At 40.8% G+C, this 288,358-nt stretch overlaps 2 protein-coding genes and 1 long non-coding RNA gene across 13 annotated transcripts; 2 read left to right on the top strand and 1 right to left on the bottom strand.

The window, feature by feature from the left end:
• Nucleotides 1-69,790: 69,790 nt before the first annotated feature.
• Nucleotides 69,791-243,073, bottom strand: LOC126249060 (leucine-rich repeat-containing protein 58-like). 11 transcript variants are annotated; one of them, XR_007545598.1, is made up of 8 exons: nt 242,638-242,713; nt 242,319-242,471; nt 154,757-155,029; nt 154,203-154,436; nt 145,249-145,361; nt 102,047-102,133; nt 92,764-92,831; nt 91,434-91,527 (listed from the first exon to the last, which is right to left on the bottom strand). XR_007545598.1 is itself a non-coding variant. In XM_049950707.1 (7 exons), exons 3-7 carry the CDS (start codon nt 154,781-154,783, stop codon nt 74,960-74,962), a joined length of 852 nt encoding a protein of 283 aa, XP_049806664.1. In that variant the 5' UTR covers nt 154,784-155,029; nt 158,909-159,019; nt 243,055-243,073; the 3' UTR covers nt 69,791-74,959. The 11 variants fall into 11 exon arrangements, 10 of the variants coding, with proteins under 10 accessions (XP_049806664.1, XP_049806660.1, XP_049806663.1 ...); XM_049950707.1 differs by lacking the exons at nt 92,764-92,831; nt 102,047-102,133; nt 242,319-242,471; nt 242,638-242,713 and adding exons at nt 69,791-75,251; nt 158,909-159,019; nt 243,055-243,073 and having other exon boundaries at nt 91,342-91,527; XM_049950703.1 differs by lacking the exons at nt 92,764-92,831; nt 102,047-102,133 and adding an exon at nt 69,791-75,251 and having other exon boundaries at nt 91,342-91,527; nt 242,642-242,772.
• A 22,488-nt stretch (nt 243,074-265,561) lies between these two features.
• Nucleotides 265,562-269,189, top strand: LOC126249518 (uncharacterized). The gene is made up of 4 exons (XM_049951171.1): nt 265,562-265,723; nt 267,891-268,042; nt 268,146-268,292; nt 268,413-269,189. The coding sequence occupies exons 1-4, from the start codon at nt 265,717-265,719 to the stop codon at nt 269,187-269,189; spliced, it is 1,083 nt and encodes a 360-aa protein (XP_049807128.1). The 5' UTR covers nt 265,562-265,716.
• A 1,810-nt stretch (nt 269,190-270,999) lies between these two features.
• LOC126248018 (uncharacterized) lies at nt 271,000-273,373 on the top strand. The gene is made up of 3 exons (XR_007545399.1): nt 271,000-271,125; nt 271,231-271,356; nt 271,453-273,373. It is a non-coding gene; the product is annotated as an uncharacterized LOC126248018 (long non-coding RNA).
• Nucleotides 273,374-288,358: the final 14,985 nt, after the last annotated feature.

Below are 288,358 nucleotides of genomic sequence, written 5' to 3'. Positions count from 1 at the left end.
TTCATTCATATTACTGAATTTTATGAGAGTTTCTTTTTAATTGCTGCAAATTTCCTTTTGAAATATTTGTTCCTATACTTTCTACTATATTTAAGAAATGTGACTCATCATTTATAGCCCTCCCATTCAGTTCAGTAGCGAAGCTTCTCAATTATGTGATGACAAATAACAGATAATATTTTTACATTTTAGACTGTTTTACACTTTATATGTTATAATACATTGTAGTATATGGTCGAAGAGGTACCTGTTACTTTATTTATGAGTATATGAGAATGCTGTGTTGGCTGAAGAGCCAACATTGTGTTACTAGTGGAGGACGAAATGCACGCGTTTTAGCTCACGCAGCCTGGCGTGAGGAGGGAAGAACTATACTGACGTGAGATCTGGAACATGACAAGGCATTAGAATTCAGAAAACGGACGTAATTAGTTTGATGCTTAACTTTGATCCATTAATGATGAACGTCGCTCTTGACAGTACATGATTCACAATATTGTCTGTTCCAAATTCACTCTAATTACTGAATATGGCGCCTTGCTAGGTCGTAGCAAATGACGTAGCTGAAGGCTATGCTAAACTATCGTCTCTGCAAATGAGGGCGTATACAGGCAGTGAACCATCGCTAGCAAAGTCGGCTGTACGACTGGGGCGAGTGCTAAGAAGTCTCTCTACACTAGACCTGCCGTGTGGTGGCGCTCGGTCTGCAATCACTGTGGCGACATGCGGGTCCAAAGTATACTAACGGACTGCGGCCGATTTAAAGGCTACCACCTAGCAAGTGTGGTGTCTGGCGGTGACACCACAGAGAACTTCCAATCTACTGTCTGACGTCTACCAGGAATGTTTTCACCATAAAATAAAACTCCATTCTGAACACTTGAGGGGCATTTATTGTCTGTACAAAAAGTTTTAATATTTTAGTAATGAACTGCAAAGTTTATTTTAGCTCACTGTGTTTATGAACCACATATTCTATTATGAAGTAGGGGATGGTGGGGGAATTACACGCATGTGGGTAATCCCACGCAGGCTGATTTACGCAGTTTGAATGGCGCAAGCTGTTCCCAGTTGGTGCTACACCCTGCCGGCAGGAGTAACAACTACTACACAGCTTACGCCAGCCATTTTCCAGTGGCATTGTTGGAGCATTGAAGTATTGTTTATTTTCGGCGTGTCTCATGTAATTTTGGTCAGCTGTATTTTGCAAGGTAAGTGCTACTATAAGTTCCTTTAATGTAATTCTTGCATATCAACTACTAATCTTAGATGAAACCTTTAATTTAATTGTAGATTTGTCCCGTTAATTGAATTAGGTGCCGAGTTATGCTTAGGTTAGTCATCGAACTTACAGTGGGGTAATGCCACACAGCTGTTGAAGTGCGTGGTATTCCCCCTTGCAGGTTATATTTTCGATACTAACGAGGTTTTTTTTTTTATTTTCAGATGGGTAGATATTATAAAAGAAAAACCCAGAAAGCAAAATGGACGCAAGAGGAACTTTGTAAGGCTCTTGATGCCATCAAATCTGGAAGAAAAATAAGAGAAGTATCAAGAGCTTTCAGGATTCATGAAGCTACTCTGCGAACGAGAATGAACGTTAAAAATACCGAAGGTCCAAAACTTGGAAGAAACCCAACATTTTCGACAGAACAGGAAAATGAGATTAGGGATCATGTTATTACAATGTCCAAGCTGTTCTATGTCATTACATGCATCCAGCTGCGAAAGATTGCATTTGAGTATGCAGAGGCTAGCAACATTGCAAACAATTTTGATAAGTCATGTAGGTTAGCTGGAAAGCATTGGCTAGCTCTATTTTTAAAAAGAAACCCAAGTATTAGCATGAAAAAACCTGAAGCAACTAGCATTAACAGAATACAGACATTTAATGAAGAAGAGGTTCATGCATATTTTAAAAACTTAGAACATGTCTTTGAAAAATATAAATTTAAAGAGGGGCGAGTGTTCAACGTCGATGAAAGGGGCATAAATACTGTACAAAAGTTCGAGAGAATTATGGCTCCTATAGGTGTTAAACAAATAGGTGGGGCCACGTCTTTGGAAAGGGGGAGAAACGTGACTGTGATATGTTGTTTCAGTGTTGCTGGTACCTACACCCCCCCCCCCCCTATGTTTATCTTCCCCAGGAAGATGATGTCAAATCTCTTAAGTAAAGGTGGACCAGGTGGAGCAATATATCGTTGTTCTGTCAATGGCTGGTCCAATGAGTCATTATTTTTCAAATGGATCCAACATTTTCAGAACAATGTAAAATCAACTATTGATTACCCAGTGCTGCTGATTTTAGATAATCACAGCAGCCACATTTCACTTGAAATTTTTGAATTTTGTAAAAAAACATTCTATTGTCATGGTAACCATACCTCCACAAACTTCTCACAAGCTTCAACCACTAGATGTTACATTCTTTTCTTCTTTGAAATCAGCCTTCAATCGTGAATGTGACATGTATATGAAGTCACAGGTGTATCAAAAAATTACACCATATGAGTTAGTAGAACTTTTTAATAAGGCATTTATTAAGGTCACTACCACGGACGAAGGGCATTAGGGTTTAAGACAGGTGGGATTTGCTCTTTCAATCCATACAAATTTCAGCATGACGACTTACAACAATGTGAGATCTTCAGAGATGTTTTCCTTGAAGATGAAGAGGTTCCGAATGCAACAAATGGAAATGAAGTGGTTGCAACTACAAACGAGCCACATATCCCCAAAAGGAGTCAAGAACAGATTCCTTGATCTCCAGCAGAAGATGTTCCACTTCTAGTAGGCCTAGAAGAGGTCACAACATCAACTAAGAGGGCATGTGTTAAGCACGTTAGTGTATTTGACATGTCTCCTGTTCCTAAACAAAAACAACTTCTTCCTAAGACGAAACAAGCCAATGGAAAGCCTAAGGGAAAGTCAGTGATCCTTACAGCAACTCCAGAGAAGAATAAACTGCTAACAGAGTTATCAATAAAGAAACAAAAAGAAGCCATGAAAAAGAAAGCTGAAGGAAACAAGAAAAGAAATATCAAGGATAAAGCAGATAAGAGCAGAAATCTGCAACTTACAAAAGTCTCGAAGAAAAAACAGACATTATATAAGAAGAAACACCACCAAGAAAGTAAAAGTAGCAGCGAGGGTGACCTAAATCTGGACTTGCAGAACATTTGCGATGACGATGAAATGGACGATATTGATCCATTGGCGATTTTAGAAGATGTCTGTTTAGTTTGTGGAGAGTTTGGGAACGATGGAGGACTATGGTATCGATGTATTTCTTGTAGCAGATGGAGTCATGAAGAATGTAGTGGCTGGAACACTCCAAAAGGTTACAAGTGCGATCTTTGCTGTATGAGAAAATGAACTCTTTTCACATCAATAAAAATGTAAAAAACGAAAATTATAAGAGATGTTTGTAGAATTACATTATTTCGTTCTTAAATATACTGTTTACTATTTGTAGTAACTAATAAGCAAATAAAAATAGCAAGTATTGTACATTTTTGTGGTTTGTTTGTTTTGCGTGTTATTACCCAGTACTTTGCGTGCCATTACCCTCAGGGGTGGGGAATACCACGCATTTGGACTTTTTTTTATTTTAATGTTCAAAATTAAGGTACTGTTTATAACTATTTACAGACGATTGGAATATGTGAAGAAATGTCCATTGTATGGTATGTACTTATTTTCGTAGGTTTTAATGACGTATCGAATGGTTCACATCGATTTTTCCTTAGGTGCGTGTATTTCCCCCGCTCTCCCCTAAATGTATTGACCACATGTACAAGAATTCCTATGTCACTGAAGACACTGCTGCAAGATATTCCTCTATCAGCTTATTACAATATTTTGACTGCATTCTTCTGCAGATTAAATACTACAGTAGGATTCTACTGAACAACAGTATGCTAGCAATCCCTTATTCAGGGCATCAGAGAGACTTCTAAGCACAAAGGAAGTAGTACCGATAATATCAGTGAAGCCTGCAAGACTTTTGTTTTCTTTTTTTTTTAGATTTACAGTTTCTCTATTTGCCATAGAGTCAACTGCTCCTTTATTAAAGAATTAAAAACAACTGCCTTATTATCTTGATCACTGTAATCCTTGGGCTTCACTTTCCTCAAACATGTCTTCTTCTTCTTCTGTAGTGGTCAATCCAAGGATTGGTTTGCAACAGCTACAATGGCAGCTTGTTTCCATTCTGTGCGTCTTTCAGCTTTTCTCTTCATTTCTTTATAGGTGTTACATCCCACATCTTTCACGATTTGATCCATGTACCTCAGTCGTGGTCTTCCTCTTGGTCTTTTTCCCTCGACATATCCCTCTATGATTGTGTTCAGGAGTCCTTTATGTCTTAATAGATGGCCTGTAAATTGCACTCTTCTTTTAACAATGAAACTCCAGAAGCTTCTCTTCTCACCTGCTCTTTCCAGAACCACTTCGTTTGTGACCTTGCCGATCCATTTTATTTTGAGCATGCGTCTATAGCACCACATTTCAAAAGAATTTAGCTTCTGCTGTTCCTCTGTCCCGAGAGTCCATGTTTCACACCCATAGCATGCCACACTCCACACACATGATTTCAAAAATCTTTTCCTGGTTTCAAGGCTGATGCTCTTAGATGCTAATATGTTTTTCTTCTTGTTAAAAGCAGCCTTTGCTTGAGCTATTCTACTTCTCACTTCTGCCTTGCTCCTTCCATCCCTGGTAATATTACTACCCAGATAAGTAAATTTATCAACTTGTTCAAGCAGTTCATTGCCTACATGAACTTGGACTTTCACTTGATCTTCTTTGTCGCATGCCATTACTTTTGTTTTTGCTTTATTAATTCTCATATTATATTCTTCACCCATAACTTTATCCATTCTATTCAGTAGGACTACAAGATCTTCTTCACTTTCAGCCAGGACAGCTATATCATCGGCATATCTTATCATATCTATTCGTTGGCCATGAATTACTACACCTGTCTGTGAATTTTCCCTTACTTTTTTCAGCGCCTCTTCAATGTATACGTTAAAGATAACAGGGGATAGTGCGCAACCTTGCCGGACACCTTTGCATATCTGCACCTCTTCTTGTTTTGTCCGTCCACGGATAACTGCTGTCTCGTTTTTGTACAGGTTCCATATCATTTTTCTATCTTTATGGTCTATTCCTACTTTTTTGAGTACCTCAAACATCTTATCCCATTTAACATTATCAAAGGCTTTCTCTACATCTACGAAAGCTATGTATGTTTTCAGGTTCTTATCTAGTCGTTTCTCTATTATTGGTTTTAGAGCAAATATTGCTTCTCTGGTTCCTGTATCTTTCCGGAATCCAAACTGGTCTTCGGAGAGTGTAGCTTCGACTTTTTGTTCTATGCGTTTTAGGATAATTGAGGTTAATATTTTAGAGGCATGAGTAACTAGGCTGAGTGTCCTATAATTTTCACATCTTGTAGCATTTGCCTTCTTTGGAATGGGGACCATAATGTTTTTCTCAAAGTCTGTAGGAATTTTACCATGCTCATACATGTTGAAAACAAGATTATACAATCCTGATTCAGTTTTGCTCCACCAGATTTCAGAAGTTCGGCTCGGATATTGTCTATACCAGGCGATTTGTTGTTTTTCAATTTTTTCAGAGCTAGTTCAAACTCTACCTTTAATATAGGTTCACCTATGTTGTGTGCATCTACTTCTTTTTCTTCTTCCATCATGTTTTCAGACAAGTCTGGTCCGCTGTACAGTTTTCCTATATATTGTTTCCATCTTCTTGCAACTTCATTATCGTCATCCAACATATTGCCATTTTCATCCACCACAGCCCTACATTTGTTTCTTCTGTCTCCAAAGCAATGTCTCAAACATTTATAGGCCTTGTCGATATTTCCCTTGCTCATGTTGTCCTCAACTGAAATACTGAGATCATCAAGGTATTTTTCTCTTGTTTGTTTTGCCTCTCTGTTGATTCAGTTTTTCAGACTCTTGTATTTCTCTTGGTCTTCCTTCTTCACAGAATTTTTTAATTTCCTTCTTTCTTCCATCATATTTAGTAGGTCATTAGTGATCCATTCCTTCCTTTTCTCTGTCCTTTCTTTTCCTATTACTTCTTCTGCTGCTTCTAAAATACCAGTTTTTATTTTTTCCCAGCTGCTTTGGATGTCATTGCAGCCCTGTGTATTTGTTTTCTTGTCTGTTTCTAGTTGATAGTGCTTCAGTGTATTTTCGTTTTTCAGGTTTGTCAAATCCCATTTACATGTACTTCTTCTTTTAATGTTCTTGAATTTTAGTTCAGTCGTCATCATAACGAGTATGTGGTCACTTTCCACATCACAGCCTGGATATGATCTGCTGTCCTTAACTTGGTTTTTAAATCTTTGCTTCACTAATATGAAGTCTATTTGGTATCTGTTAATGTCACCAGGCATTTTTCAAGTATATCTTCTTCTTGGATGGTGATTAAAGAAGGTATTTGTAATGCAAAGTTTATTTCTTTGGCAGAATTCTACAAGTTTATCCCCTCTTTCATTTCTTAATCCTAATACAAAATTCCCTGCCACATCCTCTTCTTTACCTTCCCCAACATCGGCATTCATATCTCCCATGATGACAAGGTTTTCAGCTCCTTTAATTCTGCCAATTACTTCTTCAAGGTGGTCATACATCATGTCGATTTCATCATCCTCATGCCTCGTAGTTGGCATGTATACTTGGATTATGATTGTGTCTCTTGGTTTAGTTTCCAATCGGACATAAATTATCCTCTCACTATGTTGAACAAATCCTTTTACTCTTAACCCCATCTCTTTATTGAGGATAATTCCCACTCCTGCAATCCCGGGACTGTCTTGTGGTGTTCCAGTGTGTATGATTCTGTAATCCCCTGACCAAAAGTCGCCAGCGTTTGGCCATCTCATTTCTGAGACTCCCAGTACATCAATATCCATTCGTTTCATTTCCATTTTCAAGTTTTCCAGTTTACCACATTTAAGAAGAGAGTTGACGTTCCATGTTGCTATCCTTCTTACAGTAATGCTTCTGGATTTTGGTATCTCTTTAGTTGTCCCCACCCGGAGATCCAAATGGGGGACTATTTTACCTCCGGAGAATTTAACCAAAGAGCTTTTCATCGTAAGCTGTTGATACTTGGGATGCCTGCCCGGGTCTTTAATGGAGTGGTTTCCCATTGCCTTCTCCATTCTATGCCGTTGGCCACCTTGTGGCTCCTCCGCCTTTAGGAGCAGTTTCCCACCCCAAGGGCAAGAGATTGCCCTTCCTTCTAGCCGCTCATTTGCCCTCCTAGGAGGCCATTGGCACTTGATAGAAGGTAATCTCCTTATCCCAGGAGATATTCGGCTCAGTAGAAGTATAGGTTGGAAATGGAAGACCCCTAGCCCTCGAAACCTAATAGCGTCAGGGTCAGAAAAGAACAAGAGTTGGCCGAGGGTGGCCAAATAGGAAAGATAAAAGTGAGGAGCCTGGCATAAGTAAGTGGAAGCAATGCCAGTACTCAGCTCGGGACCCCGTGGTCGCCAGCCACGTACTCACTAGGTGTGAGTCCCTGAAGGGGAGCATTAATGTAAACTGAAGGAGAAGTTTAGGTCGCTTACACCAAACAACACTCCCATTTTGCAGTAGTTTATTTATTCACCTATACACATCAAAGCCTCACAAAGAACTGACAATGCGGAACTGAACAAAGATAATCTTAGCTTAGTTCAAAGACGATACTCAGATCGATGCTGGTGTCGACCTCATCGGCGCCACATAGCCCCCCCCCCCCGCAGTACGGAGTACGCTTGAGGGGACTGGGGGGGGGGGTTACTATGGTGTCAGCAGGGGTGGTCCGCGGAAACCGCACCACGGTCAGCTCGATAGCGTCGTCGGGGAGCTGTGTGGGTAGATGTCGTGAAGGAAGGTTCACTCACCGAACCTGGAAGTCGTTGAAGCTAGCTGGGCGTCGTACTGGGCGTGCTGGTCGGGCGGCGACAGGTAGGCCGGCGGTTTGCGGGTGGAACGGAGCGACGACGACGATGTCTCTGGTGGGCATGGCGAACACACGAAGCATTTTCAGGTCGACGTTGGGCGGAAGGGGAACACATTTCACCAGGGGGCAGGGAATGGCGGAGGTTGTGTCATGAGCACTGGATGAAGGGAAACATATGATGAACAGTGTATAATCTCGTAGTATTATTGAGATGTCGTGGATTACGTCCGGGGGCACAGGCACAAACACCTCGAGCGAGGACACTTTTAAGATGTGGGGGTGTGAGAAACCTCGACAGGGTGAGGCAGGCAAATGGGGGAGAGTTCGAAGGGACTGGCGAAGGGCCCGGCGGCGAGGGCGTGATCGTAGGTAAGCTTGACGTGGGGTGCATGTGGTCACTCAACGGAGTGCGTGAGACCAGAGTAGGGGGCGAGGTCAGAGGATAGCTCGACGATTGGAGCTGGAATTCACTCCATTGAGTGTGTAAGTCCAACGTGGAGGGAGTGGTCGGAGCGTTGTGATCCATGTCAGTGAGTGGCGTGGTCGTGGCCTGAAGGGCGGTATAAGACGGCTCGACATGAGCAGGCTTCAGTCTGTTGAGAGAGACTGTGACAGCTGAATCTTTCATCTGGATGTCATAGGTGTTGGCTGAGCACTGGAGAACTCGATACGGGTTGGTATATGGGGGGTTCGAGGGGAGAACGGACAGTGTCATCTTGGAGCATGATGTACTTGCAATTGTCCAGAGATTCCGGGAGATGAACCTTAGGGCGGGAGTGGCTGGCGGGTGGAGGGATACGTAGGTTGATGAAGTGGCGTCTGACGCGGTCTACAAAGGAAGGTAAGTCAGAATGAAGGAGAGTAGCAGAAGGGCTCACGAGTTCGCCAGGGAGAACAATGTTCTGGCCATATACAAACTCGCCCATTGTGCCTTTGAGGTCTTCCTTATAGACGCACGAATGCCAAATAGCACAAGGGGAAGGGTCTCCGTCCATGGAGAGTCGTCGCAATGAAGAGCCGCCTTGGAAGAGTGGTGCCAGCGCTCTACTACACGATTACTTTGAGGGTGATACGCTGTGGTATGGATACACCGTATGCCGCAAATGTTACAAATCTCGTTAAACAGGGCCGACTCAAATTGTTTGCCCTGATCAGTCGTGATGATAGCTGGACATCCGAAACCCAATACCTATGACTCGACGAAAGCTCAACCAACAGTTTCTGCCATAATATTGGGGAGGGGGACAGCCTCGACCCAGTGAGTTGTTCAGTCAATAGAGGAGAGAACATAACGAAAGCCATTAGAGGAGGGGAGAGGGCCGACATTGTCAATATGAATATGCTACAAACGCCCAGGAGGGATCGAAAAGGGGCCGAGGGGGGATCAAGTGTGCTTATGTACTTTGCAGCGTTGGCTCGCGATGCAGGTACGTCCCCATTGCTGGCAGTCCTTGTTGACATTTCTCCACACAAAGCGCTGCGCTAAGAGGTGGACAGACGCATGAACACTAGGTTGGGCTAAATTATGCATTGTGATGAAGACAGCTCGACAGAGCGTGGTTGGGATGAGGGGGCCTAAAGTGCCTGTACTGTCGTCGCACCAGATCTCACCATAAATGCCAGGGAAGGTGGTGCGGACGAAGATAGTGAAAAGGTAGAGTCTGAAATCAGATTTTGTGTTTCCTCATTGGTGGGTTGGAGGTTAGGCAGTTTATAGAGGTCTAAGAGCGAATGGACGGCGTCGACTCGTGAAAGGAAATCAGCAGCTATATTGTCAGCACCCTTTATGTGTCTGGCATCGGTTTTGAAATGAAGTCCATGTATCTGAAGCGGCAAGGAGGAGGGTTAGCTGGTGGGTGTTGTAATGGCCGCAGCTAGGTGTTTGTGGTCAGTTAAAACATAGAAAAGACGTCCATCAAAATCTGTCTTAAAATGCTGAATCGCTTTGTCGACCACAAGCAACTCCCTGTCAAACACGGAATATTTCCGTTGTGCATTGGTGAGCTTGGCGAGAAGAACTGCAGGGGCGAAGTTTGGCCGTCGATCGTCTTGCTAAGAACAGCGCCGATGGCAATATCGCTCATGTCTGTGGTGATGAACAGCTGTGCATTGGGTGAGGATGCGCGATGGTGCAGGCCTCGGCAAGAAGGTTTTTGAGGGCAGTGAAGGACTCAGTCATAGCAGGGGTCCATGGAACGGGCTGAGATCCAGTTGTGTTGATGCCTGTCAAGGCATCCATCAGTGGAGCCTGAATCTGTGCAGCCTGAGGTAGATGTCGACGATAGTAATTAACTGTCCCCAGAAAGCACTGAAGCTCTTTGAATGACGAACGTGTGAGTAGGTTCAGTATTGTTTGTACTTTCCCAGGGGGCGGCGAAATGCCGTTGGCAGAGACCCGAAAACCAAGAAAAGTGACAGCGGGATGATGTAATTGCAATTTGTCCTGGTTGGTCTTGATACCTGCTGCTGTGAGAATGTTGATAACAGTTTGCACATGTCGAATTCTGTCCTCGACGTAGGAGCTAACCACAAGAATGTCATCAAGATATGCAAAGCAGAATTTTAGGTCGAATAGCACTTCATCGATGAAGCGTTGCCAGGTCTGGGATGCGTTTTTCAGACTGAAGGGCATGAATCGAAACTGAAATAACCCGATCGGGTGGTGATTGCCGTCTTCTGGATGTCTTCAGGAGTCATGGGGATCTGCTGGTAGGCCTGTTTGCAATCGATGACAGAGAACGTGGTCACACCTGCGAGGGAACTTGTTAAGTCGGCAATGTTGGGTGTAGGGTAGGTGTCCATAATTGTTTGTGTGTTTAGATGTGTGTTTATATATGGGTGTAGACCAGCTACTGGCGGAGGGTTCAATGACGCCGGAGCTTAGTAGTTCTGAAATCTGATTTTTAAGGTCAGAGAGGCACTAGGGACAAGGTCGACTTAGTTTACTGGAGATCGGGGGACCTGACATGAGACGAAGCTTGTGAACCGTGTCGTTGGTGACGAAGGAAATGTTGCCGGCGGCGCGGGAGGCGGTTTGTTTGCAGTGTGTGGCGGACGGGGCAGGCGAGGCGTGGTCGTGGTGTTTGGGGCCACTCGGCGGATACGACGGAAGCTGAGGTGGCAAAGTGTCCCAGGAGTCAAGGTGACAAGATGGCTGCCAGCCCGAAGCAGTGGCACCGTGGTCGGGTGAGCTCGGAAGCCGTTAGTGAGTCTATTGTCTGAGGGCGCGGCCTGTGGCAGCACGGTCGCAGGCAAAACGCTTGGCACGAGTGCACTGTTTGTGTTGTCAGTGGCAGTCGCAGGGCAGCACGCAGGATTCGAAGTTGCATAGTTGGAGGTGCTGTCCGTGATGGGTGGGGTAGGAGCCGTCAGTTTAGGAACACGTGACGCTCGTCACGCATGTGCAATTGTGTCTGGCCGAGTGTCAAATGCTGCCGTGTTACATGGGTGTGGCCCTGCGGAGCTGTCAGTACACGTTATGGCAGTCTTGATAGCACAGTTGCGAGGTGTAGTGGGAGGTAAACACACGGAGGCTCGATTGCTGGGACTGCAAGCAGATTCGGCGCACTTACTGACCTTGCTCTTTCCTTGCTGTAGTGTCTGTAATTCCTTTGCTGAATCGGTGAGCTGGAGCTGGAGCTGGAGCCGGATGGAGAGCTCGAAGTTTCCCTGGCGTAGGTGAGCGACTTTTTCAAGCTCGGCAAGGCACTTGTGCATTGTTTTTTGCAACGTCGTCGAAAGAGACGAGCATGTCCAGATAAGATAAGCCCAGACCAATGTGTCACGTGAAGGTTCGCTTATCGGAGGACAGGGGAAGTGAGTCTTGGACGGGTGATGAAACACGGTGTTTTGCACTAGGTCCGGTAAAAGTTTGTGGTGTTGCAAGAAGTCAGTGACTAGTATAGGTTCGTTAATTTCGCACACTAAAAAAGTCCACTTGAGTTTGCAGTCTGTGGAGAGTGAGACGAAGTTGCAAGTTGAACCTGAGCATTGTAGTTTAGTTGAATTCACGGACTGCAGTGAAATATGATGGGGGCGGTTGTTCGACGAAGCTAAGGAGGTAGGCAGCAGCGAAACATCGGCGCCTGTGTCCACTAGGAAAAGATATCCCAACGAAATGTCTTTAATGTAAAGTTGTCCGCAATTATAGAGTCGTTCCTGGACAGAATGGAGCACTGGGGTGGGGGGGGGGGGGGCGCCTGTCATGTTGTGTCAGGAGGCGTTTGGGAAGTAGCAGGGTGGTCTGCAGTTCCGTGCCGCCTCGCCAAACTGTGTGGAAGTAACAGCACTGGTAGTGCAGTGGCATTTCCTGCGGAAAGTTCGTTGTCAGTGGCGGTGGCTGAGGTTCGGTGGCCGCAGCAGGTTTGGTTGCAGAAGGGGGCGTGACCGTGGGCGGAGCCGGTGACTTCTCAGTTGCTTGTTTACTGCTTCCCGGAACAAGCAGAACAGTCGGCACAGTACGGCCCCGGATGCGTCTGGCCGCAGGGCGGTGAGCCTGAACCTGAGACTTGTCTGGTAGGCAGTGGCTGGCGAAATAGAGCAGTAATCCATCGTGTAGCTTGTCAGCAATTGTCATTCTCTGCTCAACAGGTTTGGGAGACCTCTGAGCCACAGCAAAGCGGATCAGAGTGATTTCTAAGCACAAAGCAAGTAGTACTGATAATTTCGGTGAAGCCTGCAAGCGTTTTGTTTCCTTCTTTTTAGATTTACAGTTTCTCTATTTGCCATAGAGTCAACTGCTCCTTTATTAGAGAATTAAAAACAACTGCCTTATTATCTGGATCACTGTAATCCTTGGTCTTCACTTTCCTCAAACATGTAGATTTCAACAAATTAAACTGAGGGAGAAGTTGGGGTCAGTTACACCAAACAACACTCCCATTTTGCAGTAGTTCATTTATTCACCTAAACACATCAAAGGCTCACAAAGAACTGACATGGCGGAACTGCACAAAGATATTCTTAGCTTAGTTCAAAGACGATACTCAGATCGATGCTGGTGTCGACCTCATCGGCGCCACAAAACAATGAACGCCTTACAATACTGACACATATCAACCACGTTAGAAGTCACTGTGTAGGCCTACACAAAGCAAGAAACAGTATACTGAACAAACATCTGAGTCAAACTCATTTGGCTCACAAGATTTAATGACCGTGCGGTTCTAGGCGCTTCAGTCCTGAACCGCGCTGCTGCTGCGGTCACAGGTTCGAATCCTGCCTCGGGCATGGATGTGTGTGATGTCCTTAGGTTAGTTTGGTTTAAGTAGTTCAAAGTCTAGGGGACTGATGACCTCAGATGTTAAGTCTCATAGGGCTTAGAGCCATTTGCACCATTTTGCAATATTTAATCTGTTCACATATTACGTGTTGTCTGTACAGATATGACTTCCGCCCAGAGGTTCGAGCAGTTTTGTTCAAACTCAAACTTCCAGGTTTGCGCACATATGAGGAACTCTGATATACACATGCTGTGTTCTGTCTGTGCAGATGTGATGTACACAGATATTTGCGCAGATAGATCATTGTATGTGGATCAACGTTTACTCAAATAAAAACTCTTTGTCACAGAAACAACAGATTCAAATGATATGTCGAAAGTGAGGTGGATCACATGGACACACTTTTGGATGAAAAATATTATCGCTTGTTCTCTAAACAAACAAAAAAGGAAAAGCCAATTATCAAATTAGAGTTTACACTTTCTTTTCAATTTGCAAACTAATTTTTGTCAGAAAGAAGGAAAAATGAAGACCAAGAGTAGTGCTGAAAGTACACAAGAGAACATGATTATAGAATAAGTGAAAATTCGTGTTCTTGATTCTGCATATTAGTGCAAATATGATTTTTACAAGTTTTCAGTGTCTATAAATATCTATATTTCCTGCAGTATGGCTTACACATATGACATAAAAATGGTTTTCAGTTTGTATCAATGTACAGTGGCGGACTAAGAGGGGGCAGGAGAGTGGTCTCCCCTAGGCCTCTAGTCCTCATGGGCCTCAAAACTCGAGGACCTCGAGATTTAGAAGCCCCAGGAGCAGAAGATACCAAACAAAGCCAAAATATGTTCAGTAAATAAGAGGCAGTTAGGAGTTTGAGGCACCATACAGACACAAAATGCATGAAGAATAAATGCCAGGAAACACTGAAGAGGATACAGTCAGTAAAATTTTTTTGGGTTTGTGACCACATTGTCAATATGTAAAACTACCAACGTTTCGGTCACTGTTGTAAGTGACCTCCTTCAGGGTGTTTTTGTTTACTGTTAAATGAGAAAACTTTGTTTCAGAATCTTTTCAGGATTTTTGGTAATAAAGTTAAGCAATGCCTTGTCTTTATATAGTAGTACAGATATGTGTATGTACATTAAAAATACGAGGGCGGTTCAGAAAGTAACCTCCGATTGGTCACAGTGCGGGTTGTGGGGGGAGTAGCGACGCCATCTGTGCGTTCACGCACTCAACAGGTCAGTCGGCATCAAGCCGTGGTCGAGTGAACGTCGTACCTGCGCTAGTTTAGTTTTTGTGGCAGTTTGAAATGTGTGCTGCAATAGAAAACCCCGCCAAATGTGAAGTGCGTGCTGTCATAAGGTTTTTCACAGCCAAAGGATATTCTGCAGCAGCTATTCATCGTGAGCTTTGTGCCGTGTATGGACCAAGAGTTATGAGTGAAGGAGTTGTCCGTGAATGGGTACGTTTATTTAAAAGTGGACGAGAAAACGTTCATGATGAAGAGAGGAGTGGTAGACCATCATTGGTGACTGACGAACTCGTTCAGACAGTTGATGCAAAAGTTCGTGAAAATCGACGTTTCTCAATGTCGGAGTTGTCTACTGGTTTTCCACAGATTTCTAAGACTCTCTTGTATGAGATAGTGACAGCAAGATTGGGTTACCGTAAGTTCTGTGCATGATGGGTGCCCAAAATTCTTACCGACCACCACAAAACTCAAAGAATGGCCTCTGCATTAGACTTTCTGTCACGTTATGAGGACGAAGGAGAACCATTGTTAAACAGAATCGTGACCGGTGACGAAACCTGGATTAAGTACGTGAACCCTGAGACAAAAGAACAATCAAAGATGTGGGCACATTCAAATTCGCCTACCAAACCAAGAAAAGCCTCGCAAGATTTTTCTGCCAGAAAACTGATGGCAACGGTGTTTTGGGATGCCAAAGGGGTGTTGTTGGTTGAATTCATAGAACGTGGTACGACCATTAATCAAGACGTGTACTGTGAAACAATAAAAAAGTTACGACGGGCTATACAGAACCAACGCCTTGGTATGCTATCTTCCGGTATTGTTTTTTTGCACGATAACGCCCGTCCTCACTCTGCTCGCAGAACAACGGCCCTTCTTGAGTCCTTCAAGTGGGACGTTATCAACCATCCACCTTACAGCCCAGACCTGGCGCCAAGTGATTATCACCTTTTCATGCATTTGAAGAAATGGCTCGGGTCACAGCGGTTTGATGACGACGAAGAGCTCAAAGATGTGGTCACAGGCTGGCTCCAGGCACAAGCGGGTGATTTTTATGCAGAAGGAATTTCAAAGCTTGTGAAGAGATACGATAAGTGCCTCAATCGCTATGGAGACTATGTAGAAAAATAGTGCAAAGATGTAGTTGTAAGATGTATATATTAAAATATTTTTATTTAACTTGGTGTATTTTTTTAAATCAACCGGAGGTTACTTTCTGATCGGTCCTCGTATATAGCCTATGTCCAACCAACTGTTTATTAGAGTGATGCGATAAAATTTGAAGTAAATCGATGAAGAACTATTCGAGAATTTTGTTCACAACTTTTCACCTTTATAAAAGCCGATGTCCATCCAAACGTTTATTAGAGCATAGTGTAAAAATTTGAAGTAATTCATTCAAAATCACGTCGAAACATCTGCAAAGACCGTTTATCTTATAAAAGCTCATGTCAACGTGCAGGTACGCAGGGGAGCCAACATCGACTCGGATCATTACCTCACATGTATCAAAGTCAAATTCACCTCAAAGAGAACTTTCAGTAAGAAAACTCCGTTACCAAAATTTGACACAAAGAAGATCGCAGAATCTCGAGAGAAAGCAGCATGGGAAAAAAACATGTAAATTACTGGCAAAATTTCCACCGAAAAACCACAGAAAAAGCACAAGCCCTCATTCCTTGCAAAAAGAACACCAAACAGGACAGTTACATACCAGAAATACAATAGCAATAAATCCCAAGAAAATTTACAAACTTTCAACGAAACACGAAAAAACCCAAAAAATTATCAGACAAGCCAAGAGAAAATTCATGAGAGAACAGTTGGACTCCATAGAGGACAACTTCCTTCACTACAACACAAGAGATTTCTACAGGATGTTTGCAGGGCAAATCCGAGGATACACACCGCAGAATCTCTGCTTCAGGAAAAGTGATGGAAAACTGGCAGTGACAAATAAGGATAACTGCAAGGTGCTGGCACAGAATTTCTCAGAACTTGTGAATTGTTCAGAATCTACTGAGAGATTCGTAGAGTAAGAACCGACAGAGAAGCACACAGACTCACTACCCCTGACGCAAGAGGGGGTCCACAGACATATCCTCAAACTCAGAAACATCGGAACATCCTGTGAAGACGGGATAGTAGCCGAACAACTGAAGAACCTCGGACCAAACTGACTTAGAGAACTCACACAGATTATCACAGACATCTGGACATCATAAAAGCTGCAGATTACTGTAAATGCGCACTGATTCATCCATTACATAGAAAGGGCAACCACACAGACGTAAACAAATACAGCGGCATTACCCTACTAGAAGTCACATACAAGATCCTTTCAGCATGCTTACTCAAAAGGACACCAGATCAGCTGGACCACGAGATCGGCGAGTACCTGGCGGGTTTACGACGTGGTCGCTCCTGTGCAAAACAAATCTTCAATTGAGAACTACGCTAAAAATCGAAGCCCTCAGGCTTCATAGGCACTTTCGTTGACTTCAAGAAAGCGTATCACTCTGTTGACCGCCAGTCATTGTTCAACATCCTATACGAACAAGTTCTGGACGACTAGACAAAAAATGGCTCTGAGCACTATGGGACTTAACTGCTGTGGTCATCAGTCCCCTAGAACTTAGAACTACTTAAACCTCACTAACCTAAGGACATCACACACATCCATGCCCGAGGCAGGATTCGAACCTGCGACCGTAGCGGTCGCGCGGTTCCAGACTGTAGCGCCTAGAACCGCTCGGCCACTCTGGCCGGCGGACAACTAGACACTGCGACTGATCAAACAGACACTGACAAACGCGTTATCGAAAGTGAAATTTATGGGACAATCTCTGAACACTTTGAGATCAGGACAGACGCGTTTCAAGGTGATGGTATCTCACCACTCCACTTCAACCTAGTGTTGGACGAAGTCATTAAGGAATGAGAGGAGAAGCTGAAATTACAAGGATACTGGAAGCGAGTGGTACTAGGACGACCCAAGGACGAAGTGGAAGTTGGCTGCTGAGCCTTCACAGACGACCTGGTACCACTTGCAGACAACGAAACCACATCAATCAGGCAGGTAGAAGTACTCAAAGAGTGAGCAGATAAAGTAGGGCTACAGATCGCCTTCCAAAAAATAGAGCTCTTCCGCACGAAATTCAACATACTGAATTTAAACACAAAATATGGCAAGATCAACAGAAACACATTTTAAATACCTAGGGGAAGTTCTCGAACCGACAGGAAAAGGAGAAAACCACGCAGAGCACCAGGTTACTTATACAAGACACAGGGTATGTACAACAAAAAATGTCTGTCCACCTCCATCAAAACTCGTCGCTACAGTACTGTAATCAAACCTGAGGTGCTTTACACCTGTGAGGCACTGACGCTACACACCAAGGACGACCTAGAGAAGAAAGAAAAATTATCTGGAAAATTATTGAACCAAAACTCACAGACGAAGGATACAGGCTTCAGTCCAGAGACACCAGAGAGAAGTTGTCCAACCTCTTACCGGACATCAAAAAAAAGTAACTAAAATTTTATGGCCACATCAGCAGACTCTCACAGACCAGACTCACCAACAGAATAATCAGATACATACAGAGGCTCAAAACCAATGCACCTTGCATGGCACAAGTCAAAATTGATCTGGAAGAAGCACAGGTAGATACAGCGAACATACAGACAAAAGCGTCTATAGACACATAATACACACATCAGAAGTAATGTCAGAGAAGACAGCACCTAAAGCCCAAAGACCAAAGTGGACCAAAGAAAGGAAGAGTGCCTTTAGCGAATGAATGAAAGATTACTGGAAGAACAGGAAGAACAAGTAGTCATGAATGCTTTGTATGGTCTGATAAAGGCCTGTAACAAACACACACACACACACACAAATATATATATATATATATATATATATATATATATGTGTGTGTGTGTGTGTGTGTGTGTGTGTGTGTGTGTGTGTGTGTGTGTGTGTGTGTGTGTGTGTGTGAGTGTGTGTGTGTGAGTTTTTTTTCCTCCAACTTAAGGTAACAGTGCAGATGTGTTGCATTACCTTTAGCAAACGGTTCCTCAGAAACACAATACTCAACAATATTCCAAATAGCAAGAAGAGTTTCAACAAAGTGATGTTTTCCACCAACACTACTACCATCAACTGTAATGAGAAAGCTCTCGCTGCACCTTTTATATCCCTGGCGGCGGCGAGTTGCAGAAACGTCTGGAACATGTCCAAGCCGGTCAGGCACGTCCTGGCCTGCAAGCGGCCTTGAAGTGGTTACGTAATCCCTACAACGCGGAATCGTGCCACTAGTAATACTAGGTGGCAACGATTGACTTTCTAATGGGGCTCCCTCTGGGAGCACACTCGAAGCGGATGACCTCGAAGCTCTGAGTAGGTATGCTGGCAAGCGCGACAGCGGCACCTCCCATCCGCCATCAAATTCAGGTTGTGAAGACTCTTCCGTTGTCCTGTTTGATGCAGAAGTATCAGTTGAGTGATGTTGGACACCTTGGGTTTGTTCTGCAGTACTGGTAACATTTTCATACTCTGCTCTTCGGAATCCCAAAGCGGAACGCGAACCCTGTGGATCATCCTCATCCAACGAAAGGCAAATAACTTCCTCAGCGGCTTCCATATCGGACGCCTCCGACAAGTCCAATTCCTCCTTCATAGAACAACAGTGCAATATATGACAATCTGCATGTATTACATTAAGTCGTGAAATCAAAGCTTCATCACCAATTGAATATTCATTCAATACAAATAGAGTACATATGACTTTTTGTAAAAGGAAGGGAACCGTAACGTTCTGAATAAAGATTGTTGTTTACAGCTAATGTCTGCGTTCGAGTTTTTTTATGGCAACTGTGACCATATCAGAAATTACCCGGACGACCTGCACCTCGCCTTCCTTGTTCCTACCAATCAAGAAAGGATACTCGCGTTCATAATGTTATTGTTTTTGAGGAATTTGAGTGGTCTAGGTGGTGGCCGTACACATCAATTTTGTATCTCCGTACAGATATAACTGCTTCTTACGAACCTGCGTGGACCGAAAGGCCTCATTATACCACCGTACCACGCGGCCCGCCTTTAGTTATACCACAAAGGCCTATAACGTCCTTGTCTAAAATCATAGTACCATTAGGCATAAACACACACTCTCTATATGCATCTCTAAATTGCCGAATTAAATCATTCAAATTAGGCTTGTAATACCACAGTTTTTCAAGTACAATAATAGCTGCTGAATAATTTATTTTGTTTCCATAAAACGTAATTACTACTTCATCAATCCTTTCTTGATTGGTAGGAACAAGGAAGGCGAGGCGCAGGTCGTTCGGATATTTTCTGGTATGGTCCCAGTTGATATAAAAAAACTCCAATGCAGACATTAGCTGTAAACAACAATCTTTATTCAGAACGTTACGGTTCCCTTCCTTTTACAAAAAGTCATATATACTCTATTTCAAACAACAAATGTTACATATTTAACTTCACCTTAAACTACATCATTCTTCGCAGGCTCATAACCAGCAATTTGAAGTCCAATATAAAAAGAATTAATACCTTGAAATAATTTATTTTTAGCATGATATTGATTTTCCAAGTCTGTCCATGATTTTACTTTTGATATATCTGCACTTGTCTCAGGCTTTGAATAGGTAACAAACTTAAACTTATTTCTTCTACTACATTGTTTCCATAAAACGTAATTACTACTTCATCAATCCTTTCTTGATTGGTAGGAACAAGGAAGGCAAGGCGCAGGTCGTTCGGATATTTTCTGGTATGGTCCCAGTTGATATAAAAAAACTCCAACGCAGACATTAGCTGTAAACAACAGTCTTTATTCAGAACGTTACGGTTCCCTTCCTTTTACAAAAAGTCATATATACTCTATTTCAAACAACAAATGTTACATATTTAACTTCACTTTGAACTACATCTTTCTTCGCAGGCTCATCACCAGCAATCTGAAGTCCAACATAAAAAGAATTAATACCTTGAAATAATTTATTTTTAGCACGACATTGATTTTCCAAGTCTGTCCATGATTTTACCTTTGATATATGTGCACTTGTCTCAGGCTTTTAATAGGTAACAAACTTAAACCTATTTCTTCTACTATATCTAAGCCATGGAACTCCAGATGAACGTTCCTGTTTAAGACTAAATGCACCAATCTTATTACTACATGCTATACGAACTTTCTCCAAAGCACCTTGTTCCTCAAACAAATAAAACCTCAAAAGTCATACCTCAGACGCACAGCCGTAGGCCATCCTAGAAAATGGCCTCACGGGTGGTGAGGGCTCCTTATCAGGGTAAAACTAAGTATAGGCTTGTTTACAAGTTATCTACCGAGAAATAGCGGTGGCAGTGTAAATGTGAGAATGATTTTTGTTTACATTTTAGGTGGCAATTGTTGGCACGTTTGTATTAGGTGTTGGATATTTCAGGATGGCTCACAACGTGCGTTCCGCTTTGAGATTCCGAAGAATAGAGTATGAAAATGAAGAATGTTGTAGTTCAAAGTGAAGTTAAATATGTAACATTTGTTGTTAGAAATAGAGTATATATGACTTTTTGTAAAAGGAAGGGAACCGTAACGTTCTGAATAAAGATTGTTGTTTACAGCTAATGTCTGCGTTCGAGTTTTTTTATGGCAACTGGGACCATATCAGAAATTACCCGGACGACCTGCGCCTCGCCTTCCTTGTTCCTACCAATCAAGAAAGGATTGATGAATTAGCAATTACGTTTTATGGAAACAAAATAAATTATTCAGCAGCTATTATTGTACTTGAAGAACTGTGGTATTGCAAGCCTAATTTGAATGATTTAATTCGGCAATTTAGAAATGCATATAGAGAGTCTGTGTTTATGCCTAATGGTATAAGATGTGCACACAGGTACTACGATTTTAGACAAGGACGTTATAGGCCTTTGTGGTATAACTACTAGAGCCTCAATGTTCGTCTGTGCAGGTAGGCCGAACGTACAAATGTTATAGATTACACTGATCCATTTCTTGTAAATAATTGGTCTCGTATTGTGCAGATGGCGCACAGAGTATACTCAATCTGATGGTGTTAGGTTTGAATATGGAAAAATGGGCGCCACTGAGAAATATGATGAGAGTGCTATTAATTTTTCTACCTTTAAACATTACGACATTACAGATGAATTTAAGTTTTTTGCTAACAAATATGCATCAGTAATAATCAATAAAGTTGTAACGTATGTGTATAGGATTAATGTAAGAGTTGAGCGTTTGACATTGGATGATAGAGCAAATAAAAAAATATTTGAGGAGCAAGGTGCTTTGGAGAAAGTTCGTATAGCACGTAGTAATAAGATTGGTGTACTTAGTCTTAAAGCGGAACGTTCATCTGGAGTTCCATGGCGTAGATATAGTAGAAGAAATAGGTTTAAGTTTGTTACCTATTCAAAGCCTGAGACAAGTGCAGATATATCAAAAGTAAAATCATGGACAGACTTGGAAAATCAATGTCGTGCTAAAAATAAATTATTTCAAGGTATTAATTCTTTTTATATTGGACTTCAAATTGCTGGTGATGAGCCTGCGAAGAATGATATAGTTCAAAGTAAGTTAAATTTGTAACATTTGTTGTTAAAAATAGAGTATATACGACTTTTTGTAAAAGGAAGGGAACCGTAACGTTCTGAATAAAGATTGTTGTTTACAGCTAATGTCTGCGTTCGAGTTTCATTATGGCAACTGGGACCATATCAGAAATTACCCGGACGACCTGCACCTCGCCTTCCTTGTTCCTACCAATCAAGAAAGGATTGATGAATTAGCAATTACGTTTTATGGAAACAAAATAAATTATTCAGCAGCTATTATTGTACTTGAAGAACTGTGGTATTGCAAGCCTAATTTGAATGATTTAATTCGGCAATTTAGAGATGCATATAGAGAGTGTGTGTTTATGCCTAATGGTATAAGATGTGCACACAGGTACTACGATTTTAGACAAGGACGTTATAGGCCTTTGTGGCAGTGTAAATGTGAGAATGATTTTTGTTTACATTTTAGGTGGCACTTCGTTTAAGAGTTTTTTTTCATCCAACTTTAGGTAACAGTGCAGATGTGTTGCATTACCTTTACCAAACGGTTCCCCAGAAACACAATACTGAACAATATTCCAAACAGCAAGAAGAGTTTCAAAAAAGTGATGTTTTCCACCAACAAAAAAAATGGCTCTGAGCACTATGGGACTCAACTGCTGTGGTCATCAGTCCCCTAGAACTTAGAACTACTTAAACCTAACTAACTTAAGGACATCACACACATCCATGCCCCAGGCAGGATTCGAACCTGCGACCGTAGCAGTCGCACAGTTCCGGACTGCGCGCCTAGAACTGCGAGACCACCGTGGCCGGTTTTTCCACCAACACTACTAGCATCAACTGTAATGAGAATCCTCTCGCTGCGCCCTTTATATCCCTCGCAGCGGCGAGTTGCAGAAACGTCTGGAACATGTCCAAGCCAGTAAGGCACGTCTTGGCCTGCACGCGGCCTTGAAGTGGTTACGTAATCCCTACAACGCGGGTTCGTGCCACTAGTAATACTAGGTGGCAACGATTGACTTTCTAATGCGGCTCCCACTGGGAGCGCACTCGAAGCGGATGCCCTTGAAGCTACGAGTAGGTACGCTGGCAAGCGCCACAGCGGCACCTCCCATCCGTCGTCAAATTCAGGTTGTGAAGACTCTTCCGTTGTCCTGTTTGACGCAGAAGTATCAGTTGATGAACTACATCATTTTTCGCAGGCTCATCACCAGCAATTTGAAGTCCAATATAAAAAGAATTAATACCTTGAAATAATTTATTTTTTGCACGACATTGATTTTCCAAGTCTGCCCATGATTTTACTTTTGATATATCTGCACTTGTCTAAGGCTTTGAATAGGTAACAAACTTAAACCTATTTCTTCTACTATATCTACGCCATGGAACTCCAGATGAACGTTCCGGTTTAAGACTAAAAGCACCAATCTTTTTACTACATGCTATACCAACTTTCTCCAAAGCACCTTCATCCTCAAATATTTTTTTTATTTGCTCTATCATCAAGATAAACATAAATATAGACCACTTCTAACTTCGTTTAAGAGTTTTTTTTCCTCCAACTTAAGGTAACAGTGCAGTTGTGTTGCATTACCTTTAGCAAACGGTTCCTCAGAAACACAATACTCAACAATATTCCAAATAGCAAGAAGAGTTTTAACAAAGTGATGTTTTCCACCAACACTACTAGCATCAACTGTAATGAGAAAGCTCTCGCTGCGCCTTTTATATACCTGGCGGCGGCGAGTTGCAGAAACGTCTGGAACATGTCCAAGGCGGTCAGGCACGTCCTGGCCTGCACACAGCCTTGAAGTGGTTACGTAATCCCTACAACGTGGAATCGTGCCACTAGTAATACTATAGTTTTCTCATTACAGTTGATGCTAGTAGTGTTGGTGGAAAACATCACTTTGTTGAAACTCTTCTTGCTATTTGGAATATTGTTGAGTATTGTGTTTCTGAGGAAACGTTTGCTATAGGTAATGCAACACATCTGCACTGTTACCTTAAGTTGGAGGAAAAAAAACTCTTAAACGAAGTTAGAAGTGGTCTTGAATTTATGTTTGGTACTATTAACGGTGTTTTTGACATTCAAAAAAGTCGTAGTCGAAAATCGGCTCTTATTTACATTACTAAGTATGATTCTGTTCCTATATCGAATTGTAATGATTCGGCCCTGTCTTTGATTGTTCGTTTGGGCAGGTGGGTCGAATGTACAAATATTATAGATTACACTGATCCATTTCTTGTAAATAATTCGTCTCGTATGCGTTTTATTGAAAAGTATTTTCACTCATTCCAGGCTAATCGATTGGTCGTCTGAGGTATGACTTTTGAGGTTTTATTTATTGAGGCTCTAGTAGTTATACCACAAAGGCCTATAACGTCCTTGTCTAAAATCGTAGTACCTGTGTGCACATCTTATACCATTAGGCATAAACACAAACTCTCTATATGCATCTCTAAATTGCCGAATTAAATCATTCAAATTAGGCTTGTAATACCACAGTTGTTCAAGTACAATAATAGCTGCTGAATAATTTATTTTGTTTCCATAAAACGTAATTGCTAATTCATCAATCCTTTCTTGATTGGTAGGAACAAGGAAGGCGAGGCGCAGGTCATCCGGGTAATTTCTGATATGGTCCCAGTTGCCATAAAAAGACTCCAACGCAGACATTAGCTGTAAAAAACAATCTTTATTCAGAACATTACGGTACCCTTCCTTTTACGAAAAGTCATATATACTCTATTTCTAACAACAAATGTTACATATTTAACTTCACTTTAAACTACATCATTCTTCGCAGGCTCATCACCAGCAATTTGAAGTCCAATATAAAAAGAATAAATACCTTGAAATAATTTATTTTTAGCACGACATTGATTTTCCAAGTCTGTCCATGATTTTACTTTTGATATATCTGCACTTGTCTCAGGCTTTGAATAGGTAACAAACTTAAACTTATTTCTTCTACTACATCTATGCCATGGAACTCCAGATGAACGTTCCGGTTTAAGACTAAATGCACCAATCTTATGAAACCGGAACGTACATCTGGAGTTCAATGGCGTAGATATAGTAGAAGAAATAGGTTTAAGTTCGTTAACCTATTCAAAGCCTGAGACAAGTGCAGATATATCAAAAGTAAAATCATGGACAGAATTGGAAAATCAATGTCGTGCTAAAAATAAATTATTTCAAGGTATTAATTCTTTTTATATTGGACTTCAAATTGCTGGTGATGAGCCTGCGAAGAATGATGTAGTTCAAAGTGAAGTTAAATATGTATATAAGAGCCGATTTTCGACTACGACAGTTTTGAATGTCAAAAACACCGTTAATAGCACCAAACATAAATTCAAGACCACTTCTAACCTCGTTTAAGAGCTTTTTTCCTCCAACTTAAGGTAACAGTGCAGATGTGTTGCATTACCTTTAGCAAACGGTTCCTCAGAAACACAATACTCAACAATATTCCAAATAGCAAGAAGAGTTTCAACAAAGTGATGTTTTCCACCAACACTACTACCATCAACTGTAATGAGAAAGCTCTCGCTGCGCCTTTTATATCCCTGGCGGCGGCGATTTGCAGAAACGTCTGGAACATGTCCAAGCCGGTCAGGCACGTCCTGGCCTGCACGCGGCCTTGAAGTGGTTACGTAATCCCTACAATGCGGAATCGTGACACTAGTAATACTAGGTGGCAACAATTGACATTCTAATTGGGCTCCCACTGGGAGCGCACTCAAAGCGGATGACCTCGAAGCTCCGAGTAGGTACGCTGGCAAGCGCGACAGCGGCACCTCCATCCGTCGTCATATTCAGGTTGTGAAGACTCTTCTGTTGTCCTGTTTGACGCAGAAGTATCAGTTGAGTAATGTTGGACACCTTGGGTTTGTTCATCAGTACTGGTAACATTTTCATACTCTGCTCTTTGGAATCCCAAAGCGGAACGCACGTTGTGAGCCATCCTAAAATATCCAACACATAATACAGACGTGCCAACACTTGCCTCCTAAAATGTAAACAAACATCATTCTCACATTTACACTGCCACCGCTCTTTCTCGGTAGATAACTTGTGAACAAGCCTATACTTAGTTTTACCCTGATTAGGAGACCTCACTACCCGTGAGGCCAATTTCTTGGATGGCCTATGGCTGTGCGTCTGAGGTATGACTTTTGAGGTTTTATTTATTGAGGCTCTAGTAGTTATACCACAAAGGCCTATAACGTAGTAATAAGATTGGTGCATTTAGTCTTAAACCGGAACGTTCATCTGGAGTTCCATGGCGTAGATATAGTAGAAATATTAGGTTTTAGTTTGTTATCTATTCAAAGCCTGAGACAAGTGCAGATATATCAAAAGTAAAATCATGGACAGACTTGGAAAATCAATGTCGTGCTAAAAATAAATTTTTTCAAGGTATTAATTCTCTTTTTATATTGGACTTTAAATTGCTGGTGATGAGCCTGCGAAGAGTGATGCAGTTAAAAGTGAAGTTAAATATGTAACATTTGTTGTTAGAAATAGAGTATATATGACATTTTGTAAAAGGAAGGGAACCGTAACGTTCTGAATAAAGATTGTTGTTTACAGCTAATGTCTGCGTTCGAGTTTTTTTATGGCAACTGGGACCATATCAGAAATTACCCGGATGACCTGCGCCTCGCCTTCCTTGTTCCTACCAATCAAGAAAGGATTGATGAATTAGCAATTACGTTTTATGGAAACAAAATAAATTATTCAGCAGCTATTATTGTACTTGAAGAACTGTGGTATTGCAAGCCTAATTTGAATGATTTAATTCGGCAATTTAGAGATGCATATAGAGAGTGTGTGTTTATGCCTAATGGTATAAGATGTGCACACAGGTACTACGAATTTAGACAAGGACGTTATAGGCCTTTGTGGTATAACTACTAGAGCCTCAATGTTCGTCTGTGCAGGTGGGCCGAATGTACAAATGTTACAGATTACACTGATCCATTTCTTGTAAATAATTGGTCTCGTATTGTGCAGATGGCGCACAGAGTATACTCAATCTGATGGTGTTAGGTTTGAATATGGAAAAATGGGCGCCACTGAGAAATATGATGAGAGTGCTATTAATTTTTCTACCTTTAAACATTACGACATTACAGATGAATTTAAGTTTTTTGCTAACAAATATGCATCAGTAATAATCAATAAAGTTGTAACGTATGTGTATAGGATTAATGTAAGAGTTGCGTGTTTGACATTGGATGATAGAGCAAATAAAAAAAATATTTGAGGACCAAGGTGCTTTGGAGAAAGTTCGTATAGCATGTAGTAATAAGATTGGTGTACTTAGTCTTAAACCGGAACGTTCATCTGGAGTTCCATGGCGTAGATATAGTAGAAGAAATAGGTTTAAGTTTGTTACCTATTCAAAGCCTGAGACAAGTGCAGATATATCAAAAGTAAAATCATGGACAGACTTGGAAAATCAATGTCGTGCTAAAAATAAATTATTTCAAGGTATTAATTCTTTTTATATTGGACTTCAAATTGCTGGTGATGAGCCTGCGAAGAGTGATGTAGTTCAAAGTGAAGTTAAATATGTAACATTTGTTGTTAGAAATAGAGTATATATGACTTTTTGTAAAAGGAAAGGAACCATAACGTTCTGAATAAAGATTGTTGTTTACAGCTAATGTCTGCGTTCGAGTTTTTTTATGGCCACTGGGACCATATCAGAAATTACCCGGACGACCTGCACCTCGCCTTCCTTGTTCCTACCAATCAAGAAAGGATTGATGAATTATCAATTACGTTTTATGGAAACAAAATAAATTATTCAGCAGCTATTATTGTACTTGAAGAACTGTGGTATTGCAAGCCTAATTTGAATGATTTAATTCGGCAATTTAGAGATGCATATAGAGAGTGTGTGTTTATGCCTAATGGTATAAGATGTGCACACAGGTACTACGAGTTTAGACAAGGACGTTATAGGCCTTTGTGGTATAACTACTAGAGCCTCAATAAATAAAACCTCAAAAGTCATACCTCAGACGCACAGCCATAGGCCATCCAAGAAATTGGCCTCACGGGTAGTGAGGTCACCTAATCAGGGTAAAACTAAGTATAGGCTTGTTCACAAGTTATCTACCGAGAAAGAGCGGTGGCAGTGTAAATGTGAGAATGATTTTTGTTTACATTTTAGGTGGCAAGTGTTGGCACGTCTGTATTATGTGTTGGATATTTCAGGATGGCTCACAACGTGCGTTCCGCTTTGGGATTCCGAAGAGCAGAGTATGAAAATGTTACCAGTACTCATGAACAAACCCAAGGAGTCCAACATCACTCAACTGATACTTCTGCGTCAAACAGGACAACGGAAGAGTCCTCACAACCTGAATTTGACGACGGATGGGAGGTGCCGCTGTCGCGCTTGCCAGCATACCTACTCGGAGCTTCGAGGTCATTCGCTTCGAGTGCACTCCCAGTGGGAGCCCCATTAGAAAGTCAATCGTTGCCATCTCCAGATGGATTTATTGAGGCTCTAGTAGTTTTACCACAAAGGCCTATAACGTCCTTGTCTAAAATCGTAGTACCTGTGTGCACATCTTATACCATTAGGCATAAACACAAACTCTCTATATGCATTGGCGAATTAAATCATTCAATTTAGGCTTGTAATACCACATAAGCAATATATATATATATATATATATATATATATATATATATATATATATATATATATATATATATATATATAAAATATGTAGCATATGTCTGTTTGAATGTTTATTGGAATATTGTGTTAAAATTTGACTAAATCGTTAAAGAACTTTCCGAGTTTTTTGCTAATAACGTTTCCCATTTATATAATATATACGTATTTATACATGATATATATTTAAAAATATGTAGCCTATGGCCATCCGAATACTTATTAGAGTAACATTTAAATATCTGAAGTAAGTCGGTCCACAACTTTTTGAGATTTTTGGTATCAACATTAAACTACAACTTACCTTCAAATAGTACTAAAGGTTATAAAAATGTAAGAAATTTTGTTAAACTTGTGTACGAAACTGGAATATGATGTGCCTAATATCATTATAAAACAATGTCTAGGGACAGAACAAATCTAAACTAAATGAATGTTGGTCAGCAAAAGTCTGACTGTGACTGAACCAACTTGGAACATAGGAACAAGTTGACAGAATGACTATTGCAAGAGACTCAAAATTACATGGAAAAAGAAGCCCTGCAAAAAATTTCAGTAAGGAAAGTATGGAATATTTTATGTTTCTTCTGAAGAGAGGAAAATTGAATGATTTTTTAAGTTATAATGATTCAAATGACAAGTATAACTGAAAGGTGACATTTAAGTATTTTTAATATTTTTCTTGCATGATTACTCCAAGAACACTGTTATCACTGATTTCATAATACACTCCTGGAAATAGAAAAAAGAACACATTGACACCGGTGTGTCAGACCCACCATACTTGCTCCGGACACTGCGAGAGGGCTGTACAAGCAATGATCACACGCACGGCACAGCGGACACACCAGGAACCGCGGTGTTGGCCGTCGAATGGCGCTAGCTGCGCAGCATTTGTGCACCGCCGCCGTCAGTGTCAGCCAGTTTGCCGTGGCATACAGAGCTCCATCGCAGTCTTTAACACTGGTAGCATGCCGCGACAGCGTGGACGTGAACCGTATGTGCAGTTGACGGACTTTGAGCGAGGGCGTATAGTGGGCATGCGGGAGGCCGGGTGGACGTACCGCCGAATTGCTCAACACGTGGGGCGTGAGGTCTCCACAGTACATCGATGTTGTCGCCAGTGGTCGGCGGAAGGTGCACGTGCCCGTCGACCTGGGACCGGACCGCAGCGACGCACGGATGCACGCCAAGACCGTAGGATCCTACGCAGTGCCGTAGGGGACCGCACCGCCACTTCCCAGCAAATTAGGGACACTGTTGCTCCTGGGGTATCGGCGAGGACCATTCGCAACCGTCTCCATGAAGCTGGGCTACGGTCCCGCACACCGTTAGGCCGTCTTCCGCTCACGCCCCAACATCGTGCAGCCCGCCTCCAGTGGTGTCGCGACAGGCGTGAATGGAGGGACGAATGGAGACGTGTCGTCTTCAGCGATGAGAGTCGCTTCTGCCTTGGTGCCAATGATGGTCGTATGCGTGTTTGGCGCCGTGCAGGTGAGCGCCACAATCAGGACTGCATACGACCGAGGCACACAGGGCCAACACCCGGCATCATGGTGTGGGGAGCGATCTCCTACACTGGCCGTACACCACTGGTGATCGTCGAGGGGACACTGAATAGTGCACGGTACATCCAAACCGTCATCGAACCCATCGTTCTACCATTCCTAGACCGGCAAGGGAACTTGCTGTTCCAACAGGACAATGCACGTCCGCATGTATCCCGTACCACCCAACGTGCTCTACAAGGTGTAAGTCAACTACCCTGGCCAGCAAGATCTCCGGATCTGTCCCCCATTGAGCATGTTTGGGACTGGATGAAGCGTCGTCTCACGCGGTCTGCACGTCCAGCACGAACGCTGGTCCAACTGAGGCGCCAGGTGGAAATGGCATGGCAAGCCGTTCCACAGGACTACATCCAGCATCTCTACGATCGTCTCCATGGGAGAATAGCAGCCTGCATTGCTGCGAAAGGTGGATATACACTGTACTAGTGCCGACATTGTGCATGCTCTGTTGCCTGTGTCTATGTGCCTGTGGTTCTGTCAGTGTGATCATGTGATGTATCTGACCCCAGGAATGTGTCAATAAAGTTTCCCCTTCCTGGGACAATGAATTCACGGTGTTCTTATTTCAATTTCCAGGAGTGTATAAATGACTACTAATACTAGTTATTTCATACGCAAACGCACTAGCAAATGACAAGCTAATATGGAATTTCAGAAATAGCATGTTTCCAAAAGAGGAAACTGTGTGCAAGGTCAGTTAACCACAGTAAAAAAGAACCAGTTGAAAATAACGATCAACTAACTGACTCCACATTATTGGCAAGTTCTTCTAACAGTTATTTCGGAAAGACACCACAGTAATTCATAGACATGCATTCAGACAGACAGTCAAACTGCAAGAGGGAAAAGTAAAATTTAATAATTCATGCAAGGATTTTCTTCGTGCTTTCATAAACACCTGCAGAACTGACTAGAATTATAAGAAAACTACCTAATAAACTTTCAGTATGCGCTGGTGATAACCAAATGGTTTTATCCAGGAAAGTCTAAAATACTTCGCAGAAAAAGGGAAACATTTTAACATCATCATTTTCCAGTGATGTAGCGCCTGATTTCAAATAGTCTACAAAGTATACAGGACAGTCAAGTGGAAACAAAACGGTTGGAAAAAAATACGCAAACTGTTTATTATTTCAAAAGTAAGCAGCATAACTGTTAATACATATATCCCACTGTGAGATGAAATGGTCATAGCCTTCATGGAAAATGATTGTGGATGCCTATGGAACCATGACTGTAGCCAGGCATGCATCTCATTACCCAAAGGACACTGACGGCCATGAGTGTCCTTCTTCAGGGATCTAAAAATACGAAAATTGCATGGGAAAGGATTGGAACTGTGTGGAGGATCTGTAAGAGCTTCCCAGTGGAACTGCATCAGTGTAGTTGAAACAGTCTTGACATCTTCTTTTTCTACTACCAGATTTCAGGCACCCATTACAATCAAATTTCCATTTCCTTCAACTGTCTGAATAATTTCCTTTATCTAATCATACATTCTTTCAATTTCTTTATCATCCACAGAGATAGTTGGTATATCAACTTCCACTATATTGGGGTGTGTTGGTTTTGTATCTACCTTGGCTACATTAATGCATTCACTATGCAATTCATAATAGCTAACCCAGATTTCTGTTTTCTTATTCATTATTCGCCCTACTCTTGCACTACACCTGCGTGATTTCGTATTGATATCTCAATACTAACCTTACCAAACATACTGTTCTTCCTGCCACTGCACAACACTAACTCATACTATATCTAACTTCAGTCTTTCCATTTCCATTTTTAGATTCTTTAACCCAACTACCTGATTAAAGGGTCTAACATTCCATGCTCTGAGCCCTAGAAGGCTAGTTTTGTTTTTCCTGACGATAACATCATCCTGGGTAGTACCTGCAATGAAATACCTGAAAGGGCAACTATTTTACCTCCATAACATTTTACCTGAGATGATGCCATCGTCAATAAGCCATAAAATAGAGTTGCATGCCCTCAAGAAAAAAACGTTAGCTATAATTTCCCCTTACTTTCAGGCGTTTGCTGTACCAGCACAACAAGACCATGTTGGAAAGTGTTACATGGGCAGATCAGTCAGTCATCCAGACTGTTGCCCCTGCATCTACTGAAAACGCTGCTGCCTCTCTTCAGGAACCACAGGTAAGCCTGTTCTCTCCACATATACCCCTCCACTGTGGTTGCACTTACAGTACGAGTATCTGTATCATTGTGGCGTGTAAGTCTCCCCAACTTAGCAAGGTCCATCGCGTGGGTCATAACGGAAGAGGGTGTAGTGTGTGCAGTGACCGGTTTTAATAAATGAATGACAGTATACCAGATATTTTTCACGTTCTTAATTGACTCATATGGCGTCCAGCACTGAGTTTCACTTTTGTTTGTAGTGTTCATATGGACGTCAACATTTCCATAGACAGCCCGGTGGAAGATCACAAGGAGCAGCGATTGTTAAGATCTATACCCCTCTAACTATTGGAATCATAGTGTGATCAGCCATTGGATATGACAACAGGAGTGAATCAGTACTTTTTGAGTTGTGACTGGATGCTCACCAGTATGTGGCAAGAGCGAATTTCTATTTTGTGTGATGAATTGAAACTTGCTCTAAGTGTAGAAAAATGTAAGTTAATGCAGATAAACAAGAAAAACAATCCTATGATATTCAAATACAGTATTAGTGGTGAACTGCTTGACACAATCCCATCAAGTAAGTATCTAGGTGTATTGTTGCAAATTCATATAACACGGAAAGAGCACTGAAGGCTATTGGTTGACTTCCGTCTGTTGGAAGGATTCTAGAAAAGTGTAACTCAATTATTAATAACATCACGTGTAAAACATTAGCGTAAGCCATCCTTGAGTACTGCCTTAGTATTTCGGATCCACCCCCCCCCCCCCCCGATTCGGATTAAAGGGAAACATCGAAGCAATTAAGGCAATTAAGGGACATACTGTTAGATTTGTTACCAGTAGATTCAGTCAACATGCAAGTATTACATAAATGATTCATGAATTCAAATGGGAATCCCTGAAGGGAATGAGACAGTCTTTTTCCGAAACATCATCGAGAAACTTTAGAGAACTGGCACTGGCATTTGCAATATGATTTTACTGTTGCCAACATACATTTCGCATAACGACGGTGAAGAGGAGATAAGAGAAATTAGGGATTACACAGATATGTACAGATAGTCGTTTTCCCCTTGATCCATGGTCGAATGAGAAAGGAAAGCGTAGGACAGGTACCTTCCGCTACACAGCGTATGGTAGCTTGCTGACTACGTAGATGGTGACGAATGGTGAACTCTGTTGTCACATCATTCATGCACTGCTCTGCTGTTCACACAACAGACTCCTTGAGGAACATATGGATACCACACTGGCCGCCTGATCGTTTTGTTTATCGCCCATAGAGCATACCTGGAATGTGATGCGAAGACTTTTTTTTTTCCTCAAGTCTCTAGCCAGCAATTTCATGAACTAACACAGCACGTGTTTCAGGCATGGAAATATATTCCACAGCATTACGTTCGGAGGCTGTTTGCTTCAGTGTCACAATGAATACAAGACTGTATTTTTGCCCATTGGGACCACATTCCATATTTATTTTGATAACTGTCATTAGTTCCGAATGCAATGAAGGTGCTTGAACAAAGCCAAAGACATGGGTTCTAGGCAAAGCTAGGTAGAAAGAAAGAAAAACAGAATGTGAGCTAAAAAATTCATTTATTTGCATTAATACAGCTTGAAAGTAACTTTAAATTTTCATAAGCAGACACCACACTACTTTCACTCATATTCTTCTTCTTAAGCTTATGGATAGATCTTGAATAGATGCAAACTTGAAGATTCGCTGCATCCATGCGATCTGCTCCTCGTCTTTGACGTAAATGATAGTCTCAGGATGATTAAATATTGGAAGTGACGTCATCGTTTCTTTATAAGGTATACCAGAATCGTCCCAGTGGAGTCCATGAAAGAAACGTGTTAGCCACTTTGCACTTCTCCTTGTTTTAACGCACTTCACATCTTTGAAAGGTTTTGGCGATGCAACGCTTGTTGCGAATGTTACTATTATTCCATCACTTTGTATGAAGGCTATTATTGCACAGTCTTTAATTATGAATCACTTGCGTTCGTTGTAATGGAACCCTTGAACGTCAGCTACGATCCTTACACCCTGAACTGTGCTGGAGCTAGCAGAGCCCCTATTAATTTATACAACTCGCTGCACAACACCTGTGAGTGGGCAGTAGTTAACAACACGATCATGCAGAACTACAGCATACGCTGCAGTGTGCTCTGGGAGGTTTGTTGAAGATTCAAATTCATTCCATAGATCTACCGGTCCTGAATTAATTATCTCATTCTGTTTTGAGCTGTCAATCACGATTATTGGTGCCAGCTTCTTGAAATTCTGTGGAGTAAGTAGACATCCCTCGTTTTCGACTCCTTCATAGTAAGATGTACGGAATCTCACATACATGTCAAATGCTAGATTGTATACATAGCTGTCCCACTGAAGATGTAAATTCTCGTATGGATAGTATTCCGAATTCAAGTAGACTCTGGCGTTAGTTAACTTGCAGTGGTCAAATTCACTTGAGTCTTTTGATACATTCCGTCGCCTTTCAGTTTGTAATGCAAATGTGATGAATCGAGGTGCCTCCAATTGAACTGATGTTTTAATAGGCCGCGTATGTGTTGATGTTGTAGGTAAGACAGGGTATTCAGACAGCTGCCATGATCAGAAAATTAGCGGCAGATAAGTGCCGGCATTCAGAACTTTTAAAAATTTCAAGCATTCCTCTTCAGCAACACTGATGTGGGGCATTTTCATACTACACTATTAATCTTGAATTCGACTTCCTCTGCCGCTGCTTGAGTGTATGAATTGGCATCACTTGCAATCCGCACAAAAATAAGTTCCAGTTTGGCGTTCATAATAATTCGTTGCATGTCCTCAGAGTAACCCATAAGCATTTTTAGACGCACGCAAACAGTAAATCGAGTGCATCCGACATCTGGAGCGTCTATGAACCACCTCGCATTTTCCAAGCTGTTCGAATCGGACGTTGAGGCTGAAACGTACGTCTTAAGGGTTGATGCTAGCCCGACATTACGTGTGCCGTCGATTTCTATTCCATTAAGTTCATAACGGATCTCTTGAAACAGGAATGCTGGAGCATTACGTGTCAGTTTCGATAGTGTTACCCCAGCGCCATCAGTTTTCTTAAATGTGCAGTCCAGATATAAGAAGCTCTTGCAAGGTAGTGTTAAAACGTCCTGGTGCTGAATAACAATCATAATTTCATCATTTTTGTTAAATTTGGTTGAATCTTAGGGCTTATGTGAGTGGAATTCATGACATATAATTCGATCACGACACTCCACTGACTTCGTTACGTTGAGTGACGTCATCGCACGGCAGGAGACGAAATAAGTAACGCGTAATTGAGGCGTGTTATCACCTTGCGCTTCTGTGGCACACTGACTGTGAGCTCTGCGTTCTAGCTTTATAGCTTACCCCCCATCTTGTTTCAGATGCAGGCATACAATGATTTCTTCACCCCGAAAGTCGACAAGTCGATTATTCTGATCCAGATACGTAGCTCCAGGTAGTCCAATGTCTGAACTGTCAGTTGGAGGTATATCGCTTTTGTGGGGGTTGAACTATCTTATACCCGGTTCCAACTGTAGGGAAGACTCCGTAAATAGAGTGAATCAACTTATCATTGAGATATGAGTTTGTAGCTATATTACACTCAACGTGAATTGTGCTGACTGGTAGTATGTCCACAACCTGATCTGAGGCGTAAAATTTACTGGAATCCTTCACCAAAGCATGGTCTTTCGAAAAACCTAACAGTGATCCTATTGCATCTTTCTGTCTAAAGTCGATCATGGCATTCTCAGTTCGTATTTCAGATTTAAGCATATTGATGTTTTTGCCTTTTCCAGAGTGTTTTCAGACTTCATTTAAATCATCAATGCCATAGGCATCAGGTTGTATTTCTAGAATCTCCTTCTGACCATCAATTTCCAGATGAAGTTTATTGTTGGCCTTTTTAATATTTGGGATGCTGTTATACGTCTCCAGAGTAATCAGCGCAATACTCCAATTACCAGAACTTAAATCAATCGGCGGAAAGTAATTTGCACGTAATACAGATGCTCGTTCTTTTAACGTTAGAGTGTACGACATCACATCTATACCTCAACTGTTGGGAGCACATTCAATGATGGCTCTTATTTGCATCAACTGTCCTGGATGTTGAGCATACACTTTTCTTTGGTGTAGTTTTACACGCTGTTTCATCAAGGATGTGAGGAGGAACATGAAGCAGAGATGTCCACACAAGTATGTTGAAGCCCTGACATCGCTGAAAATTGTGGAAGACTTATCTTTTGCTGGTGAAGTATCGTTGCAATTCTTCAGGTTGCTGTAAATCTCCAAATGAATCAAAATAATAAAGTGCATTTGCACTTTTCTTGGCGTATGAGACCCAATGGGTTCCTGGACATCCTCCAGCATCTAAATTCACAATTCTGCATTCATTAGTTCGTCACATGGTCTTCGGTAATGTATCTCGCTTAAAGATACCACGTAATCCTGGAATGTGGAGTTTTTGTTTAACAACCGTAAGTAGATCTTTATTCGTGGGCGCTCGATCAGGTAGAATAGCAGACAGGTTTTTTTTTTATTATTTATGAAGAGGCCCAGTCCTTTCTTGTACGGTTTCAAGTATGGACCCTTTCCAATGGCTGCAGCTTCCGTGACACGATTATGCCTTCTTGCCTCCTCTAGCTGTGCTTAAGCGTTTTGAGTATTCTTTACTGTTTTGGCTGCAGCTGCAGCCCCTCCTGTGAGTGAGCCTAGTAGCTGATAGAGCCGCAAGGGCTGGAAAGAGGAATGGAATAATTCCACCTGATGTCTTGGTTAAAGGTAGAACCCGAGGTGGTTTAATTGTACCCTTCTTCTTCTTCTTCTTACTAATCACTGCATGGTTAGCTGCACACGTCGAGGTGAGAATGCAACTTTTCAGGCAGCCTGATTTCTCCTTCCCCAAAGCCGACGGCACTGCTTTCATAATTCGTTTGAAATGCATCACTCCTAAGCCTAAATTAATTTTACCACGGATGGTTTCATCAACAACGAATGCAGCCACACGTTGATCTATACCAATATCTTTTCTTCGTCTTATTTCCTTTGTTCCTGGTCCACAGAAGCTATATCCCGGAATGTGCAAATCAACTGGTAATTTGTCGAGAATACCACCTCCATCTCTTATTATGGTGTGTCTCCTATCATGCATTGTACGCTACTGAGGTCATTGACGTCTACGCATCCTATTATATGTATACTAACTCGTTAGCATCAATTCAGATATTTTCTGATGAAGGAAATCCCAACGATTTGACTAGCGCTCTATTCCCAACACGTCTTATTACACGTTGGATGAGGAATACATCTGGTACAGAGTTCTTCTGCAATTCCTCAGTGTAAAAGCATCCTGCAATTTCTTCACCCTTGCTATCCTTTAAGATATGTCCTAGGGTTCGTTCTCTGCACTTTGGATACTATGAATATCTCAGCTGACTACGTTGGTAAGTACGATTTTTCAAATGCAGTCTTGTGCTTCGAAATACGCACTAAGTCACCTACATTAAACCTTTGTTTGCGTGGATCCAGCGTTTTAATGCGAAAACATACCGACTTCACGAGTGAATTGTCACGAACATCGATCTCTCTTTTTTATTGTACTATGTTTGTTTCGTTTATACCTTGCTATTATCTGTGGTAGGATATCCGTCCACTTGTATGAACCACGAAGATTAAATCGCTTCTACATTTGAGCTTTCACTGGTCTGTTCAGACACTCCACAATACTCGCTTTTAGGTGGGTAAACTTTGAGTAGTGGTGTATTCCGTACCGCTCCATCACAGTCTTGAAATGTTCATTGTAAAACTGTATGCTGTATTAACCGCTGCAGCCAAAGCCATCAACAGCCGAAGTCTATCTATTAGTTCATCTGCCTCATTGTAATATATATACTGGGGGGGGGAGGGGGGGGGGGTTTGACTGCTCACTCACTTAAGTTGAATGTCAAGACCTTCCGCCAATGCTTTGGGGTTGCTCATTCAGTAAAGGTTGTATAATGCTAGTGTATTTCGAGTTTTGAGCGCTTTTCAGTGTTCTGTATGCATTCTTATATACTTCATTCAACTGTAGTATTTCTCCATACACCTTGCTATCACTCCCAGCGTATTTTAAGTTTCTGAGGCTCTTAGGAAGATGAGTTTCATTAAGCCAGGTGTTCTTTCAAACTCTTTATCCCTGATCCGTATTGTGCTATCGGTTGAAATTATAGATTGAGAGCCGAGTATGTACGGTCTCTCCTTGCTGACACCAATTGTTCTATCTATCCTAGTTGTGTATTGATAGTGAACTCAGCAACTGGATCATTCTCAACATCGTCATCATCTCGTGATGCTAGTTCTCTGATATATTCGGTAACGGGTTAAAATGTCTCTCTTAATGTTTGCTCCCACTCCATATGCCCCATCCTCAACAAACATAATTTCTCTCGAACAGCTCCACGCGCCGTAGTGACTTTATGCTTAGTCGACATCTTGACGCATACTGATCTGAGCTCTGTACATCGCGAGACTTTATATATGCTTTGTTCTTCTTCTCCTTTCCTGGATCCTCCTCCTCCTTAATAATAAGAACCTCAGCTTCTATTTTCCCCTCAATTGCGGTAATTCTTTTCTCTAGCTGGTATTGGTCACGCCCAAACACTTTTGATCGTCCTTTAATTCCATTACAGTCTTACCGAGTATGCTGAGTCTTCCCCCAAGAGTTTTAAATTTCATGTCTATGTAAACCTAACATCTCAGACTGAGCGCCCTACATGCGTGCGAATTTGTTCATGGCGTAGAGTATACTGGTGCATTCAGTTATTTTTTACGATTGTATATGGAGAACCTCCTGGAAGTTCCGACTGTACCTACCATCATTCAGTTTTCGAGTTTTATCAATAACGAGAAACCCTAACTGTGAGTGATTCCAACAATCTCCACATATCTTTAAAAATTCATTGTACAACATGTCAGTCCCTACATGAGCCTGGTAAATGTGTATTAAATTCAGATTGTCTTGTTTGAATGCTATAATGAGGTTGGTGTCATCCATCACCAACTGTTTTGGGATCCTGGAATATCTTTGACTCAGATAAAACACGTCAACACCCATATGACGACCAAAGCAGAAATATCTACAGATCTGGTCCTGCTTTTCAGCAGCTACATCGTCGTATACGAAGACTGTGTTTGGCTTTACTTCTTCAGGGGGAGGGACGTATTCGCTTTCATTGAATGCCCCGTACATTACACCACCTATGCCATCTAATATTCTTTGAAGTGACTGATACTTGGGTTGAAATAGTGTTTTGTAGAATATGTAGATATGCTCGAAGCGGATTCCATCAATGTCTGTTAGAAGAGCCAGCTTGTATGTTGTCAGGAAGGAGCAGTCCATTGTTCTTAGGCTTCATCTCGGGATCTTCATCATCGCAGTACCAGCCACCTACTCCAAAGTCCTTATGGCGAGAGTGCTTCACCAAGCCTGCCACGATACTTACTATGTTAGCTCCTGGCGTGCAATAGGCTTTTATATAAAAAAGAAAATGCGCACATAGACGTGCATAACCACATGTGACATTATATGCAAGGTCACTTCTCTAGAGAAATAACACAAACACAAATTTGAGATAATAAATATATTTGTTTATTCACCGTTGACAATTATACATAGCATTATAACCATCAAAAAAATCACTTGCTTCTTTTTTAATCGGTGCAGCAGCAGTGCAGTATTTGGAAAATAGCTGCTTCTTATATACCTCAAATTCTGCATGTACATCCCACAATGTTATCGGTGCCTCCCTCACTCGTGACCCCGAGTTGTAACGTCTTCCGTTTTCTCCGTATTACTGTGTCCACGAACTCCGCGTCGGTTATTTTGGAGTGTATTACATAGATACAGCATTTGAACAATGACTTTGGTCCAGCGCCTAACGCCGGATTTTGTGGGCGGCATGCATCGAGTTGCGGGCGATGTACACCGGCCAGGACTGCAACACAATGCCTCACATTCGACGATTACGCCGATTTCGCCGGACGTTTTCGAGCCTGCAACAATAAGCGAGGAGTGTGCATGAATCCGGCTATCAAACGCCTTTGTTCCCACCACATGTGCCCTCCCTCATCGACTGTGCAGTTCCCTCTTACAGATCTCCGTTCAGTGCGGGACCAATGCCGATTTCTGCAAATGCTTCGTTGGACAACCTATCACCGCCAGGACAACGATTTGCCACGCCACAATCCGTGCAGTACCACGCGGATACCTGCCACATCGCCAGAACTGCTTTGTTCACAGGTCAACCCACTCAGCATCTGACCACGTCCGTGCCTGCCACGTTCAGCATCAGTACTTGCCTTCCTACTCCGATACCTCGGCCTGCAACAGGAACAGTAACTTGTTACCTATGCCCGACTTCCACCTCCGTCCTACTGCTACGCCTCAGTGTTTTGTGCCACGACATTCACCTTATCCGCACACCGTTTTGAGTGGAGTGACTATGAACAGTGAACATTCACACATTCCGTACCACGTTCGACATCATTTCCCACACTGTGCTTCTGGACAGCCCGCACCTCGTCAGCCTACCTGCAACACAGGTGGCCCTGGCTCTGATCATACGTCGAGCTTTCCGCAGGCTAACACGCATTCTCAAACTTTGAACTTTTTCTCACCTTCGCCGCCGCGCCGGCTCCAGTCGAGCTTCCACTTCCCTTCTCGGCACATCTCAGTGCCTTACCAGCATCAGTCTTCTGCGACGCGCCAATCCGAACACACCCGCAACGTGTTGAGCTTCTGCAACAGCAATCGACACATTACGGTGTCTAACCCGCATTGGCCTTCCGCGTCGCGACGGATCGCGCTCAACCACAACGCGTCACCTTCACACTGCCACTCAAACAGCCGTTGTCGCCACATCCCCTGGAGCCACACTCTCCTGGAATACTACAGCAACAACAGCTTGTTTCAGGCAGTGCCCCGACGAAATCAACTCAACCTGTTCTTCCGAACATTCTACAACACTTACTGACCCTGCCACGGTTTAATCCCGACAGAGCAACAACCTGGTTCAAAATTGTGGATGAAGTGTTCGACCATTACAAACTCGACGAGTCAACTAGGTTTCTGTGCCTCATCACCCACCTGCACGACCAGGGGGACTCGATTGCTGACCTGGTCGACACCCCGAACTCATCTACCAGGTACACGCTAGCCAAAAAGACAGTTCTATGTCAGCTTGCGCGCTCAACTGAGGCAGCAATATGGCAAGTGCTCCAAGTCGAGCAACTAGGCAATGACAAACCTTCCCAGCTCTGGAGATGGCTACGTGCCATGGTCAGCGCCAATCTACTCTCTGATCGAGCCTCCGTGTGTTTACCTCCTGCTACCCCTCGCAACTGTGCTATCAAGACTGCCATAACACGTACTGACAGCTCCACAGGGCCACACCATCCTAACACGGCAGCGTTTGACACTCGGCTGGACACAAGTGCACATGAGCGATGAGCGTCACATGTTCCAAAACTGACGGCTCCCACTACGCCCCTTGTGGACAGCACCTCAAACTATGCAACTTCGGCTCCTGCGCGCCGCCCTGCGACCACTACTGACAACACAAACAGTGCACTCGCGCCAAGCGTTTCGTCAGTGACCGTGCTGCCACAGGCCGCGCCCTCAGACTTAGGACACACTAAAGGCTCACGAACTCTACCGAGCTCACCCGACCACGGTGCCACTGCTTCGGGCCGGCAGGTATCTTGTCACGTTGACTCCTGGGACACTTTGCCGCCTCGGCTGCCACCGGATCCGCTGAGTGGTTCCGAACACCACGACGACGCCTCGCCTGCGCCCCCACCACACATTCTAAACAAACCGCATCCGGCGCCGCCGGCAGCATTTCCGTCGTCACCAACGACACAGTTCACAAGCTTCGCCTCATGCCAGGTCCCCTGATCTCCAGTAAACCACATCAACTTTGTCCCGAGTGCCTCTCTGACCTTAAAAAGCAGATTTCTGAACTACTAAGCTCCGGCGTCATTCAACACTCTGCCAGTAGCTGGTCTATGCCCACACATATGACACCCAAGAAAGACGGGTCCTGGCACATGTGCGGAGACTACCGTCGACTAAACGCATGAACAATTATGGACATATACCCCATACCCAACATTGCCGACTTTACCAGTTCCCTCCCAGGTGCGACCACGTTCTCTGTCATTGATTGCAAACGGGCCTACCACCAGATCCCCATGGCACCTGAAGACATCCAGAAGACAGCAATCACCACCCCAGTCGGGTTATTTCAGTTTCGATTCATGCCCTTCGGTCTGAAAAACGCAACCCAGACCTGGCAACGCTTCGTCAACGAAGTGCTATTCGACCTAAAATTCTGCTTTAAATATCTTGATGACATTCTTGTGTTCAGCTCCTCTGTCGAGAACAACACTCGACATGTGCAAACTATATGAACACTCTTGCAGCAGCAGGCATCGAGACCAACAAGGACAAATTGCAGCTACACCAACCCGCTGTCACTTTTCTTGGTTTTCGGGTCTCTGCCGACGGCATTTCACCGTCCCCTGAGAAAGTACAAACAATACTAAACCTACCCAGACCTTTGTCACTCAAAGAGCTCCGGCAGTTTCTGCGGACAGTTAATTATTATCGCCGACATCTACTTCGGGCTGCGGAGATTCAGGCTCCACTGATGGACGCCTTGGCAGGCACCAACACTTCTGGATCTTGGGTCATTCCATGGACCCCTGCTATGACTGACTCTTTCACTGCCCTCAAAAAATCTTCTTGCTGAGGCCTGCACCATCGCGCATCCTCATCCTAATGTGCAGCTTTTAATCACCACAGACGCGATACTGCCATCGGCGCTGACCTTAGCCAGACAATCGACGACGAGACTTCACCTCTGCAGTTCTTCTCGCACAAGCTCACCAATGCACAACGGAAATATTCCGTGTTTGACAGGGAGTTGCTCGTGGTCTACGAAGCGATCAAACATTTTAAGACTGACATTGAGGCATGCCCTTTCTATGTTTTAACAGACCACAAACCCCAGGCTGTGGCCATTACAACACCCGCCAGCTGACCCGCCTCCTCGCCACTTCAGATACATGGACTTCATATCTCAGTTCATCACCGATGTCAGACACATAAAGGGTGCTGACAATATAGTTGCTGATTTCCTTTCACAAGTCGATGCTGTCCATTCGCAGTTAGACCTCTCTGAACTGCATAATCTCTAACTCGCCGACGAGGAAACACAAAACCTGATTTCAGACTCTACCTCTTCACTACACTTCGTCCGCACCACCTTCCCTGGCATTTCTGGTGAGATCTAGTGCGACGACTGTACAGGCATGTTACGCCCCCTCATCCCAACCACGCTCCGTCGAGCTGTCGTCAACGCATTGCATAATTTAGCGCACCCCAGTGTTCGTGCGTCTGCCCGCCTCGTAGCGGAGCGCTTTGTTTGGAGAAATGTCAACAAGGACTGAAAGCAATGGGCACGCTCCTGTGTCGCATGCCAATGCTGCAAAGTACACAAGCACACTACACCCCCCCCCCCCTCAGCACCTTTTCGATTCCTCCTGGGCGTTTCCAGCAAATTCATAGTGACATTGTAGGCTCTCCCCCCCCCTCCCCCCCAACGGCTTTCGTTATGTTCTCTCGTCTATCGCCGAACAACTCGCTGGGTCGAGGCTGTCCCCCTCCCCAAAATTGCGACAGAAACTGTTGCTCGAGATTTCGTCGAGTCATTGGTATTGCGTTTCTGATGTCCAGCTATCATCACGACTGACCAGGGCAGACAATTTGAGTCGGCCATGTTCAAGGAAATTTGTAACATTTGTGGCATCGGGCGCATCCATACCACAGCATTTCATCCGCAAAGTAATGGGCTAATTAAGCGCTGGCACCGCACTTTCAAGGTGGCTCTTCGATGCCAAGACTCTCTATGGATGGAGGCCCTTCCCCTTGCGCTACTCGGCATTCGTGCAATCTGTAAGGAAGACCTTAAAGGCACAAAAGCCGAGTTCGTGTACAGCCAGAACATTGTTCTCCCTGGCGAACTTCTGAGCCCTTCCGCCTCTCTCCCTCAGTCTGACTTACCTTCCTTCGTTGACCGCGTCAGACGCCACTTCATCAGCCTCCATATCCCTCCTCCCACCAGTCATTCCCGCCCTAAGGTTCACATCCCGAAATCTCTGGGCAATTGCGAGTACGTCATGCTCTGAGATGACACTGCCCGTGCTCCCCTCCAACCTCCATATACAGGCCCGTACCGAGTTCTCCGGCACTCAGCCAACACACATGACATCCAGATGAAAGATTCAGCTGTCACAGTCTCTCCAACAGATTTAAGCCTGCTCATGTTGAGCCTTCTTCTACCTCCTTCAGGCCACGACCACGCCACTGGCTGTCATGGCTCACGACGCTCCAACCACTCCCTCCACATTGGACTTACTCACTCGATTGAGTGACTTCCAGCTCCAATCGTCGTGTTCTCCTCCGACCTCGCCCCCTACTCCCGTCTCATGCACTCCGTCGAATGACCACATGCTCCTCACGTTGAGCTTACCTACGATCACGCCGTAGCTGCTGGGCCCTTCACCGGTCCCATCGACCTCTCCACTGTCGCCTGCCTCGCCCTGTCGAGGTTTCTCACGCCCCCCACCTTGAACGTGCCCTCAATCGAGGTGTTTGTGCCTGCCCCCCGGACATAATCCACAACATCTTAATAATACTACGCGATTACACACTGTTCGTCGTGTGTTTCCCCTCATCCAGTGCTCATGACACAACACAACCTCCGCCATTCCCTGCCACCTAATGAAATGTATTCTCCTCTCGCCCGACGTCGACCTGGACATGCTTCGTGTGTTCACCGCGCCCACCGGAGACATCGTTGTCATCGCTCTATTCCACCGCCGGCGTACCTGTTGCCGCTCGACCAGCACGCCCAGTACGACGCCCGGCGCGCTTCAACGACTTCCAGGTTCGGTGTGTGAACCTTCCTTCACGAAATCTACCCACGCTGCTCCCCGATGACGCTGTCGAGCTGACCTTGGTCCGGCTCCCGCGGACCACCCCTGCCGACACGTTAGTCACCCCCCCCCCAGCCACTCAAGAGTACTCTATAATGCGGGGGGGAGGGGGCTATGTGGCGCCGATGAGGTCGACACCAGCATCGATATACGTTTGTCTCCAGACTCCGAGCATCGTCTTTGGACACTGAGCTTTGTCTTTGGGCTGTTCCGCCATGTCACTTCTTGGCAGAAAATCCTAAGAAATTTTGGTCTTTTGTCAAAGCGGTAGGTGGATCAAAACAAAATGTCCAGACACTATGTGACCAAAATGGTATTGAAACAGAGGATGACGGACTAAAGGCCGAAATACTGAATGTATTTTTCCAAAGCTGTTCCACAGAGGAAGACTGCACTGTAGTTACTTCTCTAGATTGTCGCACATATGACAAAATGGTAGATATCGAAATAGAAGACAGAGGGATAGAAAAACAATTACAATCGCTCAAAAGAGGAAAGGCCGCTGGACCTGATGGGATACCAGTTCGATATTACACAGAGTACGCGAAGGAACTTGCCCCCTTCTTGCAGCGGTGTACTGTAGGTCTCTAGAAGAGCATAGCGTTCCAAAAGGTTGGAAAACGGCACAGGTCATCCCCGTTTTCAAGAAGGGACGTCGAACAGATGTGCAGAACTATAGACCCATATCTCTAACGTCGATCAGTTGTAGAACTTTGGAACACATATTATGTTCGAGTATAATGACTTTTCTGGAGACTAGAAATCTACTCTGTAGGAATCAGCATGGGTTTCGAAAAAGACGCTCGTGTGAAACCCAGCTCGCGCTATTCGTCCACGAGACTCAGAGGGCCGTAGACACGGTTTCACAGGTAGATGCCATGTTTCTTGACTTCCGCAAGGCGTTCAATAGTTCCCCACAGTCGTTTAATGAACAAAGTAAGAGCATATGGACTATCAGACCAATTGTGTGATTGGATTGAAGAGCTGCTAGATAACAGAACGCAGCATGTCATTCTCAATGGAGAGAAGTCTTCCGAAGTAGGAGTGATTTCAGGTGTGCCGTAGGGGAGTGCCATAGGACCGTTGCTATTCACAATATACATAAATGACCTTGTGGATGACATCAGAAGTTCACTGAGGCTTTTTGCAGATGATGCTGTGGTGTATCGAGAGGTTGTAACAATGGAAAATTGTACTGAAATGAAGGAGGATCTGCAGCGAATTGACGTATGGTGCAGGGAATGGCAATTCAATCTCAATGTAGAAAAGTGTAATGTGCTGTGAATACATAGAAAGATAGATCCCTTATCACTTAGCTACAGTATTGCAGGTCAGCAACTGGAAGCAGTTAATTCCATAAATTATCTGGGAGTACGCATTAGGAGTGATTTAAAATGGAATGATCATATAAAGTTGATCGTCGGTAAAGCAGATGCCAGACTGAGATTCATTGGAAGAATCCTAAGGAAATGCAATCCGAAAACAAAGGAAGTAGGTTACAGTACGCGTGTTCGCCCACTGCTTGAATACTGCTCAGCAGTGTGGGATCCGTGCCAGATAGGGTTGATAGAAGAGATAGAGAGGATCCAACGGAGAGCAGCGCGCTTCGTTACAGGATCATTTAGTAATTGCGAAAGCGTTACGGAGATGACAGATAAACTCCAGTGGAACATTCAGCAGGAGAGACGCTCAGTAGCTTGGTACGGGTTTTTGTTAAAGTTTCGAGAACATACCTTCACCGAAGAGTCAAGCAGTATATTACTCCCTCCTACGTTTGTCGCGCGAAGAGACCATGAGGATAAAATCAGAGAGATTATAGCCCACACAGAAGCATACCGACAATCCTTCTTTCCACGAATAATACGAGACTGGAATAGAAGGGAGAACCGATAGAGATACTCAGGGTACCCTCCGCCACACACCGTCTGGTGGCTTGCGGAGTATGGATGTAGATGTAGATGTAGATGTGAGCCTTTGATGTGTTTAGGTGAATAAACGAACTACTGTTAAATAGGGGTTGTTTGGTGTAACTAACCCAAACATCATCCCTCACCTTCTTATCTAAATATTGCAAATAATTATTTGCTCTCACTGAGAGGCATGCATGCAGTGCATTTTAGGCAATGTATGGTTTTTGAGCTGAATCCAAGCATAGTGGTCATCCATGACTGCATGCTGCTGCAGTTAAGTTTTTGACCTTCCTTTTATCACTTACCCTACTGCCATGTTGTCAGCTCTGGTCTGTATTTCTTTCTTCTGTCAATGAGGAGCTAGCTGGATTAATCAGGATTAAGCCCTCCGACAGTACTAAAATTATCACATTGTTTTCCAGCCAGAAAGCCAAGGTATTGTTCTTCTCTTGTTGCAACGACGGAAATCGCGTATTCAGGTCTTGCTGTAAGGCTTCAACAGCGTCCTAATAAATACAAAGCATTACAAAGATGCCAAATGCTTTTTCACTTTGGGAATGCATGTCTAACCTTAAGGGATCGAAATACAACTTTGTTGCTTGTTGGTTGTCACGAAACTGTATTCTTTCATCACTCCACTTGCTACTGCACACATTGCTGAATGGCACACACAGAATTATTCGAATCGAGTGGTCATTTTGAGCATCACATCTGTGCCTGTCATTGCCTTTATTGCATGGATTTGATATACGTATGGCTACTGTAAATCGCTCAAGCCACCACCACAGCTTGTATCATATCCCAAGCCAGACTGTGAATACCGTGGGTAATGTCTGATGAGCAACACCAGTTCACAGGTATGGCCCTCCACATAGATTAAGCTGTAGAGTTTTGTATAACTGTGTACTCAAGTTTTAAGCAAATTTGTTAAAAACAATTAATGGAACATTAGTTTTCAGATGCCAGGAGTAAAAACAAACCAACTACTTTTAATGAGAATGTTTGATGCCTAGTTTCTTCAGCTGCCAATTACACCTCTAACAGGCTCATTCTGTATTCGTATCTATCACTTACTGTTAGTTTACCCCCTGTTTATTGTGAGTCACTTGAGCCTCCATTGAAGAGATTCCCACCTGCAAATGTTGCAGTCGCTGGTACTCGACACGCTCTGCCTCTGACTGACTTGACTGCAGGTCCGTATTACGGCACCAGGGTGACAATGCACCTCAGCTCAGCTGCAGCCCAGCTGGGCGCTGCCACTGTGCCCACTGCCACATTGCCTCCACGCGCATGATCAACTACCAGCTGCTGCACCGACACTGACGGCTTTGCAAAGTGTGTAGAAAAAGACGTTATATTACTAGGTACTTCCAATTATGAAGCATTCAGATGACACCAATGGATAATAATACTGTAAATTAAAAAAACAAACATTGTACCCCCTACCCCTTTTGCACATTTCATGATCAGTTTTGAAATGATAATTCAACCCTCTATTAGTTTTAAGACCCCTTTTTAAATTAAAAAAAAACACTAAATGTCGGTCGCCTTCTATGTACATCAAAAGAAAAACTTTTTGTGTTTTGAACTGGCCATTAAGAGTGATTTGTGTCAACAATCACAGACCCATAACCGGCTCTCATGGAAGGGGGAAGGAAATACATGGTAATGGATAATAATTGTAAAAAAAATTATTGTATTCTACTTCCGTCATTTTAAGTTAGCCTCAGACAGTGGCATAAGCAGTTACGTAAACTACTCCGCAGCACTTGTGGCTGGCTCCCACACTATTACACTGAGGTAGGGACGCCAACACGGTATTGCTGAGTGAGAGATGCTGCAGCCGTAGTCAGTATTCGTGAACATTGTATCCCTTAGTGGTAGTTCTTGGGAATAAATCTCATCTTTTCCCTGAATCCTGGCATTTATCATTTTATGTGTAGGAAAAACACCCTGGAATCCCACCTACTACCATCCTGACATGCACAGAGCATTAAAAACATTTGCACCTGAGAACTGCACACCCTTTTGCATCATAGTCAGGTTTTTACCATCAGAGTGGAAATCCTATTTCTCCTAGTTTCATATCCATGGTATCCATTATTCCTTCCATAAAACTTAGTATTTTTTCCAGTGAAACACATAAGAGAAAATATGTACTGGGAAGTAGCATTAAGATTTTTTGGTTTCTGGAAAAGGACTCTACAACTACATCTAGAGTCTATGCCAATCATTATTCTTACAACATGTTTTTGGGCCAAAAGGATTTTCTTTGCCAGTGTTTGGCTTCCCCAAAATATAATACCATATGTTATAAGACAATGGAAATATCCGTAGTATGCTACTTTCATTGTATCTATATTTCCCCTCTTGCAGAGAATGTGTAGGGCAAAAATCAATGAACTGAGTCTCTTCTGAAGATTTATTACATGATGAGACCAGTCTACTCTGAGGTCAATTACAACACCTAAAAACTTGATTGTTTCAGCTCTTTCTGTTGACTCTGTGCCACACTACACAGTTAATTCATGCTCAGTTTTAGCAGATGCAGTGAACTGAACATAGTGTCCAAACAAGATGGCGGCAACTGGTAGTGTTTGTAATTCGCGTGTGTATGAAAGTTAGCGTTCAGACTTCAAGAGTAAAAAACAACAAATATGTGCCTTGTAGTGATATTACTGTGAAGCTAAACGAATGAATAATCGGTCTGCAGAAAACTGTGGAAGTCCTACATAAAGAAATCGTATACCTGTAGAAAGACAATCAGTAGCTAAGACTCACTCAGAGAGCATGTGGGATTTCAGAAGCAGTGAATAACGAATCGCAGATATTGATGCTAACCTGTACTGTAGACATGGTGTATACGACCCGGGACAACCGGGAGATCCGGGAAAAACCTGGGAATTTTTTCATCCGGGAGAAAGCCGGGAAAAACCCGGGAATTTTTTAGAATTCCAGGAATTTTTCATTGTTTTAGTTTTTGGCTACATTTTTGTAACTTTGACTAGTAAGAACCAATACTCTAACAAAGAATATTACTGTATCTCGCTACTGCAGAATAATACTGCAGCAATAAAATACGAACGAGAGAAAAAACGAAAATAAAACCTGAGTTGCAAAGGAAATGTGCCATATACAGGAACAAAACACAGTGCTCATACAAGCGTCTGCCAACAGCAAAATGTGTGAAGGCTTTAGGAAGACTATGCAATGTTTTATAACAACAAATTGCCTCCGATGAGCGTGACATCGCAACTGTTTACATTAGATTCGTTTGAGCGGTTGCGGGCGAGTTTATGCGCACGTGCAGTTGAGTCGCGTATGAGTAGTACCTTATCCCGCTTCTGGCTACGGAAGTGTGGCAGTTAGCTGTATAAGCAATAGCAACAAGCAGCCAGATGATATCCAGAAAATTTTTACTGCTGCACCTAAGCTGGCAGATTCACGTATGAGCAACAGGCCCGAAACTAGGGAGCGGGGCAAATCGGGGTACCGGGTAACTATCTGTCCCGGGCGGCAGTTTCAGCGGGGGGCACCAAATTCATATTATTGCAGAAAAAGACCTTGTTCCACAAAGCGCCTACCATCCAGCGCACGTTGGTCTATCGATTACTCATATGATTTTCAACGCATCCCTGTTGGTTCTTGAACTTTTTTTGATCAAATTCTAAGTTGATTTCTGAATGAATCGTAAATTGATTTTTGAATGCGTGCATAGTGTACGTGATGTCTCTGCCAGGGGAATCCCCGTCACATCTGGAAAAATACTGCAGACAAAAGGGGATGGGTCTATACGAACTGAGCGAATAAAGCCGAAAAGGTGAATGACAATCGCTGTTTTATGTGGTTGACTGGGTTTGCAAATCATCAGCGTTGTTATAATTACTAGCGAATTGCATCGATTCAGGCTACCAGAGTGGAAATAAACGACTAACAGGAATAACAGGCAACAAAGATTATGTGTTGTCTTCTCCGTGTATCCAAGAAAATGAAATTTTGACAGAAAACTTTTGGCCAGGCCGGTACACTACACTCCCGGGCTAGCAGCCGCTAAAGTTCTATTCTAGAAGTAGCGCGGAAAACGCGTTGTACGAGCACTTAATATCGACTAACCGCAGAACAAATGCGGGATAACTAAACTGGTGATTGTGGTAGGGTTAGTGAAGTTAACCAGAGAATAAATTTTGACACTGGCAGGAATAGTTACAGAATTAGTGATGACAAGACTGTTTGTTAGAACGAGGAAGGGGAAGAAACGGAGACTGTCACAAACTACGGAAGTATATGACGATTCCAAATTTATATAAAAATTACATACTACTACTTTTCGATCTCATGCTTCAGAAGCTAGAGAGTATGAATGAAATGTGAAATTATTTCCTAACATAAAACTTTTTGCTTGTAGTAGGCCTAATGGGCTTTTGATATTGGTACTTCCTGAATTATATTCTGTCGTGTTATAAAAATGACCATTTGTACCAAAACAGTCTCGTTTATTTGGTGTATGTAACAACTGCTGCAGTATTCAGCAGACCTATTTTGATTTATCTAGCAGACAGTGACAAAATACACGTAATCAGATCGAGAAACCACACCAGTCTTGGGTACTATTTGTATTAACAGCTTTTCTGGTATTAGACAACGACATTTCGTTTTTTCATGTAGCAAAACGTTGACGAACTGTGATGGCGTAATAGATTCTTTCACAGAAAGGGAAATACGCCATATCAAGTTGTGGCAAAATTAGAGAGGATTGAAGAAATGTGTACTGTCTTGCTTGTCTCTTGTCTTTACTCGTTTTATGTATCCTATATTTAATTTTATGTCACACAGAACAGCAAGTTATTAGCTACTAGGCAGTAAAGACTGCAAATTTTCTGAAGAGTTCTTGTGCTCCCGGTTACAAATAATCCCATCCATTATTAATTGCGAGATTTTTTTTAAGCGGGGCACGATGTCAAACCGGCCGACTGCAGGAGAGGCACCACAGAACATTTTAATTTCCACTGTCCTGAATACAGTTTGATGGCACCCATTACAAAATATTACACGTTTGAATTCCACAGAGCGAAATAGAGAGGCGTGCGATGGAAAAACGCTGTGTGAAGAGGTGTCGCACTGCACTTCGGCACACTTACGACCAAATAACATGTCTTACGTTTCCTCGATCATTATGTTTTATGTATCAGACACTTCAGAAAGACGTGCGCCACATATGTAGATATTTTTGAAAAGTCGTTTTTTTTTATTTATGGCGTCGTACCTCAAACGCTTGAAGGATGGGGAGAGTCACTATCTAATATTGGCCCGGTTCGGGAATATCGTAGATCCGGACCTGGTGCACAGAGGAGTCTAAGTTGCAGTGGGGAGGTGGTAGCCTCCACGTGACCCGTGTTTACGTTAAGTAATTTTGCTGTTTGCTCGTCGTTTATTGCTCTCATGTCAAATCAAAACTAAACGGATTTCTGCGGTCGGGAGCTATTAAGTGAATTAAAATACATGCTCATAATTACGGAGGACTAAAATAAGTTATTAGTTTCAGATTTTATTTTGTTTCTACCTTTCTGACAGTCAAGCGTTAATCACCTTGCAGAACAATGAAGTTATCTTTGTCGGTTTTTTAAAGAAATTTGACTTTTATTAATGTTTTCTGCTGAGGCAGTCAATTTATTTGAAACGAAATGTTTCATTCCACACTGTTGCCTAGTTTCAACTGCTCACTACATTTCAGGTGCACGTTTTCAACTCGTATGGCATCATGCCATAATAAATAACCAAACATGAGATAATGCGGTACTGGTACATCTGAGTCTGGACATATGAATGTGCACTTTAAGCCGAATTATGCATTTTAGTAGGGTTCACAAAATTCCCATGCTCTTGGAGTATCCTCTAACGTCTTGTTTCTTTTATGACATAATGTAAGATCTTTTAATGTTTTACACGTACGAACGTACGGGCTTCCTTCGTCATCGTAGCTGCTTAAGCGACGCCTGTCATCTGGCGCAACTGCTGAAATGAATCTAACAGGTCGCGGGAAAATATTCTGAATGGTTGTTTGAAAAGCGTTACTTTCAAGTAAAGCAAATTTCCTTTTACACAAGATGAAATCTGCGTGCGAATGTCTGATGAATTTCTTAAATCACAGAGCGTTTGACTCTGATTCAAAATTCAAATCATTAGAATATTTTTGAGCCCAGAAGAACAGACATTTATACCGTTATTAAAAAATTTGCTGGCACATTTCTGTGATGTATCTTGAAGTGTAACACGTGCAAAAAGATCAACATTATGTGTGAATGCCTAGCTTCTCTTGCAGCTTATTAATCTTAGAGGCCAATATTATAGGGTACATGAAAGCTTTTCTTTGTAGCAACACTATGTATATTAATTTAAACCATTAACTTTTCCTGTTTGTGTGTTCGTGCTACTTAACAGTGATGTTGCTATTGGCTGACTACATCGCGTGTCCTACAGTCTGAATACCTGCTGTAATTGGCTGGCGAGATCGCTTGACATGAGCTACGACTGGCTTACAAAAGCGCATCGCAATCTCGATCTCAATCCTTCGGAAAGTAACATATTTGGTGGAATTCCAATGTATACTTTCGTAATACAGAAATACGCAGCGTACATGTTGCTGCACATCAGATATATTTCCAAAACGTGTTTTTTCCCCGAGTTTAGTTTTCTAAAGTGTTGCGAAATTCTACGCCAGTGTATAAAACCACAACCATTGAAAGGATTGATAAGTTTTACAGTTCCGAAGAAAAGTATGCTGTTACTTAACGTGGAAAAAGTTTATTTTCATCTGGGAGAAAGTGTATTTTTACCCGGGAAATCCGGGAAAAATCCGGGAATTTTTTTTCCTCGTCCACATATACACCCTGTGTAAATGAAACTCCGCTCTGGGAAACGCTTCGCCATAATAATAGCTTAGCAGTAGTAAATAAACCGCCAAGAAGAAAAAGGTTCACAGACGAAAACAAATATTCTCAGCTCTGCCAGGCAGAAGTGAATGTAAGTAAGTTTTATGAATGAAGTGATGAACAAGAAATATTTGCAGCAAAACAGCATAATGCCAAAAACAGCATAAGTAGCTGCAGTATGAATGTTAGCAAGTTTCATGAACGAAGTAGCAAACAGGAAACATATTCAGTGAAACATAATATGGCTAATAAATATCAAAAAGAAACTCAAACAGGAGTGAAATAGTGTGATGGTCAAAATTTAGTACGTAAAACCTGTAAAGTTACCTTATTAGGAGATAGCCAAGGTCGTAATGTTTAAAGTTACCTTAATGAAAACGTAAATCTCGAGTGTCTGGGGTATGTGTATCCTTCAGCAGAAGCCAAGAATGTCTTGCAAAACACTAACAAAAAGGCTTCTGAAGCTGATGCAGTCGTAAATATGACTGGAACAAATGACATAGCGAAAAACAGCAGCGCGAACTTAATAAAAGGTTTAAGAAGCACATTACCAAGTATCCCATCTAAAGCAGTGTTTGATGTCGATGTTACATTTAGATATAATCTTGCAAATCGGTCCTGCGTAAATTGCAAGGTATTGGAAGTAAACAAACGGTTATATCACCTGTGTTCGAAATTCAAAAATACCACACTCATTAAAGCTAGCGAGTTTGACAGGGAGTGCTATACACGACAAGCATTCCACCTCAACGACCAAGGAAGAAGATTAATCTTGGAACTGATTACAAAAACTGTGAGTAAAGAAATGGCGACGTTTACAGGAATACCGCTGGACCAGAGAAATCTGTAAAGTCTGCTGGTCTGTCTGGCAAAATATTAAAAGATATGTTCCAACAGGATCAAAATAGTCTTCAAACAGATTCACTCTGAGCCCAGAAAACTAGATGTATCCGAACGATGTCAAAATGGGACCTTGCTACCAGCCGTAGACTTACAAACAACTCAAGATATCAGCTGTATAGAAGTGCCCTTAAAAAGACAATCTGAACCCTCTTCTTCACTGCCCAGGGCTAGCAAAAATAGTCTTCTGTTCTTACATATTAATATACAATCTTTAAGAAAGAAGTTGGGAGAATTGCAGTACTGGTTAGAAACTTCCAACTGTGGTATACTTACGTAGTGTAAATGAGCACTGGCTATATTCATCAGAAATTGACCTCAATATTCCATTTGGTTACTCCTTAGCTAGTAGTTACTGCAGATCAACAACTGGAGATGGGGGTGTTGCAATATATACTAAGAATTGACTAAATCTACAATACTTTACTATTGATGTCACAGACCTGTGTATTGACACCACCTTTGAGGCTGCAGTTGTACATATACTTAAACATAATATTATTGTTGCATCTGTATATCGCACACCATATTCTAGTGAATATGAATTTATAGTAAATTTAAAAAAAAAACTGTTAGTCTTACTAACTAAGTCTAAATATAAATACCAAAGAATCTTAATTTTTGGTGATATTAATATGGATAACAGGGTATGGTGTCAAATCATATTGGAATTCTTGGATACCTTAAGAGCTTTTGATTGCTATTGTCTAAATGATAAGCCTACTAGATATAATGCATGTTTAGATGATATAATAAGTAATATCCATGAAAATAATGTTGAAATTGGAGTAGTCAAGTTAGGCCTAGCTGACCATGATGGCCTATGGATTACAGTCCCAGTCAGCATTTAAGATGAACAACACAAAACTCTTAGACCTATGAATGAATGCATCATAAGAGAGTTTAGAACTAGATTAAGGTCAGTTAACTGGAATGACATCTTATACAAATATATGTGTGTGAATAACACAAGCAAAATATTTATAGAGGAAATTGCAAGACTATTTGATGAGTGTTATCCCAGATTAGTAAAAAAAAAAAAAAAAAAAAAAAAACCAGAATAATAACCAAGCTCATAAACCACAGAGACGAAATAATTGGTTCACACCATACTTCTACAGCATCAGGATTATGCTTCTTATGTTTAAGGACAGATCTCATAATAGCAGCGAGTACAAACAGATGTACATTAGATTAAGAAAAATTTATAGATCTGAAATAAGTTTGGCAAAATGTAGAGCAAATGATAACTATATTCTTAAATCTATAAACAGCTGTAAAGCTGCCTGGGAAGTAATTAAAAGTGAAATAAATAGACCAACAACTCAACTAGCTATACCCATAGCCCAAAATATCTTAAACTCACACTTTGTTAAATTCAGTTTACAAAGCCATGCTTGATGAAAAAACTATTTTAGTTTTAAATAAGAATGTAGTTCATAAATTCTGCTGGGCAACAGTAACTGAAAATGATGTTAGCAAAGCAATAGACAAACTAAGTAGTTCCAGAGCAAACCTCTTCTATGGTCTGTCAAACTTTGTCATAAAGAAGATATCAAGTCCCCTCTAACCACTCTCATTAAGCATATATTACAGCAAGCAGTTTTCCTCGACTTTCTGAAAATAGCAGTAACTATTCCCATACTTAAGAAAGGAGATAAATCAAATCCAAGTAACTATTGCCCTATCTCATTAATCCCAATAATCTCTAAAATAATCGGAGACTGTGTTCACCAACGAATGAATCACTATTTTGAGAGGAATAACCTGTTAATTAACTCACAGTATGGATGCAGGTCTAAACTACCCACAGTTAAAGTGGTTGAAAATATTGTTAGTGATATATACGAAGGCTTTGAAAACAAATTAATCTCTTGTGCTACTCCCCTAGACCTGAGTAAAGCATCTGATACTGTATCTCATAGTACTTTGATCATAAAATTAATACACTACAGCATGGAACAGGACACCCTGAAATTATTAGAATCCTACTTAAGCAACAGAGTACAATTTGTTAGTGTAAATGGACAGCTGTCAAACCCACAAACAATAACAAGAGGTGTGCCACAGGGTTCCATACTTGGGCCCTTCCTGTTTGTAGTGTATGTCAATGATATGCCACAGTATTTACCCTGTAAAACAGTCCTCTATGCAGACGATACAACTTTTAACTTTTATAAATTCAGGGCAGACTCTTGAATCTGTACGAGAAAAAAATAATATAATACTTGAAAAATCAGATCATTGGTTTAGTGCAAACTCCCTATAAATAAATGAAACAAAAATTGAGGAAATAGTCGTTAATTTGAAGGTACCAAACAAAGAAAATAAGTCTGTTAAACTGTTAGGAATGATGATTGACCAGAAACAGCTGGGATAAACATATCACATATGTCTGTTCTAAACTTGCACATGCTATGTTCCTACTTTATAAGCTTGGGAATAATGTCAGCCAAAACTTACTGCTGCATTCATATTTTGCTTATATCCACCCCCATCTTTCATATGGTATTCTGTTCTGGGAAAATTCTCCCAATTCAGTATCAATTTTTAGATGGCAAAAAAAAAGAGCTCTTCGATGTATAGTGGGTTTATCTCCTAGGGATACATGCAGGGAACATTTCAAAAAACTTAAAATCATGACAGTTCCTTGTTTGCACATCTATTAGGGCCTATTGCTCATTACACATAAAAGAAAACATAGCTGAATATCCCCTTAGGTCATCTGTACACACCCATAATATAAGACGAAACCACACAATTGATCTGCCATACTCTAGATTGTCCAAGATACATAATAGCTATAAATATGTAGGCCTCAAACTGTTTAATATGCTCCCTAAAATTGTACAAACAGTATCTAAAAATAAATTTAAGACAACATTGGGTCACTGGCTCAAAGGTAAAGTATTTTACTCAGTTGATGAATATAAAGATTGTAATATGGCAGATTTTCTGTTTTAACAGGGAGAAAGGTACCTCTGCCTGTAGTAGGACCTAAATCTGGAAAAAAAATATCTAACATATAGGCATAGACCTATTTCGAGTGCTCTATATTTGTATTAATATCTTAGGATAATGACATAGTGTTATCAACATGTATATGATAATGACATAGTGTCATCAACATGAATACTCCCTGGTTAATATAAATTTGTATAATGTTTTCTTTTTTATTGTGAAATTAACACTATATAAGATTCCAAATGTTTGCTATTGTACTACACTAACATTCATATGATTTATATATACTTTGTTATGAGAATATAATCATCTTTATACTGTAATTGAACTTATTGATGGAGCCCATTGTATAAGGTGGAAAGGTGAAAAGTGAAACGACAGCAGAAAACGTAATTAACTTTTTGAAGAAAATCCTACCAGGTCTAGCAACTTTCATGTAAAAAAATTGGAATCTAAGGGTGTAAATAGTAGTTTTAAGATTGGTGTAGACTTTCATCTAAAAGACAAGCTAATGGACACTGCTGCATGGCCCAAAAATGTTGTAATTAAGCGTTTTTTGTTCCGGAGACCATCCGTTATGCCAGTAAAATAGATTATGAAGTTAAAAACAAGGATCAAGGATCACTGCACAAGAATGTTTCTAGTACTGAAAACAATATGCCTATAATTATTGCAAGTGTAAATGTGCAGTGCATAAGAACCAAAATGGATCTCCTATCATTTTTTATAGAAGAAATTAAACCAGATGTTTTATGTATTTGTGAACACTGACTAGCTGAAGCAGAAGGTGATTTCTATAAATCTGTTCAATACTTAGACATGGCCAGTGCTTGGTTTCGAAGAACTGCAACCCACGGTGGGGTCTCTGTGTATGCCAACAGAGATCATAGCATCAAGGAAATTGATTTAAGCAGTTTTTGTGTGGATTTTGATCTTGAATTAGCTGCACTGTTATTAACAAATATTGATTTAGTTGTTGTTTCTGTGTACCATTCACCAGATGGTGACTTTGAGAATTTTATTGGACATATGGAGAACTGTTTGTGTTACCTAACACGCCTAAAGTCAAAAATCGCACTGTGTGGAGATTTTAACATACACACAGGTGATGGAGATGCCAGAGAGAGGGTCTTTATGAGATTAATTACCAGTTATGGGTTGTTTATTGCATATAAGCTCCCAACAAGGGGTGGTGCATGCCTGGACACCATAATCACCAACCTCAACATCTGGGATTATAAACTCTGTGTAGTTGAACCTATGATAGCAGATCACTGTGCACTAGTAATGGAAACCAGTATGAGGAGCAAACCGCAGATAAGCACATGGCATTCAAATTACACATTCAAAAGAAGATTTGTTAAAGAAGAGAGACTAAATGATCTCAAAGCAGCTCTATCTTATGTAAACTGGCAGCAGAAAATTGCAGAGTTAGTGGGCAGTGATTCTTTCTTATGTCTGTTCCAAACCTTAAAAGCAATATTTGATGACATGTTTCCGGTAAGACCAGTGAAGAATCCTCTGGACAAATCACAAGGCAGGCAGAAAGTTATCAATGTGAAACAATGGTACACCGCCGAGCTCAATAAATTGAAGTATATTGTAACAATGTGCAAGGACCGAATGAAATCAGCTGTAGATATTCCAGCTAAAGAATTACATCACCGCAACTACCTAAAAGCCAAACAAGCTTATAAGAAGGCAGTAGAGGAAGCAAAAAAGAAATATAATGATACATACATTAAAGAGGCCCAAAATCCTTGTAAATCTGCCTGGAATCTTGTAAATGAGAACAGAAAGAAGACTACCTCCTGCTTAAATTCGTGTAGCCCTGATGACTTCAATGAATATTTTGTCAGAATAGTGGAAAAGACAGTGAGTGAAATTCCACACTCTGACCTAGATCCAACTGCAAACATAAGAAATGCAGACAGTTGCAGTATTCAAAACTGGAAGGAAGAACACCCTGAAGACATGATAAAAATTGTGAACTCCTACAAACACTCAGAAAGTGTAGACATCTATGGCATGTCCTGCACACTGCTAAAGAAAATTAGTGCAGAATTAGCTCAGCCACTAGCCACAGCAATAAACAAATGTCTATCTTCTGGTGTCTTCCCAGACTTCCTTAAACTGGCGCGCACAGTACCAATATATAAGAAGGGGGATCTTTGTGAGGTCTCCAGCTTCAGACCAATCTCAGTGGTACCAGTACTAGCCAAAGTTACCGAGTCTGTGATGCACCGCCAGGTACTGAATTCCTTTGAGGAAAACAACTTATTCCAAAACACACAGCACGGATTCCGCAAAGGGAGATCGACAGTGACAGCCACACTGGACTTATTAAAAACAATTCGACAGAGTTTTGAAGAGAGAGAGAGAGTGTGGCACTGACACTCTGTGGCCTCAGCAAAGCCTTTGACTGCATCTCACACACAACAAGATGCTATGGTGTAGGAGGTGTTGTTCTATCAACACTCCAATCTTATTTGGAAAACCGAAAGCAGGTAGTATCAGTGCATGGAGCAACTTCTCTTGAACAAAAACTGGAACATGGAGTGCCCCAAGGATCAGTCTTAGGACCTCTCCTATTCCTCATATATGTCAATGATATGAGCTGTAATAGTCAAATGTTGCAGTTTGCAGATGACACTACCCTTATTGCCAAAGGACATACAGCCGCAGAAGCTCTTGGTGCATCAAATTTGATGTTTGAAGAAATAAAAGAATGGTTCGTAATAAACAAAATGAAGATCAATGAAGAAAAAACCCAACATTTGATATGCAGTCTAACCAACATTGAAGACCAAGAAAACATGGAGACTGTCAGACTACTGGGCTTCAAGCAAACTCTCCACGAATGATCACACTGCATATGTATGCACCAAACTTTCTCGTGTGATATACCACCTGAGGAAGCTGAAGAGGGTAATAACTGACCAGTTTCTCACAATAGTCTACCATGCACCCTTCCACAGCCACATTAGCTATGGACTGTTGTTGTGGGGACACTCCTCAGGCAGCAAAGATGTGTTGCTATTACAAAAAAAAAAAAACATCAGGATCATATCCTCTAGTGAAAGACTGGACCACTGTAAGCCTATTTTCACCAGGCTAGGCATAATGACTGTCATTAGCCAGTATGTGTTTTTCTGCCTCATGTATATAAAAGAAAATCAAGGGAATTTTAGCATAAGACAAGAAATACATAATCATGACACTCGCTGTAAGAGGAACATTGAAGTGCCAAGGTGTCTCCTATCGAGTACACGAGACAGCTTTCCAACAGTCGCCCTAAAAATGTACAATCAACTGCTTCCAGAAGTGAAATCCCTGCCACCTGAATTATTTCGGAAAAAAATTACTCAGGACTTGAAACAACATTCACTATATTCATTGGAAGAGTTTTTCAACAGCGGTTCTACTGAATGGACAAAATAATAAATATTGTTATGTTTTATATATAATTTTGCCTAAATTTAATCTTCTTCTTATGTTAACTACACATTTAATTTTGTGTTTTACTTAAAGTACATATTTTGCCAAAATGAAACTTTGTGTGTGAGACATTTTGCTTTATGGTATTTTCATTTGCTGCTATGAAGTTTTACTTTCCTGTTTAGTTATATTTCATTCCCACTATGTTCTATGTGTTTTTGTGCACTGCATAAATATTTTCTTTCATTTGTAATAAAAATTTTGTATATGGTGTTGTATAAATGTTAGTTGATAAACATTTTATTTGTGACGCAGTCTGTCCAGCCATAGCTGGTAAATGACGAAGATATAGTAAAAAAAAAAAAAAAAAAAAAAAGTAAGAAAATACTGAATAGCTAATAAAGATTCTTATTCTTATTAAAGTTCAACAACAGTCAATTGATGTTAAACTATTTCATTAAATCAATAAGAACAGATTCGTGAAGTTCTTCACATGTATGACCATCAATCAAAATGTTGATGTCATTTGCAAAAATGGTAAAACAGCACTGCAGCTTTGTACATTGAAGTAAGTCATTTATAAATATGAGGAACAGTAAAGGACCAAGAATGGATCCTTGGGGAACTCCACATTTAATGGTTCTCCAATCAGATGAAACTAGACCACTATGGATCTCATCAGAACTATCTACTACTACTTTTTGCTTTCTATCTTTGAGGTATGAATCTAACCACTTATTTGGTACGTCACTTATTCCTTATAGGTTTGCTTTCTGTAATAGGATTGGAGGTTCTCAGTTTCAAAGGCTTTTGACAAGTCAAAAAATAATCCTATTGTTGCCATTTTGTTATTAACTGAATCCAGAACTTTATTTGTGAAAGCATAGATTGCTTGTTCAGTTGACAGACCCTTTCAGAAACCAAATAGACTTTTGCTGAAAATGTTATATTCATCTACATGTTCCAAAATTATCATATACAAAACTTTTCCAGAACCTTTGAAAAAGCAGTTAGAAGAGAAATCAGCCTGTAATTTGTGACTTCAGTTTTGTCACCTTTCTTCAAAAGGGGTTCTACAACATCATGTTTGAGTCAGTCAGGCACTGTTCCTTATTGTAAGGATGTATTGAAAATGTGGACAAGTACATCACTAATAGAAGCACAGCTCTGTTTTAGTAAATTATTAGAGGTATTATCTACCCCAGTGGAACATGTATTCTTGAGAGGGATGATTGTTCTTTTACTTTCAGATGCTGTGACAGCTCTAATATGAATTTTACTTTTATGTTTGGGTATAGTCTTTTGCATATGACTCAGAACTTAATTAACAGAGTCTATTTCTTTGAAACTGACAAGAAGTGTTTCTTGAAAATATTGGCTACATTTTCAGGATAGTCTACTAGATTTCCTTCGTGTTTATGTTTGAGTTCTTCTAAAGTTATTATGGTTTTTGGACTCTCTTCTAACAATATTCCAGATAGTCATCATTTTGTTATGAGAGTTATCAATTTCTTGCTCATAATACAATGCTTTTGATTTTTGTATTACCTTCACTAGTAGCTTATACAGTACATTTTATAATGCCCAGTTTACAATGTCTCCTTAGACATTCTAACTGCAGTGTAATGTTCTTCCCATGTTTTCATGATTGTTTAATTCCGTTTGTGATTCAGGGTTTGTTCAGTGATATACCAGTATTGCTTCTAATAAATGTTTTTGGGAATACCTCTTCAAAGATGGCTGAGAACTCATTTATGAATATATTAAATTTAGCATTAACCTCAGCCACCTTGTATATTGGACACCAGTCCATCTGTTGCAGTTTTTGTTTAAAGACTTCCTGTGTGTCACTAGTCATTGACCTAATGGATTTCCAGGTGAGGATTAATTTCTTGAGGGGTGTACTGTCATGCAGAGTGAGGAGTTGTCTGTCACTGTCAGACAATACATTCAAGACAGGGGTGACAGTAAGCGATGGTACCTACTTAAATCTATAAATATATTCATATCAAAGTCTGACTCTCAGGTGTGATCCTAATGGGAAAGTCAACTACTGGAATAAGGTTATATGAATTCATTGTTGGAGTTCTACTTTTTTCTTGTTTTCAGTTAAAGAGCCTACATTCAAAAACCCCAGAAAGATAATTTCATTATTTTTAGAAAATAAATCAGATTACAATAATTCTATTTGAACCAAAAGGCTCCAGGTACCCTGTAAATTGCCACCACTATTACTGGGGAGCTAGCTACTTTAATTTCTATTACATATGCTTCAATCAGTTGTTCTAAACAGCATTTCCTTACATCTAGCGATCTAAACATGACATTATTTTTAACAAAAAATAGCTACACCATCTCTTTCCTTGTTCCTTGAGTAGTGGCTTGCAATGTTGTTGTCAGAATCTAAATGAAATAAGTTAATGCAACTTGTGATATAATGTTTGGTAAAGCATAATATTTGAGCACTGTTTATACAATTCCTGTCATTTATATTAAATGATAGCTGCCCTATTTTGCCACTAAGACCACTAATGTTTTGATGAAAGATAGATGGGTTAGACTTATTTGTTGAGGTATCACATATTTTGGGTGCTTCTTGTTCTTTGCATCTGCAGTTACAAATTCTCAGAGGGTTCATCAGATCACTTTTAAGCTACTTCTCTACTGTTTCACTCCTGAACAATGGGCGGGAGAAACATACTCTTAAATTTTTCCACACAAGCTGTGATTTCTCTTATTTTATCATGCTCATTTCTCCCTAAGTAGGTGGGTGCCAACAAAATATTTTCACACACTGAGGAGGAAGTTGGTGACTGATATTTCGTGATAACATCTTGCCACAATGAAAAACGCCTTTGTTTTAATGAGTGCCACCCCAATTCCTGTACCATACCCATGACACCCTCTCCTTTATTTTGCGATGATACAAAACGAGCTCCCATTATTTTGACTTTTTTGATGTCCTTCATGGATCATATCTGTATCAGATCCCACACCACACAGCACTACTCCAGGAGAGGACAGACAAGAGTAATGTAACCAGTCTCTTTCATAGACCTATTGCATTTTCTAAGTGTTCTGCCAATAAATCACAGTCTTTGGTTTGGTTTTCCCACAACATTACCTATGTGACTGTTCCAATTTAAGTTATTCATTACTATAACCCCTAAGTATTTAGCTGAATTCAAAGGCTTTAGATTTCTGTGATTTATGGTGTAACTGAAATTTAGTGGATTCCTTTTAATACTCATGTGGATGATTTCACACATTTCATTATTTAGAGTCAACTGCCACATTTTGCACCATACAGATGTCTTATCTAAATCATTTTGCCATTTGTTTTGATCATATGATGATTTCACAAGATGGTGAATGACAGCATCATCTGCAAACCATCTAAGAGTGCTGCCCAGATAGTCTCCTAAATAATTTACGTAGATCAGGAACAACAGATGGCCTATAACACTCCCTTGGGAAATGCCAGACATTACTTCTGTTTTACTCAATGACTTTCCATCAGTTTCTGTGAACTGTGACTTTTCTGACAGGAAATCATGAATCCAGTTGCACAACTGAGATGCTACTCCATAGGCAAGCAACTTGGTAAGTCCCTTGTGCAGAATGGTGTCAAAAGCGTTCTGGAATTATAAAAATACTGAATTAATCTGTCACCCTCTATCGATAACACTCATTACTTTATGAGAATAAAGACCTAGTTGTGTTTCACAAGAACAATGCTTTCTGAATCTCTATTGGCTATTTGTGAATAAATCATTTTCTTTGAGGTGATTCATAATGTTCGAGCACAGTACATGTTCCAACATCCTACTGCAAATTGAGATTAGTGACATGGGTCTGTAGTTTGCTGGGTTACTTCTGTTCCTTTCTTGAGTATTGGTGTGGTCTGTGCAACTTTCCAGTCCCTGGGTATGGATCTTTCTATCAGCGAGCAGCTGTATACAATTGCCAAATGTGAAGCTGTTTTATCAGTGCACTCTGAAAGGAACCTGACTGGTATACAATCTGGACCAGAGGTCTTGTCTTTATTAAGTATGTAAAGCTGCTTTGCTACACCAAGGATATCTACTTCTAAATTACTCATGTTGACATTTGTTCTTGATTCAGATTCTGGAATATTTACTTAATCTTTTTTTGTGAAGGAATTTCAGAAAACTGTGTTTAGTAAATCTGCTGTAATGCACTGTCATGAATATCGTCAGCATTGTTATCACACAGTTGTGAAGTTTAAAGCAACATGTGCTGAATTAACTGTTGAACTAACACATTGTATGCTGGATACACTATGAGCCAGAAAGTACAAAACTGACTGAAAGCACGAGATGGAATAGTGGATGTAGCTAGATTACTGCAAGCATTGACAGCCAGTTTGAACAATGCAAGGACAGTGGTGCCTACATTACAAGAAGCAGTACATCATGCTGTCCACAGGAAATTGAGTTCTATGTTGTTGCCTCCACAGCTATTACTAGCCAGACTATGCAGAGAACAGAAGGAATTACAACAGAGAGTGGAACCAACCGTGGGAAGCTTGGCATTATTTTACTGTGTCAACCATTGAAATGAGCTGATGGAGCAAGGTTACTTTTGGTAATTCAGTTCCCAGTTGCAGGCATGAATGCCCAATATCAATGTTTCACACTATGCCCCTATCCAGTGAAGTGAAAAATTATAGGGAAGTGGGTGCTGATACAAACCAACTTATGGGGGATATCAGAGGCAAGTATACAATTTACTTGAGTAGAATGACACAGATTTGCCCACAGGCATACAAGGTACAATTATTGTTGTGAAACACTGAAGCAACTGAATGTAAAAAGGAATTATTAACTCCACATACTCACATACAGAGAGTAGGCACACCATGAGTCTACTCTGTTTTTTCACCAGAAGTAGTTATCATAAACTGCTACGAATGAAATATGGTACAACCTGTGACATGACAGGCATGATGTTCCATCTTTCAGCTATGGGTGCTGGTGTGATTACACTTACGTGGACCCACAGCCTATGTTGTATTGATTGGACAAACAGCTACAGGTGCTGTAAACCCAAAACCTAACCTTCCTGAATAAGAGCTTGAATCCAGGTGTCCTACTTCACTAAATGACTTGTAGTGATACAAAAAGGGTGAATCAGATTGGAGCAAATGCTCCAGCACATGCAGGAATAGTGCAAGAGAGAATATCACAACATAATGAATATAAGAGTTACATCTTCCAGAGTTGTAGAGGTACTGATTATCATTTGTGTAACCTAGTCTTGCTTTATTCTGTACACTGATCAGAGTTTCTTGTATGCCAAATACCCATTGATTGGTTTGTTAATAGAGCTAACAATTACTACATGATTATGTGTTATCCCAGTAGATAAACTTGTAAATTTATGGAGGAGTGTGTTAAAATGTAAGTAAAGACTTTGATAAAGGTCAATCTGGTTAATCCAATGGACTGAATACAAAATGTAAGGTTATAAGAGTCAAGTGATTCCATGGCAGTGGAACAATAACTAAATCATAGAGTGTATAATCATTGATGTCACATGTGTATGATGAGACTGTTACAGATATACTCCAAGCAGAAAAATATGAGGCAAATTTTATAAAGTAAGGGGGAAATGTTACACCCCAGAATAGTATTTGAGATGGACATCAAAAATTGTCAAAGTTCTTCCCTGACAATATCGGAGGCTGTGCAGAATGAGCCAATGATTAGCAGAATGCCAGTAAGAAAGAAACACTGATTGAGTAGCAGTTAACACAGAAGTTACTGCAACATTACAAACTGGCCGAGCGCTCAAGCAAGCAAATGTAACACAATGAATCGTGGCAACAGAAGGGTATCATCATAATGGTGACTGTGGAGTGTCACAAGAAGGCCCAGATCTATCATAAGAGTAAGTATTCAGTTACTGATGCTGCAGAAAAGAGCATTTGAAAGGTGAAGTTAAGAAATCCTGAGATCTGACCAAATAGGAAAATGAGAACGCATGATGTCACTGCTGCCTTACCAGAATACACAAATGTGCCCAGCATAAATATTAATCCTGTCCTGGTGACTTTCTGTTCAGTTTTAAGTGATCTTGTCAAGAGTGGAGGCTTATTATGGTCAACCCTCTATTCGACTAGTTGCCTTCAAACTTCTGTCGAGCAACAAGACCTGTTGAGGTATTTAGCTGCTGTGAGCTACACTGCCTACTACTGCACTAAAACTGATGGTGTGTTGTGACTGCCACAATCCAGCTGGCCTTCTGGGATCTGACCAGCATGACGTAGGAGCATATCGTCATCCATCATTGTAAGGGTGAGCCATTGGTGCTGTTTGCCCTGGTTGCTGAAGCAGACACTGATGCCCTCTCTCATAATGGGAGGCTGTGGCCTTCCTCTGCACAGCTACATGAGCTGCAAGCAGGGCTGGAGGGAATCTCTGCTGCGAGCTGATGTTCGATGTCAACGAGAATACTCTGGATATCAATTAGCAGAACTGCAGACCACTGTCCCATGCTTTGTAGGTGACTATGTGGGTCATGATCTGCTCATGACATAGCAGCCTGCTACGTGAGCCATCTCTGCCACTCCAAAACTGCTAGGCCTGCATACAGCAACACCTGCTGGCCTGGCGAGTGTTCCACCAGCATGCCTAAGCTGCTGGAATTCTGGGGAACAGAGCTGTGTACTCGTGATTAATACATATATAACTGGCAGTAATGTTTTCTCAATGCTTTTGAGTGTCCTCACCACCACAACCTGCATGGCACAATCCCATCTACTGACCATTTACAGTTTTTTCTAATTCATCATCCACTAGTTTTAATACACTCTGCATGTTGATTACAGCTTTGTTTTGCCATTCCCCTGGAATTTCTTTGGGGCTCTCATTCATAAGTTTATCGATATGACACCTTTACTATAATTGAGGGTGTTGTGTATTTCAGCAACAATAGAATATTCACCAACTTTTTCTTCTATAGTAACGACTGGATGTCATTGTCTTTGTTAGCAAAGTACCATTTTGCGTCCTTTTAATTGATTTAGAGGCCCAAGCAAGTTCCTGTACATTCTTTAGGACAATCTATTGAATGTGTCCTCTTTTCTCTTCATCACAAAGTATATTATAATAATGTAATATTGTTTTTCTGTACTATTACTCATTCTTGAAATATATGTTGTTAGGGTGGGGGCTGTTTGTAATATCTTTTTTAGAGTGGGTAGTAGAGCTCTCTAGTGACCAACTTTTCCATTGGGAATACATCATTTGTTTCTGTTGCTAAAAGTAATTTTGAGTCCCAGATAAACTAGGGAATGAATGGTCCAACCAGACAGAGACTCATTGTCTCAGTGGGCTTCATACAACTGAGCTGTGGCAGGTTCTGCAAATGGTTCCCCAGAAATGACTGTTCAGTTCAACAGTTCTCTACCACATCAGAATAATAGCACTGAGGTAGAGGCTTTTTTTTGCTTGAAATTTGTACCATCCTCACAATCTGGCCAGTGAAGTAAAGATTCCCATTCCTTGTAAGACACAATGCTCCACCACTGCAATGCTTGGTGTCCCAGATGCATACACAGAGCTTATAGCTATGGAACAAGTACTAATCTAATCTAATCGACATAGGGGAAGAGGAGGAAGGCAAACAGAAAAGAATACTGTACTTGGGTATCTGATGGCAGAGGAGCATGTTAACCTAGAGCAGAAGTGTACAGACTTGCTAGTACTGTGGGCCACAAACCCCTCACTGGTAACAATATAAGGGCTGGAAAAAAAATTGTTTCATAAATATTATCCAGCTGAAACATGCCATTTCATAGTTTCCACAAGGGCTCACCCTTCTTTTTCGGGAGGAAATGAAAGATGATTTTTTTTTTAACAAAAAAGAATGAACAGTGAGGTGTGGGTCACCATAAGATCAATGGTAGGTCACAGAGATGTCCACTGTCTGTGCATCTCTGACCTAGAATTAAACAGATATTTGATAGTGGTGAATAAGACTTGGAAACTGTTTCATTTGAATGGTAATCTTTATTTCAGCTATACCAGGAAACTGTTATACACTATACAAAGCATTACACAAACACAAAGCCTCTGTGACATACAAGAATACATTATTACACAACAAAGCACCAAGAAATTATAATTTAAGTAATGAAAAATAAAATTTATTAATTGAGTTTATATGTACTCATAGTACATTTCATGTTTCAGTCTCAAAATACTTTTGGAAAAATATTATGAATAAGTGTTAATCAAATACACAAAAGAGCATATTTGCCACATTATTTCATTACACAAAATTCATTAAAGAGTCTCCCTAAATTTGCATTTGGTAACCCTATGAAATGCCACACAGAAAAGGGACATATACAAAAGTAAAATTATGTGTGTTTAACAATACATTGAATTACCTTCAATAATAAGAGTCATGTTGCCAGCTGCACAAGAAAAAGATGTGCATTTTTAAACAGATCTTTTCAGTTTTTAATTATTATAGCTACAGAAAGAAAGGTCCAAACAATAGATCTCTTTCACAAAATCAAAGGTACCCAAGTACATTATCAAGGAAACAGCAAGAAAAACTCCAACTTTCATTATGTCCAACTAGCTTGCAGACAATTTCTTCTCTTTACCCGCAAAACTGCAGATGATTATGTGCTCCGCAAAACACTGATGCCAATACAACCAACACAGTATTCTGTACTAAAACAACTTTTTTTCTCCTGAATGGCTGACCTAATTGTAACCAAGCTCTCAACCATCATTGTCAGCAAATTTATACAAAGAGAACAGCAATTCCAACAACAAACTTGTGTAGGTGGTAGTATGGACAAAAAAATCCTGTAAATATGGACTCTGAAGTACATACCTCATGAGCTATGGGCACTTATGCATTTTTGCTACTTTGAAACACACCTCTTCTACTGAGTAAGTGGTCATATCTCTTAAGTTATGTGCTTCAGAGTTTATGTTTACTGGAAGTTTTTTTCTTGTTTTGATCCATACTACCGCCTCAAAGTTTGTCGATGGAGTTCTAGTTCACCCTGTATAACTGACCCTTAACAGCTCACATTGGATCAACATGACAAGTGTGTTTCTTCTGCTGCTGATCTTTCTCATGAAGTGAGGAACAAATGCAGCTGATCCCATGTAAAATTCTCTGGTTTCAGCCTGTATGCTCTGTATTTAAAACCATTGTCAGCCTCATTATTTCCTTCTATGGTGCATTTTGAACTGACATGACCACCTGTCTTGCTCCTTATTTCAGCAAAATGACCTGACGCAATCACTCATGTTGCTCAGTGTTTTGATAAAAAGTGAGCATATAGTGTTATTATACTATATATTTCATTTTTTTTCAACATACAAGTAAATTCACCACTATCACTGTTCTGACTATTACATGTCTTGTTAAGTATTCACTGTACGCAACAAAGGTTCCAATGTTGTTTCTCATGTCTTTTCAGAAAATGTCAAAGTTCCTCGCCAATAAAGGAATTATGGCAGAGCTGCTGCTGCAAACTGAAGACAAATAGTCTCTGTGTGAGATCATACAAAATGAAGATTGGAGTGTGAATAGGAATGTGACAAAACGGACCATACACCAAAGACATTAAGATGTGAAATGGAGAAGGCTATTAAGACTCTCAGAAAGATTAAAGCAATAGGTTGTGATAAAATACTAGCTGAACCTCTAAAGGCCTTGAGATATAGAATAATATGAATCTTAGCAAACTCATCAATAGGATATAGAGGACATTTGGCCTGAATATATTCTTAAAAATTTTCTTATACTCTTACCAAAGAAACAATACCAATGAATGCAAATATTACGGGCAGTTAATTTCATACTGCACATTTCGAAGGCCTTGTGTAGCTTTTTACTCAAAAGATTGGAAAGAAAAGTTGAAGAAAACATGGGGGAAGGATTAGCTTGGATTTAGGAAAGAAAAAGGAACACGAGATGCTATTAGATGTTTGGGGATGTTACGGCTAAGAATGCTAGAAGTTAACACAGATAAGTACATTATTTCTGTTGGCTGGCAAAGGTATTTGATAGAGCTGACTGGAGTATTCCCGTGAAGACCTTAGAAGATGTTGTGTAGACTAAAAGAACAGGAAACTCATATAGGACTATGAGGAAACAAACAAGGCTGGGCTGATATCAGAAGATGTGTTAGACAAGGTGGTTTTTGTCACTAACTCTTTTCAATATTTATACAGAGAAATAAACAGACTATTAGAAAAAAAGCAAGAGGCATAATAAGAGGAGCAAGAGGAGAACAAAGGCAATTTAAATATGCAGATGATCAAACAGTGTCAGCTGAAACAGAGGAAGAACTATAATTTATGATGTAGAGGATTGTAAATGTGAGAAAAGAGTATGGAATGAGGATTAATACAAGAAAGACCACAGTGATGAGAATCTGCTAACGTAGGTTCTGTCAAAATATGATTGGAACAAAAGACTTTGGACCAATTAAAATCTTTTTGATACCTAAAATGTTTTTTGGCTTAAAATGAAAGCTCTGTGCAGGAAATAAGAAGCAGAATATCTATGAGTAAAATAGATTTTGTAAAGGTGAAAGTTTCACTGACTCCAAAAAACATTCTGATAAAATTAAAAAAGAGACTTGCCAAGTGTTTTGTCTGGAGGGTCATATCATATGGCAGTGAATCATGAGCAGTCAAAATGAAAACGGAAATTTACCTGGATAGCTCTGAAATGCAGCTGTGGAGAAAAATGTTAAACAAATTTATTTATTTATTGTCCTCTGAATCAATACTGTACATGACATGCACATGGTGATGCATGGACTGACAATTTGGCAAATGAGGAAGTACTTCTAAGAATAGGAGGGGTAAGAAAACCAGTGGAAATGATAAGACTGAGGAAAAAATCTAGCCTGGGACATATACTGTGAAGAAATTGCCAACTCACAGAATGAAAGATTGCAAGAAAGGGAGTGAGAGGGAGAAGAAGACTTTGAATGCTGGATAACATTAAAAGGCAGATGAAGGATGAAGCATGGGGCAACGGAAAGCGTAGAGCATCTGGCTGGTACCTGTTATAAGATAGATATACCAATGAAGAAGTAACAGTGAGCAAATCAAATTACACATAAAACCAGTTTAAAAATTGGAGAAGACCAAAAATCTGCTACATCATTTCTTGGAAGTTGGACATTTTAGAGCTGACCAAAAAACGAAGACACCAATGCAATTCTTTCCCTTTATTTTGATAAGAAATGAATGGATGTCACTGTTATGTACACTAATACACACATTATGCCATTTGTTGAACAGTCTGGCACTTACATTGCATTACACGGCAATTACAGTATTGGCCAGAAGAACAAGGTCAGCATCTGTAGGTTTTTTTCCATTCGTTAATGTGTCTGTTCTGAATTTGTATACCGTTTACCAGCTGATCTCACGCAAGAAAGTAACAAGACGAGAATTCCCGAGTAATCTGTCTAAGGACTTGCTGGTCGAATATTTTGCCAAAGAACATACAAGCTGAGGAATTATTAAACAGCAATAAAAAAAGTAGTCACCAGTATACATTAAAAAAGCATAATTGTCACTGACATAGTGATAATGTAAATACTACATTGCTTTACTAACCAGGGCCCTACATTCTGCTTATAAGCTGACTAGTTGATGTAAGTACTACACTGCTTCACTAACCATTGCACTGCATTCTACTTATAAGCCGACTAGCTGATGTAAATACTACAATGCTTTACTAACTGGTGCCCTACTTTCTACTTATAAGTTGATTAACTGATATAAATACTATGTTGCTTTACTAACCGGTGTCCTACATTCTACATATAAGCTGACTAGCTGATGTAAATACTACATTACCTTACTAACCGGTGCCCTACATTCTGATTATCAGCTGACTAGCTGAACCTGTAATAGGATATCTAATCTACAGTCTGTGTGCCCAGACAAGATAGGTCTAACTGCTATATCTGACATCAAGAAACATCTTGAAATTCTAACATTTAATGTTCCAGATTTTAAAAAAACTGAAATACCAATATGTGATTTCTGTCTTAATACCATCCTTGAAAGAAACAGAAATTACTGTATACTTCTGTATTCTAAGAACTGTGGGGCACTTTAGGAATCTGTATTTTACCTCAACTCAGCTTAAACATCACATGAGTTTGGTATTTTAAACAGGAAACATGAAACAGTTTTTAATTTTTCAGTGTGTATTCTTTTCCCAACTACTAATGCAGTTCTTACATTCCTGCAACTACCAAACAGAGGAACTATGTAATTCCTTTTCTCATAAGTAAATCTGAAAGATTTTACAATTCCAGCAAAACCAAGAACACATTTCAAGGAGCAATGTTTGACATTCTTATTTTCTTGGTTCTGAAAATACAGCTCCATTTTGAACCAGATGGAACAAAATTCAAATTAACTTGTGTGTATTGCATTTTGTATGATTTCCTTTATATCTGAAGTGAAGCGTTCTGAGCACCTGTCATAACTTCGTAATACAATTACTGAACAGATCTGATCCTAGTCATCTCCAACAGCTGAAATTGTAACTCCTTGTCATCACAAAGTATGACACATATAGTTAAGTTATATAATGATTATTGTGCCAGAAGCTAGACTGTCAAAATATAAACAGCTGTACTTTTTCTCGTTATAATGAAACCACAGAATGCAATACATAAATGTATGGAATGCAATAAGAAGTTGTACATTGTAATATCAAATCCAAAGACCTTAACCAAGGAAATGGTTTCGTATTTTGTTTAAGCAGCTACTGACAATACAATATTACAAAGGTAACCTACACATACTGTGATACATCATGTATAAAAAGCCATTAGTAACAGCAGATCACATTTAAACAGAAAACAGCACCCCTCCTTTGTTTCCACCATACTGGGATTCCCACCAGAGTACTGGTTCTCAATTTCAAACAGGATACCTGTGTCGTCTGTTGAGAGTCTGACTATTAATTCTGATACACAGATGCAATAAAGTTAAATTACATTAGGGTAGCATATAATACACAGAACTTTGTATATTACAAATTTTTGCTGCTTTTTTTGTTATGGTAGACATAAATGTAAGTGTAGAAACCATGTTACAAGCTATAATTTTTACTGTTACTTTAAAACTCTGGTGGTACACAAGCAGTCCCCACTCCTCCCCCCTTCATACACACCCCTGAAACCATAAATGTAGCTCAACAGATATGTCGCAGCACATTCTCATACTCATCGGGTGTTAAATGATTGAGTACCTCACAAAACTTCAACTCTGGGTGCATACACCTCCTTGAACACACATTTCTTACATCAGTTACGCTATTTAAGTATTCTCTTTCTGGAACAATCTCAGCATAAATCCTGGAATATGATATGAAGCAGCAAGGAATAAAATTTTCAAAATATGCACCAGTGCAAACATCACACTTCCGTGCCTTCTGCAAGTACTCCACAACAGAATTTGGTAGAGTGCGCCATGGTACAGGCACTCTGAAACAAGAAAATGTCATTTCAAAGTGAATATCAAGGGAAAAAATAATGGTACCACTCAATATACAAGCAGATTCACATTGCTACAAAATCTGCCACATCATCACAACTGTCTGTTAAAAAAATGGCTACATGTTTCTCAAAACCACACTGTTTAGAATTACAAAACTATTTTCACAAGAGGGGATTAATAAGCATGGGAAAAACTGTAATAAATTAGAAATAGTAAGGCAGTTTTTTTTCTTTGTGTGTGTGTGTGTGTGTGTGTGTGTGTGTGTGTGTGTGTGTGTTAATTTGGTAGCTAAAGAAGCCAGCTGCATTTTCCTGACAGCTTCAGTATTTCTGCTGCTACCTTTGGTTCAGTAGATTTTTTTTGTGAGCAGTTGTGAAACCCAGAAGATGGTGATCTTTGTCACATTCAGATAATATTTTGAAAGATGTTAAAAACGGATTCTTTACTGATTCTCTCTTTTCTCATCATTGCTTTGATTGTGATACACAAGTCTTGGAGCACTAGGGCCTCCTTCGTGATTCTCGGTTCTTCACAGAGAGATGGTCTGACACTTTGTTCTTCATCATTCAGACTTGTTTCACAACACTGGAAGTGTCTGTGCCACTAACCACTATTGTATGATCAAACATAGTTGCTGTACACTTCCACCAGCTTATCATAGATTGTTGCAGGGTTGTTCCACTACAAATTCAGAAAATGAATTACCAGCCTAACCCACTTTATCAACAGGCCACACCACTTCGCTTTGGTTCCTCTAGTGGCATGATATAGTACTGGGATGTAGTACTGGGGCACAGTGAAATATATCTACCAGGGCTGCAGATGTGTGTGTGCAAACAAACATGCGTAAGCACTTAAGTAAAGAGTAAAGTTAATCTGCATAACATTCTTCTTTACATGACATTTTAAAAAAATGATGCATGTATTTCAATTAAATAGGTTAACTGATATACTGTACAAGTGCATTCTTTTGTTGTGATTTATGAACCGTAAAAATTTATCAAAAATCAATTAGGTTTATAAAGAGCCTGCTCCTCCATATTCAAGCATTTCACAATTGTTAGCGGAATTCAAGTCTGTAGTACTTGTACTTGAGATGATTCATGTGGACATCTGAACATTGCAGAAGATGGAAGGAATATTATAACTTAATGTCCTTTTGATGTCGGTGTTCTTAGAGACTGAGCTCAGTTTCAAATTGAACATGGGTAGGGAATGCAATTGACTGTGGCCTTTCAAAGGGAACAATCCTACTATTCACTTTTATTGAGTTGGCGGATCAATAGCTTTTCTTGCACAAAGATTGTGTGTGCAAATCTCTCTGTCACCTCACTCAATCTGAAATTAGAACAACAGATGAGGAAATGAGAAAGTGCACAATACCATAATGGAGTTAAAAGGTGTTCAAAATAGCTGACACCATAAGCCTATCAGAAGGAAGAATACCGCATATTTTACATTGTTAGGGACAACTCTGAACAATACCACATTTGTGGAACAGCGACAAAAATTAGATGAGAAAATAAATTTTTCAGCAATATTTGGACCAGTTTTGAAGTGAACATTACTGATTTTTGTGGTAACAAAGCACATGAGAAAAGTATGTGCAACAGTAAAGCAGTTTGATGACAACACAAAAATGTATGATACAGGGCAAGCATTTGCATATACATGTCCAAAATAGCCAAAAACAGAGTCCATGACAATAGCAAAGTTCAGTTCATGAGAGCAGCGTATTAGTAATGATCGTAACAGTGCAAGTGAGAGTGAATTATGAATTTTGTGGTCTCTTCCCCAGCTTATATGTCAGCAGTTGGTGCCTCAATGTGCCATGGTAGTACTGGTAGGCACGGGCATCAGTGAGGCCCTGCCCCAGGGCCGTTGGTGGCGCGGGCTGCCAGCTGGCCTGAACTGAGCCTAGCAAAGGTGCATGCAAGCTGGCAGCATTGGCTCATATGGGTGCCCTGCAGAGGTGGAGGCAATGTCCAGTGCTGGTCTGACAGCTTCCAGACCAGCAATGGCCTGATTGGTCCTCACTCAGTATAGGAGGGGGAAAATTGCAGATTTACTGGCAGCAGAGGAGGAACCCACCAGTGAAGGGTGGTAATATGGGTGTGTTACAATAATTTTGTGGATCAATTTGTTACTGTGAATGAAAAATCAATTCATCCCTTCATACCAGAAACAAAAAATCAACCGAAGTATGTGTGGAAACTGTGGGCCAGAACTACACAAGGCAAAGCCTGCCACAGGAGTTGTAGCCCATGTTTTCGGGGTACAGAAGGGATTCTTGTTATTGAGAATCTTGCAGAAGGAACAAACAATAACTGGCAAGACTTAAAAAGTCTTCTAGACAAACTAAATTAAATAAAACATGTAAAGAGAAGCCTGGGAAAAGTTACATCAGCATACCTGCACACAATGGTGCTTTGGTACACAGAAAATTGTGCAATTTCAAGTAAAAATTCTTGGATTACTCACCAAATTCACCAGATTAGGCACCCCTCTAACAATCACTTATTTCCACAGATCAAACTTTTTTTGGCTATAGATCTTCTGAGTGTGATGAGAGCTTTATGTCAGTTGTAGACAGGAATTTTGTAGACATTTCAATAATTACACTTGACGGATATGATCTACTCACCGGAGAATGTTGTACAAAGTCTCTTTTTAGTTCATGCTCTGTGTTGAGAAGTTAGTGTGTTTTTGACATAAACGACATTGCATTTCACTGCCTGATTGAGGAATTTTCAACTAACCATACACTTTCTGTGACACTCACTAAGACCGCTATGTTTTTTATGCCCCAGATGTGAGTTTCCCCTGCCACAAGAATGCCACAAATTCTTCTCTCCCATCCCTGCTGCCAAGTCATGTTCCCCATCCCCTGCCCCTCTCCCTCCTTTCAGTACTTACCAACACAGTATAAATTTTATAGCATTTGATGCACTGTTGCAAGAGAAGCAAAGAGAGGAACATACCTTCTTTGCAGGTTCTTCGGTACATCCTTGCTTTGGAAAGTTGGGAAAGAAAATAAAATTTCAAATTGATCCCTATATTTCTTTCCAAATGACCACAAGGAGGATAATGACATAACAGATAACAAACAATGATCACAAATGACACGAAGATAAAACAAATTAAATGCAAAATAGTACGTACTAATAGATTCAGTTACTCAGTCATATAAAATTCATCCAGTAACATGACACAGCTAGTGTTTTTGCTTTCTATCATTACTTTGCTTGAAGTGTAAGTCAAGCTGCACTGTTTGTACTGAAGCATGTGCAAAGTGATCTGATATTCACAGTTATAGAGTGAGGAGTCTATTACTGAAATCCCAATTTCTCGGACAGCCCTTGGATCTGCCAATACCTGCACACAACCTGTTCAGCGACTTCCGTACAAGCCATGACTGTTTAACATTGAGGCAGAAAACATTCTTGTGGCAGCATCTATGTTTACAACGTCTCCCCACTTATCTTCCACAGCTCTACCATGGACTGTGGCAGGCCGTAATTAGGTGGAACCCAAGTACTCAAGAAAATGTTATTACATTACACTACACTGTCATTCAGTAATCTAATGCCCATTTTGTGGATGAAATTCATGCAACTGAATCTTCAATCAGTTTTTCTGTGCAGCAAACACTAATGTTTGTAATGGTGAGCGACGCCACTGTGAGCTTGCTAATCAGCTCATAATGCTGTTCCTCACAGGTACTTGTTATCTGATATTGATAGAGCAGCCCTTAAATGATAGTGTCTTATCCAATACTATCCTAAGATACTCTGGCAGCATCATGGTACTCCATGGTGATGTCACTGTATTGTATGTGCTTTGTTCTGCTTGCTTCCCAATTTCTCAAGTGGAAGGCACAAAGCTGTTTTCTGGTAGTTTATGTAGTTACCCGTAGATGACTACCCAGTGCAGCTATGTCATTACGCAATATCTCAAAGTCGGAATGGTGATAAAAAGGCAACAACAAGTGTGTGGCAGTCTCCATTTATTTTATTTATTTATTATTTATTTATTTTATTTATCCATCCGTTGACAATAAATATTGTATGGACGTTGTCAAGGGTACATGTAAGCCATTTCAAAGAAATGGGACACAAACAATATATTTGTAAAAAAGTACAAAACAAAATAATACAATGAGGTTAATAATAATACAATGAAATTAATATAACTTATATACATCCCTGCTTGTTATTTTAAATGCATAGTCTGTTTTTCATAAGGCTTTAGTTTTGTCCTCCCTAAACGGCAAGTCCTTATATACACAACACTGCTTAAGTATATATTTACATCACACAACACCTGTCCTTTAAGTATGTAAATGTAATGAATGATTAGGTAATGAATGATTAGGTACAGATAGAGTATTTTCCATTTTGCCTTTATAAATATCATCAGAAAAAATTTATTGACCTACATAGTCATTTACAGAATAAAAACATTGTTCTACTAGAAATTTTTTAAATTCTGTTTTAAATTTGTTATCATCTTCTAACTGCCTGATGTTGACTGGCAGTGTGTTGTACAGTTTTGCACCGATATGGCTCACATGCCTTTGTGTATTCGTTCTTTTTGTTCGCCGAGTATGGAGTGCTGCGCTATTACGGGTATTGTAGTTACGAAAGTCGGCATTTGTCTGAAAATCTGCAATGTGGGTCCTGACATATAATACACATTTGTATATGTATAATGATGGTATAGTAAATATTCTAAGCTTTTTGAATATGGGTTTGCAGTGTGCCTGTGGATGACTGGGTTATTATTCGGATGGCCCTCTTCTGCAACAAAAAATTTTGTTTTAGGTGCCCTGTTGTGGAACCCTAAAATATTATTCTGTATGTGGCAAGAGAGAGAAAATAGCCGAAATATGCCATTCTGGCACCCTCTGAGGTACAAACATTTGCAATAATTCTGAGGGCAAAACAGGCTGAATTAAGTTTCTGTGCAAGTTTTATTACGTGGTCATTAAAATTTAAGTTTTCATCCACATGAATCCCCAGCAATTTTGTGGATGTCACTCTGTCTAAGACTTTGTCACCCCACACCAGATTGAGATTTACATTTTGACATCTTTTCCCAAACTGCATATAATTTGTTTTATTTACATTCAATGTCAACCAGTTCGCATTGAACCAAGAGTGGATGTAATTTAGTACTTTATCAGCAGTTGTTGGAAGCAATTGCTTTGGTGCACTTATTATCACACTAGTATCATCTGCAAATATTATTGCTTTGGCTGCATCATCTGAGGTGTGAAAATCATTTATATATGCAAGAAACAGTATGGGGCCCTAGGATGCTGCCTTGTGGTACTCCTATTTCTACATTTTTTGCCTCCGATACTGAATTTATTTTGTGGTTGGAATAAGCTGATGTCAGTCCGACAACCTGTGTTCTGTTTTTTAGGTATGATTCAAACCATTTTTTTCCTATCCCATGTATACCCAACACTTCCGATTTTTCTAAAAGAATGTCCTGGTTCACAGTGTCAAAAGCTTTGGAGAGGTCTAAATTTACTCCTACTACACTATAATCTTTTTCTAGATTTTTGATTATTTGTTCAGCGTACCACATTACTGCTGTTTCAGTATTTTTACATGTTTGGAAGCCATGCTGATTTCTGTTTAGTAAATTATGGTCATTTAGATATTTGTTGGTTCAGTGCTTCATCAGTTTTTCTAATATTTTTGAAAATACTGAGAGGAGAGATATTGGGCGATAGGTTTTTACCTTATACTTGTCGCCGTTTTTAAATAATGGCTTCACTTTTGAAATTTCCAGCCTTTCTGGAAAAGCTCCTTCAGTGAATAATAAATTGGCTATGTGTGCAAAGGGCTTTGCGATTTGTGGTGCTGTCCTTGTTACGATTGACACAGGTACCTCATCTATGCCAGCCGACATTTTGGGTTTCAAGCTTTGTATCACTTTCAACACTTCACCCTCATTTGTTGGCTCTACCCTCATCCTACAAGCTGGTTTTGGATATTCAGGTTTTTCTTCGTTTGTAAATTTTAAGCTTAATTAAGTTGTTGCATTTATGAAATAATTGTTAAAATAGTTTGGCAAATCTTGTTTATTAATATTGACATTTTTTAAAGTTTTGAGGCTAATGTCCTGGTTTTCACAACTCTTCCCCATTTCAGTCTTCACAATACCCCATATGGCTTTTGATTTGTTTTCAGACTGTCTTATAAAACTATCATTACTCATGAATTTTGCTTTAGCAATTACTTTTCTATATACCCTCTTGTAATTCCTGACATATTCTATGAATTGTGGGTCTGTGGATGTTTTCATTTTAGAAATTAGTCTCTTTAGAGTTCCACATGAAGTTTTGATGCCAGCTGTGATCCAAGAACTTGGCTTTGTATTGCCATGTGACCTGATTGTTGACAGCTTTTTTGGAAAACACATTTCAAAACAACCCATGAAAATGGAAGAAAATGATCTATATGCATCATTTGTATTGGATAGTACTTCTGCCCAAGCCTCATTAGTTAGCATATTTATGAATTCTACACAGTTTTATGTAGAAAAATTTCTTTTATACATGAAGTGTGTTTTTTTTTCTCTTTCAGTGGCCTTGAAGGAATTTTGAGGACAAGAGCATTGTGGTCTGATAATCCCAAACCAGTATTTGTTACATCAACTTCTGTGCGTCCTACATTTGAAAATATATTATCAATAAGACTGACTGTATTATTTGTTATTCTTGTGGGTGTGTGTATGTGTGTGTGGAAGCAGGTTGAAACTACATAACAGATTTAGGAACTGGTCTTTTAGCCTACTTTCACTCATAAGATTAATACTGAAGTCACCACACACAACTACAGTGGCTCTATCGATGAACAGAGTGTTAAGCAACATTTCTAATTGGTTAAAGAATATGTCTGCATCACCAGTAGGTGGTCTGTATATTGCTATGACTATAACTTTTCCCTGTATTTCATTCAACTGCACAGCTGCTGCTTCAAAATGATTTTCCACACTCAATGATTCAGCTTCACACCTTCTTTTATAGCTGATACTTGGTTTGGTAAATATACATAAACCTCCATTTTTGGTATTTTTTCTACAATACTGGCTTGCCAACTTAAACGGATGAGTATTAATGCTACTTAGTTCAAAACTTCTGCACCAATGCTCCACAATGCACATGCAGTCAATATTTGCACTGTTCATAGGTACCTCAAGTTCTAATGGTTTATTTCTAAGATGCTGAATGTTTAAGCTTAGAATCTGCAGGTGATGAGGACGAGTACTGGTTACATTTGTATTTACATTTTGTGGTGTCATACTCCGTTCCTTGCCCTGGCGAGGTACCAAAAATCCTTCAGAAGGACAGGTGTTCTGCACCTTGTAGGTCGTTCACTGGGATATGGTGAGTTGCTTGCTGCTGCTGCTGCTGCTGCTGGTGTAGCTCCTGGTGTCATTGATGCTGTCATTTCTGTGCTGTCATTTCTGTTGTTGTTGTTATTGTTGTTGTTGTTGTTGTTGTTGTTGATGATGATGATGATGATGATGATGGTGTAGCTGTTTCTGATACTTCAGGTGTCGGTTCTGTTGTTATTGATATGCTTCCTTGTGAACTGCTAGCACTTGGGGTGTTTTCTTGCAATGGCAGAACATCACACTTGTCTTGTAGTGGTGATGCTTCAGTTTCAGATTCACCAAGTAGTTTGTGGGTATTGTCCTTGAGGGGAATTATGTTTGAAGTGTCACAACTTACTTTCATTTTGGCATTTACTATTTCTATTATTTTTGCAATTACGAAATTTTTTCCTAATCTATTTAGGTGGAAACCATGTCTAGTATGGAATCTCCTTCCTAGTTTGCTTATATAAATGAAAGTCACATTTTCAAATTGTCTGCATATCTGTTTCATCTTACTATTTGCACTTTCCACTTCTTTGTTAACGCAGGACCATTCCGCTAGGTCATGACGATGAGGTACTGAAAATACAATGACGTTTGTACATCTTAGTTCATACGGTCGCCTTTTTAGCGAAAGCAACAGATCTTGTTTTTCGTTTCTTGCGACGTCGTTTGTTCCCGCCAGGAAAACGGCAAAGTCTTTGTTACTTAATGTGGGAATTTTTTTGTGGCTTATTGCAGTTGCTGTGCAGAATTTTGCACCTGGTTTCACCATGGAAGTTAAGTTCACATTACTTTTATTACGAAAGTCAGTAGCTATGTTTCGCCCTTGGCTGTCTGAATATATTTCGATTTTTGTAATTGTTTTGGAGCTACAAAATGTAGGCCTAACTGTGCTGTTTATTTCCTCTTTCTTTTTCACACAAGCCGATAATCCATCGGAACTACATAAGGTTGGCAGGTGTTTGTTTACTAAATTTACGTCGGATTTCTTGTTTTTCTGCGTCAATGAATTTTTTTGCTCTGGCTTATTTACAAGATCCTTTTGCTTTTCACATGGTTCATGAGCACTATCACTAGACACTGCACTTCCACAATCTGTTGTGGAAAGTACTTGAAATTAGCTGCCGTGCACAAAGCTTACATTTATTTCACAATTCTCTTGATCTTGTACTTTTTGTTTGCGGCCGCTGCACTTCACCTTTGTCCACTTTTCGGAAACTGCCGAACTATCTTGCAGAAAATGTGGCATGTTCACTTCAGTTTTTCTTTCTTGAATTTTAGTAATATCCATTTTCAGGGCATTGATTACGAACTGTAGGCTACTAATTCGTTCATTTAGCTTTGTAATTTCGTCCTTGCAGTTTTCACATGATTTATTTATTTATTTATTTTTTGTCGCAAAATTTCCGTTTTTGTGGAGAGACACATTTCGAACTTTTACCTTTGACGCCATCTTGTCATGTTTCAGTTATGACTGTGCACGACTTTTCTTGAGAATACAGCACTGCCCCTCATAAGGCTCAAAGCATTTGACGAAGCCACCGGCACTTTCAAGGCAAAAGATTGTTAATTTAAGTGGAAATTAATAGATCACCCCTGTGTGCTTCCTTAGTTTTGTTAAGAGCATTCAACAGTTTTTTGCTCATAGTTCACAGAAATCTACTCATCTACTCATTCTGCCAGCATGGAATGTTTTTCAATCATTCATTCCATACGACATTCAACCATTACATTCGTTCCATGATGGTTAATAACACCATTTAGAATTTTGTTAAATCGCTCTTGTTGTGAAAATGGAAGATAAAAATTACCTTTCATGGTTAGTTTTCAGTGAGGAGGCCAATGTTCCATTCACATGGAAAGGTGAACAGCCATAGCATATGAGGAACACAGCAGGCACATACCGTGGTTGAGTATGAGAGAGGCTCTGAAGTTTCACATCTTTTACATCATTTCCCAAGAAAATATTTAGACTCATTTCTTTCCAAAAAAAAAAAATTGTTAAAGGAATCATATATCTAGATATGTTGAAGATCTGCTTTTTCCACAACTGTAATAAGACGCTGAAAATTTCATTTTTGAAACAGAACAGTGCACCACCACATTAGCATTTGCACTTGTGAACATTTTGTAACACCTCAAAACACTTGACACGCCATAAGGTGAACACAGATCTCTCATTCCACTACTGGCCTCCAATGTGTGTGTGTGTGTGTGTGTGTGTGTGTGTGTGTGTGTGTGTGTGGTTTTCATTCTCTTCTTTTTTCTGCTGTTTGTAGGGGTTTGCAAAAGACTATCTGTGTGTCTCCCCTTCCGACAACTTTGCGTGAGATGTGACACTGCGTAACAACAGTAGTGAATTCATTAACTCCAGATACGCTCAAAAAATATAGGGCAAGTTTGACAATTGCCTTGATGTTTGTTGTGTGCCTAGTGGAGGACTTGTGGAACATTTATGAAACATAAATGAAAACTTTGATTCTAAATGTAATTGTAAAAAGTACTTCAAGGCTGTATGTCCATACATTTAAAAACATATTTCCTGATAAAATTGGATGGTCCAATTGAAAATAAAAACTTTCAGTCCTATGCATATGTTAATATTCATCCCAAGTTTCTATCTTCATTCATGTAAAAAATATAGTCTTGTGAAACCCGATTAACCTTTTTGAAGAATCCTATATTTTGGACTATGATAGGATCATCACTCCCGTTTAAGACTACATGTTGAGAGGCAGAAATGACACACACACACACACACACACACACACACACACACACACACACACACTACTGATGCAACGTGAATAGAAGTATACCTATAAATGAATGATTTGAGTCAATAGAAGTAGCCCTATAAATTAATGTTGTTTGTTTGTTCCATGTGTGTTCCTACACCAGGCCTGGCAAAGTGTGGCTTGCAAGTCATTCCCCTTCAGTGAGTGCTTCCCCATTGTGTGGTGCCATCACAAGCCCGCCACAGCCGTGCCAGCCAATTTCACGGACAACTGCCCGTCAGTTGTCGTGGGTCACGAGCTCTACAATATCAATTCCCCGTACGTAAACAGCGAAAGACGTACATTACTACGACATTGATTTTCATTTACTTATTTGACTCAAACTCTTATACTTACATTAATGAGTTATCTAAGTATTTAGGTTAAATTTATATAACTCGATCTCGACAAGTTCCGCAATATCAGTTTTAGTTTGTGCTGTAGCGAAATGAAGTTGACAATGCATTACACTGAGAGATCTAATGTACTTCTTTGAAGAAAGTGTACTTTCACAAATGTATGTTGACTTAAAAAAGACTAAGAGCAATGTCTGCGAGTTCTGGGAACCGATATTGTGGCAAAATTTAAAAACTGCAGCATCTTTTTTTCTGTTCTTCATTGGATTCTTGAATAAAATTATATCCAGCTCTATACATTCAAAATCCTTATAACAGATATGTAACTCATTGAAGACTTCACCAATTATAGAAGTAAATCTTGAAAATTTTACTTTCCTGTGTTTTTCTTTCAGTTCGCAACAGCTCGAGAAATGACAAATTTTCCATGTTTGGTTGCAATTTAAACAACTTAAGTTTACACCAGAATTTATTAATATCCTTAAACATATGAGAAATTGTGCATTCATTTCCTTGAAAACATAAATGCAAATTATTTAAATTATCTGTAAAATCTGTTTGAAACTCCAATTCTGATAATAAAAAAAATGAAAATAATAATTTTCAAATTTTGAAGCATCCAATTTTAGTTCTCTAATCAAATCTAGGGAAGTTCTTTTCTACATGGGGGGAAAAAGTTAAACATTTTCCTGCAATTAACCAACAAATTTCAGAATGAAGAAGTGTCTCCTTCCAAAAATTGTTTTAAATTTTCAGTGGAATACAGATTGATATCATCAGTGTATTATATTTGCAATTTTCGTTGCAGCTTTCACTGAGGACAGAAGGCTGTCACTTTTCCCAAACAGTTCTTCCCGATGAATGATGCCATGAAAAATTAAATAATTTATTCTAGTTTTTCTTAATTGACAAACAAACCTATTTTTCCTGTCAACCATGGCTGGTGTATCGTAAGTACTAACTGCAGAGCATTTTTAAAAACCACCTATTTTGCGGACAGGCTTTTCGACAGTGTTAAAAATATCTTAAACCTGTTCTGAACACTGAGACTAAAGCACGTAACTTTTCATGTACAGAAAAGTTATCCATTATTATCAGTTGACTGAGACCTATTCAATCAATACTCTTGGTGAGACACAAAGAATAATATGGATGCTTTGCAATTAAATTGTTTTGTTTCTTCTTTATGCTATTTCACATATCAAGAATTAACAGTGTTACATTACAAGCATATGTTTTAAAGTGTACAGTTGCATCAACACGGCCCAATGCTTTCGACATTCCTGGTGCACATTCTTTCACGAGTAATCCATCAGAGAAGCGTTTCTGAGCTTCTGATAATTTTAAGCATATCACAGACGATGTAGTTAAACTGCTTTTGTTTTGTGTGAAGTCATGGAGTGAAGAGAAATGTTGAGCAAGATTACTACCTTTGTTTTGATTTAAGCATTTTTACAAGGTTTGTGCACAAAAAAAGTACTTACTTTCACTTAATCATTTTTACAGGGTTTGTGTACAAAAAAGTACTTACTCTCCTACTCCTCATTAAAAAGAAAGTTTTCAGTATTCTTTATTTTTGACATTCTTAAGAACCATAATAGAAAAATAGCCAGAGCAATAACAAGAACCACAACCAGAATGGTGGCCACAGTAATAACCAAATGACGAACTGAATGATAGTGCAATACAAAGAAGAGTAAATCTGAACAGAATGTCGAGAACATGCAGACGAACAAAACCACGGTGCCTCTTCGAAGTCAAAGAGATGCTGCCCCACTCGACTCCTGATAAATGAGGAAACCAAAGTCTGTGGCCAGGTCATGATAACAATGTGTGGTTAGAGTTGGAGGGGGAAGCACTCACTGGAGGAGTCTGTCTCATGAGCCACACTTTGCCAGGCCTGTCCTACACCATATACCCAACTGCAATGAAACTTTGGTGAGTAGTTGTGTGCAATCTGCATAGTTTTCTGAATTAGTACAACCATTTTGCAACAGGTGGCACAAGAGCCATTTTAACAAATGTTTTTCATGTAGTTTAGCACTGGTACACGTGTTTCTGGTGTACAAGTGAGCATACATGATGTAATCGAATTGGCTCAAATACCAACAGTGACATTTCATTTGTGTGTTATATAACACCTGGTGTTGATTGTGCAATTCCAATTGCCAGTTGACATTAGATAATAGAGACCACACACATTTTCTTTTTTTCCCAGTGAGTTTGTAATAGTCATCACACGGCATTACTTTCACTCCCAAATCAATTATGCCACCCAAATGACAAAGTGATATGTTGATCTACACATCAAGCATAAAAGAAAAAGGCATCATGAGCTTCAGAAACAGATGACAAAAGAGACGCAAGACACAACTGCTGGAGTATGCAATGTTCAAGCCTGCTCATCTGAAACAGTCAAGTAATGGAAAGCAAAACTGGATACCATTTGAGTATGCACCACTCGATCCAGAAGAACACTGCATGCTAATTTACAGCATTGTGCATTCCATTATGATGCTAATTATGATTACAGTCTTCATTAAAGGGTAATTATGGAGAAAATGGTTTAATTACATGTGTATCATAGTGTCCTCAAATTTAAGAATGAAATACATGGAATGTGCTGCACGAATGGAGAAATTAAATTGCTATAATTAAATTCACCATCCAAACTATAATGTAGGTATCAAGTGACACAAGCCAATTGAAAAATTTCTTGAAAACAAACACAAATACAATCCATGTTTCTGAATGACATCATTCGGTGAAAAATATACGTTGTGTAAGAATTACATGACAACAGTCAAAGTGCAAGTGCAAATTATCATCATGCAGGATCACTACCACCACTGCCAAACACAGATCAGAAATTTCTTTAAATTTATTTCATGGGAAACACTGATTGACAAATCAATCAATGTTTCCAATTCATCAAAGGTACGAAGTGAGAAATGGTCACCGGATTACAAATTTTATTCAGTCCGCATAATGTTGTTAATATGATTGTACAGAACTGCCGAATGGTAAACATATGTATCAACGGAGTGGACTGTGCTGTCAATCAATCAAAAGCGCTCATAAAAAGTGCACACAATACGTAGGGTTCTGACAAAATTTAACAGCACAAAAACTGAGAAACAATATTGACAGACACTCCAAGATACTATACTGCAACACATAAAAACAATTACTTGAAAATGGAAAACTTCCAAAATGAGCCTCTTTGTACGCAAATAACAAGCTTATAAAATCAGTGTGCCACAGAAAACAGGAAAATAAGTAATATGTCATTCACTGACCTAATGCATGCTGTGAGCCCATCTGAAAAGAAGTCAATCACATAAGTTTGCACTACAGTTGCCCATATTTTTGTATTACATTCACATGCAGTCCGACATGAGATGAAATAAAAGAACTTTTGTTAATTGGACAATCGTCATTGGATTCTCACGCTATTTCCACGTGTGTTCAAACAGAAATTGAAATCTTCAATGCATTTCATTGTCAAGCAACATGTTTTTGGAGAGACGTACTGTTTGATGTATTATACTGAATTACAAAATAGGGAATTGCCACAAGCATACATTTTGGTTTGGTTGGAAGGAAAAAATCACACATCAAATTACTCAAGTTATCTCGGCAAAAATACCATATGTTGAAACTGACATAAAATTATTTGAAGAGTGTCACCAAAAACAATTCATCATGCATGTCTGACAGAAAATGCACAAAACAAAACCAAAGAGACTTACTAGTCAAGACTATCTCTGGCAAAGACAGATATCTACTCAAACATCAATGATCACTTTAAACAAAAAAACAGTTATGCTGAATTTAATGAGCATTTGTTTGTACTGTATTCATTGTTACTCTTGAAAACAAAGCACATATCAATGTCAAGTATTGCAATTCAGTGAAGTCTATGAAGTAAATTAGCAAATGTAGCAACAAAGGAAGCAATATGGCAGTTTGTTTGAGTGGGAAACACCTCATCTCTCAATGAAATTGCCCAACATCAACTGGAATGTTAAATTAGTAGCAACAAAGCAGTATGGCACATTTTATCACTTTCAATCCATGAATGACATGTAACACTCATTCACTGGGCAGTGCACCTGAAAATGGACAGTGTGTGTACTTGATAAAATAAAATGCACATGCAAGGGCATTGTTATCACCACCATGAACAACATTAACTGCATTTTTCTCATTGGGCAGGGATGATGTGTTTGATAAGACTCTACTTTACTCTCAACTGCCAACATACTACATATGGAATGCATCAGCAACAAATTTCAACCTCGCAAATAAGGTAAAGCTGTTGCGGGACACTCCAAATTATATTTAATCAACACATTAGGCCGTCTGTATACTATTCACCCACACAATGCAGAATGCTTCTGCTTGTGATTAATGTCACTGTATGTCAACCAACTTCCTTCCAAGAACTGAGAACAGTGAATGGTGAAGTATGTGCCACTTGTCATGAAGCTTGCCAAGAATTAAATCTTCTTGAAAATGATGCATATTGGGACATTTCATTCACTAATGCATCGAATACTGCTCAGGCACAACAAATATGAACATTAGTTGCAATCATGGTGATGAGCTTCCCACTCCATCCGTTAGATCCTTGACAAAAACACAAAGTCTACACAAGTGAAAACACCCCACATCATTTGCATGCTATGGCATTTAATTCACACCAAACTTGTTAAATGAGGCACTGGTTTTGACTGAGGGCATAAGCTTACCATTATTCGAAACATAAATTCACTATGACTTTGCAACAGCACCAGACTTTCCGAGAAAAGATGATAAACAATATCATCAAAACCTATGTTTTTAACCAAAAAATTACAATACGAGATTTACTGTTGCCATGTATCCCACTGATTCTAACAGGTATGCCATTTGCAGTGTCTGGAGCAACTTGCATTTACAACAACCATCAACAAAGTGCAGGGACAATGACAAAGTGTGTGGGCTAAATTTGGTAGACCCATGCTTCTCACATAGACAGCTGTATGTGGCCTTCTCATGCATTGGAAAACATTTTGACTTCTTCATGTATGCACCAGAAGGAAAAAGAAACAGAAAAATTATGTATCCAGCAAAACTTCAATGAACAGAATTTAAACACAAATAATTTCTTTCTTTGAGTGGCACTCAACGCATGTGGGTACTCACTAGTACCTACGTATTTTAGCTTCCTGTTCGCAAGAAAACTGTAAAGTATTGCAATAATTCGTTCTTTTTAAGTGCCTGTGTGCGAATTGGTGGTTTCTCTTTAAAGGTGAATGGTGGTATGTCTTGTAAACTTTTGTTTAAGTCCATTCCCAACTTTTCATCATTGCAATATTATTTTTTTGTCATAGGATCATAGTTTTCTGGTCAATCAACCTAAAAATGTGATAAGTAAGCAAAGGTACAAAGGATCACATTAAGGAGGCAAATAAGTGATCCAGGAAGAAAAGTATGAGGGAATTGTGCATCAAAATTACTACAGGAACACTATAGCTCCAGAAGAAATATAAAATAATTACCTGTGGTCAATTACAACCCGGCTGGCTAATTCTTTCAGAGTTAGTGCTTCTTGATTCTGAGGTGTTTCCGATACCACAAAAAACTGTGCAATGAATGGATTGTTTGACAAACTCAGGGAGAAAGTGGCATGAGGAAAAAGATTGTACGGAAATATTCGCATCCTGTTGTTGCATACTGAGAGAACTCTGGAAAAAAAATTAAAATATAGTATTAATTAATGAAAGAGCAACCATTATCATTTAAAATGACAGCTTCTGAAACTAATGTTTCTCCAACTTTGCTTTCCACTCATAAACAAACAGATTTCTAAGGGAGGTATTATGTACATCGAAGTGAATCATTATGTAACATCGACAGCACTTTCTCCCACTTTTAATCTTAATTGAATATGATAAGAAATATGCAAAATAATAAGTTGTTGGAGATCGGTGTATTTGCTCCACAGGGCAATAGTGCAAAACAAGGTCTTCAAAAAAATGGCTCTGAGCACTATGGGTCTTAACATCTGAGGTCATCAGCCCCTAGAACTTAGAACTACTTAAATCTAACTAACCTAAGGACATCACACACATCCATGCCCAAGGCAGGATTCGAACCTGCGACTGTAGCGGTTGCGCAGTTCCAGACTGAAGCACCTAGAACCGCTTGACCACACCGGCCGTCTTGGTATGATGTAATAATTTTAATCTATTTTGGTAACTTTTGTATAGAACTTCATATTTAAGTTTGCTATTAAATTTACTTCTCCTGTAAGATTATTATTCAATGAAAATATTATTACACAATGCAAAACTTTTTTTCAAATTTCATTGGAAGTTTCACTAACATATTTATGATATTTAATCAGTGAAGCAGACAAGGACTGGTCAAAATAATATGGTCACCCTCTTAACATGGGATGGGAAACTGAGAAGATTATGTAAAGTAAATTGTGGGATAAAATATAAGATCTGCAATTTGTATGTTTTATGATTTTAATTCAAGGCACTTCTAGACAGAGTGTGTGTAACAACAGAGACAGTCACTATAGCAAGCCGTGTATATAGTCTTAGAGCCATTCCAAGAACCATTTAATATTTCTGTAACAAGTTTTACAGATTGGAAAAAATAAGAGAGAAATTGGTAATACACACATTTCTTTACCAGGAAAGTGTCTAACTACTGTTACCTGGCATTTTCATTCTTTTTTTTTTCCTTGAGCTAATGATTTTTTGTTGAAGTTGACAACTGATGTGTTTATTTACTTTAGTTATTTATCAAATGTATGCATGTTCCGTGGATTCAAATAGTGATGAGCTTGCCCTGGGTGTGAAATGTGTCAAGATTATGAGCATGTGTATTTACATAATTGAAAACTCAACATATTTACAATGAAAATAATATCACAACAATAATACAAGTGATAAAGTATATCTTCTCACTTCAAAGGTGTCATGTTGAGAACCATGTTTGGCAGGCCCCCTTGTTGTCATACTGTTGGACAGTCAGTCTGCAATACATATTAACAGAATCACATAAACTAAGTAATGGCTAAATGCAAATAACCCAAATTCTATAATATTTTTATTAACATTAAACAATCATGAAACTGTTTTAAGCAGTCACTTATTTTATAAGCTCTCATTCACAAATTCCTGAACAGAGTAGTAAGAGTGATACGGCAGATATCTGATGTATTGCAATGTTGGAAAGGGATTCACTGTCCCTGAAGGTTTTGAAGTCTATGGAAAATCAGTTGAAAGTTTTTTATCAGCATACTCAGCACCTTGAGGTAATTCACTGGGCTGCCACCTGGACATTAGGCACCACCCAATGTCTCCTATGTCTCTTGTCATCACACAACTGGCACATATGATGTGACAATCACTTCGCATCCACTATTACAAAGCATGGCCACCTGTTGAGAAATCACAGCTGGAGTGGCCATGCATGATGGCTGCACAGCCCCTTTCAGTGCCATCTGTGACATGCCATCTACGTACGTTATCACCGCCCAGCGAATGCTCTCACTCATCATCCTAATTACTGCACTAGCTAGAGCTGTACTGTATGTCTTGCCACATGGCTATGTCATACATTGCATCTGACCGGTTTTGAAGAAGCTGTCTTTTGTTTTCTGCATTGGGAGTTACAACATAATCGGTGACGATCATAGGCATCTTTTCATGTTTATTATGTACCCGTGAGCCATGTGCAACAGGCTACCTTACCACGTGTGTCAATGGAAGTTGTGCTATGGCAGTTTCAACAACAGTAGTTGGGGTACAGAAATGCCAGGAAGCTTTATTTTATGCGTTGCTCTCCTGCCCATCGGCTACAAATCTGCCATTGAAGTTCCCGCCATACGATGAGCCAGCAAAAGAGTGGGAAGCATACGGAAAGTGCGTCCAGCAGCACTTTGCTGCATTCCAGGTGATGGATCCAGCTGTAGTAAAATCACTTTTCCTATTATGGATCTCAGCAAATACATAACAGCTCTTCTGCAAACGGGGCCCTCTCACGGAACTGGCACACCTGACCTTTGACAAAATGTTTGCTCTACCAATTACTTAATTTCACCCACACTGCAATGTCATTTTATATCGTGTGGAATTTTATAAGTGCCATAAACAGCCAAATCAATCATACCATGCATGGGCAGCGGAAGTGCGGGGATTCAGTAGGGAATGTCATTTTGTGACTCCTGTAAATAAGGAATTGTAGGCAAAGGTGATGATAGGGATGCAAACATTCGGACAGCTCTGGATATGGAGGTGTGTCAGAAAGCTCTGAAATTTCAGAACATGACTTTGTAGGCCATTTTAAAATGAGACTAACCCTTTGAAGTTTCCAAGGCCATGGGGTGTCGAATAGAATTATGGGACAAGGTGGCAGCCATCATGTTACACCCGGGCCCCACTCCGGCTCCATCTCAAACAAGGAAAAGGACCTCGGCCCTCCAAACAGTGCTCATTTCCATCACGCCTGGACTGTTTTCAAACACGCCAGCCAAGACTGTATCAACATGTGAGCACAGTGTGAGGCATGCTAGAAGGAAGGACATCTTGTGTGTCTCCTGTGCTCTTGACAAAAACCTCACTTTGGCAGGACTTAACAAACATTTATACGAATTCGTTGAAGTCTCATACCACAGTGGTGTCATCTAAGTGTAGCGGGTCTAATGTAGCTGTGGGAAAAGCAGAGTTAAACACGGGAAATCCTTGCTTGTCAGGATGGGTGTGTGAATTTAGTGGAAGACAACAATGGATGTATTCACAATGCTTTACTTAATCACTGAATTCCACTCTTCCATGAACAAAAACAATTCTTCAATTATTCCATCCCATTAGTACAGTCACTGCACAACATATCGTCCTCCACGTAATATTCCACATTGAGCATCAGGCAAAGTAATGGCCAGTGGTGCAGACAGGTGAGTTGCTCCACAGTGTAGTGGTGACATGGCATGATGACTCTGCAACGATGATGCAGACGCTGCACAAGGCTTCATACAGCTGTGGTGCAGAGCAAGGCCAGCCTGCAGAGTCATCTGTCGGTATGGCAGGCCATAATGTCCCAGAGGCACAGTGATGGTATTGGCCAGGGTCAACCTGTGGACCAACCGACTGCAGAGCAGGGGCAGGTGGCTGGTGGAGAGTTGCCTGCCCTGGTTTGGCAGACAGGTAAGGGTCACTGGTTCACTACCCACTGGCAGCAGAGTTATGGCGATGGCTCCGAGTGACACAGACTGGGTGTCACTTACTGTCCAGCTGGCCAAGCGATTATAAGCTGGTATAGCTGCAGTTAAATGCTGCTTCTGCCTGCTGATTCCATAGTAACAGTGGTATTTCTGGGGTTTGCAGAAGCATCTGGAGTGTGTTTATGACTGGAAGGTGTGGCATAAACGGCAGCAGTTCAGCCAAGTTGCATCAATTACGTGACATTGGGCTGTGGCCTGGTTCTGGCACTCGTGGTCCGATGGCACAGGAGCTGATCATGCAGTTCAATAACCAGCTCCTGCTATCTGGCTTTGGCCTTGTTTCAGTTCTGGGCTCCAACTTCTGTTGCTTACAAGTTCTCCTATATTTTTATCCTTTACATAAAAAACTGTTCATCGTGCTCACTTTGCACAATAAACAAGTTCAGCTACAAACTCACACTCGTGACTCTGAATACCTGTTAGACTGTAAAATGTATACTTGTTTTGAAAATAAAACCGCCTTTTCCTGCTGCCACTTGATTTAATTTTCCCAGACGCATTTCGCATTTTTCTTGTTCTAAGGCATTATCAGTGGGATGATTTGCTGTAATCTGTTTCCTCTCATCTTGTCTGGAGATTGCACTACCACTTTATTACCAACATGTAAACACAATTTTGAGTTCCGACATTTTTCATACTGTTCACCGTATTTCTCCTTGTTTTTGTGGTGTACTACTGATCTTTTGCCACTCGATATAGCTATTTCTTCAGACATTGTGCTTTTAACAACATATACATTGCAACTGATAAAGTTGCAATACTTATATTGCCAGATGCTAAGTTGTTTTGTTTGTAGATGATATAAACATTGCAATAAGTAGCAAGTAAAGTACAGATTTAGAAACAGCTGCTAATCAAATTTTCACTGACATTAATAAATGGTTTAATGCTAGTTCACTGCCATTAAGCATTGAGAAGACCTACTATATGCAGTTCAGAACCTGTAAGAGATTTCCTTCCAACATATGAAGACATGCAGATCGAAGAGGTTGACAGTGTTAAATTTCTGGGATTGCAACTCCATAATAAGTTCAGTTGGGAAGGGCATACCACAGAATTGCTTAAGCGGCAGAACATGTCTGTATTTGCAGTGAGAATGATGTAAGATGTAGGACATATAACTATAAAAAAACCTGCATATTTTGCTTATTTCACTCTATTATGTCATACGGGACCATATTCTGGGGTAACTCATCAAACAGAGCAAAAGTTTTTAGTGTGCAAAAATGTGTGATAAGAATCATTTGTGGTGTAAATTCAGGACCATCATGTAGAAACCTGTTCAGGAAACTTTGTATTCTAAACACTGCTTCTCAGTATATTTATTCCTTAATGAAATTTGTTGCAAGTAATTTATCTCTATTTCCAACCAATAGCTCAATACATAATATCAACACTAGGAATAAGAACACTCTACATAAAGACCTAAAATCACTTAACCTTGGTCCAAAAAGGTGTCCAATATTCAGGAACACACATTTTCAATAATTGCCAGCAACCATTAAAATCTTGGTTTCAGATAAAGCACGGTTTAAACAGAGTTTGAAAGACATTTTGATAGGCAACTCCTTCTACTCTATAGATGGATATCTTAAGAGAGACTGTTAAGCCAGCTTAAGTAAAACTGTCTGTTAGATTACAGTTTTGACAGCACTTGGTCACAACAGTCATTATTAGGTATTCTGTGTATGATAAATTTATTAATAGTGCATAACAATGTTTCAAGACAGCGTGTTAATTCTGTAAATATTAGCTGTTCCAGTTTACCACATTGTATTCACCTGTTTCAACAATCTCCTGACAAATGATCAGAGTAGTAAGTATTATATTCAAATGTTTTATGTTTTTATGTTATACTTTCTGGACACATTCCACACCCACGAGAATAATCTCATTTATTGGGTCTATAGAATGACAACTGAATCTAATCTAATCTATTCAAAATATCCACGGGTGTACTGCCGGTCTACAGTGTCCAACGGGCACAATATTTCGGCGATCATACATGTCGCCATCATCAGGTGAACTGATGGACTGAGCTCCTGTGAACGTGCCGGCACGGAGATCCGTATGCTATGGCTGCTCAGAGGGAACTGGGTTCGGTCACAGCGGCAGCCGATTTAAATACCCTCCGCCCGCAGCGCACTCCCTCCGCTGTCCGCGCCCTGGGTTGTGGCGCACTGCAACTTCCGCTGGAGCGTATAAGTGGGGGGTTCCGGAAGGGGTGCAGTACAGATCACAAGGGCAGTGGTTGGGGGGGGGATTAACACTTTTGCATTACTTCTCACGCATACAGTGACTCGCTTTGTTGCTAATACCTAAAGAAGGGCAATGCCTTTTCTTTTTGGAGGTATTTTATTTATTTATTATTCTGTTTCTACTCGCATGGTACTCAGACCATGACAATTTTCTGCTAGACTACTACAGTATGGGGCAACAAGAAACATTTCTGTTCCCATTACAAAAACTTAAGTGATATTCCCCAGGAGGCTGCTGTTCAGGGACAGCAGTGAGGGGCGACCAAAGTCACACAAAAATTCTGTTTCTAAAAACTACCCATAGCAATAAACCAATAATGATAATTATTAGAGGTGCACATACAGAACTAGGAATGACTATATGACTGAGATACTGGTGGTTATGCCAATCTGTGATATGTGCGGTGGCACGGTCTAGTGTGATCTGCCCTGACTCTTTGTTTACCAGGTCGGTTAAAGATTGGATCAGCTGGGAATGTAAGTGATTGAGGAGAGATGGCCAAATGCCAGATGACAGTAGTACCATTGGCTGCTCTGGTAAATACCACACGAGAGGGGGGAGTCGCACGTTATGGGCGTAAGATAAGTGTGCAAACACTGCCTCAGTGGGGTAGTGATATCACAGTGAGAGCTACTAAATAATAAACCGCTACCGTTGAGTAGCACACGGTAGGGCTGTATTGCTCAGAGGTACTCGTAACACACGATAGTGGCTGTTACTGTGTGGGGTACAGTGTATAAAATACTGCTGCCTATAGCAACGAACTGGGGTTCAATTATTGGTACAACCAGATGACTGCAGAGAGGGGTCACTTGCTCAGTGAGAAACAATGCAACAGGAAGTTTCATATCAGCGCACACTCCGCTGCAGAGTGAAAATCTCATTCTGGTAACTCTGTAGCAGTTTCATGTACTTGGCGGGTGGTTGCCAATATGTTACCTCCTATGTGAGTGAGGCGAACTTCCTGACATATTATGGTCTCGTGGTTGTCCTCTGCCTGACGTACGGTATCATTCCAACGTTCCGCATCTGATTGATCGGGAGTACTGAAAATTGTTTTTTAAGTTGTATCGCCAGCATTACACCACGCTCGCTTAGTGTGGCGCAAGGGTACAGTGTCAGATATGCTATGCAGTTGTCCCTGACTGTGCATAATTACTTGTCTTAAATTGCGCAACTTGCGAAGAGTTTCTCTCTGGTCGGCACGTGTTAATAAGCCCTCACAGGTTAAAAATCTGTTCACCACTTCTTGCAACGCAGTTTCTTCTTCCTTAAGCACAGATAAATCAAAGTTGGTAGAAATTACTACCTCATGTGGGGTATACAACAGGTTATTCAACCGTTCGAACATAACTCCTGAGTTGGGCGGGTGATTCCAAACTAGTGGAAGGCTGACAACAATAGCACCAAGAGCGGGCACCAAATAATATTTCATTGTGTTAACACACAGAGGAAGACATTAAAACACTAGTAGTGGGTGTTGTGGTGACAGGTAGTAGTGCAGAGTGCAGGTGGTCAGGAGTGAGTCCCTATAAGCATGAATTAACCTTGTTAGCTCCAGCTGGTAGTTATGTTATGAAAGGGAAGTATTACAGTGGATGAAAAAGTAGTAAGTAATTACCTGAGGTTGTAGTAGCGGGTGAAAAGTTGATGGTTAACAGATTCGTGTGCACTATGTCACTGGGCAATCTAAACTGGCGATTCCAAAGAATTGCAGTGGTATAAGTTAGTAGCAACGGGGTAGTGAGGGAAAGGGGGGGGGGGGTTTATGCTCATGCTGAAAAGAGGCTTACTCATCATTCTGATCAGCACGAGTGCAAAAATGTGGTGTTGCATTAGTCAATGTCTGCAATCAATGTGTAGGCGGAATTTGCAGTATTTAGTGGTTTCGTAAGTAATTTGCTGAATCGGAAGCTTTAGTAACGGATGTTGTGGCTTAGGAGGAAAAGGGATTTGGTCAATGAGAAAATTATGTTGTGGTTAACGTAGGGTTTTTTCTGGGCATATTCGTGGACAGCTGTAAGCGATGACAACGCCAGGATAGCCCGACATATCGGCCATTAATGCCGAGAGGCCCACTCGCGGCGAACCGGAAGGGTGCTCACGTTAAAGAATAAGGAATTGGGTATCATCGGGAACAAGTTCAGGTAACGAGTTTCAGAGTAAGATTGATTCAGCAAGGTTATATCCACCAGTCGCAGGGTACAGGGATATGAGGTCAGTCACACACGTCTACTGGGTGATCGATAACTTGCTCGAGTAACTAGCCGAGAGACAAATTTTCCCCAATGGTAATACCTCAGAAAGTAGCTAATGGGCCACTGTAATGACGGGCTGGAAAAGTGTGTCTAATATACAGTGTTACATTAGCTCTTGTGGTCCTGCTGGAATGGCATAGCTAAGCTACCCTTCCCTGACAGAAGAAAGGAAAAACAGAATAGAGATGTTGACCTGGCAGAAGGGTAAGAGAAAAAAGGGGAGGGCAAAAATAACTGCAGTGACTGATATGGCAGTAGGGCGCACAGTCCACAGGGACTTCCACAGCAGAATTGGCCACGTACTGCCAGCCTAGCAGAAGAGGAAAGAACTGAGTTAATTAAAATTAGCCTCTACTAAACTGAGTTTACCATAGGTCAAAACAGATCTGGTCTTAGTTAACTGGCAGTGAATTGACTACATAGCACCTTCAGGGTGTGCGATGTCCTTAAAGAACAATATAAATGGAAAGTCTCTGGGGCACAAGCGTGAGTCAGTTGTGACGTAACCATCATGTAGCAAATTTGCTCACGAGTGCAGGTAATTACTAATACTATACAAAGATGGGTGGTGAAATTTCGAGAAAACTTCTGGACGGCTTGTGGGCCATACAGTAAAATAAGCTACGAATCATGTGAACTAGCTAGTTTGAAGATGGGGCATCTCGTTGCCTGGGACTATGAAAGTCACATAGCCTCAACTGTAGGAAGCGTTAGTGAGGGAGGACAGTGTCAAACATTCAGGGCAAATAGTGTGTGAATGTACGTTAGTGTCGTTGGGAACAAAAACAGCTCTGCTTAACCCTCACATCAGGAAAAAAGAAGAGGGAAGCAGGCAGGTTCTCTGCTAGACAGAATGCCACACCTGAGGAGGCAAGAGTGGCTGCATTCATCACTAAATAAATCGATCACAAGAGGGTATGAATGAAGAAAAAATATAAAAGGTATCCGTATGCGAGGTTTTTACTTCCCCCTCCCTCTGGGGGAGTAGCATTGGCTACCGACCAGGGTGCAGACGATGGTGAGCCTCGTCGTGATGTGTCAACGATGCATAGATGAAGGATAGAGGTAGGCTATCAATTTATAAAAGTGAAAACTGAAAGAATAAGCCAATCAGCTGGGCACTCTGTGGGTGCTAACAGCACCATGTAAGGCACACGGCCCTGGTGGAGGGAGGTACAAAGTAATGGTTGAGGTTGGAACAAATAGACGAGTGACTCAGAGCAATGGTAGTAACCCAGTGCAATGCATGGGCAAGGGAGGAACTGTGCTCTGTCTCCATAGGGGCGATATCTTGTCCAGGGGGTTAACTACTACAAAATTCCCAAAATCCATGAAGTAACAGGGTGATCTACGAAAAAAGAGGGGCACAACCTACTGCGACATTCTACAATAAAAACTTTTACTCATTAGGGTGGAAGTCTCTTGCTAGCTATATTTCCACAAGATAACACAATACTGGAATAATCTAGTGCTTATTTCAGCGGGTGCTTCAATCTTATTACGTCATGGGTTTATTTGTTTGAATAAACAAACGGGCATCTCTCACTTCCTAAACACACGGCGGAGCACTGTACCCAAATGGTAGAAGTGCAGATTTCCGTACTCACTTGTAACATCTAAACTTCATCACTAAATTACTTCATAAAAAGTAGGGTGAACTAAAACAAAACTTGTGTTCATCTGGGTGAACTCTTAAATGTGAAAAACAACGCACATGGTGTGCAAACTACAATTCTTCACTTACTTGGGTGAAACTTCTTTAGTTTTATCCTATCACAAAATCTATTTCGCTTACCACTCTACAGCGAGAGGGTAGCGCACTTCTTCTCAACTTCAGGAGCGCATTCGACTCTTCTCTATTGAGTATCTTAGATAACTCTGTTGCTTCCTTTCTTCTAAAAATTCCAGTCCAGCTCTAGGCACAAACATTGTGCATAATAGGATTCCAGAATCGCTAACTCACAAAATCGCGTATCACGACTGAAGAGGGATCCTATGTAATGGGAGTATTGCTATAGTGCAACATATCTAGAATCAAAGGCTGTGGTTAGCCTTTACATACTGGGGTCATAAATATAAAAAACAAGTGCATATTTTATAAAACAAATGGCATAAATTATAAAAATACATGCATGGTATAACATATAGGGTATAGCAAGGGCTTTGCTGCACATCAAAATGACTGTTGAATGATTAAACATAACACAAAATCATAAGGGGAGAATAAATACAAGTTATTGGGTATCAATTATTAACCAGCTAGCAACTGGCAGCGCATAGTGGGTCGGACATTGCTCAACACCTCTAATCATACAAAATGCACATAATACTGAGCCTTCTGGTATATATCTGGGTGGGGAAGAAGAGGTTAGGCACCGTTAACTGGTGGGGTGCACTAGTTTTAGAGTTCTGGTGGTGTATCATGTTGTAGTGACACGATGGACTTACCTGTAATTATTTTTTTCTTGTCAGCTGTGGCTGAGGCTCGAAGCCTGGTTCTCTTGGGTCGTGTGCTCTCTCCTAATACCTGTAAAGCTAGGGGACAATTCAATAGTCGATTTCCATAAGTCTTATGAAATATTTAATTTGCAGTATTAACTCTTAAATTTGTCTGTTTGGGGGCTCTCTTATTGGTGGAGATGCGTGTATGGTAAGAATTCTTAGGATGCTGCCAAAACTGAGTGGTAAAATAATTTATTGAACTTGGTATATGGTGAAGCAGGTAGCATTATAAAATTGGCAAGAGGCACAAGCAGATGTGCTGCGATGGAGGCAGGTTTGATGTTAACGCTGAGATAGCAGAGTGGCTGCGCGGCGCGTGTAGCGTGCCACAGCAACAGCTCCAGCGTGTTCTAAGTGAAAAATTTTCACGACTCCTTGGGACATTGAAATTAACCATTTATAAAATGCAGTTCACAGACATTAATAATATTAGAGTGGTATTAGTGACTGTTGTGAATAGTACTCTCATTAATAATATTAGAGTGGGATTAGTGACTGTTGTGAATAGTACTCTAACTCCTTTCTCGAACCCCTTGAACCATGGACCTTGCCGTTGGTGGGGAGGCTTGCGTGCCTCAGCGATACAGATAGCCGTACCGTAGGTACAACCACAACGGAGGGGTATCTGTTGAGAGGCCAGACAAACGTGTGGTTCCTGAAGAGGGGCAGCAGCCTTTTCAGTAGTTGCAAGGGCAACAGTCTGGATGATTGACTGATCTGGCCTTGTAACAATAACCAAAACGGCCTTGCTGTGCTGGTACTGCGAACGGCTGAAAGCAAGGGGAAACTACGGCCGTAATTTTTCCCGAGGGCATGCAGCTTTACTGTATGATTAAATGATGATGGCGTCCTCTTGGGTAAAATATTCCGGAGGTAAAATAGTCCCCCATTCGGATCTCCGGGCGGGGACTACTCAAGAGGATGTCGTTATCAGGAGAAAGAAAACTGGCGTTCTACGGATCGGAGCGTGGAATGTCAGGTCCCTTAAATGTAGACTGGCAATGGCAAGGAAAGCGTTTCTGAAGAAGAGAAATTTGTTAACATCGAGTATAGATTTAAGTGTCAGGAAGTCTTTTCTGAAAGTATTTGTATGGAGTGTAGCCATGTATGGAAGTGAAACATGGACGATAAATAGTTTGGACAAGAAGAGAATAGAAGCTTTCGAAATGTGGTGCTACAGAAGAATGCTGAAGATTAGATGGGTAGATCACATAACTAATAAGGAGGTACTGAATAGGATTGGGGAGAAGAGGAGTTTGTGGCACAACTTGACCAGAAGAAGGGATCGGTTGGTAGGACATGTTCTGAGGCATCAAGGGATCACCAATTTAGTATTGGAGGGCAGCGTGGAGGGTAAAAATCGTAGGGGGAGACCAAGAGATGCATACACTAAGCAGATTCAGAAGGATGTAGGTTGCAGTAGGTACTGGGAGATAAAGAAGCTTGCACAGGATAGAGTAGCATGGAGAGCTGCATCAAACCAGTCTCAGGACTGAAGACCACAACAACAACAACATGGGTTTATTGGGTAAAATTACTACAGCTCATTTGTAAAGAGTTTCTTTTTTACTTTTGTGGTGTCAAAAGTGAATAGGCTGTGATGGGCACATAATGATGAAACCATTTAAGAATTTGGAAAGGGAGCAGGTAGTCGGTTCTGAAGGTGCGTCAGACTAGACGGAAGGTGATATGGTGGTACTACGCTTTGGAGGAGGCTCGGAAACGCAGAGTGCCACCAAGCTAAATGGCAGTTTACGGGAAGACACCCCATAGCTACGCACTTCGTTACTGCGATGCTTTTCTGCTTTGCGTTCTACAAGTTGGAGGCCGCTTGCTTCCAAATTCTCCTCAGAGCTATAGCCTGGTCAGCGGGCATGTTAAGGGTTTAGGTGTGCAAGTAAATTTATGGGTGGGTTTTCAAGTTGTTGAAGTTACCCAGGTATGAGACGGAAGGATGGAAGAAATCACGTTTGAAATAGGTATTACATAAGAAGATGGTGCCTTTCTGTATTAAATTGCTATACATTGGTTGATAGCGAAGATAGTACATTCTGATATGCGTAAGGTCTCTTTAACAGCAGCAGTCAGGCACACAGTGAGGCACAGTCAGGCAGTCAGGCACACAGAGGAGAGAGGGGAGAGGGGAGGGGCTGGGGGGGAATCAGGCGGCGACAGCTGGGGCGGGCTAGAGGGATGGCACGGGTTGGGGAGGGGCGAGGAGGTAACAGCAGTGCCAGGTGTTTGAAGTGACTCCGGCATTCACATTACGGCCGCCGCATGTGCGACTCCTTGTTGACGGGTTCACCCGATTCTGACAGGCAGAGCGTATGTGTTTACAACTTCACAGTACCTCCGAGCAGCTGTGCTTACCTTCTGAGTTAATCTGAAAAAGAATGGGCATCCGTGAGGGACGGAAGGGGCAATTTACAGTGTCACTGTTCTGTGTAGGCTACGCAGCTGCAGTACAAGACTAATTATCAAGTTATCTAACATTTCTTTTGGTGTTAAAGCAACAAGTAATGTTTCTTCATTAGGAACAAATTTCTCAATTAGTACTGCGTGTTATTAATTATCACTCTGGGTGTTCAAATGGGAAAATTACTTATTGAAACATGGTGCCATTTCAGAGAGAAAGTCTTTGGAATGAAAAGGTAGGGACTTAATGCATTCATTACTTCATACAGTATCCCGATACTGATCCTTAACTTCTCCATATGATACTTTTATTTAGAATTAAATACACTCCTGGAAATGGAAAAAAGAACACATTGACACCGGTGTGTCAGACCCACCATACTTGCTCCGGACACTGCGAGAGGGCTGTACAAGCAATGATCACACGCACGGCACAGCGGACACACCAGGAACCGCGGTGTTGGCCGTCGAATGGCGCTAGCTGCGCAGCATTTGTGCACCGCCGCCGTCAGTGTCAGCCAGTTTGCCGTGGCATACGGAGCTCCATCGCAGTCTTTAACACTGGTAGCATGCCGCGACAGCGTGGACGTGAACCGTATGTGCAGTTGACGGACTTTGAGCGAGGGCGGATAGTGGGCATGCGGGAGGCCGGGTGGACGTACCGCCGAATTGCTCAACACGTGGGGCGTGAGGTCTCCACAGTACATCGATGTTGTCGCCAGTGGTTGGCGGAAGGTGCACGTGCCCGTCGACCTGGGACCAGACCGCAGCGACGCACGGATGCACGCCATGACCGTAGGATCCTACGCAGTGCCGTAGGGGACCGCACCGCCACTTCCCAGCAAATTAGGGACACTGTTGCTCCTGGGGTATCGGCGAGGACCATTCGCAACCGTCTCCATGAAGCTGGGCTACGGTCCCGCACACCGTTAGGCCGTCTTCCGCTCACGCCCCAACATCGTGCAGCCCGCCTCCAGTGGTGTCGCGACAGGCGTGAATGGAGGGACGAATGGAGACGTGTCGTCTTCAGCGATGAGAGTCGCTTCTGCCTTGGTGCCAATGATGGTCGTATGCGTGTTTGGCGCCGTGCAGGTGAGTGCCACAATCAGGACTGCATACGACCGAGGCACACAGGGCCAACACCCGGCATCATGGTGTGGGGAGCGATCTCCTACACTGGCCGTACACCACTGGTGATCGTCGAGGGGACACTGAATAGTGCACGGTACATCCAAACCGTCATCGAACCCATCGTTCTACCATTCCTAGACCGGCAAGGGAACTTGCTGTTCCAACAGGACAATGCACGTCCGCATGTATCCCGTGCCACCCAACGTGCTCTAGAAGGTGTAAGTCAACTACCCTGGCCAGCAAGATCTCTGGATCTGTCCCCCATTGAGCATGTTTGGGACTGGATGAAGCGTTGTCTCACGCGGTCTGCACGTCCAGCACGAACGCTGGTCCAACTGAGGCGCCAGGTGGAAATGGCATGGCAAGCCGTTCCACAGGACTACATCCAGCATCTCTACGATCGTCTCCATGGGAGAATAGCAGCCTGCATTGCTGCAAAAGGTGGATATACACTGTACTAGTGCCGACATTGTGCATGCTCTGTTGCCTGTGTCTATGTGCCTGTGGTTCTGTCAGTGTGATCATGTGATGTATCTGACCCCAGGAATGTGTCAATAAAGTATCCCCTTCCTGGGACAATGAATTCACGGTGTTCTTATTTCAGTTTCCAGGAGTGTATATTGGTATTGAAAATAGAGCTGTTGTCTGACCACTGGGTGTAACATGGGAACATAATAAAAATACTGGTTAAAACTAGGGATTAACTAGGCTAGGCCAGCACTGCAGAACAGGCTGGGCAGGTAAAGAACTGATAACCTCTTTCAGAGAGGGTGGCTAGGGTGACATTTTAGTTATAGCATGGGAGCATAAAATATATACTGTATAGGTAGAATGTTCATTTGCAAAGGAAAGTAGGAAAGTAACAAGGTGGTTGCTTAAGTGTTTATTTTATTTTATTTTTATTGACATCACTGGGAGTCTCCTAAGTAAGAAGCAGTACCTTGGTGTTTAGTCCCTGGATCTAAAGGCATATGGGTGTATCTATAGCGAGCTGGGGGTGGTGGAACTTCTCTTTTCTTCCACTTCACAGGGGGGCAGAAGCTGCTGAAGGTCCAGCGCTTATCTAAGAAGGCGGTGAGAGAGGCATAGTTTCTGAATAGGGTTTTAGTCCATCAAACTGGACTACCACATTACGGTCAGGCAGTTGTAATTCTGCATTGACAGGGAAGAGAGCCGAATGATTGAATATGGTCCATCATACAGGAGGGTAAGTTTCTTCACTCTTCCTTTCTTTATACTAGGGTTTTTTAGCAAAACCAAAGCACCAGGTTTATAGGGGGGGGGGGCATTTTTGTTACTTCTTTCCACCCATTTCCTGGTTGCTTTGCGGTTGTTCCCTTGCACCTTCTTCCAAATGACCTTAAGGTGGCAGGCTAGCCCCTTAACGGCTGTGTAATCGATTCCCGGAGGTAATTTATTGATCTCAAAGGGAGATTTCCATAGGACAGCCAAACACTATCTCATAAGGGGTTTATCAGTGGCTTCGTGGGAATGGCTATTGTATGCACTTGTCACATACGGAATGTATCTTTGCCAGTCACTGTAGGCTGAGTTGATGCAATAGGAAAACATTCGTTTCATAGTGCAATGGACACACTCAATGCAGCCATTTGCCTGGGGGTGAAAAGGGGTGGGTCTCCATTTTCTAATTCTCAGCAATTTGCAAACTTGGACAAATAAGGCAGACTTTAGTTGGTTCCTTAATCTGTTGTAATGCCTTCAGGCCTTCCGAAAGGAAGGACAAGATGATCCATAAAAGCTTCTGCTACTGTTTCAGCTGACATGTGAGCGATGGGTACCAAAATAAGGTATTGGGAAAGTGATCAATAATGAATAGAATATATTTACTTCCTTGTGTACTTACAGGAAGTGGCCTGACTATGTCCAAAGCCATAAACTGAAAGGTTTTTGATGCCTCAGGAAGAGATTGTGAGGGAATTTTGATTCATGGGGGTGGTGCTCTTTGGGCACATGGTAGGCAGTTTTTTATATACTTAGCAACATCTCGCAATCTTTTGTCTCACCAATACTTCATGGCAATGCAAGCATTTGTGGCCCTTCGTCCACTATGGCAAGCTTTAATGCTGTCATGGCACTGGGAAATAATTGTAGGTCTTTCGGTATTACTATACGTTTTCGCAGGGGGTTCTTGAGGTATAGAATTCCATCTTCTGTAACAAAATCCGGATGGGAGGGATACTGGCAACATTTTGCGTCATTCTCCTGCGAGTCTTTGAATTCATCAATTAACACATCGTCTGTTTGAACTACTCTCACTTTTTTACTAAAGACGCCAGCATTCTGGTGCAATTTTCCAGCTTTGTGTTGCACTTGGTGGTCATACTCACTCAACTTCAGGGTCCAGCAGATGAGAAGGCTGCTAGGGTCTTTTAAACTTAATAGCCACTGAAGTGCTGCATAATCTGGTACTACTGTAAACTTTCTCCCATAAAGATAGCATTTAAAATAGTTGACTCTAAAAACATCAATGCCAGCAATTCTTTCTCCTTAGTACTGTAATTAATTTCCGCCTGATTCAGCTGATGGGATGTGTAACCAATTGGTCTTTCCTCACCATCAATAATTTGACTCAGAATAGTCCCCACTGCAAAACTGGACACGTCACAGGAGAGAATGGTTTTTTGAAATCAGGATAGATCAACAAGGGGAAATAGTCAGAACATCTCTGATATGCTGCACAGCATCTTCACACTCTGAGGTCCATTGATAGGGTACATCTTTTTTCAACAGGTGGGTAAGGGGTTTGGCTACTGTGGCATACTCCTTTACAAAACGCCTATAATAATTGCTGAGTCCCATAAAGCTTTGCAATCCTTTTACATTTTTAGGGGAAGGGAATGTTCTAACTGCTTCAATTAGGCGGGGATCTGGCTTTACTCCATCAGCACTAATAATATGCCCTAGATACTATACTTGACTCTCAGAAAATGGACATTTTTCTATTTTCAAGCCTAAATTGGCACTTCTTAGCGTAGACAAAGCATTTCTTAACCTGCTAACATGTTCAGCTCTGGTTCTGGAAAATAATGATATCATCTAGATAAACTAGGCACATTGTAGGTTTCAGTGCTCTTAAAAGTAAGTCAGCAAAGTGTTTGAAAGTGGCTGGTGCATTTGCACAGCTCGAATGGCATTCTCAAAAATTCATATAAGACCAGAGGGAACTAGAATCGCTGTTTTTGGCCTGTCCTGTAGTGTAATCGATATTTGGTGGTACCCACTCTTCATATCAATGGTAGTGAAGTGTTTGCAGTTTCCTAGTCCGTCCAGTGTTTTGTCGATACATGGGGGAGAGTAAGTATCAGGAGTGGTTACCTTATTTACTGCTCTCACATCGACACAAAGGTGGTAGGTCTTCTCTCCATTCATCGATTTCTTTGGGACGATGATGAATGGAGACGACCAGGGGCTGGAGGAGGGTTGTATTATCCCTGCCTCTAGCTGCCCCTCCATGACAGGCTGGAGGTGATATGGTAGTCTATATGGTTTCTGTGCAATGGGCCTTGCATCTCCAGTGGGAATTTCATGATAAACTAGGTCAGTAGCCGGCGACTAACACCTTTCCTCGAATAACCGCGAGTGTTCTTCCATGACGGAGTAAAATTTGTTTTGGTCAGCCACAGGCAGATGAGCTAACTTATCTTAAATTTGTCTCTGAGCACAGGAGCAATATGACATATACTGCATCCTGGAAACCGTTGTTTTCGGTTAGGTTTCAACTTCTCTTGAACAGGGTGGTTTTATTCAATCTCGTGGCTGCTAGCTATAATGGTGACACTAGAAATTTCTACCACTTTCATTCTGAAATTGTCCAAACAGACGGTGAGCTGTGCTGCGGCTCGCGTTGGTGCTGTTTGTAGGTTTCCGTCCTCTGTTGGAGGCCAGACCGTATCGTTTAGCTGACACGGTTGCAGTCGTTTGTCTTCTTCTCGTGTTGGCTGGCACCACTCGGTTTCGCAAGTATTGCCTGTCCGCTAGTGGCAGCAGCGGCGTTTATCAATATATAGTAACTGTGGCCCTATCTCTAGGGCGACATCGTGGTTCTTCTGGGTTGTGTCAGTGTGTGGTTCAATTGGGGACTCGGGAGGAGCCACATCCGCGCAGTGCGAGAGCACACCGGGACTGCTGGTGGCACGCATGGAATGCCGGATCTAAGGCCTGTGGTCACGAGGGTGCACGACCTCGTCGTAAACCAGATCCTGCAAGCTTTAAGTTGATTGCATTTGGATTCGAGTAGAGAAACCTCCACCATTGCGAGATCTTGCGATTATCCAGTGACTTGGATTCGTGTTTCTGCTCGTAGTGTTGCTGAGGCGAAGAGCAGCAAGTGGAGTGCTTGGGGAAGACGGATCTGATTAGCTTTCCTGGACTTCTAATTACTATTTATTGCATTCCGTTTGTTACTATTTGTTAAGTTCAACCAGCAATATTTTACTGCTTCATGGCTGCTAACGCCCCAGTTACCTGCCCTGGGGGTTAGAGTGTGTAACGGCAGTTTACGTTTCCTCGCCTTGCCGCTGCTGACCGGTGAGGCATGTAGTTTTGACAGCTTTCTCGATTGTAGGTTGGCTGGTGATTCTTCTACTCTGGTGGTAGTGATTCCTTTCTCATTCTGGGTGCTCCAAGCACAGTATTCTGTGGGAGGAGTCCGGACCGCTAGTTCCGGCTTTGGCATATTTTTACATCTTTGCATTTGGTTTATTGGACATCAGGTAGCCTCAGTAATATTATCATTAGTCATTTGTTAGACTGCCACTAGTCTGAGTTACCATCTTGTGAAGTGACTGCAACTCTTGGCTGCCTATCTCATCGCTCGCATAAGTGTTTTTTTTGCCGGGTCTACTCAGAAGTCTATTCCTGGTGCAACGTCGGTCACTGGCCCTTGTGTTTTCTTATTGTATTTGCTGTTTTATTGTATGTTTCTAAATGTTTTTATATAATTGCCATTCTTGGCATTACAGCCGGTTTAAATGATTGTGTTACCAAGTTTACCACCATTTTGTCTCACCTGTCTGGTGATCAGTTGCTTGTCCTTTTAAATTAACCTTTGCCGTTGTATTCGCTGTTTTACTGTATGTTGGTTAATTTTTTTATAATTGCTGTTCTTGGCATTAAAGGCCTTCAGCCGTGACTGAGGTTACTTGCCTTAAAAATTCTAATTGGGATCACATTGGTTTGTTTCAAAAACATTATTTGCTGTGTCTGTATTTTATGCTCATTTGGTAAATTGTAATGCACTGAAAGCACTATTAATTACGCAGTTTTTTATTTCTTCATTAATAATGTGTGATGTCTTGATTTATTGCAGAGTCTGGAATTACCGTGTTAAAATAAATGTGTGTAATTGCATAGGGAACCAATAGTAACTGATAACGGTCCCGTCCACAATCGTCTGAGGGTCTGAATCAGAGGCTCAGACGTTTTTGCGACCGTGTTGGCTGCAGATTCCTTGACTTGTGCCATCGGGTGTGGGGTTTCGGGTTACGCTGAATAGGTCAGGAGTTCACTACACTCAGCTGGCGGCTACACAGGTAGCAGAGGCTGTGTGGCATGGACTGGGCAGTTTTTTAGGTTAGAAGGTCTCGGGAAAGTACGGGGTGAGCTGCAATCTCAAAGGGTGCATGGCAAATACAGGACGTGCTTGGATCAAGGAACAGTCAGGAATTGTAGTTGTAAATTGTTGTAGTTGTGCTGGAAAGTCCCTGAGCTTCAAGCGCTAATAGAAAGCACAGAAGCTGAAATCGTTATAGGTACAGAAAGCTGGCTAAAGCCTGAAATAAGTTCTGCAGAAATTTTTACGAAGTCTCAGACGGTGTTCAGGAAAGATAGATTAGGCAGAATTGGTGGTGGAGTGTTTGTGTCCGTCAGTAGTGGTTTATCTTGTAGTGAAGTCGAAGTAGATACTCCATGCGAATTGGTATGGGTGGAGGTTATACTTAACAGCCGAACTAAGTTAATAATTGGCTCCTTCTACCGACCCCCAGACTCCGATGATATAGTTGCTGAACAGTTCAGAGAAAATCTGAGTTGCGTAACAAATAAATACCCCACTCATACGGTTATAGTTGGTGGGGACTTCAACCTTCCCTCGATATATTGGCAAAAATACTTGTTCAAAACCGGTGGTAGGCATAAAACATCCTCCGAGATTGTCCTAAATGCTTTCTCCAAAAATTATTTCGAGCAGTTAGTCCACGAACCCACACAAATTGTAAATGGTTGTGAAAACACACTTGACATCTTAGGCACAAACAATCCAGAGCTAATAGAGAGCATATGACTGATACAGAGATTAGTGATCACAAGGTCATTGTAGCTAGGCTCAATACCGTTTCTTCCAAATCCACCAGAAACAAACACAAAATAATTTTATTTAAAAAAGCGGATAAAGTGTCACTAGAAGCCTTCCTAAGAGACAATCTCCATTCCTTCCGAACTGACTATGCAAATGTAGATGAGATGTGGCTCAAATTCAAAGATATAGTAGCAACAACAATTGAGAGATTCATACCTCATAAATTGGTAAGAGATGGAACTGATCCCCCATGGTACACAAAACAGGTCTGAACGCTGTTGCAGAGGCAACGGAAAAAGCATGCGAAGTTCAGAAGAACACGAAATCCCAAAGATGGGGTAAAATTTACAGACGCGCGAAATTTGGCACGGACTTCAATGCGAGATGCCTTTAATAGGTTCCACAACGAAACATTGTCTCGAAATTTGGTAGAAAATTCGAAGAAATTCTGGTCGTATGTAAAGTACACAAGCGGCAAGACGCAGTCAATACCTTCGCTGCGCAGTGCCGATGGTACTGTTACCGACGACTGTGCCGCTAAAGCGGAGTTATTGAACGCAGTTTTCCGAAATTCCTTCAGCAGGGAAGACGAATGGAATATTCCAGAATTTGAAACACGAACAGCTGCTAGCATGAGTTTCTTGGAAGTAGATACCTTAGGGGTTGCGGAGCAACTCAAATCGCGTGATACTGGCAAGTCTTCAGGTCCAGATTGTATACCGATTAGGTTCCTTTCAGATTACGCTGATACAGTAGCTCCCTACTTAGCAATCATATACAACCGCTCGCTCACCGATAGATCTGTACCTACAGATTGGAAAATTGCGCAGGTCGCACCAGTGTTTAAGAAGGGTAGTAGGAGTAATCCATCGAACTACAGACCTATATCATTGACGTCGGTTTGCAGTAGGGTTTTGGAGCATATACTGTATTCAAACATTATGAATCACCTCGAAGGGAACGATCTATTGATACGTAATCAGTATGGTTTTAGAAAACATCGTTCTTGTGCAACGCAGCTAGCTCTTTATTCGCACGAAGTAATGGCCGCTATCAACAGGGGATCTCAAGTTGATCCCGTATTTCTAGATTTCCGGAAAGCTTTAGACACCGTTCCTCACAAGCGACTTCTAATCAAGCTGCAGGCCTATGGGGTATCGTCTCAGTTGTGCGACTGGATTCGTGATTTCCTGTCAGGAAGGTCACAGTTCGTAGTAACATCGAGTAAAACTGAAGTGATATCAGGTGTTCCCCAGGGAAGCGTCCTGGGACCTCTGCTGTTCCTGATCTATATAAATGACCTGAGTGACAATCTGAGCAGTTCTCTTAGGTTGTTCGCAGGTGATGCTGTAATATACCGTCTAGTAAGGTCATCCGAAGACCAGTATCAGTTGCAAAGCGATTTAGAAAAGATTGCTGTATGGTGTGGCAGGTGACGCTAAATAACGAAAAGTGTGAGGTGATCCACATGAATCCCAAAAGAAATCCGTTGGAATTCGATTACTCAATAAACAGTACAACTCTCAAGGCTGTCAATTCAACTAAGTACCTGGGTGTTAAAATTACAAACAACTTCAGTTGGAAAGACCACATAGATAATATTGTGGGGAAGGCGAGTCAAAGGTTGCGTTTCATTGGCAGGACACTTAGAAGATGCAACAAGTCCACTAAAGAGACACCGTACACTACACTCGTTCGTCCTCTGTTAGAATATTGCTGCGCGGTGTGGGATCCTTACCAGGTGGGATTGACGGAGGACATCGAAAGGGTGCAAAAAAGGGCAGCTCGTTTTGTATTATCACGTAATATGGGAGAGAGTGTGGCAGATATGATACGCGAGTTGGGATGGAAGTCATTAAAGCAAAGACGTCTTTCATTGCGGCGAGATCTATTTAAGAAATTTCGGTCACCAACTTTCTCTTCCGAATGCGAAAATATTTTGTTGAGCCCAACCTACATAGGTAGGAATGATCATCAAAATAAAATAAGAGAAATCAGAGCTCGAACAGAAAGGTTTTACGCGTTCGTTTTTCCCGTGCGCTGTTCGGGAGTGGAATGGTAGAGAGATAGTACGATTGTGGTTCGATGAACCCTCTGCCAGGCACTTAAATGTGAATTGCAGAGTAATCGTGTAGATGTTCCTGGACTACCAGGTTTAAGATGAGAACATCAAATTTCTTTCCCTGCACTTCCGCTGTCGTTAAGCCACGTTTAACACATACCTGTAATCAGCGAGGACGTCATTTTGACAGAGGGGGTCCACCAATATGGTTGTTCTCGGCAGTTTGCAGGATTTGACCCCAATCCAGAGAATGCATCCCGTGCCACCACTGATTCTAACAGAGGTAGTTGTACGTAATGCCCATGATTGCGCGGAATGAACTTGTGGAAGTGGCCACGTTTCACAAGCACCTTGCAGTCGAATGGCGTAGAGGCCACCAAAATGGTGGGTTTCCTCACCGAGATGGACAGCTTGCGTCCTGTAATCTACTACACTCTGATAGGGGTGGAGGAAATCATTCCCCAGGATGACATCCAAATCTTGCCTTTGTTTTCGGATTACATCCATTTCTAAAGAGTAGTGGCCGGATTCGATTTTCAATTTAAGTAGGCAATACCCAGCGGGTACGATTATTTTTTCGCTCAGACCACTACTGTGGTAACGGGGTGGTTTTAACACTCATCTATCCCCACGTCCTATGAATAGTATGCTGGTTTGGGCTCCAGTGTCGATAAGCACTCTTACATTTTTTCCTCAAACTTTGATGTTGAGGAGGATACTTGCCGCCTCATATACGACACCGTGGCAGACTGGGTGCATGAATTTTACAGAGGGCACAGTCGGGCAGCGTGACTTCCCCCCCGACAATTTCCCGGCTGATTTTGGGGTTGTGGTGGATTGTTGTCGACTTGTTGCCTCAGCTGATTGTGCGAGGGGCCCCCGTTTCCCAGGTTCTGCAGGCAGTTTCTACTCGTATGCCGTACAGTTCCACACAAAGAACAATAAGGTGCACGGCACTGCACGGCCTGCCTTTCGGCAGCATTGGCACGCCTGCTCGTATTTAAAAATTGGACGCGGTTGTTCGTTCGGATGCACCGAACTGGCAATAAAATGCCCTACCTCCTCTTGCATCACTATGAGTCTTGTGGCATTGTGAACCGAGGCAGGTGATGCTATTTTTACCTCTCCTCAGACACACAGGTCGCCTGCTCAATTAACATCTCGTTACGGTCGGAATTTGAACCCAGCGTGTAAGTGCGGCAAGCCACAGTGCGGATTCGGTCAGCAACTGTCTCTACATCCTCCCCTTGCTTCAGGTGGAGGGTGGACAACTTGTCCCTGTAATAGCTGGTGTCACACCTGTCCCAATAACTCTCTTTCAACCCAGCCTCTAACATGGCAAAAGAGACGCTGTCCCTATGGGTGTGAACTGATTCAATATATGTACGGGCATCACCTGACAAAGGTGGAGTACATTTAATAGGAAATTGTTTGGTCAAGCGCGAGCGTGGCCTAATCCTTGGACAGTTTGTAGAAAGGAATTTATTTGTTCATTAGGTTTCCCAGAAAACATTGGAATGAAATTGACTGCAGAGAAACTGTTAGCCAAAGTTACAATGGAAGGCTGGGGTACTGTGCTACTTAAGGTGCTTGCAGCCGTCATTTGCGGTGCAACAGGGTGTGTTTCTGATGCACTTAGATCAACAGACTGGGTTTAAGCCAATTTTTGGCATTCTTCCATCAATTCTATCTTTCTCAACATTAACTTAATGACTTGTAGTTGAAGGGCAGCTACTGAGTCTGGTTTTTCCATGGCTGGGGAGTTCCCTTCGCCAGTGGCGGTACTATGGGTTTGGGGCACGGTTACAATATTAGGACACCAAGTGCTCGCCGAAAACTTTACAATTAGAGCACAGAAAGAGGACCTACACTCGACAAGATGATGGCGTAGCTGGCAGGAAGGAGGCAGTGACGAAGAAAAATTGATCAATGAAAGCACACAAACTGTAGTTGCAGCGGTGGTGGGTCATCGACGGATGCATCCCGTTGGATGATGGCGGCAGGAAACAGCGGCGAAGATGATGTCAGCTGTGTGATGTGCCTCAGCTAGTAGGCCGGAAGATGGGCGTTTCCTGGATTGCAGCGTGTAGCCGGAACATGCCACCGTGCTGCATCGGAGCGGCGTGGAAGACGGCTACCCACAATGTTGTGTACCATTGGACTGCCTGGGAACGGCAGCGGTGGCGGATGGCTGTGTCGCACAGCGAGGAGGAGAGAATGCCAAAACGGCAGAAGGCTGCGTGGCGGACCACTGTGCATCGCATCTGGTGTGTCAAGTGCGAAGTACTCCTGGCAGCCTCATTGGGTACGGCATGTTTTAAACTTCAATTAGGTCAATAACGGTGAGCGATCCCATTTCTGACACCAGATGTTAATGTGTCCAGATTGGCGAGGAAGGGAGAGCAGTAGGCACTTGTTCAGGTGATGAAGTTAAACATTTTATGATAGACATGATGGTTTAGTTCAGTAAAAAGTGGTTGAAGGCAGGCCTAGAGAAGCCGCCGAAACTGAATGGGCTGCTGCCTAAGAGAGCAGGAGAGGAGAGCGTCTAACCAGGTCAGAAGCTGCCAGCAGAAGATAGCAGACGGCATTCCGCACCCAGCAGCTGGCCGGGGCTACAGCCCCACGTGACCACCTCCAAACCTTCCTATTGGACAGCCAAATTGTACACACGCGGTTCAATAGTGTTACCTCATCAGCAACACGTGAGTTTAGCTGCTGATGGTTCAACATGGGAGTTTCGAAGTGGTTCCAGCATAATGCAACGTGACTTAAAAGCTGAAACTAGCTGCCAGGCAGAAGTCACTGGCGAACATCAATTGAAATATAAAAAATTAAATTTTTATAATATTACATTCATTCAGTAACGGCCCCCACTGTATACCACAGTCGAATGAGGATCTTCCCGCCCTACATCTACATCTACATCTACATCCATACTCCGCAAGCAACCCGACGGTGTGTGGCGGAGGGTACCTTGAGTACCTCTACCAGTTCTCCCTTCTATTCCAGTCTCGTATTGTTCGTGGAAAGAATGATTGTCGGTATGCTTCTGTGTGGGCTCTAATCTCTCTGATTTTATCCTCATGGTCTCTTTGCGAGATATACGTAGGAGGGAGCAATATACAGCTTGACTCTTCGGTGAAGGTATGTTCTCAAAACTTTAACAAAAGCCCGTACCGAGCTACTGAGCGTCTCTCCTGCAGAGTGTTCCACAAGTTTATCTATCATCTCCATAACGCTTTCATGATTACTAAATGATCCTGTAACGAAGCGCGCTGCTCTCCGTTGGATCTTCTCTATCTCTTCTATCAACCCTATCTGGTACTGATCCCACACTGCTGAGCAGTATTCAAGCAGTGGGCGAACAAGCGTACTGTAACCTACTTCCTTTGTTTTCGGATTGCATTTCCTTAGGATTCTTCCAATGAATCTCAGTCTGGCATCTGCTTTACCAACGATCAACTTTATATGATCATTCCATTTTAAATCACTCCTAATGCGTATTCCCAGATAATTTATGGAATTAACTGCTTCCAGTTGCTGACCTGCTATTTTGTAGCTAAATGATAAGGGATCTATTTATCTATGTATTCGCAGCACATTACACTTGTCTACATTGAGATTCAATTGCCATTCCCTGCACCATGCGTCAATTCGCTGCAGGTCCTCCTGCCTTTCAGTACATTTTTCCATTGTTACAACCTCTCGATAAACCACAGCATCATCTGCAAAAAGCCTCAAACTTCCAATGTCATCCACAAGGTCATTTACGTATATTGTGAATAGCAACGGTCCTACGACACTCCCTTGCGGCACACCTGAAATCACTCTTACTTCGGAAGACTTCTCTCCATTGAGAATGACATGCTGCATTCTGTTATCTAGGAACTCTTCAATCCAATCACACAATTGGTCTGATAGTCCATATGCTCTTACTTTGTTCATTAAACGACTGTGGGGTACTGTATCGAACGCCTTGCGGAAGTCAAGAAACACGGCATCTACCTGTGAACCCGTGTCTACAGCCCTCTGAGTCTCGTGGACGAATATCGCGAGCTGGGTTTCACATGACCGTCTTTTTTGAAATCCATGCTGATTCCTACAGAGTAGATTTCTAGTCTCCAGAAAAGTCATTATACTCGAACATAATAAGTGTTCCAAAATTCTACAACTGATCGACGTTAGAGATATAGGTCTATAGTTCTGCACATCTGTTCGACGTCCCTTCTTGAAGACGGGGATGACCTGTGCCCTTTTACAATCCTTTGGAATGCTACGCTCTTCTAGAGACCTACGGTACACTGTTGCTAGAAGGGGGGCAAGTTCCTTCGCGTACTCTGTGTAAAATCGAACTGGTATCCCATCAGGTCCAGCGGCCTTTCCTGTTTTGAGCGATTTTAATTATTTCTCTATCCCTCTGTCAACTGTTTCGATATCTACCATTTTGTCATCTGTGCGACAATCTAGAGAAGGAACTACAGTGAAGTCTTCCTCTGTGAAACGCACCTATCTGCACCAATCAAGAGCTGGAAAAATTGAAGCAGCCATCCAACTCTTCTGACAAGATCTGCCCGGTTTGTAGTGCCGCACAGGCACGTGGCTAGGTTCGAGTCAACGCGCTGTGACACAGCTTGCTGCTTTCCCATGGAAGAAGGGGTGGGATAACCCACTAGGCTGCCACCTAGATGTCAGGCACTAGCCAACATCACACGACTGACACATATGACTACATCCACTACTGTGAAGAGTGGCTGCCAGGAGGAGACACAGCGGCTGGGTGACCGAGCACAACAGCTGCACAGTGCCTCCCAGTGGCACCTGCAACACACTGGGTAGTTCCACCTTGCTACATTATAACACATATGCACCATCCAAATGTGCTCTTTTATAGGGCCGATACCACCTGTCTTTCATTCTGCTGTATGCTGTTTTCATTACAGAGTCTTTCCTTTTAATGGATCACAATGTTATTTCACATATAGCTCAGATGGTCAACAAGCACGATATCACTAAACACTTTGACCAGCTTGTTCCTCAGACTTGTATTCTTTTCATTATTGCTGGGATCTATATGAAAGAAATATTGTAGGAAGGCTGGTGCAACCCAACATTGTTTTGGATCAGGATAGGTCTCTGTTTCATGAGTGGTAGAATGTTCTTAAATAAAAAATCACTACTTTCACTAAATACATATGACACAGGTGAAAAAACCATTGTCATTACTTGCAATGGGCACAGTATTTTGGTAAAAATCAATTGCAGCAGCAGCATCATATTTTTTGACCTATTCAGTTGATGCAAATTAATCTGAGACTAACAATACGATTTATAGTGTCAAAAATGAATCACCTTGTTAATTTAAATTATATTTGCACTCTCAAGTAAGTCACTTGTAGGAGTAATTTCACTACATAAAGGAAAACGCTTGTGTGGATTTTATACTGTGAATTACCACTTTTATTGTACTGCACAAACACAATAGATACATACGTTAACGCGGGAAACGAACACTGGTTGTTTCCTCCAAAGAACCTCGCTCGCAAAGAGAGTGTTTCAGTGTCCTGTCAACTATCGACTTGTCACTCCCCCCGCCCCCCCCCCCCCCCAAGTGCGGAGCACCCGGTACGGTGGGGTACTAGAACTTCACCTCTCGGCCTGCCCAAGTGCAGATAGTGCGGGTGTGGGTGCTGCTTGACGATTCCGCTGCTGCATTAGGTCCCCTGGTGTGGAGCTCCAGGGGGTCACAGCTGTCTGGCTCTGCGGAAGGTGTGGGTTCCTTGCGAGTTGTGTCTGAAGTTGTCTGTGAGACTGTAGTCGGTGCTGTCACTGTCCAAGAGGGTTTTACCCGTAAATGGAAACCTTGGTCGACTTTCCCTGGAGGAGGATATCCATTGTGTGTGAGTATCCTGTCCTAGCACTCGGTACGGTCCAGTGTACGGTGGCTGTAACAAATGACATACCAGGTCTGTGCGGAGCATGATGTGGGAACAAGTATCAAGGGACTCGTGTATGAACACTGGATGCGTGCCGTGCTGAGACGTTGGGGCTGCATGTAGCATCTCTGCCTGCTTCCTCATTTGTTGCAAGAGGTGGGATAGTTGTGTGTCATCTGGGAGAGGAACTGGTGCAAGGAATTCTGCTGGAACACAGAGTGGTTCTCCATATACCAACTCTGCCGAGGAACAATTGATATCTGTTTTCAATGCGGTCCATAACCCCAACAAAACCAATGGCAACGCTCGAGTCCATGAGTCCTCGTGGCACATCAGGGCAGCATTTAAAGTCTGGCGCCTCCTTTCCACCAAACCGTTGCTGGCCGGATGGTAGCTCGTAGTCCGGTTTTGTTGGAAGCCGCAGTGTTTAGACAGTTGTTGGAAGAGTGTCGACTCGAACTGGCGTCCTTGGTCGGTGGTAACGAAAAATGGGCACCCAAAACAAGCCACCCAAGTTTCCAAGAATGCCCGTGCAGTAGTCTCTCCAGAAATTTCTCTGATTGGTGTAGCCTCTGCCCACCGTGTGCAACGATCCACTGCCGTAAACAAGTACCTATAACCTTCTGAAGGGGGGAGGGTGTAACGACAACTGTAAATATAATAATTTTTTTCTTTATGAATTTCAATAAATTAGTGTGAACAATGTTTGATTTTATTTCTTTCTCTTTTCGTGTCATGTTAAAGGAACAGTGAGCAACTTTTGTAATGAATATTATTATTTATGTTAGATTTCAAATAATGTGATAATCAAAAGAAAGTGTACTATTGTTAAAACTATTGTAAGATGTGAAAATTGTAATTTAAACACTTGGTCCATATGTAGGTAATGCAGTAGGATATGTGTAGTAGAAAACCTGTGGTGAATACCCTACCTGTAGGGGAGCGGGAAAAGGTGGAGGCAGGCGAGTGCGGGAAAACGCACACTGGGCGCGGTTCAGCACAACGGGCTCAAGTCAGTCAGTCGTAGGCGAGCAATAGTAAGAGTCGGAGTTGTGAATCAGTCAGAGGAACACGTACTGTACCGAGGCGGCTACCCAGGAAAAGTGGATTCCATTGAGCCTCGGATGCACCGATTCCGACGACTACTTGGCATGGCTATATTCTGAGGCACAAAGTTGGAAAGATTACGACGCTAAGAAGAAGGAAAGTGCCGATGTAGTGTGAGCCTTAGCCGTGCTTGTATGTGTGCCCTGCTGCCCGCTATCTCGCTGCCCGCCAACCGCCGCACCGACTTGCACAGGTCAAACATTTATTTCATCTTTAGAAGTGTATCTGTGTGGACCAGTGTCGAAACTGTTTCTAATTGTTCAATAATAACGTGACTTTTACCAGAATTGCTTTCGCCATGAATTATCCTGATCACTGACCTAGACAGGATCCTTACCTCGTATTGTGCAACCCGAGTATCCTGAACTGAAAGTCTAAAATCAGTGTTAATAAGAATTATCAGTAGATCAGTCTATGCTATAAAGAAATCAAAAGTTCTGTGAGTTATTGCAAATGTTGGTAAAGAACAAAAGTATGACTAAATTGGAAGAGAGTTCTTTGAATTGAATTAGCGATGTTATTTAATTAATCTGAGACAGAAATAATGACAGTTAAATTATTCAGAAGTAAGACAAAAGAGTAGTTATCCATAGATTGATAAATTTGAGTGTTAATTTGCCTTCAGTACTTAACAGTTTCAGTATAACGACCATAACAGTTTCAGGGCCCCCCCCCCCCTCTTCTCTTGTCCATTCTTTCAAATCTTGAAATATGCTGATCAGATTTCACCAGTAAAGTTAAGTTCTATATTAATCCTAAGTGTATTAGTGTTGTTTTCCAATTTTAATAGTGACATTGTATGTGTGCTTTCAAAACTGCTTACTCTAGGAAAATCTATGCCCGAATTCAGTCTGATCAATATACAGAATGCAGTTCGTAGTAATCATTGCTGTGTGGTGTTGTGTAAATTTAGCTCGTCTAAATTAGTACAAAAAGAGAAAACTTTAGTTCAGTGGCTTTTTCTGGTTCCAAACTTTGCCATATAACGCATCATTACTACGTGTTACTATGCTTGTACATGCACCCACTTGTACAAGGAAAAACTCACTCATTGCCTAAGTAGGCTGGCAACCGAATTATTAATTATAGGTAGCATCTACTGTGTGTACTTCTTGTCCACGCAAACGCGCAATTATACTTTGCATTTGCTTGATGTATCACTGTGGTTATTGACTGAGTACAAGTCCGATCTTGCTTCCATTAGGTACACGCGGTCAACTTATGTACGAAAATCCTTGTTTATAAGGTGAAGCCCGTGAACTTATTATAGTACAGGCTTTATACAGCTAACCTACGTCCGTTTAAGGGCGGTAGTGTTACACGTGGCTTCCCGGTGACAGGACATCCAGTTGTTATTGATTACAAATTAATGTAAAGATCGAACAGTGGATGTTCAGTGGCACGAATTGTAATAATAGTCAGTAAAATAAATTACAGTGAGCATCAAGTATAATAGTGTGATATAGTTGGCATTTAGTATGGACAGAAACGTAGGCAGGGTAGATGCGCCAAGCGAAATGGAGAATGCGGCTGGCAGTAGCAGGAGTTTACGCGGCCAGATAACAGATGGCGTTAGCGAAAGACAATTGGCGTACATACAGTACCATGAACACGTCAACGAACAGATTGAAATGTCGAGATCGTCTCCACCACAGCAAGGGACAAAACAGGAAGTAGAGGGTGACTTGGTAGATGATAGTGGGTACGTGAACGAATCCACTGACATGTTTGATTCACCACAGATAAAGAAAGAACCGAAAGAAACTTCTGAAGTAGAATCGGAACACATCGATCCTGTAGAACAAAACAGTATAAAAATTTTAAGTATGAACGACTTATTTGAACAATTAACCAAACAAATTGCAGGACAGAATGAGCAGCTTAAAACGCACGTTGATGAGCAGCTCAAAACGCAGGGCCATCAGCTCAAAACACAGAATGAACAGCTCAAAACACACGTTGACGAGCAACTTAAAACACAGGTGGATCAAATTAAAGCACAGGTCGAAGGACAGGGAATTAAAATTAGTAAACAAATAGAACAAGTAGAACAGAAAGTGGGTAATTTAAGTTCTGTGGTAAATACTCTGAAATTTGAAATTGATACCATTAACAAAAATATGGATACTATGCAGGAGGAAATTGGAAACATTAACAGTAGGTTCGATGTTGAAATTCTCAACATCCAAGAGAAAGTAGAACCTCTGGTTGAAACTAAGGTAGACGAAAAAGTTTTCGGTCTTAAAACTGAGATCGTAAACGAATGTCAACACGGAATATCACGGTTGGAAAAGGTAGTTTTAGAAACTGAAAGGGATTTAGATAAAAAAGTAACCAGATGTGTTCAAAACTGTGAACAGAATACTACGAAAATTCAAGGCAGAATTTTCGATCTGGAGAGCAAAATTAAAGATAGGCCTGGTGTTGTCTGTAATGGCACACCAATTACGAAGCTGTTAGAAGGCGAGGAACGCTTCGATCCAGCCAAGAAACATAATGGGTGGCATCCGTTAGATTTCATTAAAAATTGCGAGAGAGTATTTCCTGAGCACTTGTCTGATCAGGAAAAGATAAATGTTGTGATTAGCGCCTTAGCAGGTGATGCTAAGCGCTGGGGAATAAATTTAACTACGGAACGAATGACGTTCGAAGAATTTAGGCAAAGATTTACGGAAGAATATTGGTCTGAACAAAAGCAGGACCATTTATGGCGGGAGTTCATCATGGCCAAACAGCATGATAACAGGGGCAGGAATGTGATTTGAGACTTTCTCGGCGTATTCCATTCGTGAAATCTTCTCGGGTGATCAGCCGAGTAAAGGCGTCGTCTTCTCGCAACGTTTCGAAGGGTTTCGTACCCATCATCTTCGCTTGAAGATGATGGGTACGAAACCCTTCGAAACGTTGCGAGAAGACGACGCCTTTACTCGGCTGATCACCCGAGAAGATTTCACGGAAGGGGCAGGAATACTTTGAAAGATTTCTGCGAGCATTGGTACCGGAAATTGATGCATTTAAGAGGCAGAAGATCAGATTCAGAAATTATCTGGGAGTTATATAAAAAACTCCCAGAAGATTCAAAGAGGTATGTAGGAAGCAATCATCGTAGCTTCCAAGCATTTCTGGAAAGGGTCGAAGACGAAGACCATTGGCGCGAAAGTCGTGCCAATTATCGAAATTTTGGTAACCGTAATAACCAAAACAATGACGAAAGAAATGACGGCGAAGGATTTCGCGTCAATATGTTACAAAGAGGTAGAGGCAGAAGTAGAGGAAGAGGAAATTATTCAGGTCGCGGTAGAGGGTATACCGCGCAAAGTAATAACGACGCGAGAAACTAATTTCCGCGAACGTTGCGGGCCAAACGGAAGCGGACAATACATACCGGCCCCGATTTGAAAAAAGATACCGGACCGACCGTAATGTAATGAGACAGGCTAGGGACAGGCACGGAACGCCGCGACGTGTTGTGGCGAAACAAGCGTCAGCTGCGAGCCAGAATGAGTCATTTATGCCGCACAGAACGCTACATGTTAACAGGCGAGTGGAGCATCAGCGGGCAACGACCCAACCTAGCAGAACATCTGTTAGGAAAGAAGCCGCTGGAAATACGGCAGCAGTAGATACGAACATAGCCGTCAGGGCTAATGAAAGTTTTACGAGTGATAATTCCGTGGCAAAGGAAACGATAAAGGAAACTGTGAATACACAGAGAGGTGCGGTTAGCAGGGTTTGCAATGAGAGAAAAGTCGAGGATAAATTAGCAGAAGTAACTGATTGGCGTGTGCAGATCGACGATCTGTACAAGGGCCTAAAGCAATGTGAGTGGGAGGATTTTAAGAAGGAGTATGAGGTAAAGAAATTAGTTAGTGGAAAAGGAGATAGTAGGGACGTCGATAAGGTGACGTGGCCCGAATTGGAAGAGGAGAGAATAAATAGCGCCGCGCAAAGTACGCGTGCCGCCAATAGGATGCAGATTAAGGGTAGGAAGGATTTGGAGGATGAAATCCTCAGCATTGACGAAGAAATAACTTCTGCTAACAGTCCGCCAATAGTAAAAGCTGCTACCGAGAGGCACCGTGGAGAAGGGGCAGATGATTACCTGAAAGTAATCAAAGTCCACGAGGATTACACCGAATATGAAGTCACTGTGGAAGTGAATAAAACAGAGGATGAGGCCGTATTGCCAAAAGAGGAGGTTGAATTGAAATCCAAGCCTGACGACAATACAGAGGAGGAACTTAGTGCCTGTCTCAGAAAAGCTTTTATGTTAGAACCTGATAGCGATCCGGAATGGTCGGATTCCGACGATAGTTCAGATGATGAAAGGTACGCAAATACAGACGAAAATGAATATACTAACTTTCCCTATTGTTCAAAAGTAGCGTACTTAAGTGAATCTGATGGTGAGGAAGAGAGTAATAATGACTTTAGTGACGATGAATTTGCAGGTGTAAACGAAAGTGAATATACTTTTACTGAAAGAGGGTATGAGAAAATTAGTGACATTTTTCCAAAGAAAGATACAGAAAATAGAAGTGGGCAAGAACCGAATGAATTATTCAATAATGTAAAACAGGGGCACAATTTGCAGGAACCTCCAGATGATTCTATACTGGGGCACGCCTTAATAAATGTTTTGAAAGAGTGTGAATTACAGGAACAAAAAGAACCACCTGATAAAATGATGGCAGAACAGGGAATATTGTACCTTGCTAAAGACTTTGAAATTTCAAAACCTAAAAAGCCACCTGATGAAACGAAACGTTGGCAAGATCTGAATGACTTAGTGAAAGATGTAGAAAACAGGAGGCCTAAAAAGCCACCAGACTTAAGTGACTGTTTTATGAACACTAAAAGACTGCCTTGTTAATAAAGAGACTGGGGGCAGGATAATGTATTTGTATATATTATTAGTATTATGCATGACTTTATTATTATTGTATCTTAGTGTTACCTGAAAGTGGAATTATTGTTTTGTTGATTTGGAGTCTGGGACAGATTTATATCGGATTTTGAGAATGTCATGAACACATTACATCATGAAACTACAGGATTTCCACCGGAAGAAATTTTGTTAGGCAGAAGTAGTAAAAGTTTAATTGAAGAAAAACTAGAGTTTCCACCTTGTACAAGTTTGGGATTGGATCAAAAGAAAGAATTGGTGATAAAAAGGGCAAAGCAAAAAGTTGAATCTAGATCTAAAAGACAATAAAAATTTAAAAGTTTCAAAATTTAAAATTGGAGATTATGTTCTTTTAAAAACCCACGAAAAGTCTAGTGAACTAAACCATGAAATTTCAAAATTTAAATATATTTATAATGGACCATATATAATACAGAATATTCCACACGACAATGCTTACTACCTGATCTACCCAAAATCCAAAAGACCTTTAGGTGTAAGAAATATTGTGGATCTGAAACTGTATGTTCCTAGAAATGAGTGATATAAGGATAATCAGAAAGCGACTTGCAGTAAATGTGCTGTATCTTATGCTGAACCCAAGTTATTCTAAATGTAACTGATCTTTGTAAATGTCTGTATACCCTTGAAAGTGTGCTAATGTAGTTATGTGAGTTTCAGATTACCAATTGTACTGTAACTATAAAAATGTATGGAGGAAGGGACTGAAATGAAAGGATAAATGCTATCAGCCTGATAAAAGATGGAACTGTCAACAATGAAAATGGGCAGTGTATGAACCGTAATATGAAGGACTGCCTAATACCAATGAGGGCAGATAAATAGTCGATGGAAAATTGTAAATGTGATCCAGGAGGTGTGACAATATGAAGTGAAAAGGACTGCCCAAATCCGCATAATAGGCAGCAAATATGTGTAGTTAATTTTCTGAATATATGTGTGTGTGTTTTGTTTAGTAAGTAAGGAAATGGACTGCTATTCAAAGCAAGCAGCGACAAATTATATTATAGTGTGTACAAAATATGCAATTGTTTATGTAGTTAAATGTTTGCATTATTCCAGAATTTTAAACTATTTCTTTGAAAAAAAAAAGATTAAATTACTATTTTAGTAATGTTATGATGGGAAGTTGGACTGTGCACAAGGCACTTGAGTAAATGACAAATAATTATTCTTGATGTGAAAAGAGTGTAAACCTATGTACAGTAAGTAAAAGGGAATATGTAGTGTAATTCTTTTTGGACGTTTAAGTAAAGATTCAGAACCACTGTATAATTGTAAGATTTAGTGTTCCCATAAAATTTGGACTTAAGCAAAATTTTCTGGAAACAGGGGCATGTGTAACGACAACTGTAAATATAATAATTTTTTTCTTTATGAATTTCGATAAATTAGTGTGAACAATGTTTGATTTTATTTCTTTCTCTTTTCGTGTCATGTTAAAGAAACAGTGAGCAACTTTTGTAATGAATATTATTATTTATGTTAGATTTCAAATAATGTGATAATCAAAAGAAAGTGTACTATTGTTAAAACTATTGTAAGATGTGAAAATTGTAATTTAAACACTTGGTCCATACGTAGGTAATGCAGTAGGATATGTGTAGTAGAAAACCTGTGGTGAATACCCTACCTGTAGGGGAGCGGGAAAAGGTGGAGGCAGGCGAGTGCGGGAAAACGCACACTGGGCGCGGTTCGGCACAACGGGCTCAAGTCAGTCAGTCGGAGGCGAGCAATAGTAAGAGTCGGAGTTGTGAATCGGTCAGAGGAACACGTACTGTACCGAGGCGGCTACCCAGGAAAAGTGGATTCCATTGAGCCTCGGATGCACCGATTCCGACGACTACTTGGCATGGCTATATTCTGAGGCACAAAGTTGGAAAGATTACGACGCTAAGAAGAAGGAAAGTGCCGATGTAGTGTGAGCCTTAGCCGTGCTTGTATGTGTGCCCTACTGCCCGCTATCTCGCTGCCCGCCAACCGCCGCACCGACTTGCACAGGTCAAACATTTATTTCATCTTTAGAAGTGTATCTGTGTGGACCAGTGTCGAAACTGTTTCTAATTGTTCAATAATAACGTGACTTTTACCAGAATTGCTTTAGCCATGAATTATCCTGATCACTGACCTAGACAGGATCCTTACCTCGTATTGTGCAACCCGAGTATCCTGAACTGAAAGTCTAAAATCAGTGTTAATAAGAATTATCAGTAGATCAGTCTATGCTATAAAGAAATCAAAAGTTCTGTGAGTTATTGCAAATGTTGGTAAAGAACAAAAGTATGACTAAATTGGAAGAGAGTTCTTTGAATTGAATTAGCGATGTTATTTAATTAATCTGAGACAGAAATAATGACAGTTAAATTATTCAGAAGTAAGACAAAAGAGTAGTTATCCATTGATTGATAAATTTGAGTGTTAATTTGCCTTCAGTACTTAACAGTTTCAGTATAACGACCATAACAGTTTCAGGCCCCCCCCCCCCCTCTTCTCTTGTCCATTCTTTCAAATCTTGAAATATGCTGATCAGATTTCACCAGTAAAGTTAAGTTCTATATTAATCCTAAGTGTATTAGTGTTGTTTTCCAATTTTAATAGTGACATTGTATGTGTGCTTTCAAAACTGCTTACTCTAGGAAAATCTATGCCCAAATTCAGTCTGATCAATATACAGAATGCAGTTCGTAGTAATCATTGCTGTGTGGTGTTGTGTAAATTTAGCTCGTCTAAATTAGTACAAAAAGAGAAAACTTTAGTTCAGTGGCTTTTTCTGGTTCCAAACTTTGCCATATAACGCATCATTACTACGTGTTACTATGCTTGTACATGCACCCACTTGTACAAGGAAAAACTCACTCATTGCCTAAGTAGGCTGGCGACCGAATTATTAATTATAGGTAGCATCTACTGTGTGTACTTCTTGTCCACGCAAACGCGCAATTATACTTTGCATTTGCTTGATGTATCACTGTGGTTATTGACTGAGTACAAGTCCGATCTTGCTTCCATTAGGTACACGCGGTCAACTTATGTACGAAAATCCTTGTTTATAAGGTGAAGCCCGTGAACTTATTATAGTACAGGCTTTATACAGCTAACCTACGTCCGTTTAAGGGCGGTAGTGTTACAAGGGGTCCAACCAAGTCAATGTGTACATACCCAAAACGTGCCGTTGGGGTTGGGAATTGTCCTACTGGAGCGTGAACATGGCGTCCCACTTTGCTATGTTGACACTGATAGCAGCTGCGGGCCCACTCCCATGTATCTTTCTCGATTGAAGGCCACACAAAACGGTCCGTCACTAACTCCACTGAGGCATTGGTTCCTGGGTGTGGCAGGTTGTGAATGCCATCAAATACCTTTCGTCGGAACTGGGGGGCGGGGAGGAGGGGGGGGGGGGGGGTGTATGGGTGTGGTCTAACCGTGGAGGTGTCGCACCATACCTTAAATAGGCTGCAGGGGGCGTCCACAAGTTGTAAACGTAGGCCAGTGGACGGGTCCACCAACAAGGACTGCAGCTGCGCATCTGAAGCCTGTGCCCTTGCCAATTCAGAATAATCCAACATTGGACTTATCCCATTAATACGTGAGAAATAGTCTGCCACAATGTTGTCAGCACCATGGATGCGACGCCCGTCTGTCAAAAACTGGCATATAAACTCTATACGTCGGGCCTGGCGGGGGGAACATGAATCGCTGGCTTTGTAGAAAGCTGCCACGAGAGGTTTATGGTCGGTGTATATGGTGAATTGCCTGCCCTCAACGAAAGGGCAGAAGTGCCTGACACTTTCATACATTGCGAGGAGTTCCCCGTCGTATGCTCTCCAACGAGTTTGACTCGTCTGTAGTTTTTGTGAGAAAAAACTTAGTGGCTGCCAATGACCCTTCACTCTCTGGTGCAGTGCTGCACCGATTGCAACTTGGCTCGTGTCCACTGCTAGGGCTAGCTGAGCTCCTGGTGCAGGGTGTGCAAGCCCCACTGCATTGTGAAGGCTGTTTTGCAGTGCCTTGAAAGCAGAGTCCATCTCAGGTGTCCATGGGAGTGGGCGCTTGCCAATTTTGTTGTGTCTGGCCAAGGCATTGTTCAGTGGCGTCTGGATTGCTGCTGTTCCGGGGAGGTGGCAACGATAGAAATTTATCATCCCTAGGAATCGTCTGAGATTGTGGTAGTTTTGAGGCCGTGGTAGGGTGCCCAACTACTCCAGCTTCTCTGGCAGTGGCAAAATGCCCTGAGCTGATACTTTATAACCCAGGGAGGTTACCACGGGTTCCCCAAACACGCACTTGTCCTTGTTAAGTGTTATTCCATGAGCACTAAGCCTGCTTTGCACCTCGCTTACGTGTTTCTGATGGTCAGAAACATTCCCCGAAAACACCAGAATATCATCTAGATAGGCGAAACGTTGTGGCAGCCCTCTTAGCACGCTGTCTAGAAATCGTTGCCATGTTTGGGCAGCATTTTGCAGCCCGAATGGCATCACCAAAAATTCAAACAGCCCGAATGGGGTTGTCACTGCAGTTTTTGGTATGTCCTGCTCTGCCATTGGTATCTGATTATAAGCCTTACGGCAATCTAAAACACTGAATATGGTTGCCCTGGCCAGTGAATGGGTGAAATCTGTATATGTGGCTCAGGGTATCTGTCTGGAACAGTTCGGACATTCAAAGCTCGATAATCACTGCACGGGTGCCATGACACATTCTTTTTATGGGTGAGGTGCAGAGAAGAGGACCATAGACTGTTGGATGGCTGCATAGTTCCTTCCTGTAGCATCTCATTGAAAATGGCCTTGGTTTCCCGCAAGCGATCAGGTGCAAGCCTGCGAACACGTGAGGAGACTGGTGGGCCTGCAGTTGTACAGATGTAGTGCACTGTCTCATGCTTCGCCCTGCTCTCTCTTGTTCCATGTTGTGGTTTGGGTGTCGCCTTTGCGGTTGAAACAGCAGGAGCCTGTTGTTGTGTCGTCAACTGTTTTGATGTCATTTGAGCCATCTGTCGGTCACATTTCTTTGTTGCTATGGTGTCCTCCCAGGTGGGTGCGCTGAGGTTATCTACCCTTTGGTATGCACGAGAGGTCAGACGTCCTTGTATTCCCGGAATAACCCATCCACTGGCAGAATGGACGAGTTGTGACTTGCATAAATCCACGGACAATGCATGTTTTGCCAGGAAATCAGCACCTAGTATAGGTTGGTCGATATCGGCCATAACGAAGGTCCAGTTGCATTTTTCTGGTAGCCCAATGTCCACTGGCAGTGTTTTCTGTCCATATGTGTGGATGATTGAATCGTTGACTGCTTTCAAAGTGGTCTCTTCAGCACGTTTGTCTGAAGGGAAGAAATTTACATGCAGAGTGCTTACATCTGAGCCGGTGTCAACCAAGAACATCCATCCTGTAGAGCGATGAGGAACGAAAAGTCTTTGTGAAGCTATGTACCTTACATCGGTGAGAGAAGTCGATCCGCATAATGTAGGCTCGTGCTGAAATGGGGGTGTCCTCCTTCCATGCGTCTGTGAGTTTAGGCGCAGTTGCTTGTTGTCACGGTTGGCTGCGCCTAAAGCAGGCCGTGGGATGCATTTGGGTGCGAGCACGTCGCCTTGCACTTCGTAGCTTGCACGCCGAAACGCTGGTGAACCAGCAATAACCGGTGCCGTCGTTTGCGTGACGTGGCGGGCGCGTCGGCTGGCAACAACACGTGTGTGTGTCAGCCGCTGAAATGTCGCGTGGCTCTAGCCACTGCAGCTGGGCGGTCAGCTGATCTATGGCAGTGCGGAGAGATCAGAAATCTTCGGTCGCGTCTGGCGCTCGTCGTGCGGTCGTGGCAGGACAAGCTGGAGGCGCCGCGTCAATCAGCTCCGGCCGTGCTCGGCTGGTATTGTTGGCCGAGGTGGTTGCAGCAGCGGCCACTGTGGCGCGCGAGTCGAGCAGGGAGTGCGCTCTATCGGCCACTTGCAGCAACTCGCTTAATGGCTGGTCCTCGTAAGCAATTAAGGTTAAGCACACCTGCGGAGGTAACTGCTGTTGCCATATGTGCACAAGTAATGTGTCCGAGAACACGGAAGGGTCCACCATAGCACGTAAATGCCGGTAAAAGTCTGAAGGCAACCTGTCACCGCGTTTCTCGTGGTACAGGAGCTGTGTTATCCGCTGGTCCACAGGTTTTGTACAACGCGAAATTAAAGCCGTCTTGAGGGTGACGTAGGCTTGTTGTGTTGGGGGTTGCATAATTATATCCGATACCACTGACGACACATGTTGGTCCAGGTTGCATATCACTAGCGTGAACTGTTCAAAATCGTCTACTATTTGTTGCTGCATGAAAATGTTCTCCATAATAGTGAACCAAATTTCCAGACGTTCGGGAACGAAAGGTGGGGGCGAACGGAAAGTGTGAAACTCGTGGGAGCGGTACCAACGCAGGTGATGAAAACGCGAGCACATTTGGTCTGATATCGGCGTGTCCTGCGGACTGGTTGTGCGAAGCAATATCCTGTGGCGGCGGCGCGGGACCCACCAGCACACATGGTGTGGTTGGAAACGTAGCATCGTGGACGAAGTCAGTTTGAGATGTAGGAGTCCGTGGCACTGTGAACTGAGGGTTTTGCTGCATCGTGTTGAGCTCCTTCTTGAAATTCTGGATGACGCCGTCAATGTCATGGAAGAGGTTCTGTGCAGACAACATGTCGATAGGAGACATCGCGGAAAATATCTAAAGAAAATTGTATACTGTCACACCGCTTAGTTAGGGGGTCACCACTTACGTAGGAGTAATTTCACTACATAAAGGAAAACGCTTGTGTGGATTTTATACTGTGAATGACCACTTTTATTGTACCGCACAAACACAATAGATACATACGTTAACACGGGAAACGAACACTGGTTGTTTCCTCCAAAGAACCTCGCTTGCAAAGAGAATCTTTCAGTGTCCTGTCTACTATCAACTTGTCACTCCCACACACTTGGTGGGAACTGAAAATTTTTCAGATTGAGTACATACAATTGCCAAAATTATGGGATCATACAAGAGATCACGTATTGTGTTAAGATAAGTTTTATTTCATTTTGAAATTATACAGAGGAAGATATGTTTTCAGATACAGAACAATGTCCTACAATATTGTAACGTCGGGCAAAATCGATGATACAGTTTTATTCAGAGAGACAGTCTGAGTTACTCTGCTTAAGACTGAACATTCCAATTATTGGAACTATGTCGTGCCAGAGACAGCCTGTGAATAGACAACTGTACTATTCAGGGAGGGGGGGGGGGGAAGGGGGGAGGGATACATAAGTATACAGTAGTATACTATATTTTAATCTGTTCTAAGACGGTATTCTATTTTTTCCAGATATTTCAGTAATAATGGCTGGTAATTCAAGCAACAAAAAACAGAAGTGGGTGATTAAACAATGCTGGAAGACAGAGAATGCTGAACAGTTTCGACAGAAATGGGAAGAAGAACTGAATAAACCTCCACCAAGTAGGCTATCAATTTACAGGTTTTGCAACAAATTTAACTTAACTGGATCTATGAGGGCAGTTCAATAAGTAATGCAACACATTTTTTTTCTGAAACAGGGGTTGTTTTATTCAACATTGAAATACACCAGGTTATTCCCCAATCGTTTAGCTACACAACACTATTTTTCAACGTAATCTCCATTCAATGCTACGGCCTTACGCCACCTTGAAATGAGGGCCTGTATGCCTGCACGGTACCATTCCACTGGTCGATGTCATAGCCACCGTCTTACTGCATCAATAACTTCTTCATCATCCGCGTAGTGCGTCCCACGGATTGCGTCCTTCATTGGGCCAAACATATGGAAATCCGACGGTGCGAGATCGGGGCTGTAGGGTGCATGAGGAAGAACAGTCCACTGAAGTTTTGTGAGCTCCTCTCGGGTGTGAAGACTTGTGTGAGGTCTTGCGTTGTCATGAAGAAGTTGTTCGTTCTGATTTTTGTGCCTACGAACACGCTGAAGTCGTTTCTTCAATTTCTGAAGAGTAGCACAATACACTTCAGAGTTGATCGTTTGACCATGGGGAAGGACATCGAACAGAATAACCCCTTCAGCGTCCCAGAAGACTGTAACCATGACTTTACTGGCTGAGGGTATGGCTTTAAACTTTTTCTTGGTAGGGGAGTGGGTGTGGCGCCACTCCATTGATTGCCGTTTTGTTTCATGTTCGAAGTGATGAACCCATGTTTCATCGCCTGTAACAATCTTTGACAAGAAATTGTCACCCTCAGCCACATGACGAGCAAGCAATTCCGCACAGATGGTTCTCCTTTGCTCTTTATGGTGTTCGGTTAGACAACGAGGGACCCAGCGGGAACAAACCTTTGAATATCCCAACTGGTGAACAATTGTGACAGCACTACCAACAGAGATGTCAAGTTGAGCACTGAGTTGTTTGATGGTGATCCGTCGATCATCTCGAACGAGTGTGTTCGCACGCTCCGCCATTGCAGGAGTCACAGCTGTGCACGGCCGGCCCGCACGTGGGAGATCAGACAGTCTTGCTTGACCTTGCGGCGATGATGACACACGCTTTGCCCAACGACTCACCGTGCTTTTGTCCACTGCCAGATCACCATAGACATTCTGCAAGCGCCTATGAATATCTGAGATGCCCTGGTTTCCCGCCAAAAGAAACTCGATCACTGCCCGTTGTTTGCAACGCACATCCATTACAGACGCCATTTTAACAGCTCCATACAGCGCTGCCACTTGTTGGAAGTCAATGAAACTATACGAGACGAAGCGGGAATGTTTGAAAATATTCCACAAGAAATTTCCGGTTTTTTCAACCAAAATTGGCCGAGAAAAAAAATGTGTTGCATTACTTATTGAACTGCCCTCGTATCTGTAATGCACCAAAGAGTGGTTGAGCAGTGAGTGTTACTACCCATGAAAATGAAATGGTAGTTGCAAAGGCATTTATCCAAAGCCCAAAGAAATCCTAAGGGACACCCAGTGTCGAGTTGAACATTTCCCGTAGATCCTTTAATTGTCTAATGCAAGACTGAGGTTTGTAAATGTATCGACCACGATTACTTCGTGGATTACAGGATGCTCCAGATCGCAATTTATAATTTTGCAAGGTGCTTTTGAATGAAGAAATGCAAGGTGATAGTGTAAGTTGATAAATTTGTTGGTCTGACAAAGCAAATTTTAAGTTGTCAGATGCTGTTAATAGGCATACCTGCGTGTACTGCACCACGGAAAATATCACTGTTGTAACTGAGAAACAACTGACTCAAACTGGAGTTACAGTTTGGGCATGACCTTCATGTCAAGGGATCACTGGGCCTGCTTTTTCCCATACAACAGTTATCCAAGATGTCTATCTTATGCTGCAAGGTGCTGGCATTCCACAAATACATCTACAGCAGGGTAATGAAGAGAGATATTTCCAGCAAGATGCACTCCACACTATGCTTTAACAGTACGTGGGTTTCTTGACAACAAATACCTAATAGGTTGACATGCCATCGAGGGCCACCTGAATGGCCAGCATGATCACCAGACCTTATTCCAATGGACTTTTTCTTTTCAGGTGTTATCAAAGATAATGCCTTTGCAAGAAAACCACAAGGTCCTGATGATGTGTCAGTTCATAAGAGAAGCATGCCAACATATTCATAACAATAAAGAACTCTGTGCCAAAGTGTGCTTGAGTGTCCAGCCCAGACTACAGGAATGTGTAAATGCTGAAGGGCAGCAACTTAAACACTAAAGACACTGCACTTATTGTGACTTCATAGACCTATTTTCTGTAATTTTCTACAATAATTATTTTTCATTTCCAACCTATTTTCTATAACAATAATAATAATAATAATAATAACACCTATTAATTAACCCCGCTGTCCTTGTTCAAAAGACCTTTGAATTATATGGATGGGGGAAAGGCAATTCATATTAAAAGACAGTATTGCATGCACCTTCAGTCACATACTGGCTCTTATCAGAAAATACATCAGTTATGTTCTTTGTCTTCACTGCACTGTGATGACGAATCAGAAATAAATGTCTTCATAATTAGAAGGCACCACAAGTAAATGAGAAACCATAAGCCACGCAGCACATGCTCCAATTTTTTATGACGTGAAAATCTCTCATAACAAAAGATTTTATTTGGCTTTTATTTAGAAAATACTAAACAAAACTTTTAGTGCTATAGGTGGCGGAGAAGAGAGAGAGAGGGTGTGGAAAGAGTGTTTGACTTAAACATAATTATCACTTTACAAAATAGTGTGAGTGTTTATTACACAAGGAAACACATTTTTGCCTATATTTCACAAAAATTCATTTTATTTTATCCAGCCCATGTTTCTAGTCTTTGTTACAAACATGTTATTTACTTCCTCTGGTAGACTATGAAACAAAGAATCTACAATCACCAATATAATCTAAGAGAGTGCCAATTTACAGGTTCAATGTAAAGTTTGTCACTATACAACAAATGAGATAACAGGGATGACAGGGTCACAGTTTTTTCAGTAATTTTTATAGTTTTTTTAAGGATGAAGTTTTCAGTAAAAATATGTAACTGGAAAACATGTAGTGTGTTGGGGAGGGAAGAGATCAACCTAGTTTACATATAGCTATTCTGGTAGTATGCAGAAGAGACAATATAGCAAAAGTCTCTGGTTGGACAGAAACAGTTCTATGTAGCTGTCCCCATGTGTTTTTTATGTAGAAGTTTTTTATTTTTTCAAGTAAAAAATAAAGCATTGGAAGTCACCCAGAACTGCAACTGAATAAGCAACACATTCTACTTTTTCAACACTTCTGTATACTGCCATACTATCTAAAGAAAAATTGGACTGATCCCTCCTCTTCTCCCAAACACACTGTATTATTCAGTTACACAGAGTTATTCCTACGTACCTTTGGGGTTTACGAATACGACTGTGAAAAAACTACACGATATGTAGAAAAGCCATATACATCAGTGAATAGAGCACCCCTACAATTTTTTATTCATAATATGTACTGTGGCATAGTTACACTAGCGGGTACAACATGTACAAAAATCATACACTAGATACTGTCATCTCTAATTAGTTCACACCTGCAGATAGACATCCCTAGGAACAGATTTCCAAAGTGGGCTGCTGTCATGCCATCCCTGACAATTTGTCTCAGCGATTCCATTTAACTGCATGCAGGTATTGATATTTACCGTGCCGCAAACAGTTCCCATATTGAGTGCCTGTAATGTGAGTTAGAAACAGATCTTCTCCAGCCACTGATGAGTGTGTATTTTCTGTATGTCTTGTAGTTTTTTCAGTCATGTCCCAAAACCCCATAGGTACTTATTAATAAACCTGTGTAATTTGTATTAAAACCTTCATCATTAACCACAGTTCAAGTTCCTGAAACAGTTGTAACCTCCTGTTGAACAGTAACTAGTACCCTATTGTGTTGTGAAAAACTCTATACTTAATTTATGAAGTTATAATTGACTGGATAGATAGATAGATTGATTGGTTTTTTAATTGGTCCAGTTTTATCATATAGCACAAATTGTACAATTGGTATTGGACAGGTCAAAGATAAGTTACAATAATACATAGTATTAGCAAAATAGTAGGCAAATTAAAATTAGGTACCTATTGCAATTAATTTTGTTACTTATTCAGAAATTCTCTGACAGAATAGAAGCAGTGCTTTATTAGAAATGCCTTTAGTTTAGCTTTAAATATTGGATGAGAAGTATTTTTTATTTCCTCTGTTATCTTATTGTGTAGTATTACACCAATGTTAATTATGCTCCTCTGATAGGTGGTTGTTCCGTGATATTTTTGATGTATATTTGATTTCCCTCTGGTACTATAGTTGTGTACATTTTTGTTCTGTAGCAGTTTGCCTGTTTTCCGGAGGTAGTCCCTAGTGAACAAGATAGTTTCATAAATGAATAAACTTTGAACATTTAGAACACCAAGCTCAGTAAAATGAGATTTACAGGACTCCATCTTTTTAAGACCACAAATTATTCCTAAAGCTCTTTTTTGCATTCTAAAAACCTTTACACTGTGAGTTGAGTATCCCCAAAAAATGATCCCATATCGGTTTAGTGAGTGGAACTGTGCATAGTATGCCTGCAGTACTGTTGTTTTGCTTGTTGTAGCCTTTAAAATTCTTAGGGCATAGCACACAGATGATAGTTTTCTATACAAGTTATTTATATGTATGTCCCACTTTAAGTCTTGCAGAACCCATAGATCCAAGAATTTTGTGACACATTTTCTATGGGATCATTTTTTAATTAGACTTGAATAGACATTTGATTAGTTGGAGGAATTAAATGAAAATCGACACACACACAGTTTTTTCAGTATTTATAATGAGTTTGTTTTTTGTGAAACAATCAGAAAGTCTTTTCATAGAACTTTCTGCTGTGGACCACAAAGTTTCTGGACTGGATCCAGTGAGCAATATGCTCGTGTCATCGGCAAACAGGATAGTTTTTGTGGGACTCATATATTCAACTAAGTCGTCCACATAAATCAAGAAGAGTAGCGGACCTAAGATTGAGCCCTGCGATACACCATACTTTATTGGTAATTCCCTAGAAAGAAAGGAGTTTTTTCTTGTTTTATTCATTTTGTTTATCTCATACTGAAGTGATACTTTCTGCCTGCGGTTTTTTAGATATGAACACAACCAGCTATGTGCTACACTTCCGACTCCTCGTCTTTCTAATTTTTCAAGCAGAATGTTACGGTCCAGGATGTCAAAGGCTTTTAATAGATCTAGAAAAATACCTGCAGCTAATTTATGTTGTTGTTGTTGTTGTGGTCTTCAGTCCTGAGACTGGTTTGATGCAGCTCTCCATGCTACTCTATCCTGTGCAAGCTTCTTCATCTCCCAGTACCTACTGCAACCTACATCCTTCTGAATCTGTTTAGTGTATTCATCTCTTGGTCTCCCTCTACGATTTTTACCCTCCACGCTGCCCTCCAATGCTAAATTTGTGATCCCTTGATGCCTCAAAACATGTCCTACCAACCGATCCCTTCTTCTAGTCAAGTTGTGCCACAAACTTCTCTTCTCCCCAATCCTATTCAGTACCTCCTCATTAGTTACGTGATCTACCCACCTTATCTTCAGCATTCTTCTGTAGCACCACATTTCGAAAGCTTCTATTCTCTTCTTGTCCAAACTAGTTATCGTCCATGTTTCACTTCCATACATGGCTACACTCCATACAAATACTTTCAGAAACGACTTCCTGACACTTAAATCTATACTTGATGTCAACAAATTTCTCTTCTTGAGAAACGCTTTCCTTGCAATTGCCAGTCTACATTTTATATCCTCTCTACTTCGACCATCATCGGTTATTTTACTCCCTAAATAGCAAAACTCCTTTACTACTTTAAGTGTCTCATTTCCTAACCTAATTCCCTCAGCATCACCCGACTTAATTTGACTACATTCCATTATCCTCGTCTTGCTTTTGTTGATGTTCATCTTATATCCTCCTTTCAAGACACTGTCCATTCCGTTCAACTGCTCTTCCAAGTCCTTTGCTGTCTCTGACAGAATTACAATGTCATCGGCGAACCTCAAAGTTTTTACTTCTTCTCCATGGATTTTAATACCTACTCCGAATTTTTCTTTTGTTTCCTTTACTGCTTGCTCAATATACAGACTGAATAACATCGGGGAGAGGCTACAACCCTGTCTCACACCTTTCCCAACCACTGCTTCCCTTTCATGCCCCTCGACTCTTATAACTGCCATCTGGTTTCTGTACAAATTGTAAATAGCCTTTCGCTCCCTGTATTTTACCCCTGCCACCTTCAGAATTTGAAAGAGAGTATTCCAGTTAACATTGTCAAAAGCTTTCTCTAAGTCAACAAATGCTAGAAACGTAGGTTTGCCTTTTCTTAATCTAGCTTCTAAGATAAGTCGTAAGGTCAGTATTGCCTCACGTGTTCCAACATTTCTACGGAATCCAAACTGATCTTCCCCGAGGTCGGCTTCTACCAGTTTTTCCATTCGTCTGTAAAGAATTCGCGTTAGTATTTTGCAGCTGTGACTTATTAAACTGATAGTCCGGTAATTTTCACATCTGTCAACACCTGCTTTTTTTGGGATTGGAATTATTATATTCTTCTTGAAGTCTGAGGGTATTTCGCCTGTTTCATACATCGTGCTCACCAGATGGTAAAGTTTTGTCATGACTGGCTCTCCCGAGGCCATCAGTAGTTCTAATGGAATGTTGTCTACTCCCGGGGCCTTGTTTCGACTCAGGTCTTTCAGTGCTCTGTCAAACTCCTCACGCAGTATGTTATCTCCCATTTCGTCTTCATCTACATCCTCTTCCATTTCCATAATATTGTCCTCAAGTACATCGCCCTTGTATAAACCCTCTATATACTCCTTCCACCTTTCTGCCTTCCCTTCTTTGCTTAGAACTGGGTTTCCATCTGAGCTCTTGATATTCATAAAAGTGGTTCTCTTTTGTCTCTTTAATTTTCCTGTAGGCAGTATCTATCTTACCCCTAGTGAGACAAGTCTCTACATCCTTACATTTGTCCTCTAGCCATCCCTGCTTAGCCATTTTGCACTTCCTGTCGATCTCATTTTTGAGACGCTTGTATTCCTCTTTGCCTGCTTCATTTACTGCATTTTTATATTTTCTCCTTTCATCAATTAAATTCAATATTTCTTCTGTTACCCAAGGATTTCTATTAGCCCTCGTCTTTTTACCTACTTGATCGTCTGCTGCCTTCACTACTTCATCCCTCAGAGCTACCCATTCTTCTTCTACTGTATTTCTTTCCCCCATTCCTGTCAATTGTTCCCTTATGCTCTCCCTGAAACTCTGTACAACCTCTGGTTCTTTCAGTTTATCCAGGTCCCATCTCCTTAAATTACCACCTTTATGCAGTTTCTTCAGTTTCAATCTGCTCATAACCAATAGATTGTGGTCAGAATCCACATCTGCCCCAGGAAATGTCTTACAATTTAAAACCTGGTTCCTAAATCTCTGTCTTACCATTATATAATCTATCTGATACCTTTTAGTATCTCCAGGATTCTTCCAGGTATACAACCTTCTTTTATGATTCTTGAACCAAGTGTTAGCTATGATTAAGTTGTGCTCTGTGCAAAATTCTACAAGGCGGCTTCCTCTTTCATTCCTTCCCCCCAATCCATATTCACCTACTATGTTTCCTTCTCTCCCTTTTCCTACTGACGAATTCCAGTCACCCATGACTATTAAATTTTCGTCTCCCTTCACTACCTGAATAATTTCTTTTATCTCGTCATACATTTCGTCAATTTCTTCATCATCTGCAGAGCTAGTTGGCATATAAACTTGAACTACTGTAGTAGGCATGGGCTTTGTGTCTATCTTGGCCACAATAATGCGTTCACTATGCTGTTTGTAGTAGCTAACCCGCACTCCTATTTTTTTATTCATTATTAAACCTACTCCTGCATTACCCCTATTTGATTTTGTATTTATAAACCTGTAATCACCTGACCAAAAGTCTTGTTCCTCCTGCCACCGAACTTCACTAATTCCCACTATATCTAATTTTAACCTATCCATTTCCCTTTTTAAATTTTCTAACCTACCTGCCCGATTAAGGGATCTGACATTCCACGCTCCGATCCGTAGAACGCCAGTTTTCTTTCTCCTGATAACGACGTCCTCCTGAGTAGTCCCCGCCCGGAGATCCGAATGGGGGACTATTTTACCTCCGGAATATTTTACCCAAGAGGACGCCATCATCATTTAATCATACAGTAGAGCTGCATGTCCTCGGGAAAAATTACGGCTGTAGTTTCCCCTTGCTTTCAACCGTTCGCAGTACCAGCACAGCAAGGCCGTTTTGGTTAATGTTACAAGGCCAGATCAGTCAGTCATCCAGACTGTTGCCCTTGCAACTACTGAAAAGGCTGCTGCCCCTCTTCAGGAACCACATGTTTGTCTGGCCTCTCAACAGATACCCCTCCGTTGTGGTTGCACCTACGGTACGGCCATCTGTATCGCTGAGGCACGCAAGCCTCCCCACCAACGGCAAGGTCCATGGTTCATGGGGGGATCAAGGGATTTTAAAATACAGTCTAAGAATTTGAAAATTGCTGTCTGTATAGATTTAGACTTTCTAAAACCATGTTGTTGTACTGTAAGACGTGCATATTTATTTATGCAACTTAAAAGCCTGTCATAGAAGAGTTTTTCTAGAATTTTTGAGAAGGAACTTAACTGTGACATGGGTCGGTAGTTTGATATTTTTTCAGGAGAACCTTTTTTTAGCAGTGGTGAAACTTTTGCTGTTTTAAAAATATCTGGAAATACACCAGTTTTTAAAGAGAGGTTCAAAATTTTTGCCAAGTGGTTTGCTATGTAGTGAGCACATGCTTTTAATATGAAATCAGGTACTTCATCAAGACCACCTGACATTTTATTACTTAATGATTTAATTTTACTTATAATTTCATTGGGGTATGTTTCACACACATACATAGAAGCAGTCGAGATCCCTGACTTGCTGGAGAAACATGGGACTGGTCTTTGACAATGTACTTGAATGAGGTCTTCAGCTAGCGAGGTGAAATATTCATTGAATTTTTCCACAACTGAATTTGGATCTGTGGCTTTTGAGCCTTCTAGTGTTAATGATACATTCTTTTTCTTTGGCACTGAACTAAAAGTTTCTTTCTTTATAACTCTCCAAGAGGATCTCATTTTGTTAGATGAGTTTCTTATCAAATTGTCATTCCACATAATTTTTGCCTCTTTGACTACTCTACCATAGATTCTTTTGTAGGCTTTTGAATAATCTGTGAATTCTTGGGTTACTCTATATTTCTTACGGCAGTACTGTAGAAATCTGTTTCTCTCACTGGAAATTTTTATGCCTTTAGTTACCCATTGCTTATTATTATTATTAGGTTTTACTGTTTTTACTACTTTTGGAAATGCTACATTAAAATAGTGAAGAAAGATGCTCTGAAAACTCATGTACATGCTGTCAACATTGTTCTGAGTGGTGATGCTTTCCCAGTTTTTCTTCGCCAGTAAGAGATTAAAAATTCTAATGTTATCTTCGGAAAAGGTTCTTTTTTCAACTACTTTTCCGCAACTGCTACTACTTGTTGGCATTTCTATACACAGCAGCTGTGCCTCATGATCACTATAACCCATGCTCAGTACTCTGCTTGTGAATCTGTAAGTTGTTTCTGAGATGAATATAAGGTCAATAATGGAATTTGTGCATTCTGTTAATCTTGTTGGGCAGTGTATTGTGGGGATCATATTGAATGTGTTGGTCATATTTATCAAAGGATCTCTGGTGCTGCTGTCTTTTGAAAAATCAATATTGAAATTCCCACAAAGCATTACCTTCATATTTAGTGTACTTATCCTGTTCAGCAGAACCTCTAGTTTATTCATGAAGACTGGCAGGTTTCCACTTGGTGCTCTATATATGTTAATAACCATGAAATTAAGCTCTGGCAGTTTGGTAATGGAAAGTTCAAAGTCTTTTTCAATTGAGTCAATACAACTTTTACTGACATCACAGAACTTTATTTGTTCTTTCACAAAGATAGCAGAGACACCATGTTTGGAAAACTCTCGACTAAAATGACTTGCTAATATATATCCTGAGATTGAGGTTAATTTTACTTCATCATTTTGTAGCCAATGTTCAGCAATACAAATTATGTCTACGTTTAGTGCATACTGGAGTAGTGCTTCCAACATGGAAATTTTATTTGTGAGTGACTGAACGTTATGGTGTAGTATAGAAAAATCTGGGTATTTAGTAACTTTGGCTGAAATGGTTTCTGATTCTTTATCTAATGGCATTTCTATTACAGCACTTACCCTAAAAAATTTTCGGTATCTTTCTTGTGTGTGGCTTCTGTTTGCTGGTGGCAATCAGCAGGTGAGTTAACTTCTGGAGCTTGTATACGTTTTGCTTCATCCACATCTGTCCTCTTCAGTTTAAACCATTTAGTAATTTCGTTTGGCTGATGACGTGATTGTTTGTTTCTTGCCTAATCGGTTTAAGCCACTTGGTAATTTCCGTTTGGCCCATGGCAAAGCTTGTAACTCATCTAAAGCACTTCTTAATCTCCGTTTGTTTGTCACTTAGACTTTTTACTTCACTCTTCTTCAAAATGCGAGTACATATTTTTTCGGCTAGTAATTTCTTTCCTGGTGTATTTAAATGAAGTCCATGGACTCTATGAATATTCGCTCCAATCTGTTTATATCTACATCACATGTGTGATCTATTGGATGCTAAATAAATACATAAATAAATAAACAAAATTCTTAAAGTTAGCGCATATTTCAGTGATACGCTCGTTTGCAACATTAATTTCGTGGTTCACACATGACCAGGGTGGTAAATCATGACAATGTGGGATGTTCACAATAAGTACATTTGTGTGGGTTAAATTATTTAAACATTTCCTCATTTCTGTAATGACCTTGTATGTCTCATTTCTATAGATGTCGTTTGATCCTCCTATTAACACAGTGAAATCATCTTTATTCACACTAACTATATCAGTTGATGTTGTTAGGTCCGTTATTTCACTCAATGGAGCCCCTGGCTTTACGAAACCAGATGCCTCGAAACTACATATTCTCATCAACATTGCAGAAATTTCACGGCCGTGACTATCACCTAACACAGGCCGTGACTATCACCTAACACAGATTGTTTTGTGTTGCACACTTTTTGTAACCAGAGGATTTAAGGTTTTTCTTTGCACCTGACTATTGTTGCTTTTTGCTGCACGTATTCTAAATGTTCTTCAGTTTGCAGTTTCGCTGGAGATACGTTTTTTAACTTAGTTTCCTTTGTTGCATTGAAGTCTGTGATAGTGTAGGTGTGCGCACTTATTTTCGGAGTTTTTAGAATAATGTCTAATATCCTCATGTTCTTTGGTATATATTGTAAGATCTTGATGTAGTAATAATTATTATTATAGTTTTGAATTATCACATAATTTCTTTGGTTGTCGTAGATTCTTTGATTCATGGCACAGAAGATGATGTGAATAACATCTTTGAAACAGTAAAACTAAAGAAATGGGCTTTTAACCCTGAACTTAGATAATTTGAAAGAAACAATTTTTGTAACACAGAAAAATATGTTTTCTTGTGCAGGGAAACACTTTTTTATTGCATAAGACTACTATGCAGCACTATTCAATTGCAGTTGCCGCCATCTGAATATAAACAACATACCGTAAATTCCTCATTTCCATAACACCATTTGGAATGGAAAGTAAAAGATTATAATCCAAATGTAAGCCCGAAAGTCCATTAAGTTTCACTACTTCATTGGGCACAGTCTGAATCTGTAAAAACAAAATAAACTCATGAATAAATTCTTATAAAATGTGTTCACTTGTAGAAGCTCTCAGGAGGAACACTATCAATGCAACATTTCAAGGCTTCTGCAGTAATTATTTAATGCTGTCACCTGCAAAGTTACACTCAAAAAGTCTAAGCAGAATACAAACAATGGAATGATTACTGTCAACAACTGACTACATAGTGGAGGTGTAGAATAATGTACAGGCACATACACTAAAGTTTAAACATATTATTTTTATTAAAAGAGTGCTTGCTGGACTGGGTAAGTGGTCATCTTGTGCAGAGTTCGTGATGTGAGCAAGAAAGATATGGCTAGGAAGAGGATGACGAGAAAAGGAGGACAAGGGAAGAGAAAGCTCAACCTGCTGACGATTTGAGGGGGCAGAATAGAATGGAGGTACAGAAAGACTACAGAAAACAATGTGGATAAGAGTTCAGAAACCTATAAATCAAACCAGTCATACTTCCAGAGTTAAGCAGTAGTGAAAAGTAAGACTCTGATAGTGGGGCAGGGGTTGAGGGGAAGATACAAGGAATTAGATAACAAGTGGGGCCAGACTTAGGTGTAAAATAGGGCCTTGTATTTATGGCCCAAGGAGGGATGGGGGGAGGACAGTTTTAATCTGTACAATTCATGAAGTTTAGTTAAAAATACAGAGTGCAAGGGTTGTGGAGCAGTCACTAAAGTTAATCTTGCAGTGTTTAGTAGAATGATTCGCTAATGTGATGGTCAAAATTGCTTTTGATTAATAGTTTTGTGGTGGTCATTCATAAGAATGAACTACTCATCAATTGGAAACAAATTAGAGTAGCAGTTACAGTTTTATTTTTTAACAATGGCTTTCAGCCGACAGGGTCATTTTCAAGTGGTCATCTGCTTGACACCCCATTTTATACTATTTAAAAATTCTTCTGCAGTGGTAAGTGAAACATTTTGTGGTATGCTCTCATTGTTTCCTTTTTTAATATAGTAGTAGTAGTAGTAGTAGTAGTAGTAGTAGCAGCAGCAGCAGCAGCTTTATTCATCTGTAGACCTCTTTTTACAAGGATATAGGCCATGTCAAATTATTTACAAGTTTAGACCAATTTAAAATAAGCTTCTAGTTAGGACAATCATTAGATTTACTCCTGGTATACATTTTTTTTTTTCAAATAACTTATTAATAATGTAATGCCACACTGTTCACTCGTATCTCACTACCAGTCACTGCACACACCATACATACATTGTTTCAAAACACTTCACACACACACACACACACACACACACACACACACACACACACACACAGGTCATCTCTGGGCCATTTTCTGTGCCACAACTTCCCATTTGCTATCCTGAAAAACTGAGGCAGCATCCCTCTATAATGAGTGAGATGTTGAGCTCAGAAAGAGGAAGAGGTGTTAGTGTTGTGCAATGAATAGCTTGGGGGTAAGGTTTTCTAGAAAAGGAAAAAAAAACATAGTTTGAAGGTGTTATGTGGAATGTTGGATGTTTTATAATCATCATTATTATTATTATTTCTTTCTTTTCTCAGACGTTATGTCTGGTCAAAAATGGAAAGTGACGCGGACCTTGATCAAGCGTGACTACCTTTTAACTGTACGGTATATGTTATATTGCATTTAGGAACTTTCGGGTAATTGAACATGTATCAATAATTACGGATTTCTGTAGTTGTATATATGTGTTTGGATGTAGCTGTATTGCATTGATGTACTGGTGGATATTGTGTGGTATGACTCCTGTAGTTGATACTATAATTGGTATGATGTCAACTTTATCCTGATGCCACATGTCTTTGACTTCCTCAGCCAGTTGGATGTATTTTTCAATTTTTTCTCCTGTTTTCTTTTGTATATTTGTTGTATTGGGTATGGATATTTCGATTAGTTGTGTTAATTTCTTCTTTTTATTGGTGAGTATGATGTCAGGTTTGTTATGTGGCATTGTTTTATCTGTTATAATGGTTCTGTTCCAGTATAATTTGTATTCATCATTCTCCAGTACATTTTGTGGTGCATACTTGTATGTAGGAACTTGTTGTTTTAAAAGTTTATGTTGTAAGGCAAGCTGTTGATGTATTATTTTTGCGACATTGTCATGTCTTCTGGGGTATTCTGTATTTGCTAGTATTGTACATCCGCTTGTGATGTGATCTACTGTTTCTATTTGTTGTTTACTAAGTCTGCATTTATCTGTTGCGGTATTGGGATCTTTAATAATATGCTTGCTGTAATACCTGGTGTTTATTGTTTGATCCTGTATTGCAATAATGAATCCTTCTGTCTCACTGTATATATTGCCTTTTCTTAGCTATGTGTTGGATGCGTCTTGATCGATGTGTGGCTGTGTTAGATGATACGGGTGCTTGCCATGAAGTGTTTTCTTTTTCCAATTTACTTTCTTCGTATCTGTTGATATTATGTGGTCTAAAGAGTTGTAGAGGTGGTTATGAAATTGTAGTGGTGTAGCCGATGTATTTATATGAGTGATTGCTTTGTGTATTTTGCTAGTTTCTGCTCGTTCTATAAAGAATTTTCTTAAATTGTCTACCTGTCCATAATGTAGGTTTTTTATATCGATAAATCCCCTTCCTCCTTCCTTTCTGCTTAATGTGAATCTTTCTGTTGCTGAATGTATGTGATGTATTCTATATTTATGGCATTGCGATCGTGTAAGTGTATTGAGTGCTTCTAGGTCTGTGTTACTCCATTTCACTACTCCAAATGAGTAGGTCAATATTGGTATGGCATAAGTATTTATAGCTTTGGTCTTGTTTCTTGCTGTCAATTCTGTTTTCAGTATTTTTGTTAGTCTTTGTCTATATTTTTCTTTTAGTTCTTCTTTAATATTTGTATTATCTATTTCTATTTTTTGTCTGTATCCTAGATATTTATAGGCATCCGTTTTTTCCATCGCTTCTATGCAGTCGCTGTGGTTATCCAATATGTAATCTTCTTGTTTAGTGTGTTTTCCCTTGACTATGCTATTTTTCTTACATTTGTCTGTTCCAAAAGCCAAATTTATATCATTGCTGAATAGTTCTGTTATCTTTAGTAATTGGTTGAGTTGTTGATTTGTTGCTGCCAGTAGTTTTAGATCATCCATGTATAGCAAATGTGTGATTTTGTGTGGGTATGTTCCAGTAATATTGTATCCATAATTTGTATTATTTAGCATGTTGGATAGTGGGTTCAGAGCAAGGCAGAACCAGAAAGGACTTAATGAGTCTCCTTGGTATATTCCACGCTTAATCTGTATTGGCTGTGATGTGATATTATTTGAATTTGTTTGGATATTAAGTGTGGTTTTCCAATTTTTCATTACTATGTTTAGGAACTGTATCAATTTAGGATCTACTTTGTATATTTCCAATATTTGTAGTAACCATGAGTGGGGTACACTATCAAAAGCTTTTTGGTAATCAATGTATGCGTAGTGTAGCAACCTTTGTTTAGTTTTAGCTTGGTATGTCACCTCTGCATCTATTATCAGTTGCTCTTTACATCCTCGTGCTCCTTTGCAACAGCCTTTTTGTTCTTCATTTATAATTTTGTTCTGTGTTGTATGTGTCATTAATTTCTGTTTAATGATTGAAGTTAATATTTTGTATATTGATGGTAGGCATGTTATGGGGCGATATTTAGCTGGGTTCGCTGTGTCTGCTTGATCTTTAGGTTTCAGATAAGTTATTCCATGTGTAAGTGTATCAGGGAATGTGTATGGGTCTGCAATGTAACTGTTAAATAATTTAGTTAGATGTGAATGTGTTGAGGTGAACTTCTTTAACCAGAAATTTGCTATTTTATCATTTCCAGGGGCTTTCCAATTGTGAGTAGAATTAATTGCTTGGGTGACTTCATGTTGCAAAATTATCACTTCAGGCATTTGTGGTATCATCTTGTATGTGTCTGTTTCTGCTTGTATCCACCGTGCATGCCTGTTATGTTGTACCGGGTTAGACCATATGTTGCTCCAGAAGTGTTCCATGTCTGTTATGTTTGGTGGATTGTTTATTTTAATGTGTGTGTTATCTATTGTCTGGTAAAATTTCTTTTGGTTTGTGTTGAATGTTTGGTTTTGTTTCCTTCTATTTTCACTTTTTTTGTATCTTCTGAGTCGTTTGGCTAATGCTTGTAATTTCTGCTTCTTTTCGTCTAATTGCTCTGTCGCTGCTTGTTGTGAGATTTTACCTAACCTTTTTCGTTTTTTTTCCGAGATTTCATTTCTTATAAATTGTGTTAGCTGTCCGATGTCTTTTCTCAGTTTTTCTATTCTGATCTGTAGCCTGTGTTGCCATGCTGGTTTTGTGAGTTTCTTCTGTGTGTTGGTTGGTTCTGATCTCTGTCTAGTGTGTATATTTAGTGTAGTGAGTGCTCCTATATAAACCAGTAGTTGTAACTCTTCCATAGTTGTGTTTTCATTTATTTTGTTGTGTATGATTGTGTTGATAGTTTTTATTGTTGTTTCGACTTGTGGGTTATTTGGTGGTCTATTATTATTATTATTATTATTATTATTATTATTATTATTATTATTCTCCTACTTTGTTTTATCTAAGTAATCCTTCAATGTATAAAATGTACTGCAAAACAGGTACTTTTTAGCTGCCTTTTTAAATAATTGTATTTTTGCAGTTTCTTTTATCTCTTTTGGTAATTCTGTTGTACAGTTTTATTCCTTGGTACAAAAAGCTGTTTTGAGGTTTATGTTTATTTTTTCTTGGCAAATGTAAGTTGAGACTAGCTCTTGTTGCATAGTCATGGACAGAGCTGTTTGTGCAGTAATTACCAATGTTATTTTAGATGTGTGCAACTGACTGATAAATGTATTCACAAGGAGCAGTTAAAATCCCCAGTGTTTTGAACAGATCTTTACAATGAGCTCTACTACAATTTTTGGTTATGATTTTTATGGCTCTTTTCTGGAGTCTGAAATTTGAGTACATATTTTGTGCATTTGTTCCCCAAAAAAGAATGCCATAGCTAAGAATTGAATGTACATATGAACAGTATGTACCTAAAAGACACTGCATGTTACACACTGATGATAGGAGACTAAAAGCATAACATGCTGATGACATTCTGTTTGCAAGTACCTTTGTGTGTTCACACCACTTCAACTGAGAATCAATAGTCATTCCCAGAAATTTTGCATTTGTTACACAGTCTATCGAAGTGCCATCTACATTTAACTGAACATCATAATTTTTCCTCTTCAAACTGAAATTCATGGCATTAGTTTTCTTTATGTTCAATGTCACTTCATTGCTTATTGACCAATCATGAATATCCTTGAGAGCTTCATTGTTTTCTCTGCAAGGAGTTCTCTTGTTTTCTCAGTGACTATAATATTGCTGTCATCAGCGAAGAGAATTTTTTCACCATGAGTAACACTACTGGCAACGTCATTGATGCATATCAGGAATAGTATTGGTCCTAATATGTTACCTTGCAGAACCCCTATATTAATGTATTTTAGTTCTGATAAGCATTTTACTAAATGTTTGGATCTATTTGAAGTATGTATTATCTTCTTTGTACTCTATCTGCTAGGTATGATCGAAACCAGTCATTAGCTACCCCTCTTATTCCTAATGCTTCTAATTTATTTAATAGAATCTTGTGGTCAACTGTATCAAACGCCTTAGAAAGATCCAAAATATGCCTGTGACACATTCATCTTTGTCAAGAGCATCAAGCACAACCTTTGTACATTCTACTACGGCCGACTCCGTATTTTTGCCACTTCAGAAACCAAACTGTGATTTGCTTAAAAGATTGTATTTATTCAGGTAATTCATTAATCTTTGCTTCTATTATTTTTGAGAATGGTGACAGCAGGGAAATGGACCGTCAATTTTCTGTGTCTTCTTCATTACCTTTCTTAAGCAAAGGTAAAACTCTTGCCTGTTTTAACTGCTCTGGAAATGTCCCTGATGTGAAGGATTCATTTAAGGGGCCTTGTATAATCTCTATGCATTGTTTCAGTACACACAGTGGTACTTCATCTAAGCCTACTGACCTTTTATTTTTTAGTTTTTGAACTGTTATATTGACTTTATTCTCTGTAGTTGGAAGTAACATCATTGCATTTAGTGCGACATTATTTACAGGTGTTATATTATTTGTTTTGGGGAATTATTGCTGTAACTTCTCTGCAGTACTTGAAAAATGCTCATTCACGTAGTCTGCAGTGTGTTGTGGATTATTTATTACCTTATCCTCCTCCCTTAGCAGTATGTTATTCTGGGTTTGTTTGCCTCTCCCCTTTTCCTTTTTTATAACATCCCAGACTGCTTTGTTTTTATTGTTTGTATTATATATTATTTTGTCATTAAATGACTTTTTTGCAGCAACCAGCACCTTCTATAAATCTTTTTGTATCTATAATAGAAATTTAAGAATTCTGGATCACTGCGATATTTTTCAAGGAACTTAAAATACCTAAGTGTTTGGGAGGACTTTTTAATACCTGCTGTTATCCATCTGTTTTTGTGAGATATTGATACAGACATGCATATTTTTGGAAATGCCTTTTCAAATTTCAATTTAAATAGTGTGGAGAACTTAGAAACTTTCTTATTCACATTGGTTTCCCTATACATTTCATCCCAGCTTTATTTTGCTAGTTCCTTTGAAAAATCTTTTATTTTGATTTTGGATAGATTTCGTATGTAGGCTTGTAATTTAGGGAATGATTCGATACTTTATTTATTTATTTATTTATTTACTTATATCCCATAGATCCAATACTGCGAGGCATTCGCATGGATGTAGGACGTGTCAGAATTATTACAAATAATACAAAAGGAATACATAAAAGTACCTCATGCAAGAAGATATCTGGTTTAAGACAAAATACACATTAATAGGTATAGAAAAAATTACATTAATGCACAATAGCACATCAAATTATTAAATGAAAAAATCAATTACAGTTAACTCTACTGAAATATTCTTCTACCGAATAGAAGGAATTATCTAATAAATACTGTTTGAGCTGTTTAAATTTGGGAAGCTCTTGGATAAGTAATTTCAGTGATGGTGGGAGAGCATTGAACACCTTGCAGCTTATGTAACGGACTCCTTTTTGTACAATAGTAAGGTTTTTTGATCCATAATGGAGGTCCATCTTCCTCCTGGTATTGTGGGTATCATTGGTTTTGTACGATTGTCCATTTTTACCAATGAAACATAACAGGGAGTAGATATATTGGCATGCAGTTGTCAGTATCCCTAATTTTCTGAAAAGGTTCCTACAAGAATGTCTAGGCTGGACTCCGCTCATTATCCTAATAACTCTCTTTTGGGCAATGAATATTTTTTTGGATAGTGGCTGATTACCCCATGAAACTATGCCATACAGCAATAATGCATGGAAATAACTAAAATAAGCAGATTTTGTGGTGTCTCAGTCACATACAGTGGAAATAATACGAACAGCGAATGTTGCTGGGCTGAGTTTTTTGTGGAGGTGCAAAATATGTTCAGACCATTTTAGACTGTTGTCAATGTGTACACCCAGAAACTTGGTTGGCTCAACTTTTAGTAACTCACTACCATTCAATGTAATACTTAATTGATCATCAACTTTTTTCCTTACTTGGAAGTGCACAAACTGGGTCTTATTAACATTTAGTGATAACCCATTATTTAGAAACCAATTACATACTTCACTAAAGAAAATATTGGCCGATTCCTCAAGATTGAGGTTGGGAGTTTTGTTGATGAGGATAGAGGTGTCATCAGCAAAAAGAGTAAAGTGAGTTTTTTGTTATTTGACAGAGATGGTCTGATAGTCTGGGATCTTTTACAGCGACATCACATTTTTCCCTGTCCATATTTGTGGCCACATGGTCAATTACTGATGCAGTCATTGTAGTAACCCTTGTTGCACTACTGACCAATGGGGACATGCCAAAACTTTGAAGGATATTTATAAGGGTGCTGGTGGATTCATTTATGATATTAGTGTTGATGTTAATGTCCCACACACAATTATGTTAACATTTGTACTTGAGAATTTATCTAAAACGTCTGTTAATTTATTGAAAAAAGTGTCCGCACTACCACTGCGAGATCTATACACACATAAAATGATTCATTTCTTGGTGATATCAAGCCCTGTTAATTCAATAGCTGATATTTCAAAGCGTTTGTTTTCACTTGCTGTACTGAGGTCATGTCTGGATTTGAACTGTGTTCCTTTTCTGATACAAATGCATGATCCTCCACTCCTTGAAGCATTTCTGCAGCAAGAGTTTGCCCTTCCATATGATGATAACACTACCTGTTGGATTTCTGTCTCTCTACACCAGTGCTCAGTAACACGAACTACTGTGCAGTTCAAATATTGGAGCTCAACTTCTAATAGTTGTATTTTATTTTTTATTGATTGCATATTTTGATGGAGGATTGTCAAGCTAATACTTCAAGGTGAATTAATAGGAATTAATGCTATCATGCTTTGTTTCTTAGTTCCTAATACCTGCTATGCAGCAGAGTGTGACAATCTTGCTTTCCTCAGTCACTTCACTGCAGCACAGAAATCCAACATCTAAATCATGTTCTAAGGAAAATACCCCAATGATGTAGAACTTACATGATAAGTATTAATGAAATAACTAATATTATCACTGTTGGCTTAAAAAATTAGTGGCTACTAGTTCCAGTTAACAGTAGTGCATATTCCTTATATTAGTACCAAATGATGTGCTGAAGACTGATTACAAAACTAAAGTATGTAAATAATGCAAAATCATAGAATCAGTATAACAGGTATAACAAGAGGATTAATAATCATTTTGAGAACGTACCTGATTTTTCTGTAAATCAAGTAGTCTTAAGTTCTCTTTCAGAAGAGGGCTTGCAAGGAAGTCCCAATTACTTTTAATACCTAATCTGTTGCGTGAGAGGTTTAACACAGTCAAGGGAAGAGTGCCAACAAATGCTGGAATTTCAACCAGGTTGCTGTTTACAACTTCAAGGTGAGTAAGTTGCTGAAGTCCTGCAATTTCATCTGGAAGATAATCCATTTCGATGTGGTGGAGCTGAAAAGGAAACATGAATAACTAAATTCCTTAGCTGAGTTAATCTATATTTAAGGTGTAGTACTTACTACATCCTCTGAACAATCACACTTCATTAAATTGTACATAACTTTTTTTTTTTTTTTTTTTTTGTTGTTGAGAATATTGAATACCGTAATACCAGATAATAATAATTGCCATTATTACAAATGTATATGATAAAGGTCCCTTGAATCCCATGTTTGACATCTATGTATTCAATTAATGACACAGTGGTCCTCCTCTAACACACTACAAAAACATTTGAAACAAACATTTTACTCCAATAATACAACACATACCTTAAGCACTTTCAGGTTCTGAGGCATATTTTTGAAATCTTCCAACTGTTTCTCATTTTTGAAATCTTCCAACTGTTTCTGACTGCCTGACTCTTTTACAGTTTCTGATGGACCTACTGGTTTGCTTAGAAACTTCACAAGATTTCCAAAGCTTTGAATAAAAATCACATTATTATTTATTCTCACTTCATGAGGTGGTTCCCTCAACCTAATGGTAAGCTGTCTTTTGCGTAAGACTCCAAAAAATACTTGCTCCACATTTCCTGCTGAAAGCTATGGAAGACAAAAATGGAATTACTCTAGTGCAACAGTTGTCATTAGAAATTATAAAAAAAATATAACAAGTTAACTTTCCCGCCTAATGTTACATTATCTATGTCTAGAGAAGTCAATGATGGGACAAGATATGGTTTTATGAATATAAATGAAATATAAGGTTTGAAGTTTTACAGCCATTTTGTAACATTACAGTATAAATAGTGAGAACTACAATGGTTGCACACTCAAACAATGAAAAAAATGTGGTAAATCTAACAAAAACACAGTCTTACCTCTGGTCTTTTGAATGCAGATTCCTTCTGTGGAAATAATGGAGAAAAGGTTAGCAGAGAAGAGGAAAGGGGGAAGTTCCATTAATATAACTGATGGTAATTTATCACAAACATGTAGTAAGTGGAGTGTTAAACAATACAGAGAAGATGACAAAAGGAAATCTTATGGAATGAACACTAAAACAGGATTAGTAATTGACAGCACAAGGAACTGATGACACAACAAGAGGTGTGTTAGATACATGATACACACAGAAAAAAAAGAGAGATAGTAGACAGAAAAAAGATAATCACATGAGAAGTAATTAGGGGTATGATATTGGTGAGAGAGAGAGAGAGAGAGAGAGAGAGAGAGAGAGAGAGAGAGAGAGAGAGAGAGAGAGAGAGTATATATGATGGTAATGGATGAAAAATTGTGAGAAAGTTAGCATAGAAAAACAACACTAGTTAATATTTTTGTTTTCTATCTGTTTTTGGCTGGATGAAACATGGTTACACAAACATTCCTTCAGATATGAACATTTCACTGCTGCAACTGGCTTTGCTTACTCTGCCTCATTTCATCAGAGGAGGAAAGTTTACATTGAGTTTAGTAGGGCCCCCTCGTGTATGAAATTCTAGGTTCCTCTTTCCCTGCTTATACTTCCTTTACTTTTAGCAGTTTGCCTGTTTTATGGCATTTTTGTTGGATTTGAGGGTAGTAATCCGATTTTTAAGGTGCAATGATGTGGAAAGTTCTTTTCAAAGAGAGCAACTTAACATTTCAACAGTTTCCTAGACAAACATAAAATCATCTTCAGTCTTAAAAGAGAATTGTACTTTGGAACATTTTCAACAGAATAAACACTTCACATGCATGCTACATGAAAACACTCACTGAATATCTACACACAACTAAAAGAGAAGAACATTGTATAAATTTAAAAGCTTACAACGTAATTACAGCATGAATCTCTCAGTGCCACATCATAACAAGCATGGAAATGCACAAAAAATACTCCCGCAAATGCTAAGTATATGGAAGGTTCCCTCTGTGTTAACAGCATGCCCAATGAAAACAAAATAAAGTGAATACTCTATATTACCACCATTATACAGTACTTCACAGTAAGTTCTCAAGTAATGATTAGGAACATGAATCATCTAAACTTACGAAAACTTCAAATTCTTTGAAAAATTGTTGACTACAAGAAAACTCTGAAATTGACGAGACTGTGCTGCAAAACTATATTAATGACATTTTATTAGACTCAATAAAAAATTTTCTATAGCTTCTCCAAGGCAAGTTCCTTGAACCCATGAGATGCACTATCTTTTCATAAACCACATGTATCTTTTTGATTCTAAAAGCAGTTGTTTTGCATGTGATTTTTTTCAAATTTCAAATGTGTACCAAGACTGGTTGAAATTGCTCCATGAATTTCACAGTTATGCTTTTCATGTCACATATTCATGGGGCCTGTCCCCAGTCCCATGAAAACTGTGAATTCAAAATTAACATAGTTTGAATGAATGCAACATTCCTCCTCCCCCCCCCCCCCCCCCCACTCAGGCCGTTATTTAATTAAACTCTTCAGTCATTCCACAATGGGTTTCAGATTTTTCAGCCATTATTTAGTGATTATCTGAACAGAAAGGCACATTATATTACTACTATGAAATGGAAACACAATGGTGTGCAAGAGAGTTAACTGAAGGATAGTTACTTTAAAAAGTTACCATATCTATAAAAATGGTAGCAAATTTTTTTCATTTTGTTTTTCCATTAATTTTGGTTTACAAAAATTTAACTACTAGGAAAAGCTCAAAAATTTTAAACTCCACTTATTAGACAAACAATGTAAATACTCTTATCTGTTAGAGTGGAAACTATGAACTGAATTGCTATTTGGGTTTTGATTTTGAAAATGACTAAAACTTTTGATTCCCTTGCAGTCTGCTCCATGCATACCACATCACAGTTTTTGGATTTGATTGAAAGAACATGCAAAATGTAACAAAAATAATCAAAATGCATCCATGATGCATTTGATATACAACACACAGAGACACATTCCTAAATATTTATCATAAACTCCAAATCCTTCATCATGCAAAGAAAGGAAAGAACATGAATATTCTAGAAGAATTAATAACTTTAATAATTTTAAAAATCAACCACATGCACTTACCGACAAACTGAACTACAAAACAGATAGTATCTTGACAATTTTACTGGTATTCTGCTCACAGCTAATCTAGACCAAAATAACTGTTCCATTCACACTTTCCACACGAACAGATGGGAGTATTTATGTTGCCTGTATACTATGCGAAATTTAAAATTTTTGGACTTCCCATTTTGGTATATCTTTTGAAAATATTATTTTTATTTTTAAACAACAGAAAATAGAGAATGCAATAACAACAATATGGAAAGGATAGATTGCTACTCAACACAGAGAAGAGGTGTTGGGTTGCAGACAGGCACAATGAAAATATCCTGCTAAAATATTAAATCTTTTGGACAAAAAGTCCTCTTTCTGCAGTAGAAATACTCACACACACACACACACACACACACACACACACACACACACAAACACACACACACACACAAAATAGTCTGCAAATTGAACTTTCATCTCCCTCTTAGTATGTTAATATGCACACCTCTTCTCAATACATGTTGAGAGCTGTGAGAAAATTCTGAAAACAATATTTATAATTTTGAGGACACCACAAATGCTGTAACCTTTGCCTGACTGCTAATGATGCCAGTTCTACCCCACATAAGCCTTTATTTAAACCAATTAAAGCTGTTCAAAAGCCAGTGATGATGAACTCTAGAAAAATTATGTAGAAGTTATGATGAAAATGGATCTACAATTAAGTTTGTGGAGTCCTAACTGATTGAAGACATTAGCCTGAAATGCATCTGCTCTGGTAATATTTCTTACCAACATACAACTATGGATACATAATATACCTGCCCGTTTCATTTTCTTCGGTTTCATAAATCACATCCTGCAATAATTTCAGATTTATTTTACTGTCATACTTTAGTCAGTAATATGCAATAGGAAATGAAAAGTTCAATTACTGATTGTTTTAATTACATTTTAATTAAACCATGAGTCAGTCTTGAAATAACATAATGCAATCAAACTCACTGAACTACTTCAGTGTCAATCATGTTAAGGACTTGTTACTCAGCCACTACTTACTCTTGCAGTGGATGTCCACACAAAAGTAGATTTAGTATTACTTCTGGCATTTCATTTCGCTGGAGGAAGTCTGCACTTACAATGTACCCATAACAGAAGCTATTAACATGTATTGATATCATCTAAATAAAAATGATGGTGTCCTGTCAGAATAAAACAAATATGTTACCCATGGTCTACCAATGACTGATTACAAACATATGTTCCAAAACAGGTACCACCCCACAAACTAGGTATGACTGCAACAAACATATGCAAAAAACTTTCCCCAACTGTTCTTTATCTATCTATCTATCCATCTATCTATCTATCTACCTACCTATCTATCTATCTACCTTTGGAAGATTTTTTTTTCTTAAATAATGCTTTTTGTGCTGTATTTCAGCAACTATTACCTGTTTAAACTGCAAAAAATACTCTCAGTAGAATAGCTGAATCAAATGTAAATTGTTTTCTTCCCAAAAGCACATTCAAGCAGTGCAGATCCACCTGAAGATGTTCACAATCTGAAATGAAGTCAGGTCTATATATAAGGTAGTCCACAAATATTCATGAAAGTATACTAGTGAAAAAGTTTCACCTACACAATGGCGTTACATGGACTGATTATTACTCCGGTTATTCATTGTAAATGACTGTACTTGCAGTCTAGGCACTAAACCCAGTCCTTTCTATCAAGATACTTGCAATTAGAGTATTTTCACATAAAATTAGTCAATTCTTAGAATAACAGTTCAGTGCAGCATAACACTCAATGAAGTAGGAAGTGAATTTTGAATGTAACTTTTTTTTGAAATGTTTTACTCAAACTTGAATCAATTACAAGTTGCTATTAGCAATTTTGGACCATTAAAAGTGTAGTATCACTGCACCACTATGTCATTAACATCAGTACAGCAAATGAGACCTCATTCTGTGTGTACATCTGTAATCAAACAAAACTGAACCATAAAAAATTGGATCATACCAACTTCTGCTTATTGCGTATACTCCTAGTGTAGCTTCACCAAACCTCCTTCAGTGTCTCCAGCATCAGGGGCATCGACTTATAAAAAATATTGGGGAGGCCCATACTGGGGCTCTTGCCCTGGGAAATTTTCTAAATTTTAGATGAAAAATAGTGAGTTTTAAAGTTTTTTAAGCATTTTAGAGTCATATGATCAACATTACAACCCTGAAAACTGGACTCTCGATAACTCTACACTCCGGGAAACTCGACAAGCATGACACATTTTTTGGCTTTTCTTAAAAAGCTAATTTAATTTACAGTAATAATCATGCTCATAGACTATTACAGAGCAGTTAATATATAGCTCTGAAAAGACTGAAATTATGTTTAAATAAATCCTAAACTATCATTAAAAGAATAAAACATAAAAAATATTGCTGTCTCGCAGTAATAGCACTTTGATTAATAAGTGAAAAAGCAAATTTAATCTTACTTTGAATAACGTTAAGGGTTCATTAAATAAAAACAGTATCTCAAAGTTAATGCTTAATACAGTTAATAAAGTTAATACAATTAATAAAGTTAATACAGTATGCTAAATACTTTCAGTCAAAAGTATGTAAATAGTGGGTTTTAATTGGGTCTTACACCCTAAAAATATTTAAGTATTTGAAAATAACTAATACAGAACTATAGTAATATAGTAACACAGTACTAAACTAGTACTAATATTTTGAAACTGAAAATTTCATTATATATGTATTTAATTCTTTATAAAATAAAGATTTTTAATATTGCTCTAAATGCCATTATTAGCGCTAGAGTGTCTTTAGAAAGGTGCAAATGTCAACCGCCTCACTGGATTACTGAATATGAAGTCATTGATGACTGGTCGGATATACAATTCATCCAAAACATCTCGGTAGGCATGAAGAACAGCCAAGTTGTTGAATCGCTTCTGTCCCATTGTTGTTAGGAGATATAACTTCAGACATACAAGGGCACTAAATGACTGTTCTGGTGTTGCTGTAGTGATTGGAACTATTTGGAGAAGCTTAATGCACTTCACTACTTCACATAACATTTCTCCAACTGCAGGCTCTTGTGTAATGTACTTTCTTACATCATGCATGTTTTTTAAGACCAGTTGTTTTTTTATTAGTGATATCAGCTAACATATTCAAGTGTTAGTGCAGTCTCTCAATGTCTAGGTCATTTCTGAAAAACTCGTTAATTTTTCCAAATTTGTTTCACCTCTGTTTACTAAAAGCAAGCACTCTTTTTCAACTGCAATGACCTGTGTGAGTCCAGTTGAAGCAAACTGCTCAGTAATGCAAGATTGCACCATTTCAGAAACTTCAGTGTAAATAGCTTTGTAGTATTCCTTTGGGGCTATGAAAGTGTGCGGTGAGCTGGCTTCGTTGTTTTCATACTACTTTGGTATACTTCGATTCTGTGGAAGCAAAGGATCATCAACTCGTGAAGGTTTTTCTTTTTAACACAATTCCCAAAAGTGTTCAAAACTATCACGCCTTCCATTCAATATACAAATCAAGCCCTCATATATTTTTTCCAGATCAGCAACACTTAGATGGGGGCATTGAATTTTTTCATTGACATCCTCTACTGTGTTCACTGCTTGGCAATAAAGACGTAACAAGAAATAAGTCTTGAATTATAACATTGCACATTTGTAACCTGCCTCTGTTTTGTCCTCTGCAGAAAATGTTTCAAAAGACTCTAGAAGTCCTTCACAGTTTTTCAATATTCTCAAGATACTGGAAGCTCGCATAGTCCATCGAGTCGGGCAAAGGGGTCATAGACCAGCTTGGTCATTTGCACTCTCACAGCATATGCTTCTGAAAAGTCCCATCCCTTTGTTGTTTATTAAGTCCTTGACTAAAGCCATAATATCCATCATAGACGTAAGATGGTGGAGACTGTCTACAACTGCCAAGTCTAAACTGTGTGCAGTGCAGTACACATAACGTGTTTTTGGTTGTATATCCAAAACTAACTTTTTTTAGTCCTTTGAATTTACCTCTCATATTCCAGACACCACCCTAGCACTGTCCTCTTAAGTTATCCACTAACAAATCAAGAGGAGCAAAACCGTCTTTTAAAATACTAAACAGAGTTTGTGATTCAGTGTTGGGGGTCTCGTATAAGCCAATAAAGTCTTTGTTGATGATTAAGGAATCATCGACAGTACGGATACGAAATGACACTTGTTTGTGAATTGAAGAATCACTTATTTCATCAACCGTAGTAGAAAAATGTTCAGTCTTCTTGATTGCAGCCAATACCTTTCTCAACACAGACTTTCCTAGTAGATCAATGATCTCATTTTGAATATTGTGGGACGTCCACTTATACACCGAACACCCTAATCAATCTTTAAACTCAGGTATGCCATTCTTTTGGAGTTCCAACTATTGAAAAATATATGAGTTTACATCTTCATGCCCTCTAATTGCTAGTCCTTGTTGGCATAGAAATTGCACGGTAGTAAAAATTGTCTCAAGACCTAAACAGCCTTTCTTCATATCAATAACTGTTCATTCAATTTGGAGGCCACACTTCAGTTAGTGATACAGTTTAGTTTCAGAACACCTTCCTTCTTTTTTTTTTTTTTTTTTTTTTTTTTTGAAGAACATTGTAATAAATTTTTATCATCTGCGTCTTTGGAGGTTTTGAAAAACTTTTTTGGTAGATGCTTCATATGCTATCCATGTATATTTGATCAACCAAGACACCAAGACTTCTGAAACGATCTTCCCTTACTGAACTGTCCAGGTTTCGGCTGTGAACGGTTCTTGCCTAAAGACAATGAAGCAACTGATGATACAATAGTTGTTGGAGGTTGACTTGCAGTATCATCAACTTCCAAGCACGCCTTTTTGGTAACAAATTTATCCATTGTAAACTTAATTCACAATAAAATAAGAGTCTGAAGTAAATGAATAAAATATAGTCTTGTGAAATAGTCCACTAGACACTAAAGTCGGAATACTAAACAGATCTGTAGCATGCATTGAACGAAACTATCCACACTGTATGACTGCGACAGCAGGGTGGGCTTTATATAGCCGCGGCGTCATAATGTCTCGAAGCGTCAAGGCGACGCGAGGCGGAGGGTTCAAGGGGATTCTGCTCCAGTCCTTTTGATGTCACCGCAGCTGCAGTGCTGGCATGCCAGCGCCAGACTTTACCTGAAGGTTCGTCCACCGGGACAAATTTTAAGTGTGGCCACAGCACTGTAACACTATCATGATTCACACCACTCACTATCAGTTAACCTGCTTACTACTGTAATAATTATTTGTTTTAACTCATTACTGAATGTATTTTAAAAGGTAACTATCGTCAACCAAGGAAAATAAAAAATTCCAACATAATTTTGTTACTTTACACAGCATAATATAGCTAATAATTTTCTTAAATTATTGGGGGGGGGGGGGGTGCCCTCCCCTCCCCCCTCCCCAAACGAATTTTTGAGGGGCTCAGGCCCCATGGAGTCAGAACATGTGTCCAGCATAATAAGATATATCTACACATTAGAAGCCTTCATACATTATTCATATGTTCAAAATTAACAGGTAAGTACACGAGGTGGAATCCAAACTTTTCGGGACTGGTGCTGCCATCTGGAAAGTAGGAGTAGTAGATCTTTGCACCACTAGCTGGCAAGAGCTGCATATCTGATGAGTCAGTGTGCAGAGTGGCATTCACCTGGGAGGATGTGTTGTGCGTCCACAGTGATTTCTGTAATACTCTGTGTTTGGTGTGTGGTGATTTTACAATGGATCCGCGAACAGAACACCACACGTGTATCAAATTCTGTGCGAATCTCGGGAAAAGTGCTACTGAGACCCTTGCAAGTGTTTGGCGGACAGAGCACGAGCCGTACTTACGTATGTCAAGTGGCACGCTCGGTTCACGGCCGGCTGTACAGACATCAAAAATGACGCTCACACTGGAAGGCCCGTTAGCAGCACAACGCCAGACAATGTTGCCAAACTTAAACAATCGGTTCATGCAGATCGACGTCAAACCTTCCAGACCTTGCGGATGATGTGGGTATCGGTTACGGGACACGTCAACGAATGTAGACTGACGAATTTGGCACGCATCGTGTACTACAATTCAAATGGAACAACAGTGTACCTAACTACAATATCAGAAGAAAACAAATTATATTCATTACTCCACATTAAGGTCGTCTTTAGCACAAAACAGGGGTGCACAATGTTGCCACCAAAATGTTTGATCCCTTACCCAATGAAGTAAAATGCTTGGCAGACAGTTACTTTAAATTTGAAAACAAAAAGAAAAAGTTTCTCCTTGACACACCCATTCCATAGAATAATTTCTAGGTTTGAAATTTGTAAAGGTTGATGGGTAACAATTACTAATTCACATTTATATTTTTAAAAAAATTAAACTTGTAACTGGTCAGCAAGTATCCATATTTGCATACGAATGAGTAATGTGAGTGTAAATTAACTGTACAAATGAACCACCAGGTAGTATACATGTCAAAGAACTTCCATGCAGCAAAATGAAGGTAACACTAGCACTGATAACTTGAACCATGGAATCTGGTTGTTCCATCTCATCTGTCATGTCTATCTCCAATGTGCACACATGTAGGCAGAGAGAAAAGCTGATTGATAAAGACAAAAATGTCAAATACCCTAGATTCTTTCATTCTGACAAAAGAAAGTAATAACTGAAAATATCAGTGTAAATGGAGTGGTAAAACTAGTGTGAGAAATACTTGTCACATCTTCTAGTCAGTCTAGTCCCATTCTTGCACTCTAATTTATTGACATGGGTTTTGTATACCACAAGATAAAAACAAGAACTATGTGTTACATGGGTCAAACTAGAGCCCCACAAGAAGGCCTGGGTTCAAGTCTACAGCCACTGAACACCAAAGGATTAGCTCAGGAACATAAAGGATACCTTCAGAGTTTGTATCTGCCTGGAGATGTGGCAGAACCACTACGCAGCACAATCTCCAAGTCAACCCTTCCGTATGCATATCAAAGTCTGTTAGCAGCAGACTATGAGCCATTCAAAGAGAAATCTAAGTACAGAGAGAGATCATAAACACTGAACTAGTACGATGGGTTTGAAACTGTTTCCTACAGTGGAGTGATCTGCTCCGGCATACATTGTGACAGACTTTATAGGCTGCTTGATGCCAAAGGGTTTGCCAAATACAACTGGCATCAGCAGCTGCAGCAGGATCTGTTGGGTTCAGCCTCCTAGAGATATGCCCTATGTTGGTCATACTGATATGAGTGCAAACATCTCTTTGTCTTCATCAGTCCACAACTCTCCCCCCTAACCAGCATGGAAATGGCCCTGGGCAGTGATTTGTCTGTCACAGAGAAAATTCCCGGTACACAGCAAGGTAATATTAGTTGCTAGGTGCATCGGTAACCCAGCCAGTGCCTCTACCGTCATGGGTTTGCTTGGGATGCTGGTAACCCAGCCAGTGGCTCTACCATCATGGGTGTGCTAGGGATGCTGGTAATCCAGTCAGTGGCTCAAACATCACGGGTGGTGAAATCGGTAGGGGCTGAGGGAGGAGATAGGGATGGTGACATCTTCCTCCTCTAAGGGTAAAAACAGGGGTGACATGTTTTCTGGATGGTCAGCATTGGGCTTTCCGGGGCAGGTAGGGGATGGGGGTGTGGGTGGGGGTCGGGGTGGTTGTGGAGGCGAGGTAACAGCATCGTGTGGGAAGAGACTTAACATTGATGGGTTTGCCTCATGCGAGTTGTAGTTGTGACACCAAGTGACTGAGAGGACAGAGGTCATTCTGCTGTATATGTGGATGTGGGGATGATATATGTGCTGTGGGAAAATCAGGGGACTCATACAGGTGGTTATGGCAATGGATCAGCTGGTTCTGACTGGTTGCAACTTTGAATAATTGACTCAACCTATGACAATGCCTTCAATCAAGCCCAGAGTACTGCCACCTTCTCATCCAATACATTGGATCACACGTAGTAATACATGTTGACCTTGGGATCTGAGCTCTCTGGGTCAGCCACAGTAGGCCCACTAGTGAACAGTGTCAGTACCCGTCTAGCAGTTCTGCTGGACTGCGACCGTTAATGGAGATGGACTGACAGCTTGTGAGGAAGCCAATTAAGGTTTCTGTGAGAAATTATGTCAGCGTTTTCTTTTCTGTCTGAGGTTAAATGTTCTGACCAGCAACTACATTTATGAATTTGATGCTGGGTGGAAAAGAATGGTGGTCAGATGGGATACTGTGTTATTCTGAGAGAAATTTCTGAACTCAGATGACACAAACTGCGGGCCTTGTCTGATACAACTGTCGGGTACTTCCTCTACAAAACTGTTTGCAAGGGCCTCAATAGTGGCAACAGTACTAGCTGTTAACACATGGGCCACATAGGGAAAATTACAGAGTGCATACACCATCCCCACCCATATCGTGCCTCTAAACAGTCTGGCATATTCCAATGTACATTGCACACATATCATCCTCAGTGGCACTTTTTTATTCCACAAGACACAAACAATGTTCAGTTCATGCTTTGAATGAGAGCCCCTCAAGTGGGCTCAGGTTCAAGTCTGCAATCAATATGAGTTTCACAAAGCCGTACCTAGGTTCAAATCCACAACCACTAAACATAGATGGATGAGCCGGAGAATATATTGGTTATGTTCTGAGTTTGTATCTGCCCAAAGACAGAGGCAAGCAACTTCACAGGGGAATTTGCAAGCCAACCATTGACTAAATAGAACACTAGCATACTAGACATCGAAACAGAAATCCAATACAAAATCCAAGTACACAGGCTTGTATTGTGTGTCCTGAATAGCTTCATACAGCAGAGTGATCTGTCTGCTGTACAATGTGACAGAATTTATAAACAACTTGATGCTAAAAGGTTTACCTATGTAGTCGGCATCTCCAGTGGCCTCCAGTGTTGTGTGTGGCTGCTGTCAGGCTCTAACCCCCCAATAAATGCCATATGCTGGTCATACCAATATCTACAACCAGCAACAGACCAAACATCTTTGTGTCTGTACTACTAGTAGATGAGGATACAACAACTGTTACCACAAGCTCTCACAGATATCGATACTGACTGACGCCCATAAGCATTTCATAAAAATCCTTTATGTACCTCTAGTAAAAGAAGTCTCAATTCTGCACTATTTAATAATAAAATTTTACTTATAGCATTTTGCTGATAAGTTATAGACACAAACTTCAGAAATAAATTTTAGCTTTAGCCACGTATTTTAACTTCACTTCTTGCCATTACAATGGCAATACCATGAAAGTAGCATGAAACAAACATCAAACTGGGATGAAGTGTACTAAAAATTGGGATACAAAAATTATTAGCATTTCAGTACAACACCATGAAAATTAATATATATAAGGAAAGCTTATGCATCGTATTTCTAATTCAGAAGCTGAATTTGAATGCTGTTTGTCTGAGAACATCAGGTTACAAATCGTCAAAGAAGGAGAAACTCAACAGTGGGAGGACTGCAGTCTATTGAGACTTCAGATTGTTGTTCCACAATACTGTAGATCATGGCAGCCATGACCCTGCAATTTTCATGTGAACATGGAATCAACAGGTTCAGGAGTACCACATTCTATTGTTGTGCAGGATGTCACAGGCCCCACACAACTAGCACCCGAGATGACAAACATATCATTCACTCAGCCGTGCAGGATCATACAGTCCATTGTGTACTTTGAATCAGGAAATCGGCTTGTTTGCAGCAAGACAGGTATCCACACATACAGTGCTATGACACCTGGAGCATCACAAAATGTCAGCACAGCTACCACTGCTGCAGCTTCCCTCGACACAGCTGCACAGAGGCATACCGACAGTGCTGAAGCCAACTAAAACACTGGACAACGGATCTGCACTACAACATTGTCTTAACAGACAAGTTCTGGTTCTGCGTACAGCATCACAATGAATGTGTGGTGGTTCTGAGAGAATGAACAGTTACATTCATCAATGCCATAATGCCCCAGCACCTGGCAACATAATATGGGGGAGAAGACACAGGATACACAAGACGGCACATTCATTTCTGGTTCACATTGTGGTGTTTCAAAAGTCTAATCGGGAAACATCACGTTTCTTTACCGCTTGAGTGACACCAGGTAAGAAATGTTAATATATATATTTATTTATTTGTAGTATGTTAAGTGGAGACTTGTAATCTAAAAAGATTTTGTTTCTTTTCTTTCATGTCGAGTGTGGCAGCAAGGTGATCCAGTGGGGACTCCAGACGCGGCGGATGACGAGAGCTAACTACTATTGCATCGTGGTTGCAAATTTATTAAAATTCAGAGTTCTTGAAGAGATTCAGGCAGAATTTTATCAGGAGTGTGGATAATCTTCAATAATTAACTAGTTTAAAGTTTTATTAATGAGAAGTAGACACGTACTGATATTTTGAAAATAACTGATACTGTGACGTGTATTAAAATTCTGTTTTAAAACTTTACGGCGATTGTGGTCAAGAAGATCGGTTTTAAAGTGGAATATTTCATTAAATGAGAACAAGATTGATTCTTTAGTGACGTTAATTAATTATTTAAGGAAAAAATTGGAGAATTTCAATTTATTCTGGCAAAGATATCAAGGAGTGTCAGACCCCACAACGAACATACAGAAACTCTGTGACTTTGTTGAACTGTCAAAAATTTTTTTTCGATAAAACTTTTCTACAACAGGGACTGGTGAATTTTACTGCATTTATCCTTATCTTCTAGGTTGAATCTGCTACAGATTAATGTTTTCCTTTATGGATTTTTCAAGTAACTGGGAAAAGAACATATAATTTGATCTGCGGCGGTCTGTCGATATTGGGTACACGGTTAGGCTGTTGTGAAGCCTGTTGGTTTGCAGATTGCCTTTCTTTCCCCTGCTGCAGACATCGTTGCTGAGTTGCTGCGACAGGATTGGCGGTTTAGCGCAGACGTGGCGACCCAAGTGACAGGACCCAAAGCTGGATAGAGCGCGGCAGTGATCGGAGTGCAGAACGGCTGAGGTCAAGGCAGCCGATACGACTGCAGTGGTGGGGAGGAAGAAACCCCACCGTCAATTTTGGTAAAGAGTTTGTACAGGTTCGAGTTGTCGCTGGTCGCACTCGGCGACGCCCGTTGCCACAACGCAGTTTGCAGCCGACACCTGCATAGCAGTTAGCGGTCGTCGACGCCCATTGCCGTAGCGCCATTAGCAGCCGACGATGCCTGTGCAGACTAGCTGCTAGTGGTCAGCGACGCCATTACAGAGTCGTTGGTCAGAGACAGCGACACAGTTGCAGTAGACGCGGGTTGTAGACAACGAGGCCGGCAGCTCGTCATCGTAGCAGTGCAAGACAGACTCGGTGAGTATTTTCATTACGGGAGTGTAACGCGAAGTGCGAGTGAGAGTATTAATTTGTAGCAGGTTAGGACCGAAGTGAGCATGGAACAACAGTATAACATTGAGTCATTGTATTTGTGGGTTTTTGCTATAAAATGTAAGTGCAAGAAGGCGAACCATTGATAACAGATGAAAGGGAGCAGGTAGAACGAGACCGTAGGGAAGCCAGAAAGGAACACAGAGAAATTAGAAAAGAAATAGCCAAACAATTGAAGCATGTGTACGAAAGGTGTGCACAGCTGGAGAAGAAAAATTTATCTGTAGCTACTCAATTGGCAGGAATTAGTAGTATTCTTCAGGCTCTTTCAGTTCAGTTAGATGATACGAAAACCGAATTGTCACAGTCTATGGACAGAACAAAAACCGAATTGTCGCAGTCCTTAGATGCTTTGAAAGTGGAGATAGGTGGACAGATAAATGATATTAGAAAGGATAACGATACTTTCAGACAAGAAGTTACGGAACACATAACAGAAGTAGCTTCTCAATTGCAAACACACATTTGTGAGTCTAGGGAAGAAAAAGGTAAGCTGATACAAGATATACATAAGCTTTTGGAAGATTTTGCTAGTCTGAAATCAAATCTCTCCACCGATCTCGAAACTAACTGTGGTGTCACCGCCAGACACCACACTTGCTAGGTGGTAGCCTTTAAATCGGCCGCGGTCCATTAGTATTCGTCGGACCCGCGTGTCGCCACTGTCAGTGATTGCAGACCGAGCGCCACACCACGGCAGGTCTAGAGAGACGTCCTGGCACTCGCCGCCAGTTGTACAGCTGACGTTCATAGCAGTGGTTCACTGACAAATTACGCTCTCATTTGCCGAGACGATAGTTAGCATAGCCTTCAGCTACGTCATTTGCTACGACCTAGCAAGGCGCCATTACCAGTTATATTGAGCTTGAAAAAAGAGACAGCATTGGTCGTATATTTTTTACTATTGCAAAATCAATTTTCTGTCACTGAGTGACCATCTTCAGTGCTATATTGTATAACTTAAATTGGGATGCACTGTTGTCACTAAGCTTACGGCGATCACATAGACTGCCGTTGCCACAACGCAGTTTGCAGCCGACACCTGCATAGCAGTTAGCGGTCGTCGACGCCCATTGCCGTAGTGAGTCTATGTGATCGCCGTAAGCTTAGTGACAACAGTGCATCCCAATTTAAGTTATACAATATAGCACTGAAGATGGTCACTCAGTGACAGAAAATCGATTTTGCAATAGTAAAAAATATACGACCAATGCTGTCTCTTTTTTCCAAGTATACCTGTTATCTGGTCGTTGTGCACAAGACAACATGGAGTCGCCAATCAATATATTGAGCTTATTATCAAACCTGTACTGTCAAGAGCGATGTACACCAATTATGGATTAAAGTTAAGTATTACATCATCTACTTACTTTATTTGCAATTCTCAAGACATTGTCCTGTTCCAGACCTCACGCGAGTCAGCGTGTAATTAAACGCGTGCATTTCGGCCTCCTCTAGCAACACTACACTAACAACAATGATTTAAGAGAAGAGATTCAAAACATTGTTAAAGATACCAGGGATGAATTTACTGATTCTCTGGAGGAAGTTAAAACTGTTATAAACAATATACAGGAAGAAAAATTATCTCAGATTACAAGTGAGTTAGAAAAGGAAAAACAAAAACTCTCTTCTTTGAAGCAAAGAATAGAGAGGAATGAAATAGAATTAAACGAGTCTCGGCAAAGAGAATCTTTCGAACAATGCGGGTTGGAGAGATTTCGTGCGGAAATAAACGAGACAATTAGAACTGATCATAATTTAGATTTTGTAGTGGACATTAACCGTGATGTAACTAGCGATGGATTGTCCGTTTCACCTCCCAAAGGACAACGGGAAGAGACTTCAGGTGCTAGCTCAAAACCACGAGATAAAATAATATTAGACGAAAATCCCGTACAGTACAATACCTCTGAAGGGAGCACAGAGAATGCACACGTAAATGGAAAAGAACCTATGGTTATTCCTTGTACTAAAGATTTGTGGGAAGAAATTTGGATTGGAAATAGTGGTCAGTTATCAAACCGGTTTTCTGGTTTTAAACCCGAAGGCTCAGTATATCCCATTGTGTTTATAAAAACATTTGAGGATGCTTTACCTCGAACGTGGGATAGTAAGAAAAGAATTAGCTTTATGGTAGGACATCTGGAAGGAGAAGCCGCTGAATGGGGCATATTAAATGCTAAATATTTTTGTAATTGGGAGGATTTTGTCTACCTGTTTAAGGAAAAATATTGGTCAGAAGGGGAGCAACAAAAGTTGACGTTAGAATTATTGGATCCGGCCCCTTACAATCTTAGTTGGGGATAATTCCGAACATACTTCGAGTGGCATTTAACAAGAGTAAAGTTTTTAGATGAACCTATCTATGAAGGACATCTAATTAAGGTGTTAATAAGTCGCATGCCGACATATGTAAAAGAGAAATTAAGACAGAGAGAATGGGGAAGAGTAAGTAGTATTTTAAGCTACTTAGAACAATTAGATATTTTAAATAAATCCCGTGAAGATGACAGATATTGGCAAGTAAAACTCCATCCAGATTCTAGGCCTATACTGCATTTTTATTTGAGGGCAGGTCAGTCCAGTTCAAAGTTTTACCATTCGGTCTTAACGTATCGGTATCGGTATTTATGAGGGCGTTGGATTTAGCTCTTTGAGATGAGTTAGTGCAGAAAATCATACTATATGTGGACAATTTGTTAGTAATCTCTGATAATTGGGAAGAACACAGAGAATTATTGGAAAAGGTATTTGATAAGTTTAAACAAATGGGAATAACATTTAAGTTACCTAAATCTACATTTGGTAGCAAGGAGGTTACATTTCTAGGTCATATAACTGATGCTAAGGGGATTAGACCTGACCCGAGTAGAGTAGAGGCTATAGCGCGATGTCCTGATCCACAAGATGAAAAACAATTAAAATCCTTTCTAGGAATGGTAAATTTTTTTAGAAAGTTCATGTCAGGAGACTGTATAATTAACCCATGTATTACAATTTTGCTTAAACAAAAGACACCCTGGTGTTTGAGTGATAAAGAGAAGGAAGCTTTTAACAATATCAAAAAAAATTATTATTTTCAGGGTTACTGTACCACCCAGATTTTAATGAAGAATTTAAAATGACTATAGATGCCTCAAATTACGGGATAGCGTGTGAGGTTTGTTAACGAGATTTTGGGAAGGATTCAAAGGATCACCGTAGTATAGCATTCGCTAGTTGCACACTGAATGAGCAGGAACGAAACTACAGTGTAACACAAAAGGAAGCCTTAGCCATTGTGTGGAGTTTCAAAAGGTTTAGATATTTATTAGCAGGAAATAAAACCATAGTATATACAGATCATCAGGCACTTACATTCCTGATGCAAAGTAAATTATTACATCAACGACTAATGAGGTGGATGTTAGCCCTACAAGAATTTAATTTTGAAGTAGTACATATAAAAGGTTCACAGAATATAGTATCTGATGCTTTGTCAAGACTGCCAGTAGGAACTGGAGAGTATCCGGAAAGGGTTAACAACAACACACAAATTAGGATCTATTTCCTTAAACAAGGGGACCATAATAAAGGGATTAAAAAGTTAGTTAAGCGAATAATGGAGGAACAAGAATTAGATGAGAACTTAAAAGCAATAATACAATCTTTAAGAAATCATACTCTGGTATCTGGTAAGAAAGGTTGCTGGTTACTTTGTATTGAGATCTTGTATAGGAGGAGTGATAAGGAACAAGGTAGATTGAGGATTTGTATACCCTATCACCTAACTGAACAACTTATTGGATACATACACCACGGTTACGGACACTGTGGTATTAGAAAATGTCTGATGCATATGATCAGACATTATTATTTTAGGAATATGGGAAGAATAACAAGAAAAATAATCTGTGTATGCAAGTTATGCCAAAAGGTGAAAGAAACAGCACCAGCCTTATGTTATCGTATGTACCCTATAATTCCAGATAGGTTACTAGACCTCGTAGCTGTGGATCTCCTAGGACCCCTTCCGGCTGGAAAAGGAAAACAGAAATATATTTTTGTGATGGTTGAATGTTGGTCAAAATACATTCAGTTATATCCACTTCGCACAGCAAATGCACGTAACCTGAGTAGATGCATTGAGAGAGATTATGTAGTAAAAGTGGGTGTTCCGAAGAGAATATTGTCAGATAATGGGGGTCAGTTTACAAGTAAAATCTTTAGAACAATTATGGATAAATTTAATGTTCTCTACATTACAACTTCAAGATATTATCCGCAAAGTAACCCGGCAGAGTAGGTAATCCGAGAAATCGTACGTAAACGTTCAAAGCGGCCTGAGATACTAACTGAATTTGAATTATTGTTACATGAGTTGCCTCATATTAGTACATGTGTAGTGCCCTTGGAAGTAATGAAAAAGGAGGTGTTAGGAGAACTATTATTACATCTTTTACCACAGCCTGAAAATAACAGCCCCCTTGTAGATATGAATCAATATAACATGGGGAAAAACTCTAAGGCAGTGCAGAAAAAAAGACTACAGCAGTATAATCAGGACGCGAAAGTACCCCAGTTTAATAAGGGAGAAAAGGTTATGGTTAAGACCCATATTAAGAGTTCCAAGATCAATAAACAAATCGCGAAATTTTCTCATATTTATCAGTGTCCATGGGAGGATATAGATAGTCCCCATCCCAAAGTATTACATTTATACGACCCCATAAGTAAGAAAGAGAAGGGGACTTATAACATGACACAAGTTAGAAAATATCGGGAGATTATAACATGACACAAGTTAGAAAATATCGGAAGATTAGAGAACAATAACCTCAGGAGGTTCACTGCTTTTTGGTTGATGTAGCGATCACAGGGTTCAAGCTGTGACAGTGGTTATTTTACAACAACCTTCCTCATTTTCTATCTTATTCGAATGATCTAAGAATAAAGCAGATAGTTTTGATGCCCACTGTAATCAATTTGAGGATGAAATCTAGAGAAAGACTATTACAATAATCAAAGTTTACAGTACATAGATTATTTATCTATAAATTGCATTTAATAATTACATATTTCCATTGAAATAAGTTTGTTGACTTGTAAGGAAAGATTATTTCTATGTTTTTGAACCCAATTAAATGCAATAAGGGTGGGTTTATATTGTTGTTTGTAGGGGAGGTATAATACAGCACATGAAACACACACACACACACACACACATATAGTAACTCACCTAAGGAAGGGTTAAGTTAGTAAGGATTCATCATTTTAAGAGGATTGAATATCTTATCCTATGTACGAGAAGGTAAAAAGTGTCAAGCAAAGAGGTTCTGGATAAATAATAAGATACGAGAGAGAGCGAGAGAAAAGGAATGGATACCTTGGGATAACAGAAAGAAATAAAATCTATTAAAGGATAAGCAGTAAATAAAAGTTAACTGTCCAGAATGCAAAAACTAAATGACCAGTGAACTTTAATGAAGCATTAATAATATTACAGAGGGTGTAGGAGAGTGATTATAATAATTTTAAGTTGCATACTGGTGGTGTTTTAATTAGAAGGAAATATGGGTTTTACTAGCCTCACTTTAGTGTAATCCCTTCTCTTGGTACATAGTACCCAGATATTGCTATGAATCTTCTCTGCAATGGCAAACATATATAGAGGAAATTGTTTTGTCATTGAGACTAAGGTTCGTTCAGGGAATGACTTGTAAATATACTCTGCAATGACACCTAACTGGAATATGGTGATCATTGAGGCCATGGGCGCCTGTTTAGGGAAAAGGGCAGTAATCAACTCCCATTAACAAAAAGAAACCCATCAGAGCAATTGGAAGTAGGAGGATGTTAAGATGGTTGTATATACTTAATGAAATTAAAGTTCGACTCTGATAACTAGTAAGAGCAGTCTCAAATGGTAGTTTATAAAGTTCATATAGGGAGTGTGATAATATGCATTATTCAAACCCTTGGGATAAAACCAGTAAACTTGTGTTAATTTAAAATATTAAAGAAACTGTAAAGAGTTCATATCCATAGAGGATCAGATACCCGATCTCTCCAAAACGTATCACAATATATATTTATAAATCAAGATAAATTATCAAAAACTTAAACATCAATCGGTAGAAATAAATAACGTGGAAACAGTAAAATTTCATTAATAGAAAGTATTTTGGTAGTAAACAATGATTACGATATTATGAAAGAATAAATATCATCAAAAGTTACTGAAAATCTGATCTGTAAGTAATTAATAGAGTTCTGGTAGATAAGATGGATCTGTATAATATAAGTGGATAAACTAGTTGTATTAAACAACAAAGATAAAATGCTGTAATCTGTTATAAAATAATGTTGTTTTTAAGAGTAACCACCATAATGGGTGACAAATTTAAGAGTTTAAAAACTTAGAATGACTTTTAGTCTAACTATTTAGTACTAAAACGACTAACAAGGAACTTACCTAAAGGAGACTACTATGTAGTCTGAAATAATTTCTTCAAATATTCTTAAAAGGAGTAATATGAATGATTCCTATGAATGACTGGTAGGGATACTAAAAGGTTTAAGAGGAATAGAGGAAAAGATGTTAATAAACTTTGAAAAAGAAAAACATGAGTGTATACAAAAATGAACTCTAACAATTAATCATAAAGTAAATGAATTATATCTAAGTTAATAGTAACATTTTAAGATTAATATGAGAAAATAATAGGTTTAGTAGACCTGGAGTCACTCAGCTAGTGGTGGGGATATATGGTGTTTCAAAAGTCTAATCAGGAAACATCGCGTTTCCTTACTGCTTGAGCGACGCCAGGTAAGAAATGTTAATATATATATATTTATTTATTTGTAGTATGTTAAGTGGAGACTTGTAATCTAAAAATATTTTGTTTCTTTTCTTTCATGTCGAGCGTGGCAGCAAGATGATCCAGTGGGGACGCCAGACGCGGCGGCCAACGAGAGCTAACCACTATTGCATTGTGGTCAACGGCCCGTGGCTGGAAGAACCGTTGAAACATCATGCTAATCATTATTAAAATATGTTTTTTTTTTTTTTTTAATGAAAGGGAGTTCAATGTTGAAGGTGGAATGATAAAGTTTGTAATTGGATGTCAATTGGTTATCAACTATTAAATAAACTTCGAGTTTGAAGTTACAACAGGCAGTTGACACTGTTGTTACGACATACATCGTAAATATTACTTATGTGTGAAATTAGCAAATTTATTAAAATTCAGACTTCTTGAAGAGATTCAGGCAGAATTTTATCAGGAGTGTGGACGATCTTCAATAATTAACTAGTTTAAAGTTTTATTAATGAGAAGTCGACACGTACTGATATTTTGAAAATACTCGATACTGTGATGTGTATTAAAATTCTGTTTTAAAACTTTATCGACGATTATGGTCAAGAAGATCGGGTTTAAAGTGGAATATTTCGTTAAATGAGAACAAGATTGATTCTTTAGTGACGTTAATTAATTATTTAAGGGAAAATTTGGAGAATTTCAATTTATTCTGGCAAAGATATCAAGGAGTGTCAGACCACACAACGAACATATGGAAACTCTGTGACTTTGTTGAACTGTCAAAAATTTTTTTCGATAAAACTTTTCTACAACAGGGACTGGTGAATTTTACTGCATCTATCATTATCCTCTAGGTTGAATCTGCTACGGATTATTGTTTTCCTTTATGGATTTTTCAAGTAACTGGGAAAAGAACATATAATTTGATCTGTGGCGGACTGTCGATATTGAGTACACGGTTAGGCTGTTGTGAAGCCTGTTGGTTTGCAGATTGCCTTTCTTTCCCCTGCTGCAGACATCGTTGCTGAGTTGCTGCGACAGGATCGGCGGTTCAGCACAACAGGGATAGTAATTTGGACAGCTACAATTATATTTATGACACATTGAGGCCTATGGGTGTGTGCTATCCTTGAGGTTTCCGTAAGAGTATCTTTCAATGAGCTAATATGAGGCCACACATTGCCCACGCCATCCGAACTCGACTCAATACAGAGGGCATTCAACTGTTCCCCTCACCAACAAGTTTTCCAAATCTTTCACGCACTGAAAATATCTGCTCGATGGATACTGAGAGACTGCCTCACCATCACTCATCTCCCACCAGATGGATGAAGAATGCCTCAAAACTGATTTAGCATAGAATGATACCTGCGTTTGTCATCCAAGTCGAGTTCAACTTGCTGCTCATACGATTTACAATCAGTGTTGCTGCAAGAGGCGGCAGCTGTGTATAGAAAATTTTGCATCTGTATACCAGCTAATCAACTACAAATTTAATTAAGTTTGCTGAATACATACAGTACAGAATTTCCTATCCTTCATCAAGCTGCAATTTTAGTGGTTAGCAGTGCAGAACCCTTTCCAGGACAGGCATCATGAGAAATTGATTAACAAGACTGTATAAACAGTTCCTTATTCATTTTATGTTTCTGACAGCGCTAACTACAAGATTCTACTGCATATGCTGTCCACTGGAGGTTGGACATTGAATTTCATGACAAATACAAACTAAAATCTCAAATACCATGACTTTTTATACACAAAAAAATCTACAATACTGATATTTTGGGAAATGAAGTGTACAATTACTGAATTTTACAGCATATCTGAATTATGGCTAATGACTTCACATAACAAGGAGACATCAGGGAGGCTATAGTTTACTGTCTCCTCAGACAACAAGGTTACTATAGGTAAATCACTAACTCAGTTGGACAATGTTGGAGGAAGGAATCAGCTATGTGCTGTTGGAGGGACAATGCATATGATTCTGGTAATTTGTAGAAAACATAAAGGGTGAACTGATAGAGATTTGAACACCATACATCCTGAATCCATGTCTAATGCAACAACAACTGTGACACCTCAAATGACAGAGATTCACTCTGCTGTTTGTTGATGCAGTGCTACACACACACACACACACACACACACACACACACACACAGAGAGAGAGAGAGAGAGAGAGAGAGAGAGAGAGAGAGAGAGAGAGAGAGCGCCAGAATGCAACTGTGTGGCATTGAGCAGAAGCTTCAATCCAGACTGGGGCGAGGAGGGAGATTGGACAGCACGGTATAGGTGAAGGGAGAGGAGTCAGCTCTACCTGGCAGAGTGTGCAGGAACTGGGTGTCAGGACAAGGCTCCCGGGCACTGCATCGCGTTGGTTCGGGTCGCAGTGGTAGGAGGAGGGGAAAAGGCAGGGTGACAGGGAGTGAAAAAGGACAGGATCAGAGAAAGGGGAAAAATTTTGTGGGTACATTGGTAGAGAGTGGCATACAATAAGGATGAGGGGACGTGACTTGGGAGGTGTGTTGAGACTGGGATGATTTTTGGAGCAGTGAACGTGTTTTAAGTATAACTCTCGTCGGTTGGTTTAAAAGGGGGAGGGGGGGAAGGGACCAAACTGCGAGGTCATCGGTCCCTTGTTCCCAGTAAAAGAATTACCCCGGGGAAAGAAGAAAACAAAAAAGCAAATGGCACAATAACAGGAGAAAGGAAGAACCGGAAGAACGACAGGAGGACAACCGACACTACTGTGGACAAAATGGAAAGGAAAACCACAGAGAGACGCAAGAAACAGGGAGAAGAGATTAAAAACAAGAAAGCAGATTACCGTAACTGGCTGACCATGAGAATAAAAAAGGAGAAGCCAGCCACTCTGCAACACATTAAAACCTCCACCCTAAAAGCCCTAGGGTGGAGGACGCAGAGACACAAAGGACATGCACTAAAACTCAGATCGAATGATGACACCCACCCTCACGAATAAAACAAAACTAAAGCTGCTGTTGAGGCATTGTCACCCAACACCAAAGGTAGGGTGCTGAGAAAGTTAAAAGTCCACCACAGAATGGCTAAAAGTGGGCAGTCCAACAAGAGGTAGACGACTGTCATTTGGGAGCCACAGCGATGGAGGAGGTAACCATGTGTGAGCCACATATAGTCGATGCGGAGCCAACAAAGGACAACTGATTCCCTACAAGAAGCCCGCAGGGAAGGCTTCCTTAATGACACGCAGTTTGTTGTGCGTACTGTTATGTCACTCCATCTCCCAAAGCCAGAAAACTTTGTGATGTAAGACAGAACGCAGGTCAGTTTCAGAGATGCCCACCTTAAGGAGCGATTTCTGCGTAGCCTGTTTGGCCAGCCTGTCAGCAAGTTCACTGCCCGGGATTCTGACATGTCCTGGGGTCCACACAAACACAAAGAAATGACTGGACCATTCCAGGGCACAGACGGACTCCTGGATGTTCGTTACCAAAGGATGGTGATGGTAGCACTGGTTGATAGCCCATAAGCTGCTAAGGGAGTCAGAACAGAGATGAAACAACTCACCAGAACAGGAACGGATGTAGTGAAGTGCACAAGACATGGCCACAAGCTCTGCAGTGAATACACTGCAGCCAGTGGGCAAGGAATGCTGTTCAATATGGTGTCGGGGGACATAGGCGAAGCCAACATAACCATCAGCCATTGAGCCACCAGTCTAAACTTCAGAGCCCCGGAACACATCAAGAATCAAGAGGAAGTGACAGCGGAAAGCGGTGGGGTTAACGCAGTCCTCAGGGCCATGAAAAAGGTCCAGACGAAGCTTCAATCAAGGTACACACCATGGAGGTGTACGTGAATGGACCTCAAGTAGAGGTGGTAAAGGGAAGGAATCCAGTTCGGAGAGAAGGGATCGCATGCGAACTGCAACTGCGAGCCCTGTCCTGGGCCGCCGATGCGGGACATGAACTGCCATGTGTGGGAAAAGGAGATGGTAATGCAGATGCTCAGGAGAACTACGAATGTGTACAACTGGCAAGCAGTTTTGTACATTGGATCCGCAATGGAGGGACTCAGGCCTCCACCAGGACACTGGTTACTGGACTCGTTCTAAAGGCTCCCATCACTAGGCAAACGCCACAGTGGTGCACTGGGTTGAGTAAATGCAATGCTAAGGGTGCCGACGAACCATAAACCAGACTCCCATAGTCAAGGCGGGATCGAACAAAGGCTCTGTAGAGCTGCAGCAGCGTAGAGCGATCTGCACCCCAGTTAGTGTTGATCAGGCAGCAGATGGCATTGAGGTGCTGCCAGCACTTCCACTTAAACTGATGAAGGTGAGGTAGCCAAGTCAATCGGACATTGAAAACCAGTTCTATGAATCAATATGTTGCCACTACAGTGGGTGGACCATCATTAAGATAAAGTTCAGGTTCCGGATGAAAGGTACAACACCAACAGAAGTGCACGACACACAACTTCGCGGCTGAAAACTGGAAGCCGTGGGCTAGAGCCCATGACTGCAACTTGTGAATGGCTCCCTGTAGGCGCCACACTGCAACATCAGTACTGGAGGAGCAATACAAAATGCAGAAGTCATCCGCTTACAGAGAAGGGGAGACCAACAGCCCTACAGCTGCTGCTAAGCTGTTAATGGCCACTAAAAATAGAGATACACTCACTATGGAGCCCTGTAGAATACCATTCTCCTGAATACGGGGGGGAACTATGGGAGGTACCAACTTGGACATGGAAAGTACGGACACCGGGAAGTTTCAGATAAAAATCGGGAGTGGGCCCCGGAGACCCCACTCGTACAATGTGGCAAGGATACGATGTCCACAGGTCATGTCGTATGCTTTACGTAAGTCAAAAAAGATGGTAACCAGGTGTTGGCGTCTGGAAAAGGCTGTTTGGATGGCAGACTCGAGGGACACAAGATTATCAGTGGTAGAGCGACCCCGGTAGACGCTGCCCTGACACGGAGCCAGTAGGCCACGTGACTCCGGGACCCAATCCGACTGCCGACACACCATACGTTCCGGCAGCTTACAGAGAACATCGGTGGGGCCGATGGGCCGATAGCTATCCACATCGAGTGGAATTTTACCAGGTTTTAGCACCGGAATGATGGTGCTCTCCTGCCATAGCGACGGGAAGATGCCATCGCACCAGATCCGGTCGAAGATGACGAGGAGATATCGCTTGTAGTCAGACGAGAGATGTTTAATCATCCGACTAGATCCGATCCTGCTCAGGAGCTGTGTTGGGGCAACGTGCAAGAGTACTGAGGAGCTCCCATTCTGTAAATGGGGTGTTATAGGGTTCACTGTGGCATGTAGTGAACAAGAGGACCTTCCTTCCCATCTGCCGTTTGAGGGCGCGAAAGGTTTGGGGGGGGGGGGGGGGGGTGTAGTTCACCGATGCAGAGGCTCGATCGTAGTGCTCAGCAAAGTACTCAGCAATTGCGTTTGCCTTAGGAGAGAGCACACCATTGATGTTAACGCCAGGGACACCTGTTGGGGTCTGGTACCCAAAAAGATGTCCGATCTTTGACCAGACTTGGGAAGGTGACGTATGGCACCCAACGGTTGACACATACCTTTTCCAACAGTCCTGTTTCCGTTGTTTTATAAGCAGGCCAATGCACGTGGGGAGCCGCTTAAAGACTATTAGGTGCTCTAGGGAAGGGTACGCTTATGTCGCTGTTACAGCTTGCCGATGCTCTTTAATTGCCTCGGCAACTTCCGGCAACCACCAAGGGACTGTCTTCCACCGGGGGCACCCTAGAGAACGAGGGATCGCGTTTTCCAAAGCAGAAATTATCGTAGTCATCTGCTCGATCATAACATCAATGGCGGAGATTCGTCGGTGACAGCAGAAGTGAAGGCTACCCAGTTTTCCTTGTTTAAAGCCCATCAGGGTAGGTGACCGTGGGCACGATGCTGCGGGAGTGACAGGAAGATGGGAAGTGGTCACTACCACACAGTTCGTCATGTGCTCTCCAGTAGATAGGTGGGAGAAGTCCTGGGCTGCAAATTGATAAATCAATGGCCGAGTAACTACCGTGAGCCACACTGAAATGTGTGGCGGCCCCAGTATTTAAGAGGCAGAGGTCGAGTTGGGACAGTAAATTTTTTACATCTCTGCCAGGGCCAGTAAGCATGGTGCTACCCCACAAGGGGTTATGGGCATTAAAATTTCTCAAAAGTAGGAAAGGTTTAGGGAGTTGATCAATCAGTTCAGCCAATATGTTCAGGGGTACCGCACCATATGGAAGGATATATAGGTTGCAGACAGTTATTTCCTGCATCGTCCATATCCTGATGGCCACAGCTTCAAGACGAGTTTGAAGGGGCATAGGCTCACTACATACCGAGTTCAGGACATAAATGCAAACTCCACCTGACACACTATTATATTCACTACAGTTCTTGTAATATCCCCTGTAGCCACGAAGGGCAGGGGTCCACATTGCTGGGAACCAGGTTTCCTGGAGGGCAATGCAGAAAGCAGGTGTAAAGCTTAACAGCCAGGTGGTGGAATAAACTGCCGCAATTCCACTGGAGGGTGACGTGATCGTGAGACTGCGAAGGCGTGAAACACTCAATGAGGCAGTCTGCGCCTCAGGGCCACCTGCTGCCATGGACTTACTTCCTGAACAGGCTACATCCATTGCGTCTGAGGGTCTGGAGAGATCTAGGTCCTCAGTGGACGCCAGAATCTTCACCTCATCCTCAGATGCAGAGCTTGTAGGCAGCAGTGATGTGGGTGCTACTGCAATTCCGTTGGTCTTGGGGGCCATCTTTCTGAATTTCTCACCCTGATCCTTGGGTTTCTCTGGCTGACAGGGCTTCACTGATTCAGTCTCCAGGACTGAGGATGATCATGAAGCCCTACAACCAGCTGCTTTTGGTCTCTTCAGTCACTAGCAGAAACCTGTGAAGCGAGTGACCCACGGGACCCCTTCCTAGCGAGAGGAGCCAAAGAAGACTTACTTACACTTCTCCGGCTGAGAAGTGGGGACTGATGTCCCTGATAGTTGGGGGCAGTGCTCCCAAGGTAGGTGGTGCGGGAGCAACAGGGAGGGAAGTGCCCCCCACCATCAAGGGGGCAGGTGTAGTCTTCGGGCTCTGAGAGCTGACTCGAACTCACAGAGATGATGGAGCTACAACTGTTCTCGTAGCGGTGGTATAAGAGGAGGTTATAGCCACAGGCTGTAGGCGCTCAAATTTCCTCTTGGCCTCAGTGTAGGTCAGTCGGTCCAGGGTCTTGTATTCCACGATTTTCCTTTCTCACTGTAAAATCCTGCATTCTGGTGAGCGAGGGAATGATGCTCTCCGCAGTTGATACAGATGGGAGGCAGGGCACATGGAGTATTGGGATGGGATGGACATCCACAATCTTGACATGTGTTGCTGGAAGTACAGCAGGAAGACATATGGCCAAACTTCCAGCACCGCATTGAGGGAGGGATATATGGCTTGACATCACAGCGCTAAACCATCACCTTGACCTTCTCAGGTAATGTGTCACCCTCGAAGGCCAATATGAAGGCACCGGTGCCAACCTAATTATCCCTCTGACCCCGATGGATGCACCGGACGAAATGAACTTCTCGTCCCTTTAAGTTGACGCACAGCTCGTCATCAGACTGCAAAAGAAGGTCCCTGTGGGATATAATACCCTGGACTATATTTAAGCTCTTGTGAAGTGTGATGGTAATGGAAACATCCCCCAGATCGTCACAAGCGAATAATGCCCGTGACTGGGCAGAGCATGCCGATTTTATCAAGACTGACCCTGACTACATTTTGGACAGGCCCTCCACTTGCCCAAAACTTGTCCTCTAAATGCTCTACAAAAAAACTAAGGATTCATTGAGACAAAGGAGTCCCCATCAGCTCTTGTACATACGAGGTACCAGGGCGAATAAGGTTTGCTGCCATTTAGCCTGGCATTCCTCCCATGGTGTGGCCAGGGAGGGGAATGATTTAGGATCATACTTCCTTGCATTGTACTGAGACTTTGAATGCTTAGAGACTGCTGCCGTTTGATCACCAGCAAGTGATGACGTGGTACACTTCGTCGCAGGTTATCCGCCCTGATACCACCCACTCCGACCAGGAGCCTTCCCCACGGGCACCACCCAGCTGCGGCAAAGGCCACCTGGCAGGATAGCCATTGCCAGGAGTCCCGATGACCAAGGGTGACGATTATCTACTCCTTGGCATACCTGGGGAGTTAACGGCACAGGAATCAGCAGAGCGATCCCTGTGCAGTCAGGGGGCTACAACCAACAGGGTACATGGTGGCCCCACCACAACAGACTTAAAAGACTTGTTACTGTGCTGGATATGAGGGGCAAAGAATTCCATGTTCATCGTCGGTGCAGAAAACGACACTGTATAGTGGGTGGAGGAAAACGCACCCATGAAGGTGTCGTCGCTCAAGAGATGGAGGCTGAGCGGGACTGCAATGCCATGATGAGAAAGTGGGCAAAAGATCTCAATGCGCGATGGTCACAATGCACCGTGTAAGGTGCCCTTCCCCAATTGGCTCACACTTTGGGAGAATTTTGAAAAATGGAGGTCAAACCTTACAGGGGACCATCACATAAAGGCCAAAAGGTGTGAGACTCCTTTTAGTCACCTCTTACAACAGGCAGGAATATCTCGGGGCCTATATTAGCCCCTGGACCTGCAAGGGGGAAGAGGGGGGGGGGGGGGGGGGGGGGGGGGATTGGGCCTGGGAATAGTATAGGAATGGACTAAGGCATTGTGTAGATTTGGTGGGTGACAGAACACCACTTTCGGAAGGGTGGGAAGGATCTAGGGTAAGATGTCCCTTATTTCAGAGCACAATGATGCACAATCAAAGCCCTGATGAAGGCTGTGGTTCAGATGTTACAGTCCAGGGTAATATTTGATGACTATGGGAGTGCTTCTTTGTAGCTGTTTCTTGAGGGTGGTGGAATGATTGCGAGTGTGTGAGGATATGGCACAGGTAATATGTTTACGGACTAGATCTGGGCCTGTCTGTGAAGGCCTTTGAGAGACCTTCAGTGCACTGGGCAAGGGAGTTCTTGTCACTGCAGATATGCTGTCCTCAGGTGGCCAGGCTGCATGGAAGGGATTTTTTGTGTGGAGAGGATCGCAGCTGTCAATATGTGGGTACTGTTTGTGGTTGGTGGTGTTACACCACAGAGTAGAAATGGAAAAGAAAGTATTTATTTATTTATTTATTTATAAGACCATGCTAGCATAGGTAATATCAGGCAGAGATGGTGACACAGCTATGCAGTCGAAAGAAACAATGAACACTAAGTTGGTCACGAATCTGAGCACGTGTTGCTACAGCGGCACCAATTACCAGGCACAAGTTATACATTCAGCAAAATGTACACCGAGAGATACAGACAGACATACACTCATTATCTTGTTACATGAAGCAACAAGCTTTACCTTTGACACAATAACACCTTTCAGAGACTTGTCAAGGCAGTTAAGAGCCCATAACAAATTGCTGTGCAAACACAGTGGAACAAGGACCGATGACAACTGGTAAAGAAGCAGGTCACATTCAGTCATAACTAACAGAGCTTCACATCATTACCTCCTGTCCACAGTTCTCCAGCTCTGAATTCAGTTGGTCCTTAGGTTTGATGGTGTTCATACCAAAACACTTGATTCAATTATTATTACGGTGTAGTGTTATACATATATTAGATGTTCCAGCAGTTCTTGTGAACTCGCTGCTTGCCATTCCTGAGATGGTAAAATCCAACTAATCAAGACCTGTGACTCATGGGACTTTGCATTGGTCACCACCTACCACATCACTGATGGGGAGACAGAGTCTCCCACACCAGTACATCTCGCAGTGCTCATCACACTAACATCAATATCACTGCTGGATGAGAGGGGCATACAGTGCCTCTATTCCTGAGCATCACTGCAGGTACTTCCGGGTGAAAGGGTCTACCTGCCTGGTGGGGTCAGAACCAGCAAACTACATGACTCGAGACGGTTTGGTACACTGCAATGGAGCATTACGAGATCATCCTGCAGACATTTATTTAAGGATCTAGGGATATTCACAGTAGCTTCTCAGTATATATACTCTCTTATGAAATTTGTTATTAATAACCAAACCCAATTCAAAAGTAATAGCAGTGTGCATAACTACAATACTAGCAGAAAGGATGATCTTCACTATTCAAGATTAAATCTAACTTTGGCACAGAAAGGGGTGAATTATACTGCCACTAAAGTCTTTGGTCACTTACCAAATAGTATCAAAAGTCTGACAGATAACCAACAAGTACTTAAGAAGAAATTAAAAGAATTTCTGAATGACAACTCCTTCTACTCCATAGAGGAATTTTTAGATATAAATTAAGAAAAAAACAAAAAAAAAACAAAAGAAATTATAAAAAAAATAAAAATAAAAACGTTGTTATATTAACTTAATTATGTTGTTAAATTAACTTAATTATGTCATGTATTGGAAAATTTGACTCGTTCCACATCATTACGAAATATCGTATTCATGATCCATGGAACTAGTATTAATCTAATCTCTAATCATTATCACCACCATCATCGTCATCATCATCACCACTACCATCATCATGTGGAGCGGGATCAAGGATGCTCTAATACAGTGCGGAGCATAATCTCATGTTATGGCTTTGCCTGCAGACTACTTCCCACTATCTTGAATGTCCATCTGTTGCAGAAAAGAATATATTCTGTGCTCGAACACAATGAGGTTTCTGAAACAGAATTACCTCCTCCATCCCAATCAGCACGGATTCTGAAAACATTGATCATGTGAAACCCAACTCACGCTTCTCTCATATGATGTCCTGAAAGCCATTCACCGAGACAGTCAATTAGATGCTTTATTTCTTGACTTCTGGAAAGCTTCTGACTCAGTGCATCTACACTCATAATTGAAATTAAATTTGTATGGAGAATCAAGCAAAATTTTTAAAAAGATTAGAGATTTCGTGGTGGGTAGGGCATAGCACATTGTCTTTAATGGAGATTCATTGACAGATATAGAAGTAACTTCAGGTGTAGCTGCTGGTAAGTCTTTCGGGACGCGAGGTCACGGTCCAAGAAACTCTTCTGTTCCTGAAGTTTCGTCCAGGGCTGCGCTGGACATCCTCAGAGTCTTGCCGACTGACTGGTCGGACGTCCGAGGGTGACATATATACTGTAGAAAAGGGGGCATGGTCAAAGTAACATTGATGAACAGAGATAATCCTTGTCAAAGACAAGAATAACTCCAGCTCTTGAAGATATTCTTATAAGTTTTGACATAGTGTCCTTGTTCACTATGATACCAGTTAATGAGGTTATGATTTTTATAACGGATATTTTTTCAGGAGATTTGAATGCTCTTTTTAGACATTGCCTTACTCTGAATCAGTTTCAGTGGGGCAATGAATTTTATGAGCAACCTGATGGTGTAGCACTGGGTAACCTATTAGGTCTTGCGATCGCTAATTTCTATATCGCTAATTTCGAACAATCGGCTCTGGACAAAGCAAATCACCTCGCTGGTATCTGTTTGTAGGACACATTTGTGGTTTGGTCCCATGTTAGTTAGGCTTTGGACCAATTCTTTGATCATCTAAATAAAATTAATCCAAAAATCCAGTTCACCATGGAAATGGAAAATGATAACAGAATATCTTTCTTTGATGTTTCAGTTATGAGACGGTCCGATGGAAGTTTGGAACATAAAGCTTTTTGGAAAGTAACACAGACAAACAGATATTTGCATAAAAACTCCAATCACCATCCACAACAAAAGAGAGGTGTCATTAAATGTCTTGTAGATGGAGCCGAACATATATGCACATCGGAACACCTGAAGCTGAAATAAAACATCTGAAGCAGGCCATTGAGAAAAATGGCTACTCAGGAAAAGAGGTAAAGAGAATTTTGCGACAAAGGAACAGAAGACCGAAGGACAAGGATGAAGAACAACGACGGAAAAATACAGTTTCCCTCCCTTTAATTAAAAAAGTAGCAGATCCGATCGGTAAGATTTTATAGAAACATGACATGAGACCGGTCTTTAGATCAAAATAAGTCAAGTACTCTGATCTGTGAAGGATAAACGCCCTCTTCTTTCAACATGTGGTGTATACAAAATTCCCTGTATGTGTGGTAAAGTTTATATTGGAACTACCAAGAGGAGCACAAATACATGGCTAAAGGAGTGCAAAAGTCTTTGCTGACTAGGAAAAATTGAGAAATCAACTGTAGCAGAGCATGCTCTTCAGTCAGGAAACTACGAAGTGAAGTTTTCTGAAACAGAAATTTTATCTACAATGTTAAATTATTGTCCACAACTATGTAGAGAATCCATTGAAATTTATGAGCATCAGGATAATTTTAACAGGAAAGAGGAGACAGTGAAACTTAGCAACGTAAGGACAGTAGCTCTGCAGAATCGTTAGACAATTTTATCTTTGACAAGACAACAATCAATAGTTACGTTTTATCTTTGACAAGGATTATCTCTACTCATCACGTGTTACTTTGACCATGCCCCCTTTTCTACAGTATATGTGTTGCTTTCAGATGTCCGACCAGTCGGAAAGACCCTGAGGATGTCCAGCGCAGTCCTGGATGAAACTTCAGGAACAGAAGAGTTTCTTGGACTATGACCTTACATCCTGAAAGGTTTACCAGCAGCTATGTCATCTGGTTGTGAAAGCCTTCATTCTATGAATTTCAGATGTGCCACAGGGAAGTGTACTGAGACACTTGCTATTCATATTGTATATTAATGAAACTGTAAACAATTGGCATAAGATGGGGTGCAAACAATGTGGCAAAGTGGTTAGTGTCTCTGGCTGGTGTATTGCAGGTCACCAGTTCAAATCAGACCACTAGCTATCATTTCTGTAAGGATATTGAAATATCTTCTGTTTGTATATTCTGAAATATTTGATATTTATATAAATACCAGCATTGTATGGTATTTGATGTTCATATAAATAGCTGCACACTCCATCTAGGAATTAAGTTCTGTTCCAGCTGTATGTTGGTGTCTGTAATAAACAAGCTTTCTGTTGCTAATTGCAGGAGCTGGAATACAAGCAGTACGTCCTTCTTTTGAACCATATATTCAGGAGACACATGGATAAAAAGCAAGCCACAGTCAGCTGCACATCACACATCCATCAGTGTTCTCCAGAGATGGTTGTTGAAAAAATGATGAAATAGCTGAAAGGGTTTGACTGAACAGCCAAATACAACAGGTGGGATGACATTATGGGTTTATCTACAGTGTACTTTCACTTGTACAGCACAGTTCAGCAGTGGTTCAAGAAGCTCAACAGACGAGATGCATTCCATGCCGAACTGAAGAACACGTTTGCCGATAATCAGCAGTAAATCTGCTTAGATGAAGAACAATTGAAGAACAGGGCTCAACATCGTGGGGAAATGACACAGTCCTACATACAGAATGTTCTGGCTCTATACCACATTATGAACCCGAATATGACAGAAGCTGATAAAACCTCACTCTTGATGAAAGGAGCTTCAGAAGATATGTACCAAGCTCTTCTGGTAATGGACGTCACAACAACCAAGGGGTTCATCAAGTAGTGCCAGCACATCGAGGAAATGCAACAGAAACTTATCAGATGAAACAAATATGATCAGTTCCTGAACACGGTCTCTATGGCAGTTGCAGGAGGACAACACGTCCACACCCCTCTCGTACACTAGGTAATGAGAGAAGAGAGACAGTATTTTACGGCAACCAGAACTGCTGGGCCGAGTGAGAAAGAGACAGCAGCTACGAATGTCGATTCGACATGTCAGATGGTAATAGAGAATGTTGAAGAAAAGGTATATCGGTCCTCAGTGCCAATCTCCATTACCAGCCGAATGCACCAGGAAGAATGGATTCGGCCAACTTGGACTTAACTCACAACCATCAAACAACAATGCAGCACCCAACCAATGCAAGTACAACCAATTCCTATGACAGGTACAATAAAAGATATTTGAAGGTCAGAGGATAACACACTAGTGTGTTTCCACTGTGGATACACTGGACACATTCCATGTTACTGCACATAAAGAAGGAGAGTTTTCAATGACCACTACACTGCAAAACGTCATCCATCACAATTCTATTCACATCAGTAAACTGCCGGTGATTATACTCGACCCTTGGGATGAGGTCCACTGCTGTACCCTTGAAGAGGCTGCTCCCAAACACAATGCACGCACTCCATGTTACCGTATGGAGGAATCAGCCACTCGCCTAGCCGCTGACTTCAGGAAAACTAAGCAAGGCACCACTGATGGAGGTGACATCACCACAAATGCAAATCCTCCACGGACAACAGTCACTGAGATGTCGGGAAATTCCACCGATGTCATTACCGATGACCGACCTGTCCCAGTACTAATGGACTACGGGGCTTCCTTTTCTGTAATGTCAGGTGCATATCGTTGTCAGCAAAGAAGACAATGTTCTGTGATACAAAAGTGATTGTGGCAAAAGTTGCAAATGTGAAATACATCCAGCTGACAGGGACATGGACTGCAAGGATAACTACCAATGACAGGACACAGCCCAATGAATTTGCTGTTTTACCAGAATGTAATCATAATGTTATTCTCAGATGGGACTTCTTGCAGGCACCACAAGCAGACAGACTGTGGAAGATCAGAGCTCCCAACTGACAAAGCAATTGCAACAACAACAAAAGATTGCTCTGGGCATGTGTTTGCCATTAAACATGTCGTTACCCTGCCACGACTTCCAGTCGTTAATTGAGATGATCTGTTAAAATGTGACACTTTTGTTGATTGCAAAAAGCTTCTCATTCACAAAAGAAATCTACATGTCACTGATGATCATAAGCATTATGGGTGGTCAAGGAGGACTGTAATCACTAATAATCACGAGCAGCCATAAGTCACTCCAAAGTCACGTGTGTGCGGGCAGCCGAACCGGAACAGGAAGGGCAACTTACTGTCATCGACAGAGAAATGTACTCTGCTACCACTAGAGATAATGCAGGTAAGGAAGCTTTTATTGAACTTCCACTAAAGTTTGGCCTGACCAAGGACCAATGTCGATGAGTGATAGCCATTCTGTACCAGTTTACAGAAACTTTCAAACATGGAGTGGAAAAAAAGACAGACCAAGAGGGTCATGATAAAACACTTTATCAACACTGAGGATCATCCACCAATTAGCCAGGACCCACATAGGTTGCCGCTGACTTAATAACAGGTAATCTGGGAAGAAGTGGTGAAGCTGCTGCACCCGACATTTCTGCATTGACTATTGACAACTGAACAAAATTACAAAGAAAAATGTCTAACAATTGCTGTGCGTCAATGACACCCTAGACTAGCTGAAAGGAGCAAAGGGTTTCTCAACTATGGACATGCAATGCAGATAGGCCACTGGCACTTTGAGATTATCGAGGCTGACAGGGAAAAGACTGCCTTCATAACTCTTGATTGCCTCTACGAGTTTAAAGTTATGGCGTCTGGAATGGGTAATGCTCCACCCACCTTCAATTGTATGACACACAACCTGCCTCAACACCTTTAATGGAGGATGTTTCTTTGTCATTTTGGAGCATCTAATGAGTGGCAATGTTGTCCATGACAGTACACAGAAAATTAGGGCAGTCATAGATTTTCTTACTCCTTGACATAATTAGGATGTGATAAGATTTTTTGGAATGTGCTCGTACCATTAGTAATTGATAGCCAAATCCTGTACCAACGCACAACCCACGGATGAACTACTGCAGGTAGGCACCAAATTTTCCTGCAATGAGATGCAAGAAAGATCTTTCTGTGACTTCAAGGAGATGCTATCATCATCATCTCCACTGTACAATAAAAATGCTGGGAAAGGATTCCACTCTGATGTTAGTGGTTTTTTGGAGAAGGGCAGTTCTAGTACAAATTCGATAAGGTGCTGAAAAGGTGATAGGTTATGTTTAACGAGTACTCTCCAAGTCCAAGAAGAACTACTCTACAACTGAGAAACAGTGTCTTGCTGTTGGGGCCATCAACAAGCCCCAGTCATGTTTATTTGTCAAACATTCACTGCTGTGATTTTGTATGCATTGTGTATGCTGGCTGACTAGCCTGAGGGATCTGTCAGGTTGATTGGTGATATGGGCACTTAGGCTTCAGGGCTGTAATGTCACAGTGGCATACAAAAGTGGATGCAAACCTAAGGATGACAATTGTTTATCAAGGAATCCTTTGATAGAACACATCAGTATGGATGAAATCTCAGTCATCACTGCATTAAATGACATTCCTGCTGAACAGAGGGAAGATCCAGCACTGCTAGAAGCCATAGAAGCACTGAAGAAGGAGCAACAAACCTAATTCCAATTAATAAATGGAACATTGTATAAGAGGAATTATTATACCACGGGTCAGAAACAGTTGCTCGTCATTCAAGCTCATCTACAGCCAACCATCCTGAAGTAATTTAATGATGCTCCAACATCTGGTCACCTGGGATTTGTGAAGACTATAGACAGAATCAGATGCAAATAAAACTAGCCAGTTCTGTACTGATCTGCTAGACGCTATGTGAGCCACTGTAAGGAACGCCAATGATGGAAGCACGTGCAGCAGTTACCTACCGGGCATCTGTACCAATCCCACCTACAGCAGCATCACTCCACTTAATTGGACTCAACCTCTTGGGAAGGTTCCCATAATTGCCAAACAGGAATCAACGGATAATAGTTTGCACTGACTACCTTACGCACTATGTCATCACCAAAACTGTGCGAAACGCGAAACCTCCAGACATTTCAAAGTTCCTAGTAGAAGATGACATTTTGAAGTTCAGACCACCACATATGATGATATACTATCGTGGAAAAGTTTTCCAGTTGAGACTAATACCACAAGCAATTTTACACTGCAACATCAGCCACAGGATGAAAACTGCTCACCCCTGACAGAAGAATGGCCTCACATAATGATAATGAGGTTAGTAGATATTCTCTTGGTGTACACTGATGTTGCGCAGAGAGATTGGGATGCAATACTGCCCATTGTGACTTTCACATGACGTAGGAAAGTGAAACACTACAAGTTTCACACTGTTCTTTTTGCTCCACGGTCACAAGGCCAAAATGACAATGGATACATTATTCCTGTTTCAATCAGACAATACTCAGGATAACCGCACACTCCATCACGACGGTCAAACAAGCAAGACAGCTGGCTTGCATATAGACCCTTGACACCCAGAAGAAAGACAGAGGACTATAATGCCAAGCAATGGCCATTAAGTTACAGCCTGGGGGACTTTGTACAGATTTTTATGCCTGTACAGAAAGTGGCACTACCTGAAAAAGTTACTAAAACACTACTTTGGGTCATACTGTATCCTTTTTTGTTTGTCAGACATTACATATGAAGTCATGGATTATGACTTTTAGACACGAAGATAAACACACAGACAAATCATCAATGTCCTCAGTATGAAGGCCTACTACAGTCCATACACACAGTGGTTCTGTAGGATATGCGGTCGAGATAGGAAAATAGTGGAACAGGAGGGGAAAATTGCTGCCCTTCACGCACAGTTAGAGCAGGCTAGGGAAGATCTGAACAGGTTAAGGAGGGAGAAGGGTAAAGAGAGGTGGGAAGAGGCAACAGGTAATAGGAGTAACATACCTAGAACTTTGTGGTGAATGTGAAGAGTAAGTTTAACCTGTTGCTTCAGTTAGAAGCTTATGCGCCTCAGACAGAGGTAGGTGTAGAGACGGCACAACAAACTTTCAGTAAAAAATTGAATAAGAATGTAGGGAAGTCAGCAAAGAGAAAGAAAGTTTTGTTGTTAGGTAGTTCACATGCCAGAGGTGTAGGCCAACTTTTGCAGGACCAGTTAGGATCAGAATACCAGGTCACAATTTTTTTTAAACCAAGTGCTGGTCTGGGTCAGGTGACAGAGGATTTAGGTTCACTCTATAAAGATTTTACCAAGGAAGACACTGTGGTTATTCTGGGTGGGCCGGGCAGTAGTATCGACAGAGATCCTGGGTACAATATAGAGTGTGACCTGGCAAAGATTGCATCAGCAATGAGACACACAAGTGTTGAGTTTGTGTCTCTTCTGAGATGCCATGACCAACCTCATTTAAACTCTTCTGTTGGGAGAGTTAATTTGGAGTTGGAACGGCTGCTTGGGTCGGGTGCGGGGACACATATTGGTTTGGTTCCTGTTAATTCTCTCAGTAGGTGGGATTATACTAGACACGGCCTACACCTCAACAGGAAAGGGAAGGGTAAACTGGCTGGGCTAATACAGGAAATGTAAGGGAGGGAGGCACTGCCATGAGTGGTAATATACCAGTGGTCGGTCATAGGTGTTGGAACAGCACCCTTTTTAGTAGGTAGGACAGAACGAAGTCAAGTCCTGAGAGAAGTAAAGATTGAAACAAACCTTCAGTTTAATAAAGAAATTAAACAGCATAATCCTGGCACATTGGATCAGCAAACTCAGCTGTTGGTTAAAAATTTACAGCAATCAGCAGAAATTTTATTTTCACCCGATTTCATCTTGGTAAATGTGAAATGCCAGCTATCTTTAGTGCATCAAAATATTTGAGGGTTTAGAAGTAAAATTAATGAACTACTTATGTGCATTGATGAATTAAGAGTCCTCGAACCCAGTTGATATAATCTGCCTCTCTGAACATCATGTGACCACTGGTATAGATATGTTAAACCTTACAGAATTTAAGTTAGCCTCCTACTTCTGTAGACAAACGATGGAGAAAGGAGGAGTTGTCCCACTTGTTAAAAACAGTTTTAAATTTAAGAATATTGACATTAATAAAGTTTGCTTAGAGCAGCACTTAGAGGCATGTGCAACAGAGATAGAATTTCATAATAGGTTCTTTATAATAGTAGCCATATACAGAGCACCTTCAGGAAATTTCAACCTGTTTATAAACAGTCTTGAAGATTTATTATCTCATCTAAAATTAAAAAACAAAGAACTAGGGGATGCTGGTGATTTTAATATAGATGTCCTGAAAAACACTGTCAGTGAACAGTTACTGAAATCAGTTACATTGTCATTCAATTTAATTTCTACTGTAAATTTCCCAGCTAGGGTATACAAATGATCTAAGACTGCCATTGATAATATATTTATAGACAATTCTAGACAACTAAGCCACATTATAAAACCAGTAGTAAATGGGCTATCTGGCCATGACATGCAACACCTAACATTAAAGTTTGAAAATTGTCAGATTAGAGATTAGATTAGATTAGATTAGATTAATACTAGTTCCATGGATCATGAATACGATATTTCGTAATGATGTGGAACGAGTCGAATTTTCCAATACATGACATAATTAGGTTAATTTAACAACATGCTTAAGTTAATATAACAACTTTATTTTATTGTGTTTTTTGTTTTTCTTTATTTTTTATTTTTATTTTTTATTTTTTTTATTTTTTTTTTTTTTGTTTTTTTTTTTTTTTCTTAATTTATATCTAAAAATTCCTCTATGGAGTAGAAGGAGTTGTCATTCAGAAATTCTTTTAATTTCTTCTTAAATACTTGTTGGTTATCTGTCAGACTTTTGATATTATTTGGTAAGTGACCAAAGACTTTAGTGCCAGTATAATTCACCCCTTTCTGTGCCAAAGTTAGATTTAATCTTGAATAGTGAAGATCATCCTTTCTCCTAGTATTGTAGTTATGCACACTGCTATTACTTTTGAATTGGGTTTGGTTGTTAATAACAAATTTCATAAGAGAGTATATATACTGAGAAGCTACTGTGAATATCCCTAGATCCCTAAATAAATGTCTGCAGGATGATCTTGGGTGGACTCCAGCTATTATTCCGATTACACGCTTTTGTGCAATAAATACTTTATTCCTCAGTGATGAATTACCCCAAAATATGATGCCATATGAAAGCAATGAGTGAAAATAGGTGTAGTAAGCTAATTTACTAAGATGTTTATCACCAAAATTTGCAATGACCCTTATTGCATAAGTAGCTGAACTCAAACGTTTCAGCAGATCATCAATGTGTTTCTTCCAATTTAATCTCTCATCAATGGACACACCTAAAAATTTGCAATATTCTACCTTAGCTATATGCTTCTGATTAAGGTCTCTATTTATTAATGGCGTCATACCATTCACTGTACGGAACTGTATGTACTGTGTCTTATCAAAATTCAGTGAGAGTCCGTTTACAAGGAACCACTTAGTAATTTTCTGAAAGACAGTATTGACAATTTGATCAGTTAATTCTTGTTTGTCAGGTGTGATTACTATACTTGTATCATCAGCAAAGAGAACTAACTTTGCCTCTTCATGAATATAGAATGGCAAGTCATTAATATATAATAAGAACAACAAAGGACCCAAGACTGACCCTTGTGGAACCCCATTCTTGATAGTTCCCCAGTTTGAGGAATGTGCCGATCTTTGCATGTTACGAGAACTACTTATTTCAACTTTCTGCACTCTTCCAGTTAGGTACGAATTAAACCATTTGTGCACTGTCCCACTCATGCCACAATACTTGAGCCTGTCTAGCAGAATTTCATGATTTACACAATCAAAAGCCTTTGAGAGATCACAAAAAATCCCAATGGGTGGTGTTCGGTTATTCAGATCATTCAAAATTTGACTGGTGAAAGCATATATGGCATTTTCTGTTGAAAAACCTTTCTGGAAACCAAACTGACATTTTGTTAGTACTTCATTTTTACAGATATGTGAAGCTACTCTTGAATACAATACTTTCTCAAAAATTTTGGATAAAGCTGTTAGAAGGGAGATTGGACGGTAATTGTTGACATCAGATCTATCCCCCTTTTTATGCAAAGGTATAACAATAGTATATTTCAGTCTATCAGGGAAAATGCCCTGTTCCAGAGAGCTATTACACAGGTGGCTGAGAATCTTACTTATCTGTTGAGAACAAGCTTTTAGTATTTTGCTGGAAATGCCATCAATTCCATGTGAGTTTTTGCTTTTAAGCAAGTTTATTATTTTCCTAATTTCAGAGGGAGAAGTGGGTGAGATTTCAATTGTATCAAATTGCATAGGTATGGCCTCTTCCATTAACAGCCTAGCATCTTCTAATGAACACCTGGATCCTACTATATCCACAACATTTAGAAAATGATTATTAAAAATATTTTCAACTTCTGACTTTTTGTTCGTAAAGTTTTCATTCAATTTGATGGTAATACTGTCTTCCTCTGCTCTTGGTTGACCTGTTTCTCTTTTAATAATATTCCAAATTGTTTTAATTTTATTATCAGAGTTGCTGATTTCAGACATGATACACACACTCCTGGATTTTTTAATAACTTTTCTTAATATAACACAGTAGTTTTTATAATTTTTGATAGTTTCTGGGTCACTACTCTTTCTTGCTGTCAGATACATTTCCCTTTTCCAGTTACAAGATATTTTTATACCCTTAGTAAGCCATGGTTTGTTACAAGGTTTCTTACGAGTATATTTAACTATTTTCTTGGGGAAGCAGTTTTCAAATGCATTTACAAAAATGTCATGAAATAAATTATATTTTAAATTGGCATCAGGTTCACGGTACACCTCATCCCAGTCTAACTGCTGTAGGCTTTCCCTGAAATTTGCAATTGTTAAATCGTTGACTGGACGTACTACTTTGGAGGACTGTTTAGTATTGCTGAATGGAGCTATGTCACATATTGTAACTAGCTGTACACCATGATCAGAAAGACCATTCTCAACAGGCTGAGCATTTATCTGGTTAAACTTACCTTGGTCTATAAAGAAGTTATCTATCAGTGAGCTGCTATCCTTTACCACCCGAGTAGGAAAATCAATAACGGGTGTCAAATTGAAAGAACCGAGTAATACTTCAAGGTCATTTTTCCTATTACCCTCTTTCAGAGAATCTTCATTGAAGTCCCCACAAATAATAATTTGCTTCTCCCTGTCTGACAGATAGCACAACAAGGAGTCCAAATTTTTCAGAAATAGATGAAAATTTCCTGATGGGGACCTATATACAGTTACAATTATAAATGTGCCTTTATTTAATTTAAGCTCACAGGCACATGCTTCTATATGTTTCTCTACACAAAACTTTTTTGTTTCTATACTTTTTGCACAATGATAACGTTTGACATATATGGCAACTCCTCCTTTCTCCATATTTTCTCTCATTACATGTGCAGAGAGCTTATATCCACTTACATTTACCTTATCCATATCAGTAACAATGTGATGCTCAGACAGGCATAGTATACCTATTTCATTCTCGGCTTCTAAATCTTCTAAACAAACCAGAAGCTCATCTACTTTATTCTTTAAACTCCCAATATTTTGATGAAATATACTTACATTATTTTTAATTATACTTTTATGAGAACCTTTCCTTATTCTAACATTTGCAGTACTCTCCTGTCTGAGTTTCTCATTGTGCTTAGGCCTAGTTCCTATACCAGTGGTCACACGGTGTTCAGAGAGGCAGATTATGTCAACTGGGTTGGGTGACTTTAATTCATCAATGCAATTACCTAGGACTGAGATACAACTTGGTGGAGATAAAATTTCTGGTGATTGGTGAAAATTTATAATTGATAGCTGTGATTGGTGATCCAATGTGCTAGAATTGTGCTGTTTAATTTCTTTCCTAAACTGAAGATTTGTTTCAATCCTGACCTCTCGTAGAACTTGACATCTTTCTGTCTTACCTATCCTAAAAAAGGTGCTGCTCCAACACCTGTAACCACTGGTATTTTACCATTCATGGCAGTGCCTCCCCCCCTTAAATTTCCTGCTATTACCCCAGCCAGTTTCTCCTTCCCTTTCCTGTTGAGATGTAGGCCGTGCCTGGTATAGTCCCACCTACTGAGATAATCAACAGGAACCACACCAATATGAGCCCCCGCACCCAACCCAAGCAGCCGTTCCAACTCCAAATTAACTCTCCCAACAGAAGAGTTCAAATGAGGCCGGTCATGGCGTCTCAGGACAGATACAAATTCAACATTGGTGTGTCTCGATGCCGACGCAATCTTTACCAGGTCACACTCTATACTGTACCCAGGATCTCTGTCGATGCTGTTCCCTGGCCCTCCCACAATAACCACGGTGTCTTCCCTGGTAAATCCTTTACAGAGTGAACCTAAATCCTCTGTCACCTGATCCAGACTAGCACTTGGTTTGAAAAAATTTGTGACCTGGTATTCTGGTCCTAATTCCTCCTGCAGAAGTTGGCCTACACCTCTGGCATGAGAACTGCCTAACAACAAAACTTTCTTCCTTTTCGATGACTTTCCTACATTCTTTTTCAATTTCCTATTGAAAGTTTGTTGTGTCCTGTCTACACCTACCTCTGCTTGAGGCTCATCAGTTTCTAACTGAAGCAACAGGTCAAACTTATTTTTGACATTCACCACAAAACTGTCAGACTTAGTTCTAGGCCTGTTCCTTCTGCTACCTGTTGCCACTTCCCACCTCTCTTTGCCCTTCTCCCTCCTTAACCTGTCCAGATCTTCCCTAGCCTGATCTAGCTCAGCCTGAAGGGCAGCAATTTTCCCCTCCTGTTCCACTATCTTCCTATCTCTGCTGCAAATCCTACATAACCACTGATGAGCCTGATCCACTTTCCCAACACCCACGCCACTGCAATCCCCCCAGTGAAAAAAACTACTACATCCATCACACCAAACCCCGGAACTAACAATTCTACGGCAAGTCAGGCACTTCTCACTCATGGGTAAAACATCTATCAGAACTGACTACAGAAGGCCGATAAAACAGTCAAAAACTGAGAAATTTTGGAGATTGCTCAAAGAAATTAATTGGATGGATGTTTGCAGCATCCAAGACACAAATGAAAAATACAAAACATTCATTAATAAAGTTAGCACCTTATTTGAAAATTGTTTTCCCCTGAAGGTAACTCAAATTAAGCAGAAGTCTAATAAGAGACCATGGATCACACAAGGGATAAAGCTATCATGTCAGACAAAAAGGAAACTATCTGATACGTAGGGACACCTTTGATACTAGCATTATAGCTCATTATAAAAATTGCTGCAAAATATTGAAAAGGTTATCCAGAAATCTAAACACCTGCATTATGAGAAGAAGATAAATACATCCAGCAATAAAATAAAAACAATATGGGATATAGTTAATTTAAACAAGTATTTTGTCTCTGTTACTGATAGCATGGGATTGTCAGGTTCAGTAAATAATGCAATGGAATATCTGAGACCAGTGCACAAAAGCAATCTCAGTAAAATGGAATTGACACTTACTTCACCCAAAGAAATAGAATCCATCACAAAGTCCTTGAAATCAAAGCATTCTAGTGGTTATGATAACATATCAACAAAGTTAATAAAAGAGTGTTCATGTGAGCTTAGTCATATCTTAAGTTATTTGTGTAATCAATCACTTGTCACAGGAACATTCCCAGACTGGATTAAATATGCTGGAGTTATACCTCTCCACAAGAAATGGGACAAAGAAATGCCATCAAATTACCGGCCGATCTCACTTTTTCCAGCTTTTTCAAAAATCTTTGAAAAGGTTATGTTCAAGCATCTACTTAAGCACCTTAGTGAAAATAACATACTGTCAAAGTCACAGTTTGGGTTTCTTAAGGGTTCTGATATTGATAAAGCTATTTACACTTACAGCAAAAATGTCCTTAATTAATTGGACAACAAATTAGAGGCAACTGGCATCTACATCTACATCCATACTCCGCAAGCCACCTGACTGTGTGTGGCGGAGGGTACCCTGAGTACCTCTATCGGTTCTCCCTTCTATTCCAGTCTCGTATTGTTCGTGGAAAGAAAGATTGTCGGTATGCCTCTGTGTGGGCTCTAATCTCTCTCATTTTATCCTCATGGTCTCTTAGCAAGTTATACGTAGGAGGGAGCAATATACTGCTTGACTCTTCGGTGAAGGTATGTTCTCGAAACTTTAACAAAAGCCCGTACCAAGCTACTGAGCACCTCTCCTGTAGAGTCTTCCACTGGAGTTTATCTGTCATCTCCGTAACGCTTTCGCGATTACTAAATGATCCTGTAACGAAGCGTGCTGCTCTTTGTTGGATCTTCTCTATCTCTTCCATCAACCCTATGTGGTACGGATCCCACACTGCTGAGCAGTATTCAAGCAGTGGGCGAACAAGCGTACTGTAACCTACTTCCTTTGTTTTCGGATTGCATTTCCTTAGGATTCTTCCAATGAATCTCAGTCTGGCATCTGCTTTACCGACGATCAACTTTATATGATCATTCCATTTTAAATCACTCCTAATGCGTACTCACAGACAATTTATGGAATTAACTGCTTCCAGTTGCTGACCTGCTATTTTGTAGCTAAATGATAAGGGATCTACCTTTCTATATATTCGCAGCACATTACACTTGTCTACATTGAGATTGAATTGCCATTCCCTGCACCATGCGTCAATTCGCTGCAGATCCTCCTGCATTTCAGTACAATTTTCCATTGTTACAACCTCTCGATACACCACAGCATCATCTGCAAAAAGCCTCAGTGAACTTCCGATGTCATCCACAAGGTCATTTATGTATATCGTGAATAGCAACGGTCCTATGACACTCCCCTGCAGCACACCTGAAATCACTCTTACTTCGGAAGACTTCTCTCCATTGAGAATGACATGCTGCGTTCTGTTATCTAGGAACTCTTCAATCCAATCACACAATTGGTCTGATAGTTCATATGCTCTTACTTTGTTTATTAAACGACTGTGGGGAACTGTATCGAACGCCTTGCTGAAGTCAAGAAACACGGCATCTACCTGTGAACCCGTGTCTATGGCCCTTTGAGTCTCGTGGACGAATAGCGCGAGCTGGGTTTCACACGACCATCTTTTTCGAAACCCATGCTGATTCCTACAGAGTAGATTTCTAGTCTTCAGAAAAGTCATTATACTCGAACATAAGTGTTCCAAAATTCTACAACTGATCGATGTTAGAGATATAGGTCTATAGTTCTGCACATCTGTTCAACGTCCCTTCTTGAAAACGGGGATGACCTGTGCCCTTTCCCAATCCTTTGGAATGCTACGCTCTTCTAGAGACCTATGGTACACCGCTGAAAGAAGGGGGGGGGGGGGGGGGGGGGAAGTTCCTTCACGTACTCTGTGTAAAATCGAACTGGTATCCCATCAGGTCCAGCAGCCTTTCCTCTTTTGAGCGATTTTAATTGTTTCTCTATCCCTCTGTCGTCTATTTCAATATCTACCATTTTGTCATCTGTGCGACAATCTAGAGAAGGAACTACAGTGCAGTCTTCCTCTGTGAAACAGCTTTGGAAAAAGACATTTAGTATTTCGGCCTTTAGTCTGTCATCCTCTGTTTCAGTACCATTTTGCTCAGAGAGTGTCTGGACATTTTGTTTTGATCCACCCACCGCTTTGACATAAGACCAAAATTTCTTAGGATTTTCTGCCATGTCAGTACATAGAACTTTACTTTCGAATTCATTGAACGCCTCTCGCATAGCCCTCCTCACACTACATTTCGCTTCGCGTATTTTTTGTTTGCCTGCAACGCTTTGGCTATGTTTATATTTGCTGTGAAGTTCCCTTTGCTTCCGCAGCAGTTTTCTAACTCGATTGTTGTACCACGGTGGCTCTTTTCCATCTCTTACGATCTTGCTTGGCACATACTCATCTAACGCATACTGTACGATGGTTTTGAACTTTGTCCACTGATCCTCAACGCTATCTGTACTTGAGACAAAACTTTTGTTTTGAGCCGTCAGGTACTCTGTAATCTGCTTTTTGTCACTTTTGCTAAACAGAAAAATCTTCCTACCTTTTTTAATATTTCTATTTACGGCTGAAATCATCGATGCAGTAACCGCTTTATGATCGCTGATTCCCTGTTCTGCGTTAACTGTTTCAAATAGTTCGGGTCTGTTTGTCACCAGACGGTCTAATATGTTATCGCCACGAGTCGGTTCTCTGTTTAACTGCTCAAGGTAGTTTTCAGATAAATCACTTAAAAAAATTTCACTGGATTCTTTGTCCCTGCCACATGTTATGAACGTTTGAGTCTCCCAGTCTATATCCGGCAAATTAAAATCTCCACCCAGAACTATAACATGGTGGGGAAATCTACTCGAAATATTTTCCAAATTATCCTTCAGGTGCTCAGCCACAACAGCTGCTGAGCCAGGGGGCCTATAGAGGCATCCAATTACCATGTCTGAGCCTGCTTTAACCGTGACCTTCACCCAAATTATTTCACATTTCCGATCTCCGTCAATTTCCTTCGATACTATTGCACTTCTTATCGCTATAAACACATCTCCACTTCACTGTCCAGCCTGTCTCTGCGGTATACATTCCAATCTGAGTTTAGGATTTCATTACTGTTTTCGTCTGGTTTCAGCCAACTTTCTGTCCCTAGTACTATATGGGCGTTGTGACCGCTTATTAATGACAGCAGTTCTGGGACCTTTCTATAGATGCTCCTGTAGTTTACTATTAGCACATTAATATTGTTATTCCCTGTTGCATTTTGCCTACTCCTACCTTGCCGCGTCTCAGGAGGCGTCTTGTCGGGCCTAGGGAGGGAATTCTCTTAATCAAAAAAACTCCCATGTGCACTCCACACATACTCCGCTACCCTTGTAGCCGCTTCCGGCATGTAGTGCATGCCTCACCTATTCAGGGGGACCATACATTTCTCCACCCGATAGCGGAGGTCGAGAAATTTGCACCCCAGATCTCCGCAGAATCGTCTGAGCCTCTGGTTTAAGCCTTCCACTCGGCTCCGAACCAGAGGACCGCGATCAGTTCTGGGAACGATACTACAAATAGTTAGCTCTGATTCCACCCCGCAAGCGAGGCTTTCCGCCTTCACAAATTCCGCCAACCGCCTGTATGGACTGAGGATGACCTCTGAACCCAGACGGCAGGAGTCATTGGTGCTGACATGAGCAACAATTTGCAGTCGGGTGCACCCAGTGCTCTCTATCGCCGCCGGCAGGGCCTCCTCCACGTCTCGGATGAGACCCCCCGGGAAGCAGACAGAGTGAACACTGGCCTTCTTCTCCGACCTTTCTGCTATTTCCCTAAGGGGCTCCATCACCCGCCTAAGTTGGAGCTCCCAATAACTAATAAACCCATCCCCCCGTGTGCCTGCTCGGACCTTGCTGAAGGAGCGGCCACATGTCCACTCACAGGCAGAGCGGGCGATGCTACACAGCCAGCCTCCACATTTACCCTCCGCCTCGTGCGCCGCAAACGCCGCTGAACCCGCCACTCCCCTTGGGGAGAGGGTGGCCCAACCACGCCCGGTACCCGCGAAGATGTCTCAACAGCGGGGACAGTGGGTGAAGCATGTAACACCTGGGGTGTACCATGTGACCTGTCAAAGGCATCTGACTGTGTGAATTACAGCATTTCTTTAAGTAAATTAAAATATTATGGTGTCACTGGTAGTGCTGCAAAGTGGTTTCAGTCATATCTTACTAATAGAAAACAAAGGGTGTCATTACGTAACACTTCAGCAGTAGGCAATCAGACATCATCTGACTGGGAAGAAATTACATGTGGTGTTGCTAAGGTTCCATACTAGGCCCACTACTGTTTCTTGTGTATATTGATGACCTGTCATCTGTTACATTACCAGATGCCAAGTTTGTCTTATTTGCAGATGATACAAACATTGCAACAAATAGTAAATCAAATATAAATTTAGAAAGGGCAGCTAATCAAATTTTTACTGACATTAATAAGTGGTTTGTAGTCAATTCACTGTCATTAAACTTTGAAAAGACCCACTATATGCAGTGCAGAACTTCCAAGAGATTTCCTTCAGGTGTGTGTATAAAATATGATGACATGGAAACAGGAGAAGTTGAGACTGTAAAATTCTTGGGCTTACAACTTTATTATAAATTCAGTTGGGAGCAACATACTAACGATCTGCTAAAGTGCCTAAACAAGTCTGTTTTTGCAATGCGAATGATGTCAGACATAGGAGATATAAATATAAAAAAAACGGGCATCTTTTGCTTATTTTCACTCCATTATGACATATGGTATCATATTTTGGGGTAACTCCACACACAAAAAAAAAAAAAAAGTACAGAAGCGTATAATAAGAGTAATGAGTACTGTAAATCCAAGAACATCACGTTGAAACCTATTCAAAGAATTGGGCATATTAACCACAGCTTCTCAGTATATTTATTACTGAATGAAGTTTGTTGTAAATAATACATCTCTTTTTCCAACTAACTGCTTAGTACACAGTATCAGTACTAGGAATAAGAACAATTTCCTGAAGATTTAAAATCACTTACTCTTGCCAAGAAAGGAGTCCAGTATTCAGCAACGCATATTTTCAATAAGTTACCAGCAACCATTAAGAGTTTAGTTCCACACAAGGCACAATTTAAACATAATTTAAAAGAATTTTTGGGGGCCAACTCCTCCTATTCCATCCACGAGTTTCTCAACAAGTGCAGTAGACCATTTTATTGAAAATTTATTATACTTTAATTTTTGACAATACTTCGTTGCAACAGCTGAGTGAATGATGGATGTATGGAAAGCAGATGTAAGTCTTAAGTCTGTAAATATTGGAAGTTTAATTTTAAATCTTGTACATAATCTGACTGTTCTTAACTGAGGATCACTGAAATGAATAATTTACTTTATTTTTTGACAATACTTGGTTGTAATAGCCAAGAAACTATCAAATGCCCGAATGATGGATTTAATGAAAGCAGATGTAAGTATTAAACCTGTAAATATTAGAAGTTTAAATTTAATTCATGTACATAATTTTACTGTTTATTGACTGCAGGTCATTAAAATTAATGAAACTCAAGTTTTTCTAATTACATTTTTGTAATGTGTTTATCTGACATGTTCCACACCCAGGAGGATTCCCTCTTTTATGGGTCGCTGGAATGAATAGTTAATCTAATCTAATCTAATCTTTTCCCACATTATTTCTGCACGAGTAAGCTGCTAGAACGTAATCTTTTATAAATAACTCATCTAAGCCCGTGGTTATGTGGTGCTCAGACAGGCACAGGATGTTGGTCATTCCATGTCAAATCAATGCAGAAAAAGACTCTTTCCTACCTTACCATCACAGATTTTCTTGAAATTTGGCACAGGTGTACTGTTGATATAGACTTAGAAAATTATGAAATTTTACTGAGACATGTCAACTCATTTCTGAATTACAGAGCTGGAAAGTTATCATAAATGGGACCAAAAACAGGGAACAGCAGTTTTTAGAATTGCTACAGAAGCTTTCCTATTGTAGTTACAGACCTGGGATGCATATCACTTTACAGCATTTTCGTGCCCTTTCCTGTGGCATACGGTATTTTGAGAGTTAATAAAAGAAAATTCTTTTCAAAACAAAACTTAAAATTTTAATTTAATTTTTTTCGAAATTACGTATTTTAAAACTTCCAAATGTATTCCACGAGTAGCAGGTATTATTGTAAACACGCGACAGAATATAAATATGGGATGATAATTTCTTCATTGTTAAAAAAATGAAGACTGAAGATCTATTTCCAATAATTTGACTATGTACTCATATTAATTATTGCAACAGTATTAGTATTGACATTTTCACAAAATTAAACACGAACACAGTTGTAAAAGATTAGAGTTGTGGCGCCGATGAAATCGACACCGACATCAATACGCATTCATCTTTGGACTCTGAGCATTATCTTTGGCTGTTCCGCCACGTTAGGTTCAGTTCTTTGTAATCCTTAGATATGTTAAGGTTATTAAATGAACTATTGTTAAATGGGGGTCATTATTGGTGCAACCGACCCGGTAATCCTCCTCACTGGTGACCCCGAGTTGTAACGTCTTCCGTTTTCGCCGTTTTACCGTGTCCACGACCCCCGCGTCTGTTATTTTCGCTTGTATTACATCGACACCGCAGTCGAACGGTGACTTCGGCCCAGCACCTAATGCCGAATTTTGTGATACAGATGCATCGTGTTGCGGGCAATGTACACCCGCCAGGACTGCAACACGATGGCTCTCACACGTCGATTACGACGATTTTGCCGGACATTTTCGAGCCTGCAACAATAAGTGATATTAGGACTGCGCACGACTCCGGCTATCGAACGCCTCTGTTCCCACCACGTGTGCCCTCCCCCGTCGACTGTGCAGTTACCTCTTCCAGATCTCCGTGCAGTGCGGGACCGATGCCGATTTCTGCAAATGCTTCATTGGACGACCTACCACTGCCAGGACAATGATTTGCCACACCGCAATCCGTGCAGTACCATGCAGATACCTGCCATGTGGCCGGAACTGCTTTGTTCACAGGTCTATCTCCTCAGCATCCGACCATGTCCGTGCCTGCCTCGGTTCAGCATCGGCACAAACCTTCCTGCTTCGATACCTCGGCCTGCAACAGGAACAATAACTTGTTATCTGTGCCCGACCTCTACCTCCGTCCCACAGCTACGCCTCAGTGCTTTGTGCCACGACATTCACCTTATCCGCACACCGTTTTGAGTAGAGTGACTACGAACAGTGAACATTCACACATTCCGTCCCACGTTCGACATCATTTCCCAATCTGTGGACTTATGGACAGCCCACACCTCCGCAGCCTCCCTGCAACACAGGTGGCCCCAGCTCTGATCATAAGTCGAGCTTTCCACAGACTAACACACGTTCTCAAACTTTGAACTTTTTCTCACCTGTCGCCCCCACCCCCGCGCTGGCTCCAGTCGAGCTTCCGCTACTGTTCTCGGCACATCTCGGTGCCTCATCCGCGTCGGTCTTCCGCGACGCGTCAATCCGAACACACTTGCAATGTGCTGAGCTTCCACAACCGCAATCGACACATTACGGTGTCTCACCTGCTCCGGCCTTCTGCGTCACGATGGATCGCGCTCAACCACAACGTGTCGCCTTCACGCTGCCACCCAAACAGCCGTCGTTGCCACATCCCTTGGAGGCACACTCTCCTGGAATACTACAGCAACAACAGCTCGATTCAGGCAGTGCCCCGACGAACTCAACTTAACCTGTTCTTCCGAACATTCTACAACGCTTACCGACGCTGCCGCCGTTTAATCCCGACAGGGCAACAACCTGGTTCAAAATTGTGGACGAAGTGTTCGACCATTACAAACTCGACGAGTCAACTAGGTTTCTGTGCCTCATCACCCACCTTCACGCCCAGGACGACTCGATTGCTAACATGGTCGACACCCCGGACTCATCTACCCGGTACACTCTAGCCAAAAAGACAGTTCTACATCGGCTTGCACACTCAACAGAGGCAGCAATAAGGCAAGTGATCCACGTCAAGCAACTAGGCAACGACAAACCTTCCAAGCTCTGGAGATGGCTATGTGACCTGGTCAGCGCCGATCTATTCTCTGACACAGCTCTCCTCGCCATCTGGTCAGATAAACTATCTCCTCACATCCGCTCTGCTCTGGCTCAAAGGTCTCCTGAACCTGTCGAGCAGAGAATGACAATTGCTGACAAGCAACATGATGCATCACTGCTCTATTTCGCCAGCCACTGCCTACCTGGCAAGTCTCAGGTTCAGGCTCATCGCCCTGCGGCCGGACGCAGCCGGGGCCGTACTGTGCCGACCGTTCCGCACGCTCCTAGAAGCAGTATACAAGCTACTGAGACGTCACCGGCTCTGCCCACGGTCACGTCCCCTCCTGCAACCGAACCTGCTGCGGCCACCGAACCTCGGCCACTGCCACGGACAATGAACTTTACGAAGGAAATGCAACCGCACTACCCATACTGTTACTTCCACACATGGATTGGTGAAGCTGCACGGAACTGCAGACCAGCCTGCCACTTCCTGAACGCCAATCGCAGGTAGGTCCAGGTGCCGCCTCCTGCGCACAACATGACAGGCACCCCCCAGTCCTCCATTCTGTCTGGGAACGACTGGATGATTGTGGATGACTTTACATTAAAGACATTTCGTAGGGATACCTTTTCCTAGTGGACGCAGGCACCGATGTTTCGCTGCTGCCTATGTCCTTAGCGTCATCGAACATCCACCCTCATCATACTTCACTGCAAGTCGTGAATTCAACTAAACTAAAATGCTTGGGTTGAACTTCACACATCGTCTCATTCTCCGCAAAATGCAAACTCAAGTGGACTTTTTTAGTGTGTGAAATTGACGTACCTATACTAGGCATTGACTTCTTGCGACACCACAAGCTTTCACCGGACCTAGTGCGAAACACCGTGTTTCATCATCCGTCCAAGACTCATTTCCCATGTGCTCCGTCGAGCAACCCCCCCCCCCCCACCCCCACCCATGACACATAGGTCCAGGCTCATCTCATCCGTAAATGATCGTCTCTGTCGACAACGTTACAAAAAACCACGCACAAGAGCCTTGTCGAGCTTGAACACGTCTCTCGCCTACGCAAGGAAAACTTTGAGCTCTCCCTCCGGCTCCTCGAAACACAGCTACAGCTCTCCGATGCAACAAAGGAATTACAGACACTACAGCAAGGACAAAGCAAAGGTCAATGAGTGCGCCGAATCTGCTTGCAATCCCAGCAATCGAGTCTCCGTGTGTTTACGTCCCGCTACCCCTCGCAACTGTGCTATCAAGACTGCCATAACGTGTACTGACAGTTGTGCAGGGCCACACCCTCCTAACACAGCAGCGTTTGACACTCAGCCGGACACAAGTGCGCATGCGCGATGAGTGTCACGTGTTCCTGAACTAACGGCTCCTACCCTGCCCCTCACGGACAGCACCTCAATCTATGCAACTTTGGCTCCTGTGCGCTGCCGTGCGACCGTCAAAGACAGCACAAACTGTGCACTCGCACCAACCGTTTCACCCGCGACCGTGCTGCCACAGGCCGCGCCTTCAGACGATGGACTCACTAACAGCTCACGAGCTCTACCGAGCTCACCCGACCACGGTGCCACTGCTTCGGGCCGGCGGCCATCTTGTCACGTTGATTCCTGGGACACTTCACCGCCTTGGGTCCTGTCGGATCAGCAGAGTGGCTCCGAACACCAGGACCACGCCTCGCCTGCCCCGCCCACCACACACTGTAAACAAACTGCCTCCAGTGCCACTGGCAACATTTCTGTCGTCACCAACGGCACGGTTCACAAGCTTCACCTCACGCCAGGCCTCCGATCTCCAGTAAACCACGCTGACTTTGTTCCGAGCGCCTCTCCGATCTTAAAAGTCAGATTTCTGAACTACTAAGCTCCGGCGTCATTGAAGCATCTGCCAGTAGCTGGTGTACGCCCATACATATGACGCCCAAGAAATATGGGTCCTGGTGCATGTGCGGAGACTACCGTCGACTATACGCACGAACAATTATGGATACCTACCCCACACCCAACATTGCTGACTTTACCAGTTCCCTCGCAGGGGCAACCGCGTTCTCTGTCATTGATTGCAAACGGGCCTACCACCAGATCCCCATGGCACCTGAAGACATCCAGAAGACAGCAATCACCACCCCAGTCAGGTTATTTCAGTTTCAATTCATGCCCTTCAGTCTGAAAACCGCAACCCAGACCTGGCAACGCTTCATCAACAAAGTGCTATTCGACCTAAAATTCTGCTTTGCATATCTTTATGACATTCTTGTGTTCAGCTCCTCTGTCGAGGACAACATTCGACATGTGCAAACTGTTATGAACACTCTCGCGGCAGCAGGCATCAAGACCAACCAGGACAAATTGCAGCTACATCAACCCGCTGTCACTTTTCTTGGTTTTCGGGTCTCTGCCGACGGCATTTCACTGCCCCCTGAGAAAGGACAAACAATACTAAACCTACCCAGACCTTCACCATTCAAAGAGCTCCGGCACTTTCTGGGGACGGTTAATTATTATCGCCGACATCTACCTTGGGTTGCAGAGATTCAGGCTCCACTGACAGACGCCTTGGCAGGCACCAACACTTCTGGATCTCGGCCCGTTCCATGGACCCCTGCTATGACTGACTCTTTCACTGCCCTCAAAAAGCTCCTTGCCGAGGCCTGCACCATCGCACATCCTCATCCCAATGCGCAGCTTTTCATCACCACAGACACGAGTGATACTGCCATCGGCACTGTTCTTAGCCAGACAATCGACAGCCAAACTTCACCTCTGCAGTTCTTCACGCACAAGCTCACCAATGCACAACTGAAATATTCCGCGTTTGACAGGGAGTTGCTCGCAGTCTACGAAGCGATTAAGCATTTTAAGACTGACGTTGAGGGACGCCCTTTCTATGTTTTAATGGACCACAAACCCCTGGCTGTGGCCATTACAAACCCACCAACTGACCCGCCTCCTTGCCGCTATGGGACTTCATATCTCAGTTCACCACCGAGGTCAGACACATAAAGGGTGCTACAACAACGAGGAAACGCAAAACCTGATTTCAGACTCTACTTCTTCACGACACTTTGTCCGCACTACCTTCCCTGGCATTTCTGGTGAGATCTGGTGTGATGACAGTACAGGCACATTACGTCCCCTCATCCCAACCACGCTCCATCAAGCTGTCTTCAACGCATTGCATAATTTAGCCCACCCCGGTGTCGAGTGCATCCGCCCTCCTCGTAGCAGAGCGCTTTGTGTGGAGAAATGTCAACAAGGACTGCCAGCAATGGGCACGCTCCTGCATCGCGTGCCAATGGTGCAAAGTACACAAGCACACTTCACCCCCCCTCGGCACCTTTTCAATCCCTCCTGGGCATTTGCAGCATATTCATATTGACATTGTCGGCCCTCTCTCCCCCTCTAATGGCTTTCATTACGTTCTCTCGTCTATCGACCGAACAACTCGCTGGGTCGAGGCTGTTCCCCTCCCCAATATTACGGCAGCAACTGTCGCTCGAGCTTTTGTCGAGTCACGGGTATCGCGTTTCGGATGTCCAGCTATCATCACGACTGACCAGCGAAGACAATTTGAGTCGGTCCCGTTCAACGGGACTTATAACATTTGCGGCATCTGGCGCATCCATACCACAGCATATCACCCGCAAAGTAAGGGCTAGTTAAGCGCTGGCACCGCACTTTCAAGGTGGCTCTTCAATGCCAAGACACTCTATGGACGGAGGCCCTTCCCCTTGTGCTACTGGGCATTCGTGAAATCTATAAGGAAGACCTTAAAGGCACAATAGCCGAGTTTGTCTACGGCCAGAACATTGTTCTCCCTGGCGAACTCGTGAGCTCTTCCGCTTCTGTCCTGCAGTCTGACTTACCTCCCTTTGTGGACCGCATCAGACGTCACTTCATCAACCTCCATATCCCTCTGCCCGCCAGTCATTCCCGCCCTAAGGTTCACATCCCGAAATCTCTGGACAATTGCAAGTACGCCATGCTCCGAGATGACACTGTCCGTGCTCCCCTCCGACCTTCACATACTGGCCTGTACAGAGTTCTCCGGCGCTCAGGCAACACCTGTGACATTCAGATGAGAGATTCAGCTGTTACAGTCTCTCTCAACAGACTTAAGCCTGCTCATGTCGAGCCTTCTTCTACCCCCACCTTCAGGCCATGACCACGCCACTCACAGTCACGGCTCACGACGCTCTGACCAGTCCCTCCACATCCGACTTACACACTCGATCGAGTGACTTCCAGCTCCGATCGTCAAGCTCTCCTCGACCTTGCCCTCTACTCCAGTCTCGTGCACTCCATCGAGTGACCACGTGCTCCCCACGTCGAGCTTACCTACTATCACGCCCTCGCCTCCGGGCCCTTCGCCGGTCCCTTCGACCTCTTCACTGTCGCCTGCCTCACCCTGTCGAGGTTTCTCACGCCCCCCATCTTGAATGTGCCCTCGCTCGAGGTGTTTGTGCCTGTCCCCCCAGACATAATCCACGACGTCTCAATAATACTGCGTGATTATACACTGTTCGTCGTGTGTTTGTCTTCATCCAGTGCTCGTGACACAACCTCCGCCATTCCCTGCCACCTAGTGAAATGTGTTCCCCTCCCGCCCGACGTCGACCTGGATATGCTTTGTGTGTTCACCGTGCCCACCGGAGACATCGTGGTCGTCGCTCCGTTCCTTCCGCAAACCGCCAGCCTATCTGTTGCCGCACGACCAGCATGCCCAGTACGATGTCCGGCTCGCTTCAATGACTTCCAGGTTCGGTGGCCGAACCTTCCTTCACGACATCTACCCACACAGCTCCCCCACGACGCTGTCAAGCTGACCGTGGTCCAGCTGCCGCGGACCGCCCCTGCCGACGCCATAGTCACCCCCCCCCCCACAGTCTCTCAAGATTACTCTGTACTGATTGGGGGGGGGGGGGGGGGGGGCGGCGCCAATGAAATCGACACCAACATCAATATGCATTCATCTTTGGACTCTAAGCATTATCTTTGGCTGTTCTGCCATGTTCAGTTCAGTTCTTTGTAATCCTTGGATGTGTTAAGGTTAATAAATGAACTATTGCTAAATGGGGGTGATTATTGGCGCAACCAACCCAGTAATCCTCCTCAAAGGAAATAGTCCACAATACAACTAGCTATTAAGTAACAGGATCTGTTTATTATTTTAAGTTTAAAAATACTTCATTCATTTTATACACATCACTTTCAAGTAAAGTATAAGTTCTTCCATTAGGAGTTGCAGGATTTACTTTCACCAGAACATCCATTACTGATACCCACAGAATATCTGCATTTCTTTGATATGAGAAGGATGTAGGTGGCCCAGCTGGCACAAGAAAAATTATTTTTACTTCATCAAGTTGTTCATTTTTCTGTAAGACATACCCAAGCCACCAGTTTGCTTGATAGACAACAGTGATGGTGCCTGATATATCTTCTAATTTTAGTTTATCAGGAAATTGACAATTCCTTTTTGTGAAATTTTGAATCCAAGAAAAGTTTTTCATCAATATTTTTGTCCTAGTTTTTGGTATGAATGCATGATATTGATGCGTCCCTTTGATAGTCAATGCTTGTTCAAAGTAATTTTTCAAGGAACATTCTGATTCAACATAGTCTTCTTGAGCTGAATATGCAAAGTCTACATTGGTAAGGTTTTCTACTGCCCACTCAGAAAGTTGCAGTGGGGTTTGTATTTTGTTTTCATAGGGTCTTTGCAAACTTGTGCAAGTTGCCAGTCTCTTTACAGATCCTTCAACACTATCACAAGCCCCTTTTCCATGTTCTGTGGCAAAAAGTGGCACTCTGCTTCCTCTTTAAAATCTTCCTCATGGAAACAGAGGCTTAAGAAGTTCTTTTTGTCTTAATTCGGTAGCAAACCCATCTGAAAATAGAATAACTTTTTTGGAAGGTTTTGAAACTTGGCTGTCAGGAAAGCTATGAGTCTTTTTCAGAAAGTATATACAGCAACTATGTTGTACACTAGTGAATCAGAAGCAATTACATACCTAAGTTGTTCAACTTTGTTTTCGTCTTTGAAATTTATAACAATGGGATGGATTGTTAACTCTAGTTTTGTCCTGTGGTAATACTGAGCTTCATCTTGCAGAACTATTCTGCAATTTTCAGAAAAATCCCATGTGACAATGAATTTCGATTCTTTCAGATTTTCTTTCGTGCAGTTAAGAAAATATCCCTGCTGCTTGGCAATAAAGTCATGCTGAACCACAGAGGAGAATTTGATGCACAATAAATCAATAAACTCTTCTGAATCTTTTCCAAAGTCTCTAGGAGTCAATTGTCAACTGAAGCCCACAGGTCAAATTGTAGTTTTTCATCTGAATTTTCAGCAAAGGATTCTTTCAAAATTTTATGCATCTCAGTTCCACCTGAATAGTAAGCACATTTCCCCATGCTGCAATCAATAGATAATGAGATACAAAATGCTTTTGCAAGGCACTGCTTGTAATGTTGAATTTTACCTCTTGTTACAGTTTTCAATTTGGTATTTTCTATCATTAGTTTCGGAGTTTGGTGATCTGTGCGCACACAAACAGTGTGTGTGCCACTTTGATCATTTATCATACAATGTCACATCTGAATTCAGCAAATTTAGATAAACCTATTTTTATGTTGGAAAACTTATCTTAAAAATTGTTGTACGCTTCTTTATGGTTACACAGTGAGTCTTTTCGAAAACTTTGATTTACTGCCACCTGATTCAGTAACTGTCACACAGTCTTTAATACCTGCCATAGCCTTACTACCTACATCATCTTCAAAAAACGAATGTACAATACCCACTGTCTTTATTGGAAAGCTTTCCCCTTGTTTTAAATGTAGACTTTCCAAAAAGCCTTTTTCTTTCAGAATTATTTTTCACTGCCTGGCCATGTAGTTTGGAACATTAAATTCATGCACTATCTCTCTAATGCTCCAGTTATCAGGTAAACATGTTAGAAGCATTAGCCTTTTCATTCTACTCATACAACTGGAAAACTTATTTTTCATTTTTTACAACTTTATATTTATCAACATCACTATCACTTTCTGATGACAAACTTTCACCAGAAGAAGAAAAGAGTTTATGTTTCATAGTTATGGAAATTTTTCTTAGTCTGATGTATTTCATTTTTCTCTTAGCAATGGGAATCTCTGAAGTACTTATAAATTCTGTATCACTGTGCAGAAATGTTTCTGGGTGAGAATTATCCATGTTCACCATGTTCATTGCTTAGGGACAGTGCATTTGATGACACAGTCATTTCCTTCCTACATTTATCACAGATTTTTGAACCAGTGACTATCTGCGGATTTAATCCAGACATCCATAATGTGACATTTCTGAGTTTTCTGTTGTCTTTAACAAAGTAACACATTGCAACACTCTATTCTCAGTGTGTGTGTTTCCATCTTGAGGGACAATGTGTCAGTGTCCATCTCGATGGGAGTGAGTGGGGGACACTCAAACACACTTAATGTTCAAGTATAAAATCACTTGTTAAAAATTAACAAGTAACTTACATTTTCATTATTGATTTTAAGTCACTTTATAGCTTCCAATAACACCTTGTTCTACTGAAGCACTAAATATTTAACCTAAACAGTAAGTTATCTTTAACATCAGTTCAAAACGAACTAGGAATACATCCACTCAGGAAGGGCTGTACTCACTCCACAACAGTGAATATTGTTATAACACAGAAATAGAGCATTGCTCACTTCCGCAGATTTAACCTTAAAATACCCTATATATGCCTCCTGGGTGGTGCTAATTGAGTAACAGTGATTACAGGCAGCCAGACTATCCATAGGATCTCCTGGCAATGACATATCAACTAAATAGCAGAAACTTCTTTTCAGAGCCCATTAACAAGAAACATTGGACCAACTATCAGACTCCTTGAATTGAATATCAAAAGCATTAGCAGGGCAAAGTGTGACTACCTGTCAAAATTTTTGCTGGGCAACAATATCAATGCCATTGCCATTCAGGACTCTCGCGTTTCCAGCGAAGAAATATTCCGAAGCCGAGGTCGAGGTCGAATTCCTCGAATATTCTGCACTTGGTGTAACTTACCATGAGGTGTATGGAATTTCTATGTACGTCTGTAACAACATAAATGAAGCTTCACCGATTTCTGTAAGTGTGGAGGCAGATATATATACAGACGTCATTAAATTGCATGGTATTACTATTACAAATGTTTACAAACCACCCAAAACAACACGGCCCGATTTTGTCATACACACAGCAGAATGTCCTGAAATTTACACAGGAGACTTCAGTAGTCACCATGAACTTTGGAAGTACTCTCCGAATGATGAAAATGAGAGCACGCTTGCAGAATGGGTTGAAGAGAATAATCTTCATCTCATGTTTGATGCCAAAGATCAAGGCATTTTCAGGTCAGCTGCTTGGCGCAAGGATTCAGATCCTGACTTATGCTTTGTTAGCTGCAATGAAAGTGGCTTTTCCATCAATGCCACAAGAAAACTGATAGATGTCTTTCCTCACAGCCAACACAGACCTGTAATAATACAAATTGGTTGCACAGTTCCTGTCATACGATCAAATCACACATGCCTGATGGAATTTCCAGAAAGCTGACTGGATGAATTTTTCAATGGAACTGGATAAGACCATTTGCTGGATCTCTCCATCACATAAGAACTATCAACACTTCACTGGTGCAGTGACAGTAACAGCTAAAAAGTGTATGCCAAGAGGATAGCAAAAAGAATATGTTCCAGGATGGAATGATGAAAGTGAAACACTGTACAAACACTTCCAGCGAAGTGGTGACCCAGAAATAGCTACGGAACTATTGTCCAGCTTGGTTACGTCTCTGAGGTAGAAATGGGCAGAAACAGTCAAAAATATGGACTTTCCCCACTCGAGCAGGGAAGCAAGGAGTCTTCTGAGAAAACTGCAAGGAAGTGCACCGGCATGCAGAAAAGATTCTGAAGTAACACCAGACAAAATTGCTTCCTACATCATTACTACCTCAAGAGTGCCTCCCGACAAGAAGCTTACAAGACATATCAGATGATAGCTTCGTGACCTGAAAAATAGGGCATCTTCCTCATCTGAGTATGCCCATCCCACCACAGTTTCAGACATTGTCTATAATTTAATCTAATCTAATCTCTACTGAAGGACATCAAACCTGTTAAGGCACCTGGATTCAATGTTATCCATTAAGAATTCCTGATAAATATAGGAGGAGAAGCTAAGAAATGGGTGACAGAATTCTTTACTGACATCCTGCTGACTGTTCAACTTCCATTGGAGTTTAAAAAGGAGAAGATAATATCTGTTCTGAAACCTGGCAAACCCAGCAACACGGTAGAAAGCTATCGCCCTGCTGCCCTACTTAGCTGCTGCTACAAGCCTTTTGAAAGGCTAGTATATAACAGAATAAGTAGTGCTATCCTAGAGAATGTTTCAGTTGATCAGGCAGGCTTCAGACCAGGGCTTAGCTGCTGCAACCAAATATTGTATCTCACATCCTTCACAGAGTCAGGGTATCAAATGAAGCAGAAAACATCTGTGACGTTTGTCGATCTAACTGCTGCCTTCGACACTGTGTGGAGGGAAGGCCTTATCTACAAATTTCTCCACATCGTGCCCTGCAGAACAATGGTTCGAATGGTCAATAGCACGCTAAGGAATCGGAAGTTCCAGGTAATCACTGGACCCAACATAAGTAAGTAGAGAAAGCTAAACAACGGATTGCCCGAAGGTTCAGTTCTCTCACCATTACTGTTCAACATATATCTATCTGATCTACCTGACACTTCAACCAGAAAATTCTGCTATGCCGATGACCTGGCTCTAGCTGTACAACACCAGGAAATGAAGACAACAGAAGAGATTCTAACCAATGACCTGTCTGTATTAGACAATAAATCTGGAGACTCCTACCCAGTGTGAGTAAAACACAAGTGTGTTGCTTCCATTTAAATAATCGGTTGGTGAACATAAAACTAGAAGTAAGTTTCAGAGGCAGAATTCTTTGTCATAAATGGAACCCAAAACATCTTGGTGGCACCCTGGACCGCACACTATGCTTCAAACAACACCTTCACTTAGCTCAAAAGTTGAGGACTCTAAGCCATATCCTCCATATGCCATACGGAACTACCTAGGGATCTTCAGCAAACACCTTGCTATCTTCAGCTCTGGGTTTGGTGTACTCAAGTGCGGAGTACTGTGCACCTGTTTGGATGAACAGTCATCGTACAAGGTTTGTTGACACCCAGTTGAATACAACAATGAGCATAATATCTGCCACAATCAGATCTACTCCAGTTTATTGGCTTCCACTGTTAACCAGTATAACAACTCCCGATCTACGCAGATGTACTGCCCTTATTAGGGAATTCCACAAGATCTCCACGAATTCTAACCTACCTGTGCATAGTTACCTGCCCCTTTTAAATCTTAAGAGACTGAACTCGTGTCATCCAACTGTGAGATGTTGCTGACATGGTTGCTAAGTACTTCAAACCCCCTTGAAGTATGGAACAGTCTATGGGAAGCAGTGACAGATGTGTGCCTGCATAACATCATCTCAGGTACTAAACTTCCAAGTGGATTTGACCTATCACGCAAGACCTGGACTACCCTCAACAGAATCCGCACCGGTCATGGCCAATGCAGGGATGCTCTCTTTAAGTGAAAGAAGCTGCCTAATCCAGCCTGTGAATATATATAATGTGACTTACCAAATGAAAGTGCTGGCAGGTCAACAGACACACAAACAAACACAAACATACACACAAAATTCAAGCTTTCGCAACAAACTGTTGCCTCATCAGGAAAGAGGGAAAGACGAAAGGATGTGGGTTTTAAGGGAGAGGGTAAGGAGTCATTCCAATCCCGGGAGCGGAAAGACTTACCTTAGGGGGAAAAAAGGACGGGTATACACTCGCACACACACACACATATCCATCCACACATATATTTTTTCCTACGTGGAATGTTTCCCTCTATTATAACTATATATATATATATATATATATATATATATATATATATATATATATATATATATATATAGGGAAACATTCCACGTGGGAAATATATGTGTCTGTATTAGCCATATGTTAAATAAATAAAAACAGCTTCAGCCTTTTTTTTACTAATGAAAAAATTATCATCCCAAACTTATATCTTGGCTTGTGATTAACAAGCCAACTACTACTACTCATGGTACAAATTTGGAAATTTCAAAGTATGTACTTTTTGAAACAAATTAAATTAAAATTTTAAATTTTCTTTTGAAAATAATTTTCTTATATTAACCTATATTTTATTGTAAGCCATTAGAAAGGGCATGAAAAATGATGTACAGTGGTATTCATCTCAGGTCTGTAGCTCAATTAGAAAAGCTTCTACAGCAATTCTAAAAATTGATGTTCCCTGTTTTTGGTCCCATTTATGATAACTTTACAGCTCTGTAATTTAGAAATGAGTTGACATGTCTCGATAAAATTTCAGATTTTTCTAAGTCTACGCCAACAGTACACCTGTGCCAGTTTGATACATCAATCCGTGTGACCTCTCTTTATAATGATCTTCAAACTGACTTGATATCTAGCTTTGTTCTGTGTTGTTATAATTTGTGATCATGAAGGGAATAAAGTATATCATTACAATAAAGTGGTGTTAAATGTAATTATTTTGCCATAATATCATTACTCGTCCCCCCCCCCCCCCCCCCCATGAACCATGGACCTTGCCGTTGGTGGAGAGGCTTGCGTGCCTCAGTGATACAGATAGCCATACCATAGGTGCAACCACAACGGAGGGGTATCTGTTGAGAGGCCAGACAAACGTGTGGTTCCTGAAGAGGGACAGCAGCCTTTTCAGTAGTTGCAGGGGCAACAATCTGGATGATTGACTGATCTGGCCTTGTAACACTAACCAAAACGGCCTTGCTGTGCTGGTACTGCAAACGGTTTAAAGCAAGGGGAAACTACAGCCGTAATTTTTCCCGAGGGCATGCAGCTTTACTGTATGGTTAATGATGATGGCGTCCTCTTGGGTAAAATATTCCGGAGGTAAAATAGTCCCCCATTTGGATCTCCGGGCGGGGACTACTCAAGAGGACGTCGTTATCAGGAGAAGGAAAACTGGCGTTCTATGGATCGGAGCATGGAATGTCAGATCCCTTAATCGGGCAGGTAGGTTAGAAAATTTAAGAAGGGAAATTGATAGGTTAAAGTTAGATATAGTGGGAATTAGTGAAGTTCGGTGTCAGGAGGAACAAGACTTTTGGTCAGGTGAATATAGGGTTATAAATACAAAGTCAAATAGGGGTAATGCAGGAGTAGGTTTAATAATGAATAAAAAATAGGAATGCGGATAAGCTACTACAAACAGCATAGTGAACGCATTATTGTGGCCAAGATAGACATGAAGCCCATGCCTACTACAGTAGTACAAGTTTATATTCCAACTAGCTCTGCAGATGATGATGAAATTGAAGAAATGTATGATGAAATAAAAGAAATTATTCAGATAGTGAAGGGAGATGAAAATTTAATAGTCATAGGTGACTGGAATTCGGTAGTAGGAAAAGGGAGAGAAGGAAACGTAGTAGGTGAATATGGATTGGGGGTAAGAAATGAAAGAGGAAGCCGCCTGGTAGAATTTTGCACAGAGCACAACTTAATCATAGCTAACACTTGGTTCAAGAATCATAAAAGAAGGTTGTATACATGGAAGAAGCCCGGAGATACTAAAAGGTATCAGATAGATTATATAATGGTAAGACAAAGATTTAGGAACCAGGTTTTAAATTGTAAGACATTTCCAGGGGCAGATGTGGACTCTGACCACAATCTATTGGTTATGAACTGTAGGTTAAAACTGAAGAAACTGCAAAAAGGTGGGAATTTAAGGAGATGGGACCTGGATAAACTGAAAGAACCAGAGGTTGTACAGAGTCTCAGGGAGAGCGTAAGGGAACAAATGGCAGGAATGAGGGAAAGAAATACAGTAGAAAAAGAATGGGTAGCTTTGAGGGATGAAGTAGTGAAGGCAGCAGAGGATCAAGTAGGTAAAAAGACGAGGGCTAGTAGAAATCCTTGGGTAACAGAAGAAATATTGAATTTAATTGATGAAAGGAGAAAATATAAAAATGCAGTAAATGAGGCAGGCGAAAAGGAATACAAACGTCTCAAAATGAGATTGACAGGAAGTGCAAAATGGCTAAGCAGGGATGGCTGGAGGACAAATGTAAGGATGTAGAGGCTTATCTCACTAGGGGTAAGATAGATACTGCCTACAGGAAAATTAAAGAGACAAAAGAGAACCACTTTTATGAATATCAAGAGCTCAGATGGAAACCCAGTTCTAAGCAAAGAAGGGAAAGCAGAAAGGTGGAAGGAGTATATAGAGGGTCTACACAAGGGCGATGTACTTGAGGACAATATTATGGAAATGGAAGAGGATGTAGATGAAGATGAAATGGGAGATATGATACTGCGTGAAGAGTTTGACAGAGCACTGAAAGACCTGAGTCAAAACAAGGCCCCTGGAGTAGACAACATTCCATTAGAACTACTGATGGCCTTGGGAGAGCCAGTCATGACAAAACTCTACCATCTGGTGAGCAAGATGTATGAAACAGGCGAAATACCCTCAGACTTCAAGAAGAATATAATAATTCCAATCCCAAAGAAAGCAGGTGTTGACAGATGTGAAAATTATAGAACTATCAGTTTAATAAGTCACGGCTGCAAAATATTGCAAAATACTAACGCGAATTCTTTACAGACGAATGGAGAAACTAGTAGAAGCCGACCTTGGGGAAGATCAGTTTGGATTCCGTAGAAATATTGGAACACGAAAAGGAATACAAACGTCTCAAAAATGAGATTGACAGGAAGTGCAAAATGGCTAAGCAGGGATGGCTGGAGGACAAATGTAAGGATGTAGAGGCTTATCTCACTAAGGGTAAGATAGATACTGCCTACAGGAAAATTAAAGAGACCTTTGGAGAAAAGGAAGAATTGGAACATGAGAGTGCAAGGGAACAGTAGAACAACCATAGACAATATTTTTGTTCATTCGTCATTATTAGAAGGGCATTCTGTTAGCAAAAAGGTGAATGGCCTTTCAGATCATGATGCACAAATTTTAAGTCTAAAAGATTTTTGTGCTGCAACACATGTTAAATATAGTTACCAACCTTTTAGGAAAGCTGATCCAGTTGCTGTACAGACTTTTGTAAACCTTATCAAGGAACAAGAGTGGCAAGATGTTTATACTGCTGATACAGTAGACGATAAATATAATGCTTTCCTCAAGACTTTTCTCGTGCTCTTTGAAAGTTGCTTTCCGTTAGAACATTCAAAACAGGGTACTAGCACAAACAGGCAGCCTGGGTGGCTGACTAAAGGGATAAGAATATCTTGTAGAACAAAGTGGCAACTATATCAAAACGTTAGAAACAGTCACAATCTAAATGCAGCAGCCCATTACAAACAGTATTGTAAGGTGCTTAAAAAAGTTATTAGGAAGGCAAAAAGTATGTGGTATGCAGATAGAATAGCTAAGTCTCAGGATAAAATTAAAACCATATGGTCAGTCGTAAAGGAAGTGGCTGGTCTGCAGAGACAGGTCGAGAATATGGAATCAGTGCGTAGTGGGGATGTCCGTGTTACTGATAAGTCGCATATATGTACAGTACTTAATAATCACTTTCTGAATATAGCAGGTGAACTAAATAGAAACCTAGTCCCAACAGGGAATCATATAGCGCTCTTAGAAAAAAGTGTTCCGAGACTGTTACCTGAAATGCTCCTCCATGATACTGACAAGAGGGAGATTGAGTTAATAATTAAATCACTAAAGACCAAGAACTCTCATGGATATGACGGGGTATCTAGCACAATACTGAAGTATTGTTCCACGTATGTTAGCTCAGTACTTAGCCATATCTGTAACTTTTCCCTTAGGAGTGGTCGGTTTCCTGACCGATTAAAGTACTCTGTAGTGAAGCCACTTTATAAAAAGGGAGACAGGGATAATGTTGACAATTATAGACCTATTTCTATGCCATCGGTGTTTGCTAAAGTTATCGAGAAGGTTGTATATACAAGGTTACTGCAGCATTTAAATTCACATAATTTGCTGTCAAATGTACAGTTTGGTTTTAGAAATGGCTTAACAACTGAAAATGCTATAGTCTCTGTTCTCTGTGAGGTTTTGGACGGATTAAATAAAAGGTTGCGAACGTTAGGTGTTTTCTTTGATTTAACGAAGGCTTTTGACTGTGTTGACCACAAAATATTACTGCAGAAGTTGGAACATTATGGAGTAAGGGGAGTAGCTTACAATTGGTTCGCCTCATACTTTAAGAACAGAAAGCAGAAGGTAATCCTCCACAATACTGAGAGTGGTAATGATGTTCAGTCCCAATGGGGCACTGTTAAATGGGGCGTTCCCCAAGGGTCGGTGCTGGGGCCACTGCTGTTTCTTATTTATATAAATGATATGCCTTCTAGTATTACAGGTGATTCAAAAATATTTCTGTTTGCTGATGACACCACCTTGGTAGTGAAGGATCTTGTGTGTAATATTGAAACATTATCAAATAATGTAGTTCATGATATAAGTTCGTGGCTTGTGGAAAATAATTTGATGCTAAATCACAGTAAGACTCAGTTTTTACAGTTTCTAACTCACAATTCAACAAGAACTGACATTTTAATCAGACAGAATGGGCATGTTATAAGCGAGACGGAACAGTTCAAGTTCCTAGGCGTATGGATAGATAGTAAGTTGTTGTGGAAAGCCCATGTTCAGGATCTTGTTCAGAAACTAAATGCCGCTTTATTTACCATTAGAACAGTATCTGAAATAAGTGACATTTCAACACGAAAAGTAGTATACTTCGCATATATTCATACGCTTATGTCATATGGTATTATTTTTTGGGGTAATTCTTCTGATTCAAAAAGGGTATTTTTGGCTCAAAAACGGGCTGTTCCAGCTATGTATGGTGTAATTTCGAAAACCTCTTGTCAACCCCTATTCAATAGTCTGGGGATTTTGACATTGCCCTCACAGTATGTATTTTCTTTAATGTCGTTTGTTGTTAGCAATATTAGCTTATTCCCAAGAGTTAGCAGCTTTCACTCAGTTAATACTAGGCAGAAATCAAATCTGCATGTGGAATGCACTCCCTTGACTCTTGTGCAAAAAGGAGTGCAGTATTCTGCTGCATCCATTTTCAATAAGCTACCACAAGAACTCAAAAACCTTAGCAGTAGCCCAAACACTTTTAAGTCTAAACTGAAGAGTTTCCTCATGGCTCACTCCTTCTATTCTGTCGAGGAGCTCCTGGAAGAGCTAAAAAATTAAGCAAATTCCAGTGTTACATTCTTGATTTTCTTTATTTAAACTAACGACTTGTCGCCTGAATATGTTTCTTATATTTCATTTCATTCTGTTTCTACAATCGTGTTATAATTTCATGTATTGACTCGTTCCATGACCATGGGGACTTCTCCTAAATGTGGTCCCAAGGAACAATAAATAAATAAATAAATAAATAAATAAATACTGACCCTATGGCTTATCTTAGAAGCTAGATTAAGGAAAGACAAACCTACATTTCTAGCATTTGTAGACTTAGAGAAAGCTTTTGACTATGTTGACTGGAATACTCTCTTTCAAATTTTGAAGGTGGCAGGGGTAAAATATAGGGAGTGAAAGGTATTTACAATTTGTATAGAAACCAAATGGCAGTTATAAGAGTCAAGGGGGCATGAAAGGGAAGTAGTGGTTGGGAAGGGAGTGAGACAGGGTTGTAGCCTCTCCCCGATGTTATTCAATCTGTATATTGAGTAAGCAGTAAAGGAAACAAAAGAAAAATTCAGAGTAGGTATTAAAGTCCATGGAGAAGAAATAAAAACGTTGAGCTTCACCGATGACATTGTAATTCTGTCAGAGACAGCAAAGGACTTGGAAGAGCAGTTGAACGGAATGGACAGTGTCTTGAAAGGAGGATATAAGATGAACATCAACAAAAGCAAAATGAGGATAATGGAATGTAGTCGAATTAAGTCGGGTGATGCTGAGGGAATTAGATTACGAAATGAGACACTTAAAGTAGTAAAGGAGTTTTGCTATTTGGCAGCAAAATAACTGACGATGGTCGAAGTAGAGAGGATACAAAATGTAGACTGGCAATGGGAAGGAAAGCGTTTCTGAAGAAGAGAAATTTGTTAACGTTTCGTTTAGATTTAAGTGTCAGGAAGTCGTTTCTGAAAGTATTTGTATGGAGTGTAGCCATGTACGGAAGTGAAACATGGACGATAAATAGTTTGGACAAGAAGAGAATAGAAGCTTTCGAAATGTAGTGCTACAGAAGAATGCTGAGGATAAGGTGGGTAGATCACGTAACTAATGAGGAGGTGTTGAATAGGATTGGGGAGAAGAGAAGTTTGTGGCACAACTTGACTAGAAGAAGGGATCGGTTGGTAGGACATGTTCTGAGGCATCAACGGATCACCAATTTACACTCCTGGAAATGGAAAAAAGAACACATTGACACCGGTGTGTCAGACCCACCATACTTGCTCCGGACACTGCGAGAGGGCTGTACAAGCAATGATCACACGCACGGCACAGCGGACACACCAGGAACCGCGGTGCTGGCCGTCGAATGGCGCTAGCTGCGCAGCATTTGTGCACCGCCGCCGTCAGTGTCAGCCAGTTTGCCGTGGCATACGGAGCTCCATCGCAGTCTTTAACACTGGTAGCATGCCGCGACAGCGTGGACGTGAACCGTATGTGCAGTTGACGGACTTTGAGCGAGGGCGTATAGTGGGCATGCGGGAGGCCGGGTGGACGTACCGCCGAATTGCTCAACACGTGGGGCGTGAGGTCTGGTCTCCACAGTACATCGATGTTGTCGCCAGTGGTCGGCGGAAGGTGCACGTGCCCGTCGACCTGGGACCGGACCGCAGCGACGCACGGATGCACGCCAAGACCGTAGGATCCTACGCAGTGCCGTAGGGGACCGCACCGCCACTTCCCAGCAAATTAGGGACACAGTTGCTCCTGGGGTATCGGCGAGGACCATTCGCAACCGTCTCCATGAAGCTGGGCTACGGTCCCGCACACCGTTAGGCCGTCTTCTGCTCACGCCCCAACATCGTGCAGCCCGCCTCCAGTGGTGTCGCGACAGGCGTGAATGGAGGGACGAATGGAGACGTGTCATCTTCAGCGATGAGAGTCGCCGTGCAGGTGAGCGCCACAATCAGGACTGCATACGACCGAGGCACACAGGGCCAACACCCGGCATCATGGTGTGGGGAGCGATCTCCTACACTGGCCGTACACCACTGGTGATCGTCGAGGGGACACTGAATAGTGCACGGTACATCCAAACCGTCATCGAACCCATCGTTCTACCATTCCTAGACCGGCAAGGGAACTTGCTGTTCCAACAGGACAATGCACGTCCGCATGTATCCCGTGCCACCCAACGTGCTCTAGAAGGTGTAAGTCAACTACCCTGGCCAGCAAGATCTCCGGATCTGTCCCCCATTGAGCATGTTTGGGACTGGATGAAGCGTCGTCTCACGCGGTCTGCACGTCCGGCACGAACGCTGGTCCAACTGAGGCGCCAGGTGGAAATGGCATGGCAAGCCGTTCCACAGGACTACATCCAGCATCTCTACGATCGTCTCCATGGGAGAATAGCAGCCTGCATTGCTGCGAAAGGTGGATATACACTGTACTAGTGCCGACATTGTGCATGCTCTGTTGCCTGTGTCTATGTGCCTGTGGTTCTGTCAGTGTGATCATGTGATGTATCTGACCCCAGGAATGTGTCAATAAAGTTTCCCCTTCCTGGGACAATGAATTCACGGTGTTCTTATTTCAATTTCCAGGAGTGTAGTATCGGAGGGCAGCGTGGAGGGTAAAAATCGTAAAGGGAGACCAAGAGATGAATACACCGAGCAGATTCAGAAGGATGTAGGTTGCAGTAGTACTGGGAGATGAAGAAGCTTGCACAGGATAGATAGCATGGAGAGCTGCATCAAACCAGTCTCAGGACTGAAGACCACGGCAACAACAACAACAACAACAACAACAACAACAACAACATCATCATTACTCGTCACACTGGTGATGCCGTGTTACATGTTTTCTGTGAATCCATCGATTTGGACAATTTCTGCGATCGAAATATCACAGGACAATGTGGCCTCCAATATCAAAGACTGTTATTACACTGCAACTGACTCTGTCCACTGGTTCTACAACTACGTGTATGTCTTCTGCTTCAATTTGTCACCATTGTGCTTCAAATCGTGTGAAAATAGAAAAATGTGACCAATTTTCAGTGGCATCATCACAACTTGCTCAACAAAGTGCACAGACAATGGACATTGCTGCAAATTCTCTTACGCCCTCTGAACATTTTCCAGGACAATTTACTCACTCCGTCGACGGGTTTCTGTGTACGCAATAATGTTGCCGTGTCACAAAATCCATTTGTTACCCTTCTAATTCTAACCTACAAATGACGCCGTCGGCTCTGCATGACGGCATCCTACTGCCGGCAGGTTCACCTAACCTCGTCGAATTTGACAATAAACCACAAGTGTACGGTTCAGTGCAACAGTAATGGTGCTTTAACAGTGACCTTTTATTAAAGAACAATGTAACTTTCACCGTCGTCCTGTCCGGTGTTCGTAGATCGCTCTCTCCCAGTGCACCAGAACTGGTAAATAAACCTCCGCAGTGTACTGTGTCGTGCGTACCGAATCTCTTGGCAGCCACAGCATTTCTACTGTGCCGATCACCCCTACAACCATGTCTGCCGTGTCGAGTTATATGTATGAGCATCGAGAACAGTGTAAAGTCGAGCATCCAGATATTCCACAGGCCACCACAACACTGTCTATATTCACCATTCCACTTCTGCCTCTTCTTTCAGAATGTCTACCACAACTGCCTCCTCTTAACAAGGATAGCCGAAAGATACGGTTTGTTCTTCTGGACAGCATCCTCGATGTCAACAGAGTATTATCCGATAAAGCACGGTTCGTATGTTTGATTGCAGCTCTGCACGAGCACACAGATTTGATGTCTAATCTCATCCTTACAGGACCAATGACGGACGGCTACGAACATATAAAATTTATTATCCTCGAGCACTTGTCAAGAACTCCACAAGAAGCAATTAATCACACAGTGCACGACATATCACTCGGTGAGCTCACATCGTTGCAGCTGTGGCGAAATATCAGAGCATCGATTGATCCCTCCTTCCTGTCCGATGCTCCTTTTTGATTGCTATGGATAGTGAAAATACTCTAAGCTCTCCAGCTGCACCTTATATCAAATGCCACCAACCATTAGAGATGTGCCTACAGCTAGCAGACGATGCCTATAAAATCGTCAGATGTTGACAACTCACTGCAACGCAGAGTTCTTCACGGACAGTTGGCAATACTGCACTAATTCCAGCATGTACTTTTGTGCAAGGCATGTGATGTCACTCCAGTCGACAACCTCGTTCGAGGTGCTACCTGGTGGCCGTGGCAATAAACAGGCCACCCCCTCCGTGCGTCCGCATCCAGGCAACCTCTCCACCTCACCTGATTCTGGCGCTGTAACTACAGATGTCACACACAGTCTGCAGCCACACCCTATATGTCCACTGTGTTGGTACAACACTCATCACGGAGATGCAGCTCAAAGGTGTCACCTGCAGTGCACCCTGCACCCAAACTTCCGTCGTGGGATGAGTTAGGTGCATCATCTCACAGGTATTCTCCAGGGCGCCTGCAGCAACACCAATTTCACACAATAAACAACTACCTCTGGGCAGACTGTACGTATATGACCTCATCAGCAACATGTTCTTCCTGGTCGACACCTGCTAAGATACCAGAGTCGTACCTCAAGCATTGTCAATTTTGCCACTGACACTTTCTGCCGTGATATTGCGAGCAGCAAACAATTCATCGGTCACTGTCTATGGCTCCACACACCTTTGCCTCAAACTTAACAGAAATTTTGTTTTGAATGGACATTCAATGTGGCCGACATTGATGAGCCAGTGTCGGGCATTGATTTTCTACGAACCTATGGCCTCTCTCCAGATTTATCGTCAGGAACACTGCTCCGTCACTCTTCTGACACACACATCAAGGGCTCCTTCATCGCAACACCCACACACGCCCGAGCAACAGCGGCTGCCCCTTCATGCCAGTTGGCTGAACTCACATCCCTCACTTCAGACCTAGTTGATTCACTCTGCAAGCTACTCAACCAACAACATGACACTTCAGCCCTTTGTGCAGCCAACGCACCACTGCAGGCTCTGATCAACAACATTTCCGCAGACCTGGCACGAATGCAAACGACCATCGCAGCACTTTCAGTTGCTACCACCAATAAAACATCGGCCACTGCTCCAGTCTTGCTCTCCACAGACAACATTCAATGCAAACTGTCTTCTTGCTCCCACACCAAGAAATCCGCCTCCTCCACGTCGACAGACTACGCTCGCTCTACAGCTGTCAAACCAATGAGCTATGCAGCCACTATGATCGACGCCATCCTGCAAGCTCACGTCGAGCCCGCACACCCTCACACTACCTCGCCTACTGCCGACACAGGCCACACCTCTCTCACTGTGCTGACACTGCATACGACAGCTGGACTGGACTCCACACCTACAGCTTGCCGGCACAGTACCTGATGGCAGATACGACACCACCTTCACCACCTATTCTACAGGTCAGTTCTCAGTTTCACAGTGCTGCATAGTACGTTGTTCCCTGCTCTGGAGTGCCTTCTGCTCATGTAGGCCCAGTGAGGTTCTCCATTAAAGTAATTACAAACGGTTCATGTCATAGGCTACGTACTACGGGAGGACTCCCTGTCCGTGCAAAAGCTCGCTGTCTATCGGCTGAGAAACTTTGTCCCACAAAAGGATGCATTCAGGATCTTTTAAAACGAGGAATCTTATGTCCTTCTGACAGTAATTGGTCATCACCTATTCATCTTGTCCCCAAAAAGGACTCAACCTTCAGACTTTGTGGAGACTACTATAGACTCAATGCCCGCAGCATTTTAGACAACTGCCCCATCCCTTACATTCAAGATTTTACATTGCAGTTACACGGTGCTTGGCATTTTACCATCACTGACTGTCATAAGGCATATCATAAGATTCCAATGTACAAAGACAACATTCCTAAGACAGCCGTTATAACCCACCTTGGCTTGTTCGAATATTACTATATGCTTTACAGACTTAAACATGCAGATGTCATGCTCGACTTGACGACATTTTAATTTTCTCTGCCTCTGCTAACGAACGTGAACATCTTTCTCGAGTACTCTACGTGCTCTCAGATAAAGGCATTGAGATAAACAAAGACAAATCCCAGCTATACCAAGAAGAAGTTACGTTCCTGGACCACACAGTGAACTCCGAAGGCATACACCTCGTGTCCGAACGTGTCGCTCACATTACGAGCTTACCACCGTCGGTCACTTTTCGTGACCTACATCACTTCTCGGGCACAGTCAATTTTTTCGGGCACCACATCCCCGATGCCACCTCCCTAACTGACCTCTATAACTTCTCAGGCAAACATACCTCAGGCGATCGCAAGGTTACGCGGACTCGGGACGTGACCTGTGCCTTCAGTGACCTGAGAACAGCCCTAGCTAAGGCAGTCACACTAGCCCATCTCAGCACCGATGCACCTATCTCAATCACTACAGATGCTGGTGACACTGATCGGCACCACGTTGCAGCAGCACATTCGCAAACACTCTCAACCACTATGTTTCTTTTCAAAAAAACTACCCGCCTCTCAACGTTAATTGTCAGCATTTGACAGGGAGCTACTGGGCATTTATGAAGCCATACACTATTTCCGAGAAGACACTGAGGCACACGACATCACTGTTTACACGTATCACTGTCCCCCGGTTGACGCACTGTGTAACCCGGCTAGTGATCTCCCTCCGTGTCACTTCGGGCGTACGGATTTCGTCAGCCAATATACGACAGACGTACATTTTATCGGAGGCTGGAAAACATCGTAGCAGACTATACGTCACGCATTAATACTATTACGAGCCCGTTCGATCCTGTACAGCTCGCGTTACTACGAACTACCGATCTGGAGGTACAGTCGCTAGTTATTAACAACTGCATCTCTCTCCACATTCGACCGTGCCCTTTTCCTGGCATCACACAACCGATTCTTTGTGATATTTCAACTAACATACCACGACCACTCGTGCCCCTTCCTCTTCGACAGGCCATTTTTTTTTTTTCGCTGCCCGGTCTAGCCCACCCGAGCACCGGTGCGAAAGTGCACCTAGTAATTGAACATTTCGTTCGGCCACACGTCGAGAAAGACTTTCGCGAGTGGACACGAGCCCGGGTATCTCACCTACGTGCCAAAGTCGGTCGACACGCGTATCCCCCCTCCGGGACAGTTTGAAATACCGAAGGGACGCTTCAAACATGTTCGTACGGACCTTGTCAGCACCCTACCCCCTTCTAATGGCCACCGTTAGATTTTGTCAGTCACTGACCACTGACCAGTGCGCAGAGGCAGTTCCTTTGAACGATATCTCAGAGGATACCACGGCTTGAGCATTCATTACCTGCTGGCTCTCCCATTTCGGATACCCTGCATCCATCACCACAGATCAGGGCAGGCAAATCGAATCTCTACTCTTCTAATGATTGTGTGTCCTATGTGGTGCTACTCCTACTCTTGGTAGGATGCACTTTTGTGGGTACTGTTCAAATGTGTGTGAAATCTTATGGGACTTAACTGCTGAGGTCATCAGTCCCTAAGGTTACACACTACTCAAACTAAATTATCCCAAGGACAAACACACACATCCGTGCCCGAGGGAGGACTCGAACCTCCGCCAGGACCAGCTGCACAGTCCACGACTGCAGCGCCTTAGACCGCTCGGCTAATCCCGCGCGGCTTTGTGGGTACTGCTAGGGATTTGAACGTCCTTACAGATGATTTAAAGGCCTCGTGTAATGTTAAAACAACAGCTGATTCCTCAAACTTGGGGGCTATCGAGTACGGGGTCCCACAGGGTTCGGTCTTAGGTCCTTTACTGTTCTTGATATACATTAATGACTTACCATTCCACACTGATGAAGATGCAAAGTTAGTTCTTTTTGCTGATGATACAAGTATAGTAATAACATCCAAAAACCAAGAACTAAGTGATGTAATTGTAAATGATGTTTTTCACAAAATTATTAATTAGTTCTCAGCAAACCGTCTCTCTTTAAATTTTGATAAAACACAGTATATACAGTTCCGTACAGTAAATGGCACAACTCCAGTAATAAATATAGACTTTGAACAGAAGTCTGTAGCTAAGGTAGAATTTTCAAAATTTTTAGGTGTGTCCATTGATGAGAGGTTAAACTGGAAGCAACACATTGATGGTCTGCTGAAACTACTATGCCTACTTACATTCACTGCTTTCGTATGGCATCATATTCTGGGGTAATTCATTGTTGAGTAGAAAAGTATTCATTGCTCAAAAACGTGTAATCAGAATAATTGCTGGAGCCCACCCACGGTCATCCTGCAGACATCTATTTAAGGATCTAGGGATTCTCACAGTATATATATTCACTTATGAAATTTGTTGTTAATAATCCAACCCAGTTCAAAAGTAATAGCAGTGTTCATAGCTATAACACCAGGAGAAAGGATGGTCTTCACTATGCAGGGTTAAATCTGACTTTGGCACAGAAAGGGGTAAATTATGCTGCCACAAAAGTCTTTGGTCACCTACCAAACAGCATCAAAAGCCTGACAGATAGCCAACTAACATTTAAAAATAAATTAAAAGAATTTCTAGATGACAACTCCTTCTACTCATTGGCTGAATTTTTAGATATAAATTAAGGGGAAAAAACAACAACTTAAACATTAGTGTCATGCAATATTTTGTGTAATTTAATATCTTGTACAGACATCTTTTATTAACCTGACATGTTCCACATCATTACGAAGTGTCGTATTCATGATCTATGGAACAAGTCTTAATCTAATCTCTAGCAGAGATCCTTTACAGCGAACCCCTGGTACTCCAAGCAGAATTTGTCAAGGACACTACTACTCTCCATGAAGACAGGTTACCCTTATTAGTCAATCATGTTTGCTATCATATCTTGCACACGCACACACCATAACCACGAGCACATAAATGCACACCAGTCTTTTTACACAAGGAACTTGCGGGCTGTGACTATTATGTTGCAATATGGAACCATTCGTCCAACTATGACCACATTTACCATTGACATCTCAGCATTCCCAGTGAACAACATTTCAGTGCAACATCATAATGACTATTTGTTTGTTTTTTGTGCACCTTCTCATGTACGTAAATCTAAGGACGTTAACCTCACGCTCATCCGAGTTACTCGCTTGCCTGAAGATTTTGTCAACAGCTCCCTTCGAGCTTCTATCAATGAGGATGGGATACTGTCAGTTGTCATTCTATGCAGCCGTCCACAGTCCCTCCCTTTCCCTCCTATTCAGATCTCGCTCTCCCGCGCCAGTCGTCCCCTACACCAACCAACGTGGATGAAAGATTATGTTTTGTCTTTCCTGATCACCTCCATGATACAATTCCTTACTCATTTTGCTCCTATGCCATTCTCCACACTCCCAGGGAGTGGGAGGGGAGGGCGGGGGGGCTCTGTTGTGGTTCAATGCATCAATCCGTGTGATCTCTCTCTATGATGATCTTTGAACTGACTTTATGTCTAGCTTTGTTCTGTTTTGTTATGTTTTGTGATCATGAAGTGAATAAAGTATATCATTACAATAAAGTAGTGTCAAATGTCATTTCGCCATGGTATCATTACTTGCCACACCTGTGTTGATTGGACATGGAATAACACATGTCTATCTTTTCAGAGCTCTCTCCAAACAAACAAGAAGCTCTTCTGTCTTACTACTCAATCCTCTAATATCTTGATGAAAGAAGCTAACCTTATTTTTCTATGCATTCTTAAGTATTATGAGGGATTCTCCTTTTTATTTCAAAACAGGGTACCTAAATCCTGATCATCATGTTCTTTCCATATGAATAAAGTTAGTCACAATATTTTTCTTTTCATTACTCCCATCGTTCCATATGAATAAAGTTAGTCACAATATTTTTCTTTTCATTGCTCCCATCGTTCCATATGAATAAAGTTAGTCACAATATTTTTCTTTTCATTGCTCCCAGATATGTTAACGTTTCAGCAAAAGAAAACTAAGCTGAGATTCAGTTGTCTATGTACCCGCACAAGACTTAGGAGTTTATCAAATCAAATTCTTTTTCTGACAGAATTAGCTTTGAGTGGAAGTCAGAACTCTTAACTGAATGCCAAACAATCTTCATTATTTATATTGAATAGCAAGACTAAAAAGTTACAGTGCACAAGCTGAAGTCCATGCCATTTTCCTTTAAAAAGTTATGTTCTTTCAAAAATCATGAATTTGAAGCACAGCACAGAAACATCTGTTTTTCAACATTTGCCATAAAAAAAATCTAAATGATGTAGCCTACTTTTCACACATTATATATTTATATAAGTAACCTACATACTAAATGCATAAAAATTGAGGTCTGTAGGTCAGTTCATTACTAAATAGTAGATCTCTGAATTGGTACCTGACTTAACGACTAATTACACACGCTTGAGCCTTCAAACTTGAATTTATCAAAAACAGTTTGAGTTAGGATAGTGCTATTTGGCAGTTATACTATTAAGTCATGTAGGTATCCATGTACCAAATATGACTAAATTGTGAAATGGTTAGATCAAGAGTCACCTAAATATCTATGAGTTTACACAGAATTATCCTGACTGCCTTTAAATAATTTCAGTGCTTCTCCAAATCTAATGCATTAAAATAACTTAAAGAGTAATGGTAACAACTCACTAAGTAGTTGAGGTGCTGAGCACTGATAAGTACATAAGCAAGACAGAGAATTTGGCTAGCTTTTGGACAAATTCTTCTTCAGAGCTGCAGAAGTACACATACTTCTGCAGGACTGAATCTCAGCTGGAACAATGCAGCCATACAGGTGCATGTGAGGATGTTCACTCTATAGCTCTGAAGAACGATTTAACCGAAATTCTCACTCTTGTTTACATGCCTAGCAAAGACATGGTGCCTTAAGCAGCTGTTATCTTCACTCTTTAAATTAATTATATTCCACCAACAACTTTCTTAGCATATCTGCATTGCTGTTCAAGACATTTCTAGATGCTGACAGAATCCACTGGAAGTAGGCTAGGAAGAGATGAATGATATATACTAGTATGATTCAAAGCTACACTTGCTTTCAATTTTTCAACCACAACTACAAAAATGAGTGCAAATTCTCTTATGTTTTGAGAAATAATTTATTAGACAAGGCTGACAGAACAATCATTTTTTACTGGTACTTTCTACTAATTACCTGTGGCTTTATAACAACAATTACAGTTGACCACATCTCTCATTAGCCTGTCAGTCCTTCAGGGCACCTCTCAGTTTAAGACAAAGGATCATTGTCATTTCTGTGAAGTCTAAAACTGACATTTATGAAGACAAAAGGTAAGACTACAACTTGTTAACTTCTGATACACAGATATAAGGTCCTTAAATACCTACTGGATGAACAGAAACACAACTTGTAGCAAAAACCAATATTCATTATGATATTGAAGTTGCTCTTTAGTGGAGTTGGGTTGGGTTGTTTGGGGAAAGAGACCAAATTGCGAGGTCATCGGTCTCATTGGATTAGGGAAGGAAGTTTGCCGTGCCCTTTCAAAGGAACCATCCTGGCATTTGCCTGGAAGGATTTAGGGAAATCACGGAAAACCTAAATCAGAAAGGCCGGTCGCGGGATCGAACCTTCATCCTCCCGAATGAGAGTCCAGTGTACTAACCACTGCACCACCTCACTCGGTTCTTTAGTGGACAAATGCCACAAATAGAGGAAGGAAAAGATGAGCACAAATTTAAATACAGACACTCAGAAATCTTATATTGCAGCCTTTTACAAATGAATCTATAAAGGAAATATATATTTTGTTCGCAACTGATGATGACAGTATCTCCCTGTATTCTAACACCCAAATCACGTAGTTGCACTCCACACTACTTTCCCGTCAACAAAGTTGATTTCATACAAATGAGATGTATGTAAATCCAAATGCAATTTTACTTCAATTCACATTTCAACATTATAAACTTTAGATATTCGACACAAGTTGAGTATTACTGAAAAAGTATACATGTGGACTTATTTAAAAAAAAAAAAAAGAAAAAAGTGAAGCACCCAGAGATGGATGTGGAAATGAGATTTCACAGTCTGAGAGGGTATGTAATGTTATTTCAGTGATTACAAAATCTAGTCAATTTTACAAAGAACTTAGCAGTATCAGCCTATGTATCAGTATGACACTGAAACTTCCCAGTAGATTAAAACTGTGTGCCAGACCAAAGCTCGAACTCAGCACCTTTGCCTTTTTCGGGCAAGTGTTGTACCAGCTGAGCTACCCGAGCACAATTCACAATCCATCCTGACAGATTTACTTCTGTCAGCACCTCAGTTTGTAAGGTAGGACACAAGGTACTGGCGGAAGTAAAGCTGTGAGGGTGGGTCGTGAGCCACGCTCGGGTGACTCAGTCGCTAGACAACTTTCCCGTAAAAGGCAAAGGTCCCGAGTTCAAGTTTTGGTCCAGCACAGAGTTTTAACCTGCCAGGAAGTTTCATAATATCAGCACACACTCCACAGCACAGTCCACCGTAGACCGAAAATTTCATTCTGATATTAACATGACGTTGCACACCCTCTGGCCTGGATGTATGCACTGATTCATCTCCTGATGCAAGATGGCCCCCAACTGTTGTAAATGGTCCTCGATATCCTAGATACTGGCACTGGGACGGAGCAGACGTTCCAGCCATGTTCTCTCAGGGACAGATTTGGGGATCTTGCTGGCCATGGGAGTACCTCAGTACCACATAGGTAGTTCATAGAGACATGTGACAAATGTGGATGAGCATTGCTGTGTTGAAAAATGGCACTACAATACTGTCCGATGAGAAGGAACACACGAGGACGCTGCACGTACGTGACGTACTGGTGTGCTGTCGGAGTGTCCTCAATCACTACCGACCGAGACACGAATTCACGTGCAATGGTTCCCCACACTGTGACACTAGGAGCAAGAATGCTGAATCTCTCCAAAATTTTGGAAGAATCCGTGCTTGAAAATGATGGTAGTGAGGGGTAGTGTAGAACCGCAATACATCACTGAATGCAATGTGATGGCATTCGTCAGCAGTTCACACTTGCTAGTCGTGGCAGCACTCCAAACGCAGTTGTTTGTGTTGCGGTATTCATGGCAGCCTATGCGTGGGATGGTCATTTCCTAGTCACGGTGCTGCTAGACTCTCACCAAAGGTGTGGCAGGGCAGATTCTTGCAGGGAGTCCATTACTTGTTCTCAGACGGGTGGCAAAGACTTGAAGGGACTATGATGTTCTTCATGCGTAACGAGGCTACCCTCTTGTGATGGCCAGACATGGTGAACCAGTATCTTGGAGACAGGTATGCCTGCCCTCATGTTTTCATGAATTCCAGACAAGTATGCCTGTCCTTACATTCCCATGAATTCCAACATCTGCCCACTGCCACATCCAAACACCCCATAAATACAGATATTTTACAATTCAAGCAGCCAGCAAAATTAAGACCTACAATGATGTCTCTTTAAAACTATGTCATGTGCTAAAATGTTGTCTCACACAGTTTAACAAATGGTGACATCAGCTGTAAGTAGGGATAAATATGGAAAGTGTGAATTGAACCTAACAGTTTCATTCCGAGGAAGTTAATTTTCCTAAAATGATGAAAGGGACTCATTGTGCCTGCATTTTAGCTCGAGTAAGCTTATACGTAGAGGAGAGGAGAAACGACAACCCATTCTGCATGCAGACCGATGCTGGAAGAGGAGAAGTGCAATGCTACCAGGTATCAACCTCTGATGCAGTGCAGGAACTGTACCTACAATGTGTGTTTCAAGCAAGTATTCGTGAAAGCAGATGTATCAGAGTTTATGAGTGTGTAAATGTTACGTGTAAGTGAAACTGAACTCACCTTACAGAGTCACATATTTCAATGACACATATTGCAACAAAAATATGCATAAGTCAAATGAAATCACATTCAGTAATGGCTACTGTAATGCTACTACATGCAGTATTGTTTAAATCAAAGATTAGCGGGAACCTGATAGAAAATCTTCCAGCTTCAACTAATTCAGATTTGGGGAGTTCACATACTGAGATAAAGTGTGTGTATTGTACCTATGAGAAATGCTCTTTATTTGCTGGCTCACTTTTTATCTGCAGTTAATTTAGACAGCAAGATACACTGCTCCTGCAAAGGTTTGCCCATTCATAATGTCTTATATACAAGTGTATATGTGGCAAGAGTTGAACAGATCATTTCGTTAGTTAGTTAGTTAGTTAGTTACGTGTTCCACTGATCAATAGCACGGAAAAATCGTTATGATGCAGAACGTGTCAAATGTACAAGAAATGCACACAGGAAACGAGGTTTTTTTTTTTTTTTTTTTACATTATAGTGGTGTACCTAAATATTTCTATTATCTTTCCCATTCCCTAAAATGGCAAAAAATGCATATATTATATCTCCAGATTTATTTACTCATATTCAAGAATTCATCTATGGTATAGAAGCAGTTGTCAAGAAGGTATGATTTCAATTTGTTTTTGAAACTTATTACTGCTGTCTGTCAGACATTTTATTTCATCTGGTAATTTATCAAAAAGTTTTATAGCAGCATATTTTACCCCTTTCTGTGCCAAAGATAGGTTAAGTAAAGAATAGTGTAGGTCTTTCCTTTTTCTGGTATTGTAATCATGAATGTCGCTGTCAATTTTAAACTGGTCCATGTCGTTGAGAAAAAATTTCATTACTGAGTAAATGTACTGTGAAGCAGTTGTAAGAATTCCTAACCTTTTAAACAGGTAACCTTTTAAACAGATATTCTGGGGTAACCAACCAACGGCAAATAAAGTATTTGTAACTCAGAAAAGAGAAATTCAAATTACAAGTGGAGTTAAAAGGAATCATTCATGCAGAAATCTTTTTAAAACACACAAAATATTAACATTGACCTCACAATATATCCTGTCCCTTATGTGCTTTTCAGCTAAGAACCTACACATGTACAAAACCAATACTTATCAGGACTATGACACAAGAACAAAACATGACTTTCATGTTGACAGAAAAAACTTGAGTGTGGTACAAAAGGGAGTATACTACTCAAGCATAAAGGTGTTTAATGCACTCCCATCTGACATAAAAAATCTTACCAGTGAAATGCCAAAATTTAAGAGTAAATTGAAGGAATATCTTCTGAAAAAAGCGTTTTACTCTCTTAATCAATTCTTTAATGTAACATTGTAACTTAGATGTAATACTTTACTTTTAATATTTGCTATTGCCACTTTGTAACTTAATACATCTTACACCAGTATGGGGATTCGTGTTAAGGCAATTGGCACTATCAAATTTCTGCTAATGTATAGTTTGTAAAATGGAAAGTTGTAATTTATTATTTTATCATTTTATACTCCTGTTTCACAATAAAAAATGCTTACACCTGTAACTATTAACATATTTTGTTTCTTATACACCAATTGCAATTTACATTTGTTAGCATATACAAGTAGGCTACTGTGTTAATTTATACTGTGACTCGTTCCATATCCATGTAATTCTTTTGTATACTGGATCTACGGAACACGAATAAATAAATAAATAAATAAATAAATAAGATGTGCAACTATGAACTCCACACATTATTCTAACTACTTTCTTTTGAGCAATGAATACCTTTGCCTAAGTGTTGAGTTACCCAAGAATATTATTCCGTATGACATCAGAGAGTGGAAGTATGTTAGCTTACTGATTTCTACATCCTCAAAATTGGCAATCATTCTGATTGCAAAAGTTGCTGAACCTAGTCGCTTTAGGAGATCCAAAATATGAATTTTCCAATTAAGATTCTAATCTATATGTACACCCAAAAACTTAGTATGATCTACCCTGGCTACTGACTCTTTTGATGTGTTATGTTTACTGAGGAATTATACTTTTTGCAGCAGAAAATTGGATGTACTGTGTTTTTTCAAAGTTCAGAGCAAGCACATTCGCCGAAAACCAATTAATAACTTTTCCAAAGACCTTATTTGTATTATTTTCATGGCACTGGTAACCATATTCAGGGTTGCAGGAAGTCAAACATGTTATATCCCTAGAATCCTGATAACAACAGTAATTTAAGCTGTGTCACAGATCTGGTTTCTGGTGTCTATGAAAGACAAATAATGAAAAATAAAAATAATTAAATTTCTTACGATACATATTTTAGTCTTTCAGGAAACACACTTTGATTCAATGACTGACAGGAAAAAAATAGTTAAAAGGACGACGGAGGTTATGAAATCCACACAAAACTTATACATTCAATAGAGATTCATTTTTACCCAAAATAAATATGGTATTGCTTTTCAGTTACTCCCCAATGAATGGCCTTAATAGGTTGTGTGCTTGAAACTGTGTCTGTCAATGGCCCCAGCAGTGTGGTTACTACATGTCCAGCTAGCACTTCTATATTTTTAGGTTGTGATCTAAAAAATATTGTACTGGCTCCATGTGTAGTAGCTCTCTCTCTCTCTCTCTCTCTCTCTCTCTCTCTCTCTCTCTCTTCACTTGATTGGGCAAAACAGAACTTAGTAGCAACATATAGTTTTACACTGAACGAAACAAAACAAAGCTTTAGACAGTTAACAATGCAAACATCACATACAGTGATGCAGTCTCCAAAATACATTGAATACAACATGCATATTAAACAATGCAACTGCATTAATGGCACAAATTACGGCACTTACGCAGTTTAGCAGGTACGGAAAAAATTTTTCATTTTTTTTTTCAAAATTTGATCGATTATAGTCAAATGTGATACGCTGATTACGAATACGATATTTATTTTCGCCCCAGTCAATTATTTACATCAAAAAATTGTTTTAAGAACTTTAACTTTTGTCGCTTAATCTAAACGCAACTTTTCTAAGTCCAACATGGCAAAAAAATGAAATATCGAAATTTCGAAAACCTAATACATGGTTTGATGTACTCTTGTTTAAAGAACATGTATACGTAATATGAAGCAATTTGATGAACATATTGATCTGTAGCGTAGCCCACTTGAGGTTAGGTTGGGAGTTTTTTTTTTGGAATGCGGCCGCGGCAGCGGCCGCCTATGATTCGAAAATATTGATTTGACACTAATGAAGCCTGTGGGGGGATGGGGGGGGGGGGGGCACTGCAGACTCCCCCCACCGCATAACGACACATGATGATGAGTCAGATCAAATTTTGAAAAAAAATGAAAAATTTTTTCCGTACCTGCTAAACTGCATAAGTGCCCAAATTACGATATGCACTATAGTGGAAAGTAGTAGCAACTTTTCATTAATAGGAAATTTTTCTGGATTTATATCACACAAAAGCTGCATAATTTTTCTGTTACTCCTTAAAGAAAAGAGAATAATCTAGTTCATTTAAATGTTTAAAAAAGGTATGTTAGTGTAGTGCACTAACACGACCGTTGTAATATAACAGCAAAAGGCTTTAAACAATATGGCAGAATAAATAGTGCAGCAATTCAACTTGAACAACTGTGTTAATGATATTCTGGATTCACAGCGTTGATATCAGTGAGCATATTAGAATTAGACTGCACTTACGGAAAACCTAAAAGTTCGGTACCTCTGTGTATATCGTAATAAATAACGCGATTTATATTCATGATATGATGCACACACAACTTGCATAGCTGTCCACGGACGGGCAACTAAAACACATGAACAAACGCGGTGCACATTTGCAAGTAAGGCAGCAACAACAGTGAAAGCCTACTGCAACACACAACTGAAGAGAGTTGTAAAGTAGGGCCTACCTTGTATTTGATGCCAGCTTTGTTGTGCGGATTTTGTAGCAAAAGAAAATCATGGCCGTGAGCATGAGTCAGAGAAACGACTGACTCACGTTTTTGAAGAGAGAGGTGTTTTGAATAGTCGAAAATTTCCACGAGACCCACAAGCCTCATCGTCTTCGATAATGAAACATCAAATAATTATTCGAATCACAAAATGGTCACAACAAAAACAATTGACACATTTAAAACGTGAAGAGTTAACAAGCTTAATACAAAGATAGTCAGGTAATAAAATCGATAAAACTTTTAAAATATTGATAGCTCGAATAACAATAATTACCTACAATATGCGCACTTACAGATACATCTACTAGTGACCACACACTGCGCAGTTAACAGCTACTTCAACACCTTCCATAGATATTATTTGTACATACGCCCATGTATACGCCTACTATACGTATGGGAAGTTCCCATACGCAGTTCACAGAGCAGACAGAAAACCAGTTGAATGTTTACGTTGGTGTTGTATCCACGTAATATATTAACTTATAAGACTCATAGTGCAGACCAGTGAGACATCAGCACAAATGTTGGAAAATTGTAATGAATCACTGAAAGATGTCTACAAATGGTCTACAGAGAATAAAGTGACCTTAAATATTAAGAAAACAAATAGCATACGCTTTAGAATAAACAGAAAAAACAGTCCCCTAAAGTTAAAGCTACATAACACCTCTGTAGACGACGTGCCCACCACAAAATTCCTAGGGTTGCATATTGACAGCCAGCTTAGGTGGAGTGAACATGTCAAAAAACTCACAAAAAAGATATCTACAACGTGTTACGCACTTAGAGTTCTCTCCTCAGTATGCAGCGATGAATGTCTAAGAACTGTATATTTTAGCTATGTACATTCAGTCATAAGCTATGGGATAATTTTCTGGGGAAATAATGTACTCAACTTACAAACAGTTTTTAAAGTGCAGAAGAGGGCAGTGAGAATTATAACTAAAAGCAGTAAGTGGGCTCACTGCAGAGAACTATTCAAAATACTTGGTATTCTAACTGTTCCCTGTTTATTTATGTTCCACACTATAGTATATATAAAGAAAAATATAGTGAATTATAGTACAAACAGCATTTTACACAGCTATAGCACAAGAACAAGCCACTGCCTTCATCTAGATAGGAGAAACAAGCATAAGACCCAAAAAAGTTTCTTGTATCAGGGTGTAAAATTGTATAACAAGCTGCCACAGGAAATCAAAGAAATTAACAGCATGTACTGTTTCAGAAAAACTCTTAAACTGTATTTTCAGGAACACTGTTTTTACACAGTAAGTGAATATCTAAATGTTTGAATGTAATTTAAGTGACATAATGACATTGTATTGTATATTCTGTAAATGTATAACAAGCTGCACAGGACATCAAAGAAATTAACAACATGTACTGTTACAGAAAACCCTTAAACTATATTTTCAGGAACACTGGTTCTAAACAATAAGTGAATATTTAATTGTTTGAATGTAATTTAAGTGATAAATGTCATTGTATTCGTATACTCTGTAAATGCATATAAAAGTGTCAATGTATCTGCAAAAATCACTGTATCCAAACTGACAACATCCATACATTGCAAAATGTCTACGGATGGCTAATCAAATAAATAAATAAATAAATAAGGTTCCGAGACATCTCCCTCAGTGTATGAAATATTTTAAACCATAATGTATTCATACGAAGGCATATAAACGTATAGAAAGGTTTTCATCACAAGAAACTGTCGCCTGGATACATACATTCAAGTAGATATCTAACTGTTGTCATTCCCTACTCAATATGAAGAGGCCATCACAAGTTCAATAATATTGTCAAACGGTCAATCTATTGACCGTCTGAGAGCGCGTATTGATGTATTGTCAATATTAGTAATATTGACAAGCAGTATTGTCAATGCATATGGTAGTGAGCGAGTGAGGTCAAGTATTAGCGGTCTGACAATATTCTCTATTCAGATGATGACAGAGCTTCAGGAATCCAACCATGGGGCGTTAGTGTGGACTATTTATTTATCAATAGGCTGTTGTGTATATCATATCTCAGATTCAATTCTTAGGACTCTTAATACAAAAGAATGTTAATAGATCCATGCAAGGATAATCATTGTATACTTCGAGTCTTTTCCCAAATTGCTATATAATATACCAGTGTGTTATTTATTTTCAAATTAATGATGTGAGCAGTGTCTTAGAGGATCCTCCGTTAACCATGCTAAAGTGGTCTTTAGATTAGATTAGATTAGATTAATACTTGTTCCATAGATCATGAATACGAGACTTCGTAATGATCTGGAACGTGTCGGTTAATAAAAGATGTCTGTACAAGATATTACATTACACAAAATATTCCATGACACTAATGTTTAAGTTGTTTTTGCTCAATGAGTAGAAGGAGTTGTCATCTAGAAATTCTTTTAACTTATTTTTAAATGTTAGTTGGCTATCTGTCAGGCTTTTGATTCTGTTTGGTAGGTGACCAAAGACTTTTGTGGCAGCATAATTTACCCCTTTCTGTGCCAAAGTCAGATTTAACCCTGCATAGTGAAGATCATCCTTTCAAGTTTGAAAAATACGTCATATATCCGTAACGACTGGTAATAAGTCTGTGAAATACATGTCAATATCATCAAAAATCACAAAGTATAAAAAAGCGTTTTATGTTAATAGCATAAACAGGTCCTTGCCAGGCAGTTATAACTGCTTCACAGGTTTCCACAAAACTTTACTAGTTGTGCTAACTTATATTACAGAATTTAGAGCATTAGGGTCCAGCACCGAGCGAGAGATGTTCGTACAGCTGCCCACCCTGAGACGCGCATCTAAAAGGTTGTCAATAGTATACTGACGTCACATGTCTATATAAATAACAGCCAAGTCTCCCTCTGGATGCGCTATAGAAATCTGCTGCAACCCTACCCAGAATAACACAGGGTGCAATCATCCTAGCAATCCTAACGGGACATCCCATAACACATGCGAGACGTGTTGGCCACGTGCATGTGTTTTCCTGCCCAGTATGGCTCACGTACAGATGCAATATGTTTGCGTAGCGTGGCTGGAATTTTCGGTGTCCTACAACTACTGGTCTGGAGATGTCCTAATGCCACAATGGCGGATGAGGGACAGCATCATGCCTGGGATGGATGGTCTGCTTCAACTTGTCTTTGAACACCTGGACAAAGAATACATCTCCTTACTCTCAGAAATTTCTGTACATACATTGCCGCCATCTTGTTCGAATAAGACTGTAGAGGCTCCTATGTCCCAGCGCAAAGGATGTCTTGTGAATGAATGGAGCATTCTGATCGGTTCTCACTGAATTTACCCGCCAAACTGCCGCTGCTGCCAGTGTGGTAGCACTGTCAAACATTTTTTTCTGCATACAAGACTTTCGACAGCAAAACTATTTTGTACATATTGCCATATTGTACTGACAGTTAGACCCTGCAAAAGGGGTCTACAGATCGTCAAATATGGAAAGACACTTCCTCAATTACACTGCTCTGTGACTGACGACGGCAGCTTGAGTACTTTAGCACGAAACCAATCTCCACATACCATATCGTTGTAGTAAACACACAATTCGTATCCTGCGCCATACAAAATCGTCACTTCTGTATAGTGCATGTGTCTATCGACCATCAGACAGCATAAGCACCTGCACCGTATATACTCTTCTCAGCACTAGATATTCCCCGCAAGGTCGGGCGGTCATCCACCGCAGCCGACGCTCAAAAGTCATCTGCCCCCGCACACACACATGTGACCAGAGCACCCTCAGTGGTCCGAGGTGACTCTCCAAACTATTGTACAAAGGCTGGGTCGGTTCCTCTTGGCACAAAGGCGTTACTGTTTCTGGCCCCTACCTGCTTGCTTTCTGCACCCATCTCAAGACTCTGGGATTACATGAACATATGTATTTCTCATGGTTTGCCAGAATATCATACCATTTTCGCGATACTGCTCGATATCAAGCACTAAGCGGTATGCTACCGATCACTTGCACACTATAATGTCGAAGATATAGACTGGTAATTATTTCTCTAGAAACCCGCAACTTTAGCGAGGTGAAGGGTGCTGCAAACCACTGAGTAACTAGAAATTTATCTCGTCTGCCAAGACCTTTACATGAAAGCTCGAAAAAATAAAGGAAACTAATATTTCCACTCTCGAATACCGATGTGGGTGATATACCAGATTCCAAATCATCCTTATAATTTACAAAACAAATAAGGTGTTTTTCATGTTTAGAGAACCAGCAAACATGTCTTCCACCTGTCTTTCACTTGCTAGATGCACACAACACACACCACGCACCACGGGAAATACGAAGACGCGGTCAACCGGACAATTTACGTGGGAGGAAATAATGGTCCAGTGCAATCACACGTCTGTATTGAATCTTCACAAATTTCCATGGAGAACACACGCGATGACGGAGGCTTCCCAACACATACAGACTCTTAGTTCGATATTGAGCCGTCTAGAGGGCGACACGGTTAGGTCAGGTACATAAATGTATCGAAACAGGCCTTTCCATTCGGACAGCTCCTGCCTTTAGCCGGAAAAGTGAATCATTCTCGCTACAGGGCACCGCCGCCGCGCGCCACCCACCCCCAGACAGAATCATCCCAGGAAAGCGGCTACATATATATTTTATCACTCTACTTACAGTTAAATATCACGATCTTAGTCTCAATTGGACGACATTCGACGAGCGAAGTATCATTAATACACCCTGCTGATCGTTATGGCTCTGGAAACAGAAATATCTGTACCATTCTTATGACTTGATGTACATTTCCAAGTAAAAAAAAAAATCTTCCATTCCCATTGCTTACGCAGTATTTCACATCAGATCCATATGTTCCTTTCGAGTGGACATAGTCATTTTCTTTGCACATGTCGTAACACACACACACACATATAATTTATAAGCCTGATGCTCAAGGTGAACCTATCACACATCATCTACATCTACGTCCATACTCCGCAAGCCACCTGACGGTGTGTGGCGGAGAGTTCCTTGAGTATCTCTATCTGTTCTCCCTTCTATTCCAGTATCGTATTGTTCGTGGAAAGAAAGATTGTCGGTATGCCTCTGTGTGGGCTCTAATCTCTCTCATTTTATCCTCATGGTCTCTTAGCGAGTTATACGTAGGAGGGAGCAATATACTGCTTGACTCTTCGGTGAAGGCATGTTCTCAAAACTTCAACAAAAGCCCGTATCGAGCTACTGGACGTCTCTCTTGCAGATTCTTCCACTGGAGTTTACCTATCATCTCCATAACGCTTTCGTGATTACTAAATGATCCTGTAACGAAGCGCGCTGCTCTCCGTTGGATTTTCTCTATCTCGTCTATCAATCCTATCTGGTACGGATCCCACACTGCTGAGCAGTATTCAAGCAGTGGGCGAACATGTGTAATGTAATCTACTTCCTTTGCTTTCGGACTGCATTTCCTTAGGATTCTTCCAATGAATCTCAGTCTGGCATCTGCATTACCTACTATTAATTTTATATTGTCATTCCATTTTAAATCACTCCTAATGCCTACTCCCAGATAATTTATGCAATTAATTGCTTCCAGTGGCTGACCTGCTATATTGTAGCTAAATGATAAGGGATCTATCTTTCTATGTATTCGCAGCACGTTACACTTGTCTACATTGAGATTGAATTACCATTCCCTGCACAATGCGTCAATTCGTTGCAAATCCTCCTGCATTTCAGTACAATTTTCCATTGTTACAACCTCTCAATATACTATAGCATCATCCGCAAAAAGCCTCAGTGTACTTCCGATGTTATCCGCAAGGTCATTTATATATATATTGTGAATAGCAATGGTCCTATGACACTCCCCTGTGGCACACCTGAAATCTCTCTTACTTCGGAAGACTTCTCTCCATTGAGAATGACATGCTGCGTTCTGTTATCTAGGAAATCTTCAATCCAATCACACAGTAGGTCTGGTAGTCCATATGCTCTTACTTTGTTCATTAAACGACTGTGGGCAACTGTGTCGAACGCCTTGCGGAAGTCAAGAAACACGGCATCTACCTGGGAACAAGTGTCTATGGCCCTCTGAGTCTCGTGGACGAATAGCGCGAGCTGGGTTTCACACGAACGTCTTTTTCGAAATCCATGCTGATTCCTACAGAGTAGATTTCTAGTCTCCAGAAAAGTCATTATACTCGAAAATAATACGTGTTCCAAAGTTCTACAACTGATCGACGTTAGAGATATAGGTCTATAGTTCTGCACATCAGTTCGACGTCCCTTCTTGAAAACGGGGATGACCTGTGCCGTTTTCCTACCTTTTGGAACGCTATGCTCTTCTAGAGACCTACAGTACACCGCTGCAAGAAAGGGGCAAGTTCCTTCGAGTAGTCTGTGTAAAATCGAACTGGTATCCCATCAGGTCCAGCGGCCTTTCCTCTTTTGAGCGATTGTAATCGTTTTTCTATCCCCCTGTCATCTATTTCGATATCTACCATTTTGTCATCTGTGCGGCAATCTAGAGAAGTAACTACAGTGCAGTCTTCCTCTGTGAAACAGCTTTGGAAAAAGACATTTAGTATTTCGGCCTTTAGTCTGTCATCCTCTGTTTCAGTACCATTTTGGTCACAGAGTGTCTGGACATTTTGTTTTGATCCACCTACCGCTTTGACATAAGACCAAAATTTCTTAGGATTTTCTGCCATGTCAGTACATAGAACTTTACTTTCGAATTCGTTAAACGCCTCTCGCATAGCCCTCCTCACATTACATTTCGCTTCGTGTAATTTTTGTTTGTCTGCAACGCTTTGGCTATGTTTATGTTTGCTATGAAGTTCCCTTTGCTTCCGTAGCAGTTTTCTAACTCGATTGTTGTACCGCGGTGGCTCTTTTCCATCTCTTCCGATCTTGCTTGGCACATACTCATTGAATGCATATTGTACGATGGTTTCGAACTTTGTCCACTGATCCTCAACACAATCTGTACTTGAGATGAAAGTTTTGTGTTGAGCCGTCAAGTACTCTGAAATCTGTTTTTTGTTACTTTTGCTAATCCGAAAAATGTTCCTACCTTTCTTAATATTTCTATTTACGGCTGAAATCACCTATGCTGTAACTGCTTTATGATCGCTGATTCTCTGTTCTGCGGTAACTGTTTCAAATAGTTCGGGTCTGTTTGTCACCAGAAGGTCTAATATGTTATCGCCACGAGTCAGTTCTCTGTTTAACTGCTCAAGGTAGTTTTCAGATAATGCACTTTAAAAAATTTCAATGGATTCTTTGTCCCTGCCACGCGTTATAAACATTTGAGTCTCCCAGTCTATATCTGGTAAATTAAAATCTCCACCCAAAACTAAAAGATGGTCGGGAAATCTACTGAAAATATTTTCCAAATTTTCCTTCAGGTGGTCTGTCAAAACAGCTGCTGAGCCAGGAGGCCATAGAGACATACAATTACCATGTCTGAGCCTGCTTTAACCGTGACCTTCACCCAAATTATTTCACATTTCGGATCTCCGTCAATTTCCTTCGATACTATTGCACTTTTTATTGCTATAAACACGCCTCCCCCTTCACTGTCCAGCCTGTCTCTGCGGTATACATTCCAATCTGAGTTTAGAATTTCATTACTGTTTACATCTGGTTTCAGCCAACTTTCCGTTCCTAGTACTATGTGGGCACTGTGACCGTTTAGTAATGAGAGCAGTTCTGGGACCTTTCTATAGACGCTCTTGCAGTTTACTATTAACACATTAATATTGTCATTCCCTGTTGCGTTTTGCCTACTGCTACCTTGTCGTGTCTCAGGAGGCGTCTTGTCGGGCCTAGGGAGGACATTCTCTAACCTAAAAAACCCACATGTGCACTCTACGCATACTCCACTGCCCCTGTAGCCGTTTGCTGCTTGTAGTGCACGCCTGACCTAATCAGGGGGACCCTACATTTCTCCACCCAATAGCGGAGGTCGAGAAATTTGCACCACAGATCTCTGCAGAATCGTCTGAGCTTCTGGTTTAAGCCTTCCACTCGGTTCAAAATCAGAGGACTGCGATCGGTTCTGGGAACGACACTGCAAATAGATAGCTCAGATTCCACCCTGCTAGCAGGGCTTTCCGCCTTCACCAACTCCGCCAACCGCCTGTATGAACTGAGGATGACCTCTGAACCCAGATGGCAGGAGTCATTGGTGCCGACATGAGCAACGATTTGCAGTCGGGTGCACCCAGTGCTCTCTATCGCTGCCGGTAGAGCCTCCTCCACATCTCGGATGAGACCCCCGGCAAGGAGACAGAGTGAACACTGGCCTTCTTCCCCGACCTTTCCGCTAGTTCCCTAAGGGGCTGCATCACCCGCCTAACATTGGAGCTCCCAATCACTAATAAACCCCCACCCCCCGTGTGCCTGCTCGGACCTTCCTGAAGGAGCAGCCACATGTCCACTCACAGGCAGAGCAGGCGATGCCACATGGCCAGCCTCTACATTGACCCTCCGCCTCGTGTGACGCGAACACCGTTGAACCCGCCACTCCCCTTGGGGAGAGGGTGGCCCAACCGCGCCCGGAACCCGCGAACATGTATCGACAGCAGGGACTGAGTGAAGCATGTAACACCTGGGGTGTACCATGCGACGCACCAGACTCCCTACTGCCGCCACACTCTGAGGCAGCAGCCTGAAGACGGCTGACCGCGGCCATCAGCACGTTCAGCCACTCGCGAACAGTGACTAGCTCCTTATGCGTCCGTACACAGCAGTCACACATCGTATCCATCCTAAGAAATCAACAATTTACTGTAGAGAGTTAAGTAGTCAACTTTTAACTAGACTTCTAATTCACTAAAGGCGGTTGATAGCTGACTAAACTGTGGTTACTAGACACTACTTGTTGGAAACAATGAAAATAAGCACTGACTGTTTCTGGACTGTATTCAAAACAAACACGAAATCTATGGAACACTATTACTAGTACTCGAAAATTAAAGATTCCTAAAAGCAAAAACACACGGAAAAAGTAGTGACAAGTAAGAAAAACACAGTTAATACCTAAATTTACGCAGCTTGTTGCATAGGAGATGTGAAGCAGACGGCAATTACCACGACACTGGCACAACTGGCACTACAGCTGACTAAAGGGACTCTGTCTGACTGTATTTAAAAAAAAAACCTACTACCAAGTATAATACTTCGTCAATAACTGATTGCTGGTGATACAAAACGATACTGAGCGAAAATCAGCGATGGGTGGACATGCCTCAAAAGTTTTTCTTGCGAGTGGTACCGCATTGTCTTAGAAAGAGAAACGTAACCGTCCTACAAGCCGCCAGATGTTAAAAACAAGACTATGTCACAAGTGGACTTGGTTCTACAGGCGCTCACAAGGATCGCTAAAAATATCCATGTCAAAAGCTATACAAGTCTTATAAATCTAGGTGTGGCATTATCTCCGAATGAAGTAGTTTTTCCAGACAAATACCGCGACACCGAATATAGACGGTGATCGCCGGTGTTTATATTATCAGAGCAACAGTGCGGTTACATGTCGCCGATGGATTTAAGCTCATAATCAAATCATCGAATTTAAAAAGTGATACAGCTAATGAACGTGGATGAAGTCTGTATTTGCGACTCTCTCATGCTGTCGCTATATATTTCTCCAGTATCTGTAACGCATTCTGTCTCGACGCCACGTCAGAGGTTCAGTGATATATCCACAGAGTGATGGGCGATGATCGATTGAGAAGGATCACAAACAGTAGATGGTGTGCTTATTGAAGTTGTAAGTAATGTACACTAGCTTTTCAGATCTCTAGCGCTACGCTTTCTGGTAGAAAATATGTCTGTCATTTGGAATCAAGTATTTCCATTCCACTACATACCTGCGTTCGATCCTATGGAGAAGTCTTTTAATGATTACGGCCATGAGTGAATCATATTTCTGGCACTCTCATATCTCGAAATGAGTCACCTTTTTCGAACCTATCTGCTACAGTAAAATTGTAGATAGTCCCTATGCATCTTGCAACTGCCCCTTAGAGTCTGTGCTGCCACCCTACAGCTTTGCACATGCGATCGTTCCATTTTAAGTCGGAACTGAGCAGAAGTAAGACAGAGCTATATCTACCACATTCTGCAACCTGTGTAGAAACAGGCTAAGCTGAGTTAGAGCGACAGAACCGTGTTTTGACAATTCAATGGAAATGGGAACATGTTGGCATAGCTCCACCAACAGTGTACGACTTGTAAGGTCAGTGCCAAAGGAAACCCGCTCCTGCAACATGGGGTAGTATAAAGACTATACGAACAGTTATGTTGGTGTTTCTTATTGGGAAAATGAGGAAGACTCAACATAATCCAGGTATTACAGTCTGAAGCAGATCCACGTCCCTCAGGGTTCATTCACGTCTATCACCCCAACATTACGAACTATAAAAGCTCTGCTAACTTCATACAATAGAGAACTTGACGCGATTTTTACCGCATCTCTCTCTTCCCATATATCGAAAACAAATACCGTCTGCATGCTGGCATCGGGCGCATGTGGCGATCCTATCAAATACACAGGTATTGATCCATTGGAGCAGGCGGCCAGTGATCGAAGTCGCTTGCCCAGACCAGTGTAAAGTGTTTACGCCTGTGCTGTAGGAGGATGACTGTATCCCACAGACTATACTGTCAGTCGCAAGGGAGGCTCCCTGTCTCCTTGTTTCAAACACTGTTTTTTTCTGCTGTAACACCCTTTGTACACTGCCATACATTTTGTTTTTTCCCGCCACGACTTCGATGTTTGTGTCAGATTCTAAACTGACAATAACATGTTCCAAACCATTGCCTCTCACAGAAAACTAGATGTAGCACAGTGTAAATCATGTTGTTGCTGCTGCTACCATGACACACACACACACACACGCACGCACTGGACGATTTTAAATAAAAGTTTAAGTAAAAGACAGTTACAACATAAGGAAACCGGAAGATTTTTGCGGCGTTGTGGAGCGTTTCCGTGACTGATAACCTCTACATATAAACTCATCTGTCACAGTGACAAGAAAGCTGATGACTCTGTGTTCTGTTTCGATTGATTCCTTATACTGAAGTCATGTACGTGATCACTGTTTTGGTGCTAGATACCCCCAGAGGTATTGCCCCTCCACCAAAACTCTTTCTCCATCTCAAACAAGTGATGTCAGTCAATCAGTATGTGGTAACCAACAGCATACCATTGGATGGATGGGATTGAAAAGATGTCGTGGGTGTACTGTAATAATAAGCATCACAGTGGATAGTGCAAACAATTTGAGCAATTTTACAGTAATTTCAACACCGACCAATGATGTGACAGCATGCTTCCCAGTTTCAGTATCATCGCTAAACCGCCCCCACCTCTACTTTGCGAGTACCATTGCGGATGTAGATAGATGAGTGTGCAGTACATTCATTCATTGTTAATTCTCGAACATATACATCATCAAAGTATACCAGACAGTGATCCACATATTTTTAACACCTTGAGCATAGTGCATAATTTACGATCTGTCTCTATGCAGATGGGAGTCACAGGACATTCTCGCGTTCTTACGATAACGTTAGAGAATGAAAGACCCCCTCGCACTGTCTTTGACCGACCCATTCTGCAGCACTGTTACCGATCTGATCGGCAGCTGACCAGGAGAAAACTGCTACATTCTGCGTCTTGTGAATGAATGGAGCTTGCCGAGTCCATAACTGGTGTTCCACACCCCTGCAAGTGCACAAGATTTCTAAGAGATGTGCGCATTTTGAGGAGGTTTTCACCCCCTATCGGTGTATAGTGGTAGATTTGAAAGTGTTGTGATGTAATAGCAGACAGTTATGAAGAACAAGAAATGGGTGGTTTTTATGCATGATGGAGATCCAAACAGATGCAGTTTGAAGCATTTTTATGTAAATCAACTACGCTATCAATTCTAAAGTATTGTTATATTGTCTGGGATCAGTACCGGGAAGGTATTGGTAAGAGAGAACACAAACACACGCACTCCTAAGGCTACACGGTTCTGCACTTAAAAAAGGCTATAATGTTTCATCGGTTCAGTTTCTGATCTATTAGTCGTATGGAATGTAACGCTATTAATATTCCAATGTAAGAAATATATTTCCAGCGCATGACATGCATCCTTCTTGTAGTTTTCTCTATGATAAACTATGTTAACGAACTGTAAAATGAAGATACTACTTCCTTAAAAAATCGATTCTGTGTGATACATGCACAATGTAACTTTCCAGAGATGTACAGCGTCCACTGTTCGTATCTGATCACAGTTCAAAAATTATACTATGGTCACCTCAGTTCTTTATAAAATGATCGTTAGTAACGGAGAATGAATCCTGCTAGGAAACAGATTATCTCATAGCAGAGACGTTTGACAAGTGAAATTACACATCATCCTGTCACTAACTCTGTAAACAGCACATCTCTCAAGCAGATGTATACATGGGGATTGCAGTGCCTTACAAACACCTATCACTAACTTAGAATCACCTTAGTTATGAAACTGAAGTCTCGATTTTATACCCAAAATGCGACATGGGAATTGAGTACGTCACATAAATCGTCGTTCGTGTAGATGAAAGTATCGAAACAGGATGGTCACGTTTCATCGCACATGAGATGGAAGTCCTGTGATGACCAAGAGGTTTGCTGCTAACATTCGCAAGTCACACACAGAATACGTGGCTGTATACGAGTCGAACACAGGCTATGTTGCACAACTGATGCATCCTGGCAGAACATCAGAAAGAAATGGTCAGATGACCTGCAGCAACATAAACCTCTCTCTCTAGAATGTATTCGATAGCATCTAGTCGCCTCCACCCACATATTCTACATTTGCAGTGCGTTTGCTCTATTTTATGAATGTTTGTATATGTGCATGTGTCGCGAACGGCTCCTAAGACCCGGTCCTCCCACTGATGGACCCAACTTCGAACACAGAAAACAACTTCGGAGGTAACGTGAGGTTGGTTCACCTGTGAGCCCTATACCAGATGTCCCATGTTGTGGATCTGCATCCCAACATCGCTCCCGACATTGTGCATGGCTAATCCACCACCAAACCCTATCCCGGACATGCCATATTGTGGATTCCCAACCCAACATCGCTACGGATATAATGTGTATGGATCCACACTTGAACACTAACTCAGGTCTACTGTGGGTCGTGGGAGCCATCCTGGGACACATACAGTAAACAGAGCAAATGCACAGCAAATGTAGGATATGTGGGTGGAGACGACTGGATGCAATCGACTACAGTGCTATACTGTGCCACCCAATCAGATAAACAGTATATTTGCGCTAGGTATTGGCAGCCGCGCTACATTTACAAGCAATTTTAGAACACAGAAGGAGAAAGGGAAGACACATTTTCTGGTTCTCTAGACACGAGCAACACCTTAGTTGGCTTCATAAATTATAAGTATGATTTGGAATCTAGTATATCACCGACATTGGTATTCACAAGTGGAAATATCAGTTTCCTCTATTTTTTTCGAGTTTTCATCAAAAGGTCTTGGCAGACGAGATAAATTTCTAGGTACTCAGTGGTTTTCTGCACCCTCCACCTCACTAAAGTTGATGTACAAAATAGTTTTGCTGTTGAAAGTCTTGTATGCAGAAAAAAATGTCGGACAGTGCTCCCACACTGGCAGCAGTGGCAGTTTGGCGGGTAAATTCAGTAACAGCCAATCAGAATGCTCCATTCATACACAAGACATCCTTTGTGCAGGGACATAAGAGCCTCTACAGTCTTATTCGAACAAGATGGGGGCAAGGTATCTACACAAAGTTCTGAGAGTAAGGAGATATATTCTTTGTCCAAGTGTTCAAAGACAAGTTGAAAGAGACCATCCATCCCTGGCATGATGCTGTCCCTCATCATCCATTGTGGCATTAGGACATCTCCAGACCAGTAGTAGTAGGACACCGAAAATTCCAGCCATGCTACACAAACCTATCGCATCTGTGCATGAGCCATACTGGGCAGGTAAACATATACATGTGGCCTACGCGTCTCTCATGTGTTACGGGTTGTGCTGTTAGGATCGCTAGGAAGAATGCATCCGGTCATCATTCTGCCTTGAACTCTGTAGGTTATGGTTAAGTCATATGTCGCTGTCAAACTGCTTAACAATAGCTTGAAAGGATTTTTAGGTGCAATGAGTGTTCATGCAGTGCATTATTTCGACCGTTTACAATTAGTGTCCATGTTTGTAGAGCGTTATACATGCATTATTTTGACAATTTATGATTTGTTTAAGTGTGTGTACATCAGTGTTCTGCATTATTTCACCGATCTACGAGTAGTTTGCAGGTCTGTATGCTGTACAATGCATTATTTCGAAAATTTATAATTAGTGCGTGTGTTTGCAGAGCGTTATACATGTATTATTTTGAGACTTTACGAGTTGCTTGCATGTCTACATCAGTGTACTGCATTATTTCGGTGATTTACGAGTAGTTTGCAGGTCTGTAGGCTATTACCGTGACCCCAAGCACGTGAGGGCGAGTGTTTCGTATCTGTAATAAATAAACTACGTGAAATCCGTCCCTAAATAAGTTGTGCCATCTTCTGCTGAAAAAAATAAATAAAAGTACTCTCCTTCCTCTCTCCAGCAGCTGGACGCAGACTCAGTCCTTTTTCCACCATTTTCCCCCAGATCTCCATAGGACGACAGGATGCTCTGGTGGCAGTACTGTGTACTAGATCAGTTGTACTCCGGGCCTCATGCTGAATACACTGGACGGAGCTACCCGTCCATCCTATCCAGCATCCCAGCATAGGCTGAGTGGTGGTCAGATGACTTAGGTTAGTTGCCAGACCTACTACTACCGTCTTGGATCCGCCATCTTGAATAAATTTGGCAACAATGCAGAGTGGGGCCATGCCCCCAAGCCCTACTACTTTATGGGTCCTGTGAAGTTCATGTAGGTCCGCCTACTGACACATTGAATACATCGATGTGCTTTTGGCACTGGGTGCATGTGATAACCAAGTTGCTGCTGCTCATGTAAATGCTGCACAGTACTCTCACAGGTGTCATCTCTATAAGCATGTTTTTCGTCACCTGGAACAACGCCTCTGGAGAGTGGTAATCTTCATCTTCAAGTAATGGATAGAGGTCGTCCAGGGACTAGATGTTCTTCATAAACAGAGGATGCGATTCTTGAAACCATTCACCTTAGCAAAGTATCCATGACACTGTAAGCCAATTCCAGATATCTCAAAGATTGGTTGTTGAAATGCTGTACGATGAAGAACTGCATCAGTATCACTATATGATAACTTACCATCAGTGGCCAGAAGACCACATTCGATGAGTAGCCTACGGTTTCGTTAATCGCTTCTGCACAAGTGGAAGATAACGAAGATTTTATAAATAACGTGATACAGATTCACCAATGTAGATTCAATTGCGGAGGTATTCTCAGTGTCCACAAGAGCTATTATTGCTGTGAACACAACCCACATGTCACCCATGAATGTGGCTTTTAAGCACACTTTGCCATAAATCTGTGGGCTGGAATTGCGAGAGGAGTGCATTTGGGTCCTTACCTACTGCTGGACAAACTGAATGTGCCCCAGTATCTTACGTTTCATTGCAATACTTTGCCTGATACATAAGAAAATATTTTGCTTGGTGTTCAGTGACAGCTATGATTTCAGCACGTGCATTGCCACACTTTAGAATGAATGTAACTATTTAAATGAAGCGTTCCCAGGGAAATGGATTGGTAGTGGATTTCCAATGTTCTAACCTTCATGTACATTGTAGCTCAATCACCTGGACTTTTATTTGTGGAAACACTTAAAGGAACAAGTTTATAGTACTCCGCTGATGAATGTACACGACCTAATAGCTCACGTGCACGCCACTTCGGCAATGTTGGATGCAGGTGTGTTGCATAGGGTCCAGCAAAGTATGATACAGCGTGTGGCCTAGTTTTTGCAAATGCAGGGTGATCGTTTTGGACATCTCCTCTATAGTGAACGTTACTCGCTCTTGTAAGTACCAGCTTTGTGAAGATAAGATGATGTTACTGTATCCACTATTATTTTCTATTGGCTTTATTTACAAAGTGTTCGTCTGTGTCTGTATAAAGTTCATGTTATGACTCAGTGTTTAAATAAAGGTTATGGTAACAGAAAGAAATACTCTGCAATGTGGAGGTGTAAATTGGATACAGTTTGTTTGGCGTGAAAACAACTCAAACACTGGGGAGTCTGCATCTCGTTCCCAATGGTGTTGCCTCGTCTCACTGAGTTAATGGGACAGCTCACACACAGCACAGAGTTCATGTTACCTGTTCTCAGCCACGCTGTCCACAGCCACAGGGTTGCCAAAGCCCTGTTTTTTAATTTACATTACTGTTAAACCTATTAGCGGGACTAGGTTTTAATATATACACATTTGTCTTGCACTGGGATGAGCAATCGCCGACCGCCAAATGCGGAATTTTTTCTTCACACTATACAGTGGGCGTGCGCATGTAGCTCCAGGGATGGTAGGAGAAGATACAGGGTTGGACAAAAATATCGAACGCCACGAGAAATTCGTGCTTTAACATTAATGTAGATGCTAGACAAGCCTGGAGGTTGCACTGTTGTTTTTAATCACTAGCGGCACCCGTGGAATGTCCATTATGGTCAGAAAACAGTTCTGTGTAGCTGTGAGTACATTACATCGTAACTAAGTGTAAGTGATTTCGAAAGTGGTAAACTGTTTGTGTTCATATGGTGGATGCCCCTATAACCAAGCGAGCAGAAACGTTCGGTGTTTCAAGAGACACTGCCCGGAAGTTTCAACTGAAGACTGTATCGAAGATTTATACCACATACAGGGGAAGCAGGAAAACATCATCCGCTAAGTCCGTGGACGAAAGTTTGTGATGTGTGATTGTGACAGACTGTCATTCAAGAGGATGGTGACGAAAAAATTACTAAAGAACTGAATGTAGCACTCGCGAACCCTGTCAGCACCATAACAACACGAAGGGAGCTCCATAAGCAGGGCGAGCTGGGATTCTAAAATCACTCGTCAGTGAAGCAGTTAACGTCCGTAATAGGAAACCGTGGTGCTCGAGCCATAAAACTTGTGCTAAGAAGCAATGGAAGAATGTCATTTGCTCAGATGAATATTGTTTCACACTCTTTGCAATTTCTGGCCGAGTTTACATTCCAAGAGTGAAACATGACGTGGCTTCGGTGTTGTTTGGGCAGTCATAGCGTGGTATTCCATGCTCCCCATGGTTTCTCTGTAAGGTCGCATTACTGTCAAGGATCATGTTCATTCCTTGGTACAATGTTTTTCCCCAACGATGATGCTGTGTTCGAAAACGACAGGACCACCATTCACAAAGCTCGCATCGTCCGGGACTAGTATCATGAGCATGAGAATGATTTTTAGCATCTCGCCTGGCCACCACAGTCAGCAGATCTCAATGTTATTTAGGCTTTGTGGCCTATTTTGGAGAGAAAGTTGCATGATCGCTGTCCATCTCCATCATCGTTACCTGAACTCACCAGTATTTTGCAGGAATAATGGTATAAGATTCCTTTAAAAACCAACCAGAACCTGTATCTACCCATTCTGAGACGACTGGAAGCTGTTTTGAAAGGCAGCGGTTGGGTTTGGTAATGTGTTATGTTTGTGGTGTTTCGATATTTTTGTCCAGCCTCTGTATCTTTCTGTTTCACTCACTCAAATATGAACCATACTCTTGTGCACTGATCTTGTACACTCCTCTTTTATTTATGGGGAACTGTGTGTCTCTATAGTTTAAATTTTCTGGCTATTTATCAGTGCTGTAGAATTTTCGCTTTGACATGTTGCCTTTTCTGTTTGACGAATTGCCCATGAATGACTGCATACATCTTTCCCCTGTCGTATATATTTGTAAAATTGTGGAATACAATAGAAAAATACGCGCAATAGAAACTTGAAAAAGTAGATGAGAACATCCTTAAACACATCTCTGTGATGCACAATGCCTGTTTCGTAGCTTCAGAAACAAGAGTTTACTGAGCACTTCCATAACGTTCTCTCTGTTACTAAATGATTTAGAGACGAAATATGCCGCTCTTCGTTGGATTTTCTCTCTATATATTCACCTCGTAAGGGACCCAGATTTATGAACAATACTCAAGAATCAGTCACATAAGTGTTTTGTGAGGCACTTATTTCGTGGATGAATTATAGTTCTTTGAGATTCTTCCAGTGCATCTCAGCCTGGCATTTGCTTTTGCTAAATTTGGTTTGATGTATCTGATCATTCCACTTTAGGTCGCAGCGGGCAGTTACTCCAAGGTATTTTACGGTTGCTGCTGTTTACAATGATTTATCGCAAATAATGTAATCGAAGAATACAGGATCTCTAAGCAAATTTATTCACACAAGGGTCAACTGCCAACCCTACAACAATCATCGATCCTCCACAGACCTTCATGCATTTCGCTCTAGTCTTCTGGCAAAGCGATATCCCTATAGACAACAGTATCGCCCGCAAACACCATATAGAGCTTCCAGTGTCGTCTACTAAATCATTTCTATACATTGTAAGCAGTGGCGAATCTGTAACACTCTTGAGGTAGGGGAGACTGGGCGCAAAAGTAACATTTTGAATATTGCATTTTTTTACTAGGCCCCTGTAAATGTATGAAACAAAATGGACTAATGTGCGTGTTCTCTTAGACTTTCCTAACACAAACTTAGTTTCCCTAAAATAACATATAATTTGTATTTGTGAAATCTGTTTTAAAGCACGAATGTATGAGTTACTTTTGACCTCGTTACTGGGGGTGATAGTAACATAGGTAGGGTGTGAAAATAAAATAACAGGTACAATTTCATTTTGTCATCTAAACTGTTTTTATGGTAACTGAAAGTAAATTTTCTAAAGGATCATCTTGCTTTCAGCTGTTAGAATTTTATTTTGTTATTGTAATTTCAGCATTAAGCCATTTTCAAGTACCTACAAAACATAAAACAAGGTAATGAGAACAATTTTCTTTGGAATTAACAGCAGGTAAAATCAGTTTTGCAGTTTTTTGACATTCATATACCGCACTGATAAAATTTTAACATACACTCCTGGAAATTGAAATAAGAACACCGTGAATTCATTGTCCCAGGAAGGGGAAACTTTATTGACACATTCCTGGGGTCAGATACATCACATGATCACACTGACAGAACCACAGAAACATAGACACAGGCAACAGAGCATGCACAATGTCGGCACTAGTACAGTGTATATCCACCTTTCGCAGCAATGCAGGCTGCTATTCTCCCATGGAGACGATCGTAGAGATGCTGGATGTAGTCCTGTGGAACGGCTTTCCATGCCATTTCCACCTGGCGCCTCAGTTGGACCAGCGTTCGTGCTGGACGTGCAGACCGCGTGGGACGACGCTTCATCCAGTCCCAAACATGCTCAATGGGGGACAGATCCGGAGATCTTGCTGGCCAGGGTAGTTGACTTACACCTTCTAGAGCACGTTGGGTGGCACGGGATACATGCGGACGTGCATTGTCCTGTTGGAACAGCAAGTTCCCTTGCCGGTCTAGGAATGGTAGAACGATGGGTTCGATGACGGTTTGGATGTACCGTGCACTATTCAGTGTCCCCTCGACGATCACCAGTGGTGTACGGCCAGTGTAGGAGATCGCTCCCCACACCATGATGCCGGGTGTTGGCCCTGTGTGCCTCGGTCGTATGCAGTCCTGATTGTGGCGCTCACCTGCACGGCGCCAAACACGCATACGACCATCATTGGCACCAAGGCAGAAGCGACTCTCATCGCTGAAGACGACACGTCTCCATTCGTCCCTCCATTCACGCCTGTCGCGACACCACTGGAGGCGGGCTGCACGATGTTGGGGCGTGAGCAGAAGACGGCCTAACGGTGTGCGGGACCGTAGCCCAGCTTCATGGAGACGGTTGCGAATGGTCCTCGCCGATACCCCAGGAGCAACAGTGTCCCTAATTTGCTGGGAAGTGGCGGTGCGGTCCCCTACGGCACTGCGTAGGATCCTACGGTTTTGGCGTGCATCCGTGCGTCGCTGCGGTCCGGTCCCAGGTCGACGGGCACGTGCACCTTCCGCCGACCACTGGCGACAACATCGATGTACTGTGGAGACCTCACGCCCCACGTGTTGAGCAATTTGGCGGTACGTCTACCCGGCCTCCCGCATGCCCACTATACGCCCTCGCTCAAAGTCCGTCAACTGCACATACGGTTCACGTCCACGCTGTCGCGGCATGCTACCAGTGTTAAAGACTGCGATGGAGCTCCGTATGCCACGGCAAACTGTCTGACACTGACGGCGGCGGTGCACAAATGCTGCGCAGCTAGCGCCATTCGAGAAGCCTAACAGACACATCATTGTGTTCCAAAACCACTCGGAAGTGACGTCAAACTGACGTATACGCAAACGCGCTGCACACTTGTCGACTGATCGAGATCTGTGGTCGAATCGAGTTAGCGGGAAAAGCGTCTGCTTTGTTCTGCATTGTCATACTGACGGTGTATCTTGAGTGGTTGTGTTTTCGCTATCGAGCAAAATGTCTCAGGTGTATGAAAACATCTTTCGTGACGCTGTGAAAGATTTCAGAATTTCGGAGGATTGCCCGATTTCAGGCTATTGTAATTCGTTGGAGGAGGTAATAATAATTTTATGTTAGAATTGGCTGGCAAAAATATGCGCCTTAGAAAATAACTTTTTTTCTGCTGCCAGTTAAGATTTCATTTTAATAAATTTTATATGTCGCTTTCCGCGATCTGATTCCAATTTTTAAGTGAGGTTTTTTATGTATTATGCAGTTTTTTTCTTTGTTTTCGTTGTGAGGTGCTGCATTGTTACGTTACCTTTACTGTAACATATACACGTGGAATATTGTAATTAATGATCGGTGTTTAGGAAGTTAATGGCAACTTTGTTTCAAAATTCGCCGTTTGTGAGTTCGTCATCTATGTATTACAGTAAGAGAAACTGAACATTGCAGCAGCTCAAGCGCAAACGTCGTCTCGAGTAAATGGCATAATTTATAAATGGGACTCAGGGCCTGGGAACAATCATGCAAAAGGAAAATAAAAAGCAGTATATTTGCAGCTAATGTCATTGCCAGAGCGTGGGCTCTGTATTCCACATAAATGTATCCTGCATTTTCCCAGGAATTTTACGTAGTTCTTTCTAATTGCACTATCAGCCCCAGTGCATAATTGCACAAATCCATTACTGCTGTTTTCTTTGTGCTGGCACTGAGCTGAATTTCATTGAGATACTGAATTCAGAGATTAGCTAGAAAACTGTCTATGCAGGGATATGGAGCTCTGTAATTCAAATGACTGTAAGATCCTTAGTTTCTCACCAAAGTTTCAGCAAGGTCAGTGACATCAACTATGAAACAACTTTTTTCATCAATAGCACTGTAATGAATGCCACTTTATGCAAATGTTGCAACATGACCACATTTGGCCTCCCTACTGAATTCTGAGCAAAGGTGTATTGTTGATGGATGCTGAGTGAGAGCTTTTTGTTCAGGATACCATTGCTCAGTAATAACTGTCCGCTTAATTAATACATGTTACGATGTTTCAATTATTACCACTGCTTAGGTGGCTGCTTAAGTATGTATGTCTGGATAATGTTGGAACTCTATTGGGATTCCTGGATTATATTGGTAGATAGAGTCTGTCAGGATCTATAATTTTCTCAGCACCACACTGAAATTTTGATGATAATGTAAGCTGTTTTAGTCTTTAGAAATACTTGGTGAATATGGGTCCTCATGGGGTATAGAACGTTATGACACTTTGAAGCCCTCAAAGTTAAACTTCTCTTACAGGTGTTCTTTTACATCTACACTCTTCTTATTGCCCTGCTAGATTTTATTTTAATTTCTTCTATTGATCTGGTTTTTACGGGAGATAATGATGATGGGAGTGAGTTATTAAGTCATTTATTTATTTATTTTTCTTAGTTTTTCGTCTCACAACATAGGACTTGGGATGAGGCAAAATGTCTTCTGGATATATTATCTCAGTTCTTCTACTGGATAGTGTTGACTTCTCGAGGAGGAGAAATGTTGAGGTCTGCATCTATAACCTTGTCAGGAATACCAATAGTAGAAATAGATGGCAAATTATTTTTAAATTTGGAGTGTATCAGTCAAATAAGCCTTAAAAGTGCTGTATTATTTCTGTTGGTGATAAGGAGGAATTCTGGCTAACCAGCCCAGATCGTGATTGATTTTGCTCTATTTGTCATTAGATAATTTCCTGTATCATACAATAACTTAAGTAAGACTTCAAGACAAGAAGTCATAGCTTATGGCTTGTATGATGTGGCAGAGTATGCAAAATTATGCTGTTTTTTTTTTCATATGATGATTATGCAGAATCATAAGTTGTGGTCCTTGTGGGGAGTGTCTCATGTACGTAATGGAAGTTTCATGAATTCTGTGAGCAGTTCGTCGTATCATGCTCTCTTTCCCAGGTCTTTGTCCCAGATTTCTATCCCTTTGCAAATTAATGTGCCAAGATGCTTGCAGATTTTGTGATTAAGCTTAATGGATGTTGTATTGAAGTAATGTAGTCAGAGGTCTTTCTTTCACTTTTGTTAAGAGTTTGACAGCCGAAAACTGATATTTTTCAATTGTAGGAGAGAAATCATTTTGTAATTTTTACAAAAACTTTTTCATGGATGTATTAACCAGTTTCAACTTTTGTACTGGATAGTTTTGATTGGTGATTCTTATTCTTAGTATATACAACCTGGAATTCATAGTATGCTTAATAAAGCTTTTGTTGACATAAGGCAAGGCGTGCTTGAAATGAGGTTAACTGAAGCACTGATCAGTTAACCCCAAAACTAGGTCATTAAACTTCATGTGGAAAATATTTTTCATCATCATAATCACAACTGAAAGAACATTTTATGATCACAATTTTAACTGAAGTCAACAGTAACATAATTTGTGGTCAGTGAATAACAATGGAATAAAAGCAAAAGAGCAAACAAATGAACTCCCAATTTTGTTAACTCATCCATGATTAATAACATAACACTTACTTACTTTAGCTGTCAAAAACATCAGATGTGATGAAAGGCTGTGTACATTAAATAACTGAATTTTGTAAAGCCTAAAATTTCCCTCTTCATTCATGTTTCCCAGTTAACCTTAAGTGTAGTTACCCTCAGTTTATGCTACTGGTCACTTTATTCTCAGGTGGAAACACTTCTCAATCAGCTGAAAACTGTGGGGTTTTCATACTGCGTGAGAAGTAGTCGTTTTAAAGAGCCTTCTTCAGATGTTATGAAAAGTAAGTGAACTGCTGCATTAATTACTTTCTGTGGTTTACCATTTTAGTTCATATATGTATACTTGAAGAAAGAACTTAGTTTGCTGGAATTAGGGATAGTATATATAGGCTACTTTAAATGGACATTTCTTTCTAAGCTGCACTAACAATTGATGGAATTGACTGTTTTTGTTATTGTTAATAGTTGTTGTGATATGCAAGGCAGAATTGTATTAATTATTTTCCTCTGTGTTGACTTGTTTGTCATTTATCCATTTTCACAGCCATACACTCAGTAATTTTTACACACTTGCATTTGATAATAGGCTGATTAAAATTATTAGTTGGTTGACAATTCCTGTCGGAGCTGGTTTCCTCCAGAGTGCTGAATGCGTCAGGTCCAAACTATCTCTGTTCGCCATTTCCTGACTGCCACAACAGCTGATCAATCCACTTCCATTTTCTTGTCTGACTTCCTTTCTTGATGTGTTTGAACACCATGCAATCATTTGCTGCCTTCAACAAGATTGGCCTTAAACAACATTTTCAGACAGTAGGCATAACTATGTATCCTTACAATATCTTTATGGTGCTAGAGCTAGCTTTCACATCGTAACATAATGTGAAAGGCTGATCTGGTTGAAGGTAGCACATGATCGTTGGGACCAAATAATCTTACATTAGTGTAATGTAGAGTGGTGGCACAGTGCAATGGATAAGAAACATTCCTGATCCATATAAACTTGTGGATTTGAGTCTTGACAGATTCTTTCATATTTTTTATACCAAAATTACTTCATTATTTTTATTTAGTTAATAGGTTTGGATGCAGTTTTATTTCTAACACTCTGCTGTGTCATTTTCGACATTGTATTTACTTTTTAATTCCTTATATTTCTTCTTCATATCATTATTTCATTTGAAATCAGCTTGTCACCTATAACCTGTAACTGAATACAAACCAGGACTGCTTATTAGTTGGTAATTTGGCGGTCCATGCAGCTTGTGTGAGGACAGTTTCAGGTGCCATAATTAATGAAAGGAAGAAATTAGTTTGCTTTTAGCATTGAAATACAATTTTTTTTGTCTTGAGTTTGCCTATAGAGAATAGCTTCAGCTAGTTTCCTGCCACATGCTTAGTGTTCGATATTTCACCATCAAGCCAGGCCAGGCAACAGCATTAGGTGTGAGGCTCTGCTGCGACTGCCCGTAGTCAGTGTATTAATTGTTGTGAACAAAGTATGATTAACAGTTCTTCTGTAGAATGCTGACAGCCATTTTCTAGGATATATTGCACATCATGTTATGGTTAGGTTATCAAATGAGTTTAAATTCTGGGCTATAAAATGTCGTATCTGCCACAGTTATGCCATTGGTCACTCCAAAACCAGTTGTCAGCAGAGCATGTCATATTCATGTTATTTCATAATGGCCACTTCCAACACTGCACAGAGTTACATGTATACGTCTCCCATCCTTTCGTAATCCCAACCTGTGCTCTGCCTCTACTGAGCTAAACCTACTTTTTTTAACATGAAAATTAAATTGAACAGCACTTGCTGAGTGACCTGCTCTGTTTGTTGCCTATAATACAGCAGCAGCCGGTGTGCTAACACTTTGTCAACAAGTGACAGATGCCAACTAACAAATAATTTTAATGAATCTATACTGCTGTGTTCATGGTGAATGGTTTCTATGGTTTTCGATAATTGTGGTGTTGATATGTAAAGCAGTAGTCAGCTCATTGAACCTATTGACAGGCATGTTTAGCTTTATTGTCTTCCTAGTTAAGTTTATTTTTTGTAATTCCACATTTATAGTAATTACATTTTTCTACATAAGTGTTCTTCACATCTCCTTTGTTTACAAAGAATATTAATTCCACATTTATTGCAACCACAATAAAACACTTCAGTTGCCCGAAATCAGTATGGTATCCTCATTGCACATGGCAGACAGTTCCATTTCTTTGCTAGATACAATAGGTGTGACATCCTGTAAAATTTTGCTCCAGTACTATGTAAAGTAGATAGACAATCTGCTTCCATCAGTTCAGAACTTTGACAATACCTGTCAAATGAATGAAATGTTTTCTCACATTGTATTTAGTTAATTAACAATAACATGTGTGAATTATTTAACAATAACAATGTTTTTCTGTCTGTGAGAAATATATTAACTGTTTCAGGTAAAACAAAGCATTTCTTCAAGCAAATGCAGGGACATGTCCCTATCCCCTTTTTTGGTTGTGCATTTGCAGTGGAGAGTGTGTGGTCGAGGCACTGTGTTTTGGGGCCAAAATACTATAAAAGTAAAGAGTCTAGTGTACCTGAGCACTTGGTAATATCATGCTGTGTTAAGATATACTTACTTTCCATAAAACAAGTTCGTTACAGGGAAAGTTTATTAAATAAATTTTATAGTAGTTCTTTACCCTCTTTAGGAAGACCATGTGACTCCTCGTAAGAGATTGAGGGTCATGGATACTAGAAAATCCAACTGCCCAGCAACTTTAAATATGAAGTGTTTAAGGGTGTATCCTGATTACAGTATGCACTCAGCAAATGAACACAGGGATACCAAGGCAAAAGTAAGTATCCAGTTTGGGTTCTGCTTGGAGAAAATTTTACATGATCAGTTGACGGTATACTTTAAAATCTGTTGTTTTTAATGCTCTTAATTAAATAATTGATACATTTTTGTCTTACAGGTTCTTGCAAGTCTACAGAAAGATTTGGCATTGCCATGCCCGCCTAAGAGCTATCTACGTTATTATTTGACTGCTTCCCCAGCAAGTGCACACACACATGCTACTGAAAGTGTTGAAGCAAGTGGGTACATACATCCTTCACTTGTAAAGGAAATCAAAAACTTGGTAGTCAGTGGCATGACATCTCTCAAAGTCATTAAGTTGGCTCTAGACAGATTTGTTGAAATCAGTTTCACTGGGACACACATACCAGGTCAAATGAATACTACCTTTTACCCCACAGAGAAAACTATTTACAGTCACATTTATCGGACCCTTTATGGTACAAATAAAGTATTGTTTGACGAGACTAGACTGCAGAATCAGGTTGATGAGTGGCACAAAGACTCGAGCAATCACATGATTTATTATAGACATTGTACGGGAGCCAATGGAGAAGTGAAACCATTACTTTTTTGCTATCAGAGCATTTGGCAGAGAGATCTTTTGAAGAAGTATGGGGGTAGTTGTTTGTTAGATGCAACATACAAAACATCATCATATGATATTCCTTTATTTTTTATAGCTGTGAAGAGTAATGTGGACTATTTGGTTGTTGGTTTTTTTTTCATTCAGATTGAAAATGCAAGATCCATTCATGAAGCACTAGACATTTTCAAGGACTGGAACAAGGATTGGAATCCCCTCTATTGGGTTACCGATTTCTCGGAGTCAGAGATAAATGCAATTGAGCAAGCATTCCCTCAGACGAAAGTTTACTTGTGCCTTTTCCATTGAAAACAGGCATGGGGAAGATGGTTGAAAAAAAAGGATAATCTACGTGTACCAAAAGACATGAAGACATTTCTGGATATGTGGCAAGAAATTTCAGAATCACCAACAGAGAGAGAATTTAGAGATCGCGTAGAAGAGTTGCGAACGCATGAGGTTTCTTGGAGAAAAGAGCGTGCATGGCCATACTTTCAACAGCAATGGCTAACGGTATGCGAAAGATGGGTGAAAGCGTATGAGGACAAGGGCAGATTTGCAACTATTGACACTACAAATGGAGTTGAAGCAATGAACAAGGTTGTAAAACATTTTTTTTCTTTAAACACAATTCAGACAGGACTTTAACTGGGGTTACTAAGGTTATAATAAACCAGTTTCTTCCAAGCCTAATTAGAAAGTACTGTCTGCAGAATTCTGCCATCAAAGCTTATAACAAAGATGTTCCACTGTTTTTGCATAAAAAAACAAACAAGTTTGTGAAACATGTCATGCAGCGATATGCATCAGCAAAAGTTGAGTTAACTGCAAGATCAGTGAGTAGGAGATTGAATGGTTCATTTTGTGTGAAGAGTGCAAAGTCCAAAAACTGTAATTATGTTGTAAACTTTGATATACCAGATTGCACATGTGAAGATTTTCGGAGATATAAATACCCATGCAAGCATTTCTGTGCAATCTTTATTTTTTACCCAGAGTGGGGTTTTGATAAAATGCCAGAAAGTTATAAGACTAGTCCATTAATCTGTCTTGATGAAATGTATGGGGTGGGCTTTAGAAGTGGCTCTTCAGTAATTTCATATGAAGGCAGTAGTAGTGACGAAGCTGTTGAGGAGGCAGTTGAAGCAGCTGAGGAGGCTGTTGAGGTTGAGGAGGCTGTCGAGGCAGCAAATACAGATGGTGTTGTTCAAACCCAGAATATTCCTTTGCAGCAGTTTGAAGCAAGGGAGCTGTGTAAACAGATTTATAATCTCACATACAACTGCAGCAAGAGCGAAACATTACAAAAAGTACTTGAATCACTGAGCAACTGTGTGCAAGATTTGCAATTAGCAAATCCTGAAGTTGGTGGTCTCCCATTAGCAGTGCCATCAACTTCCAAACAATAGCGAAGAACGATGCCAAAAGCCTTACAAGATCTGTCTTAAACACATTATAACTTCCCATTTGAAGGGTAAGAAATGACTGTTTATTTGAATTTTAGATAGCTCTTTGTCTATGTAAAATACAAATAAGCTCCGTCATTTCTGATCCTCGAGATGGAATGCTATGAGCTCTTTATGTTGGTCTCTGCTTTTAAACTTTGTTGCACATTTGAATTTCGAAGTAGCAATAGATAAAATATTATAAAAAGGATAGTTGCTACATTTGTGTGTGTGTTTGTGAGTGAGCGAGTGTGCGCGCGCGCTTTTGAAAAGGCCCTTGTTGCCCGAAAGATAAGTCCGACAGTCTTTTTGTTGTGCCTTTCTGTGACTCAGCATCTTCACCATTTGGTGAGCAGCAACAACTATCCTTTTCATAATATTGTTACATTCCATCCTGGATTTTTCGTTGTTCATCAGAGAAAAGATTTTTCTGAGGAATTAAACTAGATGGTAGTGTAGAACTTGCAAACTTTTTAAAATATGAAGTAAAAGATTTTAACTTTAAATTAGGTTAATTCAAATATGGGACAATGTTGAGAATTGAAAAGGTGGAAAAAATAAATAAGATATATCTTAGTGGCATTGAGATGTCGTATGACTGATGGAGGAAAGATTTTGCATTTCTTTTTCCAAGTAAGAATGCACTTGCTTCAAAACATGTCTAGTGATTCACGTGAAACAGAGAAAAAGATAGACTGCCATGTTAATGAGCATGAGATTGCCCAGTATCACTCTGACAGAAGAGTATGGTGTTTCCTTGATATGGTATCTGGTCAGCAATGTCATTGGGACCAAATGAAGTAAGTATTGACTTTTTTTATTTGCTTTGGAAGCTTAATGTGTATCAGTTACCTACATATTGGATATCTACCACCCTGGTTCTAATGTTCTTAATAACTTTGCAGAGTTACTGCAGATACCACACAGAAGCAATTACTGTTACTGGAATACCAGTAATGTTTATTAAATTCAGTTGTAAAGTAGTTCTGGGCATTGCAGCTGGCGAGCAATGTCATTGGGCACCAAAAGAAGTGAGTACTAAATTTTGGAATTGTGCCTTGAAAACATGTGTATCAGTTGTCTTCATGTTGCATAACTCAATTACTTGTTGTTAATTTATTTGTTAGGTTCAGTTATGATGGATTTCTGGCCTTCAGTCCATGGGAAAATTCACACCAGATTGCATCAAGACTGTTATATTCCATGGATATCTTGGAAGATTGATAGTATTCCTGAAGGAAAACAATCCATATAGTATTTCACGTGTGTATCAAACTGCCATTTGTTGTGGCACATAAATGTTTGCAATTTGATTGTAATTTTCGAACATTTTCTCAACAATCCAAGAATTTCTTGTAATGAGAAGTAGACATTGTTGCTTGGGTAAAGGAAATACAAATCACGGTCAATATAACTACCTTATTAACTTTCCACAGAGAAATATTTTTCACTACTGCTACTTAAAAATTCAAATGTGTGACAAAGTTTGCTTACAGAACTTGGCATAAAGATCTCCCTTATTTGTATTTTTTAGGTAGCTCTTATTGTTTGATCCTTCAAATGGAATGCTATGACCTCCATGTGATCTATTCCTTAGTAGTTAATTATCCATTAAGGCACAAATATATGAACATTACAATGAGAGGGGTCTTTATGCCAGGCCCTGTAAAAGTAATGGCATCTTACTTAATATTATTGTTGGGAATTTGATGGCACAGCTGTGGGGAGACCACAAATTTCAGGGTTTGCTAACTGCAAATCTGGCACACAGTTGCTGAGTGATTCAAGTACTTTTCATAATGTTTCACTGTTGATACAGTTGTATGTGAGATGATAAACCTGCTTGAACACCACCTTCACTTCAAATTGCTGCAAAGAAATGGTTAAGGTATCAGTGTGATGCTCTATATGTGTTTCCTCAACTGTGTCCTCATTGCTACTGTCTTCATGTGAAATTACTGCAGACACACTTCTGAAACCAAACCTGTACATCTTGTGAAGACAGATTAATGGGCTATTCCTGCAGCTTTCTGGTATTTTATCAAAACCCCACTCTGGATAGAAAATAATGATTGCACAGAAATGCTTGCATGGGTATTTATATATCTCAAAATCTTCACATGCGCAGTTTGGTAGAGCAAAGCTTACAACATAATTAGTCTTTGAACATTGTACTCTCCATATAAAACATTGTCCAACTTCACATTCACTAATCTTGCAGTTAATTCAACTTTCCCTGGTGCGTATCACTGCATGACATGTTTCACAAACTTGCTTTTAAAAAAAAAAAAAAATGAAAAAACAGTGGAACATGTCTGTTATGATTTGATGGCAGAATTCTGCAGACAGTACTTTCTAATTAGGCTTGGAAGAAATTGATTTCTTATATCCCTAGTAGCCCCATTGAAGGTCCCATCTGTGTTCGATTTTAGGAAAAAAAATGTTTACAATCTTGTTCATGGCGTCAACTCCACTTGTAATGTCAATGGTATCAAAATTGCCCTTGTCCTCATAAGCTTCCACTCACTTTTCATGTATCAATAGCCACTGCTGTTAAACGTACAGTGATGCATATTCGTTTCTCTGAGAAGCCTCACTATCTCTTCTGTATGATCTGTAAATTCTCTGTTGGTGATTCTGAAATTTCTTGCCACATGCCCAGAAATCTCTTCATGTCATTTGGTATTTATTCAGCCATCTTCCTCAAACCTGTTTGACTGAAAAGGCACAAGTAAACTTTTGTCTGAGGATATGCTTGATCAGTTGCGTTTGTCTCAGACTATAAGAAATCAGTAACCCAGTAGGTGGGATTCCAATCCTTGAAAATGGCTAGTGCTTCATGAATGGATCTCGCATTTTCAACTTGAATGAAAAAGAAAACCAAATAACCCACATTACTCTTTACAGCTATAAAAAAATAAAGGCATATCATGTGTTGTTGTTTTGTATGTTGCATATAACAACTATCCCTGTACTTCTTCAAAAGATCTCTTTGCTAACAGCTCTGATAGAAAAAAGTGATGGTTTCACTCCTCCATTGGCACCCATACCAAGATTGTAATAAATCATGTGATTGCTTTATTCCTTGTGCCACTCGTCAGCATGATTCTGCAATCTAGTCTCGTCAAACAATGCTTTATTTGTACAATACAAGGTCCAATATGTGTGAATATAATTTTTTTCAGTGGGGTAAAATGTAGTATTCATTAGACCTGGTATGTGAGTCCCAGTGAAATTATCAATAAATGTATCTAGAGCCAAATTATTGGCTGTATGATGTCATTCCATCGTGCACCTGAATTTGTATTTCCTTTACAAGCTATTGTTAGCATGTGTGTGTGCGCTGATTTGCTGGAGAAGCAGAGAGATAGTGTTTCAGCTATCTTTGAGACAGTTAAAGGAGGTGCTTTAGAAATGAGTGTCCTGATTGATATGAAAAACAGTTTTCAAATTTTCTGTACAAACTATAAACAGTTCCTCAGTTGGTGATTGTGGAAGAGATTGCCATAGCCACAGTATTGATCTACTGTCAGGTGGTAAACCTAGGATTTCCTTCCAGTATGAGCCAAGTGAAGTAAAACTGTGGTTGGAGAAATGTTTTATATTCTTAAACTGAGTATTTGTAAGCCACTATGGTGGATTGCAGTTCATGTGTCAACACTTAAAAATGTTTAGTTCTTCACTGATGACACTTGATACAATTTCAATTTTTAAGGCTATTCTGTGTGAAGTTAAATTTTGAATTATCCATTTAAGCTTATTTTTTGCTGGGTGGCAGATGGATTTATGTTCATGTAATATTTTTAACATTGATTGTAGTAAGGTGTAATAATATGTAAATTCCCAATAAAATAGATTGATATTTAAATTTTTTGTTTCTGTATAATAATTCTGTAGCTTGGTGACCTGAGTTGTGTGTGTGTGTGTGTGTGTGTGTGTGTGTGTGTGTGTGTGTGTGTGTGTGTGTAAGATATTATCATTTCATGGGAAATGTGGCAATAACAGATCAGAAATTGTGTGCAGAATATACCTAATTATCAACACCTGTAAGCAGCTAAAGGTCTGGATTTCATTATAATTTCATTCTTAGAGAGCTGCAAGATCACCAATGGTATCTGTACAGATACCAGCTTCATATAAATTAGTAAGGTTTTTACTGACTATTATTCACCAAAGCCGACAAAACAGGCTGCATTCAGTAGTAGTACTACATAATGGTGATACTTCAGTACAACTTTGAACCCTTTAAGTGGTTTAGATCAGCAGGAGCAAAGTATATTCTTCAAGGTATGTTTCACAGGCAACTAAGAAACCTTTGCCTTGAATGTCATGTGATTTTGCACTCTGCTGCTAAGTTTTCCTTTTAGATTTATTAAATTTCTTAAATAGGCTTCTGTTACAAACACTAGCAATCCACATAGGTAACGTGTGACTGATATTCCTTATGTATCACAACCTTATTTCAGTTTCACTCTGTTGTTGCTGGTAACTGTTATGATGGAAGAGTTGATTTGTGCCACATTAAGGAAGATTAAGAAAAAAGTCATTTACAAACTCGTGAAAAGGAGGCAGGGTTCCCCAAAAGTATAAAGGTTGCCATAAGCAGTCACTTTTGTTGGATTAAGTTATTTCCATATCCTTTCTGGATATTTCAGCCAGCTGCATCCTATTGTAGAGATAGACTAACCAAGAACCTTAGTGTTATATGAACAGAGCAGAAAAAACTTTATTAAATACACAAAGGACTGGTAACTACCTTCATGTATGGACCACTTTCCAAAAAATACACTGTGTCAAGGCATTCAGATTGTACATATTCTTTCTGAGTATTTTTATTGTAGCAGGAAGAATGGGGATTGTTTAACTTACCTTTAACCTAAGGTACATTAGATTGTGTATAAAATTCATCAAAAGAGTAAATACGGGCTCTTACTTAAACTGTTTACTATAACAAGAGAAATTAGAGTACAATATTATAAGAGACAGATGAAGACTAGGTGGGAGATAGACTAAGAGAATAATTTCACATGGTGATGAAAGACCTACACCCAAACAAGGCACCTGGAGTAGACATTCCCTCACATTTGTGGAGATCCTTCAGACAGACAGCCAAGTCGAACTATTTCATGTGGTATGCAAGATAAGAGACAAGTGAAAAACCTTCACGTTTCAGAAGGAAGTAATAATTCCTATTCCAAGAAAACCAGGCACTGATAGTTGGAAATATTACAGAACTATCGGTGTGGCAAGTCATGGTTGTAGTTTGACACAAATTAAGTAAAGAATAGTGGACAAACTGGTAGGTGCCAACTGACCTCAGGAAACATTACTTTGGTATCTGGGAAAAAGTAGCAACACATGAGGCAGTATTGGTCCTACGAAAAATCTTACAAGAGGATATAGAGAAAGCTTTTGACACTGTTAGCTGGACTATACGCTAGGAAATTCTGAAGGTAGCAAGGATAAAATACAAAGACTAAAATTTGCACACTGATGTAACAGTATGTGTAAAGACATGAAAAGTGTGCAGTCCTTGGGAAGGGAGTGAGACCGGGAGTGAAGTATTGTAGAAGGTGAAACCACGACTTGCAGATGTATGTTTAAAGGGGTGTTGTTCCTGTTGCAGAGGAATTAATTTAGTGTACAATCCTTACTGTGATTTGTATTACCAATGTTTTGAGGGGAATGGAAATATTAAAGTAACGGTATACAAATTCAACAAAGGTTTTTAACTAATGAGTATCATCTTCAAGCTCTGATTCAACATGCATTTAAAATGCTTGGCTGTATATCATGGCACTGTCTGTAGCTCTTGCCAGTTCATTACACACAATTCGAAGATTCAACAGTGGAACGAAAGACCTGACATAAAAGTAGTGTTCATTGAGCGATTGGATATGACAATTGTTCTATCCTGACAATATTTTACATATAAATTATAGCCATAAGAGTTGATTATCAATTGAATTGGGTGTACACAGGTATGATCAACATAATAAACCCATAATAAATATCACTGGTATCTTTAAGTACTCATCTTAGCAACTGAAACGGCTACACATCTATGCTGATAACTGAAGCCATGTTTAACATCCTCAGATGTATTTTACTACATTACATTCAGTTCTCATTCTATAGACCCAAAAATGAGATGGGTTTCTTGGCTATGGAATATGCCAAAGTACAACATAAAAAACAAAGACCATCTGAATATAACACTTCCCTGATCACATGTCAGGATACTTTAAAGATATGTGAATACATAACAGATAAACTGGGACTGCCAACGTTTACAGAATTAATACACTCAGAATGAAACAGTTATGAACTTTTAACAAATTTATCATACACACAACACCTAATCTTAACTGTTGTAAAACCAAATCCAAGACATTTTTACTTAAGCTGGTCTAACAGTCCCTGTTAAGATATTCATTTATAGAGGAGCTGCCTGCCTAAAAATCTTTCAAACTCTGTTTAAACTGTGCTGTTTCTGAAACAAACTTTTTAATGGTAGCTGGCAGTTTATTGAAAATGTGTGTTCCCGTAAATTGGACTCCTCTTTGGACCAAGGTAAGCAATTTTAGGTCTTATTGTTCCTAGTATTTTACTATGTGCTGAGCTATTGTCTGGAAATAAACGTTATTTGCAACCAATTTATTTAAGGGATAAATATACTGAAGCATTGGTTAGAATACCCACTTCCTTGCTCAGATTTGTACATGATTATATGGAATTTACAACACAATTGAGTCTTATTACATGCTTCTGCAGTCTAAAAACTTTTGCTCGGTTTGACGAGGTACCTCAAAATATGAAAGCAAATGAAGTAAGCAAGTTTTTTTTCTATCTCCTACATCTGACATCATTCCCATTGCAAATACAAACTTGTTTAGGTGCTTCAGCAATTTTGTGGTACACACCCTTCCTAACTGAATTTATTACTGAGTTGTAACCCGAGAAATTTAACACTGTCAACTGCTTCTATCTGCATGTCTTCGTACATTATACACATCCTGGAAACAAATTTCTTACAGGTTCTTGTCTGCATATAGTGGGTCTTTCCAAAAGTTTAATGACAGTAAATTACTTCTAAACCATTTATTGTAAGTGAAAATTTGATTAGTAGCAATTTCTAAATCTGTACTTGACTTGCTATTTGTTACAATGTTTGTGTCATGTGCCAACAAAACAAACTTAGCATCTGGCAATTTAACAGATGAGGTCATTACTGTAGACAGGAATAAACAACAGATTCAATATGGAACCTTGAGGAGCACCACATGTAATTACTTCCCAATCAGACTAAGACTATTTGCTTACTCTGCATGTATTTGCAGTGACACCCTTGTTTCCTTTTAGTTAGGTCAAACTCTAACCATTTTGCAGCACTGCCAGTGACATCACAATATTCTAATTCTCTTGAGAGAAAGCTGTGATTCATAGTCAAGGGCTTTTGACAGGTCACAGAGAATGCCAGTAGCCTCTAACTTGTTTTCTTATGAATTATTCCCACTGTATGTGCAAATACCCTTCTCTATATCAGTAAGCATAAGGAACCCAAACTGTGACTTGGATGATATATTGTTTGCAGTCAGATGCTTAGACACAACCTTTTCAAATATTTTTGAAGACGGCAGCAAAAGTGAAAATGATCAATAATTTGATAGTATCTCTTTAACGCTCTTCTTGTACAGAGGCTTAACTTAGGCATATTTTAGCCAGCCTGGAAATGTTCCACTGATAAGAGATTGATTACACAAATAATTTGAGGTACAACTCAACTCACATGAATACACTTTGAAAAACTTCACTAGAATACTTTAAGGATTTTAAAATGGATGCTGCTACTTAGGGAGAAGTGAGTGTCATTTCCATTTTACTGAAGTTATTTGTAGGGAGTGGTCTCAGATGTTCAATTGCACTGTTAACTGAACCTGATAACTTGAAGCTGTCAGTAACAGATACACAGTACTGCACCTATTTAAGAAGTTTGCAACACTACATGCATTTGTTACCAATGTCTCATTTACTTTAATTTGAAGTGTTACTGGAATTTTCAAAATTCAAAACCTGTATGTATCACAGCATCAACAACAAGTTTAAATAACACATGGCTTTATCTCAATAGGAAGTCAGACTGCTACTTAATTTACAGATGGCAGCAGAAATTATTTTCTTTCAGTGTTATCTGTAAGGCAAACAGTAGCCTGTCTTCCTAATCACAGTTAATGTAACATAGCTGTTACTGTAGTCTCTTTAAATTTGGTCGTCTTGTCAGACTGTAGTGTATCAGATTATCTTATCATTATTTACAGGATACCAGATGCATTAGTAAAACAAATGTTTTCTGGAGACAATTTCTTAATCAAAACTGTGTAGCACAATAAATACCTTACATCTCTCAGTATTTGAACATCTGAATCAAATCTACAGTTACTCTGCATTATGTGGTGCAAAATGTAAATGTACTGTGATACTGGAGGGGTGCAGAACTAATTTTTATATGCTCTCACAGTAAGAATGGTTACAAGAATGCTTTATGGAAAGCTTCATAGCGTTCTGTTGTTTGTAAATTTTTAGTAAAATTTTCCAAAACTGAAGTCACAGCCACATGAGAAGAAAGTCCACACGACCTGGATTCATATACAAAATGAAATATTTCATTCAGCTATGAATTGTGCATAGTTAAATTGCCAGGAAAGTGGAAATAATGTGAAAGGTTTAAGACAACACTCTTTGTAACACAGCCTGTCATTCACTCTTCTTTCTTGCTGAGTGAGCTATGCACCCCATAGCAAACTGCCTTGTTTCTTATGCAGTCAAGTTATTTACCCATTCTCCTTAAATCATATATAGTTTTTGTGTGACACTGCATGGCACAACACACAAGTATTCTTACTAATTTAACTGTGGTATAATGAACACAGGAAGTAGTTTTTTTAAAGAATTTTATGTTGTCCTTGGAGGTTTCTTTCATGATCCTTTGAGGCCGCTTTTGCATGATCAAAATTCATTTGTATGATCATAGAAACTATTATTAATATAAAAGATTGGCTGTCCTATGTATAGCCAAACAACTACCCCTTAAATGTATAACAAAGCCTGCTTCTTCTGAAAAGTTGTTTTCACAATTAACTGAGAAGACGGCAAAAGGCATTAACTTCCTGTGAGGCATAATTTAGAAAACATATATATATTTTTTTAACACAAGTAACAGCTGTTGGTAAACCAATATTTCATTATAACTGCACTGGAATCTTACGTATCCCAGGAAACGAAAATTTATAGCCTTATCACGACACTATTCTTAACAGTTTGTTTTTTCCCCCAGTATGAGCTGCGTACTCGACAACAAATGCTATTTCTCGTAAGCAATGGCAATGTTTAGCTTCTCTCAACGGTTATACATGATGGTTTATGGAATGTGTAACGGAAATACTGCATTTATTATTTAGGTGTATAACATTTTATGCTACCTATTTGGTCCTCAACAGAATAAGCAGATCAATCACAGCATGTGATTTGAGACTTTCTCGGCGTATTCCATTCGTGAAATCTTCTCGGGTGATCAGCCGAGTAAAGGCGTCGTCTTCTCGCAACGTTTCGAAGGGTTTCGTACCCATCATCTTCAAGCCACTTCCGAGTGGTTTTGGACCATAATGATGTGTCTGTTAGGCTTCCCGCGCCATTCGACGGCCAACACCGCGGTTCCTGGTGTGTCCGCTGTGCCGTGCGTGTGATCATTGCTTGTACAGCCCTCTCGCAGTGTCCGGAGCAAGTATGGTGGGTCTGACACACCGGTGTCAATGTGTTCTCTTTTCCATTTCCAGGAGTGTATATGCAGAGATAACAACGTAATATGCACAATTGCACATCAAAGAACAACTAGTCAGCGACACTTGTCACTATTCCATTTTACGTGCGGTGATTTTGAGTAGATTGTATCTGTCACACAGCTAAAAGAGAGCGCTTACAATATATTAGAGTAAATTTCTAAATCAATCGATAAAATTTTTATTCCTGAGATCTGTTTTTTTATTGGTATCTATTGAGAATGTTCTTTGAAGGCGCTAGAAATTTCAGTTCCTTCTAAAGCGTCCATTAATGTAGCTTTCTCTATCCTACATTCCTCGATGCTCTGGTGTTATGATTATAGTTTCGTAGAGGAGCAAGAATCAAATGTGTGTGAAATCTTATGGGACTTAACTGCTAAGATCCTTAGTCCCTAAGCTTACACACTACTAAACCTAAATTATTCTAAGGACAAACACACACACCCATGCCCGAGGGAGGACTCGAATCTCCGCCGGGACCAGCCGCACAGTCCACGACTGCAGCGCCCTGGACCGCTCGGCTAACCCCGCGCGGCAATGTGCACTAATAATGAATATTTACAGTTTTCGCATATGTTAGTGTGATCTCCGAATCTGATGGAGAAACATCTACCTGTGCATCTTCATATTTTCCCGGCGCAATTATTGTTCCATTAAATTCCGGGCGTGCAGACGAATAAATTTCACTTCTTTTTCTGATATATCGGTTGTATACCGTCCAGCCATCTTCAGAGTGAGCCGAGGTGACTAACGCTTCAGCGCTTGCTCCGTCCTTTTAAACCTGCAGACCGCACCATTGCGCATGGGGTCACAGATACACAAGCCGCCAGAGACGTTGATCGGTGGCAAAGAGGTACAACATATGCACGAAATTAGGACTATGGCTGCACAGTTGATCCACATGGTGATGTCGATGTGTCACTGCGAGCTGCACCGTTGGGACATGTTTGTGAGTCTTCAAGCTTGAAGATGATGGGTACGAAACCCTTCGAAACGTTGCGAGAAGACGACGCCTTTACTCGGCTGATCACCCGAGAAGATTTAACGAATCACAGCATGGTCAAGAAACGGGTAAAATCCAATAAGCTGAGAATCCGTACGATTTATTTACTTCTACGTAATTTATAAATACATTTCCATTTCTCCGTTACAGTGTACGTGCGATAACAGCCACCTTTCTTTCACATTATGGTCACATATCAGCGGATCACACTCGTTTCGGGACGATTCAGCAGACACGTACCGACGTTTTAACATACACTCCAGTGTGGTCCGAAAACTTTCACGTAACTCGACTCGACCACGGATCTCGATACTCGACAAGTGTGCAGCGCGCTTGCTTATACGTCATTTTGACGTCACTTCCGAGTGGTTTTGGACCACAATGATGTGTCTGTTAGGCTTCCCGCGCCATTCGACGGCCAACACCGCGGTTCCTGGTGTGTCCGCTGTGCCGTGCGTGTGATCATTGCTTGTACAGCCCTCTCGCAGTGTCCGGAGCAAGTATGGTGGGTCTGACACACCGGTGTCAATGTGTTCTCTTTTCCATTTCCAGGAGTGTATATGCAGAGATAACAACGTAATATGCACAATTGCACATCAAAGAACAACTAGTCAGCGACACTTGTCACTATTCCATTTTACGTGCGGTGATTTTGAGTAGATTGTATCTGTCACACAGCTAAAAGAGAGCGCTTACAATATATTAGAGTAAATTTCTAAATCAATCGATAAAATTTTTATTCCTGAGATCTGTTTTTTTATTGGTATCTATTGAGAATGTTCTTTGAAGGCGCTAGAAATTTCAGTTCCTTCTAAAGCGTCCATTAATGTAGCTTTCTCTATCCTACATTCCTCGATGCTCTGGTGTTATGATTATAGTTTCGTAGAGGAGCAAGAATCAAATGTGTGTGAAATCTTATGGGACTTAACTGCTAAGATCCTTAGTCCCTAAGCTTACACACTACTAAACCTAAATTATTCTAAGGACAAACACACACACCCATGCCCGAGGGAGGACTCGAATCTCCGCCGGGACCAGCCGCACAGTCCACGACTGCAGCGCCCTGGACCGCTCGGCTAACCCCGCGCGGCAATGTGCACTAATAATGAATATTTACAGTTTTCGCATATGTTAGTGTGATCTCCGAATCTGATGGAGAAACATCTACCTGTGCATCTTCATATTTTCCCGGCGCAATTATTGTTCCATTAAATTCCGGGCGTGCAGACGAATAAATTTCACTTCTTTTTCTGATATATCGGTTGTATACCGTCCAGCCATCTTCAGAGTGAGCCGAGGTGACTAACGCTTCAGCGCTTGCTCCGTCCTTTTAAACCTGCAGACCGCACCATTGCGCATGGGGTCACAGATACACAAGCCGCCAGAGACGTTGATCGGTGGCAAAGAGGTACAACATATGCACGAAATTAGGACTATGGCTGCACAGTTGATCCACATGGTGATGTCGATGTGTCACTGCGAGCTGCACCGTTGGGACATGTTTGTGAGTCTATTCCAGGAAGTGCCAGATTCCATGTTTTGCCCAATCTGAAGCCGCTATCTCTATTAATTAAATTCGTCGCCAGCCGAATTTCGATTGCTTCTTTCACTAATAGGTCCCAGAATGATGATGTCGAGGCTAAAATTTCGACGATAATTAGATGAAATATTTGTCAGGATTTGTAAGCGGTGGGTCCTTGAGGTATGGCAATACACTATCACCGAGAAGAAGTTTAAACAGTTTTATTAACAAAGGCTGATTATAAAACACGCACACTACGTGCACCCATCTTCATGTGTCTGAAATCCTAATTACGATCGTATCGAAAGCCTCCATGGTGAGCTAAGAATAGAGACATATTCGGGCCCGAGGCCACGCTAGTTAATACGGCACGCTGCGGACGGCAGCCAGACGTTTACTCCCTGTGTCGCACTGCGGCCAGATGCACGTGTACTGACCAAGGAAATTGTCAGCATTCCAGATAGGTCGGCTGGCGAGCACGTGTTATGTACCGTACGGCTGTGTGCAACCCATAGACCCTTACATCACTCTCCCCAGAGAAAAAGGGCAAGCATAGGTGGCTCAAAACGACCTCCTGAGCGTTATGAATCTATTTCGCTATTTGTGGCATCAGAAGGCATCGCAACATGTATTTCATTAGCAGACACAGTAACATTCAGTACAGAGAAGCGTGCCTGCAGGATGACAATTTCATATATGACAAATGCTGTTGACAAAAGACAGATTAATGAAGGCAATAAAACACAATACTGACAATCAAGTATCCATTAACATTACTGGATGAGTCGAAGGACTTAATTCTATTTGCTGCTTCAATGAAGTTTAACTCATTATTGGAAGAAATCAAATTTTCATGGCCATCCTTTATTAAATTATTGTCCTCAAAAAAACTTGATAAGGAATGTATTCAATATGATAAAATGTATGAATCATTGTAATAAACAGATAACATTCTCGTTAATGGCGAATGTCCAGTTGCATGAAATGTAGTTGGCAATACACTAGGCATATCAAATAATTCACATGATAAATCACAATGTGTGGCTTTCAAGATTTATCAACTATTATTCAATTTGAGTGTAAAGGGTAGCTCAGGTATATCATAATTTTTACATGTAAATGTGACATCAAGGGTGGAGTTAAATGAGAAAATGATACCTTCAGAACATCACTTAAGAAATGGATGATAAAGATGCATCAAAATTGTAGGGCAATCATCTCTTGGGGGATGATTCATAAACAATTCTTTCTCACAGCTGTACACTCTACTATCTAAGAATGCCGATTCAGGGCAAATTAACTTATGGCTACGTTTACACATATGCAAATCATTTTCATTTAGGGACACAAAATATCTTCGAGCCTTACTGATCAGTAGATAATCATGCAGTATGTACTGTACATGAATAGCTGCCTGTCTCCTTTTCACAGGGAAAGTACAAATCTTATAGATTTCAAAATTATGCTTTGATCTAACAATGGATACAGAAATAATAACAGTTAATTCATCTACCATCATTAAAGAGTGTGTGGTGGTTAACTTGTCGTAAGCATATAAATTGTAAGAGTTAACAGGGTAAATCATAGTATATGTAGCATCTAGCTTTCGTTCAATTGATAACAGGATCTTTAAAAATTGCTCTGGGTGTGTAGTAGACTGCTCAAACAACTTTCTAAGGGTGTTCTTAAGTTAGGGGCATCAATTCTAGGATTCGATAAACTATCAGTAATCCTTAACAAAAGAGTGTTTAAATCTAAGTGTGCACTCACAGCATTTAATCCTTGGATATCTGCATTCGTTTCATTACGAATTACGTGGAAATGTGAGATAAATTGCTTTACAATCTGTTCAATGAAAACTGTGTGGTTAGTAATGGTTCTTTGCATATTCTTTAATACGATAATTTCATTAGAGAGGTTAGTTGAATTTGTACTGCATTGTTGTTCAAGAGCTAATATATTGCCTTTAACTTCCAGTAGATCTCGACTAGTTAAAGTAGCAAATACAGTACGAAGGATATTCCCTCCAAAGTCAAACCAGGCACATTTGCGCCCAATTAAAGTTTTGTGTGGCATATGCTTTAAAATACAGTAAATCTCTTGCTCATAATTAGCAAATGTAGACTATACCTCCAGTTTGGCTTTGATCCAGTTATTATACCAAGATGTACCCATTTCCAAAATTGTATCATTACACTTAACAGAGCGAAGTAGATCAATTTGCTTCTTTACAGAATTGAACTGCTGCTGGATTTCACTCATATTGTACTTGAGTACAAGTTTTACATTACTTGTTGAAACTACCATGTCTGAGTGTGATTCAAACAAAACACCTGTACTCTGTGGTACTATTACTACAGCAATAGTAGAATACGCTATCATAGCAAACATTAGAATAAAAATGAGCATGGTTAATTAGTTCTAAATACTAGAGTTAACAATGAACATAAAATAAATGAGTTTCTTGTGGTAATTCACAACACATTCACATAAGCACAGAAATAAACATATGCATTGCACCCTCATACACTATACACATTTATGCAGATTGTAGGGATGTCTGGAACAGGATCACTTGGAACGTGGTGATGCCTCAGCCTCGAAGTCTGGATTGCGACCTCGCGATTCTCGCTTCCTGTGTTTGAGAACAGCAGGTCTGCCTCTCGGTCAGTCCTCGTTGTCTTGCGATAATACAGGAAGTCTACCCTGAAACGGCTTAACACGATTCACATGAACGACAATTGAACGAAAGAGCAGTTGGAGCTTAAGAGTGACTGGCGACAACACCTCTAAGATTGGATATGGTCCTTTCCAAAACTTCTTAAACTTTTTGACTTGACTCTTCTTTAGCACCACATTGCTCAGATACACAAGATCTCCAACTTGATACTGTGGCACTGTTGCTTGGCAGTCGTGTCGTCTTGCTTGCTGAAGAAAGGGCTGATGATTTCGCTGTTTCACTCCTCTCCATGCTTCCTTTAGCTTGCCTGCTAAATCCCTTACAGGTTCATCGCTGATTCCGGCAATGGATCATGCAAAGTCCAAGGGTGAATGCATTCTTCTTCCGTAGACGATCTCATATGGACTTAGGCCAGTTGAGCTGTGCATTTTGGCATTCTAACAACTTACCAAGTGTTTGCTGCTCATATAATGGCTAACCATTTTAATAATTGTTCTGTGGACTCGCTTGACTCTGCCATTTCCTTCAGGGTGTGCTGGTGTAGTCCTTAACTGAGTTATTTGCATGAGCTTACAAGTCTGTTTATGTAATTCACTCATAAAATTCGTTCCTTGATCACTAATTATATTTAATGGTGATCCAAACTTAAGAATCTGTTCTTTTACAGAAATTTTAGCTATAGTCTCAGCGCTCTGATCAGGTACTGGTATCATGAGAAGGTATACAGAGAAATGATTTAACATTGTCAATATGTATTTGTTTCCATTTTTAGTCTTAGGCAATGGTCCTACGACATCTAGTCCTACTCTTTCAAATGGTTCACTTGTCTCTGGCAGTTCTTGCAATGGTGCTCTACTGTTTCCTACATTATTCCGTCTGTTACAGGAATCACATTGTGACATAAACCCGAAAACGTCAGCCTTACGGCTCGGCCACCAAAACATTTGAGCTACTTTAATGTTTGTTGCTTTATTACCGCAATGTCCTGATAATAAAGAATCGTGTTGTTCTCTCATGATTTGGTCTTTCATACTTTCTGGAATAACTAGGAGGTTTCCTTTACTAATGATTTTGTACAGTAATCCTTCTATTTTGACAAAACGTTGATCATTTTTCCACAATTTTCATTGTGAATCTTCTTCTTGAGCTGCCTTTAACTCTTCTTCTTGAGTTATTGTGGTGTGCGCACTGTAAGACCTTCGGTACACACACCAACAGATTATTTGACTTGTCGCTCTAACGAAGTAGGCGAGTGTCAGCAATATGTCTCGGGGTCTTATTGTGGAATGTTTATCATTTGCCGTTAGGTCAGACGATAGAAATGCCACTTGCACGCTTATAGTAGCAGATTGACGGTGACAAACTTTAAACAGAACTTGATTAATTTTCACACACATTTATTAAAATAATAAAAATCATAGGCTTACGTAACTTGATTCTGGATACTGTTTACAATTGACAATCTGAAGTTCCTTTGGTCTTTATACGTTAATCTTATTTTCACGTATCTCTGATACTTGACAAAGTGTCTATACATTTCTCTTCATGGCTATGTACAGGAATATGATAATCTTATTAGGCACAGACTGAAACTTGACTATAGACTGGTACAGACTAATGTAGACTGGTACAGACTAATGCAGAGTGACTAATTGGAGGTCTGTACACTTGTTATAATACCTCGCGCGTTCAGGTATCACTGCGCGAGTGTGATCTGCGAGGAGAAAAGGTCCTACCTTAGCAGCAATCTCATTGGCTGCATGACATATTAATACGCGGATCGGCGGAAGCAGAATTTGGTCCGTCTTTATGGCAGCGCCATCTCGTAGTGCAGAGATGGACGAGTGCTGCACCTGCGCTGTTGTGCTTAGCGGGGCGCGCTCTAGTGGGAAAGTTGTGTATGTGCTGACTACACGGAACTATGTACACAACACTTATTGTAACACAAACATTGACTTTTCGACTCATTGCATCAGCATTCACATGTTGTTTACCAAGTCGGTGAATAATCTTAAATTGGTACTCACTCAGTCTTAATACCCATCTTGTTAATCTGGAACATGGATCCTTTAAGCTCAATAAACATTTAAGTGTGGCATGATCTATAATAACTGTAAATTCTCTTCCTGTTAAGAAACATGTGTTATACAAAAAACTACAGCACAATGCTCCTTCTCCTTGTCAGTAGTAGTATAATTACATTCAGCTTTGTTTAATTGTCTGGAAGCAAATGAGATTGGATGTTCATGACCATCAACTTCTTGAGACAAGATTGCACCTATGTCTCAATTAGATGCATCTGTTGAAAGAATGAAAGGTTTACTGAAATCTGGATAGGCTAACACTGGGGCTGTGGTTAGAGCAGTTTTAAGTTCTTCTGTTGCCTTTTTCCACTCTGTTTACCAATTAAATGTGGCTCCTTTCTTCAGTAGCTGTGTCATTGGACGTACTGTATTCGCATAACTGGCTGTAAATCGTCTATAGAAATTTGACAATCCCAAGAATGATTGTAGTTCTTTCAAATGCTGTGGTTCAGGACAATTCTTTACATCTTTAATTTTGGATCAGATCAAACACTTTCACTGGTTATGACACAACCAAGATACTTAACTTTACTTTGTGCTAAATGACATTTATCTATTGATAAAGACAGGTTTGCGCTTCATATAAGCTCAAAAACAGCTTGTAGTCTCTCAGTGTACTGCTTCATGTTTTCACCAAAAATTATTACATCGTCAAGGTAAAAAAGTGCTTGTGTTGGGGTGAGGCCCCATAAAACCGAATCCATCAGGGGTTGAAATGTAGCCGGAGCATTACGAAGTCCAAATGGCATACAAAGATACATGTATACTCCTGTTGCTGTTACAAATGAAATTTTTGCTTGATCATTTGGATGCACTGTTAACTGGTCTTAACCACTTATTAAATCACATACTGAAAAAATTCGACATCTGCACAAATAATCCAAGGTTTCCACTAAATTTGGTAAGGG

This window comes from Schistocerca nitens, chromosome 3, assembly GCF_023898315.1.
Source record: "Schistocerca nitens isolate TAMUIC-IGC-003100 chromosome 3, iqSchNite1.1, whole genome shotgun sequence".
NCBI lineage: Eukaryota > Metazoa > Arthropoda > Insecta > Orthoptera > Acrididae > Schistocerca > Schistocerca nitens.
This window is presented reverse-complemented; position numbering and strand designations above follow the sequence as displayed.

Coding starts and splice junctions, on each gene's coding strand:
- LOC126249060 (XM_049950703.1), bottom strand. CDS start 242,468: ATGAGGCTTGTGGGTCTCGTGGAAATTTTCGACTATTCAAAACACCTC. Junction 145,362..154,202: donor TTGATTTACAGAAAAATCAG/GTACGTTCTCAA, acceptor TTGTTTTTACAG/ATTCAGACTGTGCCCAATGA. Junction 91,528..145,248: donor ATGGAAATGAGGAATTTACG/GTATGTTGTTTA, acceptor TTTTTTTTCCAG/AGTTCTCTCAGTATGCAACA.
- LOC126249518 (XM_049951171.1), top strand. Junction 268,043..268,145: donor CTAGTGTACCTGAGCACTTG/GTAATATCATGC, acceptor TACCCTCTTTAG/GAAGACCATGTGACTCCTCG. Junction 268,293..268,412: donor ACAGGGATACCAAGGCAAAA/GTAAGTATCCAG, acceptor TTTGTCTTACAG/GTTCTTGCAAGTCTACAGAA.